The sequence below is a fragment of the Mytilus edulis genome, chromosome 9 (assembly GCF_963676685.1).
Source record: "Mytilus edulis chromosome 9, xbMytEdul2.2, whole genome shotgun sequence".
NCBI lineage: Eukaryota > Metazoa > Mollusca > Bivalvia > Mytilida > Mytilidae > Mytilus > Mytilus edulis.
Window position 1 is genome coordinate 59,525,966 of NC_092352.1, and position 236,064 is coordinate 59,762,029.

General features: G+C 32.0%; 5 protein-coding genes across 5 annotated transcripts; all 5 read left to right on the forward strand.

Annotated features, from left to right (window-relative positions):
* The first annotated feature begins 29,897 nt into the window (after positions 1-29,897).
* Positions 29,898-190,007, forward strand: LOC139488685 (uncharacterized). Its single transcript, XM_071274496.1, has 12 exons — positions 29,898-30,102; positions 151,807-151,900; positions 153,217-153,368; positions 157,373-157,516; positions 157,844-158,188; positions 169,980-170,267; positions 173,639-173,689; positions 181,047-181,094; positions 182,675-182,734; positions 183,858-183,899; positions 187,717-187,792; positions 189,060-190,007. Exons 1-12 carry the CDS (start codon positions 30,027-30,029, stop codon positions 189,859-189,861), a joined length of 2,178 nt encoding a protein of 725 aa, XP_071130597.1. The 5' UTR covers positions 29,898-30,026; the 3' UTR covers positions 189,862-190,007.
* LOC139488684 (uncharacterized) lies at positions 48,892-52,786 on the forward strand. The gene is made up of 2 exons (XM_071274495.1): positions 48,892-49,150; positions 49,406-52,786. The coding sequence occupies exon 2, from the start codon at positions 49,591-49,593 to the stop codon at positions 52,324-52,326; it is 2,736 nt and encodes a 911-aa protein (XP_071130596.1). The 5' UTR covers positions 48,892-49,150; positions 49,406-49,590; the 3' UTR covers positions 52,327-52,786.
* Positions 110,991-126,435, forward strand: LOC139489349 (putative uncharacterized protein DDB_G0282499). The gene is made up of 5 exons (XM_071275657.1): positions 110,991-111,015; positions 119,769-119,828; positions 121,976-122,026; positions 124,016-124,091; positions 125,357-126,435. Exons 1-5 carry the CDS (start codon positions 110,991-110,993, stop codon positions 126,153-126,155), a joined length of 1,011 nt encoding a protein of 336 aa, XP_071131758.1. The 3' UTR covers positions 126,156-126,435.
* Positions 190,008-198,392: 8,385 nt separating the features above from the next.
* On the forward strand, positions 198,393-208,324 carry LOC139488686 (uncharacterized). The gene is made up of 5 exons (XM_071274497.1): positions 198,393-198,519; positions 200,288-200,347; positions 203,076-203,126; positions 205,517-205,592; positions 207,012-208,324. Exons 1-5 carry the CDS (start codon positions 198,408-198,410, stop codon positions 207,811-207,813), a joined length of 1,101 nt encoding a protein of 366 aa, XP_071130598.1. The 5' UTR covers positions 198,393-198,407; the 3' UTR covers positions 207,814-208,324.
* An 8,104-nt stretch (positions 208,325-216,428) lies between these two features.
* LOC139488705 (uncharacterized) lies at positions 216,429-231,681 on the forward strand. Its single transcript, XM_071274523.1, has 8 exons — positions 216,429-216,529; positions 218,738-219,001; positions 220,283-220,402; positions 220,742-221,098; positions 223,782-224,063; positions 224,875-224,934; positions 228,240-228,312; positions 231,065-231,681. The coding sequence occupies exons 1-8, from the start codon at positions 216,439-216,441 to the stop codon at positions 231,252-231,254; spliced, it is 1,437 nt and encodes a 478-aa protein (XP_071130624.1). The 5' UTR covers positions 216,429-216,438; the 3' UTR covers positions 231,255-231,681.
* The last annotated feature ends 4,383 nt before the right edge of the window (positions 231,682-236,064 follow it).

Below are 236,064 nucleotides of genomic sequence, written 5' to 3' on the forward strand. Positions count from 1 at the left end.
TTTATTATGTGTACGAATTGCTGATATTTATTGTACGTAAATACAAGTTGATTTTTATTCGACGAGTCTGTTATTCTTACAAAAACCTAAACGGAACCAAATCAAGATCTATCAGAATACCACAACGTACCACAAAACCTATACAGAACCAACTGTAGATCTACCCGAATACCACGATACCCGAGAACCACGTTACCAAAGAAGAGTCGCCAGTTATAACTTTAGTTCATATATTCCATTCTTATAGCAACACACTAAGGGTTCCAATATTTATAGTAAACACCAAAGCCGGACCGCTCGGTTATCGTTACAATATTAATATATTGATATTAATATAAATAACTTTTAGTATCAACTATTAAACTTACTTACAAGAAAACAAAACGGATATCGAAAGGCAATCTCATTTCATACAAAATATTAAACAACATACTACCGCATTGAGCATAGAAATCTAAACATTGAGCAATGTCATACAAAAGGACATACAAAAACACGGAATATTTTTTCAAAGCTTAGAAAATAGTGTATTTAAACATATTTTTGCTTTATTGGAGATGCATCATTTAAAAGTTTTACCGGTTTCTATTATTTTATTATCCTTTCGCTTTAATACATACGTCATCAGTAGCACATACTCGATATCTTACATCAGTCCATAGGGACCTTACCAGCAAATTAAAGTACCAAAATATTTCTGTAAGGGCTTGACAATATATAATTTGTGTCATATGAAATTGAAATAGTTTTAGATTAAGTAGTGCAAACAACTCATACGAAAACTCGATTTCTTGCATAGGTTTGGCTTCAAATTTGAATTTTTCCGGTTTCATAGCTATATGTTCTTTAAAGTTTGTATTTGATTTTGAAAATTTTAATACTTTGAAATCAAGCTTTAGTGCCGAGACATTAATCATCAAAATCTGAAATGATCATTGGTAACGTAGAGGATATTCATCTTGGTTTTGGTTATATCGTTTCATGCCCGAACCTTAGAACGGTTAGTATCATAGCATGCTTTTTGATATGTCTGTTAATGTTATGTGTACACATACATTATATAAACAAATATTATATTCATCTCATTGTATATGTCTCTTGAATGATGTGATCTTATTTTACATCGATTTAGGCTTCAAATAGGTTTCTGTGTATATGTGCCTGTCCCATGTCAGAAGCCTGTAACATGTGAAATTCAGGGGTTATCGTTTGTTGCTGTGTCATCTCTTTTGTACATAAATTAATCCGTTATTTTTTTCGTTTTAATTGTTTTACATTTGTGATTTTGGGGCCATTTATAGCTGACTATGCGGTATCAGCTTTGCTCATTGTTGAGTGCCGTACGGTGACCTATAACTGTTAACTTCTGTGTCATTTGGTATCTTGTACACAGTTTGCTCATTGGCAATCATACCACATCTTCTTTTTAATATTCTAAATTTAGAAATTCTAACTTCAGCTAAACCATCGACAGTTATGTCCACACCAAATCAAGATTCGGGTAAGAACATATGTTTTTTATAACATACACATAATGCAATATACTAATAGAGATAGGTTTTTGTATCAGCTATTGCAATCACTTACAAAAAAACAAATCGGATATCTAAAGGCAACCATATTTCAAAATAATTATTAAACGAATAGTACAACATCGACCATTTAATCCTATACATTTAACAACTTTTCATAGCTTAGAAAAAACCGTGTATTTAAATTCTATCTAAATTGTATTCATTGCAGACGCATTATTGAAATGTTTTACATAGATATAGAAAGTTGTGGTCTGAGTGCCAATGAGACAACTCTCCATCAAAATAACAATTTATAAAAGTAAACCAAGTAAGTCAATGTACGGCCTTCAACACGGAGCCTTGGCTCACACCGAACAAAAAGCTATAATGGGCCCCAAAATTACTAGTGTAAAACTATTCAAACAGGAAAACCAACGGTCTAATCTATATAAAAAACGAGATACACGTATAAATTAAATAAACAGCTGACAACTACTGTACATCAGATTCTTGACTTAGGACAGGTGCAAACATTTGCAGCGGGATTAAACGTTTTTATGGTACCAAACCTTCTCCCTTTTTCTGAAACAATAGCATACATTTGTAACATCACAACATAGAAAACCACACGATAAAATATCAATTGAAAGGCTTTACTCAATCAAAAAACGTAAATTAACACACTATGAACGAATAAATGTTATCTGCGATACCTGAATGCAAATGCACAGTTAATAAAATATACGGGACAAACATTCGAGGCCAAAAAACAATCAAACAAGTCCAAACAAAGCCATGACAAGACACCACCGCGAAATATCTAACCCTTCGAAAATAATCAGTTTTGAAAAAAAAACGGTTTTAATAATATCTACAGGTAAATGGAAAATAACTTTGTCGTTTTAGGTATACTACTTAATATGTGTATAAAATTCTTCCAAAAATTAGGAATACCAAGAAAGTTCTGTCCTATAAATACATAATTTAACACTAGATACAAATTGGGTTGAATATCAACAATAAAACTATACAATTAGAGCTAGCAAAAACTTCCCTGTACAGATTTAAGGAGAATAATCTTGATGTTCATACAAATGTAGTACGAAGAAGTGAAAATTAGTAGATATTCCAAATAATCAAAGCTGGTATATAGACAAGATCCATATTATTATTAAATAATAAAATACATTATAAAAAGTATCAACAGGTCAAATTAACAAGAAAATACGATTTGAGAATACTCGCAGTTACTGACACTAGTTAAAATAAAAATAAAACAATTAATAATAAAAAATCATGCATCAGAGACTAAAATCAACTAAAACACATCCTAGGGATTTAGTATTTAAACGTCATGAACAGTCAGAGAAGACATGAATTGTACAATGCGAAAAAAAAATGTATCGACAGGTTGTAGGACAGTGAGGAGCGACTTCTTTAGAGATAAAAATTAATGTGTGTGTGTCTCTATACATTCCGCCTCAAAAGAAGATAAAATTTAGTTATGTTTTAATTTGCTGATAACAAAATCGATATTACTGCCAATGTAAACTATATTCAGAGATCTAATAACAATATTGGTACGACAACCCTTATTTATAAGTTTGTTTAAAGGTTCTATGAGTTTACACTGATCACATTGCGATTTCCTCGCTTCAAGTACAATATTACCGTAAAATTTAGGATGTGAAATACCATTTTTAATCAGTTTTCTACAGGTACAGCAAAATCTATTAATCTATGAAAAAATTTAGTAAAAGTAATTTATGGTATCGAAATCCGTGACACAATAATTTCCCAGTGATGTTTTGATTACATTTGTTAAAATCTATGACATCAGAACACACACGGGCATACCGAACGAGTTGGGATATATAAACCCCGTATGATGGAGCCAAAGGCACATCGCCGTCTATTTCCATTATTTTATAATCCTTTTACTTTCATTCATACGTTATTACTAGAAATATTCGATACCTTTTTTGTAGGGTACATGAATCCGGGATTACCGGAAAATTAAAGTACTTTGGATATGTCATGACCATATATAATTTGTTTCAAATGAAACAATTTTTAATTGAGCAGTTCACAAACAACTCGTACAAAACTCCATAACTTTTTGTTTATAGGTTCTTCAATGTTTGTTTTTTTTGGTTTTGCAACTTTCAAATACTTTGAAATCAAGCATTATTGTCGTGACATTTATTAATGTGAGAGATATTATGGACATAATTGTGCAAATCGTGATACAAGCATGAAATTTGGTATAAAGGTTGACTAAATGATACTTAAAAGAAATCCGCTGCTGGCCAGAAAAAAAATCATTTTTTCAAGATGGCCACCACACATTTCGAAAATGGCGTCATTACAAATTGACAATAATTCGTTAATCCTTTAAAAGGTGTGTTATATGTAAAATCCAATGTTAGATTTGATAAAAAGTAAATGATAGTTCCTAAATTACCACTAGACGACAATACATTAATGAAACCAAAGGTGACTTCTGGTTTCAAAGTGTGAAAAAGTCAAAAATTTCTATTTTTATACTTTCAAGCAATTTCACAACGGATGTCAATCCTTGAAAGATGTGTTATATGTATAATCCAATGTATGTTATGATAAAACGTTAAAAAAAGTTCCTTGGTACAACAAAACAACACATAAATGAAAAAAATTAGTGACTTCCGGTTCCAAAATGGCGGCAAATACGTAGAAAATATTTTTATAATTTCCATCAACTTAACAAGTGTTAACACTCTTTGTTAAGTTTAAATGCCTAGTTTGGTTAGAAAGACAGGTTGCTTATTTTATAATTATCTGATAGTTGCCTATACAACAACCCGTACAAGGAAGGCCAGAACGGTAGCATCTTCACTTACCAACACAGCTAGATTTTTGCCTCCGCAATTCAAAATTTTCTGACACGAGGATGCAACGGCAGTCAAAGAATAAAATTGAGAATGGAAATATGGAATGTGTCAAAGAGACAACAACCCGACCGAATAAAAAACAACAGCAGAGGGTCACCAACAGGTCTTCCATGTAGCGAGAAATTCCCGCACCCGGAGGCGTCCTTCAGCTGGCCCCTAAACAAATATATACTAGTCCAGAGGCTCCTGACTTGGGACAGGCGCAAAAATGCGGCGGAGTTAAAAATGTTTGTGAGATCTCAAAAGTCCAGAAGTCCATTTTGGTTTCCAACTGTAATTGATTCTTTCTTTCATCCAACCCCAGTGTTCATGACTTGGAACACGTACATGTCGACTACATGAATCAGGCTGAGCCCATACAACTCCTCCTTGATATACTTCTCTTTTGATGTGCTCTGGAAAAGAACCTCTTGTAGGCGGAATTGCATCACAACACATATGCCGCTGCTTCCTGGCAAACAATTCAAATCGTGCCTCGCTTCATACTTGAGCCTAAAAAAAACGTCCTTTACATCTGGAAAACCTTCATTTATTAGCCAAGCCTTTCTCATGACAATTCGACAAAGTGCCACATCCACTTAATTCATGAACGAAAGAAGGAGCAGCTACACAAGGACCAAACGCATTTGATATGTCACGTGCAGGAAGCCATCAAAAGTAGTTATTCCTTCCATAACCTATCCACAATTTGTTCTACCTAATTTAATTTTGTGATTGCTGCAATTATTGATACTATTACATCTGTGTCAGTACTACCTAACATTACATTTTACAACACTTTTCATAATCATGCCGAACATGGACAAACATTCGTGTATCTGCTTCTTCATGATTACAAGGGGATAGATAGGAAATATCTTTATTGCAATTGCGAAGAATATTTTCAACATGAGTAACATACACATTTTTATTAGTCTCTTAAGAAGCAATTTTGTCAGCAAGAAACTTGAACAATTTCGTGTTGTTGTCATCTTCACAGAGAAAACTACTCCATACCCTTGGTGTTCTACCAGAACCAACACTTTTCCATCTGGCACAAGAACCTTGCCTTGATCTTGTGACAGCCTTTAAATTATTCATTTAGTAAACATTAAATACAATGTTTACTTTTGAATACTTATCGATGCAATATTTTTTAAGGCAGTATGACATCATTGGCATAATCATCAAATATTTTTGCCCAACTTTGTGACCTGGAATTAACCATTGCTGCCCCACCAATGAGACATGCGTCCGAATTTGGATCAGCAAATCGCAGAATGTTTCAAGTTAACCCATTTGCAGCGATTTAATACCACTATTTCAAGTGACATCCTGAGATAAAGACGGAGGAGCAGTTTGGTTTCTATGGATAAACAAATATTCCATGTGTGACAAGAAATGAAAAGTCTAGAAAAGATATCACAATCACTTTTAAGATTCTCTATCTTTGTTTTTGACAAAGACGTTTCCAGTTTTATTTTGCGGCAAAAATAGGAAGTTGTTCTTTCTTATTTGGTTATAAAAAGCAGGTTCTCCTTCGTTTTGCATTTGCTTCAAAAGATCTTCGTATTGTTTGGACCAATATCTATCTGACGACTCTTCTAGAAATGAATTTCCAAACTCGTTCATCACTTTGCAAAGCCTTTAGAGCTGTTTAAAGAAATCTTTTTGTGTTTTCGTAGAGTCTTCATTGTGATTTTCGTCTGTTTTAGAATGACCCAAACCACTCGATCTTTCAAATTTATCTTCTAGTATACTGACACTTGGTCCAGCTACCATCCATTTGTCTAAAAGGGATCTTCGGTTAATCCTATGGCACCAACATCGCTCTTCACAATTGCATTATTCTGTTTTTGTGCCTGATCAATTGTGTTACAAGAAAGACATTTGCTGGTCTTACGTACAGTGAAATTATCCTTTTCAAATTCCATTGCCACCTGTGCGTGATGTTCGGGAAGGGAAGTCATATCTCGGAGATGAGTCGGTAACGATCGAGCATAATCTACACGATCAAGACCTAAAACAATACGCTATCATGCTTTATATGGACTGTTTAAAAAGTACGAAATCTCACTCATGAAATGAGCATATTACCACAATCAGAAGAAGTTCTTAATTTTATAATTGAACGCCAGGAATTAAACTGTGGTCGAGATGACTCTATTTCCTTACACCAGTCTTTTAAATCATTGAACGTCACAGAGTCATGACATAATTATATATTCTGAGTTTAGCTTTCATAATCTGAAATTAACAATTTTTAAGCAAAGTACATGCAGTTATCTGATGCGCCTGTCTAGTCCTAGGTACATTTGAATATACATAAAAAGAATCTGCCGTTCTTGGTGTTGCAATATTGGCTTTAGTAAGTCAACATGTCTATCCCCTATCACGCAATATATCACCCAGAGTTTTATAACAAGTCGTTTCAATGTGCAATCCACCAAACATGACGATACACTTATATTTTCCTTACAAATCAGGACATTCCCACTGAGTTTGCTTAGGCATTTCAAAAAGTGGCTGATCTGCAGTTACAATTGATGTTTCTCCAGATTAACCACATTTTCGCCTTAACCATGGAATACCTGAGAATTGCCTGGTAGTGCACACAAATCGCTCTTGATGTCTATAAATAGTTTGCACATGCGCAAAAGTGTGAGACACATGTGTATCATAACCTTGAAAAATGTTATTAAACCAATTCATAGTATCATTAGAAATACAAAAACACTAAATATATAGTAAATAGTTCAAATGTTTTTGAAAGAATTTTGTTACATTTTCGCGCATGCGCAAATACTGGATATGTCAAATATTCATTTTTAATAAATATGTGATGTAATTAAGGTAGATATAGCCACCAAACCTGGTAATTGGTTTTTACTAAAAGAAGTTCAAAGAAAAGTTTTCCAGAAATGTCAGTATTTTCAATCTAAAGAAAACAGCCATTTTAGAAAATGGCCGTGACCATCTTGAATTTTTTTTTTTTTTAATGGCCAGCATTTATTTCTTACAAAGTATATAATAATGATGCTTTGTGGTAATTTTCATGCTTGTATCATCATTTGCACAATTCCCTCGATTTTGCTTGCTAATATCTTCCACTATAATAACAAAATCCGCATATGATGCAAAAACAATGGTACCATGGATGTTTTACAAAACGCTCACAAACTACAAAAAGCAGAACACCAAATGTTGTTTATATTTGTTTCATATTCATCTGAGTTTTATTTATATTTCTTCGTGCCTAAACCTTAGATTAAGAAGTATTCTCCTTTCATATGTCTTGTAATGTTTGTGGGTACACATGCATTATATAAACTTTAATATGTCTCTTGTTGTATAGAGCTCTTGAATGAGATTGTTATTTGATTGTACATCGATATCATCTTTACAAATGTGTTTCTAAATTTGAAAATTCTTACTTCAGCTGAAACATCGACTGTTATTTCCAAGCACATTCTTAATTCGGATAAGAACTTGTTTTTCGTATCATATATATAATTATAGAATAACTAATCGAAGAATTCAAATAGAGAAAAATATTCAACGAGTGACCGAACAACTCATTAATTCACGAATACGCACAGCGCATGAGTTAATTGTCCGTACGCGTATTGTTCGTTCACGAGTTGAATATTTTTCGATATTTGAATTCTTTGATTAGTTATTCTTTTTATAACATTTGCAAATGGCTATTTTTATGAAATTAAAGTAGAAAATGTAAGGAACTATATCTTTTCTACGCATTCACAATTTGTTTTGAAACGACATTATCGACGTCTTGACAACGCCTATTGTTCGCCTATTGTTGTATGACGTAAGAGGAGGGAAATGTGAAATTATCTGTTTCATTTCACTGGGAATTCAATCTAATTCATTGCAACCAATGTAATAATGCTTTATATTAATATCAACTATAGAAACTCCAAAACGATATCAAAAAGCAATCAAATTTCATTAAAATATAAAATGACATTACTACACCAAGGACCAATAAAACTTAAACATTGAGACATACAGACAAAGCACTTATGCCGTTATATACTACATAAAAGAAATAACGTGAGACAATTAACCGTCGGATAAGAAACGCTTTGGCTGCATAATGATGATGATAATCCTACAATAAAGTATTGAGATATAACATGAGAAAATTTTCTATACTATAACGACATTTGACTATACTACTCTGTCAATTTTCCATATCACTAACTAAAGTTAAATTGATGTACAATAACACGTTTTGATATAACATGCAGTTAACTTTTCATATTATTCTGTTTTTCTACTTTATCATGAAGATATTTTGATAAGACATCTTGATATAACATAGAGCTGCCATTTTATATTGATTTGACATTTAACTATTCTTTTATGTGATATCATAAAGCTACATTTTATACTTAAACTACCTCTTAATGACAGTTAAGCAACTTTCCTATACTATTTTGCCACCTCACTATACTATTATGTTATGTTAAGAACTTATTACGATAGTTTGTATACTATACATTTTTTTGTACAACCATCTCGATAGAACGTGGGGCAACTTTTTCATACCATTCTGTCCCATTACTATTTTACAATGACATAGTTGTATACTACAAAGGCTTTTTGATATAACATGGAGCCACAATTTTATACTATCTCATCACCTCACTATGCTATACTGACTCATATATATCTATATCATAATGGTACACATTTGTACTATAAAGACGTATTGATTTAAAAGTGAGGCTTACCAGGGATTATAAAAAAGTGTTTTTTTTTGGTTTTGTTTATGTAAAATTTACAAATTCTTGGTGAATATGGTAGGGAACATTTTCTCCCTCTTTTGTATATAAGATTTAAGATTAGCATCTTATTCGTAACGTAAGCTATACATTATGACGTGTTTATCAACAAACCAGTGGCATTTCCCTTGAAACCAACCTTGGTTTTTTTCGTTAGTTAATAAAAGACAGACTTCATAAAGGAACTTGTTGGGAAGATCTACAAAAAGCTTGCATTTTTATTTAACTTCACGTTTCGCAATACCTTGATGTATAAATGATGTCCTGTAACTTAATATTTCAAAGTCTATAAATTTTTTAAACGATTATATCCCATCGAACTACACATAAAGGATTTAACAGATACAGTTAAGTCTACCTAATATTTTGACTTACATCCAGAAAGAAAGGGTCGTTTGAGAACAAAAATTTACGATAAAAGTGATAATTGCAGAATCACAATTATCCGGCAATATAGATGATTTCAATATTCCAATTGTGAACTTACCATTTCTATACAGCAATATGCAAGCTGCAGTAACTGGAATATGCATCTCTCAATTGATGTTATATTCTAAAGCTAAGTTTTTTTTATTATGTTCTTGACAAAAGGTTGCTGCTTTCAAGAATAATTATATTGAACAAAGGTATAAAGTGATAACAGTAAGACATCTCTTTCAAAGTGTAACGTGCGTCATCTCGAGTTGACCATACCAAAATGAGTAACAGATGACCACGTATATTTTCAACTTGTCGTCACAACAATACTGTCTGTTTTTTTTATTCTTTTTTAAGTCAACATAACCAAAATTATGTTACCATATGCATGATTAACCAAATATTGATAACAATGCTTCAGAGTCTGTTCTCAAGAGGGACGAGAATTAAATGATGTTCAAAGTAATATTAGATATTTCACCTCAGATCACTCTCATTTTTTGTTCGGTTAAGTATTTCTCAGTTTTCTATTTTTGTGTTTTGAGAACTTGATATTATATTTTGTCTTTTCGGGTATTGTCTTCAGTTTTAATGTCCACTTGGTATATTACATCAATTTTCGGTGTCATAATTTCGATAGCTGCATATGCACTTCGTCTATACTCGTTTCGTTGGCTGATATCGTTTGATTTTGTGAGTTTTTGTTGACTTCCTCTTTTTTGAATTTATCTTTGAGCTCGGTATTTATGTTGTACTTTTTAAACTATTGCAGACGATTCATCGAACTATCATTTTTTTGTTTGATTTTCTCCAGTATCAGGACCTGGGTAAGCCTTAATATTGTAATATTTGTTATAATTTTTCTCCAATTTACTAAATACAAATGACGGGTTTACAATGGATTGATCAATTGTCCACATGCCGTAGTTATTTTATTTATTTTTTTTGCATTTTTTGTACAAATTTTTTGTACAAAAGAAACACAGCAACAAGTTCAAATAAATCCCCTACTGAGGTTGAGATTGCCGAATTTTTAACAAATAGCATTTCATTTTGTTTTATTGTTTTCTAATGATATATTTATTTAATTGCAGCTAGTAATCCAATGTATACAATTCTTATTGTATCTGTATTGGTAATTGTTCTGACTGCTTTAGGAGTCATCACAGTTGTTTGCTACAGAAGGAAGACCGTGAAGCCAACACAACATATTGCTACTTGGCAAGACGAAACTACAAACGATATGACTGATTCGAAGGACTATACTGCAATAAACTACAATGAAATGTTAGATACTGATACCTCCAAGATAGATGAAAACAAGAAGGATACAATAACAACGCAATACGATTTGCAAGGCAATAAAGCTTCCGTTGAAAAGGAAGAAAACGACTGTAACAAATACGAATCATTAGCAACCATTCGAAACTCAGAGGAACATATTTATGAATCAGGATGTGCTCACGACAATAAATATCAATCATTAACAAACCAACTAGAATTGAATGAACATACATACGAGTCTACAGAGCATGCCTCTGCGCAATACCAATCGCTTACTAAACGTTCCGAATCTGATAACCATGCATATGAATCAATATCTCTCCACACTGACGAACTGCAAAACAAGAAATGAAATACAATTTATCTTTAGATAAAGAATACTTACATGTTAGTTAACATATACCTTGCTTCAAATATATGAATAAAAATGATATATCATCCATTTCATATGATGGCCTCTAAATGAATAATATCAAGTTAATTACTATAAAATAGTGTGTATCGTTTTGACGATTAAATTGATAAAATACCAGGTTTTTTTTTAAATGTTTCCTACCTTTAGTAAGAACCAACAATAGTGAGAAAAGACAATCTACTTTTAAACATTTTTTAAACATGCTATATTTTGACTCTTAAAAATATAAATATTTAGTTTGGGACTGTACTATAAACCTGATTCCTACTTTAACTGTGTAAAGACATACAAATCTAGTAATACTTCCAAAATATAGGTGACCTATTGCTCATAGTTAAAGTAAAAACTGACCAAAACACAAAAAAACTCAACACTGAGCAATGTACCTTGAAAATGAGGTCAAGGTCAAATAAACCTGGAAGACTGACATGTACATCATAAAATATTTCCATACACCAAATATGGTTGACCTATTGCATACAATATCAGAAAAAAAATTACCACAACTCACAAATGTAGACGTCGTTTTGAAAACTACAAAGAAGACGTCGATTAGAGGGAAATAATATCGGCCGTCGATTCGGGATGTTATTTTTAATTGTGACGTCTGATTTGGACGTCAATTTAAGTGACGGACGTCTATTAGAGACCAGAGATACATTGTATATATCCGGTGTGACATTCAAGAGCTTGCAAATCCTATCAGGATTTCCCTGATAAATGGTTGATTATAAAGGAGCTATTTAAACTAAGGGTTCAAAGCGGCGAAGTTGAAACCGTCCATTCGAAAATGATACAGACGTCATTACAATGTGATTGGTTGTTATGGAATATCTGTTTTAGAGATGATGACTGATATACATTTAATATTTTTGTCGTTACCATATTTTCATCTGATACTCGAATTCAACATACCAAACAACACTTAAAACCGGCTTTGTACTTCCAAGAGCACAAATCCATCAAAGAAGTACGATCTGTTTACCTTTTCCAGATCTAGAGCACCTGAGATCACTCAAGGTTTGAGTTAGGTTTGTTTTGCTCATCGTTAGTTTTCTATGCAGTCTTTTCTCCATTGTCGTTTTCATTGTTTGCTTTGTGTTTGTAAGTTTGACTTTTGAAATACTATTTTGAATATTCATTTGAAAGCGCTTGTCACACTTTTACGCTCGATCATGGTAACATTAAACAAACTGCATTAACAGGGTGTGCTTATTATATTTAAAATAGCAGCTTCAACAGAATGACGAGGCCGGATGATTAAAATCGATACTTTTCGGTTTCATAGTAACTATATCATATACTCGTTGACCTATGCAAAATGCAATGTGCATGATATGTAAATAGCCCAACCCACAAGCAAGTTTTTTTTTATTTATTTTGAAACGTGTATTATACGAGTGTGATTCGCACAGTTGACTCTTCTGTTCTTGCTTCTTTGTGAGTTCATACGATTCTCGGGGTGTTTTTTCCTCTTCAGTGATTTATATCAGTACGATGTTTGAAAATATAAAAGCTATTGTTCTTTTACTTAGCGTTTGAGATTATGTGTTATCCTTTTATTTATTATTGTTGATGCCCTGAGGTCATGACGTCTTGTTAAATAGCTGTGAAAAATTCAGGTCCATGGCGGGAGAATAAACAAGAACAGGAAAACGAAAGATATGTCGACAATAATCTGAGGAAACAATTCTTTCCCAGTTTCGTTTTTTTTAAATACCCACGAAATTAAAGTCGTGTATTACCTGAAAAAATGACACAAGCATCTATAATTGCATTTTATATCTCATCTCGTCGTTGGTTTTACGTAATTCGATGCATTTATAGAAATTTAATACCCATTGCTTTGACTAGAAACTAAAATCTACAGAAAAAAAGGTATATGAAAAATAATAGAAAATATTTGTATATTCATCATTTGTTCAAATATTTTGTTTACTAGGTGCTTTTTTAGTGCACAACAATGATCTATCTGTTTTCTTCCTTTAAACGTGTACTATACAGTTGTGGCTTGCATTTTCTTGTATAACCGGTCAGGTGTAAGAACATTAATTTATCTTCTTCATCACCCAGTTGGAATTCAAGCATTTTACACTGTATACATTACACTAATCCATGTTTTGTTTCTTTTCTACATTGTATTTCCCCCTTTTTCATATTCACTTATTTATTGGGAGAGTAATACTAAAAAATCTTGTAATTGATTCATGTATATTGGATGATGATTCCTATGTGTCAATATGCATTCTTTTTTAATTTGCAGTTTCAATCCATTAATTGTAAATTCTTGTGTATAGGTTGCGTTTCTGTAAATATAGACAATGCAATTTCCCGTAGGAACTTCTTTTGAAGCTTAAACTGTGCAACTTTTACTATGTAGTTTAGAAAAATATTAAAATCTAGAATTGAAAGTTGATATGCACTACTATTGTATTCAAAGGTTAATCATAGGGTTTAAACTTATGCTCAAATTATGTACTATCCCTACTATCACTTTAAGCCAACTTTTGAATTCAATTTTAACAGCAAACCTTTGTTTTTATTCTGGTAACATTCCCAAGATATCATATCTTTGAACCAGTGAGTAAACAAAACAGCATATCAATGAATATCATACACCTCCCCAAAAAGGCGTGATTTGCATACAGCAGTATTTCAAAGTAATTTATAAGAATTGATGCTTTTCGATTTTGCACTTTTCAAATTTCAATAGTTGCGGGATCGGAATAATAATCCAGAGGACTTTTACACATATTTTAGTTAAAAAGATATTTTGTAAGTATAAAAATATGCACTATTTTTTTCAATTGAAAGTTGTCAAAATATACATTATAAATAAATTTCTTTTCGTTATAAGGCTTAACGAATACCGTTATGCGTAGTAATTTGCACGGGTGGATTCACCCGTGCATACCTAAGCGGGAATTACATCATTCGACGGTTTGCATTCAATCAGTCTACACGTTTAATCCAATTGCTGTTAAGGTCTGTTTGACTTTTTTCTACTTCATGTCTGACGAGGAAGTCCAAAGTTCTCCTGAATGTGCACCTGCAAGAAGTCATTATAGGAGTGAAGATGACAATCCTACTAGCATCCCTACAGCTGATGCTTTCTCGTTGTTTTCCACAGGACATTGGTCGTCTAATTGTCCAGAAATACAAATGAGGTATTATCTTTGATTGACTTTAATTTATGTTTAGACACATATGAGTATGACAATGAGTTAATACAACTTTATAATGTAAAAGGTCGATTGTATAATAGCCTACAATTTTGAAAAGAGAAACTTTTATTGCATGGCCGAGTTCAAAAAATTAGTTTTACCTATAGAATAGAATAGAATAGAATATACTTGAATCTGGCTTTTTTTTTTTGGAAAATTACCGATGCACCTACTTCTGTATTTTTGGTATTTACGGGAGTCGCTAAGGAAGTTAGCACTCCCCCTTTTGTTGTTAATCCTTTATCGGTGTTGATTCTTGACCCCAGACACGTACATCAATACGAAATGTTATTTAAATTTAAATACGAGGTTTGATTCAAGACATCATCGGGGTACCTTCATATACATGATATAGATATGCATATTGAATCACAAAAGTTTCTTGTGTTTTCATAGAAAAGTGACACTTATAAATCCTTGTTATACGACTGCAAGGAAATTTGCAGCGGATATTGGTAAAATCATTGCATTATTACCCGCATTAGATAATATATGTAGAATTTTGACAAGACACACCATTTAGTAAATGATCGATGGGACTCTAGAGTTAAGTTAGATCTTGTGTCCATAAAAGAGTTAGAATTTTGGCATTCTTCACTAAAATCTCAAGGTCAACTTGGCGAGAATTAAAGGCAGTGATTTTGACTTGGAAAGCTTTCCTGATCATTTTAAAATAAATTTCAAACTACTCACCGATTACCAAAACGTAGATAAAATATTCGAAGTTGGCAGTATGAAACTGGATTTGCCCAATCTAGCTATGGAGATTTTTTATGTTTGTACAAAAAATTCGAAGTGTTTGAAAATTGAGTGGATACCAAGAACTTTGAATACTACCGCGGATCAGTATAGGAAAATATTTGATTTTGACGAATGGTCGTTGTCGGACAGAATTTTCCATTATTTTAATAAAATATTGGGACTTTTTAGCTTAAATCGGTTTGCTAATAGTGACAATGCTTAACTCCCAAGGTATAATTCAAAGCTTTTTGATCCTTTAACAAAAGGTATATTTTTTATAATTGATGCATTCACGATTGACTGGTCAATCGATAATAATTTGCTCTTGTCACATGTATCTTTAATAGCTTACACTGTAAAACATATTCAATTATGTAAAGCTAACGGTACATTGGGTATCCCTTACTTGAAATCGACAGTTTTCTTGCCGATACTGGAGTCTGTTGACACCGGCAAGTTTGTTGGTTTAGTGCAAGACTTTGTTGAGTATAAAACCCCTTCTAAATTTTTTTTTGAACAGGGGATGTGCTGAGAATTCGGTTTTAAACGATTATAGGTTTATTTCAAATGTGCTTGTATTGAAACTTGATGCTAAAGTGAATGAATGAATTTCGAGAAAAAATTCTTTATGCGGACCTGGCCGCTTTTATCACGGACCTGGCCGTGATGTTCTGCCCTTGAAGGATAGGATTTTGCATATCTTTCCATGTCTTGTATTGAAACTTGATGCTAAAATGAATGAATGAATTTTTAATAAAAATATCTTTGTGGGGACCTTGCTGCTTTTTTGTTTTTTTTTATATTGTAACTGTAAATTGTACAGTGTACATAATTATGTTTTATATGCGGACCTTGCCGCTTTTATCACGGACCTGGTCGTGATTTTCTGTCCTTGAAGGATAGGACATTGCATATCTTTCCATGTCTTGTATTGAAACTTGATGCTAAAATGAATGAATGAATTTTGAGTAAAACTTTCTTTATGCGTACCTTTTCACTTTTTTGTTTTTTCATATTGTAACTTTAGATTGTACAGTGTACATATGTTTTATATGCGGACCTTGCCGCTTTTATCACGGATCTGGCCGTGATTTTCTGTCCTTGAAGGACAGGATATAATTATTGCATATCTTTCCATGTTTGTATTGAAACTTGATGCTAAAATGAATTAATTAATTTTGAGTAAAAATTTCTTTATGTGGACCTTGCCGATTTTTGTTTTTTGGTATTTTAACAGTAGATTGTACATTGTAAATGTGTTTAATATGCGGACCTGGCCGCTTGTATCACGGACCTGGTCGTGATTTTCTGTACTTGAAGGATAGGCGAAAACCATACAAAAGAAAGAATTTAACTTCCTATTTAACCTGTATCATGATAATTCTAACCTGTCCTATTGTAGGTTACTTTGTATGTTATAATTGGCTTATGCATGCTTGATTTTTTTAGATACAAAGAACTCTTGCTTATAATAATGAGTGATATCAATTTTCATAAAACACACGTTGAAATCATAGTTCACAATGGCAAGACCGATATTTATAGACAAGGTAGTATAGTTATGATAGCAAATACGGATATACCAACTTATCCTGTTAATTTTTTTTTTAAATATTATTGTGACTTAATTAACAATCGTAAGATTAATTCTTCGCAGTACATTTTTGTTCTTTGCAGCCCCCAAAAGATACCTTAGTATTGAGTAAAATATATAAGCCTTCATCTTATACTATAGCCAGAAAAGCTTTAGGTGCAATAGGGTTAGACAAAAACAATTTAGTTTGTATAGTTTACGAAGAGGAGACGCTTCTCAACCGCAAACAACGGTGTTTCAGATATGCTTTTCAAAGTTAATGGCCGTTGGCGAGCCGAAATTTAGTCTCGATAATCCAGACGCTCCATATGCATATGTAGAGTCTGGATTCAATCGGTTCGAATGACTGTAATGAGAGGGCGTGTCCAAATATGCAAACACAAGCGTGATATATTTTCGAAATGTTTCTAGACTTATCATTCCTTTGCGGTAAAACTAGATAAAAACAAACGGAGGAAGTAGCAAACACCATGCCTGAAATTTGCAAAGCTAGGTAATTATATCTGAAGTTTTGTGCATTTGTAAATATACTTTTAAATACTTCATTATATCTAATAAGAACTAGGTACCTTTAATAAAATAAAACACTGCATACTCAAGTACATGCATTCATTTTTTTTAGATACGTCTGTTTGTTATTTACAGTCTCCTTTATCATTTATGTTATTATGATCCTAAAAACTCAGTGCATTTTACAAAAAATGAGATATTCATATCTTGTTGAAAAAAATTGTCTAACAAAGCAGCACTTTGGAGAAGTAAAACTGAGAATTTATGATTAGTGCTTGTAAAATCAAAATGCAAACATACATGGGTTTCTTAGCTCAGTTTCTTTCGTCAAGTCTACAAAATGGGTCAAAGACCATCACTAAACAATTTAAATTAAATAGAGAAGCAATATGCAAAATAAGCATAAGTGCACATCCTTTAATGATTGAAAGGGGAAGACATCATATAAATATTTCTATAGAGGGAAGATACTGTCCTGTCTGTAAAGTGGGTCTCATTGGGGTCTAAGCGTGACGCAGGATTGGCGATTATTTGTAAGCGTGACAAGCGAAAGTCAAATTATTGTGTTGTGAAAACGGGGAATGAGGTATTGCGGGACCCGCGAAATGACAAAAAAATGAGAATTGCTTACGTATATAGTGTAAGCGGGATATTGGAATCTGACAAAACAGTAAGTGGGATCCGGGATCGGAACCCCCCATTAAGACCCCCTGTTAAAATGGGGAGATTGGGGATGAACAACAATTCTTATTAAAATGTAAAAGATTTACCTCAAAGCGAGAAATATTAGAAAATAAAACAAATGTTATATATTTCAAATACAGCGTAACATTACCGTTGATGAAAAAATATCTCTATTGGTTAATTCTAGCGAATCCGGGTCCGTTCGCGCCCATTCACGTTGGCACCCACTCATGTTCGCCCCATTTCACTTTCGCACCCCACATGTTCGCACCCAAAGTCTGTTCGCACCCTACATGTTCGCGCCCAATTCTAATTGGTTTTGTATTTAATAACTTTGCAATTTTGTATGTGTTGAATAAATCTTAATCATGTTTTTGAGAGTGTATTGTTTAAAATAATAACATTCCTTTCTAATTTAAGTGGGAATCTGTCAACGTTTTATTTTGTGTTGGATAACACTTAATCATGTTTAACTTTTGTTTAGTGTATTGCCTATAACTTTATTTCATTGATTTGTTTTAAAATGAAGTGAGATTCTGACTACGATTTTTTTCTTGTGAGTTGAATAAATTTTATCATGTTTTAGTTTATATAATAGTGTATTGCTATATTTTATCATTTCATTGTTTCAGATCGGACAAGGCTGTTAAAAACAATTATCTTTTGGGTTTTTCAGTTAAAATATTCAATCTTTTACTCATACCAAGCTATAAATACATTCAGTATTTACATCAAATCAATTAAAAACAACAATCATGATTTTCCAAATATTCAACTGGAATTTGAATTTAAATTGGGCGCGAACGTGTAGAGTGCGAACGGACCTTGGGTGCGAATGTGCGAGGTGCGAACATGTAGGGTGCGAAAGTATATTGGGCGCTAACGGACCTGATACCAATTCTAGCTCAGCATTATTACTTGGACTGTCTTCCTCTTTCATATCAGAGTGTCTAAATATAAGATATTATCAGATTATTACATGGCATTTTTCATATCGCATATATTATCAGCCCTAGGTTCAATATCAGCCCAAGAGCCGCATGGCTCGAGGGCTGATATTGACCGAGGGCTGATAATACATGCGATATGAAAAATGACATGTTATGATCTTTTTATCATATGCTTCAACAGTAGAGGAAAATAACAGATTCATATATTGATCCTTCTACGTGGTTCCCGAAAAGAAGTTGAAAGAGTAAAAAGTTCACGGACGTCGGACCCAAAATTTGATCCATTCAATATGAAATCTTTCTATCATATGCCTCAACAGAGAAAAAAAACCGCATTTTAATATTGACGAATCGACTAAAAATAATTCAACAATATAGATAATAAACATTGTTTGGAAAAGTCAACTTTTTTAAAGTAACTTTCTAAATTATGTTTCAGAAAAACTTAAAAACTGCATTTATATAATATAATTTTTTTTTAATTTAATGTAATCATTTTACACAATATACTTTCCACTATTCAAATAATTGTTTTGTGCACTACTTTGTAATGTTTTTCACTGAAAACGTAGCATTGAGGTGTATTTTCCGGAATTTGCCGAGTATCACCGGAATGCCATGTGATAACGTCACGGAAAGGTATGTGATAACAATCGAAGCATGTGATAAACTTTTCATATCAGCCCGCTAAACACCAATTCGAAAAATATGGAAAATACTTTAATTTAATGCTATTATCATACGGTAAAAATCATATGTTATTTAGTCTAAGTATATGATAAAGTGAACTTATATGATACATCATTTTGTAACTTTTCATAATTTAGTATGATATGTTATCATGGAACCTTTCATTCTACCATGTCAATTATTAGTTATATGTAATGCCATAGGTCTTAACCATTTATTGTTAATGAGTTTGTGCCAATAAAAATATTTGTATTTGTATTTATCATTATAAAAGTTACAATTTTGTCATTTAAAGATTAAATATTTATTTTAGATCTATTTTGCACATCTTAGAGAGAAATTAAAACAAATGGAATGTGGCAAAGTGATGAGTGCTGAATATGGAAATTGTTTGAACAGCAGTTAGTACATGTAGTATACAACTGCATGTTGCCTTTATTTGATAAATTTAATGATATGATGAATCGTTAATTGTTTATTTTAAACTGACTTTTAAATAACCAAGAATTTCCAAAACAACATGTAAAAATGTACATGTAGTTTCTTTCATTTACAAGCTGATTTAATCATTTATAATGTGATCAAGCACAGAATCCTATATAAAGTGGTGTTCCAAAGATTTGAAAATCAAATATTTTAAAGGACTGATATATGACTTTGCTTATTTTTTTAATAGAAATTATAGATCATTATAGTAAGGACCAGCAGGTTTTCTTGCAGGACCATCAGGGGAAAATATTTTCAAGATTGAAGAACTATATAGTCTGCAAGCATGCATACCACAACTCACTGGTCAGTGATTTTTTTGGTATTTCAGATCATAGAAAATTGCCAGATATTATGATGATCTTATGAGGTGGGATAGGAGGGGTCCTGATCCCGAATTCCCCTACTTTAAAAAACTAAATCCCAAGGCCCTGAATTTAAATAAAGTAAATCTTGACGTCCCGAAATCCGAAAAAAAAAGATTCCCAGATCACGAAAGTGTCAATCCCGAAATCCCGAGCTTAAAAAAACCCGATCTCGGATTTCCGATAAAGGTCCTATCCCCCCTGTCTTATCAATAAAAGATATATTACGGTAGTAATCTTTTATTTTGTTCTAACCACAACCATATTTGGCAATGAGTGAATATAATTTTATCAATTCATAATTGCTATCAACATGATCAATATAACATGTATTATGGCTGTGAGGTATTATTCATTATTTTGCAACCCTGCAAATTAAAACAGATCTAGAGACATTGTTCATTGTATACTCATTAAAATTTACCTTTTATAATGATAAATTGTTACTCATAAAATTTGATAGTTTTTAACTAATGATTATTCCATTATTGTATTTTCTAGCACTTCCTTTTAACATGATGGAGTTGCAAAATTTACCACGGTTCTATGGTCAACTAAAGGAGACTAATTTCATTTATCAAAGGACAGGAGACTTTCCATGCCTCAAGACTTTAAAAGCTGAAATTGTAAGGCTTTAAGGAACTAATGTATATGTATATGGTATTATCTTAAGTTTCCATAAAAAAAAGTATAATTTAAGTCTTTAACTTTTTTATTTAAACATATTTTTAAGAAAAATAAAATGTTTTAACTTTGTTCAATGCATCTGCTCTATGGTCAGGTTGTTGTCGCTTTGACACATTCACCATTTCCTTTCTCAGTTTTACTTTTATAATTTCTTCAATTGGAAGAAATAAAGCACATAATTTGTACACAATAACCTTTTTGATTTAAGCTTTCGTATGAACCTTTCTTTTAGATCATTACATGAAGCTTACACTGTTTGAAGAGATGTGGGTATATGCCAATGAGACAGCAATTCAACTACAAGAATAACCAAAGGAACAAATCAAGATACTTTTTTAACTGTCTAATCAAACATAATGCTCCCTACAGTCAAATACCAAACAATTGAAAGAGTAAATGCATGCAGTAATTCTTTAAATACATAATGTTTGTCTCCAATTAATAAAGCAGTTGTCTGAATTTGTGTCATATCTTTGTAGGTATGCAAAGAACCATTCATGAAGTGTATACATGAAACAGATATTTACAATGTTCTTTAGAGCTATAACTCTAGCCCTTAAGATTACATTACACTACTATTGCTTGCTAATTCTACTATCAACAGTAAAAGAGAGAAGATTCAGGACTAAGAGTGATTTTTGCAGTTTGCTGTGGATGAAATTTGGATGTATTGATGAAATTAATACAACAATAACAGTTAATTCTTTGAACAAGAAAAAGCTGTGCAATGGTGCAAAACAAAAAACTTATGAACCATAAAATGATTAAATCTGTGTTGAGTTTTCAATTTTTATAAAAGTGACAACATTTACCTACATGTAATGAAATATAATAAACCCCAAAGATGCTTTTATTTAGATTGATTGTAAAGTTTACATGTCTGGCTGGCATGCATCATCTGTCTTTGTTCATGGTTCAAAAGTCCGTGTAACTTTTCAAATGGTGGATACTCCTCTAAAATATTAGAAACAAAATGTCTCTAAATGTCTATTTGGTTTATGGAATGATTGTATGGTGAACAAGTCTGCCAGGCTTGGTTTATCTGTCAGACCTTGACCTCATTGTTATAACCATTTAAAATATCTTTAAAATTGTAGTAAACTTTTATCTGTTAAACGAATAATATAAAATCATTTAAGCAGGAAACACATTTCAGCTTGATTTAGGCATCAATCTCTCGGTAAAATTTCTTATTTTACAAGTCTTGAAAAAAGAATTTCTCGCTTCATTGAAGACCTGTTGGTCAGAGGTGGATTTAGGGGGGGGGGGTAGGCCCCCCTTTTGGGGAAAAATTTGGTTGCCTATATAGGGAATCACTGAAGCGTGACTGGAGCGGGTCCCCTCTTAGGTCAGTCAGTGGGCCCCTACTTATGAAAATTTCTGGATCCGCCACTGTTGGTGACCTTCTGCTGTTGTTTTTTCTATGGTCGGTCTGTTGTCTCTTTGACACATTCCCCATTTCCATTCTCAATTTTATTCAGTGCAGAATATTCTATTTCAATAACAACTAAATGTGACCATATTGCTTTCAACAATGAGACAAACCAACATTGCATAGTCAGCTATAAAAGGCCACAAAATAGAAATGTGTAACAATTCCAGAGAGAAAACAAAGTCTGATTTATGTTAAAAATGAATTAATGCAAACATGATATACAGCCACTGAAGAACAAGCACATTCAGAATTCAATAGTGGTTGGTCAGCGCCAAACCCCCTTTTAACCTGGGACAAAGATTTAACAGTACCATAGATGAATTTGAACTAGGAAAATCAGTTGATTAGGACAACTTGTTTTGTATTTACTGGCAGTTACCGAAACAACTTGTAAAAATATCTGTTTCTAAAGACTAAAGTATCAATCAGCACACATCCAATCAATTTAAGTGTAAAGCTGTCATTAACAGTCTAATTTATGACTGCAGCAAGAAATATTATAGAAATCCACTGAAATTACTGGGTCAAGTTAGAGAAATTTGTAAGCATCAAGAATGTTCAGTAAAGTACTATCTACTAACACATCACCATCACCAAAACACAATTTTCTCATGAACCCATGTGTCCTTTGATAGATATGCACATAGACCAAGGTGAGCGACACAGGCTCACAAGAGCCTTTAGTTAAATTTTTATTCATTTGGTTATGTCGGATCTGGTTTAGACTAAACGGTAATAATTGTGTTCATTGATGTCGTATGGTGGGCTACAATACTTAAACCAAGGACATTTCTTAGATATTTGTGGACCGAGTAATAGTTGAGCCCTTTTTCAAAATCCGTAAAATTTTCTAAATTTTCCCGTTTTTCTATGTCATGAATTGAAATATACTACAACTAACTTTTTTTGCTATTTTCTATCAATTTCAAGTTAAGTTTCCATATCGGTCATACTAATTTATTTGACCTTGTTTATTAATTCCCTACTCTGCCTTAGTGGTCATCATTACTTTTTCTCTAATTTTTTTTTTTGGTTAATCACTACACGCATATACAAACAAATGGACAGCGCTGTTTTCTTCTCAAAACCAGTGAGGCCGTCAACAAGGAGCAACATTGAACAATTGCATCTTTTTCGTGCGATGATAAATCCATTCCCCCCTCTTTCTTCCCAAAGATATAGAGAGGGGCCTTTACCATCGCATGAAACTATTAGCCGTGTAAAACAGCGATACAATGTTAGCTTTTAGAAAAAATCTGTGTAAACTGAAAGACTTACAAAAATTGAACTAGAAGTGTTTTATTAAATCTTGATATATGTCAATGTGAAAAATATTCATTTTATTAATTTCAAATGCAACCCACCTCCCCAGCCGAATTATTCTAACTTAATTATATACAAAAAAAAGCACCAGGAAGTTTAATTTTAAGTATACATGTAGCAGTTATGTCCAATTCTACCGTGTCAGGATAATAGCAAAACGGAAAACAAAATAAAGTTAATATGATTAAATCTATGAGGTTTAATTATTTACTTAGAAAGACCCTTTCCATTTTGGAAAGAAGATTGATTAGTTGTTAGGAAAATAGTGCATGCATTTTCCAGAAGGATAGTACACAACTCCTTGGTTTAACGTCACGGTTAAAAGTATACAAAAGAAAGAAAATAAATAAATCAGGTAAAACATTATTTTTTATATCAGTAATGAACAATCGGTATAGCTGCTTGGCATATACAGCTTGCATCCTCTGGAAAATGCATACATGAACTATTTTCCTAACAACAAATCAATCAGCTTTCCGAAAATGGAAGGGGGAGTAAAGGCACTATCATTAGTTGTCAAGATAAACACAATATTCGATATTGTATTGATACTGACAAATCAGTGATTTGTGTACCCATTAAAACCCCGATCATTTTTGTTGATATAATACACAAAGCGTGAATGCTTGTCAATATACATGAAGTGGTCGTGAGTTGCGTATCTAAAAAAATCACCGACTGTCTTAGAGGGGCCGATGCAGACTACTGTGGTAAGGCTATTCCCTATATAATCAGCCCATATATTTTTTCCGCATTAAAAACTAGAGGCTCAAAAGAGCCTGTGTCGCTCACCTTGGTCTATGTGCATATTAAACAAAGGACACAAATGGATTCATGACAAAATTGTATTTTGGTGATGGTGATGTGTTTGAAGTTCTTACTTTACTGAACGATTTTGCTTCTTACAATTATATCTATAATGAACTTTGCCCATTAGTAACAGAGAACTATATTTGGTAAAAATTTACATAAATTTACCAAATTAATGAAAATTGTTAAAAATTGACTATAAAGGGCAATAACTCCTTAAGGGGTCAATTGACCATTTAGGTCATGTTGACTTATTTGTAGATCTTACTTTGCTGAACATTATTGCTGTTTACAGTTTATCGCTATCTATAATAGTATTCAAGATAACCAAAAACGGCAAAATTTCTTTAAAAATTACCAATTGGAGGGCAGCAACCCAACAACCAGTTGTCCAATTCATCAAAAAAATTCAGGGCAGATAGATATTGACTTGATTAACAATTAAACTTCTTGTCAGATTTGCTCTAGATGCTTTGGTTTCATAGTTATAAGCCAAAAACTGCATTTTACCCCTATGTTCTATTTTTAGCCGTGGCGGCCATCTTGGTTGAATGGCCAGGTCATCGGACACATTTTTCAAACTAGATACCCCAAAGATGATTGTGGCCTAGTAGTTTCAGTGGAGATTTTGTAAAAGATTACTTAGATTTATGAAAAATGGTTAAAGATTGACTATAAAGGGCAATAACTCCTAAAGGGGTCAACTGACCATTTTGGTCATGTTGACTTATTTGTAGATCTTCCTTTGCTGAACATTATTGCTGTTTACAATTCATCTCTATCTATAATAATATTCAAGATAATAACCAAAAACAGCAAAATTTCCTCAAAATTACCAATTCAGGGGCAGCAACCCAACAACCGATTGACCGATTCATCTGAAAATTTCAGGGCAGATAGATCTTGACCTGATAAACATTTTTATCCACGTCAGATTTCCTCAAAATGCTTTGGTTTTTGAGTTATAAGCCAAAAACTGCATTTTACCCCTTTGTTCTATTTTTAGCGGTGACGGCCATCTTGGTTGGTTGACCAGGTCACGCCACACATTTTTTAAACTAGATACCCCAAAGATGATTGTGGCCAAGTTTGGATTAATTTGGCCCAGTAGTTTCAGAGGAGAAGATTTTTGTAAAAGATTACTTTAATTTACGAAAAATGGTTAAAAATTGACTATAAAGGGCAATAACTCCTAAACGGGTCAACTGATCATTTTGGTCATGTTGACTTATTTGTAGATCTTACTTTGCTGAACATTATTGCTGTTTACAGTTTATCTCTATCTATAATAATATTCAAGATAATAACCAAAAACAGCAAAATTTCCTCAAAATTACCAATTCAGGGGCAGCAACCCAACAACCGATTGACCGATTCATCTGAAAATTTCAGGGCAGATAGATCTTGACCTGATAAACATTTTTATCCACGTCAGATTTCCTCAAAATGCTTTGGTTTTTGAGTTATAAGCCAAAAACTGCATTTTACCCCTTTGTTCTATTTTTAGCGGTGACGGCCATCTTGGTTGGTTGACCAGGTCACGCCACACATTTTTTAAACTAGATACCCCAAAGATGATTGTGGCCAAGTTTGGATTAATTTGGCCCAGTAGTTTCAGAGGAGAAGATTTTTGTAAAAGATTACTTTAATTTACGAAAAATGGTTAAAAATTGACTATAAAGGGCAATAACTCCTAAACGGGTCAACTGATCATTTTGGTCATGTTGACTTATTTGTAGATCTTACTTTGCTGAACATTATTGCTGTTTACAGTTTATCTCTATCTATAATAATATTCAAGATAATAACCAAAAACAGCAAAATTTCCTCAAAATTACCAATTCAGGGGCAGCAACCCAACAACCGATTGACCGATTCATCTGAAAATTTCAGGGCAGATAGATCTTGACCTGATAAACATTTTTATCCCACGTCAGATTTCCTCAAAATGCTTTGGTTTTTGAGTTATAAGCCAAAAACTGCATTTTACCCCTTTGTTCTATTTTTAGCGGTGGCGGCCATCTTGGTTGGTTGACCAGGTCACGCCACACATTTTTTAAACTAGATACCCCAAAGATGATTGTGGCCAAGTTTGGATTAATGTGGCCCAGTAGTTTCAGAGGAGAAGATTTTTGTAAAAGATTACTTTAATTTACGAAAAATGGTTAAAAATTGACTATAAAGGGCAATAACTCCTAAACGGGTCAACTGACCATTTTGGTCATGTTGACTTATTTGTAGATCTTACTTTGCTGAACATTATTGCTGTTTACAGTTTATCTCTATCTATAATAATATTCAAGATAATAACCAAAAACAGCAAAATTTCCTCAAAATTACCAATTCAGGGGCAGCAACCCAACAACCGATTGACCGATTCATCTGAAAATTTCAGGGCAGATAGATCTTAACCTGATAAACATTTTTATCCACGTCAGATTTCCTCAAAATGCTTTGGTTTTTGAGTTATAAGCCAAAAACTGCATTTTACCCCTTTGTTCTATTTTTAGCCGTGGAGGCCATCTTGGTTGGTTGACCAGGTCACGCCACACATTTTTTAAACTAGATACCCCAAAGATGATTGTGGCCAAGTTTGGATTAATTTGGCCCAGTAGTTTCAGAGGAGAAGATTTTTGTAAAAGATTACTTTAATTTACGAAAAATGGTTAAAAATTGACTATAAAGGGCAATTATAACTCCTAAACGGGTCAACTGACCATTTTGGTCATGTTGACTTATTTGTAGATCTTACTTTGCTGAACATTATTGCTGTTTACAGTTTATCTCTATCTATAATAATATTCAAGATAATAACCAAAAATAGCAAAATTTCCTCAAAATTACCAATTCAGGGGCAGCAACCCAACAACCGATTGACCGATTCATCTGAAAATTTCAGGGGAGATAGATCTTGACCTGATAAACATTTTTACCCCGTCAGATTTGCTCTAAATGCTTTGGTTTTTGAGTTATAAGCCAAAAACTGCATTTTACCCCTATGTTCTATTTTTAGCCGTGGCGGCCATCTTGGTTGGTTGACCAGGTCACGCCACACATTTTTTAAACTAGATACCCCAAAGATGATTCTGGCCAAGTTTGGTTTGATTTGGCCCAGTAGTTTCAGAGGAGAAGATTTTTGTAAAAGTTAACTACGACGGACGACGGACGCCGGACGACGACGGACGCCGGACGACGACGGACGCCGGACGCCAAGTGATGAGAAAAGCTCACTTGGCCCTTCGGGCCAGGTGAGCTAAAAACGAGAGTGGTGCCAGCAATAGGCTTAATTAAATCTTGCTTTTAAAAATAGGGTCAATAATTCATCTTTTGATGAGGTTGAGAATGGGTTCGAGATTTATAATTCTTCTTTTATACCAAAGGCAATATCAGAGACATATTTTATATGTCTTTGGCAATATATATATATTATTTTTAACCAAGGATTTATATGGAAATACTTATAGAATGAAAATATTTTGTTCATCTTGCTTTTAACATAAATCATTAAATGCATCTAAATAAAAGATAAAACTCCCCTCTTTAAAATAAAACATCACGATACACGTGCTCTTCGACCACGTTGTTGTTATTGAAGTAAGGGAGGATGTTATTATTCAACATGTAAATACCATCCAATCGCGTATTAGGAAAAAAAATCTTAAACTGAAGGCGAGGCTCATGAATATAACATCCATCTCTACAATTGGATCCAGACGTTATTGTAGGCTGTAGGAACGATAACTCTGGTGCATCGAGACTAGCCGAAATTCTAAAGACGGATAGGTGAAATACAGTCTGTTTCTTATACCTTAGCATCTAATATACACTCTTTCGCCTTTTGTCTCGACTGGATGCTGCAAACCTACATCCCATTGTATATTTGTGTTTTGTGTTATTAAGCCTTGTATAGAAAAGAAATGCTTTATGTTCGGTTGAACCCGTGAAAAAGAACATAAATAAATTTCTTTCCGTTATAAGGCTTAACGAATACCGTTATGCGTAGTAATTTGCACGGGTGGATTCACCCGTGCATACCTAAGCGGGAATTAAATCATTCGACGGTTTGCATTCAATCAGTCTACACGTTTAATTCAATTGCTGTTAAGGTCTGTTTGACTTTTATTTTGTTTTTGTTTAAAAAAAAAAAAAAAAAACACTTGTTGTTCTATAGGTACTGTCTTTCACATGTATATTAAGATTATTCTTTTAGAATTGTACAATTCAATAGATGCACATGTATACTGTCCAAAGTTACAGTATTTAATCAATTTCTCTTTTCATTCATTTAAATGTAGTTGCGAATTGTTTCTAATTTTTGTAATTATATTTTGTAGATTGTTCAGGCTGTTGATCATACTTCTAGGCAAGAGAATGTGATAAGGACCGTTTTTTGGCGTAACACCGGTACCTGCCATTCTAATTTTTTTTCCACATGTTATTATGTTCCGAATGTTTTATTAAAAGACTGGATGCTGCAAACCTACATCCCATAGTATATAAATTTTGTGTTTTGTGTTATTAAGCCTTGTATAGAAAAGAAATGCTTTATATTCGGTTGAACCCGTGAAAAAGAACATAAAGTACATTTAATTTAATTTAATGATATTTAATTTAATGATGAAACAAATCTAAACATAATTTTTCATTCATTGTTGTACATGTTGTAATATAGATTAAAGTAAGAAAATCCACCAAAAAAACACCTGTCAGGACATATCACATGACATGTTATAAGTTATAGATATTTAATATTTTTATGTAGTTTTATTGTGCATTGTAAATTGTTGTACTTAAAATTCCCGGCTGTCTTTTTGAGACGCCGTTAACAAAAATAATTAAAGGCAATATTTTCAGTAACTTTTAAAGTTAAGAATTTTATGAAAAATATTGATATAGTTACATTTTTACTCATCCTCATAAAAAATATAGTAGAGCATTGTATAATGTACACTCAGGAAATAAAGTTTTCATCTTTTTAAAAAGGTGTGTGAGGAAGTTCTATTTTAACATTTACAGGTATTTAAACAATTATACGTGACTGCGTAACTAAAGAATACTTAACGAACTGTAAAATATAAGGGTGTATATAGAATTGAATGATATACGTGTGACTAAAAGATTCATAAATATACTAAAAATAGATATTTACTTCCTTGAGTGAAAAATTGCACTGGAAAAGAATGAAGCAAGTTTGGAATGTTTTCGTGTTTTTCTGGTTTATTTTTGGAATTCATAAACTTCTGTTAACAAAAGCTGGTAAGTAACTATCAAACTACTGTAAATCTGGTGTTTTAATGTATAGTTACATGAACAATTTAAAAATAAATCAATCAATTTTCTATCGTTGGATTGAAATCAATTTGCACTCGTCGAAGTAGCACAGTTCTATTTCATTTTGAGTATAAATCTATAAAACATTATTCGAATTGTTTCTATTTTTACAAAAATAGGCGAAAAATACAAATGCATTAGTCGAAAATAAACTAACAACGTCAATCCGAAAAAGCAATAAAGACCAAAAGACAAACAACAGTATACAAAGCACATTCAACATAGAAAACACGTGTTGATGCTCCTGTAAGTACAAACCCAATGCAATACAAGTCTATTTCGGTAGATAACATTCGTGCAGATGAGGACGGGATTGTTGTCATATCCGTCGCCATGACGGCGTGCACAAAGCTGAGTCCACAAACGTAACGTCTTCAAATTACTAAAACCATTTACGACGTCGGCATTTTCCTCCAGAAAACAAGCGCGTAACAAAAACACTGGACACTTAGTTTATCACATAACTTTAAATATTTACGTTCAACATATTTCTTTTTTCTTTCGAACAAAAAAGTGCAGCAAATGCACATTCTGGAAATATAAATAGATATATGCTAAGAGCAGTGAAATGGAAATGATTAGCGATTATGTCGTGGACCCTTTTCAGAAAATAGCGTTAAAACGTCATTTCTTAAGATTGTAACATACTAGCTGGACATTAAAAAAATTCAGGTGTTCAGTCTGGACTATCGAATCATTCATATTTTGAAGATTATTTTAAACCTCTGGTTATGCACATTTGGAATACCAAGTTATTTTGAAAATAAAAAGATTGTAATTACATATTGTTCTTGTCGATTCTTTTCATTTCGATTATTAATCCTTCCAAATTACTACTTCTTACACATAAAGAAGACCTTTTCAAACTTATCTACCATGGTCGTTTTTGATTTTTTTTGCGATGAATTTCGTGTGATGTCCGAGTCCGAATCCGAACAATTCTATTATACGAAAATGCAGGAAACATGTTGAATTTGTATAAGTTTTAGGTAAAAAAACTCTAATTTATGCCTATTTAATGTTACAAGTTACACCGTATTTTTGCCGTTTTCTATTTGCCCGTTTCGTGCTTTATAGATTAAATTTTAATTTACCTTACTAGTAATGTGGATTTTAATGGCATGCATTCATCATTTTATCATAAAAAAATTCTTATTCCTATTCTGATTCAAAAATATTTTTAACACGGTTGTATAAAACTATCTAAAAGGCGCATTTTACAGTTGCCGTCAACTTTGTGCACGCCGTCTTATGTGAAACAGATATTCCATTAGGGTCAACCAATTCGTGATGGCGTCCGTTAAATTTCGAAGGGTTGTTTTCGACTTCATCAATATTACATTTTGCACGTGTAACTCTAGGTTTATTATAGCTATTTAATTGTGAGATATACATGTATGCTCAATATGCAGGCGCTACTGGAATGTTTTTCCCAATTAACCTTCTGATATACATATCTTTCGATTTACAAGGAAAAGCAAACCACGACTCTTCATACTGTATCAAAGAAGAAAAAGGTTAATATATTTTCTCCGAACAGTCTTCAACATTTGATAATACCATACTGTAAGCTACATATATTATAATACGTTTAAACTGTAAAAATGCTGTCCTTTGGTATGCAGATTTCAGATTCGATCGTCACAAAAGAATTGGTATCCAAATACAAGTAATGCATTGTATAGAGTATAACTACACACACACGGGTTAAAATACAATAAATCTTCGTGACAAAATAAATATTAAAAAAAATGTGTCAATTTCTTTGGGTAATCCAGGATATCTTTCTCGGGTGATTTGTAAACATACATGCATGAAAATCATTATTTCTTAGAAGTTTCTAAAGATTCCTTTTTTGTTCCTGTTAATATATTTTTAAATATGCCTCATAACATTTTCAAAAGTAAGTCAAAACTTTTAGTTACATCTTTAAAACACATTTCTCATTTTTTTAAAAAGAACCACAGGATAATCATTAAATGAAACTGTTAAGGTAGTTTTTGTTTTGTTCTATTTTATATTCAATTATCTGGGTTGAGTTCAATATCGTAGCAGCTACGTAGTGCTACGTAGATTTTGACTATTGCACGTGTAGCTATAGACTAGTTGTTACATAGATCATTGTAGATATTGCCGCTACGTAGCTGCTACGATATTGAACTCAACCCAGATCATTTATTCTGCAACTACATGTACTTGTGTTTATTTCCTAAATATAGTAGCACAGCTATATTTTATGCAATGAATGTCAATTTCATCATGCAACACTTTTCCACCATCAGGGTTTCATTAAGGAATAAAAATAAGTTTGAAATTTGTGTTACAATTTATATGGCAATCAATGGTTTAAATTAAATTGCAGTATAAAAACAATATTAGGTCAATGTCATAAAAATACAAACTTTTCTGACATTGACCTAGTATTGTATATTTATCGAAAGTGAATATAAATCTTACCTGTTATGACATTGAACAATATTTAGCGCCACGGATTTTGCTTTACATTTCCCTGGTCGAATAACAATTGTGACTATGTCGTGATTCTGCTGTATTGGATCAAAATCGTTTTTTCATGCGAAAGATACATAATTATACAGATTAGAATCTGATTGAAATCGATATAATCGAGACAAATGCGACTGGAAACGTCTCAATTTTGACGCTTCATATCACGAACAGTATTTGATTAGTGTCGTCTTTAGATAAATGTTTTTTTTTAAATTTTGAATAAATTTTGAATTTCCAGTCACGATTCACAGGATTTGACATTTTTTAACCGGGAATGGTTCTATCAAGGACAGCAGTAAAATTATTGAATGTGTGACCCCGGCTTAAACACGGCCGACACTCGGCTAACCGAGAGATTGGTCGGTTAATCTATATTGAGTATGCGGCTATATGGGCGATTGGTCTGTTAATCGGGTTGGCTATACGTCTGTTAAGAGTAAAACGCTTAATTTCATGTTAAACTCTATTAAATATACAGATTTTTGGCATGTTATAATATAAGAACCAAATCAAAAAAAGAAAAGTGTAACATGATAACGAATGCTGCCACGTTGAACTATAGGCAAACTTCGAATAACTTTAATTTCTCAAACTAACCCCTTAAGTAATACCTAATCATGCTTTTCTCGAAAATCATGAGGGCATATACCCGTAAAACCGGCATTACCGGTATATGCCATCCAATCAAATTGAACATGAACACACACCATGTGCTTCATATAAACACACACACGTGTTTAATTATAGTAAACAATCACTTGACCGTTACAACGTCATGTGACCAATAACTTTTAATAAATATATTAGTTACAAGTCCATTTTCAAGACAAGAAAATTATAAACACATTTCGTCTTTAGATAAAGGTAATATCAAATTAGTGACCTTTACAATATAAGAACCTTACGTAAGAAGGGAGAACTCACAGTTCGTATATCCAAACTATTATTAGAATAATAGAACAACAAAGGATGTGGGGTATCATTTAGTCTTAGATGCATGATTTTTTTTATTAGTTGTTAGTGGCTTTGAACTAGCTGTCAGAAAACTGCGAGTACTCTCAGATCTGTTCCTAGTGTCTTTTTGTTGTTGGAATGTACAAGTACCCCCGGCCACTTGTCCATCTGACGAGTTAAGCCTTTTTAAACTGATTTTTATATAGTTCGTTCTTATATTGTATTGTCATACCACTGTCCCAGGTTAGTGGGTGGGGGGGGGGGGGGGATAACATGTTTAACCCCGCCACATTATGTATGTGTGTGTGTGTCCTAAGTCCGGTGCCTGTAATTCAGTGGTTGTCGTTTGTTTATGTGTTACATATTTGTTTTTCTTTCATTTTTTGTACATAAATAAGGCCGTTAGCTTTCTCGTTTGAATTGTCATTTTGGTCTCTTGTGGACAATGTCTCATTGGCAATCATAACACATCTTCTTTTTTATATCAATCCATGACACAATATCGCCCCTATCACGGACTTGAGCGTACAAATGTAATTCTTTGCAAACATAGTTTGGGTTGACTTTGTAAGATTAACAAATAAACGAATGAAAACTATTTTCGACTTAAATATTCATATACCTACCTAAGTCTACCTAAGTGTTTCCAAACGCAGGAGATCAGTTTGCTCCTCTATATTTGGCTCTGGTTCATCGTCACTAACTACACTTGTGCTACTTCCGGTGTTATAGGTGTATTCAGTGTCAAAGTTATAAATCATTGGGTGTTCTTTCCAATGCTTGTCTAGGCGATTTCCAAAAATCTTAACATTCTTTGCGGTCACTACGATGTCTGGTAGGCTGTTCCATACTTCCACTACTCTGTTAGTAAAGAAGTATTTTCTAATGTCTAGTCTGCTTCTATATTTTACCAATTTCATAGAGTTGCCTCTTGTTGTCGAGCTGGTATTACGAGTAAATAGACCTTCTGTCACCTTTGAGTCATATACTCCTGTAGTTATCTTGTATGTTTCTATCATGTCGCCTCTTAGCCTTCTAAATTTTAAAGTTGGAATTTTCAGAATTTTTAAGCGCTCTTCGTATGACAAATCTTTAAGGTTGGTAACATTTTTGTTGCTCTACGTTGGGAAGTTATTCTTAATTGATATGTAAATCGATGACAACTATATGTGCTTTAAAATGTATATGAAGGATATAGTAACTTGTAATTATTTCGATCACATAATACAGTTACTGTACTTCATTTAATAATACATATACTTGCTTTTTCAAATTAGTAGGTTCATTGATCACTGTACATGTGTTAGTCATTTTAATTGTAAGAGATTTCAGTCTGTAATAATATATGTACTAACTGCACAAGAAGGAACAAACTAAAGAGCAACGAAATTTTGTGTCCGTACTTCATCACGGGTGTCATTCGGTTTAACGAGAAAATGATCATGAAAGAATATCTGACGGTGATCATGCAAGTATTACGAGACGATCGTGAAAGCTCTGGTACCGGATCGTGAAATATATTTAATCGAGAAGACATATGATAGGTCATTAAATAATATTAATTTAATTAATTACACAGAAAAATTAAAAACAAAATAAGACTGTCTGTCAAAATGGTTCAACATTATGATCAGTATGTGAGAAAATTCAGTTTTAAAAGTATATAGTTTTTACAAAACAACAAAAGGCAGATTGCTTCTCGACATCAAGTTCAATGACATAAAAAATGTAAACAAACATGATTTTATTCACAAATTCGAATAAAATAAACTACTTTTATCCGAATAAGAGCATTCTATTTGAATGAATCAAATGATTCTCATAGTTATTTTGTATAAAATCTGAAACTTGGTGAAAAATGAAATCTTTACACAAAATTGATTTTTCTGATCGTGAAAGATCACGTACCGCTTTTTGAAGATCGTGAAAAGGATCGTGAAAGATCTGATGCTACGAAGACGTTCAAATTATTCTTCAATAAAATATTTGTTATAGGTATTGAAAAAAACTAGATAGGCCAAGATCCTCGATAAATTGAAGCATTTTATTTATATTGCTACTATCCTGTAAGTTACACCCGGCACCTGAAACTTTTGTTCAAACATAGACCTCGAAGTGGAGCCAAAAAATGAACTGATACTCATAAAGACAATCCATATTATCGCTTGCTCAAAATATAAGCGAGGTAACAGGAGATTTTATTAGTACAAGTACAAATAATACAAACAAATTATTAATTGTGCATTTGTGAACATGTTATTTGTATAATAGTTGGCTGATTGTAGGATGAAGGTTTTTATTTATTCCTATAATCTACATGTCCGTCAGACAGGATTCATCTGACCTCATTTCATGGATCAAGATTTAGTTTTGTGGTCCAGTTCGTATCGCGGATTCGTTAAGTTTTAGGATAACTCTGTTGTTATGATTGTAAGGTGTACATTTTTTACTTCTGTAAGGTTTCAAATAACATTGACCTCATATATTATCATGCATCATTTGGATTTTCGTTATATGTTGTTTGGCCTTTTATACCTGTATGCTATGGCGCCACGGTATTTGGTGTATGGTGTACATGTCTGTCTGCATGTTTCATACATGTATATGACGTCAATTGTATTTGATATATTGAATGATAGTAAGATGTCTATGTCTGGCTGTCGGTCAGGGTTCATATGCATGTACTTTCTACCTTATGTTCCAAATTAATTGACCAAACCTAACTTTTACATTTGTCAGTTTCTAAGGTACTGTGAAGATCGGAACAGCTATATTTGGTGTACGGGATGTTTGTAGAGATCTGTATGGCAAGGTTCATCTGACCTTGACCTCTTTTTATGAAATATTGACAATCTTAAGCGTATTTGACACTTCTAGTAAAACCCTTAATAGTACAGACGTTGAACAAATATACTATCATAAGTAAAGCAGACGAGACATTTCAGCATTTGCGCTCTGGTATTCTTTAGTCTGTAGTATATATTTATCTCATTGGAAATCAATTCACATCTGCTACGTTGTACAATAAAGACAAATAGAACTTAAGAAAGTACTGTTGCACAAAATGTTGCTTATCGTTCAATCTCAAATTGTTCATGAAAGATGCTGATTTTGCTGTAAGTTTTTGGTTGATGGTTAATATTTTGGAGTAACGTTGCATACCCATATTATTGGCTAAATAGTGGCGGTCTGCCTGAATTGTACTAGACCGATTCTCAGAGCTGAATTTGTCACACTTCTTTAGACACGTTTTTAGTTGTTTTTTTTTTACTTTCGATGTAAAGTGTTGAATTAAAAAAAATAATAGCTTTAATGTTCATTCTTATCAAAATAGTTACAGGTTTCAACCAGATGCAGATATATAAAATGGTAAAAGAAATACTGAATTCTGATTACTACTATTAAGTCTGGTCAGGCATTATCTTTCACGATCAAATAATGCGTTGCCTGATCTTTAACGATCAAGTTTGATGAAAATTCAACAAAATTTAAGGTTTTCGTAAACAAATTAACGCTTTTAAGGGAAGAACATACTTTTATTATACTGTACTATCAGATACACCAAAGTTTAAATTTCAAATATATCATGATATATTGAAATATGACCATTATAGGCACGAATAGCGTGTTTTTTCTAATTTTTTCCACAGACATGCATTGCGCCTTTTGTGTTTTTTTTGTAAAGTACTTCATATTTTCTTTATCTTAATGCACAGTAATGCTGAGGAAGTTGAACCATTTTGACAGACATATTTTGTTGTTCAGATTTGTTCCGCGTTTTGAAAATTAAGCGATTTTTTCAAAGATTCTGGCCTAGAATTTACATTAAAATTCTTTCACGATCCGGTACCAGAGCTTTCACGATCGTCTCGCAATACTTGACCACCGTTAGCTATTTTTTCACGATCATTTCTCTCGTTATATATAGGAATAAGACATAATGAAGGGAATAGTCACTGAAACAGTTACAAAGATTGTGAAAATGACTGTAAAAAAATGCGACGCCACGAAAAATCTTAATGCCAAAGCGACACATATGTCGTTCTAGTGTTGATGCCAAAGCGACATATACGTCGTTTGGGGGTTTGATGCCAAGGCGACATATATGTCGTTTCAACAATAGTATATTAAAAGCGACAAATACTTGCAAGTTGACTTTAATTTGATAAACTAAATTTCATATTTATTAGTTTTCGCCCATTGGAATTACTCCTTTTGATGTTTAAAGTGTTCTTTATTATTGCTAGCTAGTTCCTGCTATGAAGGTGGAAAGGGTTTATTCATTTTTTTTTACAAACGTACGTTTCGTAAACTTAAGACTTTTATTTGTCTGAATCCCGTAGGAGAAATATTTATAAACATTTATTTTAGCACTATTAAACATAATATAATATATGGTGTGTGGCACCGTTAAAGTCCACAATTCCTCTAAAGTCCACAACACCGCTAAAGTCCACAACAAATTTCCGCTAAAGTCCATAACGCCGCTAAAGTCCATAACGCCGCCAAAGTCCACAAACTTTCCGCTAAAGTCCACAAAATGACCTCCGCTAAAGTCCACAAAAAAACCCCGTTAAAGTCCACAAGAACAAGTTCCGCTAAAGTCCACAAAAAAACGCCGTTAAAGTCCACACAGCTCTTTTTTTTTGTTATTGAAAAAAAAATCTTTTTATCCCGGTATTATAGTAATAATCATGGACTTTTGTTCTTGGCAGTTTTTTCTTATCGATCTGATTTATATGTTTGATAAATGAAGATTACATGTATCTGCAGAAGATTTTGATCCTCATAATTTGATCTTTCATTTATTGTGAATTTTTGTGAATCAACATTTATGATTTTGAAAAAGAGCAGTCTAATGTCGCTACAGCACTCGCACCCGCAAAGTGGAAAGGAATTAATATAAGTAGCAAAACTTGTTTTTCAATCCACTATGAAAAACTTTGTATAAACTACCACTTATGAAAAGTTATCTGGTTCTATCTATAGACATAAGATCGAAGCACATTCAGTTTCTGTCATCCTTCCCAGCAGCAAAAACGGTCTATAAGCATCAAAGATAGACTTCAAACCATAATGTTCACGTTTGAAATCACAACGATAATAAACTTTAAAATACCACAATTGCAGAATATTTTGTGGTGCTAAGCAGATTTCGATCACTGATTGGTTTGTATATATTTGTTTGGTTTGCTACAAGAAATAGAGCATAGGTATTTGTTTGAGAATGTTAAAGACGATTTGAAAAAAATATGTGTGGATGCTCTTCATTGTGTTTTACCCATGACGAGTAATAGAATTAAAGGTTTTATTTCAACCATGATATATGTATGTGTTGTAGGGTACTGTGAAAACAATTTAAAGGTGTTAGTTTGATTAAAACACAGCCCTAATGGAAATCGGTTGAACTTGCATAAACTAGATTTAAGATTTAGATGTGAAATTCATCAGACTATAATAACAATCATTTGTATAGAGTCCTTTACACAGGAATTGAACCTGTCCCAAGTCAGGAATTCAGTGGTGTCGTTTGTTATGTGTCACATATTTGTTTTTCGTTCATCTTTTGTACATAAATCAGGCCGTTAGTTTTCTCGTTTAAATTGTTTTACATTTGTCATTCGGGGCCTTTTATAGTTGACTATGCGGTATGGGCTTTGCTCATTGTCGAAGGCCGTACGGTGACCTCTGGTTGTTAATTTCTGTGTCATTTGGTCTCTTGTGAAGAGTTAACTCATTGGCAATCATACCACTCCTTCTTCTTTTTTATATTGAACAACAACTTTACTTTCGGTTAACCAGTTAAAGAGTTCGAACGATGATCCGAGAAACCTGATGAGCAAAACTGTTGAATTGACAACACGAAAATATAGTATCAATGACAGGAAAGGTGATCAACATTATTTTTTTTGTGTTTTATGAGAATTGATAATAAACAAAAACGTAAGAAATCATAATTTAATAAACGACAGGAAATTCTGTACAATATATACATAGATCTTAAACGTTTTAAACCTCGGGAATCATTTGATCTTAAGGTTTTATCGCTCCCTGACATAAATAAGCATTATTGACGGACACTTTCAGTCGGCTTCACATAATTGATAGACGAAATATTTAATTTTAAATTTTAACTAAAGCTATTTTAAAACTGAATTTACGATTAATTAATTGCGTGTCATTTAGTTCAGCGACAAATATTTTATACTTATAATTATAATATAAAAATAAGGGGATTTGGTTTAACTGCCAATGAACATGATGAGACAACAATCAAACAACGTTGAAATGAAGTGGATGTTAGCAATTTTGCAGGCAACCGTACGGCCAGCAACAATGAGAAAAAACAGTACAACTAATCGCCTACAAAAGGCCCTGAAATGTAAAATGGGAAACAATTTAATCGAGAAAATGAATGGCCTAATTCATAATACTATAGTTGGCTAATTCATACGTGTGTATAACAAATAAGTATTAATCATTTAATTGAGAGGGAAAAAATGAAAATTAACGAATTTTAACCTTTAAATATTTGTAACGGGTTCTGTATTTCTATATCCAATATGATTTCTAGGAAACTATATTGCTCAGGGACTATTCATCTATATTAGCATCAGCTTAATTGAATTCCATATAGACCCTTTACAGATCCTTATTTAAACTTACAGGTTCATGACATTATTTTGGTATTTTTTAGCCATGCATGCATGCATGCACCCTCTGTAACTAGCTTGAAATTTTAAAGGCACCAGTCTTTTTTATTTGAAGTCGGACTTTTCCGGATTTAAAAGAAGCTAGGGATTTGAATTTCACTAAACAGGAAACCAAAGACCTGGTCATGAAATATTCATAACAAAATTATAGAGAATGAACTGATGGAACAATATGTTCTCCGAGTGTTTGGCATTCATTTTTGTAATTAAACTTAAAAGGATCTTGTCGATAAAATAATTCTCTATTAATCTGTGCGATGATTAACATTAAAAAATCCAAAATGAACACCGATTTTTTTGGCATTCGTTAGAAGACTTAGAAGAGAACACGAAAAGATATATAAGAGGAGACACCCTCTAATGGCACAATTTTGTTACACAAAACCAGCAGCGGTTTTTAGGCATTTAGAATGAAATTCAAAACAGTGTAGCTGTGGCCATTGATTGACACATTAAAATCATCCATTGACTGGGACAATTTAGGTGAACGTTGGTATGTAACGACCAATGCTCACTGTGTACTTTTTAAAGACACTTAAGGGCATACGATACAGTTTTGAACCTGTATTTACAAGTTGATGAAAATTTGCATATAGGCTATTTTTGACCTGATTAAATCAAATATGTAATAAAAAATATACCTTCATGTGCTACTTTTTGAGTAAAATGAGGTCGAAATTTTGTATATTTGCTCAAAATTCAGATTTGTGTCCGTATTTTCTTTTTCGAAAGAAAGACATAACTTTTTTGTTTTAAAAGATAAACACAAATGTTTTTTTTGTTAAATAATCGGTAATTTCTGTATTTTATAAGTATCATTAAAAATTATGCAATTTTTATTCAGAAATAACTCATATTTATCAAATATTCATGAATAGAGGAACAAACGTCATTTAAAAAAGTTCCTCTATTTACAGTTTTATAAAATTTGGGTCACATAATCTCCTTGCAAAATGAAACAAATTTCCGTTTTAAAAAATAGGGGTCCATGCACTCGTTTTCAAATTAAATCAGTTTGAATGATAAAAATCAGTCGAAAAATGCATCTTTTCCCGATATGTCATAGTTTGACGTCGCGAAAATAACATTTTACGTTAGCAACGTCATTACCTCCCCTGTAACTGTATCGTATGCCCTTAAACTATGGGGTCACCAAAGGTTCTCAACACCTAAATAAAGTAATTCGAAAAATTAATCAGAAATAACACGATATTTTGATTTATATCAATTATATAAATCAAAACACAAAGGTTATTCCTGATTAATTTTTCGAATTATTTTATAATTAAAGGCGTTAAGAAACCTTTGGTTACCCCACAGTTTAAATGTCTATCGTAGGTACGTCGTGAACAGTGGTCGTTACAGACAAACGTTCGCGTAAATTGTCCCAGTCAATGGATGATTTTAATGTGTCAATAAATGGCCACAGCTACACTGTTTTGAATTTCATTCTAAAATCTGGACCTATTTTTATCTTTTGATTCGGATGATGATGTAACATATACAATTAAGAAATAATATAAGCTGTTTTGCACGAGAGGAGTACAAGGTGTATGAATACTAAAATTATTTTAGATAATAGTTACGGGCAATACTTCCTTTCATACTGTTTTGTATTTGAAATGGATGTGGTTCTTCAGAAATTTACACAAAAGGAATTTCGTGACCTTCATGTTATGTTTTTTTTAAAATCTGGCATCAAGAGGGTTAAACCTCTTTAACCCTCTTGATGCCAGATTTAAAAAAATCAACGTTTCGACGTTTCCCTCTTGATGCCAGATTTAAAAAAAAAAACGTTTCGACGTTGTCAATAGGCAATAACAATTTGACGTCGCCAGTGCCGAATTCTTTTGACGTCGTCTTTTTGGCTTTATTTTTTTCATATTGATTTATAAAGTAGTTTTTTTCTACACGAACGGCATTCACACTGACAGGGGCGGTGACCAGGAGAACATTTTGATAATTCTATATTGACTGATTAAAATCATTTTATACAAATTTGCATCTTGATGGACCAAGGAGATTCACAAATGTAAAGTAAACTGATATTCTTTTCAAAATGCTGTTGAATTCGTGCAATTATAGCAATTATAAAAAGATCGTTTTTAATTTAGAGAGAATTTTTTAAAGTATTATGCGCCGCCTACAATTTTTTGCTACATATTTTCATATCATAACACTAATAACAGTTGGTAAAAAGATATTTTAGGGTATTTATGGGCGGATTTTTACCAAACCTTATGTTGAAAGATACGGAATTGCCGGATATACATTTGTTTATATGGTCATAATTTTATCTTTGATTGTTTTTATTTTCTACTGATGTGGACATCTATAATAATATTTTTCAAACCAATTTTGGTAAAATATATGGCAAATTTCAGGATAAAAAATTAGTGTTTATATCTCCAGTAAAAGATAATTGTTCAATGATAAATATAACCTGATAAACAAATAGATATGTGATAACAAATAAATGTATTGGTTGATTGACATCCCATAAGAAATAACTTTATAAAATTTATTCAAAAAATGCAATATATAATAGCCCAAAGTTGTTCGTGAAAATATTCTTCTCGCCACTGTATGAAAGGGGTTCGTACATCATTTCTTCTAAAAGGTTAATAAAGCGTCAGTTATAATCGGTTTTTTTTTTATCCATGTTCAAGAACTTTTATTTTTCTATTTTGATATAACAATTACCGATACAAAAGGAGGCGAATAATGTCGGGATATTTTAGCCTCATATCATTGTCCTGTGCTGTCTGAATACATGAACCATGCGAGCAGAAGCCTTTTTTTTTTATATATCTCATATTTTTTTCTTGCATATGTGTAGGGATAAATTCAGAAACTGGCTTGAATTTATCCCCGTCTCGACACGGGACTATTTACTTTATGAAGTATTATACATTTTGTAGATGTGATTACGTATTTAATGTTTGTTTTAATTTATTGTGTCTTTTGATGTTGGCCTATAAAAAAAATAACATGAAGGTCACGGAATTCCTTTTGTGTAAATTTCTGAAGAACCACATCCATTTCAAAAACCTAGCAAATACAAAACAGTATGAAAGGAAGTATTGCCCGTAACTATTATCTAAAATAATTTTAGTATTCATACTCCTTGTACTCCTCACGTGCAAAACAACTTATATTATTTCTTAATTGTATATGTTACATCATTATCCGAATCAAAAGATAAAAATAGGTCCAGATTTTAAAGGCCTAAAAACCGCTGCTGGTTTTGTGTAACAAAATTGTGCCATTAGAGGGTGTCTTCTCTTATATATCTTTTCGTGTTCTCTTCTAAGTCTTCTAACGAATGCCAAAAAAATGGGTGATCACTTTGGATTTTTTAATGTGAATCATCGCACATATAAATAGAGAATTATTTTATCGACAAGATCCTTTTAAGTTAAATTATCGGTAATTTGTACATTTTTCCTTTGATGTTTCCTCGCTGATAATGTCAGTATCAGTGCACTTGCCGTGATATAAAAATTATTGGGTTAGTACGCAAGTGACATGCGCGAATGCAACGCGTAAGGATCTACTTTCCCCTTTCATTCACAAAATAGCGCGTGATTTTTTCCGCAGAAACGCACGAGATTTTTGGCGAATGAAACACTTGACATTGTTTGAAACTTTCACAAAGTCAGTTTAGCCTTTTTGAACAATTGTTGTGAAAATGTGAACAGAAAAATTAATGCATGAAAAACCCGATAGTCTTTTAAAAAAAAATGAAGTACAACTAACATATCGTCCATGCTGAGTTTTTATTCATACAATACCAATTCCTGATACATAGCCTGGTGCTGTTCCATGTAGTTTTCTTTTTCTGTTTCTTGAGAAGTATTTGTTTTACCTGTTCAGTCACTATAAAGTGTTACAATTCATATTTAAACGCAACACATAAATAGTTACCAAAAAGGTACCGCTGTCGCATGAGAGAAGCTAGAAGAAAAAAATGAAATTTACACATTTTCGACATTTTTGTGGGACCATCATATACAATTTTAAAAGATGTGGTTTCATTGTCAATATGACAGATAGTCATAGAACAAAAAACAAAAAAGTGAACACATTTTAAAAATGGGGGTAACCGGGGGCACCAAACTTTAAAAGTTTGCTTTGACCAGAACTGTAGCCTTTAAAAGGGATGACTGTGACCCGGGTCGCCGGTAACCGGGTCGCCTACCCCTAAATTCGCTTCTGAAATTAAAGGTAACCGCAGGGCCTTTCCAAGTTTCAAATTTCTGGTCCGTGTTGAAAATAAATGAACATGACTTTGAAAAAGCAAGAATTATAAGCTAAAAGTTAAGTGACGTCTATTAAAATGTTTGAGACGTCTATTAAAATGTTTGAAATAATTATGAAGTCGACAGGAAATGAGCTTGTTCAGATAATCTACAGTCAGCTTACATTGGGCCATTGCCTCCTGTATAAATGTCTCCTCACAGTGCTTTCTTAAAATTATTTGAAATCAATGTGATCGTTTTCAGTGGCGGATCCAGGGGGTCCGGGTGTTGGAACCCCCCTTTATTTGGGCCATATGGTCCGCAAATAGTCAAAAAATAACATAAGGACCTAAGAGCTACGGTTCCGCAGCTATGTATTAGAATGGGGACCTGTGGTTGGAACCCCCCTTTTGTCCTGGGTTGGGACCCCCTCCATTTTTAAAATGGCTGGATCAGCCCTAGTCCAAATAATTATGACGTCTTGAAACGATGTAAGGCGTCAAAGAAAAAAATTATAATAGCCTTTCAAGACGTCATAATTATTTGGACTAGATCAGACCCTGGTTTTCATGATGAACACTGAGCGAATAATGACAAAATAAATGTAATTTTATCCACTAAACTAAGTAAAACATAATTATAACTTGTCATTGAACTCGAAATGATGATCGATGAAAAATCTGCTGATTCATATCGTATCATTCTTATTTGAATATTTCTGACTATCACTATGCTGATGCTTTGTGAAAAATAAAGAAATTTAACTTACCGGTATGCTACCATTATATTTGCCATTGTTAGTGTCATGTCCAAAGCAGAATATTAATGAAACGCATGCAATAATTCCTTTTCAATACTTTGTGCAAGACAACGCCATGTTTACTGCACTGTGACAAAATTTAATATGACGTAATGCCGCCTGTGACGTCAAGTGTGATTCGCCGTGATTCGACGCAAAAAAGAAGTTCGTTTGTTATTTTCTCTATCATTGTAGTTATTTTAATTTTTTTTTAAATTACCGATAAACAGAATAAAGGACTTTTTGTTTTTGATACTGACTTTATCACAGAAAATATCAGGCTCGCCCTTCGGGCTCACCTGATATTTTACTGTGATAAAGTCAGTATCAAAAACAAAAAGTCCTTTATTCTATATTTACAAAAATGAATGCCAAACACTCGGAGAACATATTGTTCCATCAGTTTATTCTCCATAATTTGGTTATGAATATTTCATGACCATGCAGGTCTTTGGTTTCCCGTTTAGTGAAATTCAAATCCCTAGCTTTTAAATCCGGAAAAGTCCGACTTCAAATAAAAAAGACTGGTGCCTTTAAAATTTCAAGCTACTTACAGAGGGTGCATGCATGCATGCATGGCTAAAAAATACCAAAATAATGTCATGAACCTGTATGTTTAAATAAGGATCTGTAAAGGGTCTATATGGAATTCAATTAAGCTGATGCTAATATAGATGAATAGTCCCTGAGCAATATAGTCTCCTAGAAATCATATTGGATATAGAAATACAGAACCCGTTACAAATATTTAAAGGTTTAAATTCGTTAATTTTCATTTTTTCCCTCTCAATTAAATGATTAATACTTATTTGTTATACACGAGTATGAATAAGCCAAATATAGTATTATGAATTAGGCCATTCATTTTCTCGATTAAATTGATTCCCATTTTACAATTCAGGGCCTTCTGTAGGCGATTAGTTGTACTGTTTTTTTCTCATTGCTGAAGGCCGTACGGTTGCCTGCAAAATTGCTAACATCCACTTCATTTCAACGTTGTTTGATTGTTGTCTCATCATGTTCATTGGCAGTTAAACCAAATCCCCTTATTTTTATATTATAATTATAAGTATGAAATATTTGTCGCTGAACTAAATGACACGCAATTAATTAATCGTAAATTCAGTTTCAAAATAGCTTTAGTTAAAATTCAAAATTAAATATTTCATAGATCAATTATGTGAAGCCGACTGAAAGTGTCCGTCAATAATGCACCATATATTATATAATGTTTAATAGTGACACGATTTCAGTCCTAAAATAAATGTTTATAAATATTTCTCCTACGGGATTCAGACAAATAAAAGTCTTAAGTTTACGAAACGTATGTTTGTAAAAAAATGAATAAACCCTTTCCACCTTCATAGCAGGAACTAAGCTAGCAATAATAAAGAACACTTTAAACATCAAAAGGTGTAATTCCAATGGGCGAAAACTAATAAATATGACATTTAGTTTATCAAATTAAAGTCAACTTGCAAGTATTTGTCGCTTATCAATCAAACACCATTTGGATAAAAGGAACTCAATTTAGATAGGAAAATGTGAACATTGACAGTGTGTGTTTTATCGATCATTTAAGGTCAATTTTGTTTAGTTCCATGCTGAAAATTAGTGTTTTTCTAAATTTTCATAACTCCAAATCTTAACATTCTTTTCAGTGTTAATAATCGAGTTTTCTTGTGCCATTATTCTGTCATGAGTGGACGGGCCGATTTCCTGTTTCGGACTGTCTTAGAGGATAAACACATAAACATTAATATTCGAACATACGTAATGTGCGAAACTTTATAAGTAATTTTTCAACACACAGTTTATCGAATTATGTAAGTCTAATAAGTAACGATGCAAAAAAAGCGTGACCCGACCCGGTTTTATTCAATTATCTTGTGTTTCCAGCTCTTATGTCAATCACTAAATTTCAGCACCAGTGTCATGTGCTTGCAAAGATCTGCAAATATAAAAACCAACGTTGCCGTTTGCCGCTGGTTAACGTGTTTTTTTGCCATAATTATAACGTCATAATGACGTCATGGATATTACGTCATTGCTTCAAAATACACTAAGATGACCGATGGTCAACAATGTTATAAAGGTTTAATTTTTTACTGAAGTGAAGATTGCTAAATTTTGATTTATAGTATAAACTATTGTTGAAACGACATATATGTCGCCTTGGCATCAAACCCCCAAACGACGTATATGTCGCTTTGGCATCAACACTAGAGCGACATATGTGTCGCTTTGGCATTAAGAGAGAAAAGTATGTGGAGAAAACCATCTCAGGAAATTACTTTTATTTACTATATTATACCGGTTCAAAGTGATTGCAATTATATTAAGTGTGTCTGTATCTCGCTTATAAATCTAAGATCATGTCTTTTATTTGTACCATTCAGGACTTTATAAAAAAAAATATATATTCTAGCAACTTCACCACCATTTATGCTTTCCCAAGTCTATTTGGTCCACAACCTGCCATAAAGGAATAACCTTCGTCGGTACGAACTTTCAGGAAGCCAAAAAAAAAAACCCCACTAATGAACCTCAAAACAAGTTCTGATATATCCTATAATTGATGACTAATATATAGAGAATAATACATGGCAAAATCCGTATCATATGTCGTATCATCCCAAGACATCAATATCAGCCCAATTATACACTTTATCATATATTTCAACAGAAGAGTATTATATTATATGAACTGTTTTCTGATCCATAGCACTGGGTTACCTTCAGTTCTACTTTTGTCTTGTTTCAAAGGCCTTAAAAGAACTGCCAAATTACTTATAATTCGAAGCACCTGGGTTACCTTACAATTTGAGTGCTGTTGTTTTAAAAATATTTTGTTTATTATTGTATTAATTTGTGTGTTTTGTATTTTTCATAGTTGCATTTAGTGTGCCAAAAAATATGAAAACTTGACGTTCGTGACGTCACATACAATATGAAAACTCGACGTTCGTGACGTCACATACCAAACAATGACGTCATTCAAAAAATTTACCTATTTTGAGGAAAATTTTTCTTAAGCAAAAAAAAAACCAAAACTGACTTTATGTAAAAAAAAAAAAATAGGGGTGTGATAAAGGGTATGCGATAAAGGGTAGGGGTGTGATAAAGGGTATGCGATAAAGGGTGCGCATCAAAGTTGCGCGATATGGAATAAACAACAGGCTATTTATCACATATGCAAAACTACTATATTTACTACTAAACATATGATAAATAATAATACACTGTAGCACTGACTGATACCCTGACTATTTGATGCTACATGAAATCAAATGTACTTAACTATAGAGTAACCTCCTACTTCCGTATCAAATAGTATCACAATTCTTTCCCGGAAAATGCACCCCAGATAGCAATACTTTGTTGGGCCAACATTGGTGATTGGTTGGCACAGTTGGTAAATGGTTGGCGTTGGCAGCACAACAAGAAACCGACGTTGGCCCAACAAAACTCAGCCAACAGTTATTTTGACACTGTAAGATTTGAAATATTCAAATTTTAAATATAAGTTTATTATTTATTAAATGTTTAACTAACATATTCATTTATTCTTGTAAGAATAAGAAACACAGTTTTTACTATTTATTTATGAAAGCGCTAATGTAACGTTGCGCTCTTTTGAACAACACATTTTCCCGTTTCTGTTTTATGACGTTACGCCTTTGACGTGCGCTTCGTCGTCTAGACTTTATTTTGATAACATACGGATGCACACTATTTTATTAGACAGATCAAAGTTGGTAAGAAACTTTTTATGTATACTATCTTTTTATTATATCAAAACTTATTTAAAGAGAGAAAACATTGTGTACTATTTATTAGAAATATGCGTAACTTTTAATTATTATTTTAAACGTAATTTAACTTACGAGAGAAATTATGATACATGAATGAAATGGTTTTATTGTTTGTTTAGTTTAATATGAATACTTAAACATGTACATCTTATTATAATTTATGTATTTTATTTATGTGAAATTATTCTTTATTTGTAGAGAATCGATTATTAGCGACCATATGATTTTTATAAAAGAATAAAAGATAGATACATGGTGCAACTTAACTCGCATACTCATTTCTTCGCCCTAAGTTAAACTTTATGTGATTCGTACAATTCTCAACTCTGGAGAGGAGGAAATTCTAAAATTGTGCCGAATTTTGACTATTTGTTAAAAAGAAAATGGCTACCGATAGACGGAAAGAAGACTGTCTGGACTTCAGTGATGTAAAACGGACTCGTAGTACGAATTTAGCGCAGCTTACTAAATTGTACAAAGAATTGGAGAAGAATTTAATTTCATATGAGAACGTGGAACATGCAAAACAATTATATTCAAAGTTATGTGAAAGGTTTGAACAATTTAAGTTAGCACACTTACAGTGTTTAGATTTGTGTACACAATCAGAAGTTATAGAAAATTTGGAAGTGAACTATGAACGTTGTCATGAGAACTTTGTAGAATTCCGGGATAGATTTTCTCAGTATATCGCGAGTGAAAAATCGCATGAAGAGGAAATACCCGAAGAAAGTGATACAGTTTCAATTGATAGCAGTTTGAGTTCACGATCTTCAGTTTCATCACAATCTAGATTTCGCAGTGCCAAAGCTAAGCGGCTAATCGCAGAACTTAAACTCAGGAAATTATCAGAACAGCATGAACTAGAGCGTGCACAAATAGAAATTAAATTTAGACAACAGGTATTTAATCCACTATCCGAGATGGAAGAGGCCAATATCGAAGAATCAGTGTGGCAAGAAGCAGTGGAAGAAGACACAGATAATACCAGTGGAATCGTGAACATTCGGAACATTTCGCAAACAGTCTCGCAAACATTACAGAGCTCTGTTCCTGCGAGTGAAAAGTGTATTAATATGAACTCTCTTTCCGGACAAACTGCAGCAACTGATAAACCAAAGATGAACATTAATAACAGTACACAGGGAATCAGTGCTCAGTCTGGATTTTCGGATGTAAGTGTTTCCAGCATAGATTCAGCTTTTCAACGCCTAGCATCTACACTTCACGAAGGGTTTAATTTGCCAAAACCAGAATTATTAACTTTTAATGGAACTCCGTTAGACTATAGTAAGTTTATAAGGAACTTTGAGACAAACATTGAAGGTAGAATAAGTGATAATAGTTTGAGACTGAGTTATTTAATTCAGTACTGTAGAGGTGAAGCCAAGTGTTGTATAGAAGATTGTGTATTATTAGATTCTGATGAGGGTTACAAACGTGCTAGGGCAATATTGTACTCCCGATACGGTAGGCCACATGTAATTGCTAGATCATTTATTGAAAAATTAGTGTACGGCGCTCAGATTAAAGCGTCAGATATTGAAGGTTTATCTAAATTGGCATTAGAAATGCAAAAATGTGAAATCACATTGTCTCAGTTAGGTTTTAATTCAGATATTGATAATTCTGAAAATTTAAGGTGTATTGTTAAACGCTTTCCAATGCATATGAGAACAAGATGGGTCGATATTGCTCATTCAATTAGCGAGTCTGGTAGAGAACCTCGTTTTTCTGACTTAGCTAAATTTGTAGACGAAAAATCACGCATTGCTAGTTCTATGTATGGGTACGATCTTTGTAGAGAAAACAATCAGAACAAGACTGATAAAAGGGTTTTTACAAGTAACCATCATAATAATGATACAGTTAATAGTAAGGTTACTACGTTAAGTACTCAAAGTTTAAATAACACAGCTAAATATGAGCACAAATGTAAATGTTGTACAGGTACTTGTGTAGATTTGACAGCTTGTAGCAAATTCAAGTCAATGAGTTTAGATGATAGGTATAAATTAGTACGCATGTTAAAATTGTGTTATAATTGTTTAAAAGGGAAGCATTTTGCTAACAATTGTAGAAAATCAAAAGCATGCACTGTATCTGACTGTAATGTTAAGCATAATATTTTATTGCATAGTTGGTCTCAGCCCGGTTTTGATCATGCAGCTACTCAGCCGTCAGTAAATTGCGCAGCTACTAAAGGTTCTATGATTAAGAACTGTTTAGGAATTGTTCCTGTCCTCGTTAAGGGTCAGAACGGTAACTCTTGCAAAACATTTGCCTTGCTAGATGACGGAGCAGATAAAACTTTATGTGATGAACGATTACTTCAGAAATTAAATATAGTCAGCAAGCCGGTCACTTTCGAGATGTCTACTGTTAACTCTTCTGGTTGTACAATTCACGGTCAAGAAGTTGACTTACAAGTAAAAGCTATTGACGGAAATGATGAGGTGTCGTTAAAAAAGGTCTGGTCAGTAAAGAAGCTTCCAATTTCAGCTCGATCTGCCGCAGAAAATGTAGATATAAGAAAATTGCCGTATTTAGCCGATATACAGATACCCTCTACTGATTTAACCGAGGTCATGTTGTTAATAGGTACAGATTCACCTAACGCTCACATTCCGCTAGAAGTAAGGTCCGGTAACGAAAACCAACCATATGCAATTCGCTCACGCCTCGGATGGGCTATTCGTGGTCCTATTGAAGATATGCATGCGTCAAATGTTATAAATGATGATAGAGCACGAGAAGACAAGAATTGCTTGTCTACAAATGATACAGAGGCTATGAAAATGACGGAGTCAGTCTTATATCACCCAGCAAGACGGATGCCAAGCCCAACTCATCGTTCATCCAAGTCCATGTCCAACAGAAGGAGCAGGAGCAGGTCAGCATTCGCCTCCCCGGGAAAGGCAGCAAAACGTGCTCGTTCCAAGAACCCAAGAAGGGGAAAGAAAAGGGCAAGGTCTCCATCCAAAAAAGCAAGAAAGGAGGAAACAAAAGGAGGTCCAGGGGAAAGAAAGCCGCAGCAAAGAAGCAAATGGCAGAGGGAACAACAAGATATTGAAATAGACGATATTGTTTTAGTTGCTGATGATATACAGAGAGGATAACGGGTAGAATATAGTCGAGATCACAAGGAGCCGTCATGGTCATATCCGTAGCTGCGTGGTCAAAACTAGTCAGTCACAAATTTTAAGACCTATAAATAAACTATGCGTACTCGAGTGTTCTAAATAGAACTGTTTTTTTTTATTGGTGACAAAATTGTATTATATTTTTCTAACTGTATTAAGAAATTATTTGGTAATTTCATTGTGGGGAGTGTAAGATTTGAAATATTCAAATTTTAAATATAAGTTTATTATTTATTAAATGTTTAACTAACATATTCATTTATTCTTGTAAGAATAAGAAACACAGTTTTTACTATTTATTTATGAAAGCGCTAATGTAACGTTGCGCTCTTTTGAACAACACATTTTCCCGTTTCTGTTTTATGACGTTACGCCTTTGACGTGCGCTTCGTCGTCTAGACTTTATTTTGATAACATACGGATGCACACTATTTTATTAGACAGATCAAAGTTGGTAAGAAACTTTTTATGTATACTATCTTTTTATTATATCAAAACTTATTTAAAGAGAGAAAACATTGTGTACTATTTATTAGAAATATGCGTAACTTTTAATTATTATTTTAAACGTAATTTAACTTACGAGAGAAATTATGATACATGAATGAAATGGTTTTATTGTTTGTTTAGTTTAATATGAATACTTAAACATGTACATCTTATTATAATTTATGTATTTTATTTATGTGAAATTATTCTTTATTTGTAGAGAATCGATTATTAGCGACCATATGATTTTTATAAAAGAATAAAAGATAGATACATGGTGCAACTTAACTCGCATACTCATTTCTTCGCCCTAAGTTAAACTTTATGTGATTCGTACAGACACTATTGGCCCCTTGTTGGCCCAACAAAACTCAGCCAACAGTTATTTTGACACTATTGGCCCCTTGTTGGCCCAACGACTTTCCACCAACTGTCATTTTGGTGTTATTGGCCCAATGTTGGCCCAACATTTTCTTACCAACTGTTATTTAAGTAGCTTGCCCAACGATATTTGACTTACGTTATCCATTGGTTCAGTGTAAGATCTTCTGACTGAAACTACTGAACCAATTTTAATCGAACTTTATTTGAATGATTCTAGGTTATCGTAGCGAATATAGATTGTGTTTAAAGGGCATTGAGGACTTAATTAAAGAATCAAATAATAAAGTCTTACCAAATAGGACTATTTTAAACCGTCTGTGCCAAGAGCTTGAAAATTCTTAGTATTTTGAATAATTTAAAAGTTTTTAAAACAGTATTTTATATAAAAAAAAACCATTTCATTGATATTTCATGACAATATTGAAATATGAGCCAATATTGTGCCAACAATATGCCAACGTATTAAGTTCTTATCTCCCCGTATTATACCACAGATTTTTTGATTTTTTTTTTTAGATATTATTTCAAAGTGCGAACCAATAAATGTGCTCTTCATTCTCTTTATCCAATATTTTCAAATCTGTGTAGTCATTTAAATGTATTTAACTTAATGATTGAATAATTTTATGCACAAACAAAAAATACTTAAAACCAGCCCATAAAAACAAATAAAATTTGAATATAGTTTCTTTTTTTTTCATTTAGGCATCATACTTCATCTGCTCATTTGACACGAGTGAAAACATACACTCTCCAAATGACAGTTGAGAATGTACTGCTTACTTACTTATTTAAATAAAGATATTCACCATTGGCGAATATTTAAATTTTGATGAGTGGGGGCCCACTGGCTGCCTACGAGGTTGCCCGAATTCGTCACGCTTCAGTCATTCCCTATATAAGCACACAAATTTGTTTTCCAAAAGGGGGGTCCCCTAGGGCCCCTCCCCCCTGAATCCGCCTCTGTTCACACTTAAAACAAAACATAAAATGCATTGATAAATACGATTGACAGACTGAAGCATTCCTTGGCATATTGTTGAACGACCAACATTGGCCCAACATAGACTACGTTGGTAGACTGTTGGCAAACAGTTAACATTGTTGGCAGATTGTTGGCAAATAGTTAACTTTGTTGGCATACTGATGATGGGCCAACAAAGACCCAACATGTTGGGCCAACGTAGGGCCGATGAGCAAAATGACGTTGGCCCAACATAGTCTTCCAACGTTGGCCCAACAATGTTGCCAACAGAATGCCAACATTGGCCCAACACATGTGTGTTATCTGGGACATTATTATAATTTGTTTGTGTGAAAAATAAAAATCGATATACAAATATAGCCTTGAATATGTACGTTGTGTAATATTATGGTTTTAAAAAATTCTATAAAATGAAAATGTCATGCAAACATGTAGATAAAAGTTGCCGTGATCTAAACAAGACTAAATGCAGTTTCGATATCTTGCGAGGATTTATAAGTATTTACTTATTTGATATTATCACTACGAAATTATTATTTTTTTGTTACAGAACAGACAATCATATATCCATCAGCAGAAATTAATACAATTACTTGTACAATACCTACAGTGATAAAAGTTGAGAAAGCAGATATTGTTGGTGAGAATAGTGCCTGTTCCAACGAATGTGTTTTAAGTCAAAGCGACTTTGAAACGATAAAAGTAAAGTGTAATGATTTTCACAACTGCAGCATCGATGTTCCCAACAATACTTCCTGTTTGAGAGAAAATCGCTTTTTTAGTCTGTCTTATTCATGTTTAGGTAATGTATTTTCATCTTTTCTTTTTGATTAACATTAACACTGTCTAACTTAAAAACAAACGGGAATACACCACATTCATACATTATATTCTAACCAATTGACCTTTTATATGAAAATGTTCATAATTTCGTATGGACATTTTAAATGTACGACTCACCACGAAGGCTTTGAAAACAGCGCGTTTTTGGTAATCGAATATGAGGCTATTCAACATTTCTCTTGAAAACAGTGCTTTCCAATAATAAAAATCTGTTCAAATTACTTTAACCGAATAACATAAATAGCAAAATGTTATTAATATCATTCATACAGTTTTGAAGTTTCTCAAAACATTTCAGACAGTCGTCCGTAAAGCCTCGGTCACACCTTAACGGATAGCTCGAACGGATGCCTTAAGCCTCGGTCACACCTTAACGGATAGCTCGAACGGATGCCTAACAGATAATTTGTTTTAAATCCGTTCATATCTGTTAGACACCCGTTCTTATCCGTTAGACGTCCGTCCATATCCGTTGCATGTCCGTAAAGTGAACGTTTTATCCGTTGACATCTGTTCTATCATGTGGAAAATTTTGAGCATGTTCAAAACTTTGAACGGACGTATAACGGATAAAACGGATGATGAACGGATTTAAAACGAATAAATACCAATTGAAAATTTCGCGTCAGAAATTACAATTAGATTTCAAAAGGTTCATGAATTCTTAGAGTAAAGGCACGTCTTCACAATCTAGCAGCTCTTATTCAGGCCAGACACTGCCCTTTGGCGGCGTTTTGAAGAACAAACCAAAACCAGTTACACAGAATATTTTGAATATTAATGCGATATACATATATTATTATTGTCGCCTTTAATTTTTCCGTATATCTTGTTCATCCGTTTTATCCGGTACGCTTACGTTAGGTGTCCGTTTTATGCGGTACTCGTCCGTTGAGTGTACGTTGGACATCTGTTCTGTCCGGTACGTTTCCGTTTATCGTACATTGCATATCCGTTGCATATCCGTTATGCATTCGTTAAGCGTAAGTTTTATTTGGTCAGTACATCAACGGACTCCCAACGGATAACAATTTTTTCAACGGACAACTTTTATTTTCATCCGTTAGGCGTCCGTTTGTGTTATCCGGTAAGGTGTGACCGAGGCTTAACGGATATAACTGTTTTTCAATCCGATCATGTCCGTTAGACGTCCGTTCTTATCCGTTAGACATCCGTCCATATCCGTTGCATGTCCGTTAAGCGTACGTTTTATCCGTCGACGTCCGTTCTGTCCGGTGGAAAATTTTGAGCATGTTCAAAACTTTGAACGGACGTCCAACGTATGAAATGTCCGCTGAACGTCCGGTAGGCGTCCGTTTTGTACGTACTCGTCCGTTTCGTTTCCGTTTTGTATCCGTTACGTGTTCGTTATACATCCGTTTGAGGTCTGGCAGATAAATTCACCAACGGACTTCTAACGGACGTCTACCGGATAAAACGGATGTTGAACGATTGTGAAACGGACTTCTACCGGACGTATAACTGACAAAACGGATGATGAACTGATCTGAAACGGATAAATGTCAATTGAAAATTTCGCGTCATAAATGTCAATTAGATTTCTTATTGTTCATGAATTATCATTACTCATAATCGATCTTAGAGTAAGGGCACGTCTTTACAATCAACCAGCTCTTATTCAGGCCGGGACTGCCCTTTGGCGGCATTTAAAAGAACAAACCAAAACCAGTGACACAAAAACAGTTTGAATATAATGCGATTTACATGTATTATTAATTTCGCCTTTAATTTTTCCGTATATTTTGTTCATCCGTTGTATACGGTACGCTTCCGTTAGGTGTCCGTTTTAAGCGGTCCTCGTCCGTTGGATGTACGTTCGACATCCATTCTGTCCGGAATGTTTCCGTTTCTCGTAGGTTGCATATCAGTTTCATGTCCGTTATGCATTCGTTAAGCGTCCGTTTTAATTGGTCAGTACTTTAACGGACTCTCAACGGATAACAATTTTGTCAACAGACAACTTTTATTTTCATCCGTTAGGCGTCCGTTGTTAGCGGTCACATTTGCAACTGAAATACTCGTACCTACAAAAAGAAAATTCTCAATATAGTGTGTAATATTTGTGACGAAAACTTACAATTAATAAAGAACAATATATTGTCTAAACCATATTTTCGGAATAAAACTGTCGAGCTTTTGATATAAACAATAATGAGTTTACTAAATGTTATTGATTAATCATTCTTAGGGATGTTTTAGCTCATCGCTTTAGCTTAAGCCATCACTTAAGCGTTCGTCGTGGTGGTGTCGTCGCCGTTGCCCTTCGTCGTCGGAAGCTATATTCAAGAATATTTTTTTTAAATAATGGGCCTAATACTCATGAACTATAACTGAATGTGCCTTAAGATATCTAGTTCATAAACGGTATCTGTAATTTTATTTCATCAACAAACATGGCCAATATGGCTCAAAATAGAACATAAGGGTCAAATGCAGTTTTTGGCTTATATCTCAAAATCTAAGGCATTTTAAAATAGTAAATCTGACATGAGGTAAACATTTTCAATAGGTCAAAATAATGTATCAGCCCTGACATTTTCAGTCGAACCGAACAATCCATTGATTGCAATTGGTTGCTGCCACTGAATTGGCAATTTTAAGGAAATTTTACAGTTTTGGTTATTATATAATAATCTAAAATATTATTTTATATAGTCTAAGAGATGAACTATAAACAGCACTAATGTTCAGCAAAGTGCGACCTACAAAATTTGTCAATTACTCCCTAAAGGAGTTATTGCCCTTTACATACAATGTTACAAAATGTATCATCATTTTACATGTAGCTAACATTTCAAAATAGTTTCCTCTGAATCTGCTGATCTGCTGATTCTAATACTTATTAATTTCATTTGATTGTTCCTTAGGGTATCTGGTTTATAGTTTTATTTGAAATTTTGATCCATTAACAAATAAGGCCGCCATGGCTAAAAATAGCACATGTATACATACGGTTCAAATTCAGCTTTTATCTTTTATCTCAAAAATTAATATATGTGGTGTTAGTGGTCGGTTCGTTATTCGATATTCGATATGCAATATCCAACTGGCTGCTAGCAAATGGTTCGATATTCAAATCTAGTTGAAAATCATAATAGGTATAATATCTGATTAAATTAGAAGCATGATTTTCACAGTTGAAAGAAGTGAAAAGATACGTAGGCAATCGTTTAATGACTCCTTTAAGTTGTCTTAAACTCTCGTTGTCCTCGAATATAAACACTTATCAATGCTTATGTAAGTTGCATATTTGTCTTTATATAATATAGAATTTTATCAATAAAACGACATAAAAATTTTAATTTTATAATTATCTAATATTTAATAAAACAAACACGAAAACCGATTACTGTAGAAACATTTAGAAAAATAAATATGGAATGCAAAAAAAAAAAAAAAATATTTAGTGAAAATCTACCTGAGACCGCTGAAATGACATTGAGACCCCTGTTCTTTCGATGTCCATTACATTCGACGAAATCATACACTCTGTCTATTTAAAGATTGTATCAAAGGATTTCCCAGAATTATGTCATCTTCGATATCTACGGAGGACTTAGATGGTCATTTTTTAGCAAAAAATTGTCAAAATTTCAAGACAAAGGGCACAGGTCAATGGTGAGAGATTTTTCAATCTGCCTTAACAGAATGTTACATGTAGTTAATAGGTAGATACAAATGTGACTGAAATTATTTTGGTAAACTTCCTGTCTTCTATGTTATCGGAGTGTCCAAATTGCCTGTTGGATATTCAAAATATATAGTGAAACATATACAAAATATGTAAACGACAAGTTGCGAAACAAAATTAACACACAAGAAACATGGCGGCAGGACAAAAATAATCAGAATAAATTGAATAGGTCTTGACACAGAAAAGTGGACGGACCTAATGATAAAAATAACATTTGTTCAGAGAACAATTGCATGCCTTTCCACCATTAACCAAGTATTTTGATATGAAATATTAAATCGAATTAAAAATCTCATTTCCAAAAAAAACTATCTACTTTCGGTTTAAACCAGGTCAGGTCCGTTTCATTTTACAAGGTAATACTGTTTGCAACTGAATGTACAAAGTCCGATAGCCTTATAATTAATAAATATCTAGTCAAAGCAAAGGTAAAAATCTAGCACGTCAAATTTACCTATGACCTTAACCTCAATTTGATGGTAATAAAACAAATACATCACATCAAAGACCTTAGATCTTCATTATATATGGTTTATGAGTTATGTTACTTTACGCATAATTTTAAATTTAAGAGGGGCTCAAACTCCCATTTAATGTTTACGCATCCATTCAACCAAAATGTATGAGTTACGTAATGTCGCAACATTAAATTTAGTTAAAATTATTTGAGGAAATCTTATTCGGTTGCTGAAAATAATAGAAAATGTATACTTTTCCATTAAAAAAAAATCTGAAAAGAAGTGAAAATAGGCCGAAAGCAAAATTTAAATGTGACCTTGACCTTGGCCTTATTTTCTTTTGTTTATCCCCAAGAACCTCAAATCCCAAGACCGTAGGTTTTTATCACTTACGGTTTACCAATTTGACACGCAAATCACTTATTTTAAATGTATAAAGGGAAATAACTCTCATATGGAGTCTCTGCATAGATATAACAATCAATTTGATAAAATAAATTGGCGTAATCTTTTAAAGGTCCAAAGGAGTAGTGTGCACAAGGAAAACAGGGAGATAAATCTTAAATTGAATAATTTCGGGGACAATAACTCCTACAAGACGGAAGACCAATTTGAAATGTGTCTTATCTAAATCACAATTATAAGGCAAATATTTTGCACAAGTTCTTTAGAATTGACAAAGGAGATTATAAAACAAGGAAAAGTCAAATTTGAAATATGACCTTGATCTTTGACTTTGACCCCAATTTCATTGAAATGAGCCAAGAACCTCAAATCAATATACCTTAGGTCTCTATCACTTACTTTTCATGCTATGCATTTATATATCCCTGAAGATAAATACAAAAAGGCAAATTAACTCTCATATGAAGTTTTTCTATCGCTTCAGTCAAACTTGAATAAAACATCCTGAGGATATAACGAGAAATTTGGTAAAACAATGTGTGTCCTTTTTTAACGGCTACGGCTGAGATGCATTCACACGGAAAACAGTTTGGGAGATAACTCGTACAAAGAAAAGAATTCGTTTACACAGGGTCAACTGCAAAGGTGCATATTCTGTTCGATATCATATACCATATATCTAAGCGACATCTTCCGAAAGAAAATTCATACGCAAAACATGAAAGTAGCGGAAGAAAAAGAAAAGAAGAAAATCAAAGGGTCTTTCCACAGAAAAGTGGAAAGACTTATAATCAGAACATAAGTAAAGGGTCTTTCCACGGAAAAGTGGAAAGATCCAATAATCAGAAATCAGAAGAAAACCAATAGGTATTTCCACAGAAAAGAGGAAAGGCATAATAATGATAATACTGGCAATCAGAACAAAATCAATAGGCCTTTCCACACACAGAAAAGTGGAAAGACATAATAAAATCACTCAGTATATTTCACACACGAAATCAAGAAGAAATAAAAAAGACACATTTCCCGTTTACATTTTTCTTGATTTTCATTTGTTTTGTCAAGATGTACCCATTGGTAACAATTATTGAAACATTCTGCCCAAGAGGCCAGCTCGTTACTATCCGTCAATTTACTGTTTTGTTTCTATTGTATGATGTTGTAGTCAAATAATGATGTTTTGTTTATTTGTTTCTTGAGATGTTGGTTGTCATTTTCAGTTAGAGTTTATAATCCTGGTAACTATTGTTAGGGTTGCATTTGACCCCTCAACTATGTCAGAATATATATGCGTCTGGCGAAAATATAAATTTTAATCCTGGTATCTATGATAATTTTTTTTAGAGCCTCAACTATGCTGGGATTACATCAGAGAAATGCATCTTGTTTTCATTGTTTATAACTGAAATATATCAATTTTAATTTTTTGGAGGATCGCCGAAGGCAACATTGATGATCATGTGTTTTTTGAATTATTTTCATTTACGTTTACTTATCTGCAGCACCAACGAACATGGCATGTAATTTTGAGTCATCGCTTTGCAACTGGATGCAGTCTTCAGAAAATGATGGTGCTATTTGGGAGAGGAATTCTCCAAGTGGCACAACACTGCCAAATAAAGATCACACAACTAATTCGAGTAAGTAATTATATTGCCACTATTGGTATTGCTAATTTCTATTTTATTTTTAAATCAATATCATAATTCAAAATGTTGTGGATTTGTATTATGTCAGCACGACAACCTTCTATCATCGAATGCAGTTACTTTAATCGACTTCGTATGTTTCTGAATTAACAGATTATTGTGTTTTATGTAACTGATGGCATTTTTTATTACGAATACGTGTGCATAGACCTATTGAACATCTAATATGTTATCCAAATCTAAAGGACATTTCCAGCTATTACATTGTCGTTTTTCGTATTCTAATTCGCCGATGTATTTACGGTATTAAATCATGAATGATTTTATTTTATCCTAACATTCCCAATGCACTAGTGCAGTGGAAATATCTAGATTGAAAATAAATTTTTCAAATATGGTAGGCAAGATAGTGTTTACCTTTTCTAGTAGATGAAATAAATACACAAACATGACTTAGTATAGAATAAATGCTAACTGTGAATAAATATATAACAACAAAAGCAGTGTATGTAAAGTGCGGATCCTAAAATATCATTTTCACTGTATATGCCAGAAATTTTTGATGTAGAATGATAAATAAACAGACGACTCTTTTTTTTATTTTTGAAGAAAATGAAGAAAATTAGTTAAAAAGTATATGTTAAGAAACACATAATACTAATAAAACAAAGTAAGAGATGCGAACGGGTTTTTTTCGCGCCTAAATCCAAATAGCTGTGAAATATATACCAAAATAGGTGAATATTTAGGACATTTCACGAACAGATCGTGCAGGTGTTTTATAACTAACAGGTGAGATGTTGTTGCAGAAAAAAATATTCATTTCAACACAATTATTAAAGTTGTATAACGTAGAATAGGTTTTGTCATTCAGTTTCTTCATATTGAACTGAATTCCAATATGATGCTTTCTTTATGCGAGTCATGTTTACTGTCGAATAATGATACTATTCTTTCATTTTCACTGTAGAGCGATTCATTAGTATTGTATATGCGGCGCATTTTTACTGCATGATATATTTATTTTTTTTTATCTATTACAGCGTATTTTTTAAGCATGTAAAGCAAGACTTTAGTTAGTGTGATTGCTTTGGTTTTTTTTGTACAATCATTATGATAACACCCAATTTAATTCAAATATAATAATTATATAAATACAGGTTAAACTATGCCGATACATATTGTTTAAAGATGTCAATCTTATTTACAAAGTTTGTATAAACAATCATATAAACCAAAGTCCACCAAAGTTTTGCTTTACATGCATTAGGAAATTAGCTGTAAAGCCTTAATTTAGCCGACTTGCTCAAACAATAGATAAAGTTAGAGACGGATTTCATAAAATTTAACTAAAGGAGGAAAGTTTGGTTTTAAAACACTCTAAATAAATTCAATAGATATAACATTTATTTCAAATGTATTCCATTTTTAAAATTTCTTATGAATCGTATAGGGATCTTTATCCTTGTTTTTTTTTATCCATTTCCATATCCTTGTTTTTTTATCCATTTCCATGACACTTCACCACTAAATACGTACATCTTGATAAAGATTGAATCGTTGGTTTTACCGTTTAAAAGGTTTTACACTGGGGCCCTTTATAACTTGCTGTTCGGTGTGAGCTAAGACTCCATGTTGAAGACCGTATTTTGACGTATAAAGGTATACTTTTATAAATTGTGACTCGTTTTGAGAGTTGTCTCATTGTCACATATGACATCTTATCTATCTGTGGCTCAACCCGAAACGAGACGGGATAAAAAGGGATAAAAAAACACACTTTTTTAATATATTTATAATGGGCTTAATATGAGTCAGAAAAGAGTAGAATAGTGGGTCGCGTTGGGGTATAAGCGTGACGCGGAATTGCCGATTTTTTTGTAAGCGTGACACGTGATAGTCAAATGATTGTGTCGTGAAAACGAGAAATAAAGTATAGCGGGACACGGTAAATTTAAAAAAAATGAGAACTGCATAGTATAAGCGGGATACGGGAATCTGATAAAGCAGTAAGCGGGATCAGGGATCAGCCCCCCCCCCCCCCCCATGAGACTCCAGAATAAGATTTTTTTTTTATCTTCATCCTATTGTTACAGTCATGCCTTCAATAACAAATGTATCCCATGCATGCATTTTTATAGACAAAAGACCTTATGGATATTTGGGGTTCTTTGACATGCTGAATCTAACCTTGTATCCAGTTTGGGGATTTTTACCAAGTTACCGAAATAGCCCACATAGAGGTCCAAAGGGTTTAAGATCATCAAACATGAATTGTAGCATGCATGTTGTGTACAATTACCCAAATGTGCATAATTGTTTGACCTCTGTGGTAGTATCCACTCGCGGATCTAGAAATTTTTATAAGTAGGGGTCAAATGACTACCTAAGAGGGGGCCAATCTAATTAAAAACCGATCCCTCATCGCTCCCGTTTTCTGATATGTCGCGTAGGAGATCTAACGAAACCGGCTTTGAGGTCACATGTGAGTGAACTAAAAGTTATAAATTTATAATGATATGCAAATGAGTTGATGACCTATTAGTAAGCCAATCAAAAAAGTTTATGAATTATTTTGACTGACGATTTCGTCGTAAATAAAATGAGTTACATCCCTTTACCTTACGTTAAACTTTCAAGATCGTGGAAGACTCAATTTCATTGGTCGAAAAAGACACACCTACGAGGTCACTCACATGTGACCTCAAAGCGGGTTTCGTTAGATCTCCCACGCGACATATCAGAAACAGGAGCGATGAGAGATCGGTTTTTAATTAGATTGAGAGGGGGCCCGCTCCAGTGATTCCATATAAAAGTAACCAAATGTTTTCCCAAAAAGGGGGCAACCCCCTGTCCTCCTAAATCCTCCTCTGGTATCGAGCTGTTCATTACGGATAATTCTTTTTGTATCAAGGGTGCTCTACTTCACGTATCAATGCAAACAAAAAAGTTCGCCCACACCTTACATTTCATGTTTTAATGACTGTGGATAATTTATGTCACATACCGTTTCAGTTAAAATCATGCAAGCAACAATCGAGTCAAGAACATTTGTTCTACCAAAACTGTCTTTTTCAGAATATGGAAATTGAAGCAGTTGAGGGTACAACTGGGGAAATTAATCTTTTATAAGCTTTTCTGTCACCATTGCGTTTCAAGATGCATATTTCTCTGTTCGCAAGTGTATTTATTGCGTTGAAGATAACGTCCTCAAATGTACTCGTCTCTATTTTACACTTACTTTTGCACTTAAACTCCGCAATATCAATCTTTGACTTCACAAAAATACAGAAATATCTTTTAATTTTTTTTTAAATCAAGGAAAAACGTAATTTGAAAAATACAATATGACATTTTGAGAAGCGTTTTTGTTACAAGTTTGAAAAGCTATATATTTGATAAAGAATGAATGAGGAGTTTGTATTTCAATTTGAAAATACATTTATCATAAATTCTAAAGTCATCAACTAAGTTTTTTCATTTGTTTCAATTGCATTTATCACATAATTCTACAATAAAAATTCCTCGCATCTTCGAAAATTCCACATCAGAAATGACTGCACTAACAGTGATAATTCATCGCATCTTTAGTTAAAATGGATCGCTTTCAAAAATCGATATGCTATATTATGTTGCTTTTATAACACTTATTTGAACTGTAATGCTATGTTTGTACATAATAAAGACATATCACAATGAAAATATGTAAAAACTTTCCTTCAAATCAATTAATTTGGTATTTTCAAAACGTAAACAAATACAGTTTTCCCATGATCCTTTATTCTACAATAGACATACCCGCATATGACAGTGAAAATGAACTAGCTGGATTCGCACTTTATATACACTGAAAAGTTGATACAATAAATCTAGCAGACTAAATAGTCATGAATTTCATTATCCGTTACTGGTTGATAATAAGACAAAGACATGCAAACAATTATAAAGCAAAACATACTAATACTCATATCCATGGGCATTGACCTCATTTTGTTTAACACTCAAAAGAACGTTGTATAAGCAAAAACTTACAAGAGAAATTACAGACACAAAAAAACACAATTAGTAACGAAGTCTTGAAACTTACGCCTTATCTTAAATCTGAAAGTAATATATCATTACAACATTAGATACAGCTGAACTTTAAAACACTCGCCTGTCGATTATTTAATGATATTGAGCTTGAGCTTCACAATAATGTATCAGATTTTCAGTTTAAAATGGATGAAATAACAATGACAGGATATGAATGTTTATGAAATGTGTTCCGCAACCCAGGCATTTATTGTCTTATTCTTATTTGATACTATCCTTCATGACATTTAGATTTAATACGCTGTAATTTTGTATTTACTTTCGCCTTCCAACTGTTTATTTTGGTTTGTCTTACATTCATGTAGATACAACACGCGTATGGTGTTAAAAATTTATAAGCCTAAAATGTTTGATGAATTTTTCCATTCTTTTCGTTAGAAGATATAATAGACCATTTGGTCAAGTCAAAGTTAATCAACCTCCCCTTTTGAATATACCTTGGATTTCGTCAATACATTTTTTTCTTCATTTACTTGTCAGTTGTACATGTATGGTTACCAATAAGAGAACTATCCATCTCAGACAACATAGTGTTAATTAAAGCATCCATGATTCACCCTACCACTTTCAACACCGAGCAAGACTCATACCATATAGTTATTTATAAAAGCCCGCTTTACAATTTAAACGGAGAAAAAAAGCAACACCTGTGATTTGTGATAAAACAACAAACGAAAAAAACATATGACATACAACAACCTGCGATGAAAGTGTTTTTGATGTAGTTAACATTCAGGGGAAAGGGTACGGGATTGTACAAGTTGAACATATCCGTATTTTATCTTTGAAAATGATAATTTATAATGGTCAACCAACTTGTGATGGCGCCTGTAAAATTTACGAAGGAGTTATTTCAACTTTACAACTTGAAATTGTTTGTCTTACCGGTAAAGCTTACTTGTGACCAGCAAACCTCTATCAGTTACATCGCGCTGGAGAAAACAAGCCCTGCAATATCGTATAAACTGAGAGATACATGTATATACTCCCTATACAGGTGCTTCTGAAATGTTATTACATAGAAATGTGAAGTTGGCAATTGGGAAGGTGAAATCTTATCTTTTGTCGTAAATATTTTGTTCAACCGACCCACATTAGCAGTGTCTATATATAATGAAAGACATGATACAGACTTAACTGTATCTGATGTGTTGTTTCCTGTATCCCAAGTTCGATGAGATAGATGAGTTCATCATAGTCAATACTTTTAGAAAACATCATCTATATACCGGAAAATGAAGTTAAAGGATACTTCTAACTTTTCTTCCTTCTTCCTAAGGAGTTTCTGTATAGTCGGCCTTACATGAATACAGGAGATTTAAGTCATGAAATGTTCATGACATTTATACGAGTATTTCTTTCTCGTATTCGTTTTTTTTTTAAATGTGTCGCTGAAAAATGTACATCATGTAGATACATTCGATTGGGAAGCACACTTCCAATGTTCCTAACAACGGCATTGGCATTTTTTATAGTTGGTACATATGTCATATATGTAAACACTTGTGCAGCTAATTTGTGTCAGTTGGAATGAATGTTCTTACGTATACTGTATATGCTATAGTATATATTCTGAGCTATAAGAATGTATCCACATGTAAAGTAAGGCATTGAACTTGTGTCCATAAAGTATTTAATCATTTTCAAAGTGCCTTTTCAGTGTATTATCAGTTTAATCCTGGTATTGATTTGATATATGGTCTTTGATCAATTTATTTTTTAAAACAAACTGACAATAATATTTATGAATTCAATTTGAAAAAATGTATATTTAAAAAAAATACGATAGCGACCATGCATGATCATACTTGGTTTTAACACACAAAATGCTTTGTGATCTGGATCAAATATAATTTCATAACAATTATAAATATTTGATCAGCAGACCCTTTTATGATGTATATATAGGTGACATCTCGTTATTGAGACAACCATTATTCCGACATCCCATTATTCCGACAGCTCATTACTTCGACATCCCATTATTCCGACAGCCCATTATTTTGACATCCAATTATTCCGATAGCCCATTATTCCGACTTCCCATTATTCCGACAGCTTTATTCCGACAATGCATCTGTCATAAGTGCGTAAATATCCGTTTCGATTCCGATTATTCTTTTCCTGCAGTATATTTGTCTCAATCACTTGGAGTTGGTATATTTGCTTATTGCAACAGCTGTGTCCTTTTTCTTAACCCCCTTTCCGCTGTACGGGTCAAAGTATTCTATTTGTCTTTATTTTTCCACATTTGTATGTCCATTGTCATTATGTGCCGTTCTAGTCTCCGGTTTTGTTTTTGTGTCTCTTGAATTACATTCTTTTTACTAGATCTTCGGGTTCTCCATTTCGTTACATGGCAGTGAGGTTCCACAACTATTAACTACATTAATACATATATCATAGTAATATGACCACACTCGATCTCTTTGATCGTAAATCTTATAACTCATTGTACTTCTGAAGTTTTAATTAATTTTTGTTTTTGAAAAAACCCACAAATTGAGCGTTAGTCAAAAAATAGGAAAATCTCGAGACAAATCCAAATCAGTTCACGGAACATGCGGAAGTCGAAGTAGAAAAATTCTTATCTACCATGGTTTCAAGTAACAGAAACACAAAACACAGTCTTGTGTAAATGTATTGGAGATGCTGTCGTCCTGCATACAACTTTGACTGTAAGCATGTGGTATCAACTACCTTTTTGAGTTGTAGATTTCAATTAAACCGAAAATGTACATACGTTAAGTTACCGACCATTTATCTTTTAAAAGCGGAGCACATTTTCTTCTATATTGTTTGATATGAAACAACAAATAAAACATTTAATTCATAAATTAAGCAATGTTTTATGGAACACATCCTCTGCTTGGCTGAATTTTTTTTTATCTATTAGCTACAATAATGTTGTCCTGTGACCGTGATGTCATCCACATTTTTTTTATTATATATATATATATATCACATTATTATCACATTATTATGTTGACTATGATATTTTAACTCAAAGTTGTGGTCCACTTTTTAAATTACCCTTTGTATGGGTTTTTCAGTGTGCACCATATTTTTAATGTTATTTCTTCATGAACAGAAAAAAATGTATTTAAGTCTTTCTTAAATATAGCCCAAAATAAGTGTTTAATTTAAAAGCTATGTACATTGAACCCATTTGTATATTAATAATTACACAATTTTTAATTACTTAGATATACAGATTTATATAGAAATTTATACTACCAATAGCATATAAAAGGCAACAAAAGTAACGTAAAAATTGAGAATGAAAATTGGGAATGTGTAAAAGAGACAACAACTCGACCAAACAGCAGACAATAGCTTAAAAGATCATTTATATTTTCTATAACAAAAAATTGATCACAATAAGTTTATTTAATAGTTAGCTAAAATCATTTTGATTAGAAAAATAACAAGTATTATTTATTCAAAACACTATTGCTCATTTTCGGACAATTTTAACAAAACGCGTACAGAATTCAGGTTAACACACAATACCTTGTCATTACCTTGTATGACCACCTCTTGCATTTATGACCGCTTGACACCGCCGTCGTATTAAATCAATAAGACGTCGAATAAAGTCTTGAGGGATGTTGTTCCATTACCTGAAAAGTGTTGTTAGGAGCTGAACGAGCGTTTCCGGTTGATTTTGTCTATTTCTGATACGTCGTCGAAGTTCGTCCCAAAGATGTTCAATTGGCGATAAATCTGGAGACATTACTGGCCATGTAAACACTCGAATATGGTTATTCTCCAAATAATCTATCGACATGTGTGCCACGTGACAACCGGTGTTGTCCTGCTGAAAAAAAAGTGGTTAAAACTATGTAAAACTGAGTACTCTTTTCAAGAATGTTGTGTAGATTGACGGCACGTCCGTCGTACAACATTTTAATCATGATATTTAGGAACATTATTCTACCGAAAGTCCAAAGATCTGCTTTTAATGTTTATTGTGGTCAAGATAGCAAATCGAGCTTAATTCATTCTTCGCTTCACATTCAATAAATATCTCTGCGTGTTATACATTTATTGTATGTATGTGTAATATTAGGAGAATTAAGTCAACAATGTGCGTAGTCTCTGAGCTAAACAAATGTCAGAATACCGCCGTCCGTCCGTCCAATGACTATTTTTTGTCGCATTTTGTTCAGGAACTTCACCTTTTGATGATTAATCAACAACTTCCTGTTTATGCAAAGTTCAACACTTGAATGTATCATTTACACATAATATTAATTTTGAAAATGTTTGTCCATTTTTTTCAGGAACTATGATTCAAGGATTTATGAAATTTGGTTTCAGGGTTTATATAAGTCAGCTACAATGTATAGCGTGTGATGTGTTTTCAGATTCATCACTAAACAACTTCCCGTTGAACAAAACATTTGCGCGGGGGTATCATGAGTTAGCAGTATTTTGCAGTTTCACTTGTTTAAAATCATTTTCAAATTCATATTTTCGCATTATTGGTTTCATAAAAGAAAAAAGGAGAAAGACTCAAAATAGTTTTTTTTAGTAAAAATTAAGGATACCATAAATTTTATTAATCTTCGATCGAAATAAAAATAACAATGTTAAAACAACGTAATCTCATGTTTTTTTGTGATAAATTTTATGAAATCCAGTTATCTTATCTTGGCTAGTAAATGACATATAGAAAATTAGGACTGATTTAAAGCACCTTATAAGATCGCTGAAAATGAAACCTACTTAGAAGCGCTAACATTAACTTTACAGTACACTGGTATTGATTCACGAAGGAGTTAAGTCATAGAAATAACTTGATTACAAAATTCAATTCATTTTAAGTTCAAAGTACGCGTTATTCCAAAGTATGAAGTTGCGACATCTATCTTACAGTATTATATGTACTATGATATCAATTTAAGAATGTGTTCATTCTTATCGTTAACTGTAAGTCAAACAATTCAATTTATATTGAGATATACGGTACGCATTAGACACTATAGACAAATCGAGTTAGCGGTGATATTTATCTTACAACAATTAAAATAATGTTGATAAAAATAATTATGACAATAATTATTAAGTACGTTCATTTTTATTTGTATGGTAAATGAAATAATGATTCCAAATTGAATTGTAAATTCTCGATTATAAAGAATAATACAATCTTATTGCCATATCTGCTTCTTTTTTTTAGATATACGGAAACATTCGTAGTATAAATTCAATTTATAACATTTTGTAGATCATCTTAGTCAATTATTCATATTAGCTTATTACTTAAAATAGAGAATTCAGAGGAGTCCAACATGGATTATTTGGTTTCTATTGTACAAAGCGTATTTAAAATCTTCGTTGGCTAAACACAAATAAGTAATTAATCATATTTTAAAATCTACTAGACCAGCTCTTAATATGGATTAAGGGATTGTATTCATGAAGGTCAGTACTCATGGTTTAAATGAACTAATATTAAGAAATATACAAGGCTAACAAAAAAAGGGTTTACTGACTTGGGACAGGCGCAAAAATGATGCAGGGGTTTACATGTTTTCTGAGATCTCAACCCCCTTATACCTCTCGGCAATGTAAAGAATTACATAGCAATACGCACAGTAAAACTAAGTTAAAAATAAGTCCGAGTTCAATGTCAAAAAAGGTAAAAAAAAAGAAATAAAGTATAATGAAAATGACACATTAATTATAAAAAAAACTACTAGCAGTGAATGACCTTCCAGCTTCGAAGCTCGATTAAATTTATGAATTTATCATTTGAAAATCAAGTTCAATCCATCCCGGTAGGTGTTTAGTATAATACCCTCATAAAATGTATGAGCAGAACTATAGGGAAAACGGTACTATTTCTTCTGCCATAGCCGACAATACTAACATTTTCTAAATTTACCAGTTTTTATAATAAAAACCTGGATAAAACAGTAACGTGTGATGTTAGTACTTTATTAATCTATTGTAAAAATTGAAGCCAAATAGTATCATGACCAATTTCCAACGGAGCTTGTTTATGTTATCCATGCCCACCGTCATTTTGCACCAAATTTATGAAATTTTGGAAGCCTTTTCGAATAATTCTCTAGAAAATATTTCAATAGGTTTTTAAATTTGTATTGTAAATTTACACACCGCAGTTATTCTTAGATAAATAAAAAAATATAATATACCCTTACATCCAATCACAGACCTCCTAAGTTGACTTCCTTCACCTGTCTTGGGTACACAAAAGGCCAACCTAATGCTGGGAAAATAAAATAGTACCGTTTTCCCAATCATCCGTAACAACTGATTATAGAATAAATGTTATTATTTCCGATTCAAAGACCCAATGAGTGAATCAAAATTGACACCAAAATATGCAATCCTTAATGACTTGACACCAGTATGGTAACTATATACCTTCCAAATAAGTTTAGTTTACTAGCTTTTGAGGTGAAAGCCGATATTTGTGCTTTATGAAGAATATTACCATAAAATATTGGATGTGACATACCCGAACGTATAAGACGTCTGCATATTGATTTATATTTCCGAATGATCTCCTTGTACCGATGATAAAGTTTAGTAAATGTTTTGACTAGTTTGTGATATCGAAAACCCTGGTGTAATAATTTTTCAGTAACATAGATATTTCTTTTGTTGAAATCAAATACGTAAATACACAAACGAGCGAATCGAACAAGATGAGATATATAAACACCATAAGCTGGTGACAATAGAACCTCACCATTTTAAGATGGATAATTAACAAAAGAAAATGAAAACTCATTTCTTTTATCATACATTTTGGTATTAAGCTTCCCGTGAAAGATATATATACCAAGCTCTAGGAACGGGCAGTGTTCATTGTTAGTAGTAACTTTAATTAAAGTCACTTCGGCAGGATACATTGTACATCTCTTTAAGTCATCATTATTGAGAGCCAATATATCATATATATATATATATATATGCGAAAGCAAATTTACAGATCTAACATTGTTGGTTTTATGTTTAGACGAGTTATATATATATATATATATATATATATATATATATATATCTAAAAGTGTTGTTAAATATTTTAATCAGTTGCTGTTTGATGAGTCTTTGACTCATTACAATACAGAAATAGGTCCGCGATAGGTGGTGCACAGCTAGTCCCCATGGGAATTACGATAACCTGACGATATACGGAATTTCCATAGAGAACAAAACTGTTATCTAGTAAAACTTCAAGGGCAGTTACAGTATCAAATCAGGTCCAATTGACAGAGTACCTTTGCATGTTGTTACTGAAAAAAATACCAAAACATGCTAAAATATCTTGCATGATCATATATATTCGCATTCCGAATTTTTAAAGGTCTGTTTAATGAGATAAGTGAATTTTGTTCTTAATAAGATTATGAGGCAAAGTGGTATATAGGGTGGAAAATTGCAAAATCTCATACGAGTTTTTGACACTTCAAAAGTAATCAATTCAACTATTTTGAAAAGCCTTATTTGAACGATCAATTACCAGGTTTTTTATTGTATCAAGTGTTCTTATAAATAGATAGTTCAGTTGTGGAACTATGGATATGGCTTGAAGACTAAATAAATCTATATGTGTAAGGAGTTTTGTACGGCTTCGGAAGCCAGTACATATTTGGAACTATCATTGTATTTTGTTCTGCTTGTAAAGAGGCAGCTAAAAGTTCACGTTTGTTACATTTCCGACAATGGAATCAGTTGGAATGTTGTGTTCGTGACGTCCTTTTTTAGAACCTCAATGTAAAATTGACATGAAACAATAATGATATTATTAGCAGCCTAATCAGTTGAGACAAAAACAAATTCCTTTGGGAGTTCTTTTAGCTTATGTTTGTTACGAGAAATAGGGCTATTTTGATTGATGTTAGGAGTAAAATAATTTTTGAAATGTTGAATACGTATATCAACTATCTTCATTACCGAATTCGAAGACGAATCTAATGATTTCTTGTCAGCTTTTTCTCGTTTTATCCATATTGAGTAGTAAGTACGGCATGGGTCGTGGATGATGTTACGACACTCACTCTAATGTTTTACACAGTTCAAATTTTACTTCTCGTTTTACACAGTTTTAAGTTTGCTGCAGATTCTCATTTTCGCGACAATGATTTTTTTAGTAACGACAAGGCCACACTAAATGTAAATGTCCAAAACTAATAAAAATGTTACAGAATTAAAATATTAGTTGCAAATAACGAAACAGAATAGCAAAATGTAGTTAAGAAATCAACGCAATGAGAAAGGGAAATGAACTCCTTAATCTAAATGTTTTTATTGAATTTTATATTTTTTTAACATCAACTTTTAATGAATCAATACTCGTTCTTCATGTCAGCACCAAAGTACGTAATACCCTTGGAGACTAGCAGACTACCAGCTGAGGTCTCGATCTAGGGAAACAAATACCGTTATAAACGATATTAACTTCCATGAACGGTATGCAATTTATGTCCTCAGTGATGTTCAATGTAACATATGGTAAGATCAAAAGGATATATTAAATTAAATGTTACCTGTAGCTGAAACAACGCAACTAAATTGTAAAATGCAGACATTGAATCAGAGATATGAATATATGACAAACAAAACTTCATTTTAACTTGTTTCTTTAATCTTATAACAATAAAGTTGCCTGATATTTAGAAAGTTAAACAATTTGTTCACCTTATCCATGGAAATTAATGCTTGATCATTGCAATTTAACTGGCGTGTTTTCAAACAGTCCGAGTACACAGTTATTTCGTAGTGCATTTCTTTTAAACAATAAATGAAAATTAAAAAAAAACACCACCTGCGCTTTCTCATTAATATGTTTACAGCGTGTTGTACAAATTTTGGGACAAATTATATCAAAATTATAGAAAACTTTATCAGCTCTAACTCAAAATATGGACAATTATATGATTAGGGGGTCTTGAAATCTTTTGACAGCTTTTGAACAGCTAATTTTTACCTTTTTCAGCTGGACCTAATCACTACTTTACATTATTATTTATGACCCAATTTTTTTTACAGTGTCATTTCACCCCCTACTTGCTAAATGAGGCATAAAACATGGAAAATAAATTTGGAAGGGGTATAAGAAAAAAATGGCAAGTAACACACTGTCCACACTAAGGACTATATTCGTGGACAACGAAAATCAAAGGACGATAACTGTGTACTCGGACCAATAGCATAAAAGAAGTATCACTTTATACTCAAACAGAAGAGCATAGATGCTTAGAGGAATGAATAAAAAACCAAGATATATTTAAGAAATTCAAATCCTCCTTTGTAAGATGAACTACGATTTCAATTAATGTGCCCTTGAAGTGCGTGTAATTCGTTCTTTATTTATAAATAGTTTGCGCATGCGCGATATTGTTAAACGCATGTGTATCATTTACCTTAAATATTGTCATCAAACAAATTCATAACATCATTAAAATCAAAAGCGCTAAGCATGTTATAAATAGTTCATATTTTAGTATGTGAATTTTGTAACATTTTCACACATGCGCAAACAAACTTTAAGAATATGTCAAATATTCCTTTCTAGTGTATGCGTCACATGCAAAGGAGGTATCCACCAAACCTGATAATATTTTTTACTCAATGAAGGTCAAAGAAAACGTTTTCCAGAAAAATAAGCAATTCAATATGAAAAAAACAGCCATTTCAGAAAAGTGGTGGCCATCGTGAAAAAAATAAAATTTTCTTATGGCCAGCAGTTTTTTCTTAAAAAGTATATAATAATGATACTTCGTACTAATTTTCATGCGTGTATCATCATTTGCACAATTTCCTTGATTTTGCTTGCTAATATCTTCCACTATTACATGAAATATGCAATAAAGATATTGTTACGTTGGGGAAAAAGAGTTTATTTGGCATTTCAATGGGATTGAGTGAAACGTCTATAACATGTAATATTTTGACTTTTTTAATCGTTTGAGACAAATCTCATACAGGACCTTCTCCAGAGGAATGATCAAAATCTAGCCTTATATTTCAACTTGACATCCCGCTATTTTGACATTGACTTCTTTATGAATTATTAACAGTTTCGGCACTGCCTTGGTAGTATACATCTCATTCCTGTGAAATAATGGATACCTCATTAATGAAGCTGTTATAGCTAACCCTTTAAGTTCACCTGCGCTCAACCCAGTGCGTGTTGTTGGTCGTTTGTTAATCATGTTAATGGCGATTTGAGTTATTCCTCGTCTTCCTTTTTTTATCTACTGTTCCATCTTTGTAAGGGTTGTGTTATGATTTCATCGCCATTTTGAATTGAATAAATACACATATGTTCATATATTTTATGTTTTGTCGTTAAGGTGTTGGGTATTACCTCTATATAGCGAGAAGTACACCATCGAAAAAAAAACCAGCTGCAGTACGAAGTAGAGATATTTCGTTTAACGGGAATAAGTGCCTTGAAATTTGGTATAACATGGATAACAGCAGTAAACTTCGAATATACCAAAATGAAAGTACATTTAGTGGAAACCGTTCACTGTTATGGGAAAATACAATTGGCTCAACAAATTGGCAACATGTCAATGTCTCATTAAAAAGGGGGTTACCATATATAGTGATAGAAGGCACTATTGGTAACAGCAATAATGCTTACATAGCAATAGATGATACTGATATTCGAGATTGGTCGTGTGATGGTACGTATTATATTATTTACTCCAATCAATTTTATATTCAAACTAGAAATAGAAATAACATATAAATATTGCAAACATTTTAAGAAAGTTAATCATTAAGTTGTGATATCTTTTGAAAACTTTCTTACTTAAAAGTCTTCATTTCTTACACGAAAACATTATTGTGCAACAATAATAACCAATTTAGGAATACCAAATTAAACACTTATAAAATGAATACTGCTATTTCATCAATAATTACTACACAGAACAAGAATAATTTTGTTGTGATTTCAATCACCCAACAGCTTTTATTTTGATATGCTAAATTTATACATACTAGGCATAAAAGAAACGTTACATGTTTGTATTTGTATAACAAAGAAATGATAACATTAAGTCAACGGAATAGTTAGCTGACATAACTTTGAGGAGAACAATAACAAGTTTCCTCTCTTTGAAACAAAATGCAATTTTTCGTACAATTTTAACAGGACAAGTACAAAATTAAAGTTACACGTTTATAAATCGGATTCCAGTATGAATAATGCGCTGATTTGCTTGTTTTGACGTAACGTCGTTTCACGTGGGCTGCCACTTCGAGAAAGATCATTTTATGTTTGAGTATCTCTGAGACGAGTAGTTAGTCTTGCAATAGTAATCTCAGGCGGAAACTCAGTTAAAATTAAACCAAAGAATTAAACTCTTTGCTTTTACCTTTATAAATTGTGACTTGGATGGAGAGGTTTCACATTGGCACTCATAACAATCGATTGTGATAAGTTGAAATTCACGTTAATTTTTTTTGTGCATTAGCATAAATTCCGACGAAAGAAAAATATTCCAAAGAAAGTTAATAGATTTTTCTTTTCAAAGCATCAAATTTAGCGGTTTTCAAGTGCTTCATCGACAGGGCGTCATCACTACAATAGATTCTTTTTTTTACGAATATTACAATAAGTTGTTATAATGGGAAGATAATTTCAACGAAGTAAAATCCTGACTCATCATCTGATTAGAGACATTTAGATAATTCGCAACCTGCATTTGAGTCATTCTTGCTTCCAATATCCTAATAGTTTGTTCTTTCTAATTTTGGCATAGACGGGGCATTGGCTTACGAAAAAATGGACAACAACTGTCATATTCCTGACTTGGTACAGGCATTTTAAAATGTAGAAAATGGTGGACTAACTGTTGTCAATGTTTTAATGAGATCTTTTGTTAATAATAACAGTGTTCGACAAAATTAATGACAAAAAGGACAACTCTATACCATCTGTATCATGTGTATGCAGGTACATTTATGACAAAATTGTTATTTGTTTGAAATCAGACAGTAACGTCAATCATTTTTTTATAAATGAGTAAATTTGTTAGATAAATCATTCAGGTCACTAGTTTGAATCTTGGATTTGACTTGATTCATGCCATATTTTAATTAAAAACCAATGTAACGTTCCTTTTTAGCCTTGTATATTTATTTAGCTAAACGAGACAGTGTTTTATATCGTTGGCTACCAATTTTCGTGAATGACGTTGGTATAGAGAAACCACGACTGTTCATGTTTTAAGTGGAGTTCGTGTTGTTTTTTATCTATTATTTATAATTGTTGATGTAAATGTGTTTTGGTTTTGTGAGTCTTTGTTTACTCCTTAATTTTGATTGTTATTGCCTCCAACAAATAAAATTGAGAATGGAAATGGGGAATGTGTCAAAGAAATAACAACCCGACCATAGACATGATAGAACAGACAACAACAGACTACCATCAATAGGTCTTCAATGCAGCGAGAAACTCCCGCACCAGAAGGCGTCCTTCCGCTGGCCCCATAACAAATAGATATACACTAGTTCAGTGATAATGTACGTCATACTAAACTCCAAATTATACACAAGAAACAAAATTAAAAATCATACAAAACTAACAAAGGCCAGAGGCTCCTGAATTTGGACAGGCGCAAATATGTGGCGGGGTTAAACATGTTTTTTTTTTTAAATCTCAATCCTCCCCCTATACCCCTAAGCAATATAGAAAAGTAAACGCGACACAATACGCACAGTAAAATACCGTTCAAGAGCAGATGTCACAAGAGGTAACAAAAGAAAATACACGAAATGACAAAAATACATAAATAACAACAGACTACTAGCTAGCAGTTACTGACAAGCCAGCTCCAAACCTCAATCAAACTAATTAAAATATTATGTCTTCATCATAGGAATATCAGGCACAATCCCTCCCGTTAGGGGTTTAGTGTTATACCATCATAAGATATATGAGAAGAACATAACCCGTGTCATGCCAACAACTGGTTTTTAATTAAATGTGTTTAATTCCGATGCAAAGACCCTATAAGTGAATCAATATTAAAGCCAAAATATGCAATCTTTAATGACCTGCATCAGTATCGTAACTATATCCCTTCTAAATACGTCTGTTTAAAGGTTTTGTTAGCTTCTGGGGTGAATACTGACATTTTTGTGCTTTGTAAAGAATATAACCATAAAAGATTGGATGTGAAATACCTGAACGTACAAGAAGTCTGCATGTTGAGTTATATTTACGAATGATGTCCTTGTACCGATGATAAGATTTAGTAAATGTTTTGACTAGTTTGTGATATCGAAAACCCTGGTGTGATAATTTTTTCAGAAATATATAAATTTCTATCGTTAAAGTCTAAAACGTTGTTACATACACGAGCGAATCGTGCAAGTTGAGAAATATAAACACCGTAACATGGTGAAAGGGGAACGTCACCATCTAAAAATAGATAAGTAACGCTAGGAAATGAAAAACCATCTCTTTAATCATACATTTTTGTATTAAGCTTTCCGTTAATGATATAAATATCAAGATCGATGAAAGGGCAGTGGTTATTGTTAGTATTAGTTTTATTTAAAGTAAGTTCAACAAGATTAATTTCTTTAGTATACATACTAAAGTCGTCATTATTGAGAGCAAATATATCGTCCAAATATATTAAAGTATTATTAAATTTTTGTTTCAGATGTTCTTTCGATGGATCTTTGCTGATCATAGTCATATATTGTAACTCATATCATATATTTCCCGTAGATTACGATTGAATGCGAAATTTAGCAAAACAATGATATATGTTTTCTATCGAACAAAAAAATTTGTTCCCACGTAAATATGAGTCATAACTATAGTAGTAGTTCTTTTTTATAATGATCCGCTATTATATGATAAATATAAACGACCAACGTTCGAATTTATAGTCCTGCAATTGACCTTGAAAGAGTCGCTTAATTAACGAGTTTAATGAACTGAAAATGTTGAAAAACACAAGGATGGAAATTAATTTTAATGATAGATACAGAATAGTATTTATCTTTTTAATTTTCGTTTGGTTGTAAAAAGCTTTTTTGGTCGCATTTCTGTTTTTTGTTTGGTATTTTAGGCCATTGGAATGATGATCACCTAAATAATAAACCATTCCCGAGTTTACCAGTAAGAGCAGGTCTTTAGCTGGAAATGTAACTCATATGCCTTAAAAACGAGAGAAAAATTGATTTCAAAACATTACTTGATATTTCAGTTGAAAGACAATTTTATCGAGATACTGCATGCACGTTTTGATGGACAAACATTAACGCTATTAGTTTTGTGAAAATAAAATAAAGAAATAAAAACATCGTTTATACCTTTTTTAAGTATGGAAAGTGCATGTCTGACATTTATAAAGTTCAATAACTAAGACGATTCCTCCAACAATATATTTGATATTTTCGATGTGAATTTGAACATAATCTGTCAAATATAAGATATTTGCTAAATTTTGTAAAAGTGCTTTGATCCCATTTTTTTTTTTTTTTTTTCTGAAAAAAAGTTATACATTTGGTGCTTAAGTTGGCCAGTTTTGCTAGACCAGCAAAGTGCTCATCTGCTATTAAAGGAAAGGAGTATGAATGAGGTTGAGTTGGAAACATGCATTGTATTGCAATGTTTGTCTTTTTCTAAATAACGATTGACCGGTATCTTAATTTTTATATATATATATTACCATACTCACAGTGACTGGCAAACCATTTATCTATAACGTCTCATATCAAGTCACTGTTCCATTTCTCAACTGTCATGCACTCGACTAAGGAAATTGAATCCTCAATGACACAAGCATTTGAATACTAATTGACAAATTGTTTGTCAAAAGTACGTTAACAGAAGGTGATGCTTCTATGTTTCAATACTTAAATCAAAAATAAAAACCTTCGAAGAATAAACGAATCAGTTTAAAATAAAAATTAAAATTAAGTGCATTTCAAGAGATATCAAATATGAATACTACTCAAGAACAATTAACCCGTCAGGCCCTTATTACTGCTTATTGTCGTTAGGACATTACTGTAGAGGATGTTCTATCACCTTCACTTTGATCATTTCCTCAGTCTCTTTTCCACAAGGACGGCACCATGCTAAACATGTAAGGTCGATACTTGTCATAAAACAGAGTCAGAAGATGTATCTTAGCATTAGTTGGTGCCGTATAATTGGTTCGTAACCAAAAAAATACGAAATGACCTAAGTTCAAACCACTTACGGAACTTGGCACTCCATTTCGTTTATAATTAAATATCGTGCATTACCAATACTGCTACAGTTATCTTTAATGGAAACGACTAAAACTTTGTTTTATGAGTAATTCGTTAAGAGACAATAACAATCAAAACCAAGGAGTAAACAAGGACTAAAAAAACTAAAGGATTTGTGAACTATTTAAAAATGTATTCAAAATGTCATTCAGGCAATAATTGCTTGATCAATACCATATTGAAAAATTCTTTTAAGCGTCATTATTCCCTGTCCCGTGTTTCATTTTCGCAGAAGCATGAACTTATTTTAGCGAGTAAATTTATTGAACCGATTGTTGCGTAGAAGATCTCTTCAGCATAGGTTATTGACTTTTAGGATTCAGTCAGGACGCACGAAGAAGCAAATACCGGATTACCCTACATGTCAAGTTAAAATGGAATGAAAAGTAAGAAGGGTTGACTAGGTTTAAATTCTTCGGACATAGACGTTTTATCCTTGTTTGCAGTAATTCATATTTCCGTCTTTAAAAAACAGTCAGGAGTTGTGGTTTCATAGCTTACCTTAGCTGTATTTAGGAAAACCTTTCATAATTGTTGGTCCGCATTGCTTAACATTTTGATCTTATTCGAACAGGGACAAAACCAGCAACCAAACATTGCTGTAGATTTCTTCCTCCGATGCCTTCATATTATTTGCAAGATTTACTTTGAAACTGCTGATATGTCTTGCCCCTAAAGTTGTCCACGTCAAGGTGATGAATAGTGATTCTATTCTTACTGAATTCGAAAACAATGACGAAGGTATTGAGTCGTAGCTTCAATTCTTGTATAATTTCCTAGTGTGAAGCTTATTTTTTTTACGGTTTACCCCCAATTTTTAATGAACACCAAGGCTAATAGTTGTACATAAGATAAGTTATATAAGGGTCTTGATCGATTGTCGAATTACAACACTTGTCTAAAAATAAAATAAAATTTACCAGGATAACCCCACAAAGTGTGTTTCCATGGTACATGGTAAGAACTAATTTTGTTTTAAATTGATCAAACGAAGCAAGCTCAACAATACCTTTTTTTAAAACTGTATCACCTAATATATAATTGATCTTTCGCTTTATAATTTGAAATGGGTAATGTGTCAAAAAAGACAGCAACTCAAAAATGACAGAAAAAGATTAGTCCATGTTTGAGTACATGCTATATGTTCATATATTACCACCTACTTATTTTTCTACATACACATCATGTGTATGCAAAACAGAAATAAACTTGGTTTCAGTGTTTGAATTTTGTTATTTCAAATGAAGACAAATAACTGAAACATATCAACCAACTGCTGTTTACAATTACGAGAATAGTACTGTTATATACTGAGATACTGAGATAACTAGAAATGTTGACATCTTTTGCAGTTTATGCTTGTTATATTGTATACATTTTAACAAATCCTTCTTTTTTATTTATCGTGTTTGAAATTGTTCTATATTTCAGGTTTGAAATTTGACCTCAATTTTGCAAAAATGTTACCATCGCAATTTGACGTCCATTTTTTTTTCTTATTGTGCACATATCCCTTTTTCCATCAAATTACAGTATAGATGTGTGTTTTTTTCGGATATCAAAACTTTGAAAAATAAAAACTGTTTAGAGTACTTTTACTTGTAAGGTTAAAAAAAATCATTTTTATGGAAGGATACCAAAGATTTATATTAAGTCTTTTTTTTTAGAATCACAACCTGTCAGTTGTAATTTTGAACAGAGCTTTTGCAATTTTGAAGTAAAACCAACCAATGATTTACCATGGAAAAGAGGTAACACCGAAGAAATGGGGATAGACCGTCCATCATTTGATCACACTAAAGGAGGTAGGTTGTTATATTATGCTACCTCAATGAGTAATAATATTTAGTGAATATTTCTATTATATCTGTGTCAGTTGTCTATTTTAAAGTCAATTTAAACGTCTAGGTTTTTCGATAAATTATATAGCTTCGCCTGTGAAAGTCTTATAATTTGTTGTTGCTCCTGACTTTTTGTGTTACATATAAGAAGAATCGAGTTATCATTGTCTGTTTTTTTCAATTCAGTCAATTTTATGTATATTTTTGGTTTGGCAAAATTGAAAGTTTCAGATGAAGATATATCCTGAAAAGCGCTTCAGATGCAAGAAAATTTATAACGTAAAATTTTCAGTATGTTTATATATTTGTAATGATATTAAGTTTCACATGCTTAAGTTCAATCAAAGTTATAAAGTATGATTTAAGGATTAGATTGGTAACAGTGTCGTCACCTCACAGTAGATGCTCTCCCCCGGACCACTATTTATTGAACTATATTGGTTTTAATATTTGATCAAAAAATTATCTGGTAAATTAAGCATTCCCGTTTTATATATTACACAACAAGGACCTATTTAACAAATCTTAGTAAAAAGAAACAGTCTCTGTAATTTCAATAAAATTATATATAGACAAAACAAACGTATGTCTTGTTATAAATTGAAGTTTCATTTGTTTTCTTTAACTTTAGTCTAAAAGACTTCTAATACTGTATTAAAATAATAACACAAAATAAAGATATAGTCGGTAGAAGTTCTGTGGTACTGAAAGTAACTTAACACATCATTGATATTACATGTTCTACAGATACGTTGTACGGTAGGTATAGTGTCCGGCTAGGATCGTGGTTTTTCGAGTGATTTGATCGGGCTTTTTCGAGTGTGACCACTTTTTTCGAGTGATTATGATAAAAAAAAATGTAAAGAAACAAACTTCTTTTCTGATAAGACGTGATTTAGACGCTTGAGTTTAACATACATAGATATACAAGGTGGTTTAATATTTAAGATAAAAAATATTACATGTATTATCAATCCGATATTTTTGTTTATTAAAAAAAATTAAAGTTAGCCTTATAACGCTTTTATTCCAAAAAAAAAGAATAAAGCCAATTTTTATACACATACCAATACAAATTTCGATGAAAATGCATACATAGAATCCTTATATCCTTAGAAATACAGACAATTTACAAAAAAAATGTTATTGCATTGAAAACGACATTTTGAGACTAAATTCATTTCTAAGTGTACGGGTTTTTTCGATAGCAGTCCGGGCTTTTTCGAGTGCGTCTGTGTTTTATTGAGTGATTATACAAATGTCCAATAGCTCAAAATATTAAATGTCATTTATATGTTAAAAACAATAGAAAAGAGTTCAATTCATGTACTTTTTAAGGCACGAAACCAATACATTCACCACTTTGATAATGGTGTACTATGATAAACTTTATAAACATATCGAACATTTTTATATGTTGTTGTTTGTCACTTCTTATCAAATTATGTTCATTATATATTCATGATGCCAACAATCTAATGAAATAATAGACAATTAGGATTGAGACGTACAATGTACGGACATATAGTGTGTTGAGCTGATGAACTATTCATTTCATTGTTTACAGTCTATATAATTATAATTATTTTTTTTAATTTTACTGCAAATGGGAATAAAACTGGTTTGATTTAGTGTGTGTATATTTTTTGTTTTAGTTTTTTATGATTTTATTTTGTGGAGGCAGGGAGAAGACTTCCTTCATTAGAATATTTCTTATTACATAGTATTTTCTGATTCTTCTCATCTGTCCAGTGGGTTTCTCACTTTGTTTTTTATAAACAGCTGCGCCATGAGCTCATGCTACGCCCGTAGCGTTGTCACAGAATAACGGTCATTCTCTTATGGTTTTTGCTTATTATCTATATCTTACATGAATAGACATTTCTCGTAGCACACTGCACGGAGTGTGATACGAAAAAGTGATACGAAAATCTGCGTTAATTTGATTTGCTTATTCCGGATCATAAGATGGTATTACGGCATCGCATTGGCTATTCGTTATGTCATTAATGAGAATGGTATACCTATTAATAATTTGTAAATGTCAGTTTATGAAAAACTTAAGGGAGGTTACTTTAATCTATGTAAATCAGTAACCAAAGATTCGTGAAAGCTTTAAAAGCTCTTTGAAAATATTGTCTGAAAACTGTTAAATCTCGACAAAAAGGATCAAATGAAATTTTGCCATCAATTGGCGTTCGTCGCTGTCCGTCTTCATCGTCTCTTAACCTTTACAAAAATCATGTCCTCTGAATCTTCTGGACCAAGTTAATTATAGATAGAAATAACTGTAAACAGCAATAATGTTCAGTAAAGTAGGAATTACAAGCAAGTCATCATCATCAAAACAGAGAATTTTTTCATGAATTCTATTCTTGTCTTCAATGTTGAAGAGTGTCCTTTTTCAATATGCATTGCAGCACATATACCAAGGTGATTGATACAGGCTCTTTAGAGCCTCTTGTTTGTTTAATAAAATCCGGTAAATCGGAAACATAAAATCTAAAATTTAAAAAATCTGAAAAGGTGGATACCTTAATGGATATCAACATTTCTCTGAAGTTTCATGTAATTTAGTTACAGCGTGTGAAAGTTATTTTCCGACTTGCTGACGACGGACGAACAACAGACTGAGTATAATAAATATGTCTCGTATAAAAACTACCCCGAACAATATTATTAACTGTGACAACAAAAAAACATGAAATGAAGTTGAAATGATTATCAGATCCCTGCACTGTGTTCTATAGACCTTTTTATAAAGGATCCATTAATTTCTAATTTAATACTTAAAAGTTGTGGTAGAACGTTTTCCTATCATAATTGAATTGAAAAAGATTAATTTTGGTCACCGTAGTAATAGGGTAGTGATTTGCTGGGAAGATATGATATTGTCCTTCACTTGATTACAGTTATAAGCCAGAAAAGAGTCATTTTTCAAGTCAAGAATACATTTTTTTCATCTCAATTTTCCGGACCATTTGTTAAAAAACCCCGGACGATTTCACAGTGGCTCTCGAAAAAGCCCGAACAATAACAAACACTAATTTTATTTGTTAGATACAAGAAAATCGAGCTTCTTTGTTGATCAAAACATGTATAGTTATCAAAATAAGTTGAGTAGTAATTTTTTTTATTATCATTACAAAATAGCAGTTATTTGACCTTATCGCATGTTTTTTCACTCGAAAAAGCCCGAACAACACTAGAAAAAAGAACAATATCACGCGAAAAACCACGATCCTAGCTGGACACTATATATACCTACCGTGGCGTTGTTATCCCGTATTAAAATAACGTTTTTCAATAAATTATTAACAATTCAATAGCTAATTTTCTAAATAGTTTTTATTATTTCTTCAATGATATAATTAAATATTCCTTAATGAATTTTCAAACAACATCTGTAAGAAACAACAGTTTAAAAAAAAAACGGAGCACCTAAAGACCTCCTTTACAAACTACCTGGACCTTTAGATAGGCTAATCCTCGGCTAAGAGGTTAAAACGGATTACAAATACCACTAAACGAAATAATGAAAGAGATAAAAGACAATATATTGAATAAGAATGAAGCTGGATGGTCAAAACCGAATTAAAGCTACACAACTGAGACTACTTAACTCTAAGTTCGCAACAAAGATTGTAACATGGAACGTGAGATCTATGTATATTCTAGGAAAAGCCCATACCGTCGCAAATGAAATTAAAGCTTTGCAATAGGTATTCTAGGAAGAGTAGAAGCAAAATTAAATGAACCAGGACAATCAAAACAGAAGAAGTGATTATATCTTCTAGACAAAAGAAGGAGAACGGCCAACATTCTGAAGGAGTTACCATTATGTTGTCAAAGACTAAGAAAAACATAATTGGATGGGAGCTAATAAATGCCAGAATCATCATGGCAAATTCCAACACTACGTAAGATAATATCATTAAGCATCATCCAATGCTATGTTCATACCAAAGGCACACAGAACGAATTCAACGAGACTTCAATCGAATGCTAGATTATACCACCAGAAAATGTAACTCAAAATACATCACCATCTTGATGTAAGATCTAAATGCTAAGGTAGGAAGTTGCAACACCGGTAATGCACAAGTGATGGGAAGACATGGACTAGTAGAAATTAATGTAATTGCAGAGCCTTTTTTAATAACTGTGCAAATCATAATTTGTTCATTGGTGGAACAGTCTCCCAACTCAAAATATGTCATCTAGCAATGTGGGTACACCAGACATGAACACATATATTCAAATAGACCATGTCTGCATCTCCAAGTAGTCTGTGTTAAAAGAGGAGCAGACGATGCTACTGACCACAACCCTATTGGGACAAAAATCAAATTGAAGCTAAAGAAACACCAAAACAACGGGTAAACAATTTAACATATGAATGTTGGCAAACAATAAAATAATCAAAATTCTAAGTAGAGTTAAAACAACGGCTTAAAAACACTTCAGAATGCAACAGAGGAAATAGATACAATAGGAGATCACTGACAAGAAATAAAAACAAACGCTTTCACGACAGCTTGCGAAACATCATTGTGTTAGAAAAAAAGGAAACGTCAGGGTTGGATATTGGTAGAAACACTTGTAAAAGTAGAAGAAATGAAAGGTATAAAAAAAAAATATCCTAAATAACAGCTAAATATATATAAGATCAGAAAAACAATTATTATCAAGAGGGATTAAAAAATTATAGACATTAAATTAAGTTCTACCCTCTCAGTCTTAATTATAATATCATGGGAATTAGTTATATATCAAGAAACGATTCTGTAAATATTTTAGATAAAGATTCTAAAACTGTTCGTAAAACCCGTTCTCATGGGAGTAGAAAAATCGATTCAAAGAAAATTTCGGACCAACCATACAAATTTTTTGGACCACATTTCTATTTCAAAAAACAAAGGCAGCCATTATCTGATTCTTTACCTAAAATAAATTAAATAAAATTTTAGAGGATTGCAACACAATGTCATATTGCAGTCCTTAGTATGAAATCGTTCAAATTAAAATGGCATATTGATATTCTAAACGGTTTCCTAAAATTGATCGCCCTGAAGATCATAAAAAATATTTGATTAAAATAAAGTATGTCAATAAAGGTTTTGATTTTGTAAATATTGCGGGTATGTTTAACGACCATTCTGCTAATTTAATTAAAAGAACAAATTCCTGGATATTTTGATAATACTGAACTCCCTCTTATTTGTTACATTTACAAGAAATCTACCCGGAAATATGTGTTTAATTATAGCAAAATACACCTATGTCATGTAATTGCAGTAATACTGGATACACTTATGGCCCCATTTCCCTTGTCATAACAGGAGACCTTAACATCGTTCGCGAACGAGAGTTAAAATCATTCCTCAGTTAAGGACCTAAATATCGTCCCCTTTCAATTATTAATTGGAATGGGTGTCGAATTAGCATTCACGAATCACTCCGTACTTACTGTTTGAAATGGGTAAAACGGGAAAATCTGACAAAAAAACTTTGGACTTTTAATTCAGTAATGAAAATAGTTGATATTCGTATACAATATTTTAAAGAAGATTTTACTCTTAACAACAAGCATAAAAACTCTATTTCGCGTATCAAAAATAAACTATATGAACTAGCCAAGGAATTTGCTTTTGTCCCGGCTGAAAAAAAACTGCAAATAATATCATTATTGTTTGACGTAAATTTTACATTGAGGTATTGCAAAAGGCAATCACGAATTCACCAACATTCCAACTAAAATCATTTTCAGAAAAAGACATCAGTAACAAACACAAACTTTTAGCTACATCTTTACAAGCAGAACCAAATACAATGAAAGTCCTAACTATGTACTGGCTTCCGAAGCTATACAAAACACCTTACAAATATAGATTTATTTCATCTTCAAGCCATATGCATTGTTGTCTTAAATTGTCTATTCTACTTACAAGTACACTTGGTAAAATCAAAAACCTGATAATAAATTGTTCAAATAAGGCTTTTGAGAATACTTTTGGAGTGTCAAAAACTCGTAGGAAGTACTTGATAAATTGCATGCATGCATATATTGGTGATTTTGAATTTGTTCAAAGTTTTGATTTTTCTACCCTATATTCCACTTTGCCTCATATTCTTATTGACACAAAAATCACATCCCCTATAGTGCAGCGGCGAAATCTGAAAAGACGCTTAGTTAAGGAGTTTAATGCATCTAAAGAACACACACCTGAATTTTTTTTTAAAATGAAAGAATACATGATTAACTTATATTTTAAACATGCCGTAAGAAAATCGTATGGTCGAATTTCCGTAAAAATGGCTTTTTTGAGCGTTATGTAGTGTATAACAAAAATTCACTGATACACTAAAATGTTAATTATTATTACGAATCACAATATTACGGCTATTTTTTAAATTGATAATGTAAGAATATATCACTGACGATAAAAATAGTCAATGATTGTTTTAAAAATATTTTCAATCAACATTTTAAAAACCGTTTTACTTCAGTAGTTGTGATTAACACGATTTTCACCGGTTTCCGTTAATAACAGGATACTTATAAAACACTTCATTTGTGTTTATTAGGCATAAATATATACTTCGATATTTACTTTATACAAAACAACTTTCGTATGTAACATTTCTTATTCGATTTACAAGAAATTTTCAATTTGAATACAACACATCAATCTGTTACACATTTAATATAATTCCGGAATTACGGTCCGGGACGTTGATTTTTGTTTAGTCCTCACTCAGTTCAGTTCTATCACTGTACAAACCAAATGTCTATTAACACTTCACATTGAAATTATTTAATTAATATCAGTTTTAGGGTCTATACTTGTCTTTACACTAGTTTTATATTTGCTTTGTTGTTGATTTCATTGTTTTTTTGTTATTTTGAATACCCAGAGTGGTAATATATTGGTGTTTTTTTTTATCATTGTTTACATTGTGTTAAGTAATCGCTTAAAAATTATTCCGGATCTGTTGTGAAAATTTTCCGGATAATGTCACAGTTCGGTAGTCCTTTAAAACTTACCCCAACAAGTGCCAAGAGAGGGAAGTCTTCCTTAGATTGGCAGGAATGCATAATTTGTCAGATTAAAAGCCCGGAAAAATTATATATTTTCACTGACAAGGGCAAAGTTAGTTTTATTGAAGCTACTAAACTACGGAAAGATGAGATCTATTTGAAGATTGTAGAAGAGTTGTCTTCTATTAATCATTTTTTTTCGGAAAATATTGATGTTAAATACCATAGATCTTGTTGTAAATCTTACACCAGTAAGCAGAATCTATCTTAGTAAAAAATCTGCTTTGATTAGATGGACATTAACGAGACATGTTCTCGGTCATTTCGGTTAAGAAAAGCGTGATTGAGCTGGTTTGTCCATAGATAGTGATTTATCTCACGAGGAAATGAAACCAGCAGCAATGACACGAGATAACCAACATGTTAGTGATTTGATAGATTATATCATCAACAAAATGACAGATCCTTTTGATGTTACCTTACATCCAGTTCCTCTCATAAACATTTCAACTGGGATGCACGCATCTAAAATGTTGAAGATTCTTTATTGAAATCTATTAATGAGGGCACACAAAGGGTTAATTCCTTTGTTGATGGTTCTTTGTCGAATGAAGAAAAAAACTAAACTAAAGTGTCGTTCTGGTGACACAGTTAATGTGCATATCAACCCAGAGTTAGTTTTTAGGCGTGCCTTGGCTTTGGCAAATTGTCGAGAGGATGTAACAGTTGAAAAAGTTATGTCCTATCCAATTGGCCCAATCCCAACATCCATGTTCCATGACGATGGTACAATGCGCAAGACTTGCAAGGCAGATTTAGCTCACATACTGGAACAGGATGTAGTAGTCTGTCAAATCCTTCCAATATTCGATATATCCCGAACCACCCATATAAGGGATGGCATGGCATTATTGCAATCTATCAATGCAAAAAGGTTTGAAACATTTGGTGAATTGGCTTTAGATTTTGTCCGCAATCAGGTTGCTTGCTTTCAATATGCTTCAGTGGTTGCTGACATTTTTGATAGATATGACATTCAAAATTCCATTATCAGCTCTGAACGGGAACGTTGATCAAAGTCATTTTTCAATCCAAAAGTGTTTCAAGTAATCGAAGGAAGAATCATTCCATACTGGAAAAATTTTCTTAGTCAGGTGAAAACAAGCAGTCACTTATAAAGTTGCTTGGTGAATTCACTTTGCAATATATGAAAGAAAATAGTTGTCTAATGGATGGACAAAAACTGTACCTTGCTGGATCATTTCCCAATCCAGAAATAGTGAAAATAATAAGTCCCAAAGGTATATCAGATTGCAGTGTATTGTCAAGTACACAAGAAGAGGCAGATACACGTATTATTCTGCATGCATTGAATGCTGACAAACAGTACAGGGAAAACGGTATAAACAGTCGCATTATTGTAAAGTCTCCAGATACGGACGTGCTAGTACTTTTGATACATTATTTCCCACAGATGACTCATAAATCTGTTTCAAACAGGAATGATCACTAGCATTAAGGATTGTCGGCGTTACATTCCTGTTCATGAGCTGTGTGGGTCGTTAAATTCAGTTTTGTGTAAAATCCTACCAGCTGCACATGCTATTACAGGATGTAATACTACATCGTCTTTATTTGGCATAGGCAAGAAATCCATGCTAAAGGCACTAAAAGAAACGCCTGTTCATTTCAATGACTTGTCCCAGATATCTTTATTAGATATAGAAAATTCGGTAGCCGTCAGTCGGAAACTCGTATCTAGGCTTTATGATCCTAAAGGAAAGTCCAAACGCTGCCATAATAATCTGAACAGTTTCCGGGTGAAATTAGACACATGTAAAGATACAAGCTTGGTTCGACTCCCTCCTTGTGAAGCATCTTTCAAACAGCACGTTCTTTCCAAACCAAAATCTGGATGACTGCACATATCGCCAAGTCTGCTATTGGATCGCCTCTACAGTTTGGTTGGAAAGAAGGAAAGTGTGGTCTTGAACCTGTCTTGTTTGAAGGTCAAATGTCATCTGACTGCCTTCAATATTTGGTGTGCACATGCAAAGGAAAATCAGTTTGCAGTAAAAGTTGTGTGTGTTTTGAACAGAATTTGTCCTGTACTGAACTTTGTCAATGTCAAGCATCAGACCTTTGTAAAAACATCAATACACATCTGGCAGATATAGATGATGATGATGATGCTTGATTACCTGACCTATTTACGTCTTATAATGCTAATTCATATATAACTTGTCTTGCTTTTAGTTGTTGTCCTCTTTTTCTGTCGATTTAATATACGTTTAGTTTACTTTGACACTGAAGCTATTTCCGTTTACTATGATAGGACGATCGGGCATTCCTAATGTTAAAAAACGTCAAAAAACGTTGATATGATGCTAACATATTTTATAAACCTTATATGAAGACATTTTGATCGTACAACAAAAGTATTAATGAAAGCTTTTGTCTGCAAAAAAAATGTCAAAAATTGACAGAAATAACCATCATGACCATTGAAACTGAAATCAATGAATTTAACTTTTATCCCTCTTTAACTGACTTTAAACTATTGTGCAGTAGCAAGTCGTCTTCAGACTTCATTTTATGGGGAAACAATATTACCAAAGTTCAAGGTCATCCTTGTATGGAAACTAAATGAAGTCATAAATAAACAAAATGTATCAGATAACGAAAAACGTCAATTTTAACGTTAACAATGACGTATTTAGAAAAAAAATGGTATTCACAACAGGCTCCATATATCCTGAATGAAATATTGTCTCCTGATTGTTTAATATGTTTTATGTTCCTAAGTTTAGCCCAAAATAGATAGTAACGACAAAATTTTGTAATATTCAATTGTTGACCTTTGACCTCAATTATGCAAATTCCGACCACTTCTCATGCTTACGGCATCATTAATATTAAAGTCAATAATTTGATCTTTTCAACAGGACATGCAAGAGGAATTGTGCCTGATATTCATATGATGAAAAAATTATCTTTCAATCAGTTTAATTGAGGTCTGGAGCTGGCATGTCAGTAACTGCTAGTAGTCTGTTGTTATTAATGTTTTATTGTCATTTTGTTTATTTTCACTTGTTTCATATTCTGACATCGGACTCGGATTTCTCTTAAACTGAGTTTTACAGTGCGTATTGTTGTGCGTTTGTTTTTTCTACATTGGCTAGAGGAATAGGGGGTTGAGATCTCAAAAAACCTGTTGAACCCTGTCGCAACTTTGCGCCTGTCATAGGCAGGAGCCTCTGGCCTTTGTAAGTCTGGTATATTTTTTTTAATTTTTGTTTCTTGTGTATAATTCGGATTTTAGTACGACGTCCATTATCACTGATTTAGTATGCATATTTGTTTCGGGGCCATCTGCATGACGCCTCCGGCTGCGGGAGTTTTTCGTTACATTGAAGACCCATTGGTGGCCTTTGTTTGTTCAAGTCACAATAACTAAAAAGTTAACTTATATATGTCTTGGTACGACCTTCAACCCGGAGCATTGGTTCAAACCGGCGGCCCCCAAAATGACTGGTGTAAATGCATTAAAAAAGAACACCAACAGTCTTATATATCAACGAGAAACACTTATAAACTACATAAAAAAATCATCTATTACTGAAAATAAAGTACTAGTACCTAATTTATGAAAGGTGCATTACAAATGCAGCGGGTATAAACGATTTTATAGTCGCCAACAGTCATCCTAATCTGAGATAGTGGTGTAACATTACAATATAGAAACCCACAATATAATATATCAAATTAAATGGATTAACTCCATCAAAAACACATAAATAAAAACAAACAAGTAAAAAATTCACTGAAAAGTATACATTTGATCTATTACTTGCCTAACACTGTTACCCCTTATGGTGCAGCGGCAGAGAGGACAATTTGAGGAATTTAATTACCTAAATACCTCATGGGATTTTAATAGCTCTTTGGAAAGCTGAAATCGTGTTGTTTTTGAAAATATGTGTCGTAAATATAAAATCTGGTACAATTATACCGAAAATCAAGGTCAAAGGTCATCACTTAAGAAAATCCTATTTTCCTATAGAGAAACAATACCATTGAAATTTTCAAAATTAATAATCTTTTCAATAAATAATATGTGTAGTTATATTTGTTATTCTCGTGGGATTTTGTCTGATGCTTGGTCCGTTTCTGCGTGTGTTACATTGTAGTGTTGTGTCGTTGTTCTCCTCTTGTATTTAATGCGTTTCCCTCAGTTTTAGTTTGTTACCCCGATTTTGTTTTTTGTCCATGGATTTATGAGTTTGAACAGCGGTATACTACTGTTGCCTTTATTTATGTAGAAATGCGTTAGTTCATTCAAAATCTATTTTATATTTGCGCATGACGTCAGAACAACGTTTAATTTAAAAAAAAATAAGGAAGTCCATGGTATACAAGTTATAATTCCTAGTAAAAACCAGTAACAGAATAACCTAAATATTTGACCTCGACAAATAGCATTGCTTGAATACTTTAGGATAAAAGTTTTCCAAAGAGTATTCGAAATGCATAGTTGATAAATCAAACAAAATGTGCAGTCATGTTAAAGTTCCTTTCAGTTTTCAAGGATTCGAAATGCCACTGAGTTTTCTTAAAATGAATTCCAACTATCTCAATACAAAATACCCGGCTTTTCATATAATATAGTTATTGAAGTGATATATTACTCAATAAGTGCAAGCTTGTTGAAGAACAAATTCAAAAATTGCGTTTACTGTTTTGGTATCCATGATGAGTTTATTTTCATACCAAAATGAAACGTCTAAAAAAATATAACAATTAAAATAAAGTTACAAAATTTTAGATGGACTATTTTTATGTTATTTCATCTGTGTCATCAGCTATGTCGGCTGATTCTGCTTGAACATTGTTACCCAAATTTTGATAAAAACATAAATCAGTGCAAGGAAGACCCTAGTCCTTGCAAACACATGCTGCCTGTCATGTTTCTCCCCTTACATGAACTAATTATATCTTGTAGAAAGTCTGATGCCATTTGTCCCTCAAAGAAAACTGGCTCTAACTTGTCACTTTGTGCAGTTTTCCAATCAAAAGCACATGGGGAGCCATTATTTTGGGTTGGCTAATTTTGTCAAAATAGAACAAGTTGTTCTATATAATTACCAGACAATCCATGTGGCAAGACAGATCCCTCTCTGCATATCATTCTACGAATTACCAACAACATATCTGGAGTCTGGCCGATTGGATCTTTTTAAGTGTTTTAAAGTTCAAATGCATTTTGACGTCGCGACGGTTCGCCTCTTATTTTTGGTTTTTGTAAAAGGTTTATTACCACTGCATCAGCGGGGATACTTTTTCGTCATAGACTAATGATTTGTCCTGTTTCCGTTCAAACCGTTGTCCTGTACTCAATCCGAATGTTCCATGTACTCTTACCGTAAATCGTTTCGGTATTAATTTCAATATTGTCCACACCTTCTTAGATTAAGGACCCACAATTGGCTATACCGAACGGGACATAACAATCACCTTATATTTTTGTTATTTCAGCCTTCGCTACACTAGACAAAAACCTCCGAACCTCGTTATACTTAACACAGAAACCATGTAAATTTTTGACCAAAGACTTCAGTCCGAAGTCGTATTACAACTGTACTGCAAGACCAAGACTAAATGGAATAATTATGTTATTTCAATTTGACACCAGGCACTCTCCGAGATCAGCACATTTTCTTCGAATGCCATGCGAAATATCCATTGATACTGAAGTAAATGTTTCAAAAGAGTTTTGTCGAAAAGCCAAGTAACAAAACTTATCAAACAGGGCGGCAACATTGCTTCTAACATTTCCAGCGATACTTCGTCATTTGCAGTATAATAAGCAGAATAAGCAGATATATAAACATTTTCCATTATTGTCTTAATATTGAGGCTGCTTCATAAAGTACATGCATATCGGGTTTTTTTTGTTTTTTTGGGGGGAGCTTCATGTACTTAAGTCGGCTTTTATCTCAAGCATTTCTAATTCTGCTTAGATGTTATTCGCTGCTTTAACAGCGTCTCAAATGGAAATATCGCTAGCACATACAATGCTAGATTTACCATGTCCTTGTTGATAAAACAAAAACCACAATGGCATCCCTGTAGTGCTTTTCAAGTTAAGCCTTAAGTTTAGAGGAATTACAGCATGTCTGACTTACTTTATCAGGTAAGAAAGACTGGTACATTGTCAAAAGTGATGACAATACAAGCGATTTTTTGTCACGAATAAGGTCTCTGTCTATAATTTCAACTACTCTTTCAAACGACAAATCATACGCAGAATTATGATCTGAGAGCAGCATCTTCAAGATTGACTAACCTTTCAACAGATGAAAGGGTATGTAATGTTTTTGTCCTTTTAAGAGACTTGTTTTGCAGTACACTTTGATGTATTGTGATTTATTTTTTCAGGGACCAAAGAACTAGATAAATTAGGATTTATATCTTGTGTTCTTTTCAGCTGAAGAACATAATACTGATTATGAATTCTGCTTACTTGTATAGCTTTTATAACATGACCTATGAAACCTAAATACGGGTAATTTACTTGTTGTTTCATTGCAGAATTCATTTAAATAACTACAAATCATCACGTCTGTTGCTGCAGCATTGATCAGATTTCTTCCCGATTCTGTTGATGTTTTAAAAAAATTCGTCAACAGCAGAATCGCATGGTATCTGTCGGGACCAGTTTTAACGGGACTGGTAAATTGTCCATTTGCTTGATTAAAGAAACAAATCAAACTCACCTGAAAACCAAACAAACCCTCAAATGATATTCACTTTCCCAGTTAAATTCAACCAAAACGAATTAACAACAATACCAAACAACATAAATTAATCACAAGGCTTCGGAAATTGTAAAATTAACAAAGAATATGCTTGAAAATGACTATAAATTCTCTTTGGTAAATCGCTGATTGTGGGACAAAACTAGAAACCACAACAATGTCGGTAAATCTGTGACAAATATTCGGACTTGAAATCTAAATAAAAAGCAGATATTTAACCAAATATCTATCTTATTAGGAATTAACTTCAAAAATTTAATCGGGTCGATTGAAGTATTATAAGGCGGATTTACTGTTGTGCCTTTAAAATACACATTTACTGCACGTGCAAATAATGCTAGGTGAAAAACGATAATTTTGCAGTGTTATTTTTATCCATTTTCAGATGCATTGTGCTTTACATATAAGACTATTTGGAAATGTCCTTATATTGTATGAAGTTCAAGAATAACTTTATTTACCAATTTCGTTCACAAATTATTTTTTAAAACGGGTTTGCTATGAAATTTGTCTACCGAATCAGCAGTGGGGTATTCAATGCAAATTGAGTAACGTCAGTTAAGGCTATTTTTAACGTCATTTGTACCACATTTGATATTTACGACAAACATTTTTCTAAAGCTGAATAATCGATAATCAATTTAAGAACTTAAAATTCCATGAGGTATTTAGGTAATTGAAAATCGTTAACTAAGCGACTTTTTCAATAGCGCCGCTCCACTATTAGTGGAACATAGCTACCTATATTTCTCCCCCTTGCTTTTTTGCTAGACTCTCTAGAGCTTGCCGATTGTATTTTTCTTTCTCTCTCTGCAACATTCCTTCTCTATGTATATCGTGGTCTGCCCTTGCCACTTTTTCTTTGTGGATTCCACTGTAAGGCTTGTCTTGAATAAATGTTCTTTGGCATCCTCAGTGTCTTCCTTATCCATCGACACTTTCTCATATGCAACTCTTCATCAACTGTGGATTTATTGGTCTTTTATCACTTGGTTTGATATCTTCTCAGGTCATTTGTTAGTAAACCTTCGTGGATAATCATGCTCTCTATTCCTCTATAGGTGTTTCTGATGACGGTTATAACATTTTTATGAATGCCATTGTGTCTCATCAACTACCACAACCCATGTCTATCTATTTTAAAGCTCCCAAAGGATTACGCAAAGTCGACAAACACAGAATATATAGAGTGTTAAATTGATCTTTATGGTTATTCGAGGATGATGCATTATTCTACTTTTTGCTTTGCGCTTAATCTGTTTTGTCTAAATGGTTACCACAAAGCTTTCCATCCACTACATTTTTGATTCGATTAAACATAACTCTACATGTATCATGTTAAAATAAAACTTTCCCTGAAACTGATGGAAGCATTATTCCTCTAAAATTGCGAAGATTTACCATGTGTTCATTCTAGAGGAAGATCGTTTTCTTTCCAGATCTTTCCAAACAGTTCATAAAATACTTGAGTAAATGTGTAATTGTCTGTTTTCAATGCTTCTGCAGGTATGTTGTCAAGACCTTGAGCTTTGTTGATTCAGCCATTTTATTACCCTTTATTGATGGTTTATTAAAGTCAACTGATGAAAGCTCTTCCGCGGATGAAATTTCAGCTTTATTTGCAGGTGGTACTTGGTTTAGAACATTCTTGAAATGCTCAACCAATAGTTACATTTGCTCTTCATGTGTTTTGAGTGTTTTCCCTTTTTTGTGTTTTACTGGTCAACTTCCTTTCTTGTTTGTCCCGGTTATCAGTTTATGTTGTGATATGCATACAGAGCTATGATGTCGAATAGTCGTTTCATTTACACTCATATCACATTTTCCTATATCAACATGTATGTCACTCAGTGTACAATGTTGTTCCTAACTACAGCGGCTGAAACTGTTCGTTTACATTTGAATTCAAATGGCGTCAAAACCACGATATGTATTGAATCGTTCTACCCAATCAAATTGATCTATTGTCAATAAGAAGATTTTTTCAGTCTAAGGCAATAATATTATGTGTTTGTGTGGTATTACTTTGAAATAGTTTGCACTAATTTGAGGGTTTATTCAACAGGAAACCTCACTTTTAGCCATGACATTGGACATCAATGGAATTTTGTATGAATATTTACCTACGGACATGATGGTCAGAATATTGATGTTTTTATATTTAATCATTTTTATTTCTATGGAAAAATAAATGTGAATCGTTGATTGACATACTCTTCTATGTTCCTAAGAAAAATGGCATGAACATCGTTTTTTCATACAGTTTTCCCTTTCATTTTTGATGGGTTTTTTCGCGTGAAAATCGCATAAGACGTTCAGGTGCTTGTCATTTTGAAATTCATAAAATTACGATTTGCTTGCCCTTTTTTGTCTGGCACTAATATTAATGACGCTGAACGGAATGTACACAAAGCAATGGAGGCCGGAAGTGGGATTTTGTGAAGTTCTGAAATGATTCTGTCATTCGGAAGTCAGGTTCAAAATGGCAAATAGAAAAATGGGGCTTTTGTACAATACTTTTGAATAACGATGAAAGCATATCTGTTTAAAAAAAGTGTATTCAGAAAGGGTAGAAAAAACATATTCTGCACTTATTTTAAACGGTGGTAGTAGCGTAGTGACGTCCAGGCGGAGTTTTTTCATGGGATTAGTACAAGCACAAATACCGAAAGAACCAACAAGATGACCGTTTTTAGACTACGGTAAAATACTTGAGTGTCGATATCTCTCTATTTGCTGTCCAACATCTTCCATTTGTAATTATGTTGTTTCATAAAAAAAAATAGGACATTAATTCTATGCGCCTGACGTGCCCACTGCTTAGCCGATGATACTTTGGAGCTGACAGTCCTCTAGCAGAGATAACGACCAGGCTGTCAACAATTAACCCAACAAGTTAGTAATCCAAAGATGTATTAGAACCAAAGAAGTTGTTGGATGAGTTTGACGGAATTTCCCAATTTTGTTCGAAAACCGTTTATTTAGGACGAAACGGTGGATGCCCAGTGAATAATTTCTCAAACAAACTATCTGATTTGTTTTTCGACAGTTTGTAATTTTTTTCATCGGCAGACAAACCACAACTATCTTGTGTCTTAATTGCCATGACTGACTTATGATTTGGAACAAGTAACATTTCTATTTAATATTTTTTTCCGTTGCCTCTAACGGTTTCAATCTTTCTCATATCTTGTATTATTATATGTCTATACAGTTAAGACTATTTCCCACCTTCTTCCCCTAATAAGTTCTAACCCCGAAACTATTATCATTTCCTAAAAAAAATAACTTTTGTTTTATTCTATTGTAATCCCTTGTTTTAGCACTTTAACTGTAATAGTTAACATAATTATCAAACATTTGCTTAAACGGTCCATATCATACTAGTAATACTGAATGACCTCTTCCGTGTGTTACACATTAATAGAGATCAACATTCGCTTATGACCTAGAAAATGTCTATACATTTGCATGTTTGTAGAAACGACTATTTCTGAGAGATTGAAGAAGTTTAGTTTAGTTTAAACATATTTTTTTTTCAAAACAAATGGATTAGACACAAGTTTTTCAACTTATTTCCGTCTTCTCTTATATAATAAGATTGATTAAGAACTTGGTATTTTATATAATGGATGTTGTTGAGTATTTTACATCAATGAGACTCAATAACTGGAATAACCAATATATTATAATGTTATAAAGGTCAGCTAAATCAGAATATGCACAAACCAAATAAACGGTTGCACGTAAATCTAATGATTTTTAGGCGAAAATGTAATGGTGATGCGCGAAAATGAAATGCAACGAAATCTCTAACAGTTGGTGTTTTCATACGACTGTAATGTTACAGTTACTAGTATTAATTTGTACTAGGGATGTCAACGAGTACTCGAGTACCAACATGATACTCGACTAATCGGTTTCATATGAAAGTGTTGTTGCTTTCTTAAGCTAAAACAACAACTATTTTTTATGGAGAAATTCAATATTAATCAAAATTGATAAGATTGAAATACCATTCGAGTGTTTGCGTTTAACGGTAATTTAAAATTCCTCAAAACAAATGTCGTAAATATGATTAAAAGCATTTTTTTAAAAGCTTACACTTTTAGCTTATATTTATTAGGCAGTCCCTGCCTCTGTACCGTCAGAGCATATGCTCTCATTAGTGGGACTGTTGGACTGTTAGTTACATAACAAAGTTGAGAAGTCGCCTCGTCCTAGAAAAAGTTGACAACATAACAGAATAAGAACAAATTTGTTGCGTCCTGTGTCGACCCTCAGAAAATGATTAAAGGCACCAGTTAGCTATATAGCTATTATCATCATGCACCCTTTTGTTGATCATTATATGTGTTTTTACTATTTCCAAAATACTGTTGCTGGACTAATCATTTTTCTATAGAATGCTATTAATTAATTACTTGATTAGATCATTGTCATATTACATGGTTAGTACTTGAAGTGAATGAGCTTTTAATAATGGTATAAAATTCCTTGGACTATTGTCTAGTCCTAGGTATTAATAATCAGGGTTTTTCGTTCATAAAACAACGACTTACTTTTAGTTGTGTTTCTATTTTGTAAATATTTAACCGAGCGAGTACTCGAGTATTGCTCGGTAATTTTAACGAGTAATCGATTAGTAAATCTTCACCGAGTTGACTTCCTAATTTGTACAATATAAACAATGAGATGTGATATGATTACATATGCGACAACTATCCACAAAAAAAATCAAATGAAGTAGATATAAGCAGTTTTAGACACCGTATAGAAATGTTTGTTACAATAAATATGAAATTCACGTCAAACTTTTACATGCTCTTTTGACAGAAATTGTTGTTGAATATTTAAATTTGAAAAAAATAATAACTTCGTTATGCATAAGTCAGATAGGTCCAAAGTGAAGTCAGTTTCGAGAGCACTCTACTTAGGAAGTTTACATGATTTTTAGTTATTTAAGGCAATTATCATTAACCAGTAGTGATATTCTAACCAGTCTTTTATGTTGAAATTTGAAATATTTTGTTTGAGTGATTGATTTTTGAAAGACACTGTCCAATTCGTTCCCAATGTGTAAAGAATATGACTTTTTTGTACGATTCAGATTTATCTATTTTTAAGAATTCCATACTGACCACAATGTTTTTAGTGGTTGAAATTTATATACGTGCTCTATTATCCCATAAGATATAATTTTAAATTGATTGATAAAACTTGTTCTACCTGCTTATTTTCAGCAAAAGGATACTACGCTTACGTACAATCATCATTTTATGTTCCACCTAACCGTCGTCGTTTAATCATACCATTTGACAATGTATTAAAAGCAGGTTGCCTATCAGTTTGGTATTATATTTACGGTTTGAATCCTGGCAACCTTTTTATATATACAGTGGTGGACATGACAGAAGAGATTATGTCAGTTATCTCCGATACAAAAACGTTTATTTGGAGGCGCTTTCAAGCAAATATTTATAACGTTAAACAGATAATTTTTGAATACAACATTACCAATACTAGCAACGGTGGAATAGCATTGGATGATGTATATATATCGCCCATCATTTGTGCAGGTAATTTTTTTTATGAATCTCTTGAATAATATGCAACATTAAGCATATTCAAAGAATCATTTGATTAACGCAAATTTTTAAAGCATCCATACAACACAATTTGTCAATATTGGAAATTTTAAGGGCTCTTTTTGGATTATTCTACGAAAGCGTATTAGCGCCACACAATTTTAATTTAATTTTTCTTCCTATCTTTGCGTTGAACGCAAACCTTTGCGATATAACGCAAACCTATGAGATATACCGCAAACATTTGCGATACAACGCAACCTTTTACGATATAACACAAACTCTTGCGAAATAACGCAACCTTTTGCGTTATAACGCGAATCTTTTGCGTTTAACGCAAACCTTTGCGATATAACTCAAACCTTTGCGAACTAACGCAAACCTTCTTTGCGATATAACGCAAACATTTGCGAAATAACACAAATATTTGCGTTCTAACGCAAACATTTTGATTTCAATTATTCATTAAGATTTGTAGTACATGTATGTCCTTTAATTCCGGTGTGATTTAGTAAAGAAATGAACCATTAATACAAGGCTAAATCTTTACTAATACATATTAATAGGAATGAGGGAATACTAGAAGTGCAATTATTCATGATCACAAATTAAGAATGGTTTTTTGTTTCAGAAATGTAATTAAACAAGAAAGTAAATATGGTATAGGCATATTTTAATTGAAAGTCAAATAGACACATTGATCTTTCGGCTTTAAAATGAATTATTCAGAAAGAAATCGTTTTAAAATCCGAATTTTGAATCTAGTGAGGTAATTTTAACCACTTGGGGAACAATTTGAATGGAGAGAGACATAATTATAATAATATAATATCTTCATGTTATACATTTATTGCAAAAGGTAGCTTGTTTGGATCCAACCAACATAAGTTGATGCTCAATAATGGCAACAGTCGAATACCGCTGTTCAAAATTTAAAAATCGATTGAGATAAAAACAAATTCAAGTTACAAACTAAAACTGAGGGTAACACTTCAAATATAAGTGGAGAACTGCGAAACAACACTAAAATGTCAATAAGAGCTTACTTTGAAAGTATATTCATTGTTATATTAGCGGGGTTGATTTTTTTATTTTCTTCGGTAGAATTTAAAGTTGGATGTAACTCGTCTTCTTATTGGCTGACTTTGCTTTGTTTATCTGCTCATAGACATACTTATGTCAAGTGACCGTGACGTCATCAACATTTTTTTCATGGTTTACACCGGTTTCAAATGAAATTTAGAATTAAATTATAAGAAATGATTGTAATAAATTTGTTATTCAAAATATTACGCGGGTTGTTCAGTGTGCACCACATTTTTTATGTTATTTCTTCATAGACAGATTTTTTTTTACATTCATTCCTTAAATAACTTCAATTTAATTAATTTCCTTTGTAATATATATACATGTATTATTTGCTCATAATTAATCGATGATATATTCTAAACATGCAAGCATTTTACTTTGTAATGAGTACAAAGGGTGATTAATTTTAATATATGCAGCCTCCTCCATTAATAACAGCTGCTTCCTTTGAAACTTAAATAAGAAATAAGATAAAACATTTGCGTTATTTCGCAAAAGGTTTGCGTTATTTTGCAAATGTTTGCGTTATAACGTAAAGTTTATGTTTATTTCGCAAATGTATGCGTTAGGGCGCTAATGCGTTTCCGTATTCTTACACTGTTTTAAGGACCAAATTTATATTAATGATATTTTTAAAGATCAAATAAAGCCTGACTGTACCAGTTTCAAGTCGGAGGGTGTACATGTTAACACAATGTACTACACTCAGTTGTAGTCGTCGTTGGTCGCAGCCTGTCAAATTTGTTTATTTTAATCTTTTTGTACATAATAGATATAGGAAGATGTGGTATGAGTACCAATCATTCAACTCTCCAGCCAAGTCACACTTTATAAAATTAAACCATTAAAGGTCAAGGTACGGTCTATAACACGGAGCCTAGACTCACACCTAACAGCAAGCTATAAAGAGCCCAAAAAATGACTAGACGTGTAAAACCATTCAAACGGGAAAAACAAGGTCTAATCTATATAAAAAATAAACGAGAAACACTTATGAACAACATAAACAAACGACAACCACAGTAGTATAACATCACAACATAGTAAGACACACTATAAAATATCAAATGGAATGACTTAACTCAATTAAAAATCGAAGTGAAACAAATAAACACACAATGAACGAATAAATTTGATCTGTGATACAATGAAAATACAGAGTTGATAAAAAGAAGGTTAATAAAAAATAACGGATGAATTACTAAAGAAAAGGGTAACTTGTATTTTTTTTCCGTTTGAATATTTTACACTTTAACATGTTTTGTATCATTTATGTCTTACTCATCGGGTATATGTTTTGTTAATTGTTGACGACCTATAGTTTCATAGATCATTCTACGTCGTATGGAATCTTTTGGAAAATTATCTTTCCTATCATTTTACATCTTATTGTTATCTACATTTTGTTAGGATCAGAAGAAGTTATTCGATTAAGGATTTCTCTTAGAAAATTGCCTTTGATACTAATTCTAAAGTCTGAACATCTTCAAGATTTGTATTTAGCGAAACATTGCTTTCTGTTTAAAAGTATTCCGTGAACGGATGCATCATGTCAAACTTCGATTTAGAGAAATTTCAATTTTATAATATGAAGAAAAATAGAAAACAATCATGATAAAACAAAAAATGTCTTTATTTTTTGATTTAAGGGCAAGCTATCGAATATAATTTTGTATTACCCAGCCACCACCCGCACCCTTCCTAAGCCACACACCCTTTTCAAAAATTTTCGGGAAGATAGATTTAAGAAATAATTGATGCAAGCTATACTTTATTGTAGTTTTAACATGGGTAGGCATTACATTCGTGATTATTTTTGACCCAGCGATAGTGAGGGCTAAAAGAACACGAATATAATGCCTACCAATGTTGAAACTACAATAAAATATAGCTTGCATCAATTACATCGATTCTGAATAGGACAATTAAGGTAATTTCTATGTCCGATAAGTATAAGTGTAAAAGCGTTTGTGTAGGCTCTTCCATGAATCTCTTTTTTTTGTTTGTAAAGAAGCAAACGGCTGGCACTGTGACTTTCCAGAGGGAGGAATTTGAACAGCCAGCGAGAACGGTAGTCGTATCTAGGTCAAACATGTCAATTTCGAATTACAACACATTACTGTCATAATAAATGAATAAGTAACATCATGTGCACCATTTAAGAGTTTGAAAGTGTTTTAAACATGTTGTGATTAAGTGCATGATAATTTGATAAAGTCCATATACGCATGTGCAAACAAATTTTATTGGAATTAGAGCATAGGTTTGTTCACAAAGCGAAAGAAGCACGTCACATTAGAAAAATTAATAACACATAAATGACTATGCAGTATGAATCCCAAGACAACAATTCTTTAAATTTTAAACGTACCTTATCGGACATACAAATCCAACTGACATCTGCTGCATGTGTTTATTTTCTGGAAATCAGATATAGTAGCACGCCACTATTTAATTGACATATCGAATAGAGCAGTAAAGTTTTTTTAGTCAGAAATAACCTTTTACATGTGTCATAGCCCATTAATGTTACAATCATATGTAGCTACTCCGTACTCATTTACATATTTGATCAACTACAAAACTGGTATTTCCCGTGAAATGGAAACTGGATCATGTATAATCGCCCATTACAAATGCATTATACGTCCGTCCGCAATTTATGTTAACGGTTAAGTATCAATAAAGTTATATGTCGAAATAATCTTACAATAATTAATATTTATGATAAAGAATAGTTAGATCTATGACTACTAGTATTTGAAATAAAATACTTTCCTAATTTTTTTTCATTGATAGATAAACAGATTTCTGACGAGTGTGTCAAAAGTGATGAACATTTGCATCTTCAGTGTCCCGTTGCTTATATATGGAACGAGAGGATAGCTTTCGATCCAAAGTTTCATGAATCCTGCATGACCACTTCTGACGAAATTTACCTAAATCTGCGAAACAAATTCAATCAATGCAACAACAAAACAATGTGCACGTTCACGCCAGCTGAACTCATTTACGATAAAATGTGTTTATCTATGAGAAAACGTGTGCTTCTGGATTATTCATGTATAGGTAAGATGTTGATTTTGAATATAATTGGCTCCCATATCTGTGTAAAATTAGAAAAACATTTTAAGCATTTCTTTTGTAATATGTAACAATATTTATTAATATCTAGATTGTTAAAAAGCCATACACCATTATTATGTTTTCTGTTTATAAAGTATAAAACCATCGGCTTTAAAGTTAGAGGGGATGCTCAACAGAAAACATATTATTTAGCATCTCGAAGATACTAATTAATTGCTCATCGCAATTAACTATAGAGTCTATCTATAAATTATAGTTTGTTTTTTTTTTTTTAGATATACGGCAAATCCCTAAACATTTGGCAAGAGTCGTCATTAAACAGTATTAATTCCTATAAGATATCGTCAACGCTTTCAAGAACTAAATCTTTTTCTATATCTTGTCTTACCGATAACGTTTGTTTTTCCGACGTAGTCGATATAGTTTCGGTTTGTGCCCTTTGAACTTAACGACGCTTAACTATGGCAACAGAATACGCATGCTCGAAAATCCTTTCTGTGATTGGACAAAATGCTGTCATGGTGGGTGATTTGTTTGTGTTTGAAAAAACGTCTCGTTAATTATATCAATCTGGAAAGCAAGTGAAAAACTATAAATATTTGAACTAGATCTTACAAAGATTTATATTTTTGTTAAAATAATTGTTTCTCCAATAGCTCTTTGCATCCGTGACAGCTGTTTGTTCGGGATCAGTTATATTATTTTTAATGTAAACTTTGTTGTACGAACGTACATGACTTTTAGAACGCACCTACACATGTGAGATTTCCGCCGGGTTTTGGTGAATGTAAACAGAAAGATACGAGGACCGAGAATACTGAACACAAAAAGAGAAAACGTTATTTAAATGGTATCTTTGTGTTTCTGAAGGTTATCGAAATGATAGTTTTAAACATATACCCAAATTTAAATACGTCGGATATCTTTTTTAAAGATAGTTCTTGTTTAAGTTCTGCATCTACCTTTTATTACTGTTTTGTGGATATTAGGCAATAACGATAAACGAATGATTAACAGCGTCATTAGAACACAAATACAATAGTTTGGGTGTCATCAGACGATTTCAACTATCAAATCGATTTGTAGATCTTGCCTAGTTGATAATCTTTTATTCATTTGTTATTCTATAATAGTTTTGGGATATTAAGCAATTACACCAAAAATAATACAAATCGTCATGGAAAAAGAACAACTACAATATGGGGTCATGAGTCGATTTCAACATTTAAACTAATTTGTAGATCTTATCTTATTGATAATCTTTGCTTATTTAAGAATTAATTTAACTATTTTAGTCTTAAAAATATTGGTGATAACCCATAAAATGATAACAACCGTCAGTAAAGGGCTATAACTCAAATATAGAGTTGTCTTACTATTACACCTACATTGCATGTTGCCATACTTGAAGATCTTGTTTTACTAATCATGTTTGCCATTTAAAGTTTCTGTCTGTATCTGTTACAATTCTCAAATTAATAGGCGGAAAGAAAAATAAAAAGGGAAAAAACGGCAATGACTTTTATAAAAAGTCGTGTGAAAGGACAAATTAAAGGTAGATTTCCGTTCGCAGTGAAAGAAAGTCTTTAGAGATACTGGTTTACTCTAACTCGCGTGGTGCTATTAAACATATGCGGTCTCCTTGAATTTAATGATATCAAAACTTTAGAATGTTCAACCCTGCATACAACCGTTCCCCATGTGAAAATGACAAATCGTCTAGTATAAGACATAATCCACTATGAAAACTATAGCATATGCAATGCATGTATTGCTTTAGGTACCTTATTATAGCATATTGTTTTTAATGGTGATCAAAAAGGTAGAAGAGCAGGTAATCATTATGATACATTTTCATATTCACAACACATTTGTTGACTTTTGCAACTAATTGTTAGCACTCCATAATTAATATCGGTTTAATAATGTGTTATGCTTTATGGTTTGTAGTCCAAATAATTAAAAAATTGCCTTTCCGTACCATCATTGTCATTAAAATTGTTTGAACGAGTATTGTAATTGTATAAAGTTCGAGATTGCATATTAGTTACGTTAAAAGTTGAAAGTTGGAACCTATTAAAACGTTTAAACCCGCTGCATTTGTTTGTACCTGTCCTAAGTCAGGAATCTTATGTTCATTAGTTGTCGTGTGTTGATGTGGTTCATGAGTGTTTATCGTTTCTTGTTTTTTAAATACATTATACCGTTGGTTTTCCCGTTTGAATGGTTTTACTCTAGTCATTGTTTGTGTCCTTTATAGTTTGTTGTTCGGTGTGAGCCAATGCTTTGTGTTGAAGACCAAATACTGACATTTTTGTGCTTTGTAAAGAATATTTCCATAAAATTTTGGATGTGAAATACCTGAACGTATAAGATGTCTGCATGTTGAGTTATATTTACGAATTATTTCCTTATACCGGTGATAAAATTTAGTAAATGTTTTGACCAGTTTGTGATATCGAAAACCCTGGTGTAATAATTTTTCAGTAATACATAAATTTCTCTCGCTAAAATCTAATATATTGTTACATACACGAGCGAATCGTACAAGTTGAGATATATAAACACCATAAGATGGTGACAAGGGAACGTCACCATCTAAAAATGGATAATTAACAATAGGAAATGAAAAATCATCTCTTTTATCATAAATTTTTGTATTAAGCTTCCCGTTTATGATATAGATATCAAGATCGAGGAAAGGGCAGTGGTCATTGTTATCATTAGCTTTATTTAAAGTAAGTTCTACAGGATAAATTTCTTTAGTATACATACTGAAGTCGTCATTATTTAGAGCCAATATATCATCCCAATATCTAAAAGTATTGTTAAATTTTTGTATCAAATGTTGTTTTGATGGGTCTTTGCTAATTTTAGTCATAAATTGTAACTCATAACAATACAAAAACAGGTCCGCAATAAGTGATGCACAGTTAGTCCCCATTGGAATTCCAATAACTTGACGATATACGGAATCTCCAAAGCGAACAAAAATGTTATCAAGTAAAAATTCAAGTGCATAAATAGTATCAAAGCATGTCCAATTGACATAGTTCTTTTGTTTATTGCTACTAAAAAATTATCTAAAAGAGTTTGAACATATGTACTCGCATTCCGACTTTTTAAATGCCCAGTTAATTAGGGATGTGAATTTTTTCTTAATAAGAATATGAGGCAAAGTGGTATATAGGGTAGAAAAATCAAAACTTTGAACAGATTCAAAATCACCAATATATGCATGCAATTTATCAAGTACTTCCAACGAGTTTTTGACACTCCAAAAGTAATTAATTCCACTATTTTCAAAGGCCTTATTTGAACAATTTATTATAAGGTTTTTTATTGTACCAAGTGTACTAGTTAGTAAAACAGACAATTTAGTAGTTGAACAATGGCTAGAAGATGAAATAAATCTAGATTGCTTTTATTGATCATAAGTATGGTTACGAGTAGTTAACTGAAACCTGGCCTTCGTATGAACATTTCTTCACTTATATATAGTTGATCTTCGTGTGGTCATTTTTTTCACCAACATGAATCCATCAATATGAATTTGTTATACTATCAAAACAGACTTTAGATTAAGAATGATGCTCATTCATTAGCCCAAAATTCATATTTCAATTCTCAATATTATGGTTTATTATGTGTACCGCGTTCATTTTTACGATACTTCGTTGTTTTTGTTTTTCATTTATTTTGTGTTTGGTTTTTCTGGGTTTTTCTTTTTGGTATTTTTGCCCTTCGGGTGATTATTTCCTTAGTGACGCAAGAAAGGTTGACGGATTACAGTATAACATGCGTAATAACATAAATCGGTACCAATGATACTACAACAAATGTGCATTTCGACAATAAATGTCTTTTTGACCGGATTGTTGTCTCTTTGACATATTCCTCATTTTCATTCTCAATTTTACTCTTCAGCGATGATTGGGGTTAACATTTATAGTTATTTCCAATAACTTTTTTTATCATACATTTCAAAGAAAACCATATCACTAGACTAGTACATAGCAGTACCAAAGTACTGACTATTGGGATGGTGATACCCGCAGCGAGTAATAGTCCACAAGTAGAGATACCGAACCAGTGGTAGTAGTAACATAAACGGTATGGATAGGTCTGCGCCAGATGAGTGTTTATACAAGAAAAATTTTTTTAGTCTTAAACAGATCGATTTTTATTAAGACAATCACAGTCATTTTCGGACTTTCAGTTCATTTTCAGACTAATAATCCACTGTGGTGATTTTTATTTTATAATACATAATACATGAGGTCAACAAAAGGTATGTTTAGTCTACGTGTCGACTGTTAAGTAGTTACATTAACAGACAAACAGCAATCTAAAATTTCCGAAAAGTTACTGAAAAGTACTGAATTGACTGCAAGCGAATTGTCTGAACAGTACTAACCCTCTCAGTTGATGATGAGGAAAGTTAATTAAACGACTGAACATGACGGAATAACTTTTCTATCAGACTTTTTAAATGATGGTAAGATCAAAATTACTATTTTAGACTAAACGAATTTCAAAGAGTTGACAACTTTTATTTTGATAAAATACACTGATACATTTTTCAATGACCTAGTGTTGAATAAGTGAAACATTTGATACTCTAATTTGTTTCCTCTGATTTATGTTTCAGATAAGTCAGATTCTGTGACGACAAGCCCGCAGACAGTCTCGTCCACACCAAACACGAACGGTATGTTGGACAGTCACATTCTGTTACATTTTGTACATACTCAACCATAAGTATCTATATTGATTAATAGTGTATTCGGAATTCAAATTTAAAAATGCTTGTAAACCGTGGACTATATAATATGATTTGAATATATAAAAAAAGAAACAAATTGAAGAAAGAAGCATGGTATACACACTGCATACAGTTGGTACATATTAAGATTTTTTAATCAAGGATATATTTGGTGATATATATCCTTGAACGTTTCTGGGGTAGGATTTGATAAAAAAACGAGGGGTAATTGGTTTTATTGTATAATAATTCATTTATACATGATTCACTGAAGTAACACAACACCAGAACTTACAAAAATATGTTTTCGAATCACTTAATATCTGGCATTGGTATTAAAAAAAATATATATTACAAGAACAGCATATAAAAGTTTCACTATCCCGTTAGCCAAAATTCATTTCCATTGTTTTTGCAATAAACATAAATATGGTTAAATCAGATTACTGTCATTTTGTTTGAAAGAGTTCCGACTCACTTCTCTAAAATCACTTTGATATGATAAACAAAGAGGCGAATTACGTTCAAATAAAAACATGTATTGAATCGCTGTCATCTGGAACGCTCAAAGCCAAATATTTGGAAACATACGCCTGTGAGTATAAGAACCGCAACATGTGGAAAGATATCTGACCAGACGGGAACAAACAAAATAGCCAAAATCCATCAAATGTAAACTTCGCTTGATGGAGTTTGAACCTCATTGTCGAAATTCAAAAACCGACAATTTGAGAAAGGTACAAAATGTAAGTCTTTGAAAATCATGTCAGAATGAAGCACGTACGTAATACAGTGCGGATGCAACTATCGGGGACTTATACCATTAGTTTATTTGCAGTATTATAGATCTAGTTCTATAAAAATGAAATAACTCTTTAAATTGTTGCGTATATTAATCATAAAATGCTCTACCGTTATCGACTTTGGCCTAAAATTATGACAAATATCAATAAAGATAGGATTGAAATTATTATCATTTGCATACATTTCTATGATTGTTTATAACATATTATTGTGATATATTTAGAATAGCTGGAATGAGGATGTCTTAGTAGGTAGATCACGGACGACAAAAACAATTATGCTTAAAAAACAATCATCACATAAATACTCAAAGTTATATAAAAACAAAAAAGGTAACTTCTATAGTTTTCTCGGGCGCAATTAAAGTTGTATGCTATCACTTATTTATTTATTGTTTTCTCGTTATTTTCTTTACAGAAACAACGGTTTTTACCACATTGGTTAGGCAGACAATATCAACATCCCAACAAAATGATGGTATGTTTGATTGTATTATACGCTGATTGGATGGATTTGAAAAAAATAAAATATAGTTTTGTCTCAAACACCTGAAAATTAACAAACAACTGTAGCTAATTATGAAAAAAATATCAGCTCATTAAGTACGTCACGTAATACATTTTAACGCATATGTATCTATGCAGATCGCTTCAGCCTTTCACAAATGTAATATGGGCGTATTTCAATGAAAATTTGATTTCTTGTTTTAGTCACTTTAAAAAAAATGTTTTTTTATATCTTACAAGTATATTTTATTTTGCAGTCAGTACATTTAACTATATTTAACATTATTATGCAAGGAAACATACTATTTTTAGAGGGATTAATAAGATATTGATTTCTGAATGGTTCAAAATAACCCAAAAGACATGTCCCTAGAACTCCAATTCAACATTCATAATCTCAGATATTGTGAAAGGAGGGAGAAATAAATGTTATTTTTACTTATTATAAGTTCTACAATTATTCAAAAGTATGTTTAAAGCTAACATATTTTAATAAACAGTTTTTTTGACAATGGATATATAGTATATGTGTCCCTGATTAAATTGCCACTAAGAAATGAAGTCATTAAATTTTGCGAATAAACAGTTTTATAAAAATCGAAGTTTCCAAGAAATTGACTGGGTATAAACATTAGGGTCTTACAATATAAGTGATGCCTTTATAACGGCATTTCAGTTGTTGGCAATAAAATTGAGCAAATCAAATGGACCAGAGTGATGCCGTATTTTTTTCCTTGGTCCACTACAAAATGGGTCATATCTCCTTCAGTATCTGGTTTTAAAATTATGAAAAAATATCAGTGTACAGTTCAGCAGGTTCTGCGATGAAAAGAATCATTTTTGTTACTATTAAGATATAGGGATTGGGGAGAAAAAAATAAAACATATGAATATGTCCGGATCCACTACGTAACGGTCAACTACGAAACAAGTTTGGAAGAAAAAAGTTTCGTAGTGGACATTACCACTACCATACACTCGTATTTTATTCTTTTTTCAATTATATTCGTGCAAAACAAATAACATATGTTAGTTTCGTGTAATTTTCAATATACTTTTATCAACATAGAATAGGGTTGATGTCAACTACGAAACTTTTTGTCCTCTACGAAACTATTTTTGTCAACTACGAAACTAAAAATGGCACTACGTGACATGGGTTGTACTTTCATTTGTGAAGAACTGTCTAAATAAATATGTATCGATAAAAAATGTTTCTTCAATTCAGAAAAAAATGAGATCTTTCCAGGATATAGAAATAAAATTTCAACAGGAGACATTAAAATGCCACTCGATGTGCGTTTAGAAGCAGTTTCTTAGTGGATTTTCAATATACTTTTATCAACATAGAATAGGGTTGATGTCAACTACGAAACTTTTTGTCCTCTACGAAACTATTTTTGTCAACTACGAAACTAAAAATGGCACTACGTGACATGGGTTGTACTTTCATTTGTGAAGAACTGTCTAAATAAATATGTATCGATAAAAAATGTTTCTTCAATTCAGAAAAAAATGAGATCTTTCCAGGATATAGAAATAAAATTTCAACAGGAGACATTAAAATGCCACTCGATGTGCGTTTAGAAGCAGTTTCTTAGTGGACAAATGTCCACCACGAAACAGTATATAAATTATGAAAAAAAAATCATTTTGAATAGTATTTTAGAATTCACTTCTTCATTTACAAACAGGTCTATAATAGAGGTATTCAAAATAGCTCTTAAAACAAGATTTTAGATAAGTTTATTTTTCGAATGTTTTTCTGGTCTGAAACGCACTTTTATTGAAAGACCTCCATATACCTTGAAAGCTCACTTGAATCGGAATGCGTATAAGTACTCGAAAACTGGGAAAACTACATGAATATGATCAAAAAGGCACAAAACCAAATAATCCACTTCATATGTTGTCATCTTTGAGAAGGTTTAAATCTTGCCTTATTTTAATTTTTAAAAGGACAATGTAACAGAGGTACGCGACGTATGTTATAACATAAACGGAAACAATGTTCATGCACCATATCACGTTTCGGCAATTTATGTAAATCAAATCAGTAGCAAAACACTTGAAGACTAAGGTAGCAATACACAGTTAGAAGTTTAGTTTCGCATTATGGCCCCTGTGAATTTTTTAAATATGAAAGTTTTTGTACAATAAAATTGATTTTTAGGTAATTGAAGAATAATATAGCCTTCTTAGTGGGTTTATATGAACATTAAGATTGTTTTTAACATGTCTTATAGGCCATTTATATGATTGACAGTCCGTATTTTCCTATCCGTACCGTTCATAGGTCCATACATTATTGTAGTGTTTATCAACAAAGATTTTGCGCTCGATCTTTTCAATTCAATTTTATGGAAAGACGAGCAGATAAGCATATGATTTTTTTGGGACCACTTGATAGATATAAACCTATGGATTCAGGAAAGGTATTACTGTAATTGATTGAAATTTTCCTTTAGACCAAATTTTGGAGACTTTTGTGACATGTTCACCCCCCTTTTTTGCTATATTTTGTATCTAAGAAATGCAGATTGTTGCCATGGTTACACCCAAGAGGGATTATATTTTACCCTTATGACCATTAGAAATCAAATCTATGGAAGATTCTCTTTCTATAAGTATATACATGCATAACACACATATAAAGCCTTCTTTGTTAGACAGGAGGGGAAAGAGGGTGTTTAAAAATTATGAGTGTCAATTTTAAGTTTTTTTCCTAACTGTGTATTGCTACCTTATGGCATTTGACAAAGCAAAGAATTGCTTTTTTTTAGACAAATCATACCACAAATCTATTGATAACTAGGTTAAAGATACAATTCTGAGGGAGAAACAACCTTTAGAATGACAATATATGTTAGTTTTGTTGTTTATTGTCCTTAGCAACCAATATAGACATTTTGACACAAAGACTTGGTTCCGTCATAAATTGAAACTTTATTGGCTACCCCTTGGAAAAGAAGATTGCGCGTTATGTAGAAACCTTAGAAGGGAACGCTTTATATTTTTTCATGCGACTAAATCAAATTTATTATTTTAGCAAGTATAAAGTCACAATTTAGCATGAATTAAGCCTAAATTTTTTCCCGCTATTATAAATGAATTCAGTATTTACTAAATTTTAACCAAGGCTTTGGTATGGTAATACACAACAAAATTGACATTCTAGAGCTTTAAAATAGCTTTAACTTGTAAAATTTGTCTACTGTTGAGGTTAATTTAAGTTTTTAAACAAGAAAAGACAGGCTTAGAAGGTATAGTTTTAGAAATTTGACTAAAAAAGGAGAAAATGCACTTTGACATGGCATGTTTCATAAAATCACTTTTTGTTGCATTTCAGTGTCAACTGCTAACCTTCATAAAATATTTATTTCTGAACCGATTTTCAAAAGTAGCAGGCCAATTTGCTCGTTTTAGCTAGTAGAAAACAGAAATCCATTTAAAGTGGAATTGGGAAAACAAAATGTTAATCCTTAAGGTAGCAATACACAGTTAGAAGTTTAGTTTCGCATTATGGCCCCTGTGAATTTTTTAAATATGAAAGTTTTTGTACAATAAAATTGATTTTTAGGTAATTGAAGAATAATATAGCCTTCTTAGTGGGTTTATATGAACATTAAGATTGTTTTTAACATGTTTTATAGGCCATTTATATGATTGACAGTCCGTATTTTCCTATCCGTACCGTTCATAGGTCCATACATTATTGTAGTGTTTATCAACAAAGATTTTGCGCTCGATCTTTTCAATTCAATTTTATGGAAAAACGAGCAGATAAGCATATGATTTTTTTGGGACCACTTGATAGATATAAACCTATGGATTCAGGAAAGGTATTACTGTAATTGATTGAAATTTTCCTTTAGACCAAATTTTGGAGACTTTTGTGACATGTTCACCCCCCTTTTTTGCTATATTTTGTATCTAAGAAATGCAGATTGTTGCCATGGTTACACCCAAGAGGGATTATATTTTACCCTTATGACCATTAGAAATCAAATCTATGGAAGATTCTCTTTCTATAAGTATATACATGCATAACACACATATAAAGCCTTCTTTGTTAGACAGGAGGGGAAAGAGGGTGTTTAAAAATTATGAGTGTCAATTTTAAGTTTTTTTCCTAACTGTGTATTGCTACCTTATGGCATTTGACAAAGCAAAGAATTGCTTTTTTTTAGACAAATCATACCACAAATCTATTGATAACTAGGTTAAAGATACAATTCTGAGGGAGAAACAACCTTTAGAATGACAATATATGTTAGTTTTGTTGTTTATTGTCCTTAGCAACCAATATAGACATTTTGACACAAAGACTTGGTTCCGTCATAAATTGAAACTTTATTGGCTACCCCTTGGAAAAGAAGATTGCGCGTTATGTAGAAACCTTAGAAGGGAACGCTTTATATTTTTTCATGCGACTAAATCAAATTTATTATTTTAGCAAGTATAAAGTCACAATTTAGCATGAATTAAGCCTAAATTTTTTCCCGCTATTATAAATGAATTCAGTATTTACTAAATTTTAACCAAGGCTTTGGTATGGTAATACACAACAAAATTGACATTCTAGAGCTTTAAAATAGCTTTAACTTGTAAAATTTGTCTACTGTTGAGGTTAATTTAAGTTTTTAAACAAGAAAAGACAGGCTTAGAAGGTATAGTTTTAGAAATTTGACTAAAAAAGGAGAAAATGCACTTTGACATGGCATGTTTCATAAAATCACTTTTTGTTGCATTTCAGTGTCAACTGCTAACCTTCATAAAATATTTATTTCTGAACCGATTTTCAAAAGTAGCAGGCCAATTTGCTCGTTTTAGCTAGTAGAAAACAGAAATCCATTTAAAGTGGAATTGGGAAAACAAAATGTTAATCCTTAAGGTAGCAATACACAGTTAGAAGTTTAGTTTCGCATTATGGCCCCTGTGAATTTTTTAAATATGAAAGTTTTTGTACAATAAAATTGATTTTTAGGTAATTGAAGAATAATATAGCCTTCTTAGTGGGTTTATATGAACATTAAGATTGTTTTTAACATGTTTTATAGGCCATTTATATGATTGACAGTCCGTATTTTCCTATCCGTACCGTTCATAGGTCCATACATTATTGTAGTGTTTATCAACAAAGATTTTGCGCTCGATCTTTTCAATTCAATTTTATGGAAAAACGAGCAGATAAGCATATGATTTTTTTGGGACCACTTGATAGATATAAACCTATGGATTCAGGAAAGGTATTACTGTAATTGATTGAAATTTTCCTTTAGACCAAATTTTGGAGACTTTTGTGACATGTTCACCCCCCTTTTTTGCTATATTTTGTATCTAAGAAATGCAGATTGTTGCCATGGTTACACCCAAGAGGGATTATATTTTACCCTTATGACCATTAGAAATCAAATCTATGGAAGATTCTCTTTCTATAAGTATATACATGCATAACACACATATAAAGCCTTCTTTGTTAGACAGGAGGGGAAAGAGGGTGTTTAAAAATTATGAGTGTCAATTTTAAGTTTTTTTCCTAACTGTGTATTGCTACCTTATGGCATTTGACAAAGCAAAGAATTGCTTTTTTTTAGACAAATCATACCACAAATCTATTGATAACTAGGTTAAAGATACAATTCTGAGGGAGAAACAACCTTTAGAATGACAATATATGTTAGTTTTGTTGTTTATTGTCCTTAGCAACCAATATAGACATTTTGACACAAAGACTTGGTTCCGTCATAAATTGAAACTTTATTGGCTACCCCTTGGAAAAGAAGATTGCGCGTTATGTAGAAACCTTAGAAGGGAACGCTTTATATTTTTTCATGCGACTAAATCAAATTTATTATTTTAGCAAGTATAAAGTCACAATTTAGCATGAATTAAGCCTAAATTTTTTCCCGCTATTATAAATGAATTCAGTATTTACTAAATTTTAACCAAGGCTTTGGTATGGTAATACACAACAAAATTGACATTCTAGAGCTTTAAAATAGCTTTAACTTGTAAAATTTGTCTACTGTTGAGGTTAATTTAAGTTTTTAAACAAGAAAAGACAGGCTTAGAAGGTATAGTTTTAGAAATTTGACTAAAAAAGGAGAAAATGCACTTTGACATGGCATGTTTCATAAAATCACTTTTTGTTGCATTTCAGTGTCAACTGCTAACCTTCATAAAATATTTATTTCATAACCGATTTTCAAAAGTAGCAGGCCAATTTGCTCGTTTTAGCTAGTAGAAAACAGAAATCCATTTAAAGTGGAATTGGGAAAAAAAATGTTAATCCTTAAGGTAGCAATACACAGTTAGAAGTTTAGTTTCGCATTATGGCCCCTGTGAATTTTTTAAATATGAAAGTTTTTGTACAATAAAATTGATTTTTAGGTAATTGAAGAATAATATAGCCTTCTTAGTGGGTTTATATGAACATTAAGATTGTTTTTAACATGTTTTATAGGCCATTTATATGATTGACAGTCCGTATTTTCCTATCCGTACCGTTCATAGGTCCATACATTATTGTAGTGTTTATCAACAAAGATTTTGCGCTCGATCTTTTCAATTCAATTTTATGGAAAAACGAGCAGATAAGCATATGATTTTTTTGGGACCACTTGATAGATATAAACCTATGGATTCAGGAAAGGTATTACTGTAATTGATTGAAATTTTCCTTTAGACCAAATTTTGGAGACTTTTGTGACATGTTCACCCCCCTTTTTTGCTATATTTTGTATCTAAGAAATGCAGATTGTTGCCATGGTTACACCCAAGAGGGATTATATTTTACCCTTATGACCATTAGAAATCAAATCTATGGAAGATTCTCTTTCTATAAGTATATACATGCATAACACACATATAAAGCCTTCTTTGTTAGACAGGAGGGGAAAGAGGGTGTTTAAAAATTATGAGTGTCAATTTTAAGTTTTTTTCCTAACTGTGTATTGCTACCTAATACCGTTAGCCTATTTGCAACGGTATCGACCAAGTATTATAAAAATACAAATATACGTCATAAAGTTCTCTTTAAAAATTCAAAATATGCTCTTCCATAATTGCCCTTTTAATGTAGCCTTTTGAGGAAAACTGCTAAATTGATTTATCTTCTTAAGATGGACTCATTATCATTCTTCGGATATCAATTTTTGTGAGTACAGATAAACCAAAAATTTCATCGACGAGGTACAAATTTCCAAAACACTGGATTTTGGAAAAACAATGAAATAAAATATCGATGGAAATTGATATCCACGAAAATAGATAAATCCACAGCATTTAATGTTTAGTTTCGATAAGTTTTGATATTAAGTATTATACTTTTAGTTTAATCTATTCATTTCGCAATACATTTGGTTTGTTTGGATTAAATTTCTTTGTAAACATTTCTAGATTACAACACAGAATATATTTTAGTTGATAGATGTCGATGTAAGATCACCAATTATTACTCGAAACGGGACTCTTTAATTGTCACTTAAAGATATAAAAAGGCTTTGTTATCTGAATGATTAACACAGGCTCATGTAAATAGAATGGCATCACTAACTTTTGTTTTCTCATGTTTAAGGTACTTCGTTTTTTACAACATTGGATAGGCAGCCAATATCAACATCACAACAAACTGGCGGTAAATACGTTTATGCGCTGATTAAACAATCATTGCAGCTGCTGTTTTGTCTTAGAAAAATCACAAAACAGTGTATCTATAACATAAATGATCCTTATAAAATGCATTCGCACAATGCATTTTGTACGTTTATGTATTAGTGTAGATCACACCAGCCTTTAAAAAATGTTACATGTTTTTTACCCGGAAGATTCAAACTAACTTCAGTGCTTGTGACAAGGACAAAGATTACTTAAATCATGGGTATTTGTTACTTTTGTTTGAACATGCTATCGTGTTTATTCATCCCGACCTCTGATCCTAGTCTCAATAACACTACCTTTCTGACATGACCATTGCAGGCATTTAGCATCCGTTATTCAAAAGATCGGTGTAATCATGAATGACATCTTGTCTAAACGGATCTTTTAAAACAGTAACATTTACATAATGCAACATAAAGATGACTGTATCAAAAGTGTTGTTTTTATAAACATTTGAATTAATCAAAGAAATTATGATTAGTTATGTGAGAGCCTAATAGAATGTAAAATATGCTCTTATATACTTTAACAAAAAATCATAGCGGATAAGAACGGAAACCACGGGTTAGCCTCCTAATCTGTGTTTGAAAGAAGCGTTCTTTTTTATTTGACCTAACCGAATATCCGTGTTGTATTGTATTACAATGTATGTTGTTATGTACATATTTTGATAGATTTGTCCTAACACAGGTTACATGTAGCTGCAATAGTAATGCTCGGATGCATCAATTCAACCAAACATTGAAATCGTACTTTAACGTAGTACTACTATGACACAATACAACATATTCAAACCTAAAAACAGGAACTTTAGTTCTTTCTGAAATATCTTAATTCAATAGATGATTAAAGTTGACTTATTTTGCTTATTTCGTGATTGTGTTTTGTTTTTGTTTTCGTTTTTTTTCTAAATTTGTTCATGATTTTGGGCACTTTTTAATAACCGTGATTTACGATGAGAAGCAGGGTTTGACTTTTATTCATTTGATCATCTTTAATCTGCCCTGTTTAATGAGTTTGAGACACCTATAATATATCTGTCGATGGTTTTAAGGGAAATCCATTTTACTCACGGGCGATGTAGTATGTATGATATAATATACATGCTTTATTTATTTTTTGCATATTTTTTTAATGGGTGGGTTTTTTTTCCTTTTCTTTGTTGTTTTGAGGTTTTATCAAAGTGTTTTAATTTGCATTACTCATATTTAAATTGTGAAGTATTTTTGAAAAGCACTTGAAATTAATGGCGGTTTTATAAAAGGTAATATTACCGCAAATTAAGTGTATAGAACTGTTATCGAAGCTCTACGTTGCAAATGTATCAGACAAAAATATACACTTACAATATTGATGACATTGCAGCTGTTTTCTGAATATAAAAGACGGCAATGACCATGCATTAAACATTGGTGTATTGTTATGATATAAACCTGCAGCATCAACGCAAGTATTATGGAAAGATGCATCTGTGCGAGCTATGTCATTTGACATTAACCTACATTAGGAATATGACAGTTGTTATCATTTTTTTTTATGCGTTTGAGCTTTTGATTTGCTATTTGATTAGGAAGTTTCCGTTTAGAATTTCTTCGGAGTTCGGTATTTTTGTTATTTACTGTTTACATCAAGTCATTAATCATTCTAAAGGTGTGCATTGATGTTTCAATATTTAACAAATTTGAAACAAATGTGGTTTGTTAACCATTTATGGGAACATTGGGCAATGTTCCATTAAAATACTGATTAGAATGACTCAAACTTTTCATAACTCTATAAATATGAAGTCTTAAAATTTGTATGTTGAAAATGCATTAAAATATTGTTTTGCATACTTCTGAATATATAAAATGAAAAACATTTTATACAGCATAAATATATTAATTACGACCTTTAATTAATTAAACAGTGTTAAACTTTGTTTGTAGTTACAAGCATGCACATAGATTACCATGATTAATATTTAAAAAATTTCAATATTTCAATAGAATTCGTTTCAAGTTCAGTGACACACCATGCAGTGTTTACCTTTTGCGTAATACATGTATGAAATTTGCTGAAATGCACAAATTTAGTGAAAATTCGTTCGTTGCATTTTCTAATATGCAATGTTTTATCTTTCAGACATTAAAGATGGTAATCAATCTAGCTCTCCAAGTTCAACATCAGTTATAGGTACAAATGTTTACACTAATTTAACACGACCATAGTATAGTTGGTCATTTCATCAGAATTAATTTTCATACCGGCTGTCAAGCAATCAATCGAAACCAATTTTGCCCTTTACACTAAGAAAATGTATTCAAATGAACTTGCTTTAGATTAAAAAAAAGTATGACAAAAGGGGCGATTTACAGTTCCCTATTGATAAGTTTCACCTTTTTTCTGCAGGATGGTGATTTTCATTTATCCTTCTGTTACAGACTGCTGCTGTCTGATAGGCATTCTTAATATTGACATTTACGGAGAAGAGTGCCTACAAACACAAATGCTATTGAAAACTCTAAGGTTTAGTTGTGTTGTTTTGTTGGTTTACACTTGCATTAACAATGAAGGACAACTCTTAAAGATTAGCACGATTAATATTGTTCTGCAAACATGTTACGTATTTGTTTTTGACATTATGGTCATGTCTAGACTCCCAAAGTCAAATTGAAATTTGAAGGATTCCAATATTTGAAGATAAATCAAAATTTTAAGGATTCTTTGAAATATTGATTTAATCCAGGATAAAAATGTCATTACTTCAGGATAAAAAAATAAGGATAAGGATACTGCAAATGCAATGAAATAGTTTTTGTGTTGTGAGTTTCATTCAAGTTACACTGTTTAAAATGGTGATTAATTACAATCGTAATATTGTAAGCATTTGTTTTGGTTTTTGTATGCTTTAATTAAAGACTCCTAAATTCAAACTTAAATTCGAAGGATTAAAGTAAAATATGAACTTAATGCAAGATATAAACAAACAAAACGTCGTAATAACAAATGACATTAGTCGTTAAACCGAGTAAGGTGAGTCGGTTTAACGATAAAAAAGGGAAAAAATGGTAAGATTCCCAAAAGAGACAAATATCCACCACAGTTCAAATGACAGGAGTGTAAGCAATTAAAGGCAACCATATGGAATTCAGCAATGAGGAAAAAACCTTACCGTACATTCGGCAATAAAGGATCCTGATATGCAAAATATAACATATTTCAATAGCGAAAACGTACGGCCGTATTTATAAAAACAAATTACGAAAAATAAATATGACAGACTCCTTACATGGGACAGGCACATACATGTTCATAAACCGTCCGTAACTCGCATTTGACAGTTGGGTTATTACTCACTATAAGATTTAACTAATTAAAAACGAGTTACCTAAGTTGTTATAACGAGTTATTTCATAAGTCGTAATGACACGGCTGGTAATATCTACACACGCAGAACAGTTATGATTTCACGCCCTCACACATTCATGATGTCGTCAAGCAGAGCCGATCCCCTAACGCATGACATTATGAAAATATGAGGTTTTTAGATTTATTAAGATGTCCATCAACACCGGACAGTGTACACGCCGCCCAAAACGACATTCATACCCATTGACAGAAAAAAAAAAGTAAATTTGAACTTGTAGGTCTGTTAAAAGAACCATTTCAATATTTAAATGTCACTTTTTTACAACAGTAAATGATACATGTATTTCTTCGATAAAGTATTCATCACAGCATAACATTGTCTGATTTTCAATATTTTGATCAGTTGAATAAGAACATTGCGATTTAGAAATATACATACCTTTGAAGCGGTGACAATTACTCTACTCAAGCACAACTGTAAAATCCTCTCACGGTTTTCATTGCAGAACAAAATGTTCTGCGTGTGTAGATTACCAGCCGTGAATGACGAGCAAGCTGTGTCGTTGTAACGAGTAAGCTAAATCAGTATATCGAATGCTAAAATATAATTATAAATAAACTGATGTTGAGCAGTTGCATAAAGACACAAGACATCATTATATAATAGTAAATGCAATCTTCAAAATTTAAAATATTTACATTTTATGTTTTAAACTAATTGACTAAAACAACTAAAATTATATTTTAAATGTCAAATTAATATATATCGTGTATTAGAATAACGTACTGATGTCTTGTTCTCTTTGTTTACAGGGATAGTCCTAGGTGTGCTTCTATCCTTGATTGCACTGTCAGTTGTTCTGGTTATAGCAGTCGTTTATTTTAGGAGGTAAGATATGTTGTATCAAATAAATGCAAATATTCAATTTGAGAAATAAGCAGCAATGTATGGAACAAAAAAAAACGTGTTCTGAAATTATTTCATATCTTGTTAGAATATGAAAACATATGCATGTAATTTGCGCTTAACTGATTTACTATAGTAAGAAATACTACGTTTACAACATTATACAGAAAGAGCTACGACTAGGCATAAAGATTCGCTTACTTTCTAATTGAATAACTGAAAACAACTAAAAACAACCATTCAGGTCTTTCAAGTGTATACTTTTTACGCATAATTTTTTTGGAAAATTTAAATGTTTACTATTTTTCTATTTCATATACATGGTAATTGAAGATCTGTTGGTGACCTTCTGCTGTTGTTTTTTTCTATGGTCGGGTTGTTGTCTCTTTGGCTCATTCCCCATTTCCATTCTCAATTTTATTTTATCCGAATGACACATGTGAAAATAAATGACATGAATTAACCCAAATGTATGTAGGCCACAATTAACATCAGGGCATAGGAAGACACAACAATTATACATCTGAAACACATTATTTTCAAAATTATTCAAAACATTTTCTTTAGGTACTGTCAATTTGTTCTTTTCTTATCAACAACAAAAACGCACGACATCTTGACATATTCATATTGGTCATTATGCACTGTTAATTTTTAAAAAGGCGACGATGATAGCCTTTTTATAATTTATCAATTCATCTGTCCATATCGATAGCTTGAACATTTATGGTGGCTCGTTTCTAACTGAAACATTTTCACAGAGGTGATAAAGTATGAGATAGAATTTTTGTTTAAACTGTGATGCCTATAAGATCCCATTTGATGCAGAACCAACAAGTGAATACTGGTAGTACACATTTTCACACATTTCAATTCTCAGGAAATTCAGTTCTTTACAAAAAAAAATTTTTTTCATTACATCTGTATTTTTAAAAAAACATAAAATGATTAAGCTCAGTCAATCATTAAAAGAAGCACAATTTTCAAGTAATATGCAGTAGAAATGTACCAAAAATCAGGCGGTGTACAAAATATATACATCACTGATACACTGCTTAATCGACTTTATTATATCTGATACAACCTTAATCTGGTATTGTCTTGTTAATTAGTATGCTTTCAGAAATCTATATGACAATTTGGACAGGACCTTGTAAGTGGGTTTTTTTTAAACTAGAATTTCCTATATTTTCGATAATCCAATTAATTTAAAAGCCTAAGGATTTTTTGCTTTATTATTCGTGTAGGTATAGATATGCAAAAAAGAAAGGACATTCAATTGTAGTTAATGAAGACAGCCATAGTGATTATACTGGCCATCAGAATACAGCATTTTCACCTGATGTCAACGTCACCACTCAAACAGATTACTGTGAAATACGAACATCTAAACATAACGATCAATACCATGATATTACGGACACATTTAGCCCCTCAATTAACACAATAAATGATGACGAATACAGTGAAATTGCGAATGTGGTAAATTCAACTAATAATCCGAATGCATCTACAAACTATCAGCATCAATATATTACTCTTGATCCTAATGCCACTGGATTCGACCGATCAAATCAACATACCAATTTGCATAATGAAAGTAGAAATGATAGTAATTCAAATGTAAAAACTAGCTTAACAGGTGGCGATGATTATGCCATACTTGACCCTGATGACCTTAATGAATCGAAAAACGATACTCCAAAAGTTCTACCATTTAGTGACAACTACGTTGTTTTAGATCCGAACGAAACGGGTTTTAATCGTCAGGAAAACACGGATGGAGTCTGTAACTATGAACTTGCAACACCTAGCAATCCAACAGAGTCATCTGAAGATCCATATGACGTTTCCAAAGATGAAACTTACGATACGTCTGGTAACACCCGCCATAAAGAAAAGGAAAATAACATCTATAGTCACATGGTTGACAACGTGTACGATACTGCTGGTAACCAACGAAAGAAAGAAGAAAATGATGGAACATATGATCATTTCTTTGGACAACAATCTGAAGACGATTACGACATTTCAAAACCGTTTTAAGAATGATCATTTTTTTTAAGACATTGAAACATGATAATACTAACCAGAACTGCCTGTGCATAAATTTACTAAACAGCATTAAAGGTTTTTTTTATGTTTAAGATATGCATAAATCGATATTTATGACTGTAAACTATATAAACATTCCAAGATTGTTTTGTTGCGGTTATATGCAAACCGAATTTAAAATCAAATAAAATAATAATTTATAAGACAAAGTTTAAATAATATTTAGAATGTCAGTTACAAGGGATTTTTGCATACACCAAACGCTCACAAATTATTATTTGTGTCCATACGAGTAAGATTTATAATGAATATAAAATTGAGAATGGAAATGGGGAATGTGTCAAAGAGACAACAACCCGACCAAATAAAAAACAACAGCAGAGGGTCACCAACAGGTCTTCAATGTAGCGAGAAATTCCCGTACCCGGAGGCGTCCTGAGACAGCAGCTAACCAACCATTAAATCCGCCAACATATGAGCGATATCTAGTGTACATTGCAGAATCCTGTATAAAAAAAAGATTTAAAAATAATTATTAGTAACCAAAAATACAAACAAAAAGTTATACTATAAAAAAAACACAACAGAAAACATTACTTGTTTTGAAATGTTGAACCGTCTGTGTTTTTGGCCAAGTTATGCATATAATAAAACAAGTCGGGACCTAAAAAGTAGGGAGTGACTATATAGACCAATCGGATGCGACCAACTCCTTAATCTGCCCGTGAGCTCACATTATTACACCTTGTTTTTTTAATGGCATAGACATTTTTTCATCTGAATGTATAATTTGAAAACACATGCATAATCGTGAACTATATGTATTATGGTACTGATGATTAAGCAGCTATCAACCTTTTGGAAGAAACAACAAATGACTACACGCTGACAGACCTGATTTAATCTCGAAAAAGTAAAATCACAACAAGGCGTAAAGGGTAACAAACAAGAACGAGGAGATAATGACTAAACATGCTCTAAAAGCATCCTGAAAATTCTTCAAGGTGTTTATTTCTAATTTTTTTCAAATTTACAAATTTTAAATATTTTATTATTATTTATATTTTTTTTTGGGGGGGGGGGGATGTGCGTTATTTTCCATGTCGCTGTTAACATCTGTTATTATGCATTGGTCTAAAGGCTGTACAATTTTAGTTTATATCGATTCCTAAATGAATTTTACCTTTTACCTTTTATCTTCAAATCTTAACAATGGACAGGTCTTTTTGGATGAGGAAATTATCAAAATTAAGTCGACAAATATATTTTCATTCATCTTGTCATTTTGACGTATTTTATTATTCAAAGTTCAACCAAATTACTTTTAAGATACAGGAATATTGGACACTTTGACGGAAGGGAATCCCTCTCGTCTGGATGTAGACCATCTGCAATACATTTTCTTTATCTTTTTTATTGAGGGAACTTTTTTATAATGAATTGCGCTACAACGCACCAAGTTTTGTGAAACTGTAAACTTGTAGATTTATTATCACGCAATATAAAAGTGGTTAATTGTAAAATTATCATCCGGTTATTTATCAGATCGAGAAAATGAGTGTTTTTCATAATGAGCTGATATATAATGGTTCTCATCTTTTTTAAGTTGAGAGAGTGCATCATTTTATTAAATGCTGCCCTAAAAGGTATTTAAAATATACGTGTATGTCACAGTAATTGGTTTTAACATTTAAAAATAAATCTTTAGAGGGAATGTCACGCAAATACAAAAAATTCATAAATAGAAGTATTATTTAGTTCTTCCTTGTTTGACATTTGCACTATTTAGGGATGAAGCAACTCTGGGTAGTTGTGTTTATCTGGTATATTTGTGTGAATGAGAATTATTTATTCATAAGAGCTGGTAAGTTACATTTTGACATATTCTTTTTTCATGTCAACACAAATTGAAAGACAGTAGAGGTTCATCGACATGACAACACAAATCTATTGCATTGCGGGTAGTTTTACAATTCAAATTATTCAGGAAGAATAAAAACCAGTCTATTTGTCTTTAAACTTAAAGACTAAAGTACCTTTTCTGGTTCTCATAGGAAAATCAATTAATATATTCAATTAACTAAATGATCAACAATTTTAGCGTACTTTTATTTTGTACGAAACGGTCTTCGACAGATGCCAACAATATCGAATATATTTTTTTCATGTATACACAAAATCTGAATATGTACAGCACAATTGAAACCTCATGATTTTCAAAACAAAATTTGTTCCAATTGTTTATACAGTTTCTTAATTGTCAACAGTACACTGTCAGGTTTAAATTTCAAGTATGAATTACGATGCACACGTTAATTTGGGACATGACATATGTATTGTTAGTACATGTATAATAGTCCCAGGGCAGCTGAAATCCATACTATCATCGTGACAATAACTTGAATTTGTCAATCTAGTCAGGTATATGTAATCCAGGATATCTTTCTCGATGAAACATAACAATATGAAACTGAAAAAAAAGATTTTCGTAGATGTTTAATCGATGACCCTTTCGTTCTCGGTAACTATTGTGTTAGCATGCATACTTTTTTATAAAAGACTTTTGAAAGAAAAGCAAAGTCTTCACTTTGAAGATTAGAACTCCTTTCTGCTGCACAGATATATATTTTGTCTCAGATATATATTTTGTCTTTTGTCTTTTAAATGTGTATTTGTTAGTACTTTAAAAAGAATAGAGAAAAAAATATATTACAGCGCTCATTAAAACATATTTGTCATGTAAAGAAAGAACGAAAGATATAAGTATAACCATGGAAGTAAAATGAAAGTCATTATGATAATTACGCTAATGGTTTTACGTAACATTCATCTCAATATAATTGTATATAATTAGATTTTTTTTAAGTATTAAGATTATAAGTAAATCAAAAACCACATGTAACTGGTATGTGTGTTTATACGAATAAACGAGCTGGGAGTACAAATAAGACTTTGAAAATTAAATGGTCCCCAAATAAAACATTATTTTAGTCTAGTCTATGGAACGCCGCAACTGCCTTATGGCACTCCCTTTTTTATCATGATGAGGTTTTTCTCTATTATGATGAGGTTTTTTATTTTTATGATGAGCTTTTTCTCTATTATGATAAGCTTTTTCTCTATTATGATAAGGTGTTTCTCTATTATGATAAGGTGTTTCTCTATTATGATGAGGTTTTTCTTTATTATGATAAGGGTCTTCTTTATTGCCTGCTATTTCATCCTATACATTTTCCAAAACGCTGAATACAAAAGTTATAAGCGGAACTTTTGGTCATAATTAAGTTTGCGAAAAAGAAATACAAATGAAAAATAGCGCAAAACTTGAGGAGGGGTTATTTGAAGAGAAGATCCTTATTGTAAATTTGTTTCGATTGAATTACGTACATAATTTTTATTTAAGTCCCAATGTATTTTTCTGTTTAAATTGTTTTACGCTATTCATTTTGGGACACTTTCTAGTTTCCTTTTCGGTGTGAACAAAGTCTCTGTGATGGAGACCTTACTGTGTCCTATAACTGTTTACATTTTGAACATTGTGGAGAGTTGTAACAATGGCCATATCTTCTCATTTCTATTGATAATTTTTTTTTTATAAAACTCAAGGGCATAGAAATTGTTTAATTAATACATGCTATACTATTGAACAGGGAGAAGGTTTTGTTCCATTAAAACGTTTAATTCCGCTGCAAATGTTTGCACCTGTCCTAAGTCAGAAATCTGATGTACCGTAGTTGTCGTCTGTTTATGTAGTTCATACGTGTTTCTCGTTTCTTGTTTTTATATAGAGACCGCTTTTTCCCCGTTTGAATGGTTTTACACTATTAATTTTTTAGGGCCCTTTATGGCTTGTTGCTCGGTGTTGAAGGCCGTACCAAGACCTTTAATGGTTTACTTTTATAAATTATTACTTGGATGGAGAGTTGTCTCATTGGCACTCATACCACAACTTCCTATATCTATGTAATTGTAATTGGTATCTTAATAGTATTCCATTGCGGACTAAGTTAATCTTTATAAAAGTTATAAATTGAGAGAGCGGTACGGATAGAGGGCATTCTTCTGTCCCTATAAAGCATATATGTCCTGATTTCCATTCGATTTTTATTGATTCTGCTATTTTTTCTTAACAAAAATTGGTGCAATACATGTATGAGACAGAAAGCAGTGTCCATTCAAAACAGGAGATTCGCATACAATTTGTTTGTGCTCGATGTACGCTGATTTTATGCCTTTTTTCAGCTATCTGTACCAATATACAGTTTCACTTATAGATAAATGGTTTATTTTCATGTGCCTAACTATGAGCAACGATCATTCTGAGTCTAGAAAATCCTCTTTTTTTTTAACTAGCCGGGAAGAACAGTAGAATGTATTAAATGTTAAAAAAGTGGATTATCTAGACTCAGAAAAGTCGTTGAATGATTATTGAAAGGCACATGAAAGTACAGAAACGGCGTTCATCTTTTAGTGTACAATGGAACAGATAGCTAAAAAATGTATGAAATCAGCGAAAATCGAACGCAAACAAATTGTATGCGAATTTCTTGTTTTCAGCCTTTTTATTAAATGATTTCCCACCCCCAGAACACCATATGAATTAAAAAAGAAAATCCAGGAAAGAGGGGTTCCTTCATAGCATCGGGGAGTGCAACGACATGGACACTGTTCGGGTATTAAGCGCCTCATAATAAAGAAAATTTTAACCTCACCATAATAGAGAAAAACATCATCATAATAGAGAAAAAGCTCATCATAATAAAGAAAACCCTCTTACGATAGAGAGAAACCTCATCATGATAAAGAAGGAAGAACCATAAGGCAGTTACGGCGTTCCATACTAATCGGCCGTTCACATCTTTTTTAGTTCTGACAACAACAATATCTGCCGTGGTCTATTTTTTTTAGTGAAAATAAGATTTAACACACCCCTGTATTAACCACAAAAGAATTTGTCCAAACAAAAATTCTACCGGTCCACCCATCAGATAAAAATTTCGACGATATCACTTTCCGAAAGTGACCTACCGAAGAATAATTATCACCGGGGTTTTACCTACATGCTACATGAGCAATACGACGGGTGCCACAAGTAGAGCATGATTTGATAATGAGTTTAAATATGCATTCGATGCCTTTCGCCTCTCTTTTTTTTTATTTATAACAAGCAATTATTTGAGCAACAGCTTTTTAGCTCCCCTGGCCCAAAGGGCCATGTGAGCTTTTCTCATCACTTGGCGTCCGGCGTCCGGCGTCCGGCGTCTGTCGACCGTTGTCCGTCGTCGTTAACTTTTACAAAAATCTTCTTCTCTGAAACTACTAAAACATATTTAACCAAACTTGGCCACAATCATCATTGGGGTATCTCGTTTAAAAAATGTGTCCGATGATCCGGCCAACCAAACAAGATGGCCGCCATGGCTAAAAATAGAACATAGGGGTAAAATGCAGTTTTTGGCTCATAACTCAAAAACCAAACGTTTAGAGCAAATCTTACATGGGGGGTAAAATTGTTTATCAGGTCAAGATCTATCTGCCCTGAAATTTTCGGATGAATCAGACAACCTGTTGTTAGGTTGGTGTCGCTGAATTGGTAATTTTAAGGAAATTTAGCTGTTTTTGGTTATTATTTTGAATATTATTATAGATAAAGATGAACTGTAAACAGCAATTATGTTCAGCAAAATAAGATTTACAAATAAGTCAACATGACCAAAATGGTCAGTTGACCCGTTTAGGAGTTATTGCCCTTTATAGTCAATTTTTAACCATTTTTCGTAAATCTTAGTAATCTTTTAGAAATTTTTTTTCTTCTGAAACTACTGGGCCAAATTGAACCAAACTTGGCCAAAATCATCATTAGGATATATAGTTTAAAAAATGTCTCCGGTGACTCGGCCAACCAACCAAGATGGCCGCCATGGCTAAAAATAGAACATAAGGGTAAAATGCAGTTTTTGGCTTATAACTCAAAAACCAAAGCATTTAGAGCAAATCTAACAGGGAGGGATGGGGGGGGGGGGGGTGAAATTGTTTATCAGCTAAAGATCTATCTGCCCTGGAGTTTTCAGATGAATTGGATAACTGATTGTTAGGTTGCTGCCCCTGAATTGGTAACTTTAAGAAAATTTTGCCGTTTTTTGTTATTATCTTGAATATTATTATAGATAGGTTAACAGCAATAATGTGCAGCAAAATTTTTTTTAAGTAAGACCTAAAAATAAGTCAACATGACCAAAATGGTCAATTGAACCCCTGAGGAGTTATTGCCCTTCATAGTCAATTTTTAACAATTTTCATAAAATTTGTAAATTTTCACTAACATTTTCCACTAAAACTACTGTGCCAAGTTCATTATAGATAGAGATAATTATAAGTAGCAAGATTGTTTAGTAAATTAAGATCTACAAACACATCACCATCACCAAAACACAATTTTGTCATGAATCCATCTGTGTCCTTTGTTTAATATTCACATAGACCAAGGTGAGCGACACAGGCTCTTTAGAGCCTCTAGTTAACAGATCCAATGTTGTTTTTAGGAAATATTGGTACATGTAGGAATCGAGAGATTTTTTTTAAATTTTTTTTGGTGGGGGGGGGGGGGGAGGGATAATTTGTATTTCAAGCTGCCACATGTGAATAATCAAAGTACTGAAGTACTGAACATCGGATGACCGCAGGTTCTTGTGGATGGTCAAAAGAACATGTCACAGAAACAGATCACATCTCTATACCTGAAATTTTGGTTAATTTACAGAGATATTTTTTTCTGATACAAGTTCGTGCTTGGATGATGAATAAATGACAGGAAATTCAACCTCACCGTAATAACTATTATATTGTAGTGCAAGAAATCAGTTTATTGCATAGCAATATAATATTCCCCACAGAAAGTAACCAAAAGTTAGCGTGCAATAAATTCCAATATTGCACTAGTGCAATAAATCTTAAAAATTCATGACGTCATCAACGACAAAATCTTAGTTTAAACCAATTTTTTCTTTCAAATATTATATTGCTATACAATAAAAGGGTTATTGCATGAATATTGGGAAATATTGTCCCTCGTAGAACATATATTGCACTCACAAGCTCGTGCAATATAAAATTCTACTCGGGACAATATTCCACAATACTCATGCAATAACCCTATAATACCTTGGACTATTATACTTGTATAATAATAGTCGTAGAGAATACACTGGTTTGTTGTTATATATATTATTAATATTACGATTGCATGTATGTACCGATTATCAGGTTGTCTGCATGTTGATATCGTAAAATATCAGCTGCGAGACATAATATTAAGCTTTTTGTCGAGTAAGCCTTCATATTATGTCGAGCAGCTAATATGCCGATAACCTGATAATCGATTTATCGGGCTGCATTTGCGTCTTTTGGAAGTATTGTCTTAGTTTCACCAGCAACCGGAAGTTGACTTGATAAGTTCGGGTCAAACTTATCAACGTCTGTTCAAACATTATGACGTCGCTGATATGTCCGGGTCAAAGTTATTAAGGCCGGGTCAAAGTTATTAAGGCCAGGTCAACGTATTTGACGTCACAAAGTCGTGATATGGAGTTTTATTAAGAGCTGAGCAGATTGATATAGACAGTTGGACGACCGATAAATATCATTTTCATCTATTTGTATATATGATAATTCTATTCTACTATTATTATAGTGCAGTGCAAGTAAAAGCAATTGCTGCCATGTTAATGTTTTGGGGACTTTTATTTTTCATCTACATATATAAGAATTAAACCTGACAGGACATGGTTGTCTAGTGAAAAGAAAGAAGATTTGACTTTATATCAATAAAAGACTTAAGCAGGAAATCATTTTTAATATGTTTTATATTTCACAAGGGGACAACAAGTTTACCAGGCTAAAGTTGGGGGTAATTATGGATTATCCCCTGGTAGTGTTTGTAACTGGGCAATAATTACTTTTATTTATTTAATTTTAACAATTTTCATAATTAATTTAAATTAACCATTCAGTTAAAACATTTCACCTTTCGAGACGCTAATGTTTAAAAATGGGACAGAAATAAAATAACTTACAAGTCATAAACATGTAAAAAATAAATATATATTTCAGCTTACTAAAAATATTTTCATAGTGTTACTTTGACATCATTTCTTAAAACTAAGTCCCACACATAATTGTTCATTTATTTTGATATGTGTCATCCTCATGCGGTACGAGAAGTTTTCATGTCGCTAAATAGTCTTATTGTCGCTTAATTTATTTTTCTTGTCTGTTCTTGACGCTTCTTGTCGCTAAAAGTTCTTCTTGTCGTTATTAGTGAGACCGCTATTTTTAGATTACAGGTGGTCATTTACACTACACGTATGACCTGTGTAGTGATTTTTATTTTACGATAAATTTATGAATGAACGATAATTTTATGAATGAAGAAGAGCACCTGACCTCTTTCTGAAACACCAATTAAACATATAAAATCGTATTTATTAAGATATAATTCAGTCAAATTTTCACCACTTAATCAACAACTGAAATGATTCCATATTTTGTTGAAACATCGAACAACCGGAGAACAGAAATCGCAGGTATGAAAATGCACTTTTTTCACAGGTGTTGAAAACCCAAAACTAATTTGACTAGAATTTATGAATGACGGAAATTTAAGCGATAACAATACATCGGAGTGACCTCAAGGTCATCCTCTGTAAAAAATTAGTTTTGGCTGTGTTGGTAGCATGCGAGACTTATTATTTAATCTAAAAGTGTATTTTAAAATGTGCGTTTCAAATCCCGAAAACTTAAACCAGGGGTGGTTGATGTCTTCTGTCCATCGTATCTATCAATATCTCATTGTGTTGATCGTCTCTGATGAATTGTACTGCTTGTCGAAACTTGAGGTGAGATTGTCCTATAGTGACCTCACACAGGGTGCTTGATATAGTCATATCATTCTGATGAATGTTATACGATGATGTAAAAGTTTATTTGTCTTTATCTTTGAAATTCTTTTTATTTGCACTGTGGAATAGGCTATTTGCCAGTTCCCGTAATTGATCCTGTAATTAGATATCCCTCTTTCAGTTGTCTCCGTTACAAATGTATTAGGGACATTAATTTGCATTTATAATGGAGAGCTAGCAGAACGAGCAAATTTACCTGTGCGTAATGTGAGTAATATTTAAGGCTTCCAAATGTTTTAATTACATTAATTTGTTGTTAATTTAAATACTTTTGACATCAGAAATGATTTTTTATGAAAAATTAGTTAAACCGCCAATACATCACTTTCAATTCATCATACTTTGCATTGGCAAAAGTCAATTTTGTCCGGTATGGAATCAGTCTACGATTGACAAAGGGAAGTAATTTGTTTAAAAAGTGTGTATTAACAGAATCAAATCGGTAATTGGCAAATGCAAACTATTAGAAGTGAATTTGGCAGTCCTTCAATATCTTTACTTTCAAACAACAACGTTTAGTGTAATTCAATTCAATTCAAATATTTATTGTCATATAAACAATGAGCAAAGCCCATACCGCATAGTCAGCTATAAAAGGCCACGATAAGACAATGTAAAACAATTCAAACGAGAAAACTTACGGCCGCCAGAGCTCCAGATAAGAATTCACAAATTGGGTTTTTTACCCACCATTTTCTTATATAATTGGGTGATAAAGTTTTTTAATTGCATTATCAATTCCAATTCACCCCTCATGTTAATATCAAATTGGGTTTTTCACCACCAAGCTCCTTAAAGTATTGGGTTTTTTCATCAACACAATATTGAATATTTAGGCAATATCAACCCCAGATTTTTTCCCATCTTAAATATGTTTCTTTCTTTGTTTAGCTGTTTTATTTGGTTAGGGTTATTTGCTAGCTGTTTTATTTGGTTTATTAACTGAGGAGCAATTGTATGTTTAATTTGTGATCCGTTTCAAAACTTCTGCCAGTTTTGTATTTTCTCATATAAACTGTAAAAAAAAAATGGATATGTGTATTCACAGGCACTCGTCTTATACCTTATATAATAAATTCTGAGACCACTGCCTGTGTGTGTATTCATTAATTAACCGTACAATGAGTATATAAACTCTAATTGTACCACTTATTATACTTGAATGTTTTTGTTTTATTCCAATTTTCATAAATATGGGTTTAGTTGTCTTTTATTAGAACTTTTGGTTTCTGATGCTTTATCATGTCATATTTGATTTGGCCTTTCACTTTTTCCAACTGATTTCGTGTTTAAGGAAACCCTGTTTGTATCAGCATTGTTCTCGTTAAGGTACGCACACACGCCCTTCTGTTCTATGGGCGCTTCCTAAAAACACCGACTGAGTCTTGTTATCATCATAACTTTCCCTCAGCCTCAGAAAACATGCTTCTATTCAATATTTTTACCAGACATTAACTTTCGTTTCAATTCAATGCATCTTATGATAAATCTCGAGCAATGCGAAAAAAATATGACTACATGACACACGCTAATTGGAAAAACGCCGAGAAAATCGAAATGTTTTCAAAAACACGTGTACCTATTGGGCAACGGAAAACTCTAACAGGGACCCATTTCAGCTACTTGATGCAGGGATTTATTTTTAGAACGAACGGTTTCCAATTATAAATATTATTAAAAAAATAGTTTACGCGACGACTGTAAACAGATAAGGGCAAATAACGCAAATGGTAGCCAATAAAAGGGTTGAGAACTCATGGTTTTGGCATATAATTGGGTTTTCCTTTGAATTAATTGGGTTATTGAACCCTGCAATGGTTTTTTTTATTATTTATATTGCGTGATTACGCAAATACACAGCTTATCTGGAGCTCTGTTACGGCCTTATTTATGTAAAAAAATGAACGAAAAACAACTATGTAACACATAAACAAACGACAACCACTGAATTACAGGCTCCTGACTTCGGACAGGCACATAATATATCACACACACAAATCCATAGGAAAACACAAGTCATAAAACATAAAAAGTAAAAAAGCAAAACGATCTATTTAAGTATAATTTTAGATTTTTGGAATTTTGATCAAAGTTTTAAAATATCAAAATTACAAATTGTGTAAAAGTTTTGAAATTTTGAAATTTTAACCAAATAATTAGAATATTAAAATTCTAAATATCGTTTTTAAATTTGATAGTTTAGAAATTTCATCAAACTTTTAAAATACTGAAATGAACATGCAATTTTGATTATTTCGCTTTTTGAAAGTTTGATATTTTAAGTTTTTGATTAAAATATCAAGAATAGAAAAGGGGCGAAAAGAGGGAAACATATAAACACGGCACTGATTTTAATCATACTTAGTTAGGATTAAAATAGCACGAAATATAGCAAATCATTTTTAAATACAAAATAAAAATTAAAAGAAGAAGTAGGTTTTTTTTTTTTTTTATTTTAACATTTTAAACATCACATGGGATAACAGTATTGAAATTATAAGATTGTGCATCTATTAAAAAAAATATTCAAACCTACTCAAACCGGCATCAAGAAAACCAGAGGCTCCTGAATTGGGACAGATGTAAGCCCACAAATTCGACAGGGTTAAACATGTTTCGTGAGATCACAACCCTCCCCCTCTACCTCTAGCAAATGTAGAATGAACTAATATTCACACAGTTAAACACACTTTAAAAGAAATTCAAGTCCTATGTCAGAAAAGAAAACAAAAGAAACTAATCAAAATGACAATGATAATAAATTAACAAAGGACTACCATATATATATATATATATATAAAGCCAACTCCAGACCTCAATTAAACAAACACAAATCCTCCCTGTTGTATTTATTGCTATCATTCATGAAATATTTGTCACTGACAACCAAAAATCTTACGGCTGAAAAAGTATCTAATAGGTTTTTCTAAGGGAAGCAATCCCGTCACAAGTATGTTAAATTTCTGATCGTTCGTACTATGTTAAATTTCTGATCGTTCGTACACAGTCGTCCTGGTGAAGTGGTATGTGTCGTGGCTTAATATGCTAAAGGTCTTGAGTTCGAATCCCAGCATATACACTGGAATTTTTTCTACGTGAATTTTGATAGATAGTCTTCTCCGTATAATTAATTTTAATGTTTATACTGGATTTGACATTCTCGCCAAAATGTTACAGAACAAATTAAGGAAAGCATGCATGACAAAGAAACTTAAACTGGGGTGATCTACATGTAGTAGGGGTGATCCGGCTCAGATCACCCCTGTAAGAACAAAGGAGCTGGGATGTAATAAACAAGAAATAAGTACAACATTATGTCTCTCTTTCGACGAAATCAAAGATCGTTGCTCGCAATTGATTGTGCATAACAACAAGCTGGAATTGTATTTTAGTCTATTAGTTTCTAACAGCTTTTAACATTTTGTTATGTAGAACTATACAAAAACTATGCAATATTTTTTAAAAATTTTACGATGATTTATGTTAGTCTTTTTTGAGCTGTATGTTATGGTAGTTTGTAAATTGACATTTCGCTGAATTTTACCATGCCCTATTATGTTTAGTGTAATTGTATTGAGTATAAAAATGTGTATACGTGTATATATGATGTCCTCTTGTACACCTATGTGTCTGAGGTTTATTAATAAAGTATTGTTTATTGTCTGTTCTTTATGAAATAAAAACTTATGAAAAGACTGTCACAAATACTAATATTGCGATAAAACAGTTTGTCGGTGTGGTATTATAAGATAATTTAGATCTAATGGCGTTGAACGATTATAGGCCTATTCACAAACAAATGAGAACCGGAATGAGGTACTATGCAAATCCAATAATTGCTATACCAATTAAAAATAGAAATTGTCATACATTTGTATGATAAAATACTGATTTGAAATTTTGCGTACCAAAGATTTTTCTCGATCTTATAAAAGCGGAACGCGATCGTTCACGATAAAAAAATGTGTATGCAGATATTTCATTTTTTGCAAAATGACGGATCATGCTTACAAAAAAAACGGTAAGAACCACCAGAATCGTCGAAATGAAAAAAAAAGTTGATTATAGTGCTATAATAGTCCTTCGAATTATGAAAACAGATCTTGTTTGTTTACACATTTAATGTTATTGAAAATGTCGTGGAGCAATGCCTTTGGTAGTTTTGAAAACAAATGTTTATTTTTTAATCTTGATTTTTTTCGATACCGATCATAATATTGAACTAACTTGATTTTAGAATAAATCAGACGAAATTCCATGAAATATTTATATCAAGCAAATCTGTGAAAGTTATTATTCATCTTGGTGCTTGCAAAAAATGTCCGGAAATAATAAACTAAAAAGCTCACATCTTACAGCAACAGTCAATGCAACTACTTGTATTAAATGATAGCATTTATTAATATTAAAAATTCGATTTATAAATATTAAAAAAAAAAAACAATTAATATTAATAAATGTTTTTTTAATATTAATAAATAGAGAGTAAATTCCACAACGGCTTGCCATATATTAGCATTAAGTTTAGGTGATAAAAATGGTACAAGTAAAATATATATACTTGCTATAGTGGAGCGGTGGGGAGGACAATTTTAGAAATTTAAATTACCTAAATACCTCTTGGAATTTTAATGTCTTAAATTGTCAATCGATTATCCAGCTTCAGAAAAATGTTTGTCGTAAACAGTAAACAATGCATTATGTTAGAAGAATGGTGTGACAACGTTATCAGTGATTTCGATCAAAGTTTCACTTTAAGAAAAAATTATGAGAATGATAACAGTTAGCGTTGGGGGAGTTAATCCGGGGTTCGTACCTTATAATTTGATAAGTGTAAGTTTAAACATATTTTATTTGCAAAAGTAGCAAAAGGGATTGGACACAAGTAATAACAACATTAGAGACGTCCTCTCCCAATATAAATATAAACACAAAGTACATTAGATAATGACGAAAAAAACATAGTAGGAATGCATGTAATACATACTACAGTCGAACATTAGAAATAAAAAGGAAAAAAAAACAATATAATATAATAAGGAATAATAATGAAACAACTGGCCTGGAGTAAAAGGTTGTAAAGTAGAAATTTAGAATGTTAATTGATTGTTTTAAATCTTTGTGTTATTTTGATATAAGATTGTACGGACTCAAACATGTATTTGTTTTGCTGAAAAGAAAGGTCACCGTCACCAGCTAATAGAAGCTCAATGGATATAGCATATCTTTCTAATTTTGAAAACAGTATTTCTCATGCTTCGTTGTGAAAAGCGTTCTCTAAAAAATAGTGTATACTATTCTCAACAGGGTGGCCACAGCTGCATGCGGGACTGGGTTTAATATTAACACGATGTAAATCTGAATTTAAAGAACTGCACATATTTCTCAAACGTGTATGAATGATATTAAGTTTTCTATCCCCACAACTAAAATAGGAAGGTGGCTGTATCAATTTGGACTTCATCTTTCGTTTAAAAATATTTATATTTTGGACGTACGTATGTCGGGGTTAAGGCTATTCCATTCAATAGTAGTGGATGGGAAAAAGAATTTTCTAGTTATGTCTAGTCTATAACCGGGTACTACATAATTATTACTGTTTCGCAAATCGTAGTTAAGATACTTGACCAACAAGCCGGGGCATTAAATCACAGAGATAATCAGGGGCAGTCCCATTATGTAAAGAATAGAACATATTGAGCTTTCTGGACTTTCTTCTGTCCACAAGCAATTGCCAGCCAGTTTCAAAATATATAGCTTCCCGACTAGCAAACACGGGCAACCCAGTTACTAACCTCCCTGCTTCTAACTGAACATGTTCTAAATTGTCGGCTTCTTGTTGAGTATAACCATCCCATAACTCACATGCATATTCCATAACGGGTCTTATAAAAGTTAAATATATACGAGCAAGATAATTTCTATTCTTGAAATACATATTTCAATCTTTTAAGAACATTTAATCTTGTACTTGCACACTTTAAAATGATTTCTATATGTGTATGGAATTAACCATTGGAATCAAAAGTAATCCCTAAGTGTTTATGACAGGAGACAAATTCTACTGATTGGTTTTGAAATTCTATTTCAATATCATCTTGGGAAGTATGGCAGGAGAATATCATAGCCTTTGTCTTATTGGGGTTAAAATTAATAAGCCATCTTTAGACCATACTGAAATTTGTTCTAAATCGCTATTTAAGACATCCTCTATAGAAGAGGGACGAAAGATACCAAAGGGACAGTCAAACTCATAAATCTAAAACAAACTGACAACGCCATGGCTAAAAATGAAAAAGACAAACAGAAAAACAATAGTACACATGACACAACATAGAAAACTAAAGAATAAACAACACGAACCCCACCAAAAACTAGGGGTGATCTCAGGTGCTCCGGAAGGGTAAGCAGATCCTGCTCCACATGTGGCACCCGTCGTGTTGCTTATGTGATTACAAATCCGGTAAATAGTCTAATTTGGTAGGTCACATTCATGAAAGGGAAGGGGATTGTAGTTACGACGTAAAGAACATATCCGATATCATTTGTGAAACGGTTATTCCATAACGGTCACCAAACTCGTGATGGCGTCCGTAAAATTTACGAAGGGATGATTTCAACTTCACCATTTGGAACTCTTGGTTTAATAGCTTCCTTGTGAGCAGTAATCCTCTATCAAGAAAATCATGATAGGAAATGCAAGCACGGGAATATCGTATCAATTGGGAGATATATACCCCGTATGCAGGTGCTGCTGGAATGTTGCTACTTAGAAATGGAAAGTTCACAATTGGAAAGCTGAAATCATCTCTTTTGTCGTAAAGTTTTGTTTTCAACCGACCCTCATTGTCAATTTCTAGATGTAAGTCAAGATATGAAGCCGACTTAACTGTATCTGTAGTATAAGAGAGGGACGAAAGATACCAAAGGGACAGTCAAGCTCATAAATCTAAAACAAACTGACAACGCCATGGCTAAAAATGAAAAAGACAAACAGAAAAACAATAGTATACATGACACAACATAGAAAACTAAAGAATAAACAACACGAACCCCACCAAAAACTAGGGGTGATCTCAGGTGCTCCGGAAGGGTAAGCAGATCCTGCTCCACATGTGGCACCCGTCGTGTTGCTTATGTGATTACAAATCCGGTAAATAGTCTAATTCGGTAGGTCACATTCATGAAAGGGAAGGGGATTGTAGTTACGACGTAAGGAACATATCCGATATCATTTGTGAAACGGTTATTCCATAACGGTCAACCAACTCGTGATGGCGTCCGTAAAATTTACGAAGGGATGATTTCAACTTCACCATTTGGAACTCTTGGTTTAATAGCTTCCTTGTGAGCAGTAACCCTCTATAAAGAAAATCATGATAGGAAATGCAAGCACGGGAATATCGTATCAATTGGGAGATATACACCCCGTATGCAGGTGCTGCTGGAATGTTGCTACTTAGAAATGGAAAGTTCACAACTGGAAAGCTGAAATCATCTCTTTTGTCGTAAAGTTTTGTTTTCAACCGACCCTCATTGTCAATTTCTAGATGAAAGTCAAGATATGAAGCCGACTTAACTGTATCTGTAGTATCCTTTATCTCCAATTCGATGGGATAGATGCGTTCCACATAGTCACCAAATTTTGAATTGTTTAGTGAAAGAACATCATCTATATAGCGGAAAGTAGAGTTAAAGGATATTGCTAACTTCTTATCTTTCTTCCTAAGAAGTACCTGCATGAAGTCAGCCTCATAATAATAAAGAAACAAGTCGGCAAGTAGAGGGGCATAGTTTGTTCCCATTGGGATGCCGACAGTCTGTTGAAAAACACGTCCTCCGAACGTTACAAATATGTTGTCAATCAAGAAATCAAGCATCTTGATAATATTGGTTTCAGAGAATTTTTTGTTTGAATCAGAGTGATTCTTTACAAAGTATGATTTATCCCTCCCTAAGACAAGATACTTGTATCTACGTTGGCCGTACTTTTTTTTATGAAGCAAAGTAATACCAACTCTTTCAATTTGTCTTTTAGTTTGGAATGTGGAATACTTGTGTAAAGAGTAGAAAAGTCAAATATTTTAATACAAGATGAAAGAGAGTTAGATTGTATGTACTCTAAAAGATCTTTGGAATTTTTAAGTATCCACATCTGATTCACGCCACCTCTAGAATAGGCAGTTTCACAATAACTTTGAAGCCCGTCTTTGATTGCTGATAAAATAGATGTTAATAATTTAGAAAGAGGTTTCGTGGAGCACTTGGAAGACCCAGCAATATACCGTTGTTTGTAAGGACACTTATGTAGTTTAGGTATCCAATACAGTGATAGAAGATCCAGTTCTTCATCTTTGGTTGAAATACCATAGGAACAAAGAACAGACCTATGATTATCCAGGATTTCTTCTTTGATAAGTGTCGTTAGGGTATATGTTGAGTTTCCAAGTGAATTGTCTATACCTAATTCGTTTATCAAGCAATTAATGTAGTGACTTTTACAGACAAAAACGATGTTATTTGGGGCTTTGTCTGCGGGGACAACAACATATTTATCATGGAGGTCGGATAAATGTTTAGCAACATTTGGGTCTTTAAAGATTGACGTAGCATGGGCATTAATGGACCCATTCAGTTTCTTAATTCTGATTTGTATTAACGACCTCACTGCCTTAATCCATTCGGATAGAGTGTCTACGTCTTCCTTTTCACGTTTAGCCCATTACCTGGCATAATCCTCGACTGAGTCCATCAAAATTTTAAAGTTGTATTTCCAATTGATGGATTTAGGCTCACCATATTTCGGACCTTTCGATAACACATTTCGTAGAGAAGTGTTATTAACAATGTTAAGGTCACCGGTAATAACGTGGCCAGCAGATTATATGTGAATTGGGAACTAGCACAAGTGCAATCAGGAGGTTTAGACTTGAAGTCGTCAATATCGAGATTCTGCAAAACGCGTTTGTAATTGAAAATTTTAGTTGCAATAGGTTTGGTATAGGTATAAGAAATTATTGGTATAGACTGGTCTTTGAAATAAGGAGGTATTTTCGATTGAACTAATTTATGATGAAGGATATTGCCTAGGTTGACGCCATCGAGACCTTTGTTGGCAAAGGAAAGATTTAGAAAAGATCTTTTCTCTTTTTCATCTTTTCCAATGCGAACTGGCTTGAAAAGTCTGTGACTTGCAATATCCGAAATTATAGCTTGAAGTTTGTATTGGTTTGAATGAGGGTTTGTAACAGTGGATTCCAAACATAAATTGAACAGAGAATGAAGTTTTGAAAGGGGTAATGAATAAAGTTTCGTGCGAATGTGATGAATACCTAACGGTTTTTGTATGAATGACAGCAAGTCATTAATAGAGACATCATGCAGAGTAGGTGATGTATAAAGACGATGACCATGACTGCGTCTACGTCGAGGAGTCGAGTTGAAAATATTCATCACATTCACCGAGTTACACGAAGGACTAGATAGAATACCTATACCATCAATGTTTTCATTGCAGCCATACGGTGTTGCAGTTCCCAATTGTCTAATCCAGTAGTCTTCTTTTTGTCTACGGAGAGTCGTTGAAAGATTAGGATTGTTAGAGCTATGGTATATCTTTTCGATAATGCGAACTGTCATAGAAACGATGGAATGATCGGGCTGATTGAAATGCTGGTATTTCTAGAATGTCGTTAGCATTGAGGTTAATGTCTGATCTATGACCGCACATACGTTTGTTTAGCCTTCCTTTCGTTTCACCGACGTATACCAATCCGCAAAGGTTGCACTCTAATCCGTAGACGACATTTATCGATTTACAATTCAGATCATCGTAACTTCTGGTAAAATATGACTTCTTGGTCAAATTGCTAGTGAATTCAGCATCTGTAATTAAAATAGCACAAGTTTTGCAGCCTTTATCTCCAATTCGATGGGATAGATGCGTTCCACATAGTCACCAAATTTTCAATTGTTTAGTGAAAGAACGTCATCTATATAGCGGAAAGTAGAGTTAAAGGATATTGCTAACTTCTTATCTTTCTTCCTAGGAAGTTCCTGCATGAAGTCAGCCTCATAATAATAAAGAAACAAGTCGGCAAGTAGAGGGGCACAGTTTGTTCCCATTGGGATTAAGGGTTATTGCTGGAATAAGAAAGAGATGTATCATCAGCAAACAATCGAGTTAGACGTGTCAAATTATCAGCTATGTCATTTACATAAATAAGAAATAGTAAGGGACCTAATACAGAGCCTTGTGGAACTTCTGCATTAGTATTATCAAAAGGCGAATAGGCATTTGAAACAAAAACGCTTTGTTTTCTATTTGAAATATAACTTTCAAACCATTTATACAGATTTCTATCATTACCATACGCTTTTAGTTTTATTAAGAGGCTATTATGCCATACCCTATCAAAAGCTTTCGAGATATCACATAATATAAGAGATGTTATACAGCGATCATCAAGTGACATGTATAATTTGATAATTTATATATCTCGATTGTGTAGATCCGACAAGTCACTTGGACCAATTTAAGAATTTGTACATCTCAGGTATACTATTTAAGGGAAATAAGTGTACGCTTCAAGTGATACCAAACGTTTTCCGCATTCTAATGACTTGCAAACAACATTATTTTTGCAATAGAGATGCCGATGAATAATATATTTATTGAGCTACATGCATATTTTTCAAGTGCCTAAAATACTTTTGGATGCCTTCACGTCAATGCAAACATTCATAGTGTCATGTCTTTTCCCAACATATTACATATTTAGTGCCTGCAATTTATATTTTTGAATATATATTATTAGTACAACTGATTTGAAAGTTGACAAAACAACACTTAAAAAGTATTTTACTACTATCCAAAATCACAAAGCTGTTAGGTTTGTTAGGTCAAGAAGTGGGGTTAAGTAATAATAGCTGTACGTTGTGTGAGACTTGGTTATGTGTTACACTTAGTTTTACTGTTTCTCAATGTTTAAAATCATTTTTGTTATATACAAAATTAAAGCTTTTGATTTTGAAGCAGCAGAAACATATTTCTAGTAATTTATTTAGTAGACTCTAAAAGAAGTATTGCTATAATAATAAAACAATTGCACAGTTCTAATAGTAAAATGACATGCAGAACACGCTTAAAAGACCTGGATTACACGTACGATGCATATCAATTTCAATGTGCGTCAAACCGCATTTCGACAATACTTTCTGTTTAACTTTTTATCATATTTCAAAGTTTGGCAAACTAACTTTCAAACCTTTATCGATTTTACTGGACATTCTTTTATTGATTAACATATGCACTCAGTATAAATGTGTTACAGTAATCCTATTCTGGAAGAATTGAGACCGCCCTTGTTATTTAGTGGGTATCGTGAGTTCGGTCGTTTTTTTCTGTGCATTTAGTATTTTAAATTAGTAAAAAAAGAAAACAATTGTCTTTGAAATTTCGTTGGTTTTAGTTTTTTCTGCAATGGAATTGACAATTTACTTTCTCTAACTCATGTGCTTTGATAGCAAGTTAATTGATATTGCCTCTTCTTTAAGGTATAGCATACAATGTTTAAAATCCGGATATTGTACATTTTAAACCATATATATTTTACAGTAAATAGGTGAAATTAGGAATTACACGTAATTACTAAACATTTCAGTAAATACCCGTAATCACTAGCCAATTTAGTAATTACATGTATTTACTAGTTGATTCAGTGATTACTGGTATTTACTGATTATTTTTGTCATTTTTACAGCTATTTACTGACTTGATTTTTTTGTTTTAAAATTAAAGACATAATTCAAGATACCAAACAAGAAAGTAAAGGGATAGGGATTTTTAGGGCTTATACTTGAGGATTTAAGAATATAAGGCACATAAAAAGTGCATACTCTTTAGAGTTTGTGAATCGAAACTGGAAAATGGTGGTTTAATACGTTTTGAAACTCCCTAAAAATCGGCATGCAAGACATTGATATCAATCCAAAATTTAGACAGACATTTGTGGGAAGTTTGAAGTGATATTGATTTGAAAATTGGTAAAAAGTTTTATCCAGACAAGATAGATGAAGTTCGAATTTTGTTTCAGGCTGATGATTTTGTGCAGAGTTGTGGTCCTTGAACTTTGAAAATTAACTCCACACTTACCCCTTATGCTTGAAAAATATTGATTTCAGAATTGGTATTAAGTTGACAAATTGCAGACCAAGTTCAAATTTTGTTTATATCTGATGATTTTCTACATAACTTATATATTCATTTTGTGGCATATACATGTATGACCAAAAAAAAGCAATTTAAAGCAAACACTGGTATACATTAATTATAACTCAAAAATATAAATCATGATTGATGAATAAATTGAGTTAAAAAAAAATCAGGTGAGCGATTCAGGATCTTGAGAGCCTATTGTTTATATTAATTTTACTTTTCAAGTTGCCCAATGACAAAAGTTAAATACCTTTTTCTAAATAGTTCATCAGTTTTCCTAGTTTCTCGTTTTTATATAGGGAGACTGTTCTTTTTTCCCATTTAAATGGTTTTACACTAGTATTTTTGGGAGGCTTTTATAGCTTGCTGTTCGGTGTGAGTCAAGGCTAAGTATTGAAGGCTATACCTGGACATACAATGTTTTACTTTAAAAAAAAATATGTTACTTGAATTGAGAGTTTTCTCATTTGCATTCCTACCACATCTTCCTATATCTATTAACTATAAAATTGAGAAAGGAAATGAGGAATGTGTCAAAGCGACAGCAATGACTTCTTCTGTCGGATATTTGTGATTAATCTAATCTTTTTGTGGATTGAATAAGTCACCTTAAAATTTCACCTCTTTTGTTGACATGATTTTCACTTTTGTCGAGCATGCATGTGACTTTTATCGCAAAAACGCGAGACATAGCGAACCAACCTATGTTCGGTCATCAGCGGCTAAATTTTAAAAACTTTCTTAAATTATCCTGGATTTCTACCAAACTTGAATAGAAGCTTGTTTATGATCATAAGACAAATATAAAAAAGTAAATAAATCATGTAAAAATTAAATCCTTTTTTTTCCGCATATACATGTTATAATGAACTTGTTTGTAGTTTTCATGCCATTTAACATTAACTTTTCACTATGAGTGACTGGGTTTCCACCAAACTTGGACAGAAGCTTGTTTATGATCATAAGATAATATCTTGAAGTAAAGTTTTTAAAATAATACTTTTATCGTATATCACTTATAGATGATCTTAGTTTTTTCCAAGTTAACATTAATTAACATTCAAAGAGGTCAAATTATTAACTTGCAAGTGCACAACTCATCAACCATGTTTCTCAGCATATTTAACAAAATAGAACCAGTGAGATTGCCTGCTAAAAGGGAATTCTAATTTCATTATAATTAATAACGTAACTACACAAAAATCGTATTTAATTTGCTATATATTTTGTAGCTTATATGCACCAATAACAAAAAAGCACATTTTAGGTTTATCACTTTCGAAGAGTATTCACTGATCTTCTAGTAGGTATTACCATAACTTTTGATCAGCTGACCATATTACAACATTGTTTAAACAGTTAGTAAATAGGTGTAAAAAATCATTTAAAAATTAGTAATTACTGGTAATAACTGGGCAGTTTTAGGAATTACTTGTATTTACTAAATGCATCGGGAATTACATGTTATTCCTAAATTTTAGTAATTACATGTAATTCCTAATTTCACCTATTTACTGTAACATATATAATATCAAGTTCACAACAAATAATGATAAATAGCTTCTTTTTTTAAATACATATTAAATGTCGGCAATTTTACTATTTTGCGTTACTTTTAAAGGGTAAGCTTTATCCTATGAATTGTGGGGATTTGCAATAGGCAAATACAATTGGTCGTTATACTATAGGTTTGCCATGACAAGGTAGGGAAAATGCGCCTCTGATTTTTCAATGTGTCATTAATGAACCAGGATATTTAGAAAAAAAGATTTAGTAGCCTTGTTGTTTTAAAATATATCTTTTCTGGAAGAAAAAAAAACAAAAATAAATCAGGTTATAAGATGTAAAATTATCAAAAGAAATCTTTACTGGTTTTTTTCCTTCTTGCAATTTTTATTTGTGTTATGTGTTTTCATTTTAAAACAGTTTCTCTCAAAATCTTCCGCTTTTCAATTTATCTATGCAACCTAAAAAATAAACAACAAATGCAAAAAATGATGAAATTATATGTATGTCACGAGAACCGTTAGTATGTTATATGTGGACATAACAACATGTATGATTTGTATGAAAAGGTGTTCCATTTTTAGAGAGGAATATTTGTAGAACCAAAACGTGCGTTATAAACTGACTTCAGTTCCCGTAGAAAAATGTCAATCTAAGTATGAATACCGTTTGTATGTGTGCAAAAAAAGCATCCAAAGGGTGTAAGGATTACAAAAAGTAATACAATTCAGTAGAGAACATCAACTAAATAATTTATATTGCCACAACAATAAACAATCGTTTATGAAATATAAATTGTGAATTGAATAATACGTCAATGAGGTAGCAACCCATCAACGAACATAACAAATGACATAAATTGGCCATCATGCAACAAAGACAGGTGGGTTTGCAATATTATTTCAAATGTTTTTAGGAAAAAAGAGTTCGGAATTATTTAAACAGAAAGTTCAAATATCTTTCATCGAAACCAAATATTTCACAAGCAAAAACTAACTCACTTTGGAAAATATAATGTACTTTAATGAAAAAAAAACTGATTTATTTAACAATAAGGCTTTTGAAATAACCCATTTACGAACCAAATTGTGACCTTTATTGGCGCATACACGAAAAGAGTAAATAGATAAATCAAACATATTGGTTTGAAAACAAATTATGGTGTCTTTAATAAATACGAATTTACAGTTTGTCAAAGTAGTTTAGTTGCTTCACAACTGTTTATTCGACTGAATAGAATTCCATTTTAATTTTTTAACTTCATAGCTTACATGTATTTTGCTGTATGAATAAACCAGTGTAGAATTGGTCTTATGTTTAGATGTATTAACTTAATCACTTTTTTTAAATTTCATTTTGTATGCAGATTTAAAATTGTACCCACCATTGGTACATACTGTTGCCTATATGGACACGATCGTGGTCACTAGTATGTTTATGTTCAAGGTCCTTTTCGTACTTATGGCTCTTACACTGTTTTTGTTCTTACTCATCTTTTCATTTCAAATATATTTGGCTTCTAACTTTCTTGGTGGAGATGGAACCAGAAAAAAACTCTTTAGATGTACAAAATTCTTAACGTCATATTAAGTCCCCAAAACGGAGTTTTTGGCGACTTATTGTTTTTGTCCCGTTTCTTATTATTATTCTTTTTCTTCTCTTTCTGACCCCTTAAACTGTCCTACCATTTTTGGGGAAGCAGTAGAGGATGGAAACTTCATATTTTTTCGAGGTACGGGTCTGCAGAACCCAATGTCCATGATACCAGGGTTTCATCTTGGCATAATTAGGGGGCTCAAAGATGGGTGGGGTCAATTTTTTTTTTACATTTCCTAAATATTTTTTTGTATGTAGAGTAGATGGAATTATGATTACTATTATGAATATTTAGAGACACATGTCTGCTCCAATATGGAACTTATTTTATTTCAGTAGGGGGTCTCCTTGGCATAATTTTAGGGGGGTGAATTTTCATAGAACATTTCAGAACATCAATGTTAAATTTATTCTAGAGACATTAAATGGTATATGATGGTATATAATTATGGAGGTAAAAAATTGCAGCAGGGGTTTGACTTTGTAATATTTAAAATGGCCGCCGTTACCATGGAAACAACAAAAATATGAAAATCTTCAAAATGCTTCAAATTTATTGAAACTTATAACAAGTGATTGCCTAGCTCATGTTGACTTGACTTTTGAGTTTGGAATTTTCAAAATGGCCGCCGTTGCCATGAAAACAGCAAAAATGTCCAAAAAGTTCAAAATGCTTCAAAATTGGTGACAATTAAAACAAATGTATATCTGGACTTGACTTTTGAATTTCCAAAATGGCTGCCGTTACCATGGAAATAGCTCAAATGTAAAAAAAAAAAAAAATTCTTCATATTAAATAAAACTTTACACACACATTATCTGGTACCATGGATACCGCAGAACAATGATGTTGGGTCCGTTTTGGCGACTTTTGTGTTACCATCCTAACACAGGATTACTTGTTTTCATAGTTTTGATATCAATTATGTTATAGACATGATAGAGCAAATAAAAATATTCGTTATTTTATGTTTTAGTTAAATCCATATGCAAGAGAATCGGTGTGATGCCTGCTAAATTTGAAAATGGTTTTCATTGCTGTACTATTGATCACTATTCGTCTTGTTAGAAATTTGACTTTAGAATACAACACAATAACTGTGTGATACGGATATAACCTCGAAAATGACATACATGTAGTGCAAAATAAGTGAATTGCATTTATGCATAAACAAACAATAAACCTAAAAAAGGGATTTCAAAGACGATTAAAAAACATTCCATAATAAAAGGACACACACACTCACACAGCTGTATTGTCAAGTGAAAACGGAAAGAACATGACAGCGTTGTTTATAAAAAATATAATAAAAATTGTGAAGCAAGTAAGTGAAATATTAATTAAAGCATGCTTACTCTTTTGTAGGTAAAACATATACGAATTTTACATGTGGAGATTCAAATATTACAATACATACAATTGCCATAGAAGATCTACAATTGAAGACGAGCTGCATAAGGTAAAGATTTATATTCTTTGCCTACAATTTACAATACTGAGATAGATAAGTTTGTTAAAATTAAAATAATTTTATAACTGATATTGAATGGTTACATATTTATTAATGTATTTTTCGAATTCTTAAATATATTATCGTATTGTCAATAAAAACAGAGGTTGAATCTTGTTATTTTATTAAGGAATCACACTGTTTTCCCAAGGCACTGAAGAAACAATTTATAAAAATCTTGCGAGGCACACTAAGCAAACGACAGATTAGAGAATTTATTATACTCGAGAACGTTTAAATGTAGAACATAATCTTTTCTTGAAAGAAATAACACCCAAAATCAAAAATAAAATAAAACAAATTTGAAAAAGAACATAAACAACCCAAGACGTAACATATATTTTTCATAGATTACAAAAACGAATGATCAAGGAGATAGAAATGTAGTTTCTCTAATTTTTGTGCTGTTTTCACATTTCCTGACCGGTGTGAGAAAAATATTTCTCCTCACTAGTGAAAAATCTGTTCTCGGCAAATGATTAGTCGAAATTTGATTATGACGTCTGAATGTTTTGTTTTCTTCTCAATTTTCCTATTGTGACGTCATGAAAAAAGGCGACCTTGCCTGATGACGTCGCATATAAAGAGCACAATTTTCTGAAAATCTTTGAAAAAGAACGATAAAAAGCATTAGAGAAACAGATTCCGACACTATAACTCGTGTATTACGATATTTCTCCACTCTCGACAGTTAAATTTTATTATTTAAAGGGCTCGGCAAGCCTCGCGCTTTAAATAATAAAATTTAACTGTCTCGAGTGGAGAAATATCGTAATACACTTGTTTCAGTGTAAGAATCTATATTTATTGGCATATGTTGACATTTAAGCGATTTAAAAGTAAAATTGAAAATATTTTTTTGATTTTTATCAGCTCTCGTGGTTTTGTGGTATTTTGCCTTATCTGAAGACTCTATTGATTTACGATGAATATATGTGCGAGTTTGAACCCCTCATATGTAACTCGTTTTTTTTTAAGATTAAGGATCGCAAGTTTAAAGTTTAACGTAATAATATAAGCTATCTAAAGTTAGAATAGTGGTGATGGATACTTTAAAAATTATCAATAGTAAGAACAATATACTGACTGACTGGATACTTTGGTTAATTTTAACCAAAGCGATACACTCTCCGTATGACAGTTATTTATGGAAGACTGTATATTGCACTATAGACGACGTTTCGTGTTGGGTTTTTTTCGTTGGGTTGCCGTGAAATTCAAATTATTCAAAATACAACATTCATTTGAATTATTTATTTTTACAGTCCGACATGTGATTTAATGAGACAGGACCTTGACAACGAGATAAAACGCATATGTACAGGATCGAAAGGATGTCTTCCTGACAACAATGTGCACACATCCTGTGTGCTCAGTCATGTTTATATAAGTGTTTCATATATTTGTATTAGTAATGGTAAGATATTATAGTCTTAAACTTATGTGCTAAAAAATAGTACAAAAAAAACAATAAAAGGTTTTAAATCAGAAAAACAGAAAACAATTTAAGCCCAAATAGATATTTTCTAATATATAGCAGACTAAGTTTGTCTTAATAAACAAGATATTTACTTAAGGATACATCTGAGTCTAGTACTGATAATGATACTACTAGTACATCAGGTACAAATTCGTCATGTAAAAATAAATCACTTAAAAAGCGACAGGTTAAATCGGGTATGGTTGCTAAAGCAAGCGATGACGTGCAGAGTCCACAAACTTGGCCCCATACTTCACTTCAGTACGAATCTAAAAATAAAATAATAAATTTGCGGGGGGAATTAGAAATAATTGGGTCAAAGCAAAATTCAAACTAACGAGAGAAATACTAGATTGTCTCTTTTGAAGAAAACTGTATATTACAGTTCTATTCATCAGTGAATTCTTTGCAACCTTGCGCTGCATTTTTGAGACAAATTCAAACGGGTGTTAAAACCTGGAAAGATACTCCTGATAATTTGGAAGTTCCCCTTCTGTCTTAATGTGTTAAACATGAGTTCGATAAGAAGCCTTCTATTGGTGGCAAAAAAAGAGACCAAGACGCCTACGTTATGGTATTGTTCTTTATTTCAGAAAAATAAATGTCTAAAAACATGACGGCATAAAATTATGATTAGAGGTGTTGAACGTGGGGTTAATAACTTCTGTGCCACTTGTTATAGATTAGACAAACTTAAAAGTCATCATCCTGAATTTTCTTTTGCGTGTCCTCATCATAATGACAAAGTCATGTTCAATTACCTGATTTTCAAAAAAGCAGTATGGGATTCTAGACATTCATTTAAATGCAATCTTTGTTGTAACAGTTATCTTGGTACAGATGATATGCAAAATTTTGTAAATATTCATAACATTTTCAGGGTTGAATAATTTCAATTTACTCTAAAATTGATATTCTGTTGTTAAGAAGCTTGTTACAGAAATATAGTGACGCTCAGTTTTATGACTTCATGGAGTATGGATGACCGGTGGGTCACAATGGGAGCCCGTTCAGGTCTACTTGTTTCCGTAATCATTCAGGGGCTACTGATTTTCTAGATAATATTGCAAAATATTTGAAAAAAGAAAGTCCTTATAAAGCAATTGTTGGACCATTTAAGGAAAATCCGTTCAGCTGTCCTTCAGCTTTATCTCCTTTAAATTCTGTTCCAAAAAGAATTCGATAGGGCAAGGCAGTTGATTCTGGTATTTTCAAAGATCGTTATTTAGGCGATAAAATTTCAGTTTCGTACCCCACGGTTGATGATTTTATTAATGTTAATTAAAAGTAAAGATCAAGGTTGTAAAATGTTTAAAACGGACATGAAACGGGCTTATAGACAATAAGTCGTTGACCCCGGTGATATCCATCTCTTGGGATACAAATGGAGAGGATACTTGTATTACGATCGGGTATTAACAATGGGTTTGAGATCTGCTTGTATATTTATCTTACCTCCTATACATTTCTAGGAATATGATTGGTCAAAAGCGTCCTCGTGGAAACCGTGTATATTCAATATTAGGTTACTAGTTGGGAGGCGGGGCTTATTCCATACACGGTTAGTAGTGGAGTTACGTCCCTTTATATTCCATATAAGGTAATAAGGAGGCGGGGCTTATTTCATACACGGTTAGTAGTGGTGTTACGTCCCTTTAGAAAAACAAAACAGTACTGAGAAAAAATCTTAAAGGCTTCAACAGACGAAGCAAGTGATGATAAAGTGAAATAAATTCAGAAAACACATTTAAATCTAACAAGTTGTCATTGTTGACATCATGTTAACTGTATTGAAGACTTGCTCATTTTGATAGGTCACTAGTTTAAATTTTACACGTTTAGATAGTCGGTAAGATAAATTCGTTACATAGTGTGCTAGTGACGTAATACGGAATATATGGGGTCAGTAAATTCCATATGGGGATTCGAGCTTCGCTCTCACCCCATATGGAATTTACTGACCCCATATATACCGTATTAGGTCACTGAATATATGGGGTCAGTAAATTCCATATGGGGATTCGAGCTTCGCTCTCACCCCATATGGAATTTACTGACCCCATATATACCGTATTAGGTCACTAGCACACTATGTAACTAATATATGTATGCAAACAACATGTCAAACGATGGGTGTAGATATTTTGAACTATTTAGATGATTTGGCTGGATGTGATATTCCTTCCAATAAAATATATAGAAACAATGCAGTATCAAATTTAATTTATGAAACAAAAATAGAAGCTAAAACATTTAGGTGTTGCTTAACTTCGGGCGAGGTGTATATAAATAGTTTTAAAAGATTCTTTCATTTGAAACATATTAATATTGATCTGCAGATGTAATACCACTAAACAATGTTACGTCACATCCGGTTGAATATACATATAAGTCGAACAAAAAAATCCCATTGCATTTGACAGTTGTAGGTGATTATTTCTACATTTTACTGCAGTAACACATTTCTGAGTCATAAACATAATTTGGGTATTTCAAAGCACCATTATTTTTTTTATTTGGGATTTCTATATAATATGTTGGAAACTTGGGGCTACATGGTTCAAGCTTGTACACATGTTAGCTACGGTGAGGTATTTGATTGGTTAACTTCCAGTAATGGCTATTTTCTTGTATGCAATGAAATGTTATGTGCATTGTATTCTATAGTACTGGACAGGATAAAACTTTACTCATGCCTAGTATTTTCTTTATTTGAAGAAAGATAAATTCTGCACAATTTTTGAAAAGTTCAAATTTAGCAAAGGTTAATAGGGGAAAATCAATGGTGGTATTTCAGCTGCAACTGATCTTTAGTTATCTTAAATTTAAACTTTTTTTTTTTTTTTAATTAGCGTAAAAAAAAATTAACTTTTATACGCCGGTATACGGTATTTGATATGGTTGTTAACATGTCGGACATAAACTCAAAATTCCTCAACCAATTTGCATACAACGTTTGTGAATTGTTTATATCTATTGACATGCGCTCCGTTTTGTTTTCTTATAAATTATTTTAGATTTTACGTTTCCGAGTTGTGGTTCACAATTTTTCAATTTTTGCAAGAACCGTAACTCAATTTTGTAATCTTTCAAGAACCAATACCCCCGATCGGCAAAAGTGAAAATCTGGAATATCAAACTTGACTTCGATTTAGTCATCAGTAACAACATATTTAAAAAATTTAATAAGCATGTGGTTGACGGTTCAACAATAAATGCACAAACACGACTGGAAACGCCATTTTTTCAATATTTCAAGAACCGCAACACCTGAACGGTAAAAGTGAAAATCGTCATTATCCTACCGTTGACCTCCATTTTGTCATCAAAAACAACATTTTAAAATTTGAAAAGCTTTGATCGAATGGCTTATGAATAAATGCAATGAAATGAATGGAAACGACATTTTAAAACAAATATAAATTTGGAAAGTTTTTATTGCACGGTTAATTAGTAAATGAACGGAAACGACTGGAAACGGCATTTTTCAATCTTTCAAGAACCATAACTCTTGAACGGTTAAAGTCAAAATCGTCATTATTGAACTTGACCTCCATTTTGTTGTCAGTATCTACATGTTAAAATTTTAAAAACTTTGGTTGTTTGGTTCATTAGTAAATGTACGGGCAACATTTGGATGCCGTCCGCCCGCCTTCCGCCCGACTGCCCGCCTTACCTCCCCAAATCAATAACGGATATTTTCTTCAAAAATCCGGCGAGAAATACACTTATATTGCTTTAACAGGAAATAAAGATGATGTTTCAAAACTTTTGCTTGCATATTCAACATGTACAGTAGCTTAAATACTGCGAGTTATCTTTATTTTGATTTAATCAGAGGCCGAGAAAATTCAAATGACAATTTTTAAAAACCATCGTTTGTTAATATATATATATCCATAAATTATCATTCACTGTCAGCTAATGTTTAATTTCTGTAGGGAATAATGAAAAAAAGTATGATTTTGAAGAAGAAATCACAGAAGACTGGAAAATTGATTACATGAAAACACCATGGATCCGTTATGAAGCTACCAACTATGATAATATAATAAGACCCACGATGGATCATTCCAGCGCTCGAGGTAATGCAAATTAGTTTGTTTTCTTGAAATACCATATAGTTTAATTATATTTTCAAAGAAGGCCATTTCATAAATACCAAACATGCTGTAATAAATTGACAATGAAAGATTTGAAATAAGCTGCTAAATTACAGCGAACATGCGCATCTGGTGCAGGAAAATTGGTACCGTTTATGTTATTACAGCTTTCATTTATAATTTGACTATAATTTTTTTTAACGCTAATTAATAGTAAATGCACCAATGAATACAAACTTCAAATATATCTTAACTAATGTGAACTCTGGGAAAAGAATATGATGATATTCTTTCATTTCTGTTTCGTAGGGAATGGTCATTACCTATCAATTGAAAGTGGTTCGAGTTTACCTTATGAAATGGAAGGGAAATTAACATATAAAATGGCTGGTAGAAATGTGAAATGTTTGATATTTTGGTATTACATGATGAATGGAAACAATATTAAGAGCTTAATCGTCAAACTGAAACGAAATAATCAAAGTAAGGAAGAACATCAAGTGGATTTAATTAATGAGGGTAGATGGATAAAAAAGTCCATCGACATCATGAATAGTGCTAATATTGAGAAAATTGATCTAGAAACAACTCTAAATGGTTCGAAAAGCTGTGTTGCGGTTGATGACATAATTATTTCAAATAACCCTTGTTCGGGTAAGTGTTATCTATGAATTTTAGAAGCTACTTCGTAATATGTTGATATGTTGTTATATGCATCAGAAATATATTATCTTAGTTGTATGTAGCAAAACCTTTTGGAATTATGGATCGAATCAAACAAGAATTAGTTTAAAATGATCAAATGAAGAACGAAGTTAAGTAACATTCAATTTGACGATCCATAATTTCGAAAGATTTTGCTACATACAACTAAGATAATATATTTCTGATACATTTACAAATTTTATTCATAACACTATAAGTTGTTACTTTATGATATTGGTACAAAAATTAACCCAAAAAAATCAATTTTGTTTTGGCCCCAGAGGATTTTTAAAATGTTTATATCATTGCAAAAGCTTCAAATTATCTCTTTTTGGTGAAAAAAAAGCAATTTTTTTGCATTAAAATTGAAATTACTTTAATTTTTAACTCATCAGTGACTTATATTTTTTATTACTTTTTTCAAATAACCTTTACTTAAACTAAACAAATGTAAACTTTAAGCGATTTCTGTTTTAAGATCTTTTTATTTTAATATTACCTTTTGTTTCTCCTATTAGTTCAACAGAAAAAAAAGTACCTTCACTAAAATGCATGCTTCTTTCGAAGGCAGATTGTAAGCTTTAATGAGCGGGGACCCCGGTTTTTTTTCTATTAAGTTCACTAATAGAAAAAAATAGCGAAATCATAATTTAGAAATAATGATTTATACCCTCGAGCACTCTCTAATACTAGAATTGGAGTGGTTTTGAATAATAAAAAAATATATATAAACAATAAACGGTTTATTGATATGAATACACTTCCAGTAATGTTTTTACATAATATTTCAGTTTATAATTTTATTGTTTATAATCAAGATAATAGACAAAATGTTATATTATTAATACAAGACGAAATATATATAAATATTCATGTCCACAACTGTAATATTTTATATCCTAATGAATTTATGAAAAAGTGGATTGTATTTTCTCAGAAATTACAAACTACATAGTACATGTAGTAAGAGAGAATATATGGGTCATTTTCAAAAAAATGTCAAATTTTGAAATTGAAAAGTTTATTAAAAGTTACTTATTCAAACAACCCTCTATATTATAAGCAAATCAAAACAAACAGTACTTAAAGAACAACATATTAAAAGATGCAATCTTGAATCTTTTTTTTTTGATAGGTGGTACAATATTTTGTCTCTTCTGTAACCGTTTTCAAAAGAAATTTTGGGTTATTAAGTAAGGGTTTAGATAACATTTTAAGCTTGTTTTACGTAGCCAATTATATAGTTTTCAAAAGAATAAACTTCTATATATATTCATTCTCATATTCAATAATAGATTATTTGCCAATTTACAAGGTTGTACTAAAAAATGCCTCTAAAAATTGGATTTCAAAGGTTGTAAACATTACCACCAGTAATGCAAGTCTATGATAGCAATTCGTATTGTTCAGCATTTTTTCTCTCTTTCAAATATCTCAACATCAAGTAAATCCCTCATTATTTTTCTCTTTATTTCATTGGTAACAGGAACATACGTTTATGATATATCACTATATAAAAGTCTATCCCGTTACCTTTTTTTGTCAATCCTGTTACCGATATCAGTATTGCACCTGCAAATGCTTAATTGGGAAGATTAAGACGTTATAACATTAAGATGAGTTTAAACAACGAAATATTTTATTTGTTTAAGATGTTAAGATATAAAATTTAACGACGTTTCTGTCTACAATTGTCTATCCTGTAACTGTAACCATATCAACCATAGTAGCAGGATAGACATAACAGGATGGTCAAAGTCCTTCATTTTTTAAGGCTGTTGTGAAATAACTACTCCCTTTGGTGAAGTGATTATGGTTTTCTGTTGTGAATTTGGTTTCCAACACGTTATTGCACTTTTTACAAGTATACTGTTGGTGTAAGTAATCAAAATTGTTGGTAATAGCATAGACATGAAAAAAGTCCCCTATATTTTTTTTCACTAAATGTCTTGAAATGTCTTTTTTCTACACTGTCGTTCAAGAAACGTGGCGTTTGAAATGTAAAGGTTACTTTCCACTTTTGAAATTAACACTGGCTGATTCAATATTCATAGGGAGAACAATTTAAGGGCTGATTTAAGTAGCGGTAACAGGATGGACATGAACTTCCCGTACGATGATTGAATTTAGTTTGTAAATAATATGTTATATATAATGATAAAGAAGCTACGATTTTTCGTTAGAGTAATCATTAACGTTCTTAAAAAGTCCCTTTTGTAGATATCAAAGCGATCAGAAAATCGGAAAAAAATCTTTTGAAATGTGTTTTTCTGACACTTTACGCACATAAATACCCCCAAAATCGGACTTAAATACATTTTAATCTTATCAAAATAGATGTAAATTATTTTCATTATTAAAGTTCTGAATCATAAATCCTACAAGCTTTCATTTAAGACATTGCAACTGAAATTTCCATTATAAATGAAAAATTTAGCATGGGTGTACTGAAAGTTCTACATTTTTTGAAAATGACTCATATATTGGTTTTGTTTTGTTCACTTTTAGGCATTTATATATATAAGCCCAGGTGGTCGTGTTGTCTAGCGGGACGGCTACAGTGCAGGCGATTTGGTGTCACGTTATCTCAGTAGTATGGGTTCGAATCCCGGCGAGGGAAGAACAAAAAATTTGCGAAAGCAAATTTACAGATCTAACATTGTTGGGTTGATGTTTAGACGAGTTGTATATACATAATGTACACAGCCATGTATCAACATCACTGCTGGTGATCCGATGGATAAATCTGTTGTAGAGTTGTCACTGGCTAAGACGTACTTATAAATATAATTATTTTCTGTGACAGTATCTTACATTAATTTGTAGGATCCTTTACTATAGATAATGAGCTGATCTGTAAAAATAACATCTCCATGCCTTATATATCATGTACTGTAGTACGACTTTACATTAAAACTGACGTAGACAGGTAACCCCCGCTACCGAAAGCTTCATTTTTATGAAGCCCAGGTGGTCGTGTGGTCTAGCGGGACGGCTACTGTGCAGGCGATTTTGTGTCACGATATCTCAGTAGCATGGGTTCGAATCCCCGGCGAGGGAAGAACAAAAAATTTGCGAAAGCAAATTTACAGATCTAACATTGTTGGGTTGATGTTTAGACGAGTTGTATATACATAATGTACACAGCCATGTATCACCATCACTGCTGGTGATCCGATTGATAAATCTGTTGTAGAGTTGTCACTGGCTCAGACGTACTTATAAATATAATTATTTTCTGTGACTGTATCTTACATTAATTTGTAGGATCCTTTACTATAGATAATTTAGCTGATCTGTAAAAATAACATCTCCATGCCTTATATATCATGTACTGTAGTACGACGCTAGATTAAAACTGACGTGGAAAGGTAACACCTGGCCACCGAAAGCTTCATTTTTATGAAGCCCAGGTGGTCGTGTGGTCTAGCGGGATGGCTACAGTGCAGGCGATTTGGTGTCACGATATCTCAGTAGCATGGGTTCGAATCCCGGCGAGGGAAGAAAAAAAAATTTGCGAAAGCAAATTTACAGATCTAACATTGTTGGGTTGATGTTTAGACGAGTTGTATATACATAATGTACACAGCCATCTATCACCATCACTGCTGGTGATCCGATTGATAAATCTGTTGTAGAGTTGTCACTGGCTCAGACGTACTTATAAATATAATTATTTTCTGTGACTGTATCTTACATTAATTTGTAGGATCCTTTACTATAGATAATTTAGCTGATCTGTAAAAATAACATCTCCATGCCTTATATATCATGTACTGTAGTACGACGCTAGATTAAAACTGACGTGGAAAGGTAACACCCGGCCACCGAAAGCTTCATTTTTATGAAGCCCAGGTGGTCGTGTGGTCTAGAGGGATGGCTACAGTGCAGGCGATTTGGTGTCAAGATATCTCACTAGCATGGGTTCGAATCCCGGCGAGGGAAGAACAAAAAATTTGCGAAAGCAAATTTACAGATCTAACATTGTTGGGTTGATGTCTAGACGAGTTGTATATATATATATTGCAATGTAACTTGCAAAACCCAGAATGTTGTATACCTCCTTCAGTGTCGATGTGGCATGCAGTATGTTGGCGAGACAGAGCAGCCATTCAACAAACGCATGAATGGTCATCGAAGTGACTACACTTTCATAGTCGTGCAACTGACATCGAAAATGACGCTTAGTTAACGAGTTTAATGGTCCGGAATAACACACAGCTGTAAATTGTTTTAAATGATAGAATAATATCTATATTTTAATTTCCGTCGGGTCGTAAAAAGTTTCCATGGTCACATTTTTGTATTTTATCCCTTTAATGGGGGTACCCCTCAATTTACGGTTTTGAGTAGTTGCCTTAAAATCCGAAAATATTTTTTTTTGTTAAATTTCCCGCTATTTTCGTAAATATTTTCTATGCACATATCATCAAGGATCATCAGAATGATAAAGACATAAATATAATAGCATCCCCAAGTAAAACTTTCAGACTTAAAGTTGGCTGTTTTTTAGATAGAAATGTAACGCTCCTTTTCTTTGAAAACGAGAAAACATAATTATGATTCAAAAACAGTATTTGACATTTTAGAGGACAAAACATATTATTGCGATACTGCATGCAAATTTTGTTGGGCAAATTCCAAACAATTTTGTCAAAAACTCAAAAATAAAAACATCATTTGTACCTTTTTTAATTACGAAACTTGTCTACCCGTCAATCAGCTCCACAATTTATTTTTTCCTTCACAATCAATTTGATAGTTTCGATGTGATTATGAAGATTTTGTAGGATAAGTTTATTTATTTTTGAGTGATTTGAATATATATAGTAGTTCTTTCGTGTATTTTCTGTAAATAAGTTATATTTGTGTTAATAAAATTTTGACTTTTCATAAAAGTTAACCAAATCCTTCGGATAAGGGTTTTTCAGGATGATGACTATAGTTGATATTGTGTGAAAATACATTGTATGTAAATGTTTAACCTCAGAGCAATAAATATGCATGCAAGTGATCGGGGGAAAAGTACTATTGCAGTTTCGCAGAGATTTGGTGTGTGACAAGGTGATGCTAAAACCAACTGCTCTTGATATTCTGCTGTCCTTGGGCGAATCATCAGTGATGTTATGAGACTTGCACAAGAAGGCAAAATTGGTGCGTCTTTAAATTAGATTGATTGATTGATTGTTGGTTGCTTAACGTCCAGTGGCAAATATTTCATGCATCTTCAGGACGAGAACAAGTTAATAATAAAAACAATAGGTAGGTTTTGTCATAATAGAGGTCATTCGGGAATTGGTCGGGAAAATTTAGACTGCCACTGGAAAATGATGGTATATTGGATTGGGACAGAATTTGCCGTTGCAACAGGCCACCTACGGACCCCTCAAAGAGTTGTTGCAAGGGTTTTTAACGTGCAGAGAACGTGGCACTCCCTTTACACGAGGCATCGGATTAAACGTCCCCATTCTGACCGGACGTGACTGCGAACTTGATACATCCCGCACAGCCAAACGGTCGTCCCACTTCGTTTAACTGCCGGTCGAGAGAAGACCAAGTGATCATATTTCGTTTTCCAAGTCACCCTTGGGGAACTTTAAAATAGAAACAACAGAAATCCATATACTGTATGTGATCAAACTGATCGACATGTATCCACACAACCTGACACTTGTATACGATCTCGTAGTTTGGATAGGAAAACAGGGTTTTTGTGTAAAAGAAAAACTTTAAAAAAAACCAGAAAACTACACAAAACTGAGTCCTTTAAACGTGTTGACAGTCTTTTAAGGTGTGCTGTGCTAATTAATGAGAGTAATAATTTATCCATGCATAACCAAGTAAATGTACTTATTGAGGTCAACACCTGTGCAATTAAGTAAAACAGTTACTGAAAAATCAGAATTTGAACTTGCTGTCAGTTCATTAATAACGATTGTTAGTGATGTGATTTGTTCTTCCATAAGAAAAAGCCTTTCTCATGTAGCACGACCAAATACATATACCGATCACATTTACCCAAGATTGTCTCTGATGCTTAACAAACTGCCAAACTCCAGAACTAACTAGATATTGTGACACCTTACAATTCAGACACAGTGGGGCCAAGGGATATGAAATATAGAGTTTAGCTCTATATAGGGGATGCCATATATGCTGCAGGAAAATCAAAGTCTATGTTAAGACTTTCAGAATTACACCAAGGTGTGTCTGAAAATATCAAGGTTATATTAAAAGAAGAACAACTACTTCACCCTGGCACCAGTGCTCTTATGAGCTATGTCCTCGGTTTGGTATTTCTATGGAAATGATGTCCGCATATCTTCTTAATAGATATAAGAAGATGTGGCATGAGTGTCAATGATACAACACAACATCCAAGTCACAATTTATTAAGGTAAACCATTATAGGTCACGGTCCGGTTTTCAACACGGAGCCTATGCTCAAAAGTTCATTTGTTAGTTAATTTGTGAAAAATAACACAAAGGCGCTTCTGAACCGTATAGTGTCCCTAAAAATTTATTTAACAAAAATTCTTAAATGAATGGCTATTACAAATTCAATCGTTTCTGTAGCAACATTCGCCCAATTACATTTGGGATTGGCAGTGCAGATATATCATGCATATGCATATGGGAATATGGGTCACGAACATTGATCGAAACTTTGTACTCACATTGCTTTTATGTTTCCTATGCAAAGGTAAGACTATATCTGACGAGTTTGACAGAATCTTGACGGTATTTACGCTCCAGATGGCATTTGTACTGTGCTATGAACAAACTCTGTCCTGCGCCTAACTTGTTCTTATAAAAAAAAGGGAAGTGTCTTGTTATGCTTATACGCGTACTTAATCCGCATATGATGACTGAGAGATTGATTCATGTCCCCATTTAATGAATACTTCAGGTATCGTGTGTCGATCGCTTTTAAAAGTTATATTAGGATCATGACTGATTTTGAATTACAACATTAGAAAATTGGCATTGCATTGTGTAATTTTTTATCCTTCCCTTAAAAAAATAATGAGTTAACTTTTTTTACCAGGATTAATCCACTAAAAAATGTTCATGCACCAAACTGACTTTGTTTTACACCCAATTTGTTTTCAACCTCGCATTCGCCTCGGATGACTATAGTATATTTTGTGTTATAACTGCTCTGTTTAGACTTTACAAATACACAATATGTATTTATCTATAACTAGATACTATTTTTTAAAAATACACAACCTTTAAGATGCAAAATTAAAAACACTGTTTCAGCGCTTGAATTTTGTTTTTTTCAAAGATAGAAAAAAATTTGAAATAATTTAATAAACTGGTGTTTTATAGTTTAGAAAATAATTCTGTAATATACTTTAGTGAAAGACTATACACAATATGAAAGTTTATGGATGTGAAAAGGACAAGGCCACTTCTTCTTTTGCTATGCCTTAAATGGAAAAAATCAGAAGGTTCCAAATCAACGCTATTTTGTAATGGCAGCTCTTCATATAAGTTGTCAAATTTGTCATTTTAACATCGTTTATAGCATATGCTTATGATCGAATTGTTTTTGTAGCATTCTATTGAATAAATATCAGAATATTTCTCCTTTCTGTCCTTGTGGTTGAATTATTGATATTTTTAGGTCTGACCTTCAACCTCAATTTCACAAAATTGTGACCACTCTGGATTTTTACGACCCAATTTTTCTTATTTTTTATGTTTTCCTCTTTCCGTCGTTATATAATTTAGGTGTGTGTTCTTCCGGACCATTAAAGTTTTAAAAAATGACCTGTGGTTGCAGTACTATCAAGCCCGACCTACCCGTAAGTCGTCATTTGAGATCACCTGGGCACACACAAGCTGATCTCAAAAACCTTACCATCACAATCATAGACCACAACGAGGGTTGGTCGAAGGTCGACAGGGTCGCTCGGGAAAGATTTTGGATAAGAAAGTTACGGACAGTTTCCCCAGAGGGCATAAATGAAAACACATAGAATGAGTCCCTCATTTTTCTATCATCACTTGTTTCCAGTAACTCCGGCTTTAGTACTGGATTTACCATGTTTACAGTTCGAATTAATTTTAAAATACCAGTTTAAATTACAGGGCTCCATTCATTCGGGATGGATGTATAAGTACGTAGCCACGTTCAATTATTTTACCTCGTTAGATGAAACTTATTTTTCATTATTAGACTGCTATTCGTTAGGGAGGCTTAAATATGTAGTTTATGTTGCAATTGCCCTACCGTTGTCAATTTGAAATATTATACCAACTTGGATCGGTTAGGACATTTTTGATTTTTTTGTTTTTGAGGACTGCCCTCAATGCAGTTATAACATCTAAACTGTTGTGCCAGTTTACATCGAAAATAACTATTTTCATTTGGCATATCTTTGTAATCTTTGCGCCGTGTTTGGAAATTTTAAAATTGTATCAGCGTCTGTGTTATTCGCTTAAATTGTATAAATTCAAGATTTAGAAAAAGTTTCTCAGTTTGAATATATTGACATGATTCATTTGACATCGTGCTATTATTGAAGAAGGATATCTGTTATCCGAAATATCTAATATTTGTTCATTTTATAGTTATTTAATGGTGATGTTGTACCCTTTTTGACTTATATATTGCGAAAGCAAATTTACAGATCTAACATTGTTGGGTTGATGTTTAGACGAGTTGTTTTATATATATATATATATAAAACAATTACATTAAATATTAAGGATGTTCGATCCTCTTTTTAGCTCACCTGGCCCAAAGGGCCAAGTGAGCTTTTCTCATCACTTGGCGTCTGGCGTCCGTCGTCCGTCGTCCGTCGTCCGTCGTCGTCGTCGTCGTCGTCGTCGTCCGTCGTTAGCTTTTACAAAAATCTTCTCCTCTGAAACTACTGGGCCAAATTTTACCAAACTTGGCCACAATCATTATTAGGGTATCTAGTTTAAAAATTGTGTCCGGTGACCCGGCCAACCAACCAAGATGGCCGCCATGGCTAAAAATAGAACATAGGGGTAAAATGCAGTTTTTGGCTTATAACTCAAAAACCAAAGCATTTAGAGCAAATCTGACATGGGGTAATATTGTTCATCAGGTCAAGATCTATCTGCCCTGAAATTTTCAGATGAATCAGACATTCCGTTGTTGGGTTACTGCCCCTGAAATGGTAATTTTAAGGAAATTTTGCTGTTTTTGGTTATTATCTTGAATATTATCATAGATAGAGGTAAACTGTAAACAACAAAAATGTTCAGTAAAGTAAGATCTACAAATAAGTCAACAGGACCAAAATGGTCTGTTGACCCCCTTTAGGAGTTATTGCCCTTTATAGTCAATTTTTAACCATTTTTCGTAAATCTTGGTCATCTTTTACAAAAATCTTCTCCTCTGAAACTACTGGGCCAAATTAAACCAAACTTGACCACAATCATCATTGGGGTATCTAGTTAAAAAAATGTGTCCGGTGAACTGGCCAGCCAACCAAGATGGCCGCCATGGCTAAAAATAGAACATAAAGGGTAAAATGCAGTTTTTGGCTTATCACTCAAAAACCAAAGCATTTAGAGCAAATCTGTCACCAGGTAAAATTGTTTATCAGGTCAAGATCTATCTGCCCTGAAATTTTGAGATGAATTGGACAACCCGTTGATAGGTTGCTGCCCCTGAATTGGTAATTTTAAGGACATTTTGCTGTTTTTGGTTATTATCTTGAATATTATTATAGATAGAGATAAACTGTAAACAGCAAAAATGTTCAGCAAAGTAAGATCTACAAATAAGTCAACAGGACCAAAATGGTCTGTTGATTTCTTTAGGAGTTATTGCCCTTTATAGTCAATTTTTAACCATTTTGTAAATCTTAGTTATCTTTTACAAAAACCTTCTCCTCTGAAACTACTGAGTCAAATTAAACCAAACTTGGCCACAATCATCATTGGGGTAATTAGTTTAAAAATTGTGTCCCGTGACCTGGCCAACCAACCAAGATGGCGGCCATGGCTAAAAATAGAACATAGGGGTGAAATGTAGATTTTGGCTTATTACTCTGAAACCGCAGCCTTTAGAGCAAATTTGACAGTGGGTAAAATTGTTTATCAGGTCAAGATCTATCTGCCCTGAAATTTTCAGATGAATCTGACAACCTGTTGTTGGGTTGCTGCCCCTGAATTGGTAATTTTAAGGAAATTTTGCTGTTTTTGGTTATTATCTTGAATATTATTATAGATAGATTAAACTGTAAACATCAATAATGTTAAGCAAAGTAAGATTTACAAATAAGTCAACATGACGGAAATGGTCAATTGACCCCTAAGGAGTTATTGTCCTTTATAGTCAATTTTTAACAATTTTCATAAAATTTGTAAATTTTAACTAACATTTTCCACTAAAACTACTGGGCCAAGTTCATTATAGATAGAGATAATTGTAAGTAGCAAGAATGTTCAGTAAAGTAAGATGTACAAACACATCACCATCACCAAAACACAATTTTGTCATGAATCTATCTGCTTCCTTTGTTTAATATTCACATAGACCAAGGTGAGCGACATAGGCTCTTTAGAGCCTCTAGTTTATTTTTATTTTAAACTGATATTCGGAATACTCTGATTTTAGCCATGACTGTAGTGCCATTGTAAAATTTGCCCACTTACTCCTCCTACTTTTCTTTCCATAATTTGATTACATATACGTCTAAAAAATCATCTTTTTAAATCCTTGTTATTCTTTCATTGTTTTTGAAAGAAAAACATGTCAATGTTAAATGCATGAAAAATTTAGAGAGAATGATTCCCGCAAAATTTCAAGGACTTGTATCCCGAGAACAAGCACACGAACGAATTTGTTTCTGCCTTTTTTTATTCATTAATAACAGACTTGTAAAAGGCTTGTTATTTTGAAACATAGTACCGAACAGTCTTAAACGTTTGTTTATGTGTTACATATTTGTTTTTCGTTCATTTGTTTTTACATAAATAAGGCCGTTAGTTTTCTCGTTTGAATTGTCTTATCGGGGCCTATTAAAGCTGACTATGCGGTATGGGCTTTGCTCATTGTTGAAGCTCGTGCGGTGACCTATAGTTGTTAATGTCTGTGTCATTGTGGTCTTTTGTGGATAGTTGTCTCATTGGCAATCATACCACATCTTCTTTTTTATACATTAAAGCACAATGTCGTGTGAACGAAAGAGACATAAGCTTGCTGACAAACTAAATAAAATCAGAAGAATTTGGTAATGCTTACTTTCTAACGAATCACAAAAGAGAACAGTTATTTTTAAAAATATTCAATTCCTTTTTCGTAATAATACATTAGGATAAACATAAAGGGTTTAATTTTTCAATTCCATTGACATTTCACCATTGAATGCATATACTTGCACATTCAAGGCCATTGAAAACTATGCTTAAATTTTGGCTTTCAGTCTATATGCTTAACTTTACATCAAATACTAATGAAACGTCATAGATGAATGCATCTTGAATAACGAAGAGCGATCAATCAACGATCTACATTTTACGCGTGAAAGACGGGTTAAAATTTCAATTCAATTTTCGTTTAAATCTTAGAGCTAAACATCACGTATCGATGTAATTTAACGCATATTGTCCGGATATAAACCTGGTTTTATAGCTCTCATTTGTATGACAGTATAATAAATAATAGAAAATATCATTATGTTTATAGAGTTGTACCTTGTGTTTTATCTTTCATGTCTAATTAAAATGAACTTTGAATTTTTTAATCCAGAAATTGTGCATGAATATGAGTGTTTGGAGATGAACGGAAAGCACACAATGGAGTGTCCTGCATTATATCCTTATTTTAGTGAAATAGAAGTAAAGATTGATCCACAAGTTAATACATCAGACGAACAATGCAAAGAAACAGAGGATCAGCTTGCAAATTTTGTGAATGAGTTATGCACATTTGACAACAGAATCACAAACACCTGTACTTTTTCTCTAGACAGTATCTCAGAAATTAAAAAATCGTGTTTACTACACAGAAATGTTCATCTAAATTATTCGTGTACAGGTAAATTAAAAAAAAAATATGCTTACTGTATGTCTGTTAATAATGATAGTTACATGAGGTGTGATGTGAAGAAAGGTTATTGTCCAGACAAAGGTCCTCAAAATATGTAAGACTTACAATCTGTTTAGCTTCGAATGATACTGTTTCCTTCTCTCTATATATATATGCATTTTCTTATTCTATCCTTACAGCACGCATGCGATCACCCATATTTTTGTTGGGGTTCGTGTACATTTTTTTTTTGTACATGTAGCTCGGTCTTAAGTTAGACATTCTATTTCTCCAAAATTATCTTCCGCTAACACTCCTATTTTTATAATCGTAAAGAATGGAAGTCGTTGTAGTGATGGCGCACTGTGAATTTCGCTCCTGAAAATAGACGAATTTATCAGCTAAGCATCATTACGGTCCTTTTATACCTGTTGTATCTTAAAAGTTGAATGTATTTTCTTGCTATTGAGTATGAATCAATGTCCTTTCATGGATTTATTTAAATTAAAACTATTATCTGACCGTGGGTCTGTTTTTGTCAATTTAATTGAAATTTATGCGACTGTTATGCAAGTGAGAGGTTTAGCTAGCTATAAAACAAGGTTTTATCGACCATTATCTACATTAGAAAAAGCCTGTACATAGTCAGGACTATGATAGTTGCTATCCATTCGTTTTATGTGTTTTCGCTTTTGATTTTGTCATTTGACTTTCCGTTTTGTTTTTCGGTATTTTAGTTATTTGATTTTTTGCGTGACAGGGAATTTTCGAAAAAAAGATTAATTAAATATTTTTTAAGATTCACTTGTCCAGTCTGCCGTCAAGTAGTTTTAGTAAGAAAAATGTAATTCGAACACACCTACATGTACATGTCCTCTGTAGTTATGATTCATTAGAGAGATATTTTGTTTGATCCCTTATTTTATCAACATATAGCCTATATATATATATATATATATATATGACAAAATAGAAACTAAATCGAGATGATGTATCAAATATTTTCTTTATAAGTTTTCAAGACAGTATTGTCAACTCAAAAACGTCTGCACATGAACAGATGTACTAGACTTTGATGAATTTTCACCCAAAACTATTGCCCAGGGCAGACAAACAAATGGATGGGGAGTTGCCTCATTGGCACTTTTATTTCTATATATGAGATGCATTAAATCCTAAATTATGCACATTCATTAAACAATTACAAACCCAAAAAACGCAGAGCTAATCTATTCAAGTTTACAAACTTGGGAATATTGCCTTCACTTATAACGTGTTCCATTCGGTTTATTCGATTTCTATGTTTCCAGTTGAACTCGTTTAAATAGTCTTAAACTATTGATCGTGTTCATGTTTTGCCATAACATTGTCATTTTGTTTTCGACTTACGAGTAAGATTTATTTTGACTATCCTTTACCATGCTAAAAATATATTGGGTATCTGATTTGCTTTTGACTGAAAAACAAATATCATATTCCTGACTCGCCATTTATATTTTCCAAGCAAAATGGTGAATTAGACCTTGTTTTATAACAAATGAAACCTCCCACTTGTATGACAGTAGTGTATACATGTAGTTCCGTTATATTGACTGAATTGCGTAAGTAACCCAAACAAACATAGTACAATTGCTACAAAGCTTTTAATCCAGATTCCCCCTACACAAGGTATGTGATTTATGTATATTTTACATAGCATGACTTCCTACATTTATATCCGACATAACCGAACGGACGCCCACACTTTTACCCAGGTAATACTGCCGGTTTGAAAAAAACAACTAAAGCAATGTATTTCTATATTTTAATGAAATAGTAAAATGGTTTGTAAACGTTTATCATAGTAATAAAAATGCATGAATGATAGTTCCAATAACAAAAGAAAACAAAAATAGATTGATATGGACACGTTTGGGGGATTGGGCACGTTTGAGACTAAAGTGAAAAAATGACACGTTTGGGCGTTGATACAAATGACACGCTCTGGGACCCTTTTACATTAAGTCATGTTATGAATTTCAATGACATCATGTGGACACGTTTTAGGGAAGTCGAACCCGTTTGAGGGGAATGAGACGTTTCTGAGTGTTACATTAACATTTAACACCTGTTCACTGGTAATATTTGGTCCAGCAAACCCTTTTTTGTTCATAGCAATAATGAACATCCTGAAAAGGGATATTATGTCAAACACCTAGCAATATCGAACACCCATCACAACTGGTCAAATTATCAAACCTAACATCAGATAAATACGATGGAGTACAAAATCTATACACTCCAAACCTTGTTACCAGATCTAGATGGAGGCAATAACAGAAGTCTCTTCGGGTAAAGGCTGCATACCTTCTAACAATAAATCTGAGAAGCTCAAGTATCCCGTAATCTTAATAGGCAAATGAGTAGTATTTTCAACAATAGAAACAAACCTATCACTCTTAACAAGTTTATAATCCTCGATGTAATCACAAAAACTGGACTTATAATCCTGACCTTTTATGTCTGTTTTGTTCTAACATTGTTGTAAATATATTGGAATTTCATGCGACTGTCAAACAAGTGAGAGGTTTAGCTAACTATACAACCAGTTTTAATCCACCATTAACTACATAAGAAAATGCCTTTACTAAGTCAGAAATATGACAGTTGCTGTCCAATCATTTGATGTGTTTTAACTTTTGATTTTGCCATTTGATTAGGGACTTTCTTTTGTATTTTCCTCGGAGTTTAGTTTTTTTTTGTGAGTTTACTTTTTTCTGTTTTACCGTGTCATAATTTGAAGTATTTATTGATGAAAGTGCTAAGTAAACAAACACCTCTCAAGAATTTACGACATTTCACCATGGCACCACAAACAACGTGTACACTATGCAGTATCAAAAGGTATCAACGCCACCAAAAAGTGATGTATGTTTTGTCATCACTGATATACTTTTAAAAATAGAATATTATTTGTATTTTCTACTTTCTATTTTGGGTCGGTTAATCTTCTTAATCAAAACTTTTATAAACATAACAAACCTTTACACATCGTGTCCTTAAAATCAAAACCATTTATATTATATGAAACAGCTGATGTATTGTTCTTTTTAACTATCATGTATAGAAAATTAAAAAATAAGATAAACAGTTATACAAGACAAGATCAAATAAGACCAAACAGTTAATACACATTTAACAAAAAACACTGTAGACGATTAACGAGTTATTCCACTAAACTGACAGAAAAATAATGGTTCGATGTATGTAATTTAAGAATTGAAGTGCAGTTGGTTGGAATTTTATCAAAAAAAGAAAATAAGTTGCATTTAAATATTAAATTACGTGATTGTGAAGAAAGATACATAACATATAATATCATGAAATGCTTTAAATTTTAGACATGTCATCTAATTCATCAGCAGAAATAGCTACAGTGACCAATAATATCGGTAAGTTATTTAAGTATTAGTATATGTCAGTGGAAAAAGCGGGAGGAAGGGATCAACTTTGCATCTCTTTTGTTTTTTACTGCATGTCAAACTGATTTTCGCAATGTTTAAATCAATCTTGAATATAAAAAAAAGTTATTTCAAAATCTAGGATTTAGTTTGATATGAAAAAAAATAAATATGGTATGATTAACAATGTGACAACTCTTCTCAAGAAAGAAAATGAAATAGATGATAACAATTAAAGTCACCGTACGGCCTTCAACAATGTGAATAGCCCATACCGCATTGTTAGCTATAAAAAGACCCCGACATTTCAAATGTAAATCAACTAAACGAGAAAATACCGTCTTTTTGTTTTAGGAGTATAAGTCCACGGTCACGCCCACGTGCTTTAGCTATATGTACCGTATAATTTTTCTTTTTCCGATAAAATTCTTATATTATTACGTCATCGTTCTATGACGTCGGGCACCTCATTCATACAAAAGCATATGACGTGGGAGTACGATATATTTATATTTTACCACGGGTGTGTACTCAAAGCGTTTGAAGGACGGCATGTTTGAATTGAGTGTTTATACATGTATATTCAATGTCGAAGACAACTTTATTCGACTAGTTTGTGTTGTAATGCTTCTGGAAGAATTCGAACAAGATCCAATCGTTCAATTAAAGCAGATTCGTATATGTTATTATAAGATATCTTACCTCCTATATATTTCTATAAATACTACCACGTGGACACCGTGTATATTCCATTTCGGGTTAGTAAGCGTGACTTATTTTAATACACAGATAGTAGTGGCGTTATGTTCCTTTATAAAAACAATACGGTGATAAGGAAAAATCTGAAACTTTTCAAAAAACGAAGAATTTGATGTTTATGGAATCAATTTAACCCAATTTTATCGTATTAGGTCATCAGCACACTGTGTAAGGAATTCATCTTACCGACTATCTTTATTAATAACATGTGGCATTTAGACTAGTGGCCTATTAAATTGATCAAGTATTCAATAAAAAGAATCTACTTTCATTTGTCTTTACAAAAAAAATGTCAACAATAACAACTTGTTAGATTTGAATGTTTTTTCTGCATTTTATTAAGCCCTTCATATTTAATTTCTACATCTGTTGTCCCGGAGAAACTTTTCAAACTTTCCTAAACTATCTAAATTCCATGTATTACCAATGCTATTTCAACTGATCGGGCGGAGCTTACGTTTTAATTTGCATTAGGACAGTCTATTTGAAGATGTGTGTGATAAGGATGACTGCCGTTATAATCATTATTGATTTCTAATCACCTATCAGTGTCATAAAAGGAATTTACAAAAGAATTACTGGACAATTTATCAATGAGTTTATCCTAAAACACCTATCTATCGATGGACTGGTTTATTATGAGCGAACCAGTTAAACCCCGCCCAGTTAAGTGAAATAACTCGAGTAATAGAGTGAAAGATTTTAGTTTTGGTTTTATTGCAGCGATAGATAGAACTTAAAAGGTTATTACGATTTATTTTTATTTCATTTAATGTCTTAATTTATTATGGATTGAAATCAGCACAACAAGGAACAATTTTTGTTTACTCAATGTTATATGTTTACTAGTTCTAAAGTTATGATGTCTTAAAGTCAATTGTATATATCACGGGTCGTTTTTGTATAACACGAACTTGAAATGCTGTGCAAGCGCATTATAAAGTATTGTTGGTTCGAGTGAAATTCTAGGGTTTAAAAGATGTCATGAATGTTATCTTCTTATATATGTTATGATAGTATGGTACTAAACCCCTACCGGGAAGGATTGTGTCTGATATTCATATGATGAAGACATAATCTTTCAATTAGTGTAATTGAAGTCTGGAGCTGGCATGTCAGTTAACTGCTAGTAGTCTGGTGTTTTTTATGTATTATTGTCATTTTGTTTATTTTCTCTGGTTACATCTTCTGACATCAGACTCGGACTTCTCTTGAACTGAATTTTAATGTGCGTATTGTTATGCGTTTACTTTTCTACATTGGCAAGAGGTATATGGGAGGGTCGAGATCTCATTAACATGTTTAACCCCGCCGCATGTTTGCGCCTGTCCCAAGTAAGGAGCCTCTGTTCTGTGTTAGTCTTGTATTGATTTTAATTTTAGTTTCTTGTGTACAATTTGGAGTTTAATATGGCGTTCATTATCACTGAACTAGTATATATATTTGTTTAGGGGCCAGCTGAAGGACGCCTCCGGGTGCGGTAATTTCTCACTGCATTGAAGACCTGTTGGTGACCTTCTGCTGTAGTCTGTTCTATGGTCGGGTTGTAGTCTCTTTGACATATTCCTCATTTCCATTTTCAATAAAGAATGTTCATGTTTATAATTTGATTAACCACGTCATTGAAAATAATCATTTGTATGACATTCAAACATAGTTATCGAAAAAACTTCAGAGGAGTAAAATACATTTGAAATAGTCAAACATAAGTCGATGACAAACTGACAGTGTCATGGCATGAACGGGAACATTATATAAAACACACCACATCATAGACACGAAAAATAAAGAAGATCATGTGGTATGATTGCCAAGGAGACAAATTCACAAGAGACCAAATGACACAATAAATGAACAACATAATGTCACCGTACGGCCTTCAACAATAAGCCAATCTTAGACCGCATAGTCAGCTATAGCTATAAAAATCCCCGAAATCACAAATATAAACCACTTCCTGCCTAGGGACAGGCTCATACATACAGACATGATGTGACGGGGTTAAACATATTGGGGGGAACCCACCCCTAATTTGGGACAATGGTTAACTCATTGTATGGATTTAAAGACACTAAGTTCATTTCTGAGAGTACTTGCAGCTACTGACAATTAGTTCAAAGCCAATAAAAAATTCATGCATCTAAGACTTAATTATCAAGCAGTACATATCCAACATCAAATTGATTTATGAGAAAGACACACAACAAAATCGAAAAGAAATGATCTTATGCAATGCTAAAATGCATGTACTGACAGATTATACATCCATGGAGCAATTATGAATATAACAATAATATTGTAAAAAGAAGATCTGTTATAATTGTCAATGAGACATCTCTCCACAAGAGACCATAATGACAAAAAAATTAACAACTATTTGTTACCGTAGAGCCTTCAACATACTTTGCTTTTGATTTACTGATAACATAATTGATTTTATTCCAATAAAAACAATATTCAAAATTAATTACAGTGGTTAATTGGTAATACTATAGAATGAGTTTATTTAATGGATCAATTACCAGGATCGTTTCTAAATTTCCGGGCACGGTAAACAACATCTTCGTAGAAGGAGGATGTGCTATCTCGTCTAAATAAGTTTCTACAGGAACAACCAAACTCAAAAATCAAATCTTAATATCTATGGAATAATAAAGTAATTGTTTTAAGTAATTTGTGGAAGTCCCTGACAATTTTCAAGTAATACATAGAGTTTTTTTTCATTGACGTCAATATCGTAACAACAGACTCAGACAAAGTGAACAAGTTGAGAAATTAGATTTTTAACACCGTAAGATGGTGGCTAAGGAACATCAACGTCCAAAAAGGAAAATTAACAGTAGAGAGCACTCGTTCCTTTTGTCGTAAATTGTAGTGTGGAGTTTTCCGTGTAAAACTGAAATATCTTAATGTAGAAAAAGACAGTCATTACCGTTAAAATTTGATTTATTTGGGAAAATGTCTGCAGTTTATTTTGAAAACTCTTGATCTTTTAACAAAAAAATAACATCAAGATAACGGTTAGTATTGTTGAATTTATGGATCAAATCAAAAAGGTTTTTACTGAGTTTGGTCAAGGAGAAGTTTAACAGCTTCAATCACCTCATCACACCACCAGTATCTATATCTACCATATTTACCTTTCTCATTAGAGAAGAGCTTTAAATGAGTTGCAGCAACTATATTTGCATTCAGATTTACTAAAGTTAATACGGTGCTAAAGACTGAGAAAACACGAACCCAACCAAATTATTATTTTTTTAAATCTACTACAACCATCTTATATTTGGTACAACTTTTGAAATTTTTTTATGTTCAATGTTCTTCAACTTTATACTTGTTTGGCTTTTTAACTATTTTTATCTGAGCGTAACGAATCGCGCGTTTGACGTATCAAATTACATGTATAAGACTGGTACCTTTGATAATTATTATCATTACTTCTCTAGTATGTTTTATTGCGATAATACGCGGTGTTAATTTGCCTCATAACTTACTTTGCATTACTTTATTTGACGACATTAAACAATCAAAAATTTACTATCTTTCTTGAACAATGTTTCAGTTCCATAACCGTATGATTATTCTGAAAAGCACTCAACCGTTTATGTCATGTCAGGAACGAAATATCAAGGTTAACATTGACCATTGAATATAACTAATAATATCTTTTGAAGATAACTATATATAATTTTTAATTCCTAAATTCAAAGTGTTGAAATTACAACTCCCGCTATTACACAATACATTTTGTATTTCGTATTTGAAATTTGAAGATATAAATGCTTCGTTCTTATTGACAATGCTTATGAAATTTGGTAGGATTTCATATGCTAGTTAAACATGTTTAACATATTTCGTTTATTCACTAACTGAAATCCTCATATTTCAGTATCACCATTTAAATTATAATTTGATCAATAGTTTCCATCATGGACATATATATTTCTCAAAATATCAGCACAATAAAATTGAGAATGGAAATGGGGAATGTGTCAAAGAGACAACAACCCGACCAAATAAAAACAACAACAGCTGAGGGTCACCAAAAGGTCTTCAATGTAGCGAGAAATTCCCGCACCCGGAGGCATCCTTCAGCTGGCCACTAAACAAATATAAACTAGTCCAGTGATAATGAACGCCATACTAATTTCCAAATTGTACACAAGAAACTAAAATTAAAATAATACAAGACTAACAAAGGCCAGAGGCTCCTGACTTGGGACAGGCGCAAAATTGCGGCGGGGTTAAACATGTTTGTGAGAACTCCACCCTCCCCCTATACCTCTAACCAATGTAGTAAAGTAAACGCATAACAATACGCACATTAAAATTCAGTTCAAGAGAAATCCGAGTCTGATGTCAGAAGATGTAACCAAAGAAAATAAACAAAATGACAATAATACATAAATAACAACAGACTACTAGCAGTTAACTGACATGCCAGCTCCAGACTTCAACTGACTGAAAGATTATGATTTCATCATATGAACATCAGTCACAATCCTTCCCGTTAGGGGTTTAGTATCATACCATCATAACATATATGAGAAGAACATAACCCGTGTCATGCCAACAACTGTATTTTAGAATAAATGTGTTTAGTTCCGATGCAAAGACCTTATCAGTGACTCAATATTAACGCCAAAATATGCAATCTTTAATGACTTGACAACAGTATCGTAATTATATCCCTTCTTAATAAGTCTATTCAAAGGTTTTGTAAGTTTCTGAGGTGAATACTGACACCTTTGTGCTTTATAAAGAATATTACCATAAAAAATTTGATGTGAAATACCTGAACGTATTAGAAGTCTGCATGTTGAGCTATATTTACGAATGATGTCTTTATACCGATGATAAAATTTAGTAAATGTTTTGACTAGTTTGTGATATCGAAAACCCTGGTGTAATAATTTTTCAGTAATACATAAATTTCTCTCGTTAAAATCGAAAACATTGTTACATACACGAGCGAATCGTACAAGTTGAGATATATAAACACCGTAAGATGGTGACAAGGGAACGTCACCATCTAAAAACGGATAATTAACGATAGGAAATGAAAAATCATCCCTTTTATCATACATTTTAGTATTCAGCTTTCCATTAGTGATATAGATATCAAGATCAAGAAAAGGGCAGTGGTCATTGTTAGTATTAGCTTTATTTAAAGTAAGTTCAACAGGATAAATTTCATTAATATACATACTGAAGTCGTCATTATTGAGAGCCAAAATATCATCCAAATATCTAAAAGTATTATTAAATTTGTTTATCAGATGTTGTTTCGATGGGTCTTTGCTTATTTTTGTCATAAATTGTAACTCATAACAATACAAAAACAGGTCCTCAATAAGTGGTGCACAGTTAGTCCCCATTGGAATTCCGATAATCTGACGATATACGGAATCTCCAAAGCGAACAAAAATGTTATCTAGTAAAAATTCAAGGGCATATATAGTATCAAAGCATGTCCAATTAACATAGTTTTTTTGTTTATTGCTACTAAAAAATGACCTAAAAGAGTTTGAACATATATATTCACATTCTGATTTTTTGAATGCCCATTTAATTAGGTGTGTGAATTTTTTCTTAATGAGAATGTGAGGCAATGTGGTATACAGGGTAGAAAAATCAAAACTTTGAACAGATTCAAAATCACCAATATAAGCATGCAATTTATCAAGTACTTCCAACGAGTTCTTGACACTCCAAAAGTAATTTATTCCACTATTTTCGAAGGCCTTATTTGAACAATTTATTATCAGGTTTTAATTGTACCAAGTGTGCCAACAATGTTAAATTTCAAAATTGGCGAGAGAAAATGTTTGTTATTCCCTCGTTTGGATTCGAAATCATGCTACTGGGATATTTCGACTATACCGCTTGCACTATGTCTAGCGCTTTATACCACTTGGCCAACTAGACTGAACTAATATGCAGCGTTTGGTGGCCTAGTGTTACATATCCTTGTCAGTTGAATCTAAAGTTGTAACACAGTAAATGATATATAAGGCATGAAGATGGAATCGTTTGCAGATTTGCTAAATTATCTGTATGATATATTGTAATTTGATGTTCAGTGGTTGTCGTCTGTTTATGTGGTTCAAAAGCGTTTCTCGTTTCTGGTTTTTAAATAGATTAGACCGTTGGTTTTCTCGTTTAAATGGTTTTACACGTCTAGTAATTCTTGGGGCCCTTTATAACTTGCTGTTCGGCCAAGGCTCCGTATTGAAGGCCGTACTTTGACCTATAATGGTTTACTTTTATAAATTGTTACTTGGATGGAGAGTTGTCTCATTGGCACTCATACCACATCTTCCTAAACCTATATAAGATCATAATCAACTATAATTCATTAAACATTTCACAAGGTTGCTTTCGCCACCATTTTCCACATTTTCTAAACAATCCTTTCAAAATTTACATGTTTTTGCAGCTACTAGTATTGCAACCTCCTATCATTGCTTGTTCACATTAAAGAATATCTTGTTACAGTGTATTATCCCTTATGCGTCAGATGACAGTATGGACTTGTTTGGTAAAAGTATGATATTGTAAATTAATTTATCTATGTGTGTTTCAGACACATCGATTTTTATTTCAACGAAAGTCCAGTCTACAGAAAAAACAGGTTAGAGATATTCTTTTTCGTTTTTGGTAAATGCTCATTACCTAACGTACACTCTCAATTTACTCGTACATATTTGAACAGGTAAAAAAGCCTGTGTATCTATTGTCGTAAAAATGGTTATATCAAATAAATTAATTGGTCTGGCTAACTAAGTCCTTGTGTTACTATGTTTTAGTTTAAGTGGAGAATTGTTTTAACGATAACTAAACTCTAATAAAAAAAATGCTAGACTATCTCGGTGATTAATGTGAGATAACTTTGCTTAATTGTCCCAATATTTTGTAATGACTGGGGAGATATTATAATTCGGTTTTCATTTATAGTTTATAGTAATAAAAGTTAAAATGTTTTATTTAGGTTCCAATCATAACTTCTCACTTAAGCATTTGACATAACTGCTTCATTTGAATTTGACATACTTATATACACCATATTAAATAAATGGTTTTACAAGTAGCACAATTAATGTTGTTGGGATTTATTTGATGTTGTCAACAACTCAAACAAGTGTATTATTGACAGCAGATTAAACATGTGTCATTCACTTAACTATTTTACCTCAATATAATGGGAACAGAATAATTGTTTTGTTTACCATTATACACAATTACAGAATTAGTTTGAGGCAGATGCACTTTTCGTTATCTCGTAGTAAATTGCCTGATCAACCTATGTCACTAAGGACATGTTTATAATGATCTTACCCATTCATGAGGGTCTTTGTACGGTCAGAGGGGTAGTAGTTTAATATAAACTTAATATTATTTATGAAATTATGGAAGGTTCTTTATATTGGTGTATCATAATTGTCAACGTTGCAAAAAATAATGAAATCATAAATATACATAAGTATCTGTTATAGATCTATCATTTTTTTAAATTTTGAATCGATTAAAAATTATAATCAAATAACTATGCGTAAAGATGAAATTATGATCCGGTCCAAGGGGGACAATAAAATTTTTGAAATTGAAACATAGTACAAAGGGATGTCACTGTAGTATGCAAATAACACATAAAAACGTACAAAGTATTAACTGTACATACCTGCTCCAGCTTCAATGCAGATTCTTAATTATCAATATAACCAACAGTTGCTTATCAATATAAGAATGACAACTTACGAATGCTATCCTACGGTAAAGTTTATATTTTTTGAAATTTTGTAAAAAACAAATCCTCAGTAAAATGCAAGAACTACTTGACTTTCATAGATTATAAATAACGTGTTTATACATTAATATAATATGGTTGTTAAACATTGCATGCCTCAAACAGTATAAGACACAATACAGATCAATAAAGATTTAATAAAAGCCTGATTTAGATGTTTTTGTAAGTATAACAACTTTGTCGATTTCGTTTCTTCATAATTATCAAATATACTGAAATTGGATTTTTGATTTCATAAAGAAATCTTGTAATATACATGATTTGTCAAGTTTAAAGCACCAAGAAATGGTTTGAAATTAACATAGTTATTTACGTCATTTGTTAATATATTCACACACAGGATACAGCTGGAACAAAATACTCAAGTTAATAAATATATTATTTCCTTGTTTTCTTTATATTTCTAGGCACATCTATGTTTGTGACAACGGAGAAGCAGTACATATCAACTTTTCAACACACAGATGGTTTGTATGGTTTGTTATAAATAATTAGAAATGAATACAAAAACTGACTAGAACACTCTTGAAAGTATTTTCTTCTTGGAATTCACTTAAGATTGTCTTTACAAAACTGTACATTTGAATACACTAAAATGTATGTATATACCTGCAAAAAAAGTATTGTCCACTTGATTTTCTTCATAACAAAATAAAAGTAAAACATATAACTATATTTTTGGCTCATAAGTAAACTTAGTCGTGTTTACATGTTTTTCTCTGACTGTTTATGACGTCTTTACACTAAATCTATTGGATGTTGATGTGAACGGATTGATAATTTAATCTTAGATGTATGATTTTTTTATTAATTGTTAGTGGCTTTGAACTAGTTGTCAATAACTGCAAGTACTCAGATATGTACGTAGTGTTTTTTGTTGTTGGGATATAGAAGTACCCGGTCACGTCCACTCTGTTTAGTATTTGTATTTGCATCCATCTGATGACTTAAGCTTTTTTCAACTGATTTTTATAGTTCGTTCTTATGTTGAGCTGAGACATCACTGTATCTTGCTAACATGTTTAACCCCGCAAGATTCTGTATGTATGTACCTGTCCCAAGTCAGGAGCCTGTAATTCAGTGATTTTCGTTTGTCTATGTGTTACATATTTTTTAATTTATGTTTTTGTACATAAATTGGGTCGTTAGTTTTATCGTTGGAATCGTTTTACATTTGTCAATTCGGGGCCTTTTATAGCTGACTATGCGGTATGGGCTTGCTCAATGTTGGAGGCCGTACGGTGACCTATAGTTATTAATTTCTGTGTCGTTTTGTCTCTTGTGAAGAGTTGTCTTATTAACAATCATACCACATCTTTTTTTTTTTTGAAACTATGCAAACGACATAAATTTACTGATTTTTTGTGAGCATGTCGATAAGTACGACCTGCTATTAATAGTTTGTTTTTAAATTGACGTAAAATGTTTGTATGCAGTTTTCGCACATGTTTTTTTTATCACATTGCTATTGATTTGGCTTAATAAAAAATAATTTAACGGAATTGGGACAAAGACTGTTATTATCAAAAATCTGTTACAGTTTATTTTATAATTTTATATTTAGATTTGTTTTTATTTATTTTTTTTCAGTTATTTCTCCATCAAACTTGTCAAGTTCATCGTCAGTTATAGGTACGTAAACAATGTAACTCCTTACGTGGTGTTAGGTGCATTTGTATCATTATATATGTTTTCTTCTTTGAGCTATATCCCACATTCTATTTTAAATAATACAAGTAATCATAATGAATGCATTCAATTAATTAAGATAAAATATACTTTTTCACTTATAATTTGGTAGCAGCTTTTCAATGTTCTTGAATCACGTCATCACATTTTTGTTTTCAATTTTGTAGTTATGGTAAAGTAACAGTAAATGGGCTATGTTACAGATGTTCTTACAATTTTGCTTGCAACTTTAGCTGAAAATAACATGAATGTACTTCATTTTTTTTTTTATTACACATTTAATTATCTTGTTTACGGTTTATAGGGGGTATAAGTCACTTTACACTGTAGTAATTAAAAAGTAAAATCACAAAAATACTGAACTTAGTGGAAAATCAATTCGGAAAGTCCTTAATCACATGGCAAAATCAAATAACAAAACGCATCCAAAACGAATGGACAAGAACTGTCATATTCCTGTCTTGATACAGGGATTTTCAAATGTAGAAAATGGTGGATTAAACCTGGTTTTATAGCGCTAACCCTCTCACTTTGATGACCATCTCATCAAATTCCGTTATATTTACATTGATGCGTTAACTAAACAGACACAATAAATAAAATAGTCAAAATATGGGTACATCAGTCATCATCGTATAACAATTTTAAAATTTTAAATTAAATGAAAGTTAATCATTTCCCGTTGAACACATTGCATCGATGATATTAAGTCATTTCTGAATAAAACGGCAGATATTTTTGTATGTGTCTTAATAAAATTGCTTGAAAGACGGAAAAAGATTGTCAGTTGTATTTTGTAAATGGTAATCTGTTAAAAAACAGGATTTCAGATAAATAAGACATTTAAAATACATGTAAATAAACAGCTGCGCCATGAAGGCATGATACACCCGACGTCTGGTGTGGAAGTTTAATGCAATAATCATATATAGTTTCTGAGAAAGTTTTAAGCAATAACCATATTGTTTTTGAGATATGGCGGGACATGTGAACCCCCCCCCCCCTCTTTTTTTTTTTACAAGAAACTAAATATCACTAAAATCAAAATTTTGAATAAAAACCAAAAAGTATACAGATCTTTAGATTAATAAAAAAAAAAGAAGTGTGTAAAGTTTTAAGCAATTATCATGAATTGTTTTTGAGATACGGCGCGACATGTAAAAAACCCTTCTTCTTTTTTACAAAATACTCAATAACTCAAAAATAAAATTTTGAATCATCACCAAAAAGTATACAGATCTTAATATTGATATAACATAGAAGTGTGTAAAGTTTAAAGCAATAACCATAAATCATTTTTTTAAATACGGCGTGACATGTAAAAAAAAACTCCCCTTTTTTACAAAATACTCAATAACTCAAAAATGAAATTTTGAATCATCACCAAAAAGTATACAGATCTTAAGATTAGTATAACTAAGAATTGTGTAAAATTTTAAGCAATAATCAAAAATCGTTTTTGAGATACAGTGCGACATGTGAAAAAAAACACCCCTGTTTTAGTTACAAAATTAAAGTGCCGTAACTCAAAAAGTTTAAATTTTATTTTCACCAAAAAGTATACAGATCATTTGACCATCATAAGCAACGACTATATTAAGTTTCATGAAATTTGGATAAGTCCTTCTTAAGTAACGGTGCGACATGTTTACGCCGGACAGACGGACATACGGACAGACGGACAGACAGACAGACGGACAGACGGACGGACACCGGCCATTTATATACCATAATACGTCCTGTCAACATTTTGACGGGCGTATAAAAACAATGGGGAGTGCAGGATTTATAAATCACAACACAAGAATGAGGTGCCTTCATACGGAAGCCGATTAGCGGTCATTCAAAAGAATAATTACAATATTGCTATGTCATAACTACGACCTTAATTACCATGTTACTTTTTGAACCGATCAGAGATTCAAAATGGGCAACATCGCAGGTCAAAGTTTACATTGAAACAATAAAGGAAATAACATATTCATCTTCATGTTGATCAGAATTAAAACAAACTTCATAATAAAAACTTACACAAGTGTTGTCTCTTTGTTGCCTGTTAAACACAATTTTTTCTAGAATCGATATCTTTCAAGAGATTGTGTTTAAACGCATTCTATATCAAGGTCCTTAAAATGTGTTGTTACGTTTTAAGTTATTGATCAATTCAAAATTGCTGCAAGTATGAGCAAAGTTGTATTGAAACTCTATCGTTAACATATTCATCTTTTTTTTTTAGAAACATGAACACTGAATTCAATCAAGCTTAATATTAAAGTTATTTACTATAATTTGCACAAAATAGAATTTTATTTTATATCCAGTCTTATAAGACCGATGGGAACAGGTGAGCGATTAGGGCTCCTTCAAGTCTCTAGTTATATTTGTCATGAATGTATATCACCTCATGCAGGTGTAACCGAAGGATTATGTGGGCTTTTGCTATCGCTTGTCGTCCGAAGTCTCTTATGTCGTGAACGTATTTTAAAGATTTTTTCTTAAACTACTGTGCAAAATTCTTTGAAATTAATGTTGCTTTTTCCTTATCAAATATTTCATATGCAAAAGGGGTGCTCCGATTTCTGAATCCTTAAAAACACGGAAGTTGTAACTAAAAGCAGTTTTCTGCAAACATCTCGAAACGGTTACATATATCTCAAATATAGCGAGGGTTTACATGACATTATGGACCTATTCTGAAAATTTCAGAAAGATCAGATTGACCAATATCTAAGTTGTGGCCTCTGAACATTATTTTTTGGAGAGCTATTGTCATCATCTGCCGTCCGTCGATTATTATCGGCAACCAATAACAGGACATGTTTTCTAAACATAGACGTCCACATGAGTGAAATAGCAGATTTTTGTCTCGCCTGCGACGATAATCACAGATAGGGAGACATTTCCCTTTTCGGAGACGGCAGCGTAAACCTTTGTGATTTTTGTAAACTTTGATAAAATCTCCAAAAACCTGCATCGCGCACCAGTTCAACTAGAACTCAATAGACTTGATTATAAAGATAAGTTCTATTATGTGCAAGACATAGTATAAGAAAACAAAATATCGAGCTCCGAGGAAAATTCTAAAACGGAAAGAACATAAGCAAATGGCAAAATCAAAAGTTCAAACACATCAAACGAATGGATAACTGTCACATTTCTGCCTTGGTACAAGCATTTTCATATGTAGAAAATGTTGGATTAAATTTTGTTTTATAGCTAGCTACGACTGGTACTTGTATTACATTTGCATAGAATTCAATCAAAATAACAACTTTGTCCATCAAAAAGAATAATACAAATGTAGGAAAAACAGTCAAAAAAACTATGAAAATTAGTTATTACGACATAACGATGTCGACGTTATTACGATATACTAGATCGAAAATATTTTTTTCGAATTGCCCTGATCGGTTTCCTTACCTTCACAATAAACTGGTTTTTTTTAATAGAAATGTAATAATTGTATATTTTAAGTACTTTTACATGCTTTACCTGTTAGCAAATTATTCAATTTTTGGAAAAGCAAAACTTATACAAACTGTTTTTTTCGTAATACTTGTGCTTACTTAATTTACACTTTTTTGTATAAAATAAATAAATTATATTTTCTACATATCTGTAGACATATCCTCCACTTGAAACTGAACAGTCATTTATTTGTAACAGTCGTTAATATATAAAAGTGTTTGAAATTATCTTATCCTTGAAGTTTTACATTTATTTGAGAAAAAGTAACAATTAACATTCATTGTGTTCGCAGGGATTGTAATTGGTGTGATTCTACCCATAGTTGTATTAGCAGTTTGTTTGGTAATAGCCGTAGTTTACGTTAGGAGGTAAGACACATTTTACCACATTAATATTCGATCATTATTGCGTTAGATCAAACGTTCAACACATTATTTAAATAAATGTTAATGAGTATACATGTTCACAGATGTTCACATATGTTAATATACTTTAAAAAATATGTATATTTTAAAGTCGTATAAAACGGGCTTCTTGACATGTTAATGTTATCGAAATCATTCAACCAAAACATGCATCTATGCTAATAAAGGTATAGGACAATTTCATAGAGCCGCAATTTCTCGGAAACCATACAAAGTCGGACATATTTGTGATATGACGTATGCATGTAGTGTTTTGTACTTTCTTCATTTGTCTTTGGAACAATCTTTTTTCCACAGAAACACGCCAATTTTTAGAAAATATCCAAATTCGTAGAACGTTATCGATTCATGTCTGATACGCTTTCGCGCATTCTGAGTTGACGTACTGTCAGCGAAATTTAAAACCGTTTTCTTCAACACTTGTCCAATTGTATCGCGAAATCGCGGGCATCTTCTAGTAATATACTATATTAAGTCTTGCATTTACGTTATTTATGTTTATACTACATATATAACATATAATCGACAAACAACATTTCATTCAGTGGTTGTTTACGAAAATTTCCGGATCGTGACATTTATAAACAATAAAAAACAGAGCACACGGAAAGCATGAAAGATACGTGAATCTATAAGAGCCATGGCATTTTATTTTTTTTTGTATACTTTCCTTGCGTTCCTGTAAAACAATTATTTGACAGATGGTAAGTGAAATGTTATTAAATTTGTTCTTTAAGAATCTGTTATTTCTATTTACTTCAAGATCACGTGTGTTAACATTCTTTCAATACTGTTTTCCCTTCACACTTGCGTTTTGCGGTGGTCGAAGTTATAAAGAGAGTTGTCGTAGTAAGGTCACTGTATACGGGAAAATTTTGCTGAATTAGTGTATGGGAAGTCAATAATTTAATGTTGGTACATTTATGAAAACTTTTATCATAAAAAAAAGATTTTCTTCAAAAAAAGTTCACGTTCACTTTTTCTTTTGGGTAAAACTTAGCAATCAAAGTGTATAAATTTTAAAATGTTCAACTTTTTTTCCTTTTTTTCTTTAAGTTTAACATGACTTTAAACAAGACACATAATAATTCAAGAACAAAATTCTCGTTGATAAAAAGAATACATATAGATGACATTATTTATATATTATATATTCAAATCGTTTTTTTCAAAGTGAATTACAAAAAGTATTTCTCCATTTTCCATATAGGTCTAGATATTCAGAAAAGAACGCAAACTCAATTGTAGTTGAGAAAAAAAACCACAGTGATTATACTGGTCATCAGAATGTAGCATTTTCACCTGAGGTCAACGTCACCACTCAAACAGATTACTGTGAAATACGAACATCTAAACATAACGATCAATACCATGACATTTCTGATACCTTTAGACCCTTAATCAACACAACAACTGATGACGAATACAGTGAAATTGCGAATGTAGTAAATTCACCTAATAATCCGAATGCATGTACAAACTATCAGCATCAATACATTTCTCTGGATCCTAATGCCACTGGATTCGACCGGTCGATTCCTCAGAACAATTTGCAAAATGAAATTAAAAATAATCATATTAATTCAAATGAGATTACCAGCTTCACAGGTGGTGATGATTATGCCATACTTGACCCTGATGACCTTAATGAATCGAAAAACAATACTCCGAAAGTTCTACCATTGAGTAACAACTATGTTGTTTTAGATCCGAACGAAACGGGTTTTAACCGACAGAAAAACACGGATGGAGTCTGTAACTATGAACTTGCAACACCTATCAATCCAACAGAGACATCTGAAGATCCATATGACGTTTCTAAAGATGAAACTTACGATACGTCTAGTAACAGCCGCCATAAAGAAAAGGAAAATAACATCTATAGCCACACGGTTGACAACGTGTACGATACTGCTGGTAACCAACGAAAAAAAGAAGAAAGCGATGCCACATATGATCATTTCTTTGGACAGCAATCCGAAGACGATTACGACATTTCAAAACCATTATAAGAACGACTAACAGTTATTTATAACAATGAAATATGTAAATACTAACCAGAAATGCTTGTGCATAAATTTACTAAAAAGCATTAAAACTTTTGCAAGATACGATATTCATAAATTGATGTATATGACTGTAAACTATGTAAACATTCTAAGATTGTTTGTTGTTATAGTAATTATCGATGGGTTCAATGCAAACCAAAGCTAAAATCAAATCAATTGATTAATTATAAAACAAAAACTGAAAACATTACTTGTTTTGAAAGATTGAACCGTCTGTGCTTTGGCTAAGATATACATATAATAAAACAAGTCGGGAAGGACGGAAGGACTAAAGAGACCCATTTGATGCTACCAACACCCACTACTCAGTCAACCCTTGAGCTCAGATTATATACCTTGTTTTTTTTTTCAATGACATAGACATTTTGACATTTAAATGTATATTTTGAACAGACATTCATAATCCTGAACAATATGTATACAGGTATTAATGATTAAGCAGCTAACAACATTAAGCAAGAAACAGAAATTACACGCTGACACCTGTTTTTATCTCGATCACAACAAGGCAACATGGGTAATAAACAAGGACGAGGAGTGAATCACTAATAAACATGCTCTAAAACCATCCCGAAACAATTCTTAATGGGTTTATATCTATTTTTTTTTTAAATTCACAAATAATTTTTTTACGGGGGGGACTAGGGTGTTCTTCTATTTAATTGCCTTGTTACTTTTATAGTGTCAATTATTTTTCCTACGTCGAGGTTAATCTTTAATTGCATGTATTCATGTGTTTAAAAACTGTACAATTTTAGTTTATATCGAATTTTACCTTTATACTTTTTTATCTTCAAATCTTTACTAAAATAAAGACACACTGTAACCTGCATAAATATACACAAACAATCAACAGGTCTGTTTAAATGAGGAAATTAATAAAATAAAGTCGACTAAATGTAAATTCGTCATGTCATTTTGAATAACGTATTTCATTATTCAAAGTTCATCAAATTGACTTTGAATGTATACAAGAATATTTCCCGATAACCTGAAAACACAGACAGAGGGAATGCGTCTCGTCTGTATGTAAACCATCTGCTTTATATAATTTTGAATTTTATTTAGGGAATAATTTATAATGAATTGTGCTACAACGCAGTTAGTCTTTTGAAACTTATAGATTAAGGAACCATTCTGTGTATATTTGTTAATAATTACATTAGATGTATGTTTCATTATAATACGTTATACTTCAATCTCGCGTTATTACTTAATGAACTTCATTACACAATAAAATTTAAAATTCATGATGACACGAGGTCCCACAATTAAGTGCATAGGTAAATTAAATAAAAACTTGATTAACATCGTGTTTTCATGATCCTAGCTAAAAAATGTAATTATAAGTATTGAATGCTTCTTTTTGTAACTTCATAGGAGTGTAAAAGCGTTGACCGTGTGCACATTTTTAGAATGAAGCGCTTCCTTCATACAAAGTGTACTTCGGTCAACGCTTTAACACCCCAATGAAGTTACAAAAAGAAGCATTCAATTCTTAAATAATTCCAATTTTTGTTCTTGTGATGATTGCTCATTTACTTATATATCGGATAACTGCTAGTTGTAAAGTCTAAACATAAGCACGTGCCGAATAGCTACCTGTTGAAACAATTAAAGGATTTTTTTGATAATGTTTATAGTGTAAGCCGTTTAATCGATACGCGGAAAAAAACAATGATGTATCCATTTATATGATTTTTATTAGCCTCTTATTGTATAACTAGGCAAAGACGATTACAATTAATAATATTTAAACAAAACTGATTTATGAGTGGTATACCATTAGATAACGACAGTGATATTGTAAACGGGTTCACGATGAAACATTCAATTTATAGTATGTATGTTCTTAAAATGTTTTTATTAATATAGTTTGTATATAATGCCAGCAATACCAGCTTTCAAGTCTTAGATATGTACATATTTGTACTTAGATATAGGAAGATGTGGTGTGAGTGCCAATGAGACAACTCTCCATACAAATAACAATTTAAAAAGTAAACCATTATAGGTTAAAGTACGGCCTTCAACACGGAGCCTTAGCTCACACCGAACAACAAGCTATAAAGGGCCCCAAAATTACTAGTGTAAAACCATTCAAACGGGAAAACCAACGGTCTAATCTATATAAACAAAACGAGAAACGAGAAACACGTATATATTACATAAACAAACGACAACTACTGTACATCAGATTCCTGACTTAGGACAGGTGCAAACATTTGCAGCGGGATTAAACGTTTTAATGGATCCAAACCTTCTCCCTTTTTCTGAAACAATAGCATAACATCACAACAAAGAAAAACATACGATAAAATATCAATTGGCAGACTTAACTCAATCAAAAAACGTATACATTTAAAAAAGTTAAACATAGAAAACTTATCACGCAATATAGTGGTTAATTGTAAACTTTCCACCCATCCGGTTATGTATCAAATCAAGAAAATGATATATGTTGCTGTATTCACAAGAAGACAATCCACTACTGTATTGTGATTGAAATGAAAGGATTCCCAAATTGTTAACATTTGAATCTATTTCTTTATAAAGTGTTATTCATAATAAGCTGATCATGAGTATATGGTTCGCATCTTCTTAAAGTTGAGAGAGTGCAATATCTTATTAAATGCTACCCTATAAGGTATTTAAAATATACCTGTATGTCATAGTAAATAGTTTCGTTACTTTTATATATGGGTGTTTAAATTTTAAAGATGTGCGCGTAACGTAAATACAAAAGATTAATAAATAGAAGTAGTATTAAGTACTTCCTTGTTTGACATTGGCATTGTTTAAGGATGAAGCAAGTCTTTGTCGTTTTTGTGTATATCTGTTATATTTGTGTAAATGAGAAATATTTATTCACAAAAGCTGGTAAGTCTAAGACATAGTAATATCCTTTATTTCATGTGTACGATACATTAAACATGATGAGTTTCAGATGGAAGGACTGCGTAGTTTCAATGATTTGTTTTTAATTGTTTTGCATTTCGCGTCTTTTTATACAAAAAAAAGTCAGGTTGAAAAACAACAATATGAAAAAAGGAGATGTGGTATGATTGGCAATGAGACAAACATTTATAAAAGTTTAAATGGTGTGGATATAAGCAATAACATGTAACAGTACTTGCGTACAGCGTTCAATAAAAGACCCAATCCGTACAGTCGGCTTTAAAAGACCCCGACACGAAAAATATGAAACAATTCAATTGCGAAAACTAATGGCCTTAGTTATAACAAAACAAATATGCCAAAAATGAACAAACGACAACCACGGAACAACAGGCTCCTGATTTTTGGCAGTCACATAAAAAATTGGACGGGGTTAAACATGTTATATAACTTATAATTTTCTGTGTTTTAAAATCATCTTTTTTATCTTATAAAAAAATCAATTGTAACAGTTTTAGTTTATTTGTTTTGTACGAAACAGATGCAAACAGGATCGAATACAAAAGTCGTGCAAAAAACAAACTTCAATTGTACGACACTAATCTAAAGATGTTTTTTTCTACTGCCGATTGATTGTAATTTCTTTGTTGTCAACAGTACAGGTTTTAAATTTCAAGTATAAATTACGAGGGACACTTATCAAACTCAATACTAATATCTTCTGGACAAATTATATTTGAAAAAAATCTGTAATATGTCAAGTTATTCTGGTACATTTTGTGTAATTCAAGATATCTTGCTCAATAACACATCATAACAGGAAACTGAAAAAGAACGAATTCTAAGATTTTTTATCGTCAACCCTTCTTTTTCCCCTGTAACTGTAACTCAGACTTTGAAAAACGTAATCAGTGTCTGAGTAGAAAGTTGATGAACCAGGGGTATGTCTAAGAACGTCTCGTCCTTTTTCTAAAAAAGTTCATCGGAAGGTACCAAGACCATGTTGATAAATATTCAGTATTAACTTCACAAATGATACACGATGGTCTTGATGTATAGATTCTGCGTACTGATGTTGTTTATCATCATAACAACGTGTTTTATAATTCTTTCATTTGTCTTTGTTCTATTATTAATATTACTTTTACTGTTGAATGGTTTTATGTGATATCCGTTTGACGTGGCTCGGTACTTATACATCTCGTCAATGTGTTTGTATTGTATTTCATGTTTTAGTGGCGTGTTTTGTATATGCGACTTTTTGTATTTCTTTGGTTCTTATAACCGGACTTTGTACTTTAAAAGATCCCGTCAGTATGATATTGTTCTATTTTATGTCATTATGATATATTTCTATTGTGAATTACAAAACACGTTGAACCATAAACGTCAAAATCATTCAATCGCGTAGTGGAATTAACTATTTGTGGATTCTTATAAATTCTATATATAATTTTTGGACTATTTTCAATCTCGGTCTATTTCTGAAATTTATTCTTACATACTTTTGATTTTTTAACCCTATATGCTAACATTGCCTATGTAAATTTTAAATTGTATGTATGCACATTGAACGACAAATCTATGTGACGTATAAAATTTTCTGACGTCAGACACACAAATCAATAATGTGTTTGTAGATAGATGTTTTTGTGTTCTGTTACATGTTCCTTTCAAAATTGTTATACGATGATGACTGATGTACCCATATTTTGACTATTTTATTTATTTTGTCTGTTTAGTTATTGCATCAATGTAAATATAACGGAATTTGATGAGACTGTCATCAATGTGAGAGGGTTAGCGCTATAAAACCAGGTTTAATCCACCATTTTCTACATTTGAAAATGCATGTACCAAGTCTTTGATGCGTTTTGTTATTTGATTTTGCCATGTGATTATGGATTTTCCGAATTGATTATCCTCTTGAGTTCAGTATTTTTGTGATTTTACTTGTATACATGTTTTACTTATTTTATAACCAGTACTCACATTGGTCCTTTACAAATGTCTGTGTCATTGTTAAACCCACTACATGACCACATCCTTGTCCGTGTTGCTGTGTCCCTTTCCTTTGTTTTTATTATAATCATACGACTCTTGCAAAACTTGCCAACTAATTCTGTCACTTCCTTAATTTTATACCACCCCAGATGAAAGGTTTTTCGATTTTTACGTTTCTTCATTCTTTATTGTGTTTTTGTACCTTCTCTTCCAAAGCACTTATACTCAAAACAGGAGCCATCATAATATAAAAATACATAAATCAAGTCTCATGGTTATTTGTTTTCAAGTTTATATTGTTACTTTAAAATTCAATTTTTACCCCATTATTCAAAATGAAAAAATGGTGAAAAATCAACTCTCACTCCTATTCAAAATTTTACCCCCATTTTTTTTTTAAATGTTGAAATTGTTAATAAAAAATGTAGGATGGGGAGGGGGCAGAAACGGGTTTTATATACTACTGATCTGGTTTTGTACAGCACTTGCTACCTTTTAATCTGATTTATCAACGGAAGCGGTTTCACAAAAATGTAACAAAAACAAAAGAAATGCCTTTGTCATATTTGAATATATTTTGGAGTGGGTAGATGACATATGTGTCCTTTAAAAAACTAACACATTTTCGGGAGAAAAAAAAACGGATCTTTAGTTTGTTAATATTACCATAACTAAACCAATATATTCTCGCAAACCACATATCAGTAGAAATTGACGATGCCTAACATCGAGGAATGTATTAAACCTCATATTTCTAATTACAATGACCAAAAGCTTTAGATACATACATATCGTTTTATATCTAAAGAAAAATCTTAAGGACTCATACGCATATTCATCCATCAACTGTTTCGATATGACATACGTTTTGCATTTAAACATAAAAGTCTTTGATTTCAACATGTTCAATCACCTTTAAGATGCGTTTTAAATATTGTCTAAAAAACAAGAACCCTTCTGTCATATCCGATTTGAGAGAAAAACAAGTATACGCCTAATTTATTTATGGATATACGGTATGTTAAAACGACTAAAACATTGTTTGCAGAAATGTTCGCCATGTTTTTATTAGTTTTAAAATTATTGATCAGCTTAGAGTAGAGTATTGTTTTATTTACAGATCCTAAAATAACTTATTCCCAGTGTGGATATTGGAATGCAGATCTTAACATGACCAACTGTCCGACCTTTTTCATCAGTAGACTGCAGATACTATTTACAAACAATGATATATCACCTGAAAAACAAAATTGTACCGATGTCAAACAAATTGCATCAGACGTGAAGACAAACTGCTTGCACAATTATAGATTAGACTATTGCGTTATTAACCTTTCGCGCATTGTTTATAGTTCTAATCACACCTGTCTGGTACCCCACAAAAGTATTTATATCGAATACTTTTGTAAAGGTAAGACATATAATGGTTAATATATGAGAGAAACAAACAACATATGTAATACACAAAATGTATTTATTTTATATGCAAATCACAAACTTAAATAGTGTAAACTAATTTTTATTTTAGAAAGAAACAAACACAATTTGCACTTGTAAATGCCCTTCAACGTCATAAAAGTATTTCTTTTTTATGTTCTTCATCGTGTTTTATGTTTCACTTAGAAGTAACTGTTTAGTGCTGGTGCTGCACAAACACTAACCAATCTATCAACTTTTCGATCAATTTATGAATGTCCTTTTGGTATCTTTTATGTCGCTATTAATATTTTTAAATTACTGTTGGGTTTTTTTCACTGTTATGTCATTTCATCCCATTGAGTATTGCTAACTTGGAAATAAAAGCCGATGAGTAAGGCATATAAAATTGGAGGCTTCAAATGTATTCAAAGGTTTATTTTATTTTTCAATTGTTGTATTAAAAATGACAATTCCCATTTTTTATTCTCAATTTATAAACTTGAAAAAAGGTTTTGTGACAACGGTCAAAATTCAACTTTCTTGACTCGTTTCGTGTTGACATCATATTTTGATTTAAACAAAAAAGGATCGAAACAAAATGCACAAACCTATAGGTTAAAAATTAAACTTAAAGTTACAATTCATTAAAATCTAAAACGGTTAAGCACTAGATACACAAGATACTATTACGTTAAAACAAAGCGGAAATTATTTTAACAGAGAAGAACTTATTAACCCCAAGTGTCAACAGGTCTGCATTTCGTGTTAATTTAAAAACATTATATACCTATATGGAGTTATTTTCTTTCGGAACGACAGGTCATTCTTTTTCAGAATCAACCCAGACGATACCATGTTTCAATGATATATGCTCCAATGCATAAAAGAATGACCTGCGTGAGGTCATTATTTTCCTTGATAAACATGCAATCTATGATTTATTTCAAAACTTTATTCGTCTAATAGTTTTTTGTTGCCGATTTGGAAATTTATTTTTTAAAGTTCAATCGATGATAGGTGTGAAAGAAACCGTAATTGTAGTCCCGCATTTTAATTTTAGAAACAAATAAGGTGAAGTACGTGAAGTTTTGTTAATTTATCGCTACAATAAAGAAACATTATCATATATGTCAGATGAATTTTAATGTAGACTTTCATAATATAAATCCAGATTTAACATATTCGTGTGTAAGATTTTGAAAATCTTATTGAATCAAACTGAATAGGTTGATTGATTTTTGGTTGCTTGCTTAACGTCCAGTGGCAAATATTTCATGCATGTTCTGAACGATACACACTGAATAGGAAATCATACTGTGACCTACATGTATTTATATCCGTCTTCGTGTCAGTTCTTAACTTTTTAAAATTTATGTAAACCTTTTACTCTATCAAATGATCAACTGATAAGATAATCTTATATTCTATTGAATAACATTAACGTAACTCACGAAAGAGTCGGGTATGGAGGGTATATAATTATATCCTGATTATCTTTTAATAAAATGAATTGCTATTCAAAAGACAATCTTTCTGAATTTTTCATTCAATTCAAGTAAAATTGTTAAAACAATAACCACTTTTCCGCGATAGAAATAACATAACAAATAGAAAAAAAACATACTCCTCCCCCTTTTCCATAATCTAAGTGGTACAATAAACTACTTACAATGTGTCTTGTATATTTCATACACCGTTATCGAATGGTAATAATACATTTGTGTCTTGCTTCATGCAGTTACAGTAATATTTTTATTGTGTGTGGATAATGATTTTTAAAAGGTTTATATCTAAATAATTTAGTGAGTTTTATTTTACATTCTAAATGAGCCGCAGGGCGTATTTAAACTTGAACGCATTAGAAAGGAATATCCCACTTAAGTGTTGTCGGTAAAATAGGATACTAAATTTTACAAATCTTTATAAAATTATTATTTTTTGACGGTATATAAGTCAAATAATGCATATTTTAAGGTTTTTCTTGTCGTAGAACACACCTCGGGGTGTCAGGATTGTTCGAAGAAAGACCTCCCTCCGGTCGATCTTTCATTTGATCAATCCTGACACCCCTCGGTGTATTCTACGACAAGAAACCCCTTAAAATATGCATTGTCTATAATTTAATTGTAATGTATAAGTAAAGCTGCGGGTACAAACCAGCATCTTTAATGCCGAAATTTTATGTTCTAAATTTAGAAAACACCACACATACAGATGATACCACAAAAGCGTCTACTTGGTCTGCATCAGCAAAAGCACAGAGAACTTATCCAATAAGCGGTAATTATTAAATCGGACGTATTTGTAAATCCTTAACAACGCAATTTCGTTTCATAAAATAACAAGAGATAACTGTACCCAATTTTTTTAACATTCTTGTAATAAGAAATATGAAGATATATGATAAATGAAAGGTTTTGAACTCATAAACAGTTTATTTGGGTGAGGCATCACACTTCCACAAAAGATTAAATCAAAAATGCACAATACAGGAGTAATGTAGCAATTATATGATTTATAGTTTTGGTGTGGGTATGAACAGATTTGTATAGTTATTTAAATAATTGATGAAAGGAGAAACATATTGACAAAAAATTAAGATATTTGAAATTGATGAACAATGTTTAAGTAGCTGAGCATAGTATGTTAAGATTAAAACAAAATGTCATGCTGGATCTATTTTCGTACAAGCTAAAAAGTATTATTATATTATAAATGTAATCAAAACAATACTAAATGACTTGTTTGTTATTTGAAGGACACGGCATGGCCTTGGGAAGAAAATCCATAAGATCTCTAAAACGATCTTGGAAAGCAATCCTTATACGTGTACTTAAAATAAACTCCAGACACAGATTTGAGGCTGCATCTTTTTTAACGGATTTAGATTGGCGATTGACGTCACAATTGAGCACATGAGCACATATTTGATAATAAGAAGCCTTGGGTACCAATTTTTAGGGATTATGGAAAACTTGTATATTCGTGGATATTAAATTTAGTGGTTTTGCAGAAGTCTGCGTACAAGCCTATATAAAATATACCATTTGTTGAACAAACTTTTCATGGTTCACTTGTACCAACGAAATCCACAAAAATTGGCATCCAACGAATAATAATGATTCCACTGTATAAGTTACTGAACTACCAGGGATTTTAAAATGACATATTTACTATTCAAACGGCTGAAGATACATGTACGTCTTCAACAATTATGTGAACCTATTTTGTAGCGTAAGCTGTATACGCATACACCTATTTACAAACGTTTTTTATAATGTTTTAATGTATAGGTACCACATAAAAAAAGTTTAGGGAATAATTTAGAGGAAGAAATTTCAAATAACATCCATTCAAAATCATATCATTCTACAAAGTCCAATTGAATTCATTAGATAAGTAATACACGAAAATGGGGTAAAAGACACATGTACGGAGATAATTAAACCATATAAGGGTGCATCGTGTATGACATATCTTTAATTTTGACAAAACTCATCTAAATTTAACAAAAATAAATTTATCTCAACGTTAACTTTGTAACAGATTTCCTTGATTAAAAGTTTTCATCTTATTGATTAGCGAAATTAAATTAATAAATCAAATCGTCCTCTAATTGAATTTGTCATTTAAAAAATACACACTTACTTTGTCTTGTGATATGTTAGGTTATGAATAACAGACATTCATGTTCATAGTCTAAAAATGACCTCGACGTATTTTCTCCAACGGTAACATTTTTACAATCTTGTAAGAATTCCACTATAACTATAAAGTGTATACTAAGTTGATAAACAGTCATTGGTATTATATTCCATGTTATTAGAATAGGAACTTTGGCAAACATGTTTCTTTGGGAAGTCGTTACGTCGTCTGGCTGAGCCATTTTTTTTTTTTTTTTTGTTATCGCGTTGTCAATTTCTCTAGACATATCATTCTGTTTTTAAGAATTTGAATGACTTATTGGTGTTGTCACTGCAACATCTTTGAATGCGTAATTTTAGTTTTTAATAACGTTTTATTATATATGAACCTTTTAATGTTTCAGAAACGACTACATCTGTGGCAATATTGACGCAGACAGTCTCATCTACACCACAAAGAGATGGTATGTTGGGTTAAACATATGTTTTATATACATTTTGTTCATACATTTGTATAGAAATACACCTATATTAAAGTATTCGAAATATATACTTGAATATTTATATAGTGTATCTAGTATACTAATAGAACATCGAGGTCCAATTTGTTAGCTAGCTTGAAGAAAAATCGAAAAATAAAAAATATACAAGTAACTAATATAGGACAATGGTGTTGGTGAAAATTTTAACCACCCCTGACCCTTTTATTTCCCGTAAAATAAATATTACAAATAATTAACAAGTTCTTGATTGAATCTGATACAGATGCTAATATAATATGTCACGTATAGTTTCCTAATGTATGTAAGTTTGTTCTGTATCTTTATTCTTTATTATGAGCATCACCATGGGTTGTGTTTTTTATTAAAAAGGATGACATCTTACATACATTATCGATATAGATTTAAATGTGAGGATGTGTCTATCCAGTTTCCCAGGCTTGCCGTGACAGGACTTACACCATAGGTTAATCTTCCCCAAAAATATATTGAACACAATAAAAATAATACAGACACATTCGCTCATCCTCAAACATATACAAAATGCAAAATATATCAACAGTTATATACAAAGGATAGATCACCAAGGATGTCGCACCGTCTTGGCAGCAAACGGGAAACCAGTAAAGGCATACTCGAATTCCAAACCGATTCTACTAAATGCAAATGCAAGCTTTTATTTTGGTAAGCATGGCCGAAAATGCTACGATTAAGTAACTACTGATGCATTAGGGAAACTGCTAAAACCCCCTGACATCTGATAGATTTGTCTGATAGTTCCTTACATGGAAGCTACTAATGGATCCCATATAAGAACATGTCTCAAACAAACACATAAATTTCCCTCAGTTAAAGAACATTAACCAAAACATAATATATGGGATGTAAAGATAAAATCGTTTATCAATGAAACCAGTTTTAATCAACCCTTTTCTACTTAAGAAAAATGCCTGTACTAAGTCAGGAACATGGCATGCGCAGTTGCTCTCCGTTCGTTTGGTGTTATTGAGCTTTTGATTTTGTTGGGGACTTTCCGTTTGGAATTTTCCTAGCAGTTCAGGATTTTTCCGATTTTACTTTTTAAAATGATCGTTTCTTTTTTGTAATTCTATTCACTTCTACTTTTCCCCTATAATAACTATCTCATCTGCTCACAATGGTGGTCATATTCTTGAACCATGATCTGAATTTGGAGGAAAGTGATGGTATTTTTCTACTAAACAAAGCATTGCCAGTATGAAAATTAACATTTGAATTATAATAGTTATCAAAACGTTTCTAATTTGTGCATTTTGTGCATTCATTGAAGTGACATACAATGCACCAGACATGGGTTAACGCAAATTTGTAAATGTAATGCATGGTTATATACTAAGTTTCTCCATCATTGGCATGTAATGTGTAATTCAATGCATTACTTAAGCTAAATTTTGTATAATTTATGCATTTCTTATCAATAAGTTTTCACATTTTATATATCTTTAACATATTGTTGGTTGGAGATTTAACTAAAGCAGAATTCAGATTTCGCGATTAACTAAGACCATAATTATTTCAGTATTGATTTTCTATGTCCTACATTTATTTTATCATTTTCATAAATCACTAGAGGGAATTTTGAGATGAAGACTTGCCCAAGGTAGAACTTGAAACAAATTAGGATAAATACTGAACTGAATTGACCAAATTATATGATAATGCAACACTGTATATCAGATTTAGTTGGGGTTTTTTTTTTGTTTTTTTTTTTTGTTATTTAATTTTAACTTATACGTTTTCGTAGATTTTCCTGTATAAAAAGATTGATATTTGAAAACATAAGTATGATCAAGGAATAATTTGCCATAATTAAATAGAAGATAATTGAACATTGTTATAAAACACTAATTAGTTTGATTAACAATCAACATTTCACCATTTTGACACTTGTTTATTAACTAAGCTCTATGTTTGTTATAATTAGGAAAAAAATCACTGTAATTATTTTGATGAAAATTAAAAAGGTAAAATAAAAAGTAAAAATAATATTAAGTCAAATGTCTGTAATCTTCAGAAAATACAGAGATGTATACATATAGAATGGGCATGGAGACTACAACCTTCCAACCCTTATGATTTTTTAATGTAACAGACATATTGAATAGACTTTGTACATGTTAACATAATTTCAATACATGGAACAGGTTACTGCATAGGCAATAATCCCTTGTGAATTTATGTTGTATTTCAAAATGATTGTTTTTACTCTATTTATTTGATAATAATATTTATGATGTTTAAATGTAATAGCCAAATTGAATAGACTTTTTACATTTATACATAACTTCAAAATATGGACCAGGTTACTGCATATGCATTAATAATTTGTGAATTTATGTTGTTTTCAAAATGATTGTTTTTTCTCTATTTATTTGATATTAAAATTGTCAAACATGTCAAATAGTAATATGTGTAATTCAATGCATTTCTTTGTAAAAATAAAAAAAAAAATGTAACTGTAATTTACTGCATGGTTTTGTCAGAGTAACTCTAATATGATGCAAAACATTTGAATGTAATACGCCCTATACTTGCAATGCACAGAAAATTCCATTTAGCTAATAGGACTCCAATTAAAACAAATGTATGTAATTAGTATTGATTTGTACGATCCATATTGTAAAAATATATTTGTTTTTTTTCTTTTTTCCAGTCATAACAGACAATTTAGAATCTGATTCACCAAGTTCAACACCATTCACAGGTACTTATACTCATACTATTTCAACACGATCATAAAAAGACGGAAATTCGTTTTTTTTTTTTTAATTTACACTTGGAACACTTTCAAAAAGTATCTATATACAAAATGTGAAGAATATCTCAGCTACATCAAAGAAGGAACGAAAGATACCAGAGGGACAGTTAAACTCATAGATCATTGTAGATCGAAAAAACTGACAACACCATGACTAACAAAGACAGAGAAGAACAGACAATAATAGTACACAGTACAAATCATAGAAAACTAAAAACTAAGCAACAAGAACCTCATCAAAAACGGGGGTGATCTCAGGTGCTCCGGAAGGTTAAGCGGATACTGCTCAAATGTGGCACCCTTCGTGTTACTAATAATATTTCAAACCCGGTGAATAGTCTAAATCAGTGGGTCACATTCGTGAAAATGAAAGGGATTGTAGTTATATGTTCGACATAAAGAACATACCCGATATCATTTGTGAAACGTTTATTCCATAACGGTCAACCAACTCATGATGGCGTCCGTAAAATTTACGAAGGGATAGTTTTAACTTCACCATTTGGAACTCATGGTTTAAAAGTTTCTTTGTGAGCAGCAATCCTCTATCAAGGAAATCATGGTAGGTAATATCGTATCAATTGGGAGATATATGAAGGCAACAGTAGTATACCGATGTTCTGCGAAGCTAAAATCATCTGTTTTCGTAAAATTTTGTTTTCAAGAGACACTTATTGTCAATTTCTAGATGTAAGTCAAGATATGAGGCAGATATAGTTTGATATCCAATCCATTTACGTACTGTTTTACATGTTACAAACACAGAAACGCTTAACGATTACAATTTGATATTGAAACCCAGAACCGCTGAAATAATGGTATATTTTGGCCAACAAAAAAATAATATCATGCATTGCAAGATAGTCTTCGACAAAATGGTTGTATTTTCTGTTACATTTTTTGAAATTAACGGTTCTCAGTGCTCTTCAACTTTGTACTTGTTTTGGCTTTCTGAATATTTTGATACGTGCGTTACTGAAGTCTTCTGTAGACGAAACGCGCGTCTGGAGTATCAAATTATTAACTATTAACAATGTTGCAGTGGTATGATATTTTTTAAATTACACAGGTATCAAATGAAATATCATTTCATATTTAAGACTTTACGCTACATATATATTAAGGTAAATAGTACACAATCATTATAACTTTTGTAATACATTATAATGTATAGAAATACCACAAAAAACACATTAGAGTCTTGAGTTAATATTCATCAAACGATATGTACATGTATATTCTTTTAATTTGTTCCTGAAACTTTTCGATAAAGTACATTGTTTGAATGTTCCTCTAAATCCAATTAAATTTGTTACATTTCGACTCCCTGGAAACACTGCAACACAATATAATCAATACGAAGATTTTTCTTTTATAAAATAGACCATATAAAAGTTTTATTAGAATATAAAAAAAGAATGAAAAGCGTAATGTTGCTATCAGCAGGGTATACATTTCAAACAAAGTGTAATTATTCCAACTTTAAATTTTTTTTAGCAATGCATTATAAACTAGACCGATTTCAAAATGTTAACCTTTTAAACGTTTTCCTCTCTCATATTATTGCTGATGAACTTTGTTTTTCGCGACACTTGACCCACACCGGAGGTCGTCTTAGTGGTTTTTTTTCTCTTTCGGATAGAAATAAAAAAAAACGATAAGGAGCAATATACATGTACCACGTCTTCTTATTGTTATGCTTCATTTATGGGCATTATGTTTTCTGGATGTGCGTCCGTTCGTCCGTCCGTCTGTTTTTAGTCGAGGTAGTTATTGATGAAGTTGAAGTCCATTCAACTTAGTACACATGTTACCAATGATATGATCTGTCTAATTTGAATTCCAAATTAAAGTTTTAACCCCATTTTTACGGTCCACTGGACATAGAAACATAATAAAGTGGATGGGGCATCCGTGTGCTAGGGACACATTCTTATTAATTCATCAATTGAAATTTGAACTAAATTAATGTCTAAATGGTAACTGCAAATATTCTTACATGAATAACGTATGGCCTGCGTCGCTTTCTTTTGTTTTGGTATTGTTTTTTCATTTATGTATTGATTGGAATCTGAAGCATGTCAATCTGAAACTTATGAATGTTGATCGCAAAATTACCCATATATGCAGAGCTGCTTATCAATACTGTATTGATAAACACTATACAAACTGGCGGTTAGAGATATACATGTACGTTGAAGACACCATTATATATGCTTAATATATAGTTCATGGAATCGACGGGAATGAAAAGATTTAGATGTGTAAATAATCGACTTTTACTAGATGTTTTTTAAAATATGTGTATTTATAATATCCCCTTCTCTGTGTTTCAGGGATTGTCGTTGGAGTTGTTTTATTCTTTGTTGCACTGTCAGTTATTTTTGTAATAGCGTTCATTTATTTTAGAAGGTAAGATAATATATATAATAATACACTATTCGAATATTGTTTATATTATTACATTTATTGTTGGTTAATAAATGTTTTAGTTGTTAATATATTAGAGAATTTAATACAATGTAGAGAACAAATGTGATAATGTAAAAAAGGAAGATGTGGTATGATTGCCAATGAAACAACTCTCCACAAGAGACCACAATGACACAGAAATTAACAACTATAGGTCACTTTACGGCCTTCAACAATGAGCAAAGCCCATACCGCATAGTCAGCTATAAAAGGCCCCGAAAAGACAATGTAAAACAATTCAAACGAGAAAACTAATGTTATGCTTAATATGTTTACTAGTTGGTAGAATATAAAACATACACATGATATTCGCATGTAACTGCTACACTGCAGTAAGTAATACTAGTACTATGCTCAACATTTTATGAAAAGAGCGACTGCTTGTCTAAAAGATATCGCTTTAATTTAAACAACCTTAAATTATAGTTTGATGAAGTTTCCATGCGTTTCCGTGCATCGCTTTGGAAAATTAAGAGCTTTACATAATCATCTTTATTCAACTTTTTTTTCTGAAAGACAGCAACTTATTTAGATGGTTTTGTCAAATCTACTTTTTGTTGTTGTACATGTAGTCTCCATGACGCATACGATATATAAATCGCTTTTTATACGTATTGACCTATCCGGAGATCATATTAAATAAATAAATAAAAATTTAAACAGAATCAACATCGGAGTTGTGAGTGACGCAAAACATATGCAGCTGCCATTCACTTTTTTGTCAGTTCTAATTGCTTTGAACGAAATACTTTTTGTCATACCATTAACACATAGATCTACTAGTTAAGTTGCTCCTTCGTGGACATACAGTCCATAAGCAGCGGTATAGTATCTATGGTTATAATTACATAATGGGATGCTTTTTTCCAAAAAAACTGTAAAAAAATATTCCCTTTTAAAATACTTAAGAAAGTATTATGTACTCTTTATGAAAAGTTTTCCATGTAGAAGCTGTGATTTCTTGTAATATTTGCAGTTACTTCCATCATAACTATTCATCTGATTTCAAATTTGGGTTGATTTTCGTTGAATATTATTATGATTTTGTGAGGGAGAAAAAAGAACATTCTCATTCAATAAAGGATTGAAGTGTATCTTGCGTGTGGAAAGAATATCGGCTGAAAAGCTGGAAATCATTGTCAACTTTAATCAATGTTGAACCCATCCCGCAACGAGCGGAGCTAAAGAAACAAGTACAGAGTAGACAGGCTTACAATCACTGTAGACTAAATTCTCTATCCACCTTATTAATTTCGGACAGAACTAAATTCTCTATCCACCTTATTAATTTCGGAAAGTGTTAAATGCTATTTTTTTTTAAATACATTGAATTAATAACCTTTTAAATTATTCGTATAGGACAAGATATGCAGAAAAGAAAGGACATTCAATTGTAGCAAACGAAGACAGTCAAAGTGATTATACTGGCCATCAGAATAAAGCATTTTCACCCGATGTCGACGTCACCACTCAAACAGATTACTGTGAAATACGAACATCTAAACATAACGATCAATACCACGATATTACGGACACATTTAGCCCTTCAATCAACACAACAAATGATGACGAATACAGTGAAATTGCGAATGTAGTCAATCCACCTAATAGTAACCCGAATTTATCTAAAAATTATCAGCATCAATATATTTCACTGGATCCTAATGCCACTGGATTCGACCGGTCAAATCAAAAAACTAATTTGCATAATGAAAGTAAAAATAATCATAACTTAGATGAGAAAACTAGCTTCATGGGTGGTGATGACTATGCCATACTTGACCCTAATGACCTTAATGAATCGAAAAACACTACTGCAAAAGTTCTACCATTGAGTGAGAACTACGTTGTTTTAGATCCGAGCGAAACTGGTTTTAACCGACAGGAAAACACCGATACCGTCTGTAACTATGAACTTGCAACACCTATAAATCCAACAATGACCTCCGAAGATCCATACGACGTTTCTAAAGATGAAACTTACGATACGTCTAGTAACAGTCGCCATAAAGAAAAGGAAAATAACATTTATAGTCACATGGTTGACAACGTTTACGATACTGCTGGTAACCAACGAAAGAAAGAGGACAACGATGGAACATATGATCATTTCTTTGGACAGCAATCTGAAGACGATTACGACATTTCAAAACCATTATAAGAACGACTAACAGTTATTTAAAAAAAAATGAAATATGTAAATACTAACCAGAACTGCTTGTGCATACATTTACTAAAAAACATTAAAACATTTGGAAGATAAGATATTCATAAATCGATGTTAATGACTGTAAACTATGTAAACATTCTAAGATTGTTTGTTGTAATAGTGATAATTGAGCGGTTTAATGCAAACCAAAGCTACTGTAACAGTCAAATCAAAGAATGATATATAAAAAAACAAAGTTTAAATCATTGTTTCATTGTTTATAGCTTTGTTCAATATTATATCAATTGATTGTTGGTTGATTCACTTCCAGTGATAGCAGGTAGAAACGTATTTCCACATATTCGACATGGTTTTAAAATTTTTCCTCATATCGAATTCCTATAAATTTAATGTACATAAAGTTCGGTAATGAAGTTCTGTATGGGTTCGCAGGAATATAATATCTAAATTATTATTGATTACTACTAAATGTACTGTAGCATAAGATGCTTTGATTGAAAAATTAACAACTTGTTTGCAAAACATTTGACTTGTATTTGAATTTAACATACATATCGCGTCGATCCTTGAAAATGTTTCCAGCTTCTTATTCGAGGAAAATGATCCAACTAAATACCGTTTACATCATAATTCCTTCGATGTTCTTGAGACGGATCGAGTATTAGGTAGCAGGTACGTCAATGAGCATCTCAATGATTTTAATGACATTTTGCAATTAGCAGGTTCAAGCGCAAATATAAATGATGTACGTCAATATATATCGCAACCACACATAAAATAATTTGACTGTGAATTACGTACAAAATATATTTAGAATGATGTGTACTAAATTATTATTTAAATGTGTTCCATTATTGATAAAAAATGTGTTATGTTTTATTGATAGAAATTGTATTCTGTTTTATTGATATGAATAATAAATGTCTAATCGGGTCATCGAATTATTTTGCGTTTCCATTGCGTAAAGAAGCTGTGCAGTAGTTTCAAACATTCACACACAAAAGGAGACTTCGAAAGAAAAGGTTCCGATAGATAACAAAGAACAAAACAAAATTGTTGATGTTAAGTGGTATTTATATGTTTTCTGCATAGATTTTTTTCTTTATAGATTTTAAGTGGTGTTTATATGTTTTTCTATAATTCACTTCCTAGTGTGCACAATATAGAGTTATGTGCCCTTAAGAATGATGGACGTGTTAAATTTTTATAGTACAAAATATTGAAAATGTAGCAAAATCGAAGCTGCTATGGAGATATGTGATATTTGATTGGGATCGATATCGAACGGTCTTTATTTTCGAATGAAGAAAGCCAAAGAAAAGTAACACTTTATTTATTTTCACAGCAATTGTTTATTCTTCATAGACATCACAAAAATAGTACATAACACCTACACGCAACGAATACAACTCACTAAGATTGAACAATATAACGTATTTGAAAGCGCTTCTGGCCAGTTCATCAAAGTTGGACTTTGGACTTTAATATTCAACTATGCCCTTTAGTGTTTACAAACATCCGCAATACACATAATGGCTTTAAGCGAGACTCGTGAACTAATGGAAGATAGTAGGTCAATCCTTGAAGGCAATGGAGACGATCTAAGCGTACCTTCACTATTGAACACTTTTATTAGCTTGGAATCGAGTATTGATAAAATATTGCAAGTTGTTGAAAAGGGGATTGAAAATTACGGTGAATTTAAAAATATATAATATATTTAAAACAAAAAACCAAAGTAACGGACCTTGAAACCAATGTCTAAGGGATAGGGAACTTATTTGACGATGTTAAAGCTCGATGCGACAGAAACAAAATCGTCACCGAGAAAAACTCAAAGGAACTCGAAAAAGCAAAAGCCTGTATAAATAAATTATTCAAAAATTTATCAGAATTGAGTAACCAGCGACAAGAATGCAAATGCCAAACAGAGCTTGAAAACATGAAGGAAAAGTGCTCGACCTTCAGTGCCGCTCCATGAAGAACAATCTTGTTTTTATCGGGCTTTATAACGTCAGAGATGGAAACACCGAAGAACTTCTCCGGTGTTTTCTTAACAACGAACTAGGCATTGACTATAAAATAGAGTTCGGGAACGTTCACAGGTTTGGACGATATCAAGGTGTCGGGAGACCCATAGTAGCACGTTTCCTATATCATTGTGACCTACAGTACGTTTTAGATAATGCATACAGGCTACGGAACACATGATACGGCATTAAGCAACAATTCCCTAGAGAAACAGAGGACATGAGACGAAAGCTATATCATATTATGAAAGAGGCAAACCGAAACAAGAAAACTGCAACACTAGTACGAGACCGCCTCTTTATAGACAATGAGCTTTACCAAATCCCCGACGATGCCGATATAGCAGATATCCCATACCAATATGGCAGTCTACCGACACGCCAAGGTGGATCTTCGTCGCTACGCCAAAGTGATACCACACCACAGCGTCTTAGTTACGCCTCACCACAGCGCAAAAGTGACGCCACACCACCGCGTATTGAACGACCAAAATCAACCCCCTCTTTTGATAGCAACCCAAAGAAACGATCCCGCACAGGTTCAACTCCGAAGGCTCATTACTAGCATTGCCTTGGAGTGCAACATATTGACAGTTCGAAAAAAAATTGATAAACCTGATAATAAATATGAAGACATTGCTAAAAATTATGTAAATAGTAATTGTAATGAAACTTTGTGTAATGATGAAACATTTGAACAGATTAATTGTATTTTTGAAAATTTAAACGTTCTTGTAGATGTTGATGATGATGAAAATATTACTATAAATAACGAAGACATAAGTGCGTCTTTATCAGGTGAAACTGACTATTTGTCAAAAAATAGTATTACAGACAAAAAAGCTATAGATATTTTATATGTTAACTGCTGAGGCCTAAAACATAGACTACAATATCCAGAATTTGAAAGTTTGATCCGAAAACATGATGGTGTTTGCTTTGTTAAACAAAAAACTGACGATATGGATGATATTCATTTATCTGGTTACACATTAAAATTCAAAAATAGACGTAAAATATCAAGAGTTAAATCAGGTGGCGTTGTAATCGGGTATAGCGAAAATCTGAATAACTCTATAGAAGTGATTGAAACAAATAGTAAATTTGTTATATTGCGTAAAATTTCTAAATTTTTAAATAACGAGGATATACTTTTCGGAGTGGTCTATATCCCACCAGAATATACATCATACTCTTCCCTGATGTATTCAATGAAATTGAAAATGAATACTTGGAATTTTCTATAACATTTGAATATATTTTTATTATTGGTGATTTTAACGCACGTACCTCAAATGAGAAAGATTATGTATTTATTGATGAAAAAGATATTAGTATTCATTTGGAGAGTGTATCTATAAATGATGTAATTATGTAACTTATAATTGTATAATATACCCAGAGATCGTATTAGTATGGATAAAGGGAAAACACGTTACATGTACGGTAATAATCTGCTTGACTTATGTAAATGTAACAACTTATTTATTACGAATGGTAGACTGGGATATGATAAAACTGCAGAAATGCTAGTGTTGTAGACTATTGCTTTAGTTATGTTAACATTTTAGAACAACTTATTGATTTCGATGTACTAGAATGTTCACACTTGTATTCAGATGTTCATTGTCCATTGTATTTACGCTTAGAAAGCAACTCATTGATCACAGTTTGTAATGATCAGTCAAAACAAAAGATTAATAAATGGGATCATAAAATGGTACCTGAATTGAGAGCTAATATAAATGTTGATAGATTAGACAGGTTGTTACGTAATTTAGAAAATGTGAATTTAGAAAAAGTGGATGATAACAATGTCAACGCATTTGTAAATGAGACTTGGTTAGTTGTTTTAGAGTCTGCTAAACAACGTTTGGAACACTAACTGATAAACCAAAAAAGCGAGCTCCTAACAAGAAGGGAGACAAGCCATGGTTTAATTAAGACAGCTAATTTGCGGGTCAAAACTTTAGAAAACTTAAGCGCAGGCTCAAATTTTCACATTCGCTTTTATTATATAACGAAGTTAAAAATTCTGAGAGAAAATATAAAAAAAGTTATGGACAAAGCCATAAAAACTCATAAGCGTGATATGGCTAAAAAAAAATTTAAAAACCCAGATCTCAAAATTCAAAAGTGTATTGGAATATTTTAGATAGGCGGGAACACACGAAACAACCGGACATAAATTTTGATAATTTACTTAATTTTTTCAGAGATCTAAATTCAGACACCCCCGATCCTATTGAGTTACCAAAGTAGACCAAAATGCTTTAAATGATTTAAATGGTACACTTAATGGTCCAATTACAAAGAACGAGATTATGAATTTTATTAAAAAAACTAAAAAGAAACAAAGCCTTTGGCGACGATATGATTATAAATGAATATATTAAATCTTCTAGTGATTTTTTAATTGATGTATATTTTGAATTGTTTAACTTAGTTTTTAGAACTGGGGTTGTACCAGAATCTTGGGTAATTGGCACGATCAAACCATTTTATAAGAATAAGGGAAACAAATGTGATCCAAAAAACTATAGACCTATCACAATTATCAGATGTGTTGGGAAACTACATGTATTCACTTCGATTTTATGTCATAGATTATCAAATTTTTCCGAGTAATTTTTATTAAAAATGAAAATTAGTTTGGATTTAGAAGTGGATATTCAACAGTCGATTGTATATTTATACTGCACTCTTTCTTTGAAATTTTGAAATTGAAAAAGAAAAAAATATTTTGTGCATTTGTGGATTTTAAAAAAGCGTTTTGACACAGTCAGAAGAGATGCTTTGTAATATAAGATGTTATTGAATAACATAAATGATCATATGTATAACATAATCCATAAGATGTATGATAGTATTAAGTCATGTTTATCTTATAATGTCAATAAATCAGATTATTTTTCATGCAATATTGGCCTACGACAAGGTGAAAACTTATCTCCTCTTCTGTTCTCACTTTTCTTAAATGATTTCGAAAACTTTTTTATCAACGAGGATTTGATTGGTTTGAACACTATTGAAGATGCACTCGAAGAAAAATAAGATATTTATGTTAAACTGTTTGCAATCCTCTATGCAGATGATACTGTGCTAATGGCGGAATTGGCTAAAAATCTTCAATTATTGATAGATAGATTCAACTCATATTGTGATGTCTGGAAAATGAAAGTTAATGTAGAAAAGACAAAAAATGTAGTTTTCAGTAATGAAAGGCAACCCAAAAATCTCAGTTTTACATATGATAACTCTGTTATAGATATCGTTCAAGAATCCAGCTATCATGGGATATTTTTTTCACGAAATGGCACATTCAAACACTGTAGAAAACACTTAGCAGAAAAAGCTACAAAGGCAATGTATGAGGTGATCAAAAAGGGGAGAAAACATGGGGTGTCTATTAGTTGTCAATTAGATTTATTTGACAAGTTAGTGAAACCGGTCTTATTGTACGGTTGTGAAATTTGGGGGTTTGAGAATAACAACATTCTGGAGAGAGTCCAATTAAAATTCTGTAAGCTTCTTCTGCACCTAAAGTCTTCTACCCCTAATTGTGTAATATATGGTGAACTTGGACAATATCCCATCAATTTAGATATTAAAGTCCGTATAGTATCATTTCGGGTGAAATTAGTATGTGGTAAACAGACTAAATTATCAGCGACCATTTATAAACTACTGTTTAAGCTGTCAAATGAAAATGATGTAAAGTTTAGTTGGTTAAATCATGGTGAATCCATTTTTAAAGAAACGGGATTATCTTTTGTGTGGTTAACTCAAACATGTATTAGTGACATTTGGTTAAAGAATAGAATCAGAACATCGCTCCAAGATCAGTTTGAACAAACTTGGTTTTCAAATGTGCAAGCATGTTCGAAGACATTAAATTATCGGATTTTTAAGGATACTTTTGAGTTTTCAAACTATTTTGATATTTTTGAATTTCGTGATTTTTATACTTTATGCAAAATTTAGAACCATCAAACATAACATGCATAAATTACCCATTGAGATAGGGAGATGGACAAATATTCAGAGAGATGAGTATCATTATATTATGATGTGCACAGAGATGTCAGTAAAAAGAAACGATTGTATTGATAAAAAATATTTAAATCGTCCAAATATAATTATGTTTGAGAAAATTATGAATTTGAATATAAAATCTAAATTGAGAAAGCTGTGTACTTTCATTAGATTTATAAATTTCCATGTGTGCTCTCCTATCTTAATACTATCAGTATAATTGTAAATAGTGTACATATTTTGCTCTGTGTATTCATGTTTGTATGTCTGTATCGTTGATGTTATGTAGTGTCTGTATACCATTGTAATTTGACACAATAAAGATTCTAAATGAATAGCTTCAAATGTTTCTCAACAACCCATCAAATAAAACACATAGAAAAAAATTCTTAAGAATTATAAGAAATGGGTTCCTAATTTTCCAAAAAATGACTACCAAAGCTATACACAAGCTACATTTAATTTCTCAAATAGAACAATAAATTGAAATATCGCATACTGTTCTTGTTACCGAAAAATGTTAGTTTAAATCACTAAGGTAGCCTATGGGAAAATACTTTCGCTTTTCCTTTAAAACCAATGCCAACGATCGGTAACATTGAAACTACACGTTTTAGTGTTAAAGTGGGATTAAAACGATATATTTGAATCGTCGAAAGAAATTACTGTACATATATAAAAGAATGTATAATCTTCGTAAATAAAAATTGTTTATTTCTTAAATACTACGTACATGTATACTGAATTTAAAAAATACGATATGACTTTTGTTTTTTATGTGTTGTTGGTTTATGACTTACTTAACGACAACTTGAAAGTCTACGAATCTTGTTACCTTTGGTCATCAATTTGCACCCGTCGTAAAACTTGTGAGACCATTGCTATAAAAATAAAGAGATGCAATGTAAATACAGATGAGACAACTATCCACCAAAAGAAGTTGATTTAAGGAATTATATGCATCATCAAGATGTTCCTTATAATCCCTTAAAAACTGAGTCAGAGGTATGTTCCTTATAAACCTTTGAAAACTGAATCAGAGGTATGTTCCTTTAATCCTATGAAAACTGTGTCAGAGGTATGTTCCTATAATCCTATGAAAACTGAGTAAGAAGTATTTTCCTTATAATCCCATGAAACTACGTCAGAGGTATGTTCCTTTAACTCTATGAAAACTGAGTCAGAGGTATGTTCCTTTAATCCTATGAAAAACTGAGTCAGAGGTATGTTCCTTATAATTCTTTGAAAACTGAGTCAGAGGTATATTTCTTTTATCCTATGAAAACTGAGTCAGAGGTATGTTTCTTATAATCATTTGAAAACTGAGTCAGAGGTATGTTCCTTTAATCCTATTAAAACTGAGTCAGAGGTATGGTCCTTTAATCCTTTGAAAACTGAGTCAGAGGTATAATCCTTACAATCCTTTGAAAACTGAGTCAGACGTATTTTCCTTATAATCCTTTGAAAACTGATTCCGAGGTATGTTCATTATAATCCTATGAAAACTTAGTCAGTGGTATGTTCTCTTTAATCCTATGATAACTATGTCAGAGGTATGTTCCTTATAATCCTATGAAAACTTAGTAAGAGGTATGTTCCTTTAATCCTATGAAAACTGAGTCAGAGGTATGTTCCTTATCATTTAATTAAAACTGAGTCAGAGGTATGTTCCTTGTTATCCAATTAAAACTGAGTCAGAGGTATGTTCTATATAATCCCTTGAAAAATGAGTCCGAGATATGTTCCTTATAATCCTTTGAAACTGAGTCAGAGGTATGTTCCTTATCATCCAATTAAAACTGAGTCAGAGGTATGTTCCTTATAATCCTATGAAACTGAGGCGAAAGTATGCTCTTTATAGTCCCATATAATCGTATGAAAATGTTTTGTTATTTTCGTGCCCAGGATAACTTTGTCAAAGGTATGTTCCTTATATTACCATGACAACTTTGTCAGAGGTATGTTTCATATAGTTCTATAAAAACTGAGTCTTGTCAATTAAGATAAAATTCGAACACACCTGTTATCTGTCGGATTCAAACTCACAATCAGCTAGTGAAATGAATAGTAGTTCGACTTGTTACACCACTCGATCACTAGAGTCCCCTCTTAGAACAACTTAAGTAATTGTTATTCAATTTATTGTTAATTATTGCTTGTGTTCCTTTGGTAACAATCTATGTTGTTTATTAAAATGACAGATTTATCTTTTCGTTACAAATGAATTATGACCCGAACGGCCTTTCATAGAAGAGTGTAGGTCTGTCAGAGTAAATACAGTATATATTTTAATTTCATTTAAGATATTTAAGATATTTACAGTGATTTAACGTCACGGTTAAAAGGATTAAGAATTTATACACACGAACATATGGAACAGGAAAGTCCCTGGGTTTTTTTTACAAAAAGATCAAATACTTCTTAAAAAACATCAATAATCTTATATATTGCTCTTAAGTGTAAAATTTTTATTTATCAAACTACGCATATTAAAAACTAATTTTTGTTAAAAATTATACTTCCTGAACGCTACCACAAAAATCACTTATACATGTATATTGAAATGGATCATTTGCGGATATATGAATTTGTAATATTCTTACTTTTTCAGAGTTTCAATATATCACTGATAAATACAACAGGTAGGATAATTTTCTTTAAAAATTATATCACATTTGAAAAAGTTATTTTATCTTAACGTACATATGGCTATCTATATTTTATAATCAAATCGCTTGCAAACGATAATGGATTTCAAGATCATAGTTTGAATGACCCGACGAGGATTTCCTTCAGTATGCCCCCAGTTCAAATAAAACATGTACATTTAAAACAGGAGCATATTGATATCATATAAATACTATCCTATACCGAAATCAGACGAACAGTAGAATTTTGAGCAATCTAGTTACTAACTTAGGTAACATCCATAGGCAGACATATCGTTCATTTAGGGCAGGCTATTCTAACATCTACCCTTTCAGTAAAGTATTGATTTTATGACCTCGACATAGCTTTTGTAGTTATAAACCTGGGGCCGGTTTCACGAAGCTATCCTAAGACATGTCATAAGACATATCTTAGAACATGTCTTATGATCCTCTTATGACTATCCTAGGACATATCTCAGACCTCGTCTCGAAGCTGTCTTAGGATCATCTTAGCTAAGACATCCTAAACCTGTCGCAAGTTCTTTAAATTTTCAAATATAAATATGATCTACGGAAAAAAATCATGTAAATGTAGTATGTCTTACCATAAATTATTCTAAACGTATTGATTAATATAATGACATAATTTGCAAAATAAATATGAAATTTTCAATGCAAAATTAAGAAAAAAGAACATAAAATTATGACATTGTTTTAGTACAAGTGAGTTGAATTCAATTTCGACTTTATTGGTTATAAAAGGTTAAGAGATAAAATCGTGCAATTTTTATATCAATACATCGAATTTTCATTGTTGACAAATCCTGATAATCCGTCAATGTATATATGTTTTAAGCAGGAACAGGAAAATAGATAATTAGATAATAATAAGATATTTGTTTTCAAAATTAATATAAAAAATGAGTGTAATTTATATAAATAAACGTAAAACTATCCTAAGACCATCATAAGACACCTCTCGCGTTGTCCTAACTTTATGACCAATTTTAAGAGATGTCCTAATTTAGGATCGCTTTGTGAAACGCACTTAGGACTAAGATATGTCGTAAGACCATCCTAAGACATGTCTTAGTCCTAAGACAGCTTCGTGAAACTGGGCCCAGAAGCATAAAATATGGACTTGAAACCCTTTAAAATAACCTGACGAGGCCAGTCTGCAACAAGCAAATTTGAAATGTACATGACACCATCATACTATGCCTAAATTAGTATATCAGGGGATGAAAGTGTCTAGCAGTTTTCATATTGACAAATTGCAAAAAAAAAAAATTAAAAAAAACAAACGTTGCACTATATAGTTTATATTTTAAGCAAGATATAACTATCTGTTAAAGAATCTAAAAATATTTCACAACCAACAATGATTGTTTAAAACATATATAATTGTATCAATAAACCAATTTTTCATCAGTTCTTTATTTTTCGTCATAACTACATGGCTGACATTACATTTTTCAATCATCAGTTAACCGCAAAAATTCCAGTGTACCATGTTCTATCTCCAAACAATCGTCCATCCTTTTATAGGGTTTGAATTAAATCCTTGTTTTCAAAATTCCAATAGGGAACATACTTTATATAATTGTATCAATAAACCAAATTTTCAAGACGTTTCGACCATTGGCCTTCTTCATTCTGTATTTCTCCTCACAACATATGTATTTATTGTTTGAAAACATATGTATTTATTGTTTGAAAACATGTTCTTATTTTTTGAAAATAATTATATTTATTTATTTTTAAATATGTAAGGTATAATTGTTTAAAAACACGTGTATTTTAAATTGTTTAAAAACGTAGGTGTTTATTGTTTTAAAAAATATATATTTTTTGTTTTAAAACATTTGATGTTTTTTTTAGAAAAGAAAGTGAAGGATAGATATAACTAAGGCAGCATTCAAACACTAAAATATAAAAAAAAAATACCCCAACAGACCAAAAATACGTCTGTCAACAATAAAAATTCATAAATCATATTCAATTATTATAACTCTTTTAACTCTGTTCTTATTCAAGTTATTTGCGTTCTCGCTTGGACCAACTAGTTGAGTTGTACAGTACCAATTTCTTTGGTTTCTAATCTTTCACTAATCCATCTATTTTTTTTTTCAAAAACTTCATATATATTATGTTTACTTTAGTTAATGTCTACTCTTTATAAATAATTGCGCATTGCAGATTTGTTTACGACAATACAATATCCAGAAGAAAAGATATTAAACATCTCATGTTGGAATACTTCTAAAGTACAAATACAGAACATAAGTGTACAGGAAGAGGAAACTACTTGTCGTCTAAATCAGTGTGTTTTAAATGTCAATGATATACAGACTATAAAAGATAGCTGTAATGGTGAAAATTCCTGTCTGATGGATTACAACTTTACATCAGCCTGTTTACGGGAGTTTAGATACATAAATCTATCATACACATGCAAATACGGTAATGAATATTTTCATATCACTGTTATTTCCACTATATTCATTATTTCTTTAGTGTAAAAAATCGGCATGATTGGCAAGGCAAAGAAATAAAACTCTCGATAGTTTAGATTACTTTTTTTAGAAACTGAAAATAACTTACTTGGAGTTCGATATTTTTGCTTTCTTATTTCTTTATACATAGCATGTTTCTATTTTATAAATCAAAAACAAAATATTGTCTTTTGATATCTAGAATTGTAATTTTTGTGGTGGTAAATTTAAAGAAGACAATCAGAAAATGTTACATCTTGAAGTGTGTATTATATAATTGGTTTTATTTGATATGTTCGTCTATTATCTTATTGATAAATACTGTTTGTACATGCATCCTGACAAAGTGATTAAATCAACGATCTGTAAACGTAGAGTTAGATGCAAAAACATACTGAAAGTTATAATTTTCAATTTCTCGTTTTCTAAATAGTGTCAAGCAATTTCGAAATGGTTTAAATAAGTTTGTGCTCCCAAAAACATATTGATAATTCAGGAAAAAGTGATTTACCAAATGAAATCTTAAAGATAAAAAAAAAATCTGTGTAAATTTGAAACGAAATTATATAAAAGATTTTAACCTAAATTAATAATTTTACGTAATAAATCTACTTGTTTTGAACATAAAAATTGAAATGTCTTCGAGTCATATAAAATAAATTCACACTTTATTGACCGCCTGATATAATTTGATATCCAATAGCCGGTGTCATAACTACTTTACGTAACTTTACATCGACGTTTTCTTAGCTTATTATGACTTTTACCACCATAAGCCAGGAAACTTCCAAATGAACTAATTATTATACTGTTTGTGACGTGAAAGTTATTGTATTTATATTAAGTACTGTAACTATGAAGACCTACCACTCATTCTACAAATATATAAGGTGGTTATTTAATGCATAGGACCATTCGTCATTAAATACTGTTTGCCTGGGGCTCTCTAAGTAAAACGTTTGATTACTTGGTGTATCATAATACGAATATATCCATGCATATTCATGAAATGGAGAATAGTTATCAAACATTATTAAAAACACAAAAGTCAATGACTGTTTATCAACATGTATTAATGCAGTTTAAAAGTAGAATTTCGCTAATATTTATATCGGGTTTATTGGTTTCAAAAATGTACTTGTTTAAGCAAGGATCTTAATTAAAAGCATATGTTTGTTTATATTACTTTTAGGTTCGACTTGTAATTACATGATATAATTTGAGTGATAATCAAATTCAATTCTTTTAGAAAACCGGACAAGTGTTAGCACGTTTGAGGAGGATTTTGGAGATTGGATGAACATATCTTCGAATAGTTTTACATGGACGCGTACTAGATCAGTGAAAGATCATACTATAATTGATTTAGGTAATGACAATTTGTATCTTAATTCTCACACTTCATCAATACCATTCCCAAACAAAATCAGTTCTGTTTTATGTACAAAACACATATGCACTGCCGTTAATTGTATGACATATATTTGTATATTGGCGTGTATTTTTAAATAAAATCAAAGAGTAGACGTGAAGCTATACTATCAATGTGTGTTACCTTATAAGGAGAGTTTGACTTTATCATTTCTTCTACATTAAGTATTCACTATAGATTGGTGAAAATTTTAAAAGAAATGAAAAATGCTTGAATTGCATAGCCTTTTACTTGTTGTTGATGGAGGCATGTTTATAATTTATTTATTTATTTCAGGCATAATAGGTTATAGTCTGACTGCTATTTCTTTCTCTGGTAGAGCTGATAATTTACGTATTAACACAGATAATGAACTTATGGAACCAATATGTTTTTCACTTTGGTACCAATTTTATAACCGTTGTTATGATTGCTCATTTAATATATACAAGATTTCTAATGAAATTCAGACTTTACTATTTACCGCGGAGGGTAATTCTAAAACTTTTAATCAATGGATCAACATATCAGTAGATGTTTATGACCAAGCTCTATTCAATATAACATTGGAAGCAGACTTCAAGTATCGTAAATCAAAAGCAGTACGTGCTATACTGGTAGATGATACATCAATAGCGTATATGTCTTGTCAAGGTAAATGTGAACTAAAATAAGGTAAAAAAAAGTTAATGTAAAGGTAAATAAAGGTAACAGTAGTATACCGCTGTTCAAAAGTCAAAAATCGATTGAGAAAACAATCCGTGTTACAAACCAAAGCCAAGGGACATATATACATCAACTATAAGGGGACAACAGCGGAAGAACATGCAGAAACAGGGAAGTTCAACAAAAATAAACGTCAATGCAACATGCATAGACACAACCTATTTGATAACAATTGTCATACTCCTAACTTGGTACAGGTCATTTTAAGAAACAAATGGTGGGTTGAACCAGGTTTCATGGCAAGACAAACGTCCCGCTTATTAGACAATGTTATAAAAACCGTTTAAATGACCGATAAGTTTTCGGTTTCTGAGGAGCTGCGATTACAGAAAAGTTGAAAATTGAGAACATGACTTTTACCATTTAACTTTGCTTTGGCCTTCAATTTTCCTGCTAAGGGATTAATGACCTCATCTTAAAAGACTCTATTCAAAATGACAAATATTTATGAGTGTCTTGACGATACCACTCATGTTAACAACATAAAAATATGTAAATACATCAAATTACGTGTAAGTAAAATCATCATAGATACCAGGAAAAAAATTTGTGTTCACGCCAGACGCGCGTTTCGTCTACAAAAGACTCATCATTGACGATCGAATCCAAAAAAGTAAAAGAGCCCAAATAAAGTTGAAGAGCATTGAGGATTAAAATGCCTAAAGGTTTAGCCAAATACAGCTAAGGTAATCTACTCCTGATGTAGAAAAGCCTTTAAGTTAGTAATTCTAAAATTCAAAAGTTTTGTAAACAGTTAATTTTTAAATATGACCAAATCAATGATAATTCATGTCAGCAAAGAAGTACTAACTACTGGACTGGTGTACTGATTCTTTCTTATTCGGTATAAATTCGTTGGATCATTCTAAAGAAGTAATGAAAAAAATATATGGGAATATATTTATAGTTGAATATTTAAAGGCTTCCTATGTAAAGCAATACAAAGGAAAACGGTATACGGTATACGAGCAGATTACACCCATATACTGTATACAGTTGAAAATCTAGTGACAAAATATTACCTTCTCTGTAAACACTGAAAGCTAAATCTGCAAAATGTTTGTCCCATTTTAGCAAGGACGCTATCAATTATGGATTCAAAGAAATCCGTTTTGGTAAATAGTATAAATACTATAAATAGGAATTAATTGAAATAAAAACAAAATGTCCACTCAATGTTATCATTTTCTTCCTTAACTAATAAATAAACTCCTCATAGATACCAGGACTGAATATTTTATGTGTACTAACTTTTTTTACTGTCTGTATACCTCTCTTTAATATATTAACACAAATAGATCAGAGAAAAAAGGGGAAATATTCCTAAGGGATACAGAAAAGATTGGCAGTTTTGAAAATTAAGTTACTAAGCAAATTCAAACAGACCTTATCTCTATGTAAACATTAAATGTGAATAGATCGAAATAACCGCAAATACATGAACTTGTACAAACCTCGAGACGATCTTTTCCTAAAATTGTATACAAAATAGTAAAAAGACACCTACCTACCTTATAAAAATGGTTATTTTCTTTATTTTTACCTGCACAGTCAGACTTTAAAATGTTTATATTCTCGAAGCAATAATATTTATCTTTTGAATGTACATGTAACAAGAGCAGACGGGTGTGTTCGATAACTTAAGTGTGATAAAAGCGTACTTCGAGAAATTATAAAAAAATTTGAAACACTCGGATAATTGGTGATCAGAAAGTACTTGTAGGAATATGATTTTTTTCCATTTTTTTTTTGTGAATATGCAAAACGATTTGCAGTTTTTCAATTTGAAGTTTACAACCTTCTTAAGCAATCATCCCGATAAATACTAAACATTAAACATCGGATATTTGCATGTATACTTCTAATAACACAGTTTTGAACAAATAATTTCTATAAAATGTACAAAAAAATATTTAGAAATACCTCTTGATTAGTATCGTCGCCGGTTTTGTTTTATTATTGATTTTCTCGACTCTATCACAAGGAGAGTGAATTGTCTTTTGTTTTCGTTCACTGCAAATGCTACTGTATAGAAAAAGTGTTAAGTTAATAAGAGGTATATTTCAAAAGCGGAATAATTGTTGAATATCACATTTTTGACATCTAACACTACTACATGTACAACAGCTGTTTGAAGAGAAAAACAGCATATCATGCATCAGTATTTGTTGCAATATACATGCCGATTTCAGATCTACATACCATACACGACCAGGTTACCCCCAACGTTAAGGGCATTATTACATGAGTGTTCAATTGCAACAATCAGCTGATCTTTAACATAGTTTGATCGTCCATTTAAAATTTCATAGTTTTGTCGCTAATCGTATGTGCTAGTACTTTTTGGAACTTTGGATCCTCAATGTTCTTCAACTTTGTACTTGTTTGGCATTATGAATATTTTGATATAAGCATCACTGATAAGTCGTAAGCTTAAGTAAACGAAACGCGCGTCTGGCGTATTAAATTATAATCCTGGTACATTTGATAACTATGTAACTCAATAAGGTGAAGATATATAACACTACGGGTAAACCCCTTTTTGATATGCACATCACAATGTATTTTGCATTTTATATGGAAACAATTTTCTCTTTAAACATGAATGAAGGACAACAAATGACTGTAACTTGCAAAGATATGAATAGACCAATTAAAATAGAATGTGAAAAACAATTCCTTTCGGGTGACATTAGTTTATCACTGGAACCAACACACTTGATCATTAAAAAGAAAGATTGTCCGAAAAAATCTATTGAAAGTGAGCTGAACACATTCTGTAGAAACGTCAACAAATCGGATCAATGCGAACTCAATATGTCGGATTTTATGAGCGGATATAAAGACTGTTACGTTACCAGCAAAACTATTACGGTTACGTATCAATGTAGTGGTAAGTATTTTCTGTACGTTAACATAGAGTTTGTTTTGCGTACATGTTACACAATTAACATGGATTAATACAAAAATTATTAAAAGTTTTATTGTATCTCTTGAAAAAGGATCGCTAAGCTGTGCAATGTTTAAGTTATAGTGATGTGAAACAAAAAGATATCTTATTTCTACAAAAAGATTCTTTTGCATTTAATGTATATCATAGTAGAAATTGGTTTAATGTATATATGTTAGCTTGAAGTTGAGATAAGGTCGTCAATCATCAAAAATGTATACATCACTTACGAGAAAAATCAAAACATCTTAACGCATATGTTGAATAATGTTAACAAAGTTGAAGGCCTCAAATTTCAGGTTCATCTGACGAAAGATTTTGGACATTTTTTAAACACTTAAGTGTCTATTTTAGTTGATTCAATTAGTTTATGTGAAGTATTTAAACTGATTTAGTTATTAAAAACGCGCCTGAAATTTAATTAAAATGCTAACATGGTGAAGATTTCAGTAATTTAGCATGACTTAATGATGCTATTATCCTATATTTGTGCATTGTTTCGTCAAAAACAGCCCATATTTATGTAACAGAAGCATTCTACTTTCCAATATATAACTAACAGTTTACATTTTCACAATTTTGTAAAACTTCTATCTATATTTTGAGGCCAAAAAGGGGTCTTACTGTACCTACTTCTTTGGTATGGTTTATTATGAGGACAACAAAGCATGTAAACAAGTACAGGACGTCGAACGTTTTTCGAAACGAACAAAACAAATAAAGTATGACTTCCATATCTATGTACTATTCGCAGATTTAACAGCAGGAACGAAGAAAACATATGTTGGGTCATCTATCCCGTATACTATCATTGGTAATATATTTCTCTTTACTTCTTTCGTATCATTTATTAAATTTAACGTATACTGAACGCAGAAATGTTGTTTTATATTGTTTATGTTTTAATGCAAAATAAGGAAGCTGTATTATTAGTTGTTTTGCCACTTTCACATCTCTATGATACGTATATGTGTATTGATAGACGAGAGAAGATGATGTATGAGTGCCAATGAGACAACTCTCCATCTAAGTAACAATTTATGAAAGTAAACCGTTATATGTAAAGTACGGCCTTCAACATTGAGTATTCATATATGATGCACAAATTGTGAGAAAATTAAGGATATAAATGATGCATAACAGATTTTGAAATACTTGTTAAATTAGGCCGTGTTCACATTGACCTAAACTCGGTGTTGTTTTAGTGTAACTCACACATACACAAAACACAATGTCTGCATGCAGTCGATACTCAATGTAGGCCTTGTGAAGGTAAAGTGTACACAAAACAAGGCATTAAGAACAATAATTTTACCATGTATATTTAAATAAGAAACGATTTTTGAATAAAATTGATATTTATAACAATTATAAATAAAGTTCTTTACAGAAATATTTGGCTAAACTTGATATATTTATTTGTTATAAAAACACTTTACGTAGCTTTATTAACCCATTATCAAGACATAAACATCATCAGTGCCGAACACATAATTTATTTTTAAAAGGTCTTCCCGAATCTGGACGTACACAGAAATATTTGCCACTGGTCTTTACTCAAACAACGATTCAGTCATAAGTGCATTACTGAAAAATGTGATGTAAATTGTTTTGTTTGTCTAGAATCTCAGATCCGTTAAAATACACTCAGAAATAATAAATAAAACATTATCCCCTCCATTTGCCAAATACTTCTTGGGGGAAAAAATACCATTTGAAACAAATACAAAAGATAGAAATGTAGTGATCCTCAACATCTCAATCCTTTTTCTTCCTGTAAGCACGCTGATGCATCCTACATTTTTTAATGCGAAATCGAGACATCTTTAGTATCTGGGGTGTCTGAGTCAGATTTTTTTTTCGCGCGAACGTTTTTATTCATTTTTATTACATGTAGATGGTAACAATTATTTGTCACTATAATGTATGGGGAAACTTTGGATTCACAATATTTTTTTATTTTGATAAAATAGGGGATCAGAATATTTTCAAGGACCCCCCTCCCTTTTTTTAGGTCAAATTGTCGTTCCCTAATTGCTAGAAAAGTAGTGCGATAATTTGCATTCGGTTCTACGTAATGAACATTTGAATGACATATAGATATAGGAAGATGTGGTGTGAGTGCCAATGAGACAACTCTCCATACAAATAACAATTTAAAAAGTAAACCATTATAGGTTAAAGTACGGCCTTCAACACGGAGCCTTAGCTCACACCGAACAACAAGCTATAAAGGGCCCCAAAATTACTAGTGTAAAACCATTCAAACGGGAAAACCAACGGTCTAATCTATATTAACAAAACGAGAAACGAGAAACACGTATATATTACATAAACAAACGACAACTACTGTACATCAGATTCCTGACTTAGGACAGGTGCAAACATTTGCAGCGGGATTAAACGTTTTAATGGATCCAAACCTTCTCCCTTTTTCTGAAACAATAGCATAACATCACAACAAAGAAAAACATACGATAAAATATCAATTGGCAGACTTAACTCAATCAAAAAACGTATGATTAAACAATGAACGAATAAATTTGATCTGCGATATCTGAATACAAATGTACAGTTAATTAAATATTAGAGACAAACATTCATGACCAAAAAGCTAACAAACAAATTCAAAAACAGGACATGACTGAGAAATATTTAACCAATCAATGTTCACTTTAGAAAAAAAACCGGTTTTTTTATAATCTTGAAGTTTATACAAATGTTGTAAGAATAAGTGAAGATATTACAAATAATCAAAGCTGGTGTACAGACAAGATCCGTATAAATAAAAAATGACAAAAAAGCATTATAAACAGTATCAACAGGTCGAATTAACAAGAAAATACGATTTGAGAGTACTCGCAGTTACTGACAGCTAGTTAAAAGCCAAAACCAATTAATAATAAAAAATCATGCATCAGAGACTAAAATCGACTAAAACACATCACAGGGATTTAGTATTTTAACGTCATTAATAGTCAAAGAAGACATGACTTGTGCAATGCCAAAAATAAATGTATCGACAGGTAGTAGTATAGTGAAGAGCGACTTCTATAGAAATAAAAGTTAACGTGTCTGTGTCTCTATACATCTCGCCTCAAAAGATAATGAAATTTAGTTATGTTTTAATTTGCTAATGACAATATCAATATTAGTGCCAATGTGAACTATATTCAGAGATCTTATTACAATATTCGTACGATAACCCTTACTTATAAGTTTGTTTAAAGGTTCGATGAGTTTACAAGGATCACATAGTGATTTCCTCGCTTTAAGTACAATATTACCATAAAATTTAGGATGTGAAATACCATTTTTAATAAGCTTTCTACAGGTATAGCCAAATTTACTAATCAAATCTTTGTATCTATGAAAGAATTTAGTAAAAGTTTTAAGTAATTTATGGTATCGAAATCCCTGACACAACAATTTACCAGTGATGCATTGATTACGTTCGTTAATAGTTTACAAGTGTGAACAAATCGTATGTACAGGTAATTAAACAAGGTGTATAGATAAGAACAAATGTAATGTGAAACTAGTGTATATTACATTAAACTAATTGTAAATATATTTACTGTACATGGCGTTTGATGTGAACACGGCCTCAGACATAAGTACCAATTGAGGAATATGGAAGATCAATGATAACGCCATAATGAAAATCATTAAAAACATGAACTCAACTGCAATCAAGAAATTAGTTCGAAAATCGTAACAAAAAAAAATGAAATTACGATGGGCAAAACAAAATGATCTTACTGCCAAACAACAGTCTGTGTTTGAGTTTCATACTTGGATAATACAAGATCTTATGAACAATCGTTAAAAAAGATAGACGTTTGAACAAATCGAATTATATTTGGTTAGAGCATTTCTGATCTAGGTAAATTCAGAACTCTATCTGAACGAATGCAAGTGTTAATTTTTATCATAATATGTATCTATTTTTGATAACATTATCTCATTTTTTGCAAGAAATAGGTTACAGTTAATATGACTTTTAATGAGTTGTACTGCGTTGTAATTATCGAAGGTTTTCGTTCGGCAATCAATAGTAGTTATAGGATTTGATATTCTTTTAATTTAACTCTCAACAGTTATTTTTATTTATTTCAGGAATAGTAGCTGGTGTTTGCGGAGGCATAATTCTTACAATCATAGCTATCGTAGTTATATGTCATTTAAGAGGGTAAAATACTTTTTTTATATACATTTTAATTGAAGTAATGGCCTTAATTTAATATTTATTTTGCTCATACATGGTTGTCAATACATTAAATTATATATGAATGTCTTTCAATCATAGTGTTGTCAGTTTATTAATGATTTATGAGTTTGAATGTACCGCTGTTATCTTTTGTCCCAACTACAAAAGTCAGAGGTTTAGCTAGCTATATATTAGGTTTAATCCACAAATTGTGCGTGAGGAAATGCTTGAACTTATCAGGAATATGACAGCTGTTTTTTTATTTGTTTAATATTGCTATTTGATAAAGGACTTTGCCTTTTAACGTTACGTTGGAGATCAGTATTTTTATTTTGTATTTACTTTTCATCCAGTATTCATCTAATTATAACAGCTAACATCTCTATTGCATGTTTTACACATATATCGCAAAATAGTCATATGTTTACCTTATTGTATTCTCGTGGTGGTTTATGTTTCAGTCTTTATAATGTTAAAAATACTTTACAATGGTCAAGTAACTATCACGGTGTTACCTCGCAAAATATCAGTAGATAATGACAAATAATACCTGGTGATGAGGAAAGCATTCTCAGTGAATATATGACATATCTTAGGTTCAAAACGGAACTATATATTTATCAACGGAAAATTCCTTTTATAGTGATTTTCCATTTTAACATTTGCTTATTCAGGCAAACTTGCCAAGTAACTTTTTAAGGTATTTTTTCTCTGAAAAATGAAAGAATTATTTTGAAAATAAAATTGTAAGTTTTCTCACGCTTATATTCTTGACAAAAATTTGGGTAAATTATATTAAAGTTTACCACGAGCAATATCTCGTAATGGCCAATAAATAGCTTAAAATTATGATGCGTTAGACATTGTAACAATGCTACTTAATTTACAATAATTTCCTTCAAAATTCATAACTTTTTTCAGAGAAGCATAATTTAAAAACATGACTCTTTGGTTGTTATATGTCCAAACATAAAGAATGAAGAGCAAACAACTACATTTTTTCAACATAAATTCAAATTCATATTTAAGAAGTTAGATTTTTGGTTACTGAAATAGCATTTTTCAATATAATATTTGATAGGAAATAGTTGAGGGTTAAGGTTATTACTAGCGCAGTAGTCAGCACTACTGTGTTAACATGATTTATCATTACATATTAATATTGTCATATCCAAAAATCGACAATTTACAATACTTTGAAATATTGAAAAAACTAAGAATTTTCGACACTCGTGAAAAAAATTACCTTAAACATTTGACAATACCTTCGGAGTGTTGTCTCATCGGTCTTCTTCAGCTTCGTATTTACATATTTTTAGCTTTTTTATTGAATAATGATCGTTTGTAGACGGAATGTACGTCTGGCGTCTAAACTCATAATTGGTTTGATGTCTTAGTAATTCTTGCATTTAATGTGTTCGTAGAGTAGAAATACCTTTAGTTATTCCTTTTAAGTTACATCTTATAGGCATAATAGTTTTAATTGTTTGAGTAAGAAGACATAAATCGTAATACATGGAAATATCTGAACCATTATTGTATTTCAGTTTTGCTGTAGCAAATATATTTTTGTATTTTTGCAAACTTTGCCTTCCCATCTTTAAGTGGCGAGCACTCACAATGAAGGTTAACATCAAAATGTGCATTGAACACTTAATTGAACTCGGCAAATGAATGTAACATCTATTGTCGTTTCACGGTGATGATGGATGTATCCCTATTTTTTAAGTTAACCTATGTCTGTTTTGTTTACATATCGTTATAAATATAATGCAAATTGATTCGACTGTCAAACAAGTAAGAGGTTTAGTGCTATAAAACCAGGTTCAATTCACCATTTTCTACATTTGAGAATGCCTGTACCAAGTCAGGAATATGACAGTTGTTGTCCATTCGATTGATGAGTTTTATTAAATCATTTTGCCATTTGATTAAGGACTTTCCGTTTTGAATTTTCCTCGGAGTTCAGTATTTTTTTTCTTACTTTACTTTTTCCTTTCATTTCGAAAAACTAAAAATTAAAACATTATCGTATTTTCAAGTAAATATAAATATATATATATATATAATTCGTCTAAACATCAGCCCAACAATGTTAGATCTGTAAATTTGCTTTCCCAAATTGTTTGTCCTTCCCTCTCCGGGATTCGAACTAATGCTACAGAGATGTTGTGACACAAATTGCCAGCACAGTATCCGACGCGCAAACCACTCGACTCCTTGGTTTCACTAAAATAAATATTTCGGTGGCCGGGTGTTACCTTTTCTCCTCAGTTTTAATCTAGCGTCGTAATACAGTACACGATATTTAAGGCATGAAGATGGTATTGTATATATATAACACCATGCATGATTAAAATGATTATATAGGTTTTACAGTTTTGATATAAAAAAAAATGGACGGCTATATGTATTCTTATGATATTCGTATAGATTTCCATAAATGGTCCGTGACAATAAATACTGTCAGTCTTTAAATCGCCCTATGTTAAAAACTCTTCTCAAATTTTAATCATGACTGCAGAAATTTTACCACAATTCGAAAATCATCGTAAAAACCCAAACATTAACCAGCATATATTAAAACACGAGCTGATCGTATGATCTACTTTGCACAGAAGATGATTTAGAGGGGACGTGAAAAGTAGTCGAGAATTATAATATACTTTAATATTTGTATAAAAAAACTCCAATATGGATATACCTTTCATTAATAATTTGTATCTCATTGCAGGTTAAATGGTTGCGAGTGTGTGACAAAACATGTAACATTCCCTAACAGAAAAAGACAAGAAAATAAAATTAAAGAGACTTGTGTCTATGAAAGTTCAAATATTTCATCAAGATTATCTGACCACGCCTACGACTCGTTAGAATGTCCAAATTACTACAACATGAAAAATGTTCCTAATTCCTCTACTTGAGAATAAAGGAGACCTGTATACTTATCAGTAGGAAATTGTGGTAGCCTTTCGTTTCATCTGTTCAAAGATTTTGTAGTTTTGTTTTAAAAAGCATTACCTTGTAAAATTTGCAGAACCATATTCATCAGAGAAACGCCTTACGTTCAAAATACTGCATAAATTAAATACATGTGATCCAATATAAAAGCAACTATAAAATGTTAAAGCCCTACCGATTCAATTGTTTGTTTGTAAATTTGCCTTAGATTTTTAATAAAATGATTGTTATAGTCATGATTGAATCTGTTGACATTTTAAGGTATGATAAATAAATATACTTTATTTTTACTGAATTTGATATATTTTTCATGCATGCTTTGTCGATGTTATCATGGTTAAAGTAACATAGTGTGTAAACTTTTATTGTTATTGAGTTCACCAAAGCAAAGGTTTTGTTAGTTATTGGTAACAATTGGACCATTTGTTTATTATCTTTTTTAATATAGATTGATAGAAATATGTCAAACGAATTAAATTAACTTCTAATAACCATCCTACTGCTATCAGTGACTTGATACTCTAGGTTATCATTCATTTGTTAAAGAACACTCCTGTACATATGTATTATATTTACTATATGTTCACAACATTGTACAATGTGTCGCATGTCAGATACCCTTATGACCACTACACTAGTACTTATCCCTTACACGAATTTCGTATTTTAATTATTCTGTATGCTGAAAAGTGAATACTACACTTGAGTCCAAAGAGTTTTTTTTAAAGAAAACAATTAAATATTCATTTTCTCAAATATAATGGAACAGTTTACAAAATGAAATTAAAATGAGTAATATACTTGTATCTTTTATAAAAAAAAAAATGTTACAAATTTTTCATCAATTGTGCAAATTAATATGCTTTTTCATTATTATCTAGATACAATTTTGCAAATTAATATGCTTTTTCATTATTATCTAGATACAATTTTGCAAATTAATATGCTTTTTCATTATTATCTAGATACAATTGTATATTGTGTATAATATATCATTATAAAAATGTATGTACTTATAAAAGAGTTCTTATTATTTTGAGGATTCACAGGAAGATTTTAACTAATGGGATAATCCTCTTGAAATAAAGATGTTTTTGTTTTATTCATTTACTGAAGACAAACACAAAATAACAAAAGAAAGGTCTTGGGGTATTCATCCATGCTACAGATGTAGAATACATATACAATGTTATCTAACACAAATATGTAACATAGTTTTAAAAATATCAAATTAAATACACATCAAACAAGGAGAAACAGTTTACGACCTCCTCACATCACAAGAAACAAACTTAGTTAATATGATATAAAAAAAAATAACCAAAGGATACGGAGCATTTATCCTGACCGAAATTGTTATTATAACAATTTATATGTATATTAAAGTAGTCTTTTAATGAGCTTTGTACTTAATGTGTCAAATTAGACTTTTGATCGTTAATAGTTAATTTCAACAAAGTTGACTTTGATATCATTATTTTGTTATGGTCAATATCTCTATCATCAAGTCTAAGTTATTGAAAATTACGAATATTCCAAAATGGATATTCCCCAGTTACGAAGCATTTATTTAGATTACGTAATCAGACTTGATTATATTATTAATTTAAGGATTATACTAAACGAAACTCTAGTATTGGTCGTGATTTGTGTATTTTGTTTGCATAAGACTTTTAATAATAGATATTTATAGTTTTACTTAAGACGTTTGCTTATTATAATGACATCATGCTGACTAATATTAAGCGTGCTTCAATGAACCACTTCATCTATTTGTTTAAGAACCGTAATACTGTGATGCAAACATGTATAATATATACAACTGCGACATGGCTAATCTAAAAGCAGGAATGACTGTCTAAGCAATTCGAACGTCTATTCAGAATATACCAATCAATAGAAAAACAAATGTTATAACGGAGCCGCAGCGTTTTCAATTCAAGTATTTCCTTCTGTGCATGTATCGATAACACATTAGTTTGAACCTTTACCATTTCGCATATCTGATATTTCGACCATTTCGTACCTCTACCATTTGATACCAAAAATGACCATTTCGTATTCAACATAAACCATTAAATAGCCATGAACAAAACCATTTTGTAACCTTTGAGCCAAATGAATTTATTAATTCGTACCTCATGGACTAAATATCCTATTTTTTGTGTTTGTATTATATATTTGTAGATAGTCAAAATAATACAACATTACAATTAAAAAAAGGAAAATCCCTCATAGTAAAGCCGCATGATGAGTATCTTAAATGTGTTAAATTTAGATCATACTGGTTTATTTTAGATGGTTTTATTTGTTTTTAAAATATAACATAAATACAATGCATCCATCCGTAGAAATTTTATAATCAGACTATTGATGAAGTTAGCAGCACTTTGACAAATTCATAGTTTCAATTACAATTTTTTTGTTTCCAGGCTTTGTCCAGAATATTTTCAATTCTAAATATATGAAGTTAATTAACCTACAAAGAAATAACTAGTTACAAATGCCTTCATGGTCATTAACAGTTGTGTTTTATCGGGAAATGTAGTAATAAGACACAAATTAATATTCACCTAAAAAGGAAGTAATAGAGAAATATATTTGCATCAGAATTTGCAAGAAACACTTACCAATTTTACACGAGGTACGAAATGGCATACATACACATCTTCCAAAAGATACGACATAGTGAACATATGTTAACCTTCCATGATGTACCAAATGGTCAACATGTAAATCAATCATTAGGTATAAAATTATCTATATATACAAATATTTCATCAGGTACGGAATCGCATGCATACAAATCTTTCAAAAATTACGAAATGATCTACATATAAATCTTCCATAAGCATAAAGGTACGAAATGGTAGACATACAAATCTTACATAAGGTACGAATGTCGCGCATATAACCTTTCATAAGGTACGAAATGTTCTACATATAAATATTTCATGAGGTACGAAATGGTATATATACCAATCTACTATAAGGTACGGAATGCCGCTCTTAATTTTGCCAATACCATTACTGATGTCGAAAGTAGATGGCAAACGCCTACACTGTTTGACTTTGAATGCAATAAATAAAGTTAATAATTTTTCATGAGTATTTACATTTTATAGATGTCCACAATTTCCTAACTAACAGGGCTTTGCAATTAGCATGCCTGATTATCAATTGTTATTGGCGTTGAACTACCAGAAGGTAACTGCAGCTAATTGCAGATCTGTACGAGGTGGTGTTTAATTACTGTATGGTATGTCTGTGGTTTTTTTCATTTGTATCGATCTGACGAGTTTTCTGAGACCTTTTCAACTGATTTTTACGGTTTGTTGTTACACCGATTTCCAAGGTTAAAGGGTGGGTTTAACCCGCAACACTCTTTATGAGCCTGTTCAAATTCAAGAGCCTGTAGTTCAGTTGTTCAGTGGTTGGTTCATGTCTGTCATATTTACTTTTCGAAATTTGTTTTGTTATACATTTTGGCGTTAGTATATCAATTGATTTGTTTCATATTTTTCATTTCGACTATAAGTGTTTGGATTTTCTCATTGTTGAGTACCGGACGATTAAGATTAAGATAGTTGATAAGATGAATGTGTTTCTGGTGTGCTACTGAACCCATATATATCTTGTTAGGTCACTAGCACAATTCGTAACTAATAATATCCTCTACATTTGTACTTTGGTGGATGGTTGTCTCATTGGCAGTTATACCACATCTCCTTTTTTCATATTTAACGTTTAATTGTACAGGTTGTATGTGTAAACATTCGGGATTACTTGTTTTTATGAGACTTGTTTCAATAATTTCTTATTTTGAAATCAAATTATTATGGTAAGCAATATTTTGTCTGTCACTTAGTTTCGCATTTAAAGCAGATGTCTGATCGAAAATTAAAACAGTCTTTATAACGTTCAAGTGTTCTAATCGTTTAGGTTAGCCTTTATTAGGAATGCTCATAGCAGAATAATTAAAAGCAACTTATTCATAAGAATCAAAACGGTTTACAAGCTATATAACCATAAAAAAGACCTAAAAATAAGTAGGTTATTTGTTGTTGTTTTTTTTTTCGTTGTACTATTTAGGCAACAGGACAATTTCGACGTTCTCAAATTATGTGACATTATTTCGCTATTTCTAAAATTGAAAAGATTCAGAACTTCAATTTGAAACTGATATATTTTTAATTGATTAGTTAAAATATAGTTACCTTTTAAATATAAATGATGAAAAAAATTAGTTACAGATTGTTTTTAAAGCCACATTATTTACACAATTGTAAAATTTTGATTCGATCATACAAGAAACAACCAATTTAATACAAACACAAATTCAATACAGATTTTAAATCTTTATTCAAGATGATTTTAAAATGTGGTTTAAGTTAATAAAAATTGAAAAAATGGAACGTGAAACTCTTTTCCACAAAACAAAAGTGCTAGATTTCCTGATTATAAAGAAATTATTTTCTGAAAGTGAGGATTGAGAAATACTTAATTAGTAAAACAAATCGTATCATAATACATTTTTATACAATATTACATTATTCAATTATGTCTGATTAATCACTGTTAATGTCTTTGTTGTCCTTGGTTCGATTATTAGCATTAATTTTGTAGTTATATGGCCTACCCATTTCACAGACAAACAGTACCGTTTGGCGTCATTTATCATTTTATCGTCTTTTAGTTCATGTTGAACGGTTTCATGAATTAGAATAATTGATACTTATTTTTGAAAACATACAAAATAATTAATCTATAGAA

Coding starts and splice junctions, on each gene's coding strand:
- LOC139488685 (XM_071274496.1), top strand. CDS start 30,027: ATGAAGCAAGTTTGGAATGTTTTCGTGTTTTTCTGGTTTATTTTTGGA. Junction 30,103..151,806: donor ACTTCTGTTAACAAAAGCTG/GTAAGTAACTAT, acceptor ACTCTTTTGTAG/GTAAAACATATACGAATTTT. Junction 153,369..157,372: donor ATATATTTGTATTAGTAATG/GTAAGATATTAT, acceptor TAATTTCTGTAG/GGAATAATGAAAAAAAGTAT.
- LOC139488684 (XM_071274495.1), top strand. CDS start 49,591: ATGGCTACCGATAGACGGAAAGAAGACTGTCTGGACTTCAGTGATGTA.
- LOC139489349 (XM_071275657.1), top strand. CDS start 110,991: ATGGTATACACACTGCATACAGTTG. Junction 111,016..119,768: donor ATACACACTGCATACAGTTG/GTACATATTAAG, acceptor CTCATGTTTAAG/GTACTTCGTTTTTTACAACA. Junction 122,027..124,015: donor AAGTTCAACATCAGTTATAG/GTACAAATGTTT, acceptor CTTTGTTTACAG/GGATAGTCCTAGGTGTGCTT.
- LOC139488686 (XM_071274497.1), top strand. CDS start 198,408: ATGCCGAAATTTTATGTTCTAAATTTAGAAAACACCACACATACAGAT. Junction 200,348..203,075: donor ATCTACACCACAAAGAGATG/GTATGTTGGGTT, acceptor TCTTTTTTCCAG/TCATAACAGACAATTTAGAA. Junction 203,127..205,516: donor AAGTTCAACACCATTCACAG/GTACTTATACTC, acceptor TCTGTGTTTCAG/GGATTGTCGTTGGAGTTGTT.
- LOC139488705 (XM_071274523.1), top strand. CDS start 216,439: ATGTATATTGAAATGGATCATTTGCGGATATATGAATTTGTAATATTC. Junction 224,064..224,874: donor GGTTACGTATCAATGTAGTG/GTAAGTATTTTC, acceptor TACTATTCGCAG/ATTTAACAGCAGGAACGAAG. Junction 224,935..228,239: donor TATCCCGTATACTATCATTG/GTAATATATTTC, acceptor TATTTATTTCAG/GAATAGTAGCTGGTGTTTGC.